This window comes from Channa argus, chromosome 2 (genome assembly GCF_033026475.1).
Source record: "Channa argus isolate prfri chromosome 2, Channa argus male v1.0, whole genome shotgun sequence".
Taxonomy (NCBI): Eukaryota; Metazoa; Chordata; class Actinopteri; order Anabantiformes; family Channidae; genus Channa; species Channa argus.
The window spans coordinates 30541354-30788731 of NC_090198.1; the positions used below are offsets into that span (position 1 = coordinate 30541354).

The 247378-nt window shown below is 42.4% G+C and overlaps 8 protein-coding genes across 22 annotated transcripts; 6 read left to right on the plus strand and 2 right to left on the minus strand.

The window, feature by feature from the left end:
- The first annotated feature begins 44108 nt into the window (after positions 1-44108).
- Positions 44109-58077, plus strand: si:ch211-71n6.4 (para-nitrobenzyl esterase). 3 transcript variants are annotated; one of them, XM_067491628.1, is made up of 10 exons: positions 44109-44270; positions 45370-45640; positions 47694-48114; positions 50157-50264; positions 50909-51105; positions 52442-52644; positions 52724-52782; positions 53350-53517; positions 54566-54793; positions 56291-58077. In XM_067491628.1, the coding sequence occupies exons 2-10, from the start codon at positions 45377-45379 to the stop codon at positions 56431-56433; spliced, it is 1791 nt and encodes a 596-aa protein (XP_067347729.1). In that variant the 5' UTR covers positions 44109-44270; positions 45370-45376; the 3' UTR covers positions 56434-58077. The 3 variants fall into 3 exon arrangements, with proteins under 3 accessions (XP_067347729.1, XP_067347748.1, XP_067347738.1); XM_067491647.1 differs by lacking the exon at positions 44109-44270 and adding an exon at positions 44418-44439; XM_067491637.1 differs by lacking the exon at positions 44109-44270 and adding an exon at positions 44858-45012.
- Positions 58078-58931: 854 nt separating this feature from the next.
- Positions 58932-79498, plus strand: LOC137107734 (USP6 N-terminal-like protein). 2 transcript variants are annotated; one of them, XM_067491660.1, is made up of 14 exons: positions 58932-59122; positions 63633-63706; positions 67142-67227; positions 67328-67367; positions 67596-67676; positions 68700-68807; positions 69619-69728; positions 72798-72846; positions 73720-73840; positions 73932-74026; positions 74161-74226; positions 75185-75284; positions 75979-76131; positions 76636-79498. In XM_067491660.1, exons 2-14 carry the CDS (start codon positions 63641-63643, stop codon positions 77301-77303), a joined length of 1743 nt encoding a protein of 580 aa, XP_067347761.1. In that variant the 5' UTR covers positions 58932-59122; positions 63633-63640; the 3' UTR covers positions 77304-79498. The 2 variants fall into 2 exon arrangements, with proteins under 2 accessions (XP_067347761.1, XP_067347771.1); XM_067491670.1 differs by lacking the exon at positions 58932-59122 and adding an exon at positions 59920-60103.
- Positions 79499-80295: 797 nt separating this feature from the next.
- Positions 80296-95029, plus strand: LOC137107679 (ankyrin repeat and BTB/POZ domain-containing protein 2-like). Its single transcript, XM_067491506.1, has 17 exons — positions 80296-81776; positions 85877-86026; positions 86632-86839; positions 87067-87219; positions 87496-87661; positions 88323-88412; positions 88503-88604; positions 88846-88942; positions 89276-89411; positions 89502-89737; positions 89969-90147; positions 90786-90891; positions 91075-91177; positions 91288-91360; positions 91450-91518; positions 93344-93457; positions 93566-95029. Exons 1-17 carry the CDS (start codon positions 80903-80905, stop codon positions 93797-93799), a joined length of 3090 nt encoding a protein of 1029 aa, XP_067347607.1. The 5' UTR covers positions 80296-80902; the 3' UTR covers positions 93800-95029.
- Positions 95030-95161: 132 nt separating this feature from the next.
- On the minus strand, positions 95162-204892 carry LOC137107684 (serine/threonine-protein kinase BRSK2-like). 11 transcript variants are annotated; one of them, XM_067491520.1, is made up of 21 exons: positions 196266-196737; positions 144658-144752; positions 128412-128497; positions 126927-127067; positions 124987-125103; positions 122548-122581; positions 121975-122043; positions 120527-120673; positions 119697-119728; positions 118634-118798; positions 118319-118416; positions 117813-117966; positions 115197-115256; positions 111505-111565; positions 107589-108246; positions 107037-107085; positions 106420-106543; positions 105254-105434; positions 104012-104104; positions 101134-101181; positions 95162-98473 (listed from the first exon to the last, which is right to left on the minus strand). In XM_067491520.1, exons 1-21 carry the CDS (start codon positions 196357-196359, stop codon positions 98250-98252), a joined length of 2730 nt encoding a protein of 909 aa, XP_067347621.1. In that variant the 5' UTR covers positions 196360-196737; the 3' UTR covers positions 95162-98249. The 11 variants fall into 11 exon arrangements, with proteins under 11 accessions (XP_067347621.1, XP_067347677.1, XP_067347659.1 ...); XM_067491576.1 differs by having other exon boundaries at positions 101137-101181; positions 107589-107796; positions 196266-196730; XM_067491558.1 differs by having other exon boundaries at positions 107589-107796; positions 196266-196730.
- Positions 204893-210280: 5388 nt separating this feature from the next.
- On the plus strand, positions 210281-214541 carry LOC137107743 (C-type isolectin Sp-CL4-like). The gene is made up of 6 exons (XM_067491685.1): positions 210281-210357; positions 210519-210598; positions 210683-210816; positions 212674-212805; positions 213143-213251; positions 214370-214541. The coding sequence occupies exons 2-6, from the start codon at positions 210553-210555 to the stop codon at positions 214435-214437; spliced, it is 489 nt and encodes a 162-aa protein (XP_067347786.1). The 5' UTR covers positions 210281-210357; positions 210519-210552; the 3' UTR covers positions 214438-214541.
- Positions 214542-216236: 1695 nt separating this feature from the next.
- Positions 216237-222107, plus strand: gpn1 (GPN-loop GTPase 1). Its single transcript, XM_067491698.1, has 13 exons — positions 216237-216447; positions 217825-217918; positions 218038-218144; positions 218409-218446; positions 218703-218781; positions 218861-218955; positions 219262-219307; positions 219408-219554; positions 220176-220258; positions 220345-220384; positions 220467-220557; positions 221293-221394; positions 221699-222107. Exons 1-13 carry the CDS (start codon positions 216280-216282, stop codon positions 221803-221805), a joined length of 1197 nt encoding a protein of 398 aa, XP_067347799.1. The 5' UTR covers positions 216237-216279; the 3' UTR covers positions 221806-222107.
- Positions 222108-230280: 8173 nt separating this feature from the next.
- Positions 230281-235595, plus strand: LOC137107750 (stathmin-4-like). Of its 2 annotated transcripts, none has more exons than XM_067491721.1 (7): positions 230281-230399; positions 231701-231768; positions 231890-231985; positions 232766-232971; positions 233413-233577; positions 233669-233686; positions 233848-235595. In XM_067491721.1, exons 2-7 carry the CDS (start codon positions 231756-231758, stop codon positions 233854-233856), a joined length of 507 nt encoding a protein of 168 aa, XP_067347822.1. In that variant the 5' UTR covers positions 230281-230399; positions 231701-231755; the 3' UTR covers positions 233857-235595. The 2 variants fall into 2 exon arrangements, with proteins under 2 accessions (XP_067347822.1, XP_067347814.1); XM_067491713.1 differs by having other exon boundaries at positions 230283-230399; positions 232763-232971.
- il17a/f1 (interleukin 17a/f1) lies at positions 235336-238000 on the minus strand. Its single transcript, XM_067491734.1, has 3 exons — positions 237828-238000; positions 236678-236865; positions 235336-236563 (listed from the first exon to the last, which is right to left on the minus strand). The coding sequence occupies exons 1-3, from the start codon at positions 237846-237848 to the stop codon at positions 236311-236313; spliced, it is 462 nt and encodes a 153-aa protein (XP_067347835.1). The 5' UTR covers positions 237849-238000; the 3' UTR covers positions 235336-236310.
- Positions 238001-247378: the final 9378 nt, after the last annotated feature.

Below are 247378 nucleotides of genomic sequence, written 5' to 3' on the forward strand. Positions count from 1 at the left end.
AGCCCACCACTGTCCTAATTCCTTGTTTTTTCTCCTGTCATTTACGTCCCATTCAGAGACTCTTTTGAAGACACAACGAGTGCTTATTTTCTTTATTGCTTCAGAAAGAACCTTTATTGGCAAAGGACATTGAATGAAATACTCAGAACAACCCAGTGTTTTATGTCTGCGTGTTCATATTTGGACTGAGAAGGAGCTAATTCCACTTCCAGATATTCTCTGTCCCAGCGTCCCAGCGTCCCACTGTCCCAGCGTCCCAGCACACCCCTGGGACGACTTTTGGCTTCGACCTGTTGCATGTCCTGTTATTCCACTATGGTTAAAATTACTGTTCAGAACAATGAGTTAAACTACATCCCCTCAAGAATAAAATGCACATGTGCACTGGCTTCTGCAGTACATCATGCACAATACACACACACACACACACACACACACACACACACACACACACACACACACACACACAGCATTTCCTGTTAATTCCTTGTGCATGGTTGAGGAAACTGTGGTACATTTCCTGTGCCACAACAAACAGTGAAAAGAGCTTTAAAGATGCAGTATTAATACAGATTACGTTAAATGGCTGTTAATTTAAGCTTATAAAAGACTGTCAATTTCACGTGTGTGTGTGTGTGTGTGTGTGTGTGTAAAGTCTGATGCTTTCTGTTCACACATTCCTCTACTGCCACTACTGTCCCTAACAGTGTCCTTCTCACGTTATTAATAAACCTGATCGTATAATTTGAGGAAGCCTGAGCCGCTGATGGGGTGCAGGATGAAAAGTGTGAAAATGAATTCATTCACTGGTGCAGAATTAACAGCAAGTGCAGCCTCATCACCTTTTCCAACAGCAGAATATGTGAGTGCTCAGCAGTCACAGGCGCCCGTCAGTATGCGCGAAGCTGCGAAAGTGGCAGCAGGTGAGAAACGCTGAAGTCTGAGCTGCCGTGTGTTTCCGTCTCCATCTCAGGCTCATGTATGTGAACATGTGAGCGGGCTGTTAGTTACATCATCAACTTTAACTGTGGCCTTTAGGTTGGAAATCATTAAAGAATAGCTGCAATGAACAAAAACTATTTTTTTCTGCATCAGCTGTTGAGCTCAAAATCAATCTGAGCAGCGGCTCAGTGTGAATAACTTTATTAAATTATTCAATTTATCGGTGGATGTCGTGATCCAGGGCAACACGGTGGTGGAGTGGTTAGCACTGCCACTTCACAGCTACAAGGTTGTGGGTTTGCCCCCCGGCCGCCTTGTGTGGGTTTCCTTCAGCTACTCCAGGTTCCTCCCACAGTCCAAAAATATGCATGTTAAACTAACTGGTGAATCTAAATTTGCCCGTAGGTGTGAATGTGAGTGTGAATGGTTGTCTGTCTGTGTATGTCTCTCTGTGGTCCTGCCCTGGCAACCTGCCTGTCTGTGCTGTACCTCACCTCTCAGCTGGGACAGGCTCCAGCCCCCCGCGAACCAAATAAGATAAGCGGTGACAGATAATGGATGGATGTGTTGAATCCACTTCTAATTTGTGCTAATTAGTTGTGTCCTCACTGACCCCATTGTAAAAATTTTAAGAAACGGGAAATTGCATTAAAAATGCAGATATCAGGGCAAACAGTTAGTGCCAGTCAAGTGTTTTTTGTTTTTTTTTTAAAGCTTATCTCTGAGTCAGGACCAGTGAAGCTGACGGCACAGGAAAATACGACTGTATGTGAATGGATCCCATCTCATCTCAAGCACATGTTTTTTCACTTTAGGAGCATAATTTCATAATTTCACGTTCGGATTTTGTGATGCTTTCGCTCACACTCTGCTCCTGCTCCAATCTGTCCAATCTGTGTGCTTTCACATTTACTCTGCTCCACCTCAAAGCCTCCTCCTCGCTCTCAGCTGCTGCTGCTTCACTAAACTCTGCTCTTGGATCTCTGCACTGGCACTTGGGCTTTTTTCACCAACCAATAGGATTCACGCTGCATTGACCAATCACGTTACAGGGCGGCCAGAACGCAGACAGTGTAGCATCATCCTGTGCATCTACAATATGTGAACATGGAGGAGAAGCTAATGGCTGCTGTTTTACAACCTTATCTCAGGCCACTAACTTTATGTTTATCTTTTTTGTGCAGCAACAACCCACAGCACAGTCCGGGTGATTCTAAAGTAATACTTTCTGTACAGATGCTGTGTGTAGGGAGCTCTGTGCCAGCAGGCAAGACAGGAACCTGCTTGGGGCCCCAGATGAGTAGGGGGCCCCGAGGGCTGACAAACGTGTGCACAGTGGGCAAAGACACTACCGGTGGCAGACCTCCCTAAGACGACCCCGACTGATCCAGGTCTAATGAAACAACGAAAACCAGGTGATCAAAATGAAGAGGATTTATCATTCTGAGAAAGAAACAGGACAAAAACAGGAGAAAAAAGCAAGAAAGTGGTGAGTGGAGCAGATAATAAAGACTTTATATAATAAACTAACAGCGTTAGCTAAATGCTGCTAGTGTAGCTGTAATTGTGGTGAAGAGACATTTGAGTAACAGAACATTCACTGGTGTCACATTGTTTCTTTTGTTGACTTTGACATTTAACATGAGCTAACTCGGCTAACTAAGTTAGCAGAGGAGCCTAATGTGTCCAACTAAGTTAACTGTGAAGCTATGAAATTTAGAAGCAAAGAATTTTGAAGTTTACTATAAGTTACTGTGCTATGTGCAGTGTGGTGTGTATTTAATTGTATTTTCCATGTCTAAATCATAGCGGATTTATCTGACCAACAGACTGTAATGTCAGGGAGGTTGTTCGAGTCACAAAGCCCAAGATGTTCATTAACCAGCTGTTGATGACTGGTGCCATGGTCACAAAGGTTTGAACATTGTGCTTTGTTTAGTTTGGTTCTTTGCTACGTTAAACTAATTGAAACGGATTGAATCGTAAGAAGATGTAGAGGTGACATTCAAGCCCGTCTAGTACTTGAGTTGGCAGCGAGTAGGTGCTTAAAAGCTTTTTTCTGTCGTGTACTATTAATGGAGTACATCACCAAGTACTTTACACACTTTCAAAACACAGAATAAAGAATGTGCAAGTAGAGCCTGTAATAAACTGCCAAAACTGACTATTGGATTTAACAAAGCTGTTTACAAGTTGCTCATATTAGAGTGTGAGGCATTATGGGAATATTAATGTGTTTGTGTGTGTGTGTGTGTGTGTGTCAGTATTCATTTTAGCCAAGTGTGTGTTACTGATCTATAATTGTTGGGCAAGTAGCTTATTAGGAGATCAGACACAAACTGAATATGAAATAAGTATGATATTGTGTCATTCTCACACACACACACACACACACACACACACACACACACAGGGAGATCAGGAGGACTACTATAAGCTGTAGTGGATCTGTGCCATCTCCTCTGCAGAGGACTTAACTAGCTGAGAGACAGGTTGATGTCCATGAGGACAGATACAGGATGGACACAGCAGAAACACAAAGTACAGCAGAAAGGCAGAAAAACACAAAACATTCAAGAGCAGCTCATCATTATCAAAACAGAGAGAAGGCATCAAATGTGTTTGAAGGCTTCCTGTCAGGACGAATGTTTAAATAAGGTTTGTCAATGAATGTTTAATCGCAAAAAACGTAAGTTGCAACACAAAGAGTGGAGAACATGCTAACTTCACACGTAAAGAGCACAGCTGCCAGAGATTCCACCATGCACCAGTTTGTTCCTTGAGACAGAAATGCAGTTTCAAATGCTGGACCTGGAATCTTATTTCCAATGTTAATCCAATTTATGGATGATTTTTTTTACCCTTCTGAGTTTTACCTCTTTGTACCAGCAACTAAATGATGAGAGAGAAGCTCTCATCTGAACCCCAACCAGTGACCTTAAACCTTCTGTCACTTAGTCCTCCTCCTCCTCCTCCTCCTCCTCCTCCTCCTCCTCCTCCTCCTCCTCCTCTGATTCCAACCCTCCAGCATCTGCGTGTCTGACTGGCGGTGAACAAAACCAGTGCCGTGTAATAACATCACAAATGGAATTAATGTTGCAGTAACACAAGACCGTGCAGTGAAGTGTGAACATGTAGTTGTGAATAAGTGAAGGAATCTCGTGGCTCAGATCCACTAAAAAATGTCAAGCTTTTTCTTCCTGATTCATTGCTTTTAATTAATTATGTTTTGGCCTTTCCTGCTCTCTTTACTACTTGATTTAACCCTCTCCACAGCGATGGCCGTGGTCACTTAGTGCCACAGCGTTAACTTAGTTAAACTTACACAGGAAAACAAAAATTGTTGGCTTCTGTTCCACACAGCAGCAACAGATACAATAAATTACCCAACATTTAGTCTGATTTAAAAGAAGCATTTAAAATTATCCATAAAATAAATGGTTACCTATTAGTGAAAGAGCAGTCCAATGCCAAACCTACCATCCTAAAAGCACTTTGTTTCTTAGCTGTGTGTTTCAGTGACATGTTTGTAGGTGGGAAGCTGGTCGTCCTGTTCCCAGTGAAACGGTCTGTTTCACTGCAATAGCAAGTCTTGCTGGCTGGTCAGTGGACCTGAAACTACCTGCTACCTACTATTTTCTTCATAAAATAAGTTGTTTATGTTGCCATGATTTAGCCAGTTTTTGACTGCAAATGGAAGTTTTCATTTTACTTTAGAGTCTGTTTGGCGCCACTTGCAGTACAGCACACTGCCATGTCCTGTGATTAATGTAACTCTGTCTTAGCTGCATTTCTCCAGGCCAGAAGACATTTTATACGGTTGTTTTAATGTCTTCTGGAGATATTTTTCTTTCTATTTTGTTGTCATTCCTGTTGTTTTAAATCCCGTCACCCAACCACTAAACCGCACCATTGGTTGACTTGTTCCAAATACGTTTTCATGGTTTAGTCCAACAGTGTTAATATTTGTTATTATGATTTGGAATGGAAAGACATTCGTTTTGTGTCCAACCAACAGGGTTAGATAACATAAAAAAGCAACTACCAAAAAAAAAATGGCTTATTAAATGTAGGTTCCAACTTTAAACCTCCTAGTTGTGAGGTGGCAGAACTGATGTTGTTGAGCCATCATGATGATATTTTTTTACTGTAGTATAGCTGCTTCATATTGGACAAAATTCTAGGTAATGGGGAAGAAAAGAGGGATGTTCTGCCCAGCAACAGAAGGTTATAAAATGATGTGTGAATGTAGGAATTTAGAACTTCATAGGATGGAGAATTGAAACTCTGTCGATGTTCTGTCACTGTCATTTGGTTCTGTTGTGAAAGCAGGACATTGAGTCTCATGCTCAAGTATTACTTCCTGTCCTACATACACAGTCATTCTTGAGTCCCATGTGCATTACAAGAGCTTAAAAAAACTTTGTGTGACACTCTGAAGCTCTGTGATGTGAAATTCTTTCTTTTTGTCAGGGACAAAATGGGCACAACACACAGGCTCAGAGGAGTTTAGAGCTGTCAGTTATGTTAGTAATAATGATTAGTGATCTTAGAAATGTTCACCTTTGTGAGCTGTTAATCAAACTGAACATTTCCGACAGGTTTGTGCAGCTAAAACAGTTTGGTGAATATGACCCGTAGCGCTCGTACTTCAGGGGGGCAATAACAAAGGTTCAGCTGAGCTGCAAAGTTGGTGCTGAGTCGAGATAACAGAAATACGTCTAATGTGATTTAGCTTTCACCGTCACAAGATCTCAGCTTGTTTGTAAAGGTTAGGATGAGGATGAGTTGGGCTCTGTCCAACAGATGTTATGTTAAATTTACTGTGGGCACTGATGCTGAGAAGAGAATGAATACTAATGTTAACATTCTCAAGGACACAAAGACTGAACTTTGACCTTTAACTCTTGCAGTTCAGTTAATTCCTGGTTCAGCCGACTCGTAGTGTTAGAATGTTGCATTTGTGGATGTGTGTTTACTTCTGCTGAGGCCATTTTCACTATGATTAGCGGCACCAAAGTGTCTTGATCTTTTATCACACTCACTTTCTCTGCACGCTGGGAAACACAGATCTCTGACTGTAAAGTCTGCAGAGATGATTCATTTTATTTATAAACTTCAAATCAATTCAACTTTATTTGTAAAGTGCAAATTCATAAAAAAGTCATCTCAGGGCACTTTACAGAATAAAGTCAAGACTATAAAGATGTGTTGAGAGAACCCAATGAATCCCCCTTAAACAAGCCCTAGGTAACAGTACAGAAGAAAAACTCCCTTATACAGAAGAAACCTCCAGCAGAACCAGGCTCAGGGTGGACGACCATCTGCCTTGACCAGTTGGGGTGAGTGGAAAGTGAACCTGCAGAAAGGGACAGAGACGGAGAAGGACAAAGACAACTACGGGGGAAAACATACAGAGTCTAGCTCAGAGAGATCTATGGGTAAAAAGCAGTCTAACAGGGTTTGGGGCCTTATCGATGACTCTAGCACTGCTGTACATGAAGATCTGTAATATTTGGGGGGAGGATCTGGTGAATTATTTCTCTAATAGCTACAATTTTATACATAAAGAAAGTCATGAAGTCATTGCTGCTCAGAGTTAAGGGAAAACTAGGCTCAACAGAACTATGGCTCTTAGTCAGCCTGGCTACAGTGCGGAACAGAAACCGGGGCTTGTTCTTGTTTTCTTCTATTAATGATGATTAATATGCTGTTCTAGTGTTACAGAGGGTTTTTTTAAAAAACATTTTTAAACTGTAGCCTTGTGAGTGCAGGTGAGACACAAGACAAAGTCAAGGGTTACTTTGTTTTATAGCAGTGTTCATGGGAAAGAAATCCAAATATAATAATTACCCAAATATTTAATAATAAATCTACAAATTTTCAGTGTGTATATAAAGTCTGTAAAGACATATCTCATTCATGCTTCATCACAATGACCAAACTTTAACCGGTAGTGCTCAAAAAACACCTGAATCATCAGGGTGTTTGTGCAGAGCTGCCTTTAAGCATTAAGTTCTCTGCTGCAGCTTCCAGGGCTTTAAAGATTACAAGCTGAACTAACCCAGGTTGTAATTCCACCTGATGGTCAGGTTTCCTCTGCTGCCCTCAGTAACTGCGTGTATTAATACATCCAGCTGAATGACTCAACATATCGCCGTGACACTCGGGTGCTGACAGGAACGAGGGAAACACTCCCCACCAGAGTTTGACCGCAACCTGACTCCAGCCGCCCGACTTTCTAGTCCTGGAGAAAAGAGCCACTCTGCAGTGGAGGAGAGAGGCGGGTTGTCAGGAGAGATGCTGAGAGAGCAAAACTGAATGATCTCTAATTAGCAGATGATTAAGGCCAACTCTCACAGCTGTAAAAACCCATTAACCTTTAATCGTACAGTTCATCACACACGAGGTTAGAGCGAGAGTGTGTGAGAGAGTCGGATCTGTGCATATTAGAGGAACGAAGCCATGTGCTGGGAAGGAAAAGAATGAATGTGGGATCCTGTTGGTGCTTTTGTTAGGATTCAGAAATACCACAGACACACACAAGGTTTTCCACAGGTGGCTAATCACTTGTACTTCTGACAGAAGTATGTTGAAATGGTATAAAGGCTAAAACAAAGACAAACCGTAATATTTAAGGTATATTTAGCTGGTACAATTGTTCTGTTCCTTCATCGCAGAAGAAGCAAAAAATGTCAAGGTGTTCATTAAAAAAGCCTGCATCCCAGATCCATTCATTTAAATGTGGAAAACCAGGTGTCTGGTCTTTAAAAAGACTTGATAAGTGGCTCCGGATGTGTTAAATGTGGCTCACAGTCTCAGGAAGTTTGCCGAGAGCATCAAAAACAATGGGATCTGGGAAACAGCTTTGACAAGACTTCAGAATGAAACAGATTAGCCTCCATAAAGCTTTGGAGGGATACAAAGACATTTCAAAGTGTTTAGGGAAACTAGCTGCTATCCAGTGGAAACCAGGAAACTTAAGTGTAATACACGCTGGGAAACTTGTTCAAGAGAAATGTACGAATCCCAAACAACAGCTGAGGACACATGAGTCTGGATAGTTTGGGACACAACTTAGAGCATGTGAACAAACCCAATTCATTTTGGAATTGAAATTCTGTGTTCTGATGAGGCCAGCGTTTAATTATTTAGTCATAATCCACTCGGGTGTGTGTGAAACACCAATTCCACAGACCAACATGGTGGAAGCTCGCTGAGGTCTCTGGTCGTTTGTCTGCATCAGCCAACAGAGCTCTGGATAAAGTGGAAGAAAGAATGAAGTATGTTTTTGGCTGTATCGCTAAAAATAAATGCGATATGATGTGTATTATGTTGGTGAACTGACCCGTTAATATGTAAAGGGCTCGGTTAGCAAAAAAGTTCCTCTACGTTTATATATTTGTCTCTTTTCAGCCAGTTTAGTCGGTGAAGAGCTGCTGAGGGGGAGGTGATGTGTCTGACACCAACCCCTCCACATCTTCAGCAGTTTCACTCGTTGTCTTCCTCCAGCTCCTCCAGCTCGAGTGCAGCCACACTTTCTGCTTGCAGAGCACATCTGGTGAAAGTACAGGAAGTTTATTTTTCTAATTTAGTATGAAGCCCAATCTTCCACAGCAGAAAGAGGTGGTAATTACAACGCCGGTGCACAGTGTACCTGTGTGGTCTGAGGCCACTGAGGCTAAACGACAAACAGATGCCAGTTAATGAGCCTTGGATGAAGGAGCTGCAGAGTGTGACACTGCAGCCGAATGGATGGGTAGACAGGTAGACAGCAAACAGATACACATCAAATATTATGGGGATAATATTGGGGGAACTACTATTTGTAGCAGGCTCCGTGTTCAAGTGAACTGCAGTGAAGGTTTTAGCAAAGGTCTTCAGCCAATAAAGTGTTTTTGCAGCGTGAATATCTCAACCAAACTTCATAGTATTTCGTCCTGTAATTGCAATAAGTTGTTAAACAGAAGCAGGCATCTCCTGCAAATGAACAATTTAAGTTTTCGTGTTGCTTTGCAAAGCTGCTAACTCTGAAAGAGGAACGAGAAACTCACTTGCTCTGCTGCTTAACTTGGTGCCATTTGTCAAAGTCCCAACAGTTTATCACATTATGTTGTTTTCCTGATGCACAGCAGCTACATTTTATTCCCCTCATGTTCCACTTTCCTCCCAACACCAGGAGGCACAGAGTCAGACCAAACTGACCCTTTAATAACAGGCTTCAGCTCCTAAAGCTCTGCATTACAGACAGACGAGAGGCTGAATGATGCTGCTGGCAGCCAGGCTTCATGTCTCTGAAACGATGGGCTGGAAACACAAACACAGACACTCAAGCAGTTTATGGCTGGATGTGTGTTTTTTTAACATGTGAGTTAGTTCTGCGTCTCCGCTCTCTGAGAAACACATTAAACTCCACCTGTTGGAGCAACGGAGGCTCCATATGTGGCTAAACGAGATCAAATGAGTAATGCTGGATGTATTTACGTGGTTGATGCAGTTCTTCGAAGAGCTGGATTTAACCATCTGAGAACCAAAAGCTCTGCGATCATTCAGATAGTGAGAAATCATTTACAGCTGACAAGTTAATCCACATACAAAGAACAGGAACCAGAAGGCAGAAACTGTCCCAAAGCCTTTACTGTTAATCCAAAACGACCCTGAGACACTTTGGATTTCATGGTCTTTCTGAATAAAATGATCAAATTATTAAAATGATCAAACTACAATCATATAATACGAGCGTTTTGTAATTGTAAACAGACTTAGCTTTCTGTTAACATAAGATGGATATTTTGACAGTGAATATCAATAAATAACTATAAATCATCCACTGAAATAATCCTAGAAACTTTACATGGCTGTGTTTCGACTCTTGCAGCACTTGGTTAAAGTTAGAGAAACGTTGTTTCCTGGATTAAAAGATAAAAACCTGAAACTCTGTTGCCTGAACTTAGCGACAGATGGGACTCAGGTCTGTGTCTTTGGACGTCCACCATCAACACAACTATGCAACTCAGTTTTTGGTAAAAGGAAAAGGAACAAAGGGAAAGGGGGGGGGGGGGGGGGGGCAACAACACACACACACAGAGGACAGAGCAGCAGGTTGGCATAAGAAACTAAACACACACACACACACACACAGTATGAGCCAAGGGGGGATATTTGATGACTGTGTCGTTGGGGTCAGAATACAGATCACCTGAAGGCTTTGACAGAGGATTCCAGCTGACTCAATGACCTTTATACTGGGCCCCAGACAGACAGACACACACACACACACACACACACACACACACACACACACACAGGGCTTCACACCGGCGACACCAATGTGGTTTTGGAAAATTAGCATTTTGACAAGTGTTGACTTTAATTATACATGATAATGCTGAACCACAAACACGACTGAACCAATTACAGGAGATGCTGGCATATTAGCACAAATGACAGCTTATTAAAAGCACCATCATGCACCCACTGAGCTCAGAGTGTGTGTGTGTGTGTGTGTGTGTGTGTGTGTGTGTGTGTGTGTGTGTGTTTGTGTGTGTAGTAAACAACATTAAGTTTTTAAAAAGGCTCTAATCAGTGGATTGAAACACAATCTTCACTGTGTTTATCCAGATAAACAAATCCCAAATTAATCAGTTCAGACCGAAACTAGAATTACAAGCATTGTTGTCGTTTGCCACCTGAAACAGACAAGTTGCTGTTTATGTGCATGTCTCCAATTCTAATCAGTTCATCCATGATTTTAAGTCAACGCAGTAAAATTCTCCACAGGCATTTCTGTCAGGATGGACACAACTACAGAGAAACTTTGACCTTCAAGTTTTAACTCCTAAAATCTAATCAGCTAATCTCGCTCTTGATTCCTGGTGGAGGCTTGTGTCCAATTCTATTATTCCATTATGTTCAAAAGAATGGGACAGATGGACAGGACGGATGTGAGATCATAGTGATCTTGAAGTTCGTGCCTAGTTCTGCCGCAAGGCCGCAAGATTGAATTCCACCCCCACCAGGTGTAGCTCCGCCCAATCATTAAGGGCCACCTTGGTGCTGGTCCCGAGCCCAGAAAAATGGGAGGGTTGCAGCAGGAAGGACATCTGGCGTAAAAAACTCCTGCCAAATCAACCTGCGGAACACTTCTGCTGCGTCCTCTAGAGGGACAAGACGAAGGCCGCTGATCTTTTGACATTAAGTAGTTTGTCACTATACACCAACTTCCAGCATTTTTTTCTTCCTTTAAGATTTGAAAACCTTTTTTTAAGAGCACCTGCGATGTTCAGGATGCAGAAGAAGTGTGTATGTAGGACCGTCACACTCAAGGACTGACAGTGGTGGGTGAACTGTAAACTGTAACAAAACCAGTGTAAAAGTAATGTTTTACTCCATTTGTGATGATAAAATGTCGGATTTCACTGTAGCAGTAGAAAAGTGAATTTCTTCCTCATCACGTTATGAGCTCCACACACACACATCCTACAAACTGGACCGGATGAGGTTGTAATGTGGTTTCAGGTGAAGTGAAACCTCATCATGTTTTATTGTGGTTATTTATAGACATGAGGGCCTGCAGGTTTTGTGTGTGGTCTTCCACGTTTCCTCCGCATCCATCACTGTGGCAGCATCGGACAAACCAATCTCCCTCCTGCCTCTTCTCATTCCGTCACACTCGTCCAAGCAGCAGCAGCTTCATCAGGTTTCATACAGACACAGACGACAGATCATCTCACTTTGAGATGGACTAACTGAGGTTTACACCAGTCTCATATGAGCTGAAGATACTTTCTGCTGCTTAAGGTGAGGAAACAATCAAATATAACCTCAGATTGATCTCATTCATAAAATATTTCATGTAGAATTACTTTACATTGCAAAAGGTGTCCAATTTTTTTTGCAGCCTTCATTCAGAGACAATTACACATAATCTGTGCTGAACAGAATTATGAAACATTTGGATGAAAAGTGATGGAAAGACAAGATGATGAGCTGAGACTGGATCATAATCATAATAAGGCATCAGTAATCACCTGTAGGCATTAATAATAGAGTCTGAAATTTTTATTTGTTCGTCTTGTCCGTTATCTAATGTTTATATTTGAAAATTTTTCTTGTCCATTACAATGAACGTTATGACTAAACAAGCTTAAAACGCCACCAGGTCTTCATTAGTAATTATTATATTTTTATGTCGGTATTGATGTGTGTAAATTAATCCTGAGGACACGGTGATGAACAGTAACTGTAGGTTTTAAAATACAAAAAGAAAATTGTTATTTGATGAGTTTTTCTTCACGTGTGTCCACACGTATGTCTCTGTATGAGTTAGTTTATCTCATATGTCACTGCACATTTGTAAGTATATAGTCATTTTCCTCTTTACTAAAGACATTTTAATGATTTGACATAAAGTGAATTACAGCTTGTATTTGATAGTATTTAGATATGTTAAACCACATACAGCACATCACATTTTGTATCAGATGACCCAAATAGTTTTAAAGTAAATTAAACTTGTAAAATGATGTATATTATTCATTATTTGGTGGCAATAAATGAGACCATCTTTTTTACAAAACTTCTCTAACCTTACAGTAAGAAAAATTCACTTTGATAAATGTAGCACTTTTAACAAAATATTGGAACATAAACCATTGAAAACATATTCACAATTGCAGGCAGACAGTGGCTCATATGACAAACGTTGTCCTGCAGACACAAAACAGAATTCAGCCGTATTTAATGTTGTCAGCTCATTAAATGGTCCCTATCAGTTCTGGTCTCTACCAAAGTTCTGCTTTAATAGAAGCAAACTCCAAACGCTAAACACGAACGCGTGGAAGTCTTCTGGCTTTGTTTATCAAACAATATGCAGCAACACAAAGGCTAAAATATTATTTTATAGAGGTTTAGCAGAAGGTTCTGTCTGGGGTCAGAGAGGTCAGCCATGATCTTTTTAGCACATATCAGGATCCTAGAGTGTTCAAACCTAAACCATGAGCTGAATGTGTTTAATAATTCTCTGTAGGTTCATCATTTTTTACGGTTTCAGGATCCTTGTTTTTTTTTTTGTCTTTTCATCTTATCCCGTGAGTTCAGAGTCGCCACAGCGGATCATTGTCCACATGTTGATTTGGCACAGGTTTTACGCCGGATGTCCTTCCTGACTCAACCCTCCCCAATTTCTACCAGGCTTGGACCGGCGCTGCACAGCTGGGGAGGACAATGGGCTGTAAGGGGTTCAGTGTCTTGCCCAGAGACACTTAGACATATAGCCGGGACCGGGATCGAACCACTGACCCTGTGGTCCGTGGACAACTGCCTTACCAACGGAGGTACAGCCGCCCCACTTGTGGGATCCTTTGCTAGTGTAAAAATATTGACTGTGAGACTATTATCAGAGGTCAACTTAATGAATGCATTCATCTAAAGCTGCACTGATCTGAAAAGAAGGAAAAACTTTGCTTGGAGAGAGAAGAAAAGCAAACTGTATCTGTGCGACTGTTTTACTCACTATCTGAGAGATTGTACATAATACTTCTGCAAACAACTAGCACAACATGTGTAGATTACATCTTTCAATTCAAGTCACGTTACCTTGAATCATGGCATTGAGCTGGTTTTCTGAACTGTCACAAAAAGGAGATTTACACGAGGCTCTTTAAAACTATATTTACATATTCCAGCTGCTCTCCAAAACTCACATGTTGATTTAGTGGTTCAGGAGCAGCTTTCAGACACAAACCCGCCTGAGGAAGAATCTTTTGCATTATCCATGTGGCTGTCTGACACAAACCGATCCGTCAGTAGCTGCTGTGTTCGCCAAGGACACACATGGAGCTGCTGCAGCTAAATATGTAGCTTTGAAGTAGTGAAGCTGTGATTTTTATCAAGTATTCAGCGCATGGCCACATCACCGCAGTGAGATTTTGGGGCCCAGGTATCGTGTTCTTCCACACAAACAACCTGACATCCTGCAATTAATGTGGCTTTATTAAATTAGCCCTGACGGGGGTCCAGCTGCGTGTTATCCATTTCCTGTCCCTAGTGACAGACAATCAATGTGTGACAGCTTTGATTGGTGATGGGTTGGTAAAGTAAAGGATACGATACGTCCAGTACGTCTAAAAACAGTTATTGATGCAGTTCAGCCAGCAAGCAGCATAAAAGTTACTTTAATGGATATGAATCTATAACACTGCTCAAAGTCTAATTCAGCTGAAAACCCACTGTAGGTTTGTCTATAAGATGTGGAGAAAAGTTATAGTAGTTATTAATTTGTCACTATTTGAGACGACAGTGGCGTCATGGTTAGAGTAACCTGATTTAATCCATTTAGACAATTTAAAGACTTTCTGCTTACGATCGTAAATCATCAATCTGTGTGTTTCATTTTAGGAAATGTCACATTAAACGTTAAAGACTTCACTCATGTGACCAACCTCTACAGGAAACCGGAAGTGTAGTGTTGCCATGGTTACGGATAGTCACACTTTCAGCTGCAAGTTGGACCTCGCTTTATAGCCTAAAGGGAAATTTCCAGCGTGTTATATATCGACAGTTCTGTCCCCTAAAAACGTGATTATTCTAAGGCTGGTTTTGAAACATTCCCCAAGTCATAATTACGAGATTCGTATCTACGGGTAACATAACTCATAAATATGAGATCCAAAGTTCTGTAACTCATACTTATGAGATCCGTTTCCCGTATTTATGAGACCTGTTTCTCGAAATTACAAGAAATGTTCTCTAACCTTTTTTTTTTTTTTTTTTTTGGTAAATGCAGTGGATGAAGTTCCTCAAAAACTGTACTTAAGTGTAAGTACAAATAACCAAACAATCATGTACTCTAGTAAAGGTTTAAGTACCCACTGAAATTTCTACTTAAGCAAAAGTAAGTAAATGCTTGATTTTTATTTTACTTAAAATATTAAAAGTAAAAGTACAGACATAAGTACTTTAAAAAAAGTACTTGTACTTCATTACTTTCCAGCACTGTCTGCCGTACATTTCAACTTGGAGAAGTTATATCTTATCTTAATGGATGGAATGACTACTTGCAAAAAGTGTGACACAACATGAGATCAGCCTTTGAACCTCAGTGTTTCACACGTCATGGTCAGCAATGGATATTTCAACATTTACTGGACACGTGCAAATGTGATCCACAAAGAAAAGTGATGGGATGGGACAAAACAACAGCTACTAAATGGACCTTGTGAGTTGGCTTCTCCCTTCAAAGCAGCGTCATTCCCATTAATGCACTGTAGGTGGATGCTCCAGAGTGAAGATGTATCACTCTGTTGGATTTTCTGGAACTAAAGAAACACTTTTAAGCAGTAACCACATTTGTCATGAAGCAGTAAAAGCAGCATTAGTGCTGCTGCTGAATGTTTCCTTCTCCAACATTTGCTACTGATAAGTTTAATGGATCCATTTTACCAAATGTCTTCAATCAGTGTCAATCACCGATGAGTCCAAATGACCTTTCACACACAGAGATTTTCACTCTTGCAGACAGGTCTGATAAACACTGGCTTCTTAGCTTTAACACATGACACATTAATATTTTCCTCAAGGCTGGGTTGGTGATATTTGGATATTTTTCTGTACAGAGCATGATAAACTACAGCATCTCTGCATTTATCTCTGTGTGCCACAAATAGACACACAAACACACAAACTGTAAACGTGAAACTAACCAAAGTACGTGAACCTACAGCTACAGCTGGCAGCACATCTACATACAGAAAAAAACCTCCTCTGTATGAAAACCAAATCTATTTCCAGGAGCTAATGGGAGGCTGAACCACACGCCCACCAGATATAAGCAGAGAACAACTTCTACCGAGATTATTATGCAAATGATCACATTAGAAACCATGGCAGAGTCGTGTAATTTGCATGAATGAACCAGTGTAATACATCACTCCATTAAACGAACACACAAAGAGAGAGAGAGCACCGGGGGTTTGTGGACACAGAGCACGAATCAAAAACAGGAATGAACAGGAAAGAGTCGCCTGACAGTGTCACGGCGTTTCCAATGACCTGATGTGAATTATCCTGCAGATCCTGAAGACGGCAGAGAGCTGACTGTTTCAACCTGCAGGCAGACAGATTTATGTCCCTGAATGGAGCAGTTAGAGCTCGAGCATTACAGCAAACTGTCTGCACTGCTGTTTTTATGCCCGAGTAAAAAACTATGGAGGCAGTAATGGAACACATAAGACAAAGCAAAGAGATAAAAGTCAGGAGATGAATAACTGCCTCTATTTCCAAAACGACTTGAGTTATCCAAAACTTGAAAAACATAATTGTAGTGGCTGTGCTTAAGGTCCTGAAATCCATGTTTGGGGCGATTCCACAATAAGTCTCTTTCCACTGCAGGCTCCTGCATTACTACCTAAGAACCAGGGTCTGAGTTTAGTTCCAGGGCCATAGTTCTTCTTCTCCCTCTGTCTTCTGCATCCTCTTCTCTCACACCAACTAACTTCATGTCCTCTCTCACTACATCTATAAATCTCCTCTTTGCTCTTCCTCTAGACCTCCTGCCTGGCAGCTCCAACCTCAGCATCCTTCTACCGATATATTCACAGTCCAAACCACCTCAATCTGGCCTCTCTGACTCTCAGTCTGACTCTCTGTGAACAGCTGTACAACAGCTGCATGCAGCTGGAGCCACTCATTTGTTTACAGGATCGTGAATTTGAATTTTGCTCAGACTTTAAAACATCCTGGACGAAATAGGAAGGAAATCAGCAAGAGGTCACTGAGCTGGTAAAAAGCGGAGGTGGGGAAAAGAAAACAGGTGAACGAGTGTGAGAAGATTCAAGCCACATCTCCCATCTCTGATAATGAGCAACAGGTCTCTTTAATCACTGTCTATATTTCTCCCTGCGCCTCCTCAGACGCTGCATGTGATGTCATACACTCGGTCACAGCCAGACTCCAGACCCAACATCCTGACATCCTCTTTATGATCTCTGGTGACTTTAATCATGCAGCCCTCTCCAAGATCCTCCCCCCCTTCACACAGTATGTGGACTCTCACACTAGGGTGAATAAGACACTGGAGCTGATGTACTCAAATGTTAAATAGGTCTACAGTTCATCTGCCCTTCTACCACTGGGCAGGTCTGACCACAACCTGAACCACCTCCTACCTGTGTCCAAGCCCCTAGTTCAAAGGCAGCCCCTTAGGAGGTCTGGTTCTGTTCTGGGAGAGAAGCTGGACCCTCTGCATGTTGTGGCTGAGAGGAGAATGTTGTCCAAACTCCTTTCAGTCCTGGACTGTCCCACCCACCCACTGTGTGGTGGCTGCACAGAGGATCACTTTCAGCCAGAGACTGAACAGCACAGGAGATCCTTTCTCCTAGTGGCCATTCAACTGTTCCACCATCTTGAACTTCTTGAACATCAGGATGTTGGTCAATCGTCTAGTCTGTGTTTGTAATTTGTTTAGTCATAAAAAGTTTTACCCCTTGTGTCTCTGATTGGTTTGGCCTGTCGCTCCTTTTGAGTCAGTTGTGTCTTTGTTAATGGTTAAAACTTTGTGTAGTTCAGTTTGTAGCATTTTAGCTTTACTTATCATTTGTTGACCTGTTTTGGGCTCGTTTTTGTTAGTAATTAAAGCTTTTGTATTTGTTGCATTTGGCATTTGCATAAAAACAATCCACCTTTTTTCATAAGTCCTGTGTCTAACTTCCCAGTCTCTGAGACAGCTGCGCTGCTTGTTTGCTGAAAGAATCAGAAAATAAAAATCAATCACCAAAGCTGCACAGCAGAGAGAAAGCCGAGAGCAGCTTTATTAAGCCTCCATTTTATTGGGTTTGAGGCCACGCGGACTGGTGTCATCTCCTGCTAGGGCATGTGTGACTTTGGTGCCAAGGTACATCACCAGGCCCAGATGGCTCATTATGCTGGAGCCACTGTAAAAAAAGAAAAAAAAAAAAGAAGTCCTACCTGAAACACAGCTCTGACAGTTCAGAGATGGCAAACCTGACATGAGGCAGGAGAGATGAAAGGACGTCAAACTAAATCAAAACTCTGCCCCTCTCACCTTGATGGAAAGGGCTTATTGCTCGTCTTTCTGTCCTGAAGATGCAGAGCGGTAACAAAATCTCGCTTTTTACTGTGTAACCTCAGGTGGCCTCAGCCGCTCACATATCCAACACACCGACGATGCTGTGACTGCAGGAGAGAGAGAGATAAAAACAGAAAGTGACAGAGAGGAAGTCCTCCGAGTGTCATTAAATAATTCTTTGCTTTCACACCAGCTCCTGACACTGTCACTCAAACCCACTGTGGGCGCCGCGTCTGAAAAACCACCGAGACAATAATTAACCCAGCGCCCGGGCAGAGCCGGGAGCGAGTGACGCCGTGCACCTCGCTGTACGTTTACTCTCAGCGGAAGGAAGTGATGTCAGAGGGAATCAGAGGATGGAGCGTTTAAAAACACAGTGCAAAGGTTTCAGATTAACGTCTCTGCCTTAAAGCATGTTTGCCAAGCTTCCACTGGAACCTCTGTCACACAGCACATATCCTGTGGCAGATTTGTCAAAATAAAAACTCTCCAAACATCATCTGCTAGCACCTTTTCTGGAAACCTCATTACAGAGAACATATAAAATAAATCGTGTTTCTACTGCCTGGGTTTTCATTCAGCTACAGCAGCTACGCATGCAAACAGACAATTCTGTATAAATGAAGGATAAAGTTTCCAAGAACAAACGAATGAGTAAAATTAAATCACCTGGAAAAATGTATTTTATTTTTCAGAGTAATAAACTCAATGCAAGCTCTAAGTAAACTGCATTTGCCATTTGGCTCAGTGGTAGAGCACTGGATTGAGACGCAGAAAGACACAGGATTGAATCCCACTTCACCAGGTGTGGCCCCCAGTCCCCCCCCAAAAAAATGGCAGTGTCGGGACGGGAATCCGGCATAAAAAGCAAAACAAAAAAACTCCAAATCAACGTGTGTAAAACCCCTGAAGGGACAAAAAGTTCTCGATTTTGTTCTGAGAAGTTCAAGCTTTACTTTCTGACACTTTCTCATACAATCGTCTTAGGAACCAAGTCAGACTGGTTCACCAAAACACATCACCGATTAAATTAACTGATTTGTAGAAGACATTTAACAGTGTTCTATGATTCTATGATTCCAACAGATTCTATGATTTTTATTTGTGTAGATTGTGAAGAAACATGATCAGAACCAGTTACCTCATAACTGAATGGACACTACAGCTCTGTGATATTACATTTCTCCTCCAACATTTATGTAAGTAAAATATGCAGCAGGTTCAGTTCAGCCACAGATTCTACACACATCAGCAAAACCAGTTGGTGTCTGTGAGACAGGATCCAGTCAGTCGAGTCACACAATGTTACGATAAACACTAGATCCCAACACGCAGAAGTAGTCAGTGGTAACGGATTAGATGGAGGTTGGTTCAGATTCTGGGGGATTTTACTTCCCTCAGAATCTTTTTTTCATTTGAATTTAATTATGTTAAAAATATTTAGGAAGTAGCTGATTATCAAGCTGTAGTCAGTTGGTAAAGGCAGTCGTCCAGGGACCAGTGGTTCAATCCCTGGTCCCGGCTATATGTCTCTGGGCAAGACACTGAACCCCTAACAGCCCATTCCCCTCTACAGCTGTGCAGTCAGGTCCAAACCCGGTAGAAATAGGGGAGGGTTGTGTCAGGAAGGACATCCGGCGTAAAAACTGTGCCAAATCAACATGCGGACAATGATCCGCTGTGACGACACTGAACTCACAGGATAAATCGAAAGGACAAAAAAAAAAAGTTTAAAAAAGTTTTAAAAATTAGGCTTTTATTATTCAATTGTTGTTATCAGCCCTCGGACAGATGTGAAGAAAAAAACAACATAAATTGTGATGAAATCTGCCTCTCGGATTGTTAAACTGAAATTAGATTTTAATTTTTTTTACTTTTCACTTTGAGTGGGAGATTAGAATTCAAACTGAAGAGTAACGGCAGCAGAAACAAACACAGGCACGTTTTCATTTTTGCATTTTCTTCCTTGGATTGATTGTGTAATGAGATTCTGCAGGTCTGAGCTCGTCACACAGACATCGAGCGCTTTAATAAGCTGAATCCATCAATATAATTAGAATTTCTGGTGAAAGAAAAGCAGAAAATGTAGCTGTACAGCATCACTCACAATAACATCAACTCAAACATGCTTGTGGTCCTCAGTCATATGTTGTCTGCAGAGCTCCTGGTGCTGGACAAACTACCTGCAGCATTTGGACTTTTCTTCTCCCTCAGCGCTTTTCTAACTTCTAGTTTGCAGATCAGCAACAGGATTGTGAACTGTCCTCGTGCTCTTGTACCACATAGATACTCATGGAGGTTCCTGCACTAGTTATGTTAAGATCACGGCACAGAAGATGTTGTGGTGATTCAAAGGCTCAAAATGTTTCCACTTCCTTCTTCACGGGATACAAATTTGCTGCCAGGGTCATGTGATAGGGTCCCTGGTGGGGGCGTGGACTGTGTCTCTGAACCAGCACAAGCTCACCATAACGCAAACACGTAACCAAAAGTATCCCAGCATTCATCTGACTGTTGAACACGTCCCTCTTTACCTTGATGGTCACACAAACATTACTGATGGAAATTAGTTGAAACCATCCATTATAGCCCACTGACACCACTTCACCTCCTCTTTCCGTGATGCCCTGAGATGCTTCTTGACTCATCTCATGATTGATGATGTCCTGCAGATGCTCTGTACAGCGTTTCACTGCCTTTGCCATTTCATCAACTCATGGACTGAATCCCCGGAGAGAAGAGTAAATCACCTAATTACATCCAAGCTCCTCACTGGCCTGTCTGTGCACTTCTCATCGATGCCGAGTGCCAGGAAATGAAAAACAAGCTTTGCACTATTGATGCACTGCAGTGGAGGGTTAAATATTAAGCAATCACAATAATATTCATGTTTTTAGTTCTGATGAGAGCGACTTCCACAGCTCCCTCTGCCTCAGAGACGTGATAGGAGCTGTCCAAAGGGACCTGCAGTCTGAGGCCATATGCACAGCTGTAGTTTAATGTTTGCTGGTTTTCTGCCTCCAAGACGCAAAAGCTGCTTAGTTTAGCCTGAAGTCAGCCACCAAACCACAAACGTTTGTCACGTATCTTTGGCTACTTTTTTGGATATGGCTGAATTCATGGTCAAATGTGTCTTCAAACGGGGATCACTGAACATGGTGTCAAATTCACTCTGTCATCTCAAAGTCTATCAGTGAGCAGCCTCCAAAAATTTTTTTAACTTGAAGTTCTCTTTGCTCACCTCTGTAATAGTAATAAAAAGCAGAGGAGTCATCAACACGTAATGATTACGACCCCTAAACCCCTAAGATGGGGGTCATTAGGTGTGGCCCTCTTCTCTTGGTGGATGTGTGAAGTGGTCTTAATCTTGGATGAAACTCTGGAAGAAAAGGAAACAGGTTGTGCCTGACGCCTCCTCCTCTGTTGAGAGGTTTCTCCATGTGAACATAAATGGCTTCACATAATTCTCTTTCATGTCATCTGTGACATGGTCATCCTCAAACAAGTGTCATTTGTCCTTCAGGTGTAGGTACACTGCTGAGGTCTTGCTTCTCCTGTGCTGGGTCGTCCTCTGTGTAGAGCTGTTTGGTTTCTCCTGTGTAGAGCTCTGAACAGAGTACGAGTAACTGCAGGCCTTGAGAGCAGTTTTCTGCCCTGTGGTGCAGGGCTACATTTATGTGGTCTGTGACAAGTTGTGAAATGTTTCTAACAGAGAAGAAAGAAGTCAAGTTGACATCATTCAATCCTCTGACAAATAATTAGGTTAATTAACGGGTCGGTAACATGGGTGGGTAGAGAGGCACAGCCTGTTGAATGTAAAGATGGGCAGATGTTCACCAATCTGTGACAAACTGTACAAAAAAATAAATGATGGAACAATTTCAGAAAAACGTTCAATGTAAAAATTGCAAAGACTTTAAAGATCCCACCATCTACAGTATATAATGTCAAAAGATTCAGAGACTCAGGAGGAATCTCTGTGTTCAAGGGACAAGGCTGAAGGTCAAAACTGGATGCATGTGATCTTCAGGCCCTCAGGCAGCACTGCATTAAAAACAGGCCTGATTCTCTAATGGACATCACTGCATGGGCTCAGGAACACTTCCAGAAATCACTGTCTGTGAATAGGTTCAGTGTACAATCCACAAATGTAGGTTTAAGCTGTATCATGCAAAGAAGAAGCTACATGTGAACATGATCCAGAAACACCTCCGTGTTCTCTGGGCCAAAGCTCATTTAAAATGGTCTGAGGCAAAGTGGAAAACTGTTCTGTGGTCTTCTTTTTGGAAACCATGAATGTCGTGTCCTGCAGACTAGAGAGTAGAGGGATCATCCAGCTTGTTACCGGTTGACAGTTCAAAAGCCTGTTTTTAAAAGAAGAGAAGATGCTACACAATGGTCAACATCAACCTGTTCCAAGTTTTTTGAGATGTGTTGCGGCCATCAAATTCGAAATGAGCTCATATTTTCCATGAAATGGTAAAAATGTCTTAGTTTCAACATCTGATATGTTGTTTGGTGCAGAAGTGATCTTACTGATGAACACACCAGCAAATACTTTGCTCCGGAGATCATTGTATGACAAACATTGAACATTTATTGTACTTGCTTCTCAAATTAGCCGATGATGGATCAATTATACGTACAAGTTGAAGTACAGTAATCTAACTAGCACGTTCGCAAACAGCTTCATCAAACAAGTTTCTCAAAGTATGTCTGAACTTGCAGAACAGTAAGAAACCGTGTGCCTCCACAGCTACACACTGAACCTTTTCTTCTACCTTGCTGTGGACCACACCACCTTGTAGTCAGTTCCTTTGCTCCAGCTACCGTGTCACATCTGCAGCCTTCAGCAGCTGAGCTGAACTGACCTCTCTTGTAACAAAATCACAAGCTATCCGTTGTTTCCTTGACAACTGGACAACAAACTTAAAAGCTAAACTACAAAGGCAACTATCAAAGCTAAGATGTCACTAATGACATCATCAGTACACAGAATCATACCACAACGCACAATACAGTACAGTTCACAATACACAAAACATAAAACAGAAACTAAAACTGGCTCGTACACTTGGGTTGTGCTGAGATATGCAAATCATTGCATTGTGTTTCTATTTACGTTTTACACATTGTCCCAACTTTTTTGGAATGAAGGTTGCAGTACAAACGTTGCAGCTACAGCAAAAAGAGTCAGGGAGAGAACAAAAAGAAAGTTATAGTGAAATAAGTAGTTTAGCTCTGTAACACCTTTAAGAACTCGAGGGATGTTGGTGCTGGTTTCAACCACTGGAAAACAGTGAGATTCCTTCTTTACTAAAACCCATTAAATCATTTTAAAACAAACTGATCTTATCACCTCAGTGATATGGGACATGGGTTGTATATATTTTAAATGAGTTTAGTCTATTACCTATTTGGGCCAAACATTTCTTTGAGGATGAGTTAAATTTGATTCTGGTCTTATTATTTTAAGCCACCAGTCGAAACTGTCTTCTCAGTCCCAATGTACATATGTGAGTTTTATTCATAGTATTAGTAAATCCCACAATTTCATCAGTGAATATAACGAGGTCTATGCTATGACAGTGTCATATAGTGATAGTAGTGACACGTTAAAGTACTTCACTCTCCCTCCTTTAAACTTTTAACTATTTGTTCTGTTCATTACATCTGCACATCATCCACCTGTAATTAAGTAAAGATAGACATTAGAATGTTGCTCAGGTTGAGATGTAACTCTAATGGTAACAACAAGAGTCTCCAACATTTACTGACTTTTAATTTACTACTAATGGACTGTCGGCGTGAAGCCTTCGTCAGAGCACGACTCAGACTCAGCAGTTTTGCTGGTTCATTAGCTGAAAACAACATGAACCAGACTCAGTTCACACACTTTAACATTGTAGTTCTGCACACGTAAGGAAAGGTTGCAGTAGACACTTTATGATGTCCCAGGCTGTCAGAGCTCAGTGATTAAGGTTCTACATAAATAAAACAGGCCCAATCAAACCATCTCTGTCCTGTAATTACACCAAACGAGACGATGTCGTGTTGATGCTCCGCATTATCAGGGTGATTTAATTATTCCATTCAGAGACATGCTGGGACGTGCACGGGGAGGTAATGCTGTGATCTTTTTAAAATAATCGACTGGGAGCAGAAATTTTACTCTCAGAGTAGACTCTGCTTTTCCATGTTTGCGTCCACTGTGGACTGTTCAGAATGTGGTGGTCCTGTGATCACGCAGCATAATTACTGAATCAGAGCAAAGACACGAGCGAGCGCTGTTTCAGAAGTACAACTGAAAGCTTTCAAAGGAGGCTGAGGACAGATCTGTGGCTTTCACTGACCATCAGTGAGATCATTTGTTTGCTTTCTTTACCTGCGATTCAACCTGAAGCTTCCAGGTGCTGCTCACATCTGTCAGTCACGCAACAGCTGACAGTGACACCTTCCTTCTTTGCACATTTTTTGAATAAAGTGGTGTTTTGATGTGTTCACATGCAGATTGTTGTCTTAACGGTGCAGACAAATGACCAAATAACCAGTTTGTCTGTTGGACAAAACCCACAAACACACTCATGTCCATATTCTTTGGTTGCAAACAGACGCCGTCTTTCAGCACGTTCGTGCACAACACTGGTTTTAACCAGTGAGCACTGGGACTAAATTAGGGAATTAGGTAGTTTCCCCTTTTTTGTCTGTTTTTGGTCAAGATCACACTTTTTGTGACACTTTTTGTGTAATTACGCACTTTTGCTAAAGTGGTTGGTTGTTTTCTGTGCATGCAGTTTGCACATGTTCCCACAAACCCTTAATCAAAGCAGTTTTCTAAGTTTTACCAAAGTTGTGACATGAGGTGTTTGAAGTAGTTTGTCTTCATTGACATCACACATCCTGCGATGTTACTACTGCACATACAGAACAACAACAAAGTATTGTTCACCTGAAGTTTGTATGAAATGTTCACTTTAAGATTTTATGGTGCAGAGGAAGAAAAGACCTGTATGAATCACAAAATGAGGAGGGTAGAGACCAACCACAATAATAAAAGTCAATATACAAAGTCACGATAGTAACGATGTCCCCACGCTGATACAAGACAAACAAAGGTTGTGTACTTGTACTCTTTTAAAACTTCTCCAATACTGCACCTGATTGTTTCTCACAAAAATAGTTTTTCATTCTAGATTTGTTTAACTGCAGTGGATTGATGAGGATTTTACTGTCCAGTAGGGTTACGGCAACACAATGTGACAGACCACAGGGTAATTTAGGTAAAGTGTCAATCCACCGCAAACAGATTACAAATTAATGATGTCCTGTTGTTTGGGGACGATAAAAACTGCACCTTTGGAAAGAAAGAAAATCTTTGCGTTTTGACGTCATTGGATGTGAATTCTTTACACCACCATTGAGCTTAGCCAGTAAGAAAAAACAACAGCTTCTTCTCTGAGTCTGAGTCCGAGGACGGAGCTCAGCCAAGTGTCTCTGTCTGCATCAGAGACGGAGCAGACAGTTCAGGTGAAGTCAAAGTTATGCTCCTTAACTCGACGGGACACCATCCGTGCTCGTTTGGGTAAAAGCGTAAAAACGTTCTGTAAATTAAAGAGCTAAGAGACGAAATGATGCATTCATTGCAATTACATTAATTGAAAGATTATAAAAAAGCTTAATGGTAAAATAATCAATAGATTAATGTATTAATCAAAATTGTTAGGTGCAGCTCTACTGTCCATTAACTCATACTAGAAGCAAAGTAGTTTGGTGCGTGTATCTGTACTTTGTATTGTGAGTAATGTCAGTACTTGTCCTCAGCCTGGGAAAAAGTGGTATTGGGACGTCCCTAAACTGTAAAATGTTTTTCAAAGATCCTGTCTTCTGATCACACTTTTAAGTTCTAAAATTGGAATTTTCAATAGTTGCTTAGTTTCTCCTCACGTACACTACAGAACATACTTTAACATACTGTATAAACGTCCCCACTGGAGACACAGCCCATCTGTTCCTTTACTTTAAAAGTCTGTCCTGGATGAGGCATCTCTGAATTCTTCAGCCCAGGTTGTTTTTTATTGCACTGAGCACCAGAATGAAAAAAAAGTAAAAATTTAAAGAAAGAAAAATTGGCACTGCCAATATTTACAAGTGTCAATAATTTGTTCCCAGGTCTGTAGGAACAGAACAAATGATTTCATTTCATATCGATAATCAAATCATAATTTTTTGCTTTTCACATTTGCAGCTGCAAGCTTGACAAATCAGAGGGTTTGAACCAGAACAGAGATTCTTCAGAAATGATAGTTATTGTGTCCAAGCCACTAGTTTCTGAAACCCAGCACTTTTGAGGGAGCTGGTGTCAACTCTGTTTGACTTACACCTTCCACGGTGTTAAAATTCTTCCATGGCTAACAGTCAGAGCTCTCCCACACCAAAATAAACCCTGTCAGAAATTGCCCAGAAATGTGAACACATAAAATATCTGCTTTATGATTTATCAGCTCATTATTCCCCTGGCTGCAACGATCAGAGAGACGTAATTATTCAAAACCCTGTCAAACACATTGAGCATGGAAAGCACAAGCCTTACAGCTGCTGATGATTAAAATCTGCTGTGGTGATGGAGAGAACATGGCCCTGGGGGTGGGGGTGGGGGGGGGCTGTTGACAGGCCTTCTGTTCACACTCTGCACTGTTCATTTGTCGGAGTTTACCACAGCTCACAGCCCTCCCAGTGTGAGCCACAGAGGTAGCTGCAATTTAATGCTAGAGCTGATGTTGAAGGGCTTTAATAGAAGTTCTGAAAGACTTGACTTAAACTCAGGTTATAAGTCTATGTTTGTGGTGCATGTTATTACGACACAAATCAAACTTGAGGTAAGACCTCAAGAGCAGTGGTTGGACAGCTCCTGAGCTGCAGGATACAAAACTGCACCGATGCCCAATTGTATAGTAGCTTAATGCTGCAGGACAGTGAGGGAAAAGGTGTGTGATACAGAACATGACTCTTATTCTGGGTAAAACCTCTAATTCAGCTTCAGAGCCACAAAAACACAGAGCACAGAGAGGTTCTGTTCAGTTATCAAGTGATATTACAGCATCTGCACCAGCACTGCACTGACTGGACTCAAGTCATTTAGTTTAATTCGATTCACAACAGTCGTCTCGAGGCACTTTGCAGAGTAAAGTCAAGGCAACAGTGGAGAAGAAAAACTCCCTTTAACGGAAGAAACCTCCAGCAGAACCAGGATCAGGGTGGACGGACATCTGCTTTGAGCGGTTGGGGTGAGTGGAAAGTGGAGAGAGAAAAGAAAAAAGCAACAACAGAACATCGGGCAGGTTGGTAGGACCAGTAGCTGCACGCTGGAAGACACACAGCTCTAAAGCCGGGGACACCTGCAGAAAGGGACAGAGAGAGAGACAGAGGAGGACAAAGACAACTACAACTACTGTAGAAAACACAGAGTTAATGTCACACAGTGGTGACAGTTGTGGGGTGAGAGGAAAGATGGTCAAGAGGAGGAAAGGAGCTCAGTGCATTAAGGGGTGTTGGGGGGTGTGTCCCCCAAAAGTCTAAGCCTATAGCAGCATGACTATAAGCTTTGTCAAAGTGTCCGCAGTGTCTGTCTTTCCTCTGTGCTGCAGGTTCCCTCTAATGGGACATCTCTCTGAATACCACAAAAGGTCTCCAACATCATCTGTAGCATACTAATGCTTCACTTTGACTTCTGGCACCACCTTATTTTGTAAAAACCCGTCTCCCACAAGGAATAAAGAATGTTCCTTTCTGCCTTTTGGTGGAGAATGGAAATGAGTTAACATTATTCTTCCCAAATATCAGTGGGGTTTTTTTGGAACAGGAACTCATTACAGATGCAAAACACAGTCAGACTTAAAATCTTTGTTTTCCCACTCTTTCCAGTTGTTAAGGGGAACAGCAGAGTCCCTGCAGCTTTTCTACAGGTTTCAGTCAGATAAAATATCATTTAGAAAACCTGGCACAACTCGAAGCCGTAACGTACGTATGAAAGCAGCAGAGAAAATGTACATACACCCATGAGAGGAAGCGTGTAATTACAAACTCCATCAAGTCTCCGATAAGTCAGACTGAAGACACCACATCCGCTGAATGAGGCGAAGCTACAGTGGCCTACATACACCGGCAGGCTACCGCACACACACACACACACACACACACACGCTAGTTTGAATACAGCTGTCACATGCACTCAGTGTAGTTGTCGCCACACCATCTATTTCGGTCCTGTACCAGGTGTGAGAGCTGAGAACAATCTCCTCGCCTTCATTACACTGAAATGGTTCTGTCCCTCACACACACACACACACACACACTTTTACAGCTATTGAAGGGAGGCCAGTTATTGGCATAATACATTTCCTAGCAGGCAGCATGGTGGTGGAGTGGTTAGTGCTGCTGCCTCACAGCTAGGTGGTCCCAAGTTCAATCCCTGGTTTGCATGTTCTCCCTGTGCCTGTGTGGGTCTCCGCCCACCGTCCAAACACATGTGACTGTTACCAGTCACGCAGACTGTCTGTGTGTCGGCCCTGAGACAGACTGAGACCTGTCCAGGGTGGACCCCACCTCTCTCCCGATGACAGCTGGGATCGTCCATTTTTGGAGGCGTTCAGTACTTTTCTAATCCTGCGGTGAATTGTTCGGACCCCTCCTCCACATGTGGTCTCATTGACCAATCACATTTAAGTCTGACTATGTTTTCATGTACATTGTGGTTTTTCTGATCCAGGTCACTTGATAATACAGTGATAAACTTGGTCTTAAGTACAGAATAACACATTAGAACAATAATCAGAATAAACTTCAACATGTTAAGATCTGGTTTGGTGCGAGCGAAAACACGCAAACACAAAAAGTACCAACACTAAGAAATGAGGGGTTAGAGCAGTTTGATTCCACTGTTGTGATCGTTCTTTTCTGTAAAGCTTTTACTTCTTGACAGCAGCAGCTTTGTCAGTGAGAGATGAGGAAATACGTGGGGAGGGCGTCATCACATTTCACCAAAACAAAGACAGAAGAGTTTTCCAGCGGGGACTTCTTACACAAAACAAGCGTTGTGATCTGACAGCCCTGAGCTGAGCACAAACACGGGCCTCCTGCTGAACCGAGGAGATTCTTTGATTTTCTTTCCTCCTTCACTTCGTTTCCTGCTCTTCTTCTCTTTATAAATAGACTTGCGTGGCATGTTCTTACCCGCTTAATATTTCATCACTCCACTTAGCTAGACGAGCATCTATTATTCAGAGAGAGGTGGTCGTAATTAAGGACCCCGCCAATCAGCGGAACCCCGAGGGACCTGGGCGTCAACGGGAATCTGTTCGCCGACTGCAGAGAAGGGATTTGAGGAGCGGATCCGTCGGGATGGGAGGCATTAACGCGTATGCTGAGTGAAGAAGAGACTGGTTAAGAGATACGGTGACTGTCTGCACAAAGCATGAGGAAGAAGAATAAAGGAGCTGACGGAAGATTGAGGATCAAGGTCAAGTGTCCCCAAGCAGGAACAGTACAGTAGCACAAGAGGAGAACTTTGCCACTAGGGGCAGTAATTTAAATGTCCATGTTAAATGAAAAGATGAGCTGAATCCTGCAGAGACTGGACAACTCACACATGAAACCAAATGTTTTAGCCTTTAACAGTCAGGATGGAACACAAAACTCCGGGCAGCACGATACATTGTTCCAGCATCGTCACGGCAACATGTGCACACAATAGTTATAACAAAAAAAATAAAGTAACCTTATCACATCATGCTGCAACGTTTTTGCTGCTTGATACAAAAAGCAATGTTCTAATTTTTCACTACTAATTTCATCATTTCACGAGCTTTGTCTCCTGGAAACCGTGCGACTCTTAATCTGCCTCCAACTCCAGCAGTAGCCGCTGTCGTTGCCTTAGAACAGTCCGTTTCTTCAGCTTGGAATTAACTGCACAGCACTTGTTGCTGTTTGATGCTCGAGTTTTCAATCAGACGTGTTTTATATTTCAGAGAGTGAATAAAAGACTGAAGAGAAAAGCTGCAGAAACAGAAACATGATAACTCAAAAAGTCACCCGAAAAGAATTTGGCATCATTTTTCCCCCCCAAACAGAGTAAAACGCATAAAATGAAATATTAAACCAGACACTAAATAACTCTGCTCAACAACCACTGGAGGTTGTAGCCCCACAAGCTCACACCAGCCTAAATCGATATTTGGAGTATAACTCCAACCCGTGGGACAATATTTGGTGGTTCAAACACAATGAGAAATGGAAAATACATCACAATGTCAAATCAATTCAACTGACTCCCACAAGTTGTGAGCGAGGAGAGTATGTTGGACTTTAAACCTGCAAATCCCGGACGTTTGATTTACATTGGCTCATTCCTCAGACTGAGCTCCACCATCTGCATTACTTTGTATTTCAAAGTGAACATCATAAAGGTCTGGACAACAAACTGTGCACATGAAACCGGTTTCCAGAGGCAGCATGAAGGAAACAGGATGGAATGGAGGACAAGACACAATCTTGTTTAGTCAATTTCCCCATTTATTCCATTGCATATTTACACATGTAAGTTTAAATAACTCTTTCTGAATGAACTTGATGTTTCCCCATCATTGTATTAATGTTATTATAAACTGAAGTATTGCAGATGCTCCAACCTTCACCTACAGCCATGAATTCTGGGCGCTGAGAAAGAATCACATTTAAACTTTTAAACCACCTATTCTATAAATTCATAGAGACGTGGATGACAATGTTAATAACCTTTCACAAATGTCAAACGAAGAAATAATTGACAAAAAATAATATTTTTGTAATAAACAGAATATTTAACAAGAGAAAATGAGCCTAACGGATGTAATACAACGGTTGTGTGTGATGCTATTTAAAAGCAGTCATTTAGCTAATTTTAATGGAGAAAAGTGGTCACGGGCTGCTGCTTAGTTTCAGCTTTGGTGTATTATTTTGTACTTTTGAACTTTTTGCAGTTCTAGTTATTTCCATGAAAATTCTCGGTTCTTCTTTTTTCATGCAGGTGCACCAAGAATTTTGTCCGTGTCTGAGTGAGAGGAAATAGGAGGCCAGCTGAACCAGTGGTAGAGCACTGGGTTGGGATGCAGTAGACTGTGGGTTCGAATCCCACCCCACCCTGGTGCCTGTCCCGAGCCCAGATAAAAATGGGAGGGACGCAGCACGAAGGGCGTCTGGCGTCAAAACTCCTGTTAAATCAACATGCTGAGCACGTTCCGCTGTGTCGAACCCTGAAGGGACAAACTGAAAGCAGTTGATCTGACGGAGATTAAATGTTTTCTTTCATGACTTTTTCATTAGTTTCTTAGGAGTTTGGAGATTTTCCAACAGCTGCTTAAAAAAAAACTGTTGGATAATAATATGCACATCAATGAACACAAAAATGCCCAACAAACACTTCCTGTTCAAAGAACATCACAATGATGAAAGTCATTTCCAGATAACAGTCCTTGATTTTCTTAAGCTCTAATCCTTTTATCTCCATTGTTCCTGCCTCTGAAAAATGTGCTAAAATGATAAAAGAGCCTATGGAGTCTGGGCACTGATCCACACAACAATACAGTAGAACAGATATGTGGCAGCAGGGAACCAGACAGGCATCACATTCACAGCCAAACACTCAGATCCAACAATCAGACTGCTGAGAGCTGCTGGAAAAACTCCACGGATCTGTTTAGTGATACATCTATCAGTCAGTTTCAAACATCGCATTCTTACAGTTGACTTAGCATTTACATCAGAAAGTTGTCTGAATTAGTAAGAGACATATTTAATCATCGTGTAGGTGAAAGTGGAAATGAATTTACAGCTTTAGACCGCAGTCACATTTTTAGCAGCAGATCCCACCATTGAGCAAATGCACAATTCTTGTTGGGGTCACTCAGTCTAAACCAGCTCAGTTCACTTGTTGTGGCAGATACTGTGAATACTGTTTTAATGAAGAGGGAACTGAGCTGGTAGGCAAAGCTTTTGACAGGTGAACCAGTCAACTGTGGTCATGAGTTCTGGGTAATGACCGGGAAAACAAGGCCGAGTATAGTTAGGTGAAATTAATTTCCTTTCTAAGGATAAAAACAATGCTGCCAATTCCTATGCTCTACAACCGAGTCACCAGGAAGTGTGGAGCAGCGTAACTGACAGATTCATCAAATCATCATAATCATTTCATTTTGATTTGTTCATTGATAGTTTCTAGATATTATTTGTCAACTCATGACTAAAACAAAACAGTGATTCTGTGAAATCAAATGTAAATTCACAAAACCACTGGTGAAACTGAAACTAACTGAAAATAGGAACGAACACACACACTCAGCTTTAAATCTATCAACACTGATAATCACAGTTTCACACCCAGACAACCTGCACACACACACACACACACTGTCCTCTAGGGACTGGAACACAGCATCAGTGTCATAGTATCACTGTAAGCCACAGTGAGTCTTTGCAATCAGCTTTTTTCTATGAGCAGGATACAAAGGGATAGAAAAAGTTTTGATCAACAAGTTCTTCACATCCTAAGTTTACAAAGCAACACCTCAGCTTGTGCATATGACCTTCTACACCGTCTGTAAACAACCTTATCACCTGTTAAATCATTAGTTACATAATGGACGAGATATTTAATCTCATGACTCCCTAAGGACAAAGCCAGCGAGGAAGAAACGAGGACATACAGATTTAGTTCCTGGCTGCTTTAGTGCTTAAATCATAATATTACTCTTAGTAGCATTATAGTTGATGTCAAATTCCATAGCACATGTTGAGCAACTTCTCAGCAGCTGCTGAAGACCAGCACTGTGTGGACAGAAAATCTCCAAATCTATATGACTTTTAGTTGTATTTCAGTAGTTTGTCCACGTGGTTTCTCTTTGGATTGTGGTTTGGTCGATGTGCTTTTCCTTCTTCTCTACTTTTCTTGCAGAGAGAAGCTGTAACAAGGCAAAACTATTTCCCCACGGGATCAAGAAAGTTCTTTGAGTCTTGAAATATACTGTTGTATGTTTTCAGCTGGGCTGAACTTACAAAAGCGGATCAAGCTGACAAAAGTATTTCTTACTCACAATATGAACTTATGGATATGAACATTTCTTTGTAACTGTAACGAATGTGAGAAATATGATACACTTAAGAAAAGACTTTAAAAATTCTAAACGTACCACTACACTTCAAACAGCAGCCAGCCACAGGTCACAAACAGAATATCATGGAGATCATATGCTGAAAGTGAAACCATAATTAGTATTTAAAGATTATTTGAAAACTCAGATCGCTGAAAAAAAAGAGACAAATTACAGCCTGCCAATACAAAAAGAGTGGAAATGTGGACAAAGTCAGTCCTGTGCCAGCTGAGAGAAATTAAGAGTCATAGAATTCAGCAACTCACCTTAAGCCTACTTACTAATCCAAGATCATGTGTTTTGTTGCCTGGTTGGATTTTTAAATTATGTTCATTTTTCTTACTAACTTTATCGCTGCATGAGACACGGAGCCTTACCTGCGTCACTTAAGTGAAAAATTGTTCAGTTGTGAATGAAAACTTCAATAAAGTCGTAGTTTGCTGTGGTGTTGAACTGCACTGCATCACGTCCAGATGTGTTTATAACGCTCTGTCCTCCAAATGTGAAAAGGAGAAACACATTTAAAAAAGTTTAACTAGCATCTGTTATTATGTCATATCATGTTATTTTACTACAATCAGCCCATCACCGAGTAGAATCACTCACCATCCCCATCGCCGCCTCCTCCTCCTCCTCCTCCCACCATTCGAAGAATGATCCAGCCGAGGATCTCAGACTGTGGAGAGCGAGCGAGGAAAGTGTGAGATAATAAAAGTCCAGGGAAGAATATCAGGCAGCTATCAAACCAAACAGACCACAGGGAGCAGACAGTCTATAATCCAAACATGAGGCGAGGAACAAACTTCAAATCCAAAAAACTTGAAAACCACAATGAAAAGACTGTTAAGTGAAAATTAGCAGCTGATAAGGAGAAAATGGCAGATATTTATACTGAGAGGTGTTGAAGGAGATGCATGTTGATTGGTGGAGCAGTCAGGTGGCAGGAGTGGAGGGAAAACTGGGCAGAGAAACAGGAAGGGGCGGGCAGGTGAGCAGGTGACACGGGTGGAGGGAAGGAGAGCGAGGGCGCCTGGTGGTGGAACTGGGGAACATGACAGAATCCAGAAAACAGTTTCACACACACAAGTCGTTAAAAACTTTGGGGAGAGGTCACAGTTACTGCTACCAGGATCTGCCCTGCTTGTATGTTCACAATGAGCATGTGAACATTTTTATTTTAATACGTTAGGATGAAAATATTACACAACTACTGAGTTTAATTTATATTCCAGAAGTTAACTGATTTCATGTATAAGAAGAAAAACAACACGACACAAACAACTTGTTTGTCTCATAATAATTTATACCTCCTGCCTCTTTTTTTATCTTTTGTTCCTCTTTTGATACTTGCTGTATCAGAAAAGATCATTGATGCCATTCAGGACTCCAGAAACCTCTCACCTGTCCTCACATGTCCGGTTCCAACTTTACCCTCTGCTGTAGACCACTGTGCAGCCAAACCACCACACACACCATCACAGAGACCAACAGTCATTTTATATCAGAAATCTAAGAAGGATAAAATTGTTTCAAACGTACACTGTGTGACAACATGTAGATCTTATCGCACATTAGTTTTCCCACAGGATTGAAATTATTTCACAATATTTACCATCACAGAACCTCAGCAGAAGGTGTCAGTGGGGACGGGGGGCTTTTCTCTACCTTCCCATCTACCTTCCTGTGCTACAGTCGGCCCTAGTGTTATGTTGGATTGTTGTTGTGTTTATTGTAGCTTTGTCAGACACCAGGTTAAACCAGGAGGAGCTTACACATTTTTATGTTGAGGGTTACAAGAGGGGTGGGGGTGTGGCCCTGTATGTGTACAGTGATCTGAAATGAAACAGGTGAGATTATTATTACTGTGGAATTTAAAATGAGAAGAGATGGATGAGAAGAACTGATCAGTGGTGTAGATGAGAGGGATTTTACCACACAATTATTTTATGGATATAGCTGAGAAATTAAACCCACAACAATATCTGAACTGATAGTGTTGGGACTGACATGATCATCACGACGAAGACCGTTTATAGTACATTTACAATCTTTATAACGGGGCATTTGAGTGACGTCAGAAAAACACAGTTTGGTTAAATACGGACCACTGCTTGAAAAACATCAGCACTAGAAAAAAAAACACAATAAACACAATAGTATGAAAGTAGAAGAGCTGGTAGAATTATGTCACAAGAAAAATCCTGAATTCAAAATGTTACTATCATTCAAATGTTACAAAATTACTGTAGTGTCCAAAATAAATGTTCTCTGGATGCAAAATGTCTCATTTCACAACGGTGAACACGATCCTATTAGATTAGAATTATTGATTCATGAATGTGTTCATCACTTCAGTGTTGCGTGTTTAAAGTTATTAAATAAATGAAGAGAAATCCAAGTGTGAAGTAGCAGAAAATAGAAATACTCAAAGTACAGCTTTGCATCCTTTTAGTGTGAAACAGCAAAAGTCAAACAAACGAAAAATATTTCGTGCACATTGAGCTTTGTACAAATGTTCCTTCATCTGAAATGAATGAACTCATTTTTCTTTTCATTTATCACTGTTTCATGTGAATGTCCTTATTTCCATTGTCTTTGCATTGAAGGTGACACTTGATCAGCAGATCAGCAGCTACAACGTAGATAACTGCAGTTTTTTAAGCTTCTGTCTGCAGAAACCAGAGACAGACACAGGCTTGTCAATGACCTCTTGAATCCTTCAGTAGTTTAATCCCAACTAAAAGATTTAAAGAGATTGCAGGTGGACCTGTGTTCCACAGATGGCTTCTATTTACAGTGATCACGGGGATTACAGCCATCCTCACTCCATATTAAATCCTCTTATGACACCTGCCTGTGAAAATAATTCCTCCCTACTGGATAAGGACATTTTATGCTAGTTCTAACGGAAAGATGGCAGTGAAGTGTGGCGCCATCGTCCACGTCCGTCTCCACTTCGGCATTTGAAGGAAAATCTGTGAAATTGGACACGGCCACAGTCTGTTTATCACACCTGAAACGACGGAGTGTGAAGCTGTCCCACGTCTTTCCACTTGAGAGGAGCCTGGAAACCCAGAGGGACAGACAGGGGAGACTCAGGGGACTTCATGGTGCACTGTGTGTGGCGTGCTCAGCCGTGCAGACAAATATATGTTGGTGCTGCTTTGTCTCTCTCTCTCTCTCTTCACTTCTCCCGTAATTGACCAAATCCGCGAGACGCTGTCCACTGCTGCTGAGAGATAAAGACGCCTTTATTGTTTTCTTTTGAGGTATAAATTCTCCCCCTACTCTTCGCTTAAACCACTTTGGAAGCTCTAATGTCTTCTTTATCTTCAGTAATAAAGTCGGAGAGGCCTGAGTGAGGGAGTCCACATCAGCCACACAGAGGAGTCATATAGAAATAATCAGTAGGAAGCAAACACTTTGGAAAATGCACAAAAACAGGCTTTTACACAGACATATGAATCTTTTCTTGCACAGTCCATAGCTGTCAAAGAGCCTGAGGTGACGTCTTCACATTGTACAAAACACTTTCCTTCATCACTAACATGAAAGAAGATCAGACCATCACAGCTACATTTTTTTGCCTAGAAATTGAGCATATTAATCTGTTTACCAGTTAAACTCTTCAGTGCAAGAGACCCAGGCTGAAGACAAAGATGCTGGAGCACCAGAAAGAGTTGAAATTGGCTGGAAGTTGTTAATCTCAGCAGAAGATGGAGCTTAAGCATGGACACTTAAGAAAATGAGCCCCTGTATGCACACAGATGAAGAAAGGGCCCTGAACCCGAGTCTACATGTGATAATGTAACACTTGCTTTTGGAAGTTTTAAGTGTCTTTGTTTGTTTTTTGGTGTATTTGATCTTCTGTTTGGTCATTTTGCTCCTCTAGCTTTAGGTTGTTCTTCTTTGTGTGGTTACTTCACACCTCTTAGGGATCTTTTGGTTTTTTAACATCTGAGGCCTCCAATTCTTTGATCAAACAAATGATCAAAGAATTAAAAACCCAGAAACCGTCAGCAAAGATTAACTTCCAGCCGCTTGCAATCTTGTTGGATGTCTGTGATTGTTGTCTGCAGGCAGCTCCCTCTTCTTCACAGCAGGTTTGAAATAGTGCAACTTGGCTTCATGTTCTGTTTAATACACACGTCCTACAAACCATTGCATTAAGAAACAGTTTTCACCAACATAATCAAGAGATTTTAATGTCAATACCATCCGGTGACATATTTCTCTATTACAGTTGTAGCTGGGGGGGGAGGGGGGGACCCACGTAATAGGACGGCGAGTGAAGGTGTGGTGGGAACAAGGCTTTATTAGCAGAAAATAAAAGGAGCAGCAGAAAAGCGAGATACAGGGAGGTAAAAAGCCAAACCAAAAACTGAACATGAGCACTACAACTTGAGCCAAGACCAGCAAAACACAATACAGGACACAAAAGATAATTGAGGAAACTGCATAACCAGATACCAAAGAAACTAAATGTGACAGTGTCCGTGAGAACAGGATGTGCACATACAGGAACTACTGGGGGCAGAAATTAGTTAGTGAAACTAAGTGCAACAGAGTCCAGAGTGTGATTCCTGACAACGGCTCAAAACCACCTCTGTGTTGTTAATGATGAAGGTCATGTTCTTCCATGTGGGAGACGGTTTTCAAAAAGCAAGGACACGAGTAAAGAGATAAGAACAAAGCAAACTCTGTGAAGAAATGACAATGATGCGTCACCTTTAAAGTGGGCTCATGCTGTTGTAATCCCCCCCACTGTCGTACCCTTCTTCTGCATGGCACAAACACTGCTGTGCACCCCCTGGGCGACCAAGGATGAAGTTTCTTATCTTTTAGCAATCAGCTGGCTGCAGACCAACAGGGCACAGCTGTGTTCCCCTGTAATCCTCCTCCTCCTCCCCGACAGAAACAGAACCCTCACACCGAGGGGACGACTCCCTGTTAGCCTCTCTACTCTGGATAAAGACCATAAAGAGAAAGGAGAGTTTCTAATCCTGCAGCACAAACAACCTGTAATATTTTACTGAGTGTTGTAGTGATGACCTTGCCAGGTGCCCAGATTTCTGGCTTTAAAATAAAACGTACGCTGTGTCCTGTTCGCTGCCCCGTGGTGCTCAGCTTAGCTTCCAGCAAACACATCTCAGCTACAAATGATAAAAGGCTTCATTTTTTATAAAGCCCTAAAACAGAACAGCACGGTGCCTCGGAGTCCAGCCAGGTGACTCAGGTTTCTAATTTGGGGAATTTTATGCTGCAGAATCACTCAGTTTAAAAAGAAACTCTTAGAATAACCGACCTGATGTAATAAAGAATACGTTTGACATAAGCAGACGCCCACACAGCGAAGCACTTTGGATGATTAGTTTTTACCTGCAGTTATAGGTAAGAAGTAGAGCTAAGGTTGAAGTATGATTAGGGCCTGAGCCAGGATTACTCACCCGGTGGAGGTCGCAGACCCACAGTCGACGCTGAAGATCCTGTTTTTACAGTTTTAGTTGGGATTATGCTCACACGGTGCATTTCCCTACTTAAAGTTATGTTTTATCAAATGACCACAAACCAACAGACAAACTAACAGACAGGATGTGCTGAGGAGCCATCACATCATTCAGGAAGGACTGAAGTTGTTATCAGAGCACAATTATGGTCCAGTAGGTGACCCTTTAGCATCCGGTGGTCTAAAAGTAAGGTGACATCTAGTGACCACAGTAAATATCACTCACATTTTTATTTTGTTTGTTTCTGGCTGAATTTCCCCTGTAAATTCTGCTGTCGATTGTGTATGAGATTTCAGTTAATTTCAAAGAACTAATTGAGGTAAATCAAATTGATGTGTAAAACAAAAGCATAAACTGGAGAAATGACCATTAAACTAAATTGTCTTATTCAGATGCAAGCAAAAGATGGAAAAGAACTGTGGCTGCAATGCGGTGAACTAAGTGAATTTGCTGTGTTCATGGCTCCACTGAGGCCTTATTAACCCATTTACTCATTTACTGTAAGAACCTGCTATCAACAAAAGCTAATTTCCTTTGTCTCACAATAACCACACACTGAGTGCAGACACATCACATACTGTAAACGCATGTGCAACACAAGAACTCCTCTTAAACTGAACTTTGAACCTCTGATGCAAACTGCTGAAATCTCACACAAATCCAACAGACAAACCAGCCAAAGCATCACAGCACTGACACTGACTTGTTTATGCTCTATTTTTGTCTGGTGGTCTGTGCAGGGCTGAAGCTACTAAAGCAGCATCATATTCATTAAGTTGCTTTGGGAACCAGAAGTCAACAGCAGCATGTGCCAGCTGGGAGAAAAACAAAGAAGAACTTGGTGAGGAGAGACGACAGCAACATGATTTGAAGGCTGATCTGACACCAGACGAACTATTGTTTAAAATAAAAAGTGTTTGCACAGTCAGTTTTAACAAAGAAGATTTGACAACACAGAGAATAGAGATCTTAATACAGACGTCCACTGAAGAAACGCCGTTAATCACAGAAAGGTACGAGTGCAGGAACCAGGAACAAGATGCCGCCAAGATGAAAAACTGTCCAGTTGTGTTTGTCCTCCACCCTCCTCCACTCCTCCAACGCCTCCTCCAATTTGACAGCAAGAAGTTCTCGATTGCCTAAATCATAATTACGTTCTGCTTCAGAGAAATGGCAGGAAAACAAAGCACTGAGGTAAACCTTAGAATCCTCCCTGAACCTTTGAACAGCCCCCACCCCCACATCTGAGGCATCCAGCTCCATGATAAATTGTCTGCCGTGATCAGGGAGAGTGAGGATGGGAGCTGAAGAGAACACATTTTTGAGAGAAAGCACGATCAGCTTCAAGGTACCAAGAGAAGGGTCTCTTACCGGAGGGGAGTTAATGGAGAGGTGGGGCGATGGTGCTGTAGCCTCTAATAAAGCACCTGTAGAAATTGGAGCTGCAACTCAGGGATGGGCCAGTCCCTCCCTCCACTCACCTTCCCAGGGTCCATCTCCATGCTGCTGATGAAATTATGAACCCCAGCAAGGAGAAGGAGGGCGAGTGAAATCTTTACACTGGCTTCCTGTAGCTGCCCGCATCAGGTTCAAAGCTCTGGTTCTTGCCTACAGGCTGATCATCCCAGCAGCTCCTACTCACCTCAACTCCCTCATTCAGGTCTACAATCCTTCCCGTAAACTGTGGTCTGCCAACAAACTTCATCTGGTGGTCCCAGCACCGCACAGAAGACACCAAGCAAAACTCTTCAACTCAGTGATCCGACAATTCTGGAACAAGCTACCAAACTCTACACGCTCAGCGAACTCTCTCCCAATATTCAAAAAACTGGTGAAAAAAGAACTCCTCCGCATCTTCCTATGCACTTAAATTAAAAAAAAAAAAAATAGAAATAGCACATTGCTATCATGTTTTCTCCTTGAGTTAGATTTTTGCTGAGTTGTACCTATCTTGTAAGTCGCTTTTGATAAAATCTTCTACAAGATGACAACATGTAAATGTATAAAGGGAAGTGCACAGTTGTTAAGTTATCAAGTAAATTACAAAAGAACAGAGAGAGAGAGAGAGAGAGGAAGCTGACCATGGATGGCATGAAACCAGGAGTTCAGGCCAGACACTGTGATGCCTTTAGTTAAAGACAAAGTCTAAAGACATATTTCAGAATTTATCTTTTGGTGTTTTTGCTTCAAGTTTTCTAATTATAGTCCAGTTCTATAAAATCCTCCTTCGAATCTCTCCTCAAATTACATGAGCTTTACTTGCAAGCATGAGAGAAACTACTTGGAAAAGGCAAAAGGTTGCACTTTTTGAACAGATCATAAATCCAAACCGAAGCGAAAAAACCTAATTTAACTGCGCTGCCTTTATGTGGAGCTCCAACGGTCCTGGCAGAACATCCAACCTTGCAAACATGCAGCACGAGACATAATGCAGTTGTTAGCCTTGTATCTTACGAACGGGTAAACCTGAACCTTATACCAAGTCCTAATCCCCACACAGCCTTTCAAAGATGTCACAAAATGTGGACAAACTGTGCCCCACGATCTAAAAGTCAACCTGGTCCCCACAAAGATAGTCACGTGGGCACAAACACACACACACGGGGAAATGGTCTGCTGCCATTCATAAGTCACAGTGTAATTCAGGCCTCCTGGGCGGCTGCTTTAGATGAATGTGCCTCCCCACAGAGTAAACAAGATTGTGAAAGCATGTTAATATCATCCAGCTGGCTAAAACTGAAACCAATCATTTGTTTTTTCCCCCTCTCACACCAATCTTCTTTTATCACACTGTGAAGGGAAATGTTACTGCTGCTAAAGAGTTTGTGAGGAATGGGAGCAATTTTAAAACAAGGCGAAATGTTTGTGCAGCCATGACAGACGACGCGTGAGGCCGAGATGTTCATTACAGATGAGAAAAATTGTTTGATTTCCTGTACAGACGAATCTACCAATTATTTGAGAAAATGATATAAAATCCCATTAACTCAGAAGCGAATATGTTCAGTTTGCCATCATGTAAAAACTGAGAAAAAATCTCAAGCACAGATATATTTGTTGTGTTTGGAAAATGACTGAAATAGTCAACCAATTATCCGAATAACTTCAGATTTTCTTATTGTTTACAACTGAATTACATAATGAAAAAATGAAGTATCCAGCTTATTTATAAATCGATAAATATTGATCAGTTGGTTTTGTGGGGACAATCCATGAAAATACTAACTTGATACTGATGTGGGGCGACTAGGACGTCTAACTTGCAGATTTCCTTTCCTCCTCCAAGCAGGGACGTCAGAGAGACAGGCAGAAATGTGTGATGAGACACTGGAGTCATCGGGTGAAAAAGGACACAAAGACCTGTGTGTCCTCAGCATAGCAGTGAAGTGGGGAAGTGGAGCAGATGGAGAAAAGAAGACCAAGACCTGAGCCGTGTGGGACCCTGGTGATGAGGAAGTTCAGTTACCACCCACACACCACTGCAGGGTTTCTATTGCTTTTCAGTTCTTCACACAGTCAGGACTTGTATCAATAAATCTCAAAGCTAAACTTGCTTTAACACTAAATTAGCAGCAACCTGGTTAAGAACGATGGTTATGTATTGTAACCCCAGATTCTATGACTATGTTGCGCAGCTCTCTGGCTGTAGCATAATGAACCAGTTGGCGCGAGCGCGGAGGGATTGGTTCATTATGCTACAGCCAAGCAACCTAGGAAATAAAACTCACCTTTTAATGCTTCGACTGAATCCGCTTGGTCTGAACCTGCGTGCATGACATTTCTGAACACGCTGTGGACACTGTCCACACGTACGAGCCGTCTTAGCGCCTTCAAAGACACAGTTTTCACTGGTGACAGGGATTCAACCTTCCTTCTGGAGGCGTTAGCGTTTCTGCCGAGTCTGGCTGTGTGTGAGTGTCGTTCTGCCAAAATGGGATTTTTGTCATTGGTGCTGCCCAGAAAACCATTTATCTAGAAAACATTTAGTTTTAAAAACAACTCATCATAATATGATGAGTGACAATTTTAAATGTGGCCAAAACATTAGAACCACCCGTTAATGTAATGCACTCCAATATGACTCCACCTCCACTTTTACCTCAGTAATAAACAGAGAGTAGAATTATCACCTTTCTGAGCCTTTTCAGTCATTGTGAATCTTCTGAATCATCACCTTGAAGCGTTGTTTTCATCATTTTTTTTGCCTTATGTTGGCTGTTCAGTCTTGTCAGACAGTTGACAGCTGATTTCAAATACTCACACCATGAGCTTGAGGACCATTAGGACGAAATTCTGTTTAATTAAAATGTTGCACCAGTTCAGGCCTCTGAAGTCAAAAGAGCCCTAAACACACATTGGCACAGAGATCACTTCCTGTCTTTTCTGCCCTGATCCAACAAATAACCTGATTACTGCCTCAGTGTCACTGGTTAAACTCGCGCTGAAGTGTTCACCTGCTGCCTGTGCTTCCCGTATTTACAGACGTCTCTGCGTCTCTCAGGTTCGATGCAGGTCGATGAGGAAAATGGCTGACGGGGCAGAAACTGGGCCCCGCAGGCCCCTCGGTCGATGGCTCCAATCAAACAATTAGTGAAAACGTTGCGCTGCGACCACGCGGGGCCGCCCTCTAGATCGACCTGTATGGATTTTACTAATGTGGTTTCTGTAACGTGGTGGTGGCAGAAGCGCTCTGCAGGTCTCTTTGCTCATTACTGATGCTGTTCATCGACTGTGGTAAACAACAGACTGAAGGTGGATAATTGAGCAATGAGCCAGGTGAGGCTTTTTCTGCTCTCTGGATAAATGAGGTGTGAAACCACCTCAAGCTGTTGGGAAAGAAGCTGATCCACGACAAGCAGCACAGCTTCAGCCAAAGGTCGCGTGATGGTCACGTTAGGTCAGCGTTAGTTTGGGATCAAGTGTTTTTATTGTGTATGTGTGCGTTTAAGCCTGTTTGCATGTCTTAAAAGTGCGTTTATTCTATTTAATATCTTAGTAATCTGCCATCTCATCACTGTGGTTTTGTGCTGCTTTTTAGTTCACAGGTTTTGTCTCTTTACAGTAACTTTTTTCTTCCTTTTAGCATTTTTAATCGTGGTTTTGTGACTCTTTTGGGTCATTTTATCTCTTTATAGTGGGTTTGTCCTTTTTTTAAAATTAATTTTAAGTTTCAATTAATTTTATTTTCAGTCATTTTCAATCTCCTTTACGTTGTTGTTGTTGTTGTTGTTGTTGTTGTTGCTGTTGTTGCCTTTAGTCGTTTTCCGGGTCTTTTATTGTGGTGCTATGTTGCTTTTAGTCATTTTGCATCTCTTAACAGCGCTGTTGGCTCTTTTTCGGGCTCATATTAGTTGTTTAGTCTTTCTGACAGTTCCGGTGTCTCCATGCCCCCCGAAGCCTAAACAGACCCCGCGTCCCGCTCCGCACTGTGTCTTTAAATGTTAAAAAAGAGAAGAGGGGACATGCGCGCTCCGTCAGGTGGGGAACTAAATGCGTCAACTTTTGTTTTGTGGACTTGCCCGTGCTGTGCTCTCTGTGGACTCGGTTCTGGTCATGGTAAGTCATGGAACCGTGTGGTTTTTGCGTTAGTCCTGCACATTTCTGAAGGCGCCGCGTTGCGGAGCTGCCAGAGAAGAGTCTGCGGATCCAGAGGAAGTTTTTGTGGAAAGGAAAAGGACGCGACAGGAAATCAGTGATTGAGGCCAGAAAACATGAACTGACACAGGCTGGTTTCGTCTCCTTCACTTATTCACTTCCAGGTTTAGATTTAATGTTCGACTAAAGAAAGACGTAGATTCACCTGCTGAAAGTGGTTAATTTCCACGGTGCGATGCTGGGAGGAGTTTCAGCTCCAACAAGCTGGTTTCACAGGTTTTTAACGGTCTGCGTTAATGGGCGTGTTCAGAGGTTCTTACAAACCTAAAGAACATTCTCCCCCCACATCTGAGGCCCCACGACTGGTTTTCTACTGTGCTCAGGCTGAATGAAGCACAAACAGAATAAAGACTTAAAAATGCTGACATGTCAATGAGGTCTGAGGTCACAGTCAGACACCATTGTACTGCTGGGGAAAGTAAGTGAACCCTTGGTGGAAGCTCCTTGAAGCAGCTTCCTGTAGCTGTGGATAAGACCTGCTCAAGGCCTCCTCACAGAACTTATTCTCTGAGCTCCGTCCACACCTCCCCTGGGTCCAGGTCTGGGCAAATTTACTTTTCCAGCCAGCCTGACGTGATCCTGTAGGAGACCTGGATCACGATGCTTTGTCCAGTTTCACTGGAGGTTTTCGTGCTGGTTAGAGGTCGTTCACTTGCATAATCCAAACTTTTACTGTATGTGTTGATTAGTTCTGTAACTGTGTGTATGATTGTGAAATGAGCCAGGCAGCGCTGAAATGTGTGTACGTTCGTCCGTCTTTAATAATTGGTGACCCTGAACTGTCTAGGAAAAAAAAAGAGCGATGTTGTGAGTGATAACTGACAAAAGCATGTGACTTTGATGCTGAGCAGATCTGAGGGCTTTGACGTGCACCGGGCACATCGGGGAGTTAAACTTTAGTCTGCTTCTGCTTTCTGCCCCTACACAACCCGCATGGAGCTTTTATTTTGTATTTCTGATCTGAAGTGAACTGTGTGGGTTCTGTTGTTTTCTGTCCCAGAGCGAAGATGAATGAGGACGCCTTCGAGGTCCCGGACAGGAACGAGTACCGCTACCTGGTGCAGGAGGAGGAAGAGGAGGAGGTGCAGTACGTCCGTCACAGGAACTACATCAGCCCCTTCCTGGTGCTCTCCAGGCGCTGCATCTTCTTCATCTGCCTCGGCGTGCTCTCCCTGCTCGCCCTCGCCTCTTACCTGGCCTATGTAGCCCAGACGCTGCCTCCGGGCCTCGCCCAGGTGTCCATCGGCTGCGGGGAATACAGGGGAAGACACGTGAGTCCAGACCCTTATCGGATGGGATTGTGGTTTTGTTTTGGTTTCTTTCTGCGTGTTCCACATCTTGCATGTGCATCAGATCAGAGGTTTTATGTTGAAACATTACCTGAAGCCTGTGGTCTTCCTAACACGGTGCCGTGTGTATTACTCCCATTACCACAACATTACGCAGCAGCAGCAAATGCCAGTAAATACATTTTTTAAAATATATTTTCCTTTTGGTGATGAACAGCAGCCGCATGTCAACAGGAACCGTTGATGCTGGTGGCGGCAGAACTGCTGAGAATCAGCACAAGCCGCCAAGAGTGAGACATCGTCAGCATCTTTATCCATTCGAGACCAACTAGAAATATCTGTTTTGGGGCATAAAGTGTCTTTACGTTCATGTTGTTGCAGTTTTCTTACAGTACAAGCAGCTTTGGTGACTTTTACACCCTTTTGTCTTTAAAACTAAAATACTTTTTTTTTCTCTCTGTACATAAACCACGAATGTCAATCAAAACCAAAAGTCTTCACATTTACTTCCGTATTTTTTATGTTGTCTTTCTCGGGGTTTCTCTTCCCCTAACGTGACCTCATAAATCTGGCTAATGCAGAAACACTAACACAAAGTGCAAGCGTGTACAAAAAATAATGTGCCAAATATTTAGTTCTGCTAAACTGTGAGTGTTGGTCCCATCGGTTTTTTGTTTCCTTTTAAGGACAGATGTCAAACTTCACTGCAGACATTTTTAGCCACAGCTGGAACAAAGTGATATGCAGTTTTGCACCTTAACATTTGAATGTTTTTATGTGTGAGGAGACTTTTATGATATTTGGCACTGACTGAACCTTCAATACTCTCGAGTGTCCACATGCAGCATTATACAGCAACTTGCAGCTGTTTGTTTTGCCCTCAATAAAATGAATAAAGGCTAAATTCCATTTAGCTGCTTCAGTTTGTTTAGTATCTTCGCAGTCTGTTTCCCTCTTTACAGTTAACAGAGCTGAACCTTTTCCTCTGTCAGCAGGAAAACCTGCAGCCTACTGAGGCCTGGAAACAATAACCATGGCTCAGGTTAAAAGACAGGAAGTGACAAAAAGTCACTGCTGCAACCTGTAAACCAAACATTACATAAAACATACATTCAAAAAAAAATTAAATCAAATAAAAGTGACAATGACAAGCAGTACAAAATATAAAATATAAATCTGTCTATAAAAACAAAACTCTAGTTTCAGCTGTGTTTAAAGCTCAAACTGCTTGATATTAAAAACAAAGTAAAATCTCTCCAGCTCTGACTGGTTTGCTTCCCCAACAGAGATGTTGTCTGCATGGAAGCAGATGTTGTTCCACAACCTTCACAGATGTGCAGGTCACCCATGCTGTGTGTTAACAACCCCCCCAAATAAAGTCACCGTTGCTTTTAAAGTCCAATGGTCCCTCTCCTCATGATCATGGAGGACACAGTGTCCATGACAGAATTACAGATTTTGACTCCTCAGACCACAGCTAAGTTTTGAATGAGCTCAGAGGAGGTGGTGATGTTTCTGCGTCTTGTTTATATGTAGGTGGCTCTTTGGATGGATCTTAACATTTATGGATGCTGAGTGTTCTCTGATAAAGGTTTTCAGAGATGTTGCTGAGACCACGCTGTTATTTCCACTGCAGAATCGTGTCTGTTTTTAATACAGTATCTCCAGATTCTTATTATGAACCCCAGATAATTTAATCCCCATCATTTTTGCAGTTTAATGCGGAGAAATGTTTTTCTATAGGTGCTGAGGTATTTGCTCACGTAGGTCTTAAGACTCGGGAACCTGGTCCCATCCTTCACTCTTTTTGTACCCAGTGATGATACTGACCTGTTGCCAATTAACCTCCAGGTATTTTCTTTAGCTTTAGAGCACGAATCCAGTCCATTGTGACCCCGACCCAACGTCTTAGAAACATGCTGCTGGCATCAAATAAAAAATAATCTACTTGTTTTTATGTGATTTACATTTAACACAGCGTCCCACCTTTTTTGGAAACACATATTTAATGTCATTGTTGAATCCTTCGTTACAGCTAAATGGAGCCTACTCCTTTAAAGGCATACCCTACGCTGCTCCGCCTGTTGGTCACCTGCGTTGGGCTCCTCCGGCCGAACCACTGTGCAGGAGCGGCGTGACCGATGCGGGACGCTTCCGCAGCATGTGCCCCCAGGTGCGTCCCTTGTCGAGCAAAGGGAAGGTGATGGGCCAGGAGGACTGCCTGTTCATCAACGTGTGGACGCCCACGCTGCAGCCGGCCGCCAAGCTGCCCGTCATGGTCTGGATCCACGGAGGGTTCCTGCACATGCTCAGTGGAGGAGAGCCAGGCTACTCCCCTACGGAGAAGCTAGCGGCCAACACAGGAGTGGTTTATGTCAGCTTCAACTACAGACTCAACGCGTTTGGCTTCCTGGCACTGGAGGTGCTGAGAGAGGGTTCTCCAAAAAACACGTCAGGTCAGTCTGATCCCACGGAAATACACACAGCACGTCAGGATGTTCTCAAGTGAGTCTGGTTTTAATGCTTGTTGAAATACTTAAGGTTACACTGCAGCCAGTGCAGCAGAGTTTCGATATTCTTGTCATTGGGCAATTTTCAACTTCAAACTTTTTCCATTCTTTGAAACTCTCCAGTGAATAGTGTCTATCAGCACATACAATCGAGTGTATCGACTGTGCAAACTTTCAGGTTTGCATTCACACATAAAATATTCGAGACATTATCTCATAATTATGAACTACATCATCATTATCATCATACCAAGGTCAGATCTTTTATATACCAGATCATGTACAGTAGATAAAAGGTGCAGGAGTTTAAATGTTTCAGACCTCGACTGAGATATATCTGCTTTCCTCAGTATCACAGAGATACAGTAGCAGTCGTTAGTGCGTCCGATAGTACAGAAAAAGGATTCTGAGCTTTTTCCTGTGCTTTCGTATCGACTAACATCGAGTTCATCAAGGTTAGTGGCAGCAATTTTACTGCACAACCTCACGCAGTTCTCCAACCTTTTTTTTTGTTTTTCAGAAAATGTTAAAACTGACTGAAAAAACATTTTCAGAACAGTAGTATCAACTTTAAACATACATATGTTGGTGAACCACAACTACGGGACCATAGATGTAAACAAGAGAAGCAGGTGAAGGTTTCTTCTGAAAGTCAGTGGTCATTTCTAAAGTGTTTGATACATTCATGTTTAAAAATGAACGCATCATTCACTAAAATCCTCCACCACTGGGCGAAGATCACTGAATCATCTGCAAACGTAATTGTATGTCTACGCTCAGTGAGACAAACAAAAGAGGTGAGGGGACACACACCTCTGCCGAGTCAACGGAAGAGTAGAGGTCTTCATCTACCATTGATCTAGTGTACGTGGTCATGTGATTAGGAGCTCATGGCTGTTTTTTTTGTTTTTTCTTTGTTAAATGAATGAGTAAACTTGATTGGATTTTAAAGAGCTTTTATAGAGGTCACCATGGAAACGTGACTTTAATGTGTGAGAAGTGCAAGATGATGTGCAGGTTGTTAGTCTTGCAGGTGTTACGTCATAAACCAAGCATGGGATTGGTATTAAAATGAAGGGGTCATTCTGAGGTTTGCACGACTGTGGGGACACACTTTGTAAATTGTAATGAATTTCAGTGCCTAAGTGAAAAGTTTGACCTACTACATGAAAAATCCCAGATTCATCCTGTAGCTTCAGATATTTCACTCTGTACCAAAGTGATGTACAGACTGCAAACATTTTTATTAGCACATGAGGGATCATTGGAGCGAGGGATCAGGCCAAGTGATCGCTCGGTGTCACCACATCTGAATCTGCATCTGCAGCTGTAGAAATGAACTGAAATAGCAAACAATAGAATGCAGCTTTTTTAAGGCTCATTTAAAACCACAAATTAGATGCAGCTGCAGAGAGTTTTGACCCACTGTTAAAGGAGTTAGAAAAGGCCAGTTTAGCGCTGAAGCAGGCCCTTGAAATATTGATGGTGTTGACATTGTTGTCCCCGTCCGACTGAACCCTGAACCTTGATGAGCGTTAATGTGATCTGGAAACATGAAGCTAATTTCTGTGTCTGTTTATTCACACATTATCCTGTTGTGAGTCAGGCTGGTGATTTCACTTACATAATCCAGAAAATAGCCTTTATGTGAAATGACCCGATGAATGAGATGGGGCCTCGCGTGACATGATGATGATGATGATGATGATGATGATGATGATGATGATGGCGTGATGGCACAATCCTCCTAGTCTTCCCGGAGACACGCTCACGTTTCTAATTTTGAATCCTCCTGATTCCACGCCCCAGTTCCTCGCTCCCTCAGCTTCTAAAGAGTCAAATTTAGTGCGAGAACACTGCGGCTGCCGTGTGTGTGTGTTTGTGTGTGACGGAGAAAATGGGACACTGGAAACAAGGCCACATGAAAGCAGGTTCCAGTTTCTAATTGATCCCCCCCCCCCCCCACCCCCCTTCCCACTCCTCTGTAGGCAACTATGGCTTCATGGACCAGATTGCAGCTCTGAAGTGGGTTCAAATGAACATCCACGTGTTTGGAGGAGACCCTGGGAAAGTCACCATATTTGGACAGAGCTCAGGTATGAAAACCGGGAAATCAAGTATCTGTGAAATGTGCCTCTGCGTGGAGCTGAGACACACGTGGAGTCGAACCACAAAACGAGACAAGTGGTGACACATCGTGTGCTGCAGACTCAGAGCAAAGCCAAAGTAAAACCGTCACTGTTCTAATTAAAAATACATTAGTAGGAAGTAAGTGATTAAAAAAAGAGAAATGCAAAGTCTGACTTTTTACTTTTATTTAAAAAATGTTGACATTCTCACATTTTGTTTTGTAATTTAGATTTTTTTTATTAATATTTATGACTTCATCGCATAATTTGCACTAATTTTTAAATTCTGACTTAAACTCACAATATTGACTTTAATTCATAATTTTGATGTTAGATTTGACGTCATTAACAGTTTAATTTTTTAATAATTGTAAATATCATTAATTAATATTATACTTTTTTTTTTTTTTTTTTAAATACCTTTTAAAATTTTGACTTGTAACTTATACGTATTTCACAGGTTTCACCCCCAGAAGCTTTTTGCTGTGGTGATGCTGTTAATTAGAGAATTCATTTGAGTTTTTGATAAAGGCTCATTAATGCGAGTGTCCTTAGCTGCACCTCTGACCCCCACTCCAGTATTGATGTTTCTGCTGTGTGGTCCTGTGAAGGTGGCACCTCAGTCTGGACCCTGATGGTGTCCCCGCTGGCGAAGGGTCTTTTCCACGCGGCAGTGGACATGAGCGGCTCGTACGTCTACAATGCGACGCTGAAACAAGCCGAGTCGGACAACCTGGTGTTCCTGAATAAGACGGGCTGCAGAGATCTGACCTGCCTGAGGAATCTGTCTTTCAAAAAGATCCTGCAGGTAGGAGACGGACCATGTCTCAGCTTTGTCTCAACTTACCTGGAGTTTGGTCTTAGCACGTGTAGCCGTAACTTTAATAAGTGAAGACATAAAGTATCCGACTGCTCATCTTTCTGATATTAGCACACGTCCTGATACACTTTAATATTGCTCTTTAGTTACGGTGGACTATAATGTCACATCCAGGTATCAGAACACCTGAACATTTTAATGTGAAAGTTAATGAAGAAATCCAACACTGCACATAATGGAAAGATTTTTAAGACTTAGCAGCTTTTACTGTGAAACCTGCAGCCAGGATTAAAGCCCAGTTCTCCACACATTCACCCTGAAGCCATTAAGATTTATTAAATAAAAGATCCTCTGCTGAGAAGGAAAAGCAGTCACTTTAAAAGAGGAGCTTCCACTCAGGATGAAATATGAATAATGTATATTAGAAACGGAAATGCCAGTAAAAAGATGACTTTTTTATAAGTGCTCATCACACTATTACTGTTTCTACCTTTTTAAAATGTCACAGTAAATTGTTTCAGCTGCACATTTTACTTTTTCCTTTTGTTTGTATTCAAATGGTATTTGCAAGATGTCAGTCAGACAATTTCGACTCCATTTGTTCCTAGAATTCTGTCCATGAATTTGAGTGAAATTTATTTTATCGTTTACTTTCTTAACTGGTAATTCCTAATTTTAAAGGTTGGAAATTGTCCTGCAAATGCACAAATATTGGCCATTATGTATGTTTTGGGAAATTAATGTGAGACACTTAAATCTTTCTAAAAAGATGCTGTGCTTCTTTTTTCACAACATTATCTTCATCCTGATTAATCCTGATGTGCACTTACTGATGCAGTTATTACATTTTTTAACATTAGCTGCAGCTATGTAGCAACCTGGAACTAAAAGGAGAGAAATACTGGAGAATACACATTATAATACACAGTATAAAGTCTACGTTTCTTTTCAGCAGATTAGAGGTGTAGTAACAAATAGAACTATTTTAGTTTTTTTAACATCTGACGGTAAGTTAAAGAATATACAGCAGCGTATTTCAAACTGTACTACAAGTAATGTAAGTACATTTACTTTACTACTTTACATAAATACACATTTTTTTCTACTCAACTATGAGTCGAGCCTGTGACTCATTGACATCAACAAACATTTCCATTCTTCTTTTGTGATGCTTTCACCGCAGCCTCTGTCCGTTGTTGATGTCAAACCCAAATTTCTTCAGTCGACAGCAAAAATAAAGAAGCTGGCCTCACTGTTCCAATACTTTTGGAGGGGAGTGTAAGTGGTAGATTACATCACTAGTTTGTACATTTGAATCCCCCAGGCTGTCCCATGGCAGGAGTACCCCTCCTGGGCAGCAGATGAACTTACAGACCTCCCTACCAGGGGGCATTTCCTCGGTCCGGTGGCCGTGGTGGACGGATTCGTCCTGAAAGCTCCTCCTTTTGAGGTGTGGGAGAAGAAGGGAGGAGACTACAGTGATGTCCCGTTCCTCGTTGGGACCACAGAGCAGGAGGCTGACTTCAGGTGAGAACTCAGCTGGTTCAGGTGCATCTGTGTCAGCTGTTGCTGTCATAAAACTCTGTCATCTGTCTTTCCTCTGTAGTCCTCCGGCTAGAAACATCTCCATGTGGAGCTATGACGACTACCGGTGGTTTGTAACAGGTAACAGGTCCTGTGTTCCACATTAAAAGATGCCTTCACTGATACTAAACTTGCTTCTTTTGCTTCTAGTTTGAGTAGTAAGTGTAGTACAAGCCATTCAACTTTCATCTGACTTCAATATATTAGTATATCTCGCTGAAAAATGCCTCCAGTTGACATCGCTTGGAGGAACCTTTGGTTCAGATGATGCCATCTTGACGCTAATGCTATGGACTTTGTAATCATGGTGACCCTGCTTTTCCAGAGCTCTTACTGAAGACCTCATCTGAACTCCTAATAATCATAAACACCTTTTGCGTGACGTCATCTAGACGAGATTTTCAACTAGAAACAGAAAAACTGAAGAAGAGAAGGGGACATAAGCGACGTCTTTGTTGGCAGCCTAAAACGGATCAAAGCCACAGCAAAGTAGAAATGAACCCACCACTGTAGCACCAAATGTTAAAATGCCCAACGTTCATACTGTGGATGATAGTATCTGCCTGTGTTTTTAAACGTACTGTGTAATAAAATATACTGTATGTATGTGCCTGCAGGCATATCTGTGACTTTTCACTTCTTCCTCAGAAAAACTGAAGTCCTTCAACGAGAGTCTCCCAAAAAAGGCACTCGAACTGTATAAAAGCTCGGATCCCTGTCCCACCAGCGATCGCTGTCCGGAGAGGCTCTTTACCACCATGGTGTCCGACATCAGGGTCACCTGTCCCAACAACGACCTGGCGCAGAGGGCTGCAGGTAAACCCACGCTGCAGCCGCACTGTTCACTAAACAAGGATGGCAGATCAATTGCATATTGATTGGCTTTAGTTTTGCACATTTACAACACGATTTAGAGTTAAACTGAAAATTTGATTATTTGCACAAGGTGCGTACTACAGCAGTATCCAGGGCAAAGCACTTTGTGTACTAGTAAGGTGCAAAAGTGCTGCATAAGTGCAAATCATTTACTATTTGGCACAAAGTGAGAATGTGTCATTGTGTCATTCCTTTATTTTTTCATGTTGAAGCTGCCAGTGTGGTGCTGTGTTAGCATATAGGTGCAATAATCCATGTAAGAAATGGTGTTTTTCAGCTGCAGGGCATTCTGGGTACATTTTTTACATTTTTTGCTGTTGCTGAATAACAGTCAATCTGCAGCAATTTTGAAGGCCTACGTTAAGGCCACGCTGTTGCACTACCTCATGTTTTTTTATTTCATTAGTTTGTTGTGTCCCACATTTGCTCTTCCGTTACTCAGCACAGCTCCAAACGTGCATCAGTCTGTTAATGAAAAAAGTCTCCAGCCACTGCAACTTCTGTTTGACTGAAAATAAAACCTGAATAACACAGTGAGCGGTGGTTTTAGAACAAGACAAAGGAAATGATAGATCTCCGTCTTCAGGGCCACAGGTAGAAAAAGGAAGTGAGAAAGTGCTGAGAGACACACTCGGGTTTTGGTTTTTTGGAGGAGGAAACAGGAAAAATATTAAGTCTAATTCTGCCACTTTTCAAAACGCACAGTGTCAATTTGGGGTCGACTGTGGGGCGGCTGTCGCTCACTTGGTGAGGCAGCCATCCACGAATCCACAGGATCAGGGGTTCAATCCCTGATACCGTGTATTGAAGTAAGAGTTGCTCCCGGTGGGTCAGATGAGCATCTTGTATGGCCATCGGCATGTGAATGACAAGCAACGTTGTTAAGTGCTTTCTCTCTCTATATATATATCAATCTGTTGATTCATTTATGTGGATGACCTCACACTGACTGTCCAGCTAAGTCTGAATATTCTCTCCCTGCGTGCAGCCGCCCTGGAAAGTCCTGTGTATCGTTATGTGGTGACGCACACACCGTCTGGACCGGTCAACACCACGGTTGACCTGCTGCCGTTCCCCAGCCGCTTCTCCTTCCACTGTCTGGATGCTGTGGCTTTCTTTGGAGGACTGGAGCTCGTCCTGGGGAAACCTCTTTCTAAAAAGGACATGAGCTTCCAGGATCTCATCACGCACCACTTTGTCAACTTTGCAAAAACAGGTGAAGATGATTCCTTCTGATATTTCATGTTGACGACTGTTTGTGTCTGGAATTTGGTAGGATTCGGGTGGACTTGAAGTACTTGGTGATTTGCGGGACATGTTCCGCGGTGTTGTGCATTAAAGATTAAAGGAAGTCCGTGATTTGCTTTGGATGAAAGTGTCTGCTAAATGTAAAACAGCACTTTTAAAGCCACCAGTCATAAAATGACCACAAATATTTTCAAACTGTTCATAACTCTGTCTCTTTTAGTCAGAAGGGTCCTTTGTCTCACAAGCTGCCCATGATGCTATGAATGACAGTTTTAATTTTTTTTTTTCAGCCTCTGAAGTAAGATAGAGTCTCTGTCTCTTCAGTCTTACAGAGGGTTAAAAAAATAAAAATCAAACCAGGGTGGTCTCTAAAGCTGCTTTAAAAAAAGGGGGGGGGGGGGGGGGAAGCCGCCCAGTGTAGTGTTGTTTCACCCATGTGCTTTAGATGGGACAATGATGGACGTCTGCAGCACAGAGCCATCGAGAAATAACGAGCTGAGTCATTTCTCGATAAGTGAACGTTTCTTTGCCTCAAGTCTGCAGAAGAAGTCGAGTAAAACTCAAATGGAATTTGATAGTAGTACTGTAGTTTGTTGTGCTGATGAATCAGCTCAGTTTAAATCTACGTACATTTATTTGGTATTTGACAAATGTTGCAGATGAACCAAAGTCCCATCAGATGTTACCAGAGCCCCAGATCATCTATCAAGGTTTCACATTTGGATTTATCAGCAGCCAGAAAACATTGATATTAAATGTAGCAGTTTGTTTAAAAATCAGTTATTATGCTGCATTTTTCTGTTGTGATACATGCAGTGCTCTATTAACGAGGAGGAGAAACAAAGATTTTCAAGCTCATTGCAGCTGTAGGCTGCACACATTTAATGCTTCAACATCATAACTGATCAAAGCAGTTTAACTGATTGACTTGATCTGGATTAATAAACTAAAGTCAGGGGAAATGTTTGAAATGGACCGAGATGATGGAGTCAAAGTGTGTTAGACCAGTTCTGTCAAATGAAACGCGTACGAGCATCAGGTGCTGTTTAAGCCTTTAGCTCTTTAAGTCTTTTAGTAAATGATTGTGGTTGCAGTTGTTAGTAGTTTGTTTTCTCCCTTGTGGTTCAGGAGGCCCAGTCTTATTTTCTGTTGAACACTGGATGTTTGCATGTTAGGAAAAAGGGGAGACAGGTCAGAGATTCCTATCAGTCTCTATAAATAACCAGAGCAGTGTTGCTACTTTGTGAGGACTTGCTCAAGGCGGAATCGTTGGGTTATAAATAAAGTTGAATTGAATTGGATGCATCAAACCATCCAAACTTTCTACTGGCCACATGTAAATAAACTGACCCGAACTCTCTGGATGCACCTTCACACGAGCACCTAGGGCACGTTTTTTCCAAATTGATGCCAGTAGATCGGAGCATGGACTAAAGCCCACCTGTATTCTGTGTGTGTGTTGCAGGCAAGATGCTGAGCAACTGGTCCGAGTACCCAGCAGCCATTGCTCTCCTGTCCGACAGCCTGAATGTGGAGAACAACCATTCGGCCGCTCGCTGTGAGCTGTGGAAGCAGAACGGCCTGTTCGCCTACGCCTGGATGAACTGACCGCAGACACGTTTTAGTCCGTAGACCTCATTTAAAGTGTGTTCCACTGAGGGGGTCTCACGTCTCACCCACATCCTAACCTGCAGCAGCTGTTTGAGTCACTGTATGTTTGGCAAGCACATTGGAAATAGACCATTTTAAACTTTTGCAGGCAGCACTAGCCCCCCCCCCCCCCCACTACTACTGCATTTTCCTGCTTCCATTGATTCAGGTCATAAGAGATGAGTCAGGTTTCTGCCCCCAACTGAGCTAAACTCATTTGATGATTAGACTGGTGCCACTGAAGGTGGTGAGAAAGTGCTTTTGTACTTTGGGTGAATTTATTCTTAAAATGTCTGAACTAAGGGCATCAAACTGGTGGTTTGTTAAAAGACCGAAGGCGTGAGGATGATTTGGATTCAGGATTTGAAAAGAAGAAAGTTATTCCTATGTCAGTGTGTGGAGAAAGGTCGTTGTAAGCTATCATCTGCACTCCTGGGGGCTTCTGGAGCCCTGACTCCTCTACCACCACCACACTTTGGCCTTTGCTTTCCTCATCCTCTCCAGTTTCTCTGACACTTCTCGAAACTCTGCTTCTTCCTGATGTTGCTGTTGTCACCACTGCCTCCTCCTGTCCCTCGGCTGCTTGGACAGGACCTTCCTGTCCCTCTCACTGTGTCTGCTGTTTCCGCAGATCCAGGTTCCCTGACACACGTGGGATTCAGGCTCAACGGTCGTGTCCTCTGAATACCACTACGTCATGTCTCTGTCAGACTATTTCACAAGCAGTGTCTCCCAGCTGTCTGTCCTTCAGCAGACGTGTCTAATTTTCTTTTTAAAATATTTCACTGACATTTTGTGTTTGTTCTGAACCAAATCTGCTTGGCTTTTTCTGGAGCTTTCAGCCAATGTTGTTGCTCAACTGTGTGTCTTTCAAACGTGAGACGCAGCTGAACAGTCTCCAGGAAAGCTCCAGAGAAAACCAGCACAACTTTGTGATCAGATTTCTAACAAATTTAGTGACTGTTACCGGTTTGTGGACGTTCTGCATCACGGTCTTTGATTTTATGTATAAATTGTAAATGAAAGACGTTTATATTACTAAACAAAAACACTTCAGAGAAACATTTCCTGGTATTTCTCTGCACACTTTAGGTCAAACATGAATAAAGGACATCATTAAATATTCCAATGTAGCCATTAGTGTATATACAGTATTTCTAAAAGTAAAACTGTGAGTTAATTGACAGCTGGTGCATAAAGACAGTGGAGCTGTGATGCAGACGCGTCCTGTAAAGAGAGAAGCACCGGATTTCTAAATTCAGGGAAACATTTGAATGTGTGATGTAAGCTTGTTTAGTTGTACTATCATGCAGTTTGAACCTGTGAATATGTGTGAACGGACACTTTGCGTATGTTATTACACATTTATTTGATTGATTTTATAACATTTATAACTGGCGTGTTTGTGCGATTTATTTTTTTTTTTGTTCCTGTTTCACGTTGATCCCAGTGATTATTCCCATGTGGTTGTTTGAGCTTTGCATCATGTTTTGAACGTGCCCGACTCCTCATGCTCTCGTGTTGAGTTGTGTGTTAATGCAGTGAACCTTCATCACTCTTTATACGCTCAATAAATTGACAGCAATAATCTGTACTTATACACACAGTTTTTAAGAAAAGTCACTCTCCAGTTCTAATTTCAGGTTCAATCAAATGTGGTTATGAATGTGTTCTGCTATATTTTTGGTCCTATTTTGTGTTGGTTATGTTTCTATTTAAATATGAATTATGCAGGGAAGATGACAAACCACAACTGCTACTGAGCTGATGCTGAGAGATGGTTTCAAGCTTAAATGACATTTCAGTCTAAACAAAGTATAATTTATAGACAGAAACTAGAGTTTTAATCCCCCAAGTGGTTTTAAAGTAGTGTTACAGCAGCTGTGAGCTGTTTGTGGCTTTTCTTACTGTCTTCACAAAGTTTTAATAGTGACACTTAAACGGATCCTAAAGCAGTTATTTCAGCCTCTGGTCCTTCCCCACTATCAAACCCAGTCACTACAGACTCACATGAGACCAGGTTAAACACGACAACCGAGAGGCTCAAACACACAGACCTCGTTCAGAACAAGGACCTGAATGTGTACAATGACTTAAAATGAGCAAAAATAGATTCAAATTGATGACAAGGAGTCGGCAGAGGAATAAAACACAAGCAAACAGAATGAATCTAATTGAACCAAAAAAACGGATGTAAAACGACTCAAAACTACTACGTACAGACTCGCAATGAAACTTGACCCCAGCCGAGCAAAAACAGCTGGATGCCCACAGAGAGACACAAGGTCTCTTCGTCCTCCTGTCTCCATCCCTGCGTTAGTGACTGTGTCCAGCAGATGGCGGCAGCAGCAAACCTCAGCGAGCCTCCGAGCGTCGGTGTCGGACTGTGGCAGCAGCTGCTCCCGGAGTTTCTGTTCCTTTAAGGCCGGAGCTGCGAGCCCTGTCACGGCTGACGGCTGCCACGCTGCGGCGCCTGCTCAGTGCGCCTCCGATCCTGGATCAGGACCTCCTCTGTGGTGGTGAGCTATGGACTGACGGGGGGAGGCTATTGTCGTCAGGCCGGCGGTTTGTTCTGCAGGAGCGGCACTTTGACCGAAGAATGCCCAGAGGAACCGGAGCCGTGTCAGGAACAAAGCCAAGAAACACGGTAATTACGCGGTGATTTAGCGCCTGCTTTTGTTCATTTTTCTCATCGGAATAAAGGTCTCGCGTGATCTGTCAGGGGCTGTGGGTTTGTTTACCATCAGATAGCGGTTCTTAGTACCGGTAAAGGTCCAGCTCTGCACCGTCAGGGGTTTGTCTCGGCATCCTCCAGCTTCCATGTCCCGCTGATTGAGACGGTGGCAGCAGCTCCGGCCTGCAGGAGCTGCTGCTGCTGCATCACACGGAAGTTCACCACAACACACTTCTGTGTGTGTGTGTGTGTGTGTGTGTGTGTGTGTGTGTGTGTGTGTTTAGTGCAGCTCAGGTAAACTAATATTTGAAAAATATCATTTTCCAAAATGGCAGGAAGCTCAATATCTGCACGAATCGCAGCTCGATGATCAAAGTGACCTCTGACAGAAGAGACCCTGTCGCAGGGGACAGGGTCTTTGTTTTCTCACACACTGACACAATTGGCCTGATAATTAGTACAGTAGTTTGAACAAGAACGAACTGAGCTGAAAACATGAAACACAAATCTGCTCATTATGAAGACAACTGCTGGACAAACACTTGTGTTTAGACAAAAAAATCAGTTAAGAAAACGGGACTTTAAACCACATTAAAGCAGATGGAGGTGAGTGAAACTATTTTTATTCTGTTACACATCATCCACATTTGGAATCAACAAGAGCTCCATGTTGTGTAAGACGCACCAGTAAAGAGTTGGAGGTGAAAGTTACAGTAGCAGAAGATGTTTTTACAGCCTGGTTTCGTATGTTTAACACAGACACATGACAGTTTGTGCACAGATCACCCAGTGAGAAAACCATCAGTCTCTGCCACCCGGCCTCTGCACTCTCTTCAGTTTGGGCCTCCACCCTTCAGCCTGGGCCCACAGCCAGAGCTCCTCTGTGATTTACTGCGCTGACCACATGAGGCCGCAGCCATATGCTTCAGACGGCAGCTCGTATTTAAAGCTTCTGTAAGCTATCAGCCTTCCTCCACGAAGCTCTGCAGCTCATTAGCTGCAAAGTTACGATGCATTAAATCACAGGAAATCCAGCTGAAGTGTCTGAGCGTCGGAAATGTCAGTGATGTTGATGGGCAGAATCGGGCCAAAAACCTCAAAAGTAAAGGTCTCAGAAATTCAGGAGCTTTTCGATCATCACTGGAAAAAAAACCTCACATTATTCAATTCAAGTCCTTCCAAATGTTCACTGCTGCCAAGTGAAAATGTCTCAGAAAGAGCAGGAACTTGCATCACATCAGAGATGGACGGATTTAAATTGATTTGTTTTTCAGTGATCATCGCATCAACAATCCGGCTGTTTTTTTTTCAGTGAGAAGATGATTTGTTGCTGCTTTCAGCTGCACAGAAAACTGTTGTAATTTGGAGACTCACAGCTAAACAAAACAATCTAATTTGCTGCATAAAGTTCACCAGACTGACCTGAAGTCCTGAAGCTTATAGGTTCACTTTAGTCAAAGCCATGAGTCAACAACAACAATGCTGAGCTTTACGTCACGTATCGAGGAGCAAACGTGTCTCTTCTCCTGAAATCTGTGACTAGTTCTGACACCTAACGAGCAGGCACCTGAAGGCATCATCTTAAGCTCCAAGCACCTGTAGCGGAATCTTTTCACACTTTTCTGATGTTCATTGGTTAAATCTTGAGTTTAGTAAAGAGTCATTCATTCATTTTTGGTCTTTAGAATTATATGAATATTCATCATTCACATTATTGCATCAATAGAGGATCTGACATGATCTCGCATCTGGTGCAGGCTGAAGCCAAAGCCTATTTATAACCCCACTGTTTAGTGATCCCCTACAAATATGTCGTTATTATTCCTTCATATCCCACATAAGACGTAGCTACGAAGTCGTGTTATAGTAAATTCTTATTTTACTCATTATTTTTCAATCTTGTCTTAAAGTTTTATAAGTTTTTTTTTTTTTTTTTCGTAAGGATAAAAACTAATTTTAGTAGCAGTTTTGTTCCTCATTTTGTCTAATATCTGAGCAATTTTACCTTTACACAACAAGGCTCGCATCTGGCTGATGTGCTGGTGATGAAGCTGCACCATCCTCCTCGCTCTGCTGTAACTGTGACTCTGACCAAATATGTCCCTGAATAATTTAATCTAGTTGACCCACATTGGACCCACTGTTAAACCGTGACACAGTAACTGTTACTGGAAGGCTACTGCTACAAACATATGTAGCTCTTTGCATTTTGCAAATGTTGGGCTTGTAAAATGAGATTGTATCAGCTCAGTGGGGTTTTCAGCAGGTTGCTTCTTTAGTACTACGATTAACCAGGTAGATACCTCTTCAGCTGGCTTCCCTCATGTTACTGATGTTGTAGGGTTTGACAGATTCTCACTGAGATATAACTTATGCTATCACACAATCAGATGGTGCTTTAATTTCATCTGGCACCAGATCCACTGATCATCAGGGTTTCTGTAACTTTATAATCAGTGAGTTCTGGATTTGTGCTCAGATGCAAGTCATAGCCACAGCTCCAACGTCTGACATTGTTTCTGGACCCATCTGTGTCCTTATGGCTTCAAACTGCTGCTGAATGATGGACCATGCAAAATGTATTGATGGACAAACACCTGGTCATGCTTTAAAAGAGCAGTGATGAGGAAGAACATCTAACAAATACTACGTGTGTTATCCACATACCAGGTATCTCAGCTTTAGTTTTTGACTTTTATCGTTACTCTGGTGTCCTGCTGTCTGCTGGTCCCACTGCAGTTCCTGTAAGCTCACAGCTCTTTGTTCATGCATTGGGAGTTACATACTTTTTCATTGCATAATCCTGCTTTGGAGAAAATCCTAATCCAGATGGTTTGTGTATCATGTTGTGTGTCCAGATTAAAACGTGGGATCTTGGTTCTGGTGTAGATCTGTACAGTGAATGTAGATTAAGCAGGATTAATACCCCCGCCTCTGTGTTTGGGGATGATTTTAGCAGCAGCCCTGCAGCTCCAGCAGGGGTTGTGTGCGTTCATTCTTTAAACACACACACAAAAGTGGCTCAAATACTGTAGATGCTATCACACCGCTGATTGTACTCGTCAACCTTTAGCCTGGGAGACGCCGCTGAACAGAAGCGAACACAGAAGTTAAGCGGCGCACTATAAATATTTGTAGCAGTAGATTTTTCCATGTTACTCTCAGCAGCACTGAGTGTAGGTGTGAGGCAGCTGTCATGTAGGAGGCTGGTGGGTGGGGGTGTAGGTACAGTCATATGAGCACTAACACTTTTACTGATTACTGCAGCCTGTAACAGTCCAGCTCTCTTGTGTTAAACCTGTTTCTCTGCGTCTGTGTAATGGACACATCTGCAGTACACTGTCCAATCATGTCCAAATGTCTCTAATATTAGTGGTTTGCTGATGAGCAGGGCTGTTCCTGGAGCTGTGAGTGGCACTAATGCTTTTTAACAGTCTGGGACCTGTTAAATATAGAACTAGTTAGAGAATATGTTAATTATGGGGCCAAATCTCATTGATCTGTCACCTGGGAACCATATTCCACTCACAGTTATTTGTATGGTAGCTTGAGTTCAAACCATTCAGACTAAATAAAGATGCTCCCTCACTGAGCTTATTTCCTTACTTTAATGCAACAATCACAAGCATAACTTCATCTGCACGGGCAGAATATATTACATGTTGCTCTCAGCATGATTATGGTAAAAATACTCATATTTTTTACATCATTTAAAAGCTGTTAATTAGATTAAATTAACAACCGTCTCAATCTATGTTCCGTCTAAATGCTTCTCTTTATTAGTCTGTCACTTTCCAAAGTACAATCAAATTCACGTAAGTATGGAATCATTATAAATAAAAGAAATCAGCATTAGCAAGCGCTAACGAAGATATGATCCAATGATCCAGTCTTTTCCTTCCCAGTTACAGTTGTGAATAGGTTCTGCACAGACATCACGATTTACAGCAAGAAACTACCTTCTGCGTAAGATTATCTTGAGCACAGTGTTGACATCATCAGAATATCGAAACCCAAAACTTTGATTGGTTTCCTTTTGTCTGTGACATAGTCCCTTTGTGCAGCTAATTTTTACTTTCTATCACTATCACTCATTTTCATCGATGATTAACCAGACAGTTATTTCCATGATCACTAGTTTTTCAGGGCCCTCAGAGATGCCTTCACTGTGTTTTGTCTGGTATGGGTCAAAGAAACTCTGAGCTGAGAGTATTTGCTATTAATGAAAAGAGTTGATTAGTTTTTCAATTATATTATCACCTAATTCCTTGACTTTAATTTTAAAAAAATGAAGAAGATGTATCGTGCAACTAACTGTAGTTAAGTGAGCGTCTGTTTCTGTCAGCAGTAGCAGCTCAGCCTGCTGGTTTGGAGACCAACAGTCACCCACAACTATCAGCTGTGTTGTTCTTTTTCTGCGTCATCTTTTCTTGTTGTTGTTGTTTTTGTGCAGCTCTAATGTCTTTTTCTCCTCACTGTGCAGGTATTGACATGAAGAAAGACATCGAGACTCTAATAGCAGAAGAACGTGCTGATATCATCGTGAAATATGCCACGGTGAGTTTGTGCTTCCAGCACAAAGAACAATCAAAAAATGTTTTTGATTTGGAAATTTTCTACAGTTGTTGTTGTTGTTGTTGTTGTTCATATCAGAGCACAGATGAACTGAAATCTGTTGGACACGTACTATATTTATCAAATTGAATTTATTTAAATTTGATTTGGAAATATTGATTTGAAACAGATGTCTGATCTTCTCTCATGTACTTAGCGTATGAAGCTCATGATGTTATTAATAGTTGGAGAAATGAGTCTACATCACGTCCTGTGCTGCGTGTTGTTTTTCTGTAGCAGGAATAGTTCACACTCAGCTGGGTTTGTGGTTAAAAGAACCAACAGATACACTACAAATGGCGAAAGCGTGAATTCAAACGTTTGTGGGCAGCGTATTTGTACATGGGAGGTGGACAATACGCAGTGAGTTTGAATACAGTATGTGTGGGTGGATGTGAGTATTCTGCCAAAGTGCATTAATAACAGGTTGTGTAATAACATGTTTGTGGCTGTGGTTTGTTGTGATTGGACAACGATGGCCAGAGATATTAAATCTGACTGAAACTAACATTAAAGCTGAACATGAAAAGTGAAGGCAGAAAATGAAAAGCAGACATACGTCCAGAGTGTCCAATCCCCTCACCGGGGTCCCAGTACCTGTGTAGGTTCTTTAACTAATTCATCAAAGCTCATCACAGTTTAAGCTGCAAACTGCGCTTTGTTCCACTTCGTCACTTCGATGGTTTGATATAACGCCCACATTCCTGCTGAAGCTACACCAGCCCCCACGTTTACCTCGGGCTTTCCAGACAACTTGCAGCTTACAGCATTCGGTTTGTGTTAATAGGTTTTGTTATGGTTGTGTTTAGTCTGGCACAGCATTGGTTATTGTTAGGGTCCGATTGCGGTTTGGACGAAGAGAAAATGATAAGTCGCATGATCCTTCTCTAACCTTAACCCAAGTGCTTCTGTTGCCTAAACTACACAGTCAAACTTGGGTCTGTAATGGGACGATCCTGCACTTCCTGTGTCCACCACCCTCCCTGTAATATGCTTTAGATGTTGCAGTTCATTCCTTCAAAAAACATGTCTCATTGGGACACAATGTCCCCTACAACAATGTAATTGTATTAGCAGTTTAGTTACATGTAGATGTCATTTTAAGAGGTGGCTTCTAAACATCTTTAGCCTAAGTTCTGACCAAGACTCTGAAAACCTTGAACTTCATAAAGGGAATAATTCTCAGTTTTCTGGTGCCATAACATCAAATTCAAATCTTTTCTAGTTTGGGCTAAAACTACCCCAGTTGGAACCAGAAGTGATGTGAAGCCAACAGGCCTGAACTGACTCCACGTTATATCCTAAAGAAAAATGAAATCGTGACGATCCTCCACATTTTTCTTTGAATTCTTGGTGGAAAAATTACTGTTTAGACATTGGTGCCACTCAGTGATCTTTAGCACATCTCCAATTATTACAGAATTCTGTTGCAATAACAAAACGGCCCAGAAAAAGAACCACATTACCTTCATCCTCACCTCCCTGTTGAAGCTGATCCTGCTGTTTGTCTACAAGCTGCTAAAGGTTTTTGCCTTCGGTTGTGCTGCAGAACTCCAGAACCCATATCATCCTGTCAGAGACCTGAGGACTTCTTATCAGACACAGTCTGTCCTGAGATAAGAATGATCTTGACACTGACCTCCGGGGCCTGTGTGAACTTCTTTCTGTTTGTAGATGCTTGGAAAAAAAATCAGCAACACAACATAAAGGTTCATAAACGTGTTTACATTGTTACAGCCGTAGTCGTACTAGTGATGTGATGTTTTTTTTTGTACAGTGTTTGCATGTGTGTGTTACACTGTCACAAAACGAGCCACAGGTGAACGTGTTGATTGGCTGGCAGGTATGTTTGACCGTGTCGTTTCAGGAGCTTGCAGCCGTTTCTTCAGGGTCAGAAACACTGTGTCTCCCAGTCCGACCGAGACTGTCTTCTTCCTCGCTGCCAGTCCATCAGACATTGTTGGTGCGGTTCGATTTAACATGTTAACATAATACTGTTGTACACAGTATTACCACAGCAGATAACACAGAACAGCTGCTTTAATAGTTTCCGGTTGTTGCAGTTTTCTTTTCGTTTTGGGCTCCGGGGAACTGTGATGACGTTTCTCAGTATTTTCTGAATATTTTACAAACAATGAGCAAATACATAAGTAATTAAAACCCGGCCGTTAGCTGCCACAGTAACATGCTGTCTGCACAGTAATGAGTAATAATGTAAAATGGAACAGCATCGATCACCTTGATAAATCGTTTAGGGGCATGTTTTCAGGTGAAATAACAGAAATAAAATCACTGCTGATCATCTGACGTCGTTAAACTTATCAGACGATCAGTGGCAGTTAATGCTGTTTTGCATTTTGTATTATTGAGCTTTTACAACTGGAAACTGTTAGAGGTTTAACACTCCGCTCTGGCTCAGACGGCCGTTGACTCCCACACAGGGATATGTGTGTAATTCAGGAACAAATGACATTCAGTTTCTCCTTTTTGTGTGTGGAACTGTAGGTTGAATTCCATTTCTGAATCCAGTCATAGTAAATCAGCAGATTTCTCAGCAACAGATTTACATTCAGTCTTGTCTGGCTCTGATGTGCCGACCCTCGCGGCCTCAGCGAGAAATTATTTTTAGTCCTCTCACTTTCATGACGCTGACATCACTCACGGAGCCTCTGGGGCTGAGAGTGCCGACTCAACCACATGGAAGCCGTACTCTCTTCGTGCCCCCCCCTCCCCCCCACTGAGATCAGGAGGCTGTTGGATGTTTTCCAGACAAGCAGCCAACCAACCACACAGCAGAGCTGTTATTCAGTCCCTCCTACAGTTCCCTCTCTGTTATGTCAACACCACATCAGATTTTGGCTAAAATGAGTTTTTCCATGATACAAACATTAAACTTGTAACGTTTGTGCTGGTTCTGAACTCATGCTTGGCCTGGACTGAGTCTGACATTACACACTTTGGCACAGTTTGACTTGTCAAAGAGCTACTTCTGGTGGCTTCCCCCCTCAGAGGCCAGAGGAGTTTTTCTGAGAATAATTACGATACAATTACTATGAAAATTAGCATTATTAGAACAATCTTTCTGAAAGACTCCTTGTCACTTCTCAGAAGAATATGTTGCATTAGAAATCAAATAATTCTGAAGTTTGTGTTTACTAGGATCTAATGCGACGCCATTCTAAAGAATAACCAGTTTAACCAGTGTAACCTGTTACCCACAAAATAATGCACTTACTTTCCTGTAGGCTCGTCAGTATCACACTTTCTAGTATCTGAAAAGACGCTGCTAGTTTTGGTACAAAGGTTCAGGTACATGCAATGTTTGTGTGCATGTTTTTCACATCCACATAAGAAAGTTGTGCATGTCTGTGTCTCCAGGGACGACACGGTGGGGTGGAGGTCAACCCTTGGGAAGATGGTGACTACAGCATGTACAGAGTCGTCGACCGCTTCGGCTTCATGCAGTAAGTTGGTCCGCTGTTACAGTAGCTTCATGCAGGTTGTTGGTGCTGTGCAGAAATCGCTGCCGGTTTGTAGCTGATGAGGTTCCATTTTCTTTTTCAGTGAGGATGAGCTACCAGCCCCGACTGCACATGAGGAGAAGGTAAAGACGACAGAGCTGTGGTGGAGCAGTGTCTCTTCATCAGCACCATTCATCACGTTCTGTGTTTATTTTAGTACATTTGTAATCAGATGTTATCACTACAAAAATGGATGTTGTTAGAAGATTTATTTTAAAACCGATGAATTATTAATGTTTAGTCAGGTCAAGTTTGCAGTTTTATGACTTGTCCCGATATGTTTTTGTTGAGCAGCTTCTTTCTCTTCACAGCTGAAGCAGCAGGAAATTGAGAGAGTAGAGAAATGGCTGAAGATGGTGAAGAAATGGGATAAATACAAGAACAGTGACAGGGTGAGTATCAGGCTGAATGCACACGAGCCTTAGAGCTGGAAACCAACCTAAGTTATTACTTTGTCCAGAAACACTTTGCTGCTAAAGTGGATGCAGGTGTCGTTTTTGTCAATGAGCCTGTGAGGTCACAGTGAATCACAGCGAGTGTCCCTGTCATTCGGAATAACGGGGCCTTGCTGAGGCTCTGAAACCCCTTATATCCCATCTGTTAACTGTGGCACGGATTTGTGCGTACTCACAGGTCAGGGTGTTTTGAACTTTGACCTCTGTGTGCTGTGACAGTGGAGACGAAACCTCCAGCCACAGAAGTAAAAACTGAGCAACAGATATAATAACGGATCCATTCAAGTAGGCACATGTGTGTTTGGACAGTTACATCTTTGCAGGTTGGCAACATATGTAAACGGCATAGATTTGTTTTCTCTCCTCAGTAGCTGTACACAGATTTTCAGCCTCTTTGATTCCTGAAATGTAGTAACTGTGTGTCTTCACCTCCAGTCTCGATCTGATCAGTCAGTTAGTTTCTTAAGTGCAAATTCTGCAAAAAAAAACATTCATGTTATGGTGTTTTTATGGCAAATCCTCTCTGCTGAGACTGTGATATCTGCCAATTTGAAAATGATTATATAGCATCTTTTCTACTAACTAATTATCTCAAGTCCTATTGCCGGACAAAGCTGCCAGCATGTGGAGTTGGGATGTTTTTAACCCTTCGAATCCACCCAGGTGAACAAAAACACTACCATTCTTAATCATTAGGAGACAAAAATACACACAGTCTTTTGGTAAAGTATCCTGAGGATGACTGAAATGTGAAAACCTGTTGCTTTGTTCCTGCGAATGTTGTGGTTGGTGGTTAAACTTTCCATTTACATTACATTTACATTTAGTCATTTAGCAGACGCTTTTATCCAAAGCGACTTACAAGTGAGGTACAAGGCAGCAAGGCACTTTCCATAGATTCACTCTTGCTCTATAAAACTGTATGAAAGATGTTTGTGTCCCTGTGCTCGGTGCTGTCAGATGGTGAAGCGGGCGTACAAGGGGATTCCCCTGCAGCTCAGAGGCCGGGCCTGGGCACTGATGCTGGACGTGGAGACGACCAAGAAGGAGAACGAGGGCAAGTACGAGGTAAGTATTCAGAATATGAGCCAGCCTGCAGACATTTTGTGAAAGAATTGCAGCCTCTGTGCATAAAGTGTGTGACAGAGGCATTTTCCCACCTGGAAAAGTTTAAATGGACTAGATCAGGGGTCACCAACATGGTGCCCGTGGGCACCAGGTCGCCCGCAAGGACCACATGAGTAGCCAGCGGGCCTGTTCTAAGATGCATCCAATTTTTTTGTTGCTATTCTTTTTTAAATCACATTTGATAGTTATTGTGATAAATCATTACCATGATCTGTGTCTTCACTTAGATGAATATCATTCATTTAATAAATATTAATAATAACATATAATTAAAGGTAAATTGAGCAAATTTGATATTTTAAAAGTGTTTATCAAACTCGTAGCCCTTCACATTAATCTGTACTCAAGAAGTCGCTCTCAGTTTCAAAAAGGTTGGTGACCCCTGGACTAGATGTATCTTGTGACTAGAGTTGGACGGATACATTAACTGGGCTAATTTTAGCTTGTAATAAATCTCTATTAGTGAGCGTTTCAGCAAATAATAAACATTTGTAGATGTATTTTTTTTTTGTTGCTCCCGACTCATTTCTGTTGTGTTGAAGCTGTTTGCAGTGATTTCTTAATGCTTCACCTGTGTTGTCAATTTAGTCGTTTCAAGTCGTTTTTGTATATTTGTTTCTGATGTTCTGATGACATTTACTCTGTCTGGCTTTTATTTGAAAACTGCTAAAAGTCGTTTTGAGTCCGGTCCATTTTTGTTTTGCTCTTACCTTGCTGACCCCATCCCCACTGGCTCTGTTTCCCCTCCCAGAAAATGAAGGAGCAGGCCAGACTGAACTCGTCTGAGATCAAGCAGATCGACCTGGACATCAACAGGACCTTTCGAAACCACATCATGTTCATGGACCGTTTTGGAGTCAAGTAAGTTTCACGAGTTGTGGCAGATCCTCCACCTCAAACTGATTTTCAGCAGGTCACACTCACTTTACAGAGCTGAAATTCATAATCGTAACACGCGTATTCACAGCATTTACTGCATAATCAGTGGATGTTCACATGCTGTAATTGTGAATGCATAACAGTAAATGGTAAATGTTCTGCACTTATGTAGCGCTTTTCTACCTATTGGCCCTCAAAGGGTTTTACGCTGCTTCTTATTCACCCATTCACACTCACACTCACACTCACACACCGATGGGGGAGCTGCTCTGCAGCTGGCCAACACTCACCAGGAGCAACTAAGTTGTGGTTCAGTGTCCTGCTCAAGAACAATGACATATGACCGGAGGAGCCGGGGAACCAACAACTGGGAGATTAGTGGACGACCGCTCAACCACATTATTGTTCCTTTAAGACTTTTTACAGTGTTGGAGAGAAAACACACCACAGTGGGGATTTTCTGCCAGTTTTAAAACTTAAAGAGGTAAAAATGTTTGATGCCAGGTTTCAACATTTATAATTTATCAAGCGTTTTTTTGATGTTTTGAGGCTATTTCCTTTACTTTACTTTCATTTTCTGATTCTTTCTAACTTACATTTACCTACATTTTAGAGGCAAATAATTTTACTCCACTACACTTATCTGATAGCTATAGTTACTTTTCAGATTCTGATTAATAAGACACAATACAGTATAATCATCAGACTGAAATTCACTATCTACCCAGTAATTCACAATATAATAATTAGATTCAAAACATATGATCATGAAAACAAAGTACAGCAACATTAAAGTAATGAACACGTTTTAATTCATCAATAATTATAACCCAATAATGTGTTCATTGATTTAAAAAAATGACATTCTACAAGAGTATTTTTACTTTTTTTGTTAATAGTTTTGTACTTTTACTTAAGGTCCTGTTACTTTACTTTACAACAGTATTTCTAGCCTGTAGTAATGATGCAAATAGTAATTACAAAATAGTGAATATGAAGTTGACTTCACACCTTATTAGCCGCTGGGGGGTGCAGGCCCCATCTTGTGAGCATCCTCCTGTCATTCTGTTAGTGAGCTGTAGTCTGTGTCTCCACAGTAGGTCAGTGCTGCCTGAACTCTTAGATCTTACTTTTCCAAATACTGTTGTTGCTATTGTGGTTTAATTTCTCCTGGTATGGTGCTTTTTCTTCCTCTTCATCTCTTCACAGCTCCTTAAAATTCGAACATACAGACATGACCTAATGGCCAAAAGTATGTGACTACATAAATACAAGTCAATACGCTTGTAAGTCTGAAACTGAAATGACCTGATGTCCATATACATTTGGCAGGATTTGTTCCATTGTTCATTTTGTTCCTGGAGCTGATCATTTCAGGCCAATTCAGATTCAGGAGGAAGAAAAGCACAAGCAGCCTTGATTTTGCGACCTCGGTGTGACCCTGGGCCGAGTGCGATAGACGTGGTCAGGTTGTGTTCAGGATGGAGCTGGGTCTGTGTGGAACCCGATCCCGTAACACAGTGATGTCACTCACAGTCAACAGACCGCAAGCCTGTCCGGCAGCAGCAGTGGAAAGTCCGGGCGAGGGAAACGCTTGAATATTTACCAGGAGTTCAGTGGCCCTGCACAAATGATCCTTTTTATAGAGACTGAGAGGAGGTTCTCTGGGTTCTGTGTTTCTCACAGAGAATTGTGTTTTTGGTTCACTTTTCTTTTTGCATTGTGTTATTTGTGTTTCTGTTTTCTTCTGTCCTCTCTCTGTTTTGTGTTCTGCATTTGTTCTTTGTGTTCTCTACGATTCGCTCTCGTTCTGTTATCTGTGTTGTGGTTGTCTGCATTTCCCAAGTTCCCTTGTTGTTACTTTCTTTCAGTTTGGTCCATTTAAAAAAGAGCAGAGTGAGACCTCTTGTGGAAGGAAATGCATCTGAAATCTTTCATTTCCATTTCTGACCATCTACTATAGATGGACTCCTACTACATTGTATAATAAGTGCAGATTGTTTAGTGATTTTTTTTAATGAGGTGTTGAATTGTTGTGGATTTGTGCTGGTAACACATTGTAATAAGGAGAATGTTTAACTGATGCACAGCTTGGAATAATTTAATACGTCAAATATTGCAAAACGTCTCATGACTTAAGGAAGGTATAAGTTTCATTTATACAAAACCAGGCACTGAATCTATTCACACAGAAGTAAAGAGCTTTTTTAGATGCAAACATCATGTTGCTACACAGTGGAGTTTATGTCAAATTTAGAAACTATAGGTGGTCTGTAAGGTTTTGGTGTTTTTGTTGAAAGTAAGAAAAGATACATTGGTGTGTGTGTGATATGAAAGCTGCACAAAACAAAAAGCTTGAGCACAATGAGCAGAGATGATGATGTCTGAATGCACTAGTCTGTGGACATTTGCAGAATGGGTTGCAGATCATCTGTGAACTAACCACATAAAATTATTTGTTTTTAAGAGCAGCAGCGATTTATGATCAATTTCAATTCAATTCCACTTTATTTATGTAGCCCCAATACACAACAAAGTCATCTCAGGGAACTTTACAGAATAAAGTCAATACTATGAAGATGTATAGCGAGAACCCAACAGACAAGCCCTAGACAACAGTGGAGAGGAAAAAGTCCATAGTCTAGACTTAAAAGTAGAGAGGGTGTCTGCTTCCTGAATCTGAACTGGGAGCTGGTTCCACAGGAGAGGAGCTTGATAGCTAAAGGCTCTGCCTCCCATTTTACCTTTGGAAATTCTGGGAACCAAAAGTAGGCCTGCATTCTGAGAGCGAAGTGGTCTACTGGGATGATATGGTGCTATGAGATCTTCTATATATGATGGAGCCTAAACGTTCAGAGCTTTATATGTAAGAAGCAGGGTTTTAAATTCTATTCTAGATTTAATGGGAAGCCAATGGAGAGAAGCTAGTGAAGGAGAAATATGGTAGCAGAGCTCATGGTGAACAATGTGATTCATAAGGTTTTTGAGGCCATTACTGAAATAATAATTTTGTGCTGTTTCTCTCTTTAATTTTGCTCCTCTGTTCTCCAGGCAGCAGGCTCTCTTCCATGTCCTTTCTGCATATTCAGTCTACAACACAGTAAGTAGCTGTTTTCCCTCCATCACGTAAAACATTAAATCAGCAATTGGATCTAACTGACAAAATCTGGAATTCTGCAGCAGAGTGGAGCCATAGTTTGCTTTTTCCACTAGTGCAGCATAGTTTCTTACGCTGGTTCAGTCAGTGCCTGCTGACACAGCACTGTCATATCTGACACCACTCTACTTTCACAAGCTGTACAATTTCCTGATTATTAAAACAATATTATGAAAATGGAGAGATTCTCAGTAACATGGTTTCTGCTGGATGTAGCATTAAACATATGAAGGTGATTATTATCTGTTGCTGAACTGAGAAGATCGTACTGTCAGATAATATCAATAATACTGTGTGGAAATGGCTCATGTTCTTTAAGCCTGGTGGCTCAGTGGAAGAGCATTGGGTTGCGATGCAGAAGGCCCTGTGTTCGAATCCCACCCCACCAGGTGTGGTCAGCTACCTTGGTGTCGGTCCCAAACCCAGATAAAAATGTGAGGGTTGTGGTAAGAAGAGGATCCGGCAGAAAAAACTTGAAAAGGGACAAGACAAAAACCCAAAAGGGACAAGCCGAAAGCCGTTGATCTTCAAGCCCGTCTGCTTACTGGGGGTGAAGAGGCTCAGAAATAACATGTCCATCGTCATAGTTGTCTCTGTTGCACATACAGTAGAGATGTTTCAGTGTCAGACCAACCAAATGACATTTGTTACCGTTTTGTGGACACTAAAGCACAGAGTTATGTCCACTCTTTTGTCCCTAAGGTTTGTGGTCCAGGTCTCACTGTGCTGACTTACAACCAGGCCAATCAGGAAAAACCCAAATACCCTGAACCCGTGAATGTGATTGAGTTTTTCTTTCTGTCCTGACACCTGCAGGAGGTGAGCTACTGCCAGGGGATGAGTCAGATTGCTGCTCTGCTGCTCATGTTCATGAATGAAGAAGACGCCTTCTGGGCCCTCGCGCAGCTGCTGACCAACCAGAAGCACGCGATGCACGGTGAGAAGTCACATTGAACGCGTGTTTTCCACGTGATTTGGACTCTTATTTAGTGGGATTAAAACGTGTCCCTCTGCTCTCTCTCTCTAAGGGTTTTTTGTTCCCGGGTTTCCCAAACTGCAGCGATTTCAGACACATCATGATCAAATTGTTTCTAAACTAATCCCCAAGCTGAAGAAACATCTGGTGAGGCCATAATTCTACAAGGGTTTCAGAACACAAAATGAGGGCGAGGAAAGACTTGTGATAAAATTTGATGTGATTCCCTGGCACTTTAAAATCTTGTTACTGATCCTCCTCCTCTGTCTCTTTCTCTCTAGGACAGAGAGCAGATGTCTGCAGGGATTTACAGCACTAAATGGTTCCTCCAGTGTTTTGTTGACAGGGTGAGGAACCTGATGGGGTTATATCTTTGCTTTCTGTCCGCTTTCCATCTATCGGTCTTTAACTCGGCCTCTGTGAAAACCAAAATTACATCACAGTTAATGCAACAATTGGACCGAAGCCCAGAGCTCACGTAATCGTCTTTGCATTACAAGATAAGTATTTATTATAAAAGCACAACACCTGAATGTTACAAGGCCATTTGTACTTGATGGTTGGTTCATCTCTAAAGTATAAAATCTGTAGAAATATTTTCATAAAAAGGGATTGTCAGGAAGACAAATCTTTTTCAGTGTGTAAACAGCTAAGCCCATATTTAAAATCTCTACTTCAGTTCACTTTTTGGCCCCTTGTAGTTTTTAGATCCAGATGTAAAAGTTGCTGCAAAGTGTCGTCCAAAACACAGGCAAAGGTCAGTTCGATCCAAAGCAGTGGCTTTGGATCAAAGCAATATCCGAGAAAAGTCCAGGAAGAGCAGTGCAGGAAGAGGAAACGGTGCCACCTGCTGAAATGTAAACTTGTGTCAACACAAAGCATTATCGGCCAAAGTTTAAAATTATGAGTGACAGGTCATTTCCACGAGTTACCAAAATAAGAGCTTTCTCAAACACCATTTTACATGATTTCAGCAAGAAAAAAATATCCGGAGATATGTGAGCTCTGAGACGTCGCACCAGGCGAGAGCATTAGGAGCTGTTAAGCTAAACTGCTGTTAGTCTCCTCCACGCATGCCCACAATCCTGCGGCTGTGGTCTGGCAAGGGTTCGGCCACTGTCAGCACTTCTCCGTCTCTCCGAATCACTCGGCTCAGAGGGGCCTGTGAGCTTCTGAGGTCTGAATGCAAACCAAACAAACCTTCTGACTCCGGCCTGAAGCGGAGCTGAAGATTCAGTCTGTGAAACTGCTGTCATAAACAAATTGGACTAAACCACAGTGATTTGGTGACTCGTTTTCCTGCAGACTCCCTTCACTCTGACCCTTCGCCTGTGGGACATTTTCATCCTGGAAGGAGAGAGAGTGCTCACCGCCATGTCCTACACCATCCTGAAGATACACAAAAGTAAGGACGACTAATTCCACACATAAACATGAATCATTTTCTAGTATTACTATAAGTACAACTACTCAGATCCCAGTGATGCTTGTAGGTTTAGAAATGCAACAATCAGACACAGTCTAACAAGCTTCTAAAGTTGACAGGTTTATGATACTTTTGGGCCTTTGAAAATCTTTTTAATGTAAAATTCATAAAATGCACATCAACCTGTGTCTTACATTGAGTTGCAGGATGAGCAGCTGGTTGTAGATCTGTAGATCAGAGCTCATGTTACCATTGTTACTACGTTCATCCAAAACTAACGCTAACTAACTTGCTGCTAGATGTTTAATCAGGTTTCTACAACATTTAAATTAAGCTGCAAACAACAGAACATGAAGCTCTATGATTGGTTGGTTCTTATCCATCACTTTTATGAATCAACCTGAAATTGGGAAACACATCTTTTTGTACTGATGATCCAACCAGGAAGGTTCAAAAGTGGTCACTTGCCAAAACTACAGATGGAGAAAATGAACTGGACACCTGGAATAGACTTTGTGTGAAACTGTGGATAGTAAAACCATGATTTGATATGTTTTGAACACATCTGCTTCCAACTAACTGAGATGTGTGATGCATGAAACAGCTTCAGTACACGTCCTTGGTGGAATTTATGAGTTTCACAGGGCAGATCCCTGCATGTGTTTGTGTGCAGAGCAGCTACTGAAGATGTCCCTTGAGGAGCTCAGAGAGTTTCTTCAGGAGCGAATCGGTCAGAACTTCCTTTACAGTGACGACGTGGTCATCGAGCAACTTCAAGCCTCCATGTCTGAACTGCGAAAGATGAAGCTTGACCTTCCTCCTCCAGGTACACAGCAGCACAGAACACTGAGAGTCGTCCTTTCAGCATTGATACAACCTACAGCCATTCTTGTTATTGTGTCTTGAGCAATATTAGGCACTTTATTTAATATTTCCTAAGCATTCTTCATGTAAAATATGAAACACTAGAGGCCTGTTGTCACTGCAGGAACTTTACCTGAGGGCCAAGAACCTTTTGAGGAACTTAGTTCTGCTACCTGCCTTGCCACTGAAAGGAACCAGGATCTAAATCTATTTCTAGGGCTGTAGTTCTAAGCTCCGGTAACTGTTAAGGTAGAGTGTGCAAGGCTGCGCATTGGCTGATCGGTCACATACCATTCAGCATATCATGAACACATGGAAAGGTTGTGCTTTGATATGTCAACTGATTCATTTTACTTAACTTTCTGATGCTTTAAGTCAGGAACTGCTTTTGTTGGAATGCACCTTTAGTGACACCAAACCTGTTTACACAGTTCTAAAGATTCTTCGTGTCCTGGGTTATTTTCAGGGAAGTCCGATGAGTTGCCATATAAGCCTCTGGGCCAGGAGTTGCCGGTGATGTTGACAGTCCACCCATCAGGAGGGAAGTCGTCCTCAGCCAGTGGTTACCCCAGAGCAGGCCTGAGCCTCCACATCATAACCCACCAGCCTGACTCCATATCTCCAGACCAGAGCCCTTCCAAAGACCCCAGGGATATGGATGCTGTGGAGGAAGAGGCCCCACTTCCTTCCCCAGACCCGATCATCATCCATAGCCAGGCCCCACTAACCCCTGATGGCTCCCCACTGATGGGGCCTCCCCCTTACCAGCCCCGAGGAAGCCAAACGTTGGTCACAACTGATCAGCCAGATCCGGAGAGGCAAGAAATACCTGAAGCAGTCATCATCGCAGGACTTCACTTAGCTCCACAGATCTCAATAGGAAACACCTCTGTGGCTCTTAGCACTGACGAACCCTCCTGCGGGTCCCCAGGGACTCGTCCAGCACCCGTAGCTCATTTGGGCCCGCTGGCTTTGGACCTGGCTCAGTCTGAGAATCTGTCAGAAGCAGAAAGAGCTGAGGACAGTTTCCTGGTCCAGCTGCTGGAACAGGCCTCCACTCTGTGTACAAACAAGGACTCAAGTGCAGCATCAGAGGAGACGCGGGATGCAGCCATTTCATTAAATGAGCATTAAAATCCAGATGATGATATTCCTTCTCCATTTATTATAGGATGCGTCAGTGGCACAAATTCAATCTGCTCTCATTCTGTAAAGGTTTTCAGAAGTTACAGTAATGTTTCAGTGAAGACCTACAGACGTAGAACTCACCAGTGTCAAGCAATAATGGCTTAGAAATGTGCTGTCAGTTTCAGGAGTAATATTAATATTGGCAATATGTCAGGTTATTATTTAAAACTCTTTCACCTAAAATGTTTTGTAATGACTGTAGCGATTGAAATATGTTTTCATGCTTTCTGTAGGTGTTACTCCAGGTATTATCTCCACCCACAGTAGTTAAAAGTACTCATTCATCCACATCATTAGATTTGAAGAAGAAGAACCTAATTGGACAATACTAAAAATAATAAATAAACGATAATGAAAAAGACCATTATTATTGTAAAATTTTACTAGTCATAACAATTTCATTATTTTCCTAAACTTGAAATTAACACAATTTTTACTTATAGGCATTGATCTTTTCTTCCCTGCTTGCAATCAAATTCTCCAAAATATGGACACATCTGATTATTTCCTCATTTCCATTAGGTCCTGTCACTGGATGTGATGGAGAACAGCACCCACAGACCTGGTTCTGTGCAAAAATGTACTGAACAGAACAGAACTTAATATGTTTAATTTGGAACGACATCCTTCATTGACTTCAGATACACCTTAATGCAAAGAGGGAGACTGTGGAGACAGACCTGATGTGTCTGTGGAGGACGCTGTCCTGCTGGACTTAACTCTTTCCAGTTGGACAGTGAGTTTGACTTAAAAGATAAGGAAACAAAGTTTAAAGATCTGGGTGTGAATCAGACAGGAAGTTGAGTGAAGAGAAGCTGAAGCCAGGTGCATTATGGGAAATGTAGTGTTTTTGGAGCTCGGCTAAAACCTCCACAAATCCTCTATGGGAAGAGAAAGATTTGAGAAATGTGGTTTGAATTGTAGAAAAAAAAATAGGAAGTTAAAATAGTGAGGATCAGTAAAAACCCCGTCACCTTCCACCACACTACTATGACCACCGGTATCACCATCACTAGAACGCTCTGACAGACACTTCTCTCACTTTTCATGGCCTCAGCGTGTCCTTTAACACGTTAGAATCTCGCTGGGTAAAACAGCCCCTGGTGTTTCCATGAAGACATCTGACAGCACTGTGGATTCAACATGACATCAATGCTGTTTCCTGCTTGGCTGGAAAAGTCTGGATTACCTGGAAAGTCTTACTACACACACAAACAACGGAGACGTGTACAAAAAGGCATCACCCTTTACATTACAAGAAAGTCTTGTAGTTTTTTTATAACGTCAGAGAACAAAATGTTTGCTAGCAGAGTTACAGTTTTATCTTTTGTACTAATGTCTTGATGCCTTATGTGGATCAGCCTCAGTTCTTCTGTGAACATCACTCACATTGACTACACGACCTCCAGGTGTTGGACTTGAACATGAAACCCCTGACATGGTGAGCTGGCTCACTGCTTATGATTGTACACTTTGAGCTCCTTTAAAAACAAGTGGTTTTCTAGCTCAGTAATTTATTGTTTTATCCTCATAGAAAAGCATCCAGCTGTTTAACAACTGCTCTTGTGCACATCTGTTTGAAGAACTCGAGTATTTGCTGCATATTTCTATAAATAGGTGCAAATAGGCTTTGGTTTTCATCTTAGAGAAAATAATCTGGATGTTTCAGCTTCTGTTAACGTTGTGATTAGAAATATAAAGTCTTGTAGATGGTAGGTCAGATGAGTTAGAGCCAGTTTTCCTGCTTTGTGCTTAGAAATAGTGAAGGTCTGACATCTTGTGGTCAGTTTAGATTCAGCATGTCTCTTTCTAGAATTAGCAAAGAAGAGTACAAATGTTGTGAAAGGAGAACTTTTAGATTTTATTCTAATTAGAAACATTCCGAGGCCAATATGTGGAATTCTGTGGATTTTGCTGTGGCTTTTTAAGACCTTTGCATTTTAATGCTAAAACTTTTCATTTATTATGTATCAAAGTGACGACGTTTCCTCCAGTGTTTTTTAATTACCAAACTTGTTACACTGTTCAGCACTTCAGGTCAGTGTGTGTGTGTGTGTGTGTGTGTGTGTTTAGGGGATGGGGACGACATTGTGTTTAATTACTGGCTACACATTTGTTGGACAATAAATTATGCAGCACTTTTTTGTGGACGTTACTTTCTTCAAACAGTAACTTGTCAAAGGATAAAGCTGACGATTTTCTATATTTCCACAGCATCTTTGTTATTCATTGTTAGTTTTAATCTCTGGATGGGACGTTTTAAAAAGAAAATATTACTATCCAGTCTTTAAAGTGTGTCAAACACAGGCCAAGGCCTTTAAATATATTGAAAATGCATATTGTCGAGACACAATGGAGCTATAACTCTTGGACTGTGTGAGGAAATCATCAAGTACTTCTTCTAACTCTTCCCCCAAAACTTTGGGCAATATTGTATAATTCCATCGCAGAAGTACTTCTACTCTAGGCCTCTATATTTCTCGTGAATACACTATCGTCATAATAACGTCATTGTTTCATGTAGAACCTGTGAGGAAAAAACATTGTTGTACAATAAAATACTAAACATTTTACTCCAGAACATGTAAAAACAAAGTAAAATTACCTAATAAATAACAATGTATTATTAGGAATGAAGCAGAAATTACTACATAAAGTTTACAGCACACATTAAAGCGGTTGACAATATTTTCTTGAGTGTCTGTGGTGTGGAGCTCCCAGAAGGAGCAAAAGTACTATGCACACATTTTTTTACTGAAGTATAAATACTTGTACAAAGAAATAAAAAATAAATAAAAATGCAGGTTGTGTAATGTCAGTATAAAGGTAAATATCTATCAGCGGTTTCTTTGCAAAGCTAACTGGACCCCACACTGTGTTAATGTAACTTAAAGATTAGTAATAATAGTTTTAGGATTATTGTAAAGAAATTGTTGCATGATATGAAATATGTATTAGTTTATGTAAATGTTGCCAGGAGCTGCTGCAGCAAACTAACCAACACAAAACATTGAGGTGTATGTTGGAGCCAGACGCTAACAAGCCCCCTGCTCACCCACCAGAACAGGCACCACAGGCTGCACCCAGTCATAAGGAAACAAGGTGAGTACAGGAAATTACAGTGTCTCTCTTGTGGTCAGTTAACTGGATCACCTTCATTTTTTATTAATTATGCAGAAAAACTAAAGAATAATAAGAAATTGTGCGGCTTTTACTGAATCTAGTTTACTGCAGTGAAAGTCCTGTGATTGTACCTTTTACTCCTACAATCAGAAAAGCCGCAGCTGCAGCTCGGAGGATGATCAGTCTTGTGCCCACACGGTGGCGCTGTAGGGCACAGTAAAGTCAAATATGCGTTTTAAATGAATGCATCTGATTGGTGTGTTTGCCCAAAACACTTTCCCACCATTCACATTTTGGTCAGTTTGTGCACAGCAGGACAGTTTGTGCAGCTGCTCCTGGTTGTTTGACCTCTGAGGTTTAGAGCAAACTGGGACTGAAACGTTGGTTCTGTTCTCTGCTGTGCGTAAAGTGAAAAAACTGTCATGTCCTGCGGTGTGTTGGTGAAGACCCTGGAGGACCTGAGCTTGGACCCGGTTTATGTGGCTGGTGATACCTGTCCGTCCCTCAGCCCGTCCTCCTGCGGCGGGTCGAGGCCGTCTCGGCCCAACACCAGCGTTTCTTCCCATCGGGGTCCCAGGTGGCAGCACGCCGGCTCTCTGTACAGCAGGAACGGCAGCTGGGACACGGTGAGCACGCTGCCAGGGGACACGGTGGACATCCTGGCCAAGTGTCCCTGCCTGCCAGAGCTGGAGGATTACCCCTGGAACGAGCAGGAGCTGCTGGAGGTCGTGCGTAAAGCCGCCGTTAGGGACGCGCCGTTCACCGGGGAGGCTGTTCACCGCCTGTCTGTTCTGCTCCGGGCAGCTTTGGTGCGGATCGCTAGGGAAGCGCAGCGGCTCAGTGAGCTCCACAGGCGGTGCACGCGCCTGGAGGTCCAGAGCGCGATGGAGCTAGTGCTGAGCTGGCGTCTGGCCGAGCAGTGCGTGTCCTCCGCGGTGAAGGCCGTGTCCCTGCACTGCATGACCTCCGGGGACACCGCGCATCAGCGCGGCAAGTCCGCACGCTGCGGCCTGACTCTTTCCGTGGGTCGCTTCTTCAGGTGGATGGTGGAGACACGTGTATCGGTGCGCGTGCATGAGTACGCCGCGGTCTGCCTGACCGCCTGCATGGAGAGACTGACTGAGGAAGTGGTCGGGCGGGCGATGCACTCGGCGATGGAGGAGACGGAGCAGGGCGGAGAGGTCACCTGCAAACAGGTGAGCGCAGAGGCGCTGGAGGCAGCGGTCAACGACGACGCCGAGCTGTGGGGGCTACTGCAGGTGTACGAGCATCTCATCTGTGGCAAAAATGCCAAAGGTGAGTTCAAGTTTTCGTTTTACTGCATAAACGACATTTAAAGTGAGCCAAAGGTCAAAGGTCAGGGTGTTCATGTAGGAAACGTGGGGATCAGCTTTGGTGAATGAACCTGCTGGACAATTTAAAACCAAACTCCTGAAGTCATCTATAAACAACAAGCTGCTTTCTTTTCCTTCCCCTCATCACTTACAGCAGTCTGAACATCATCAGCTTCACAGAGACACAAATGGACGTTTTGTGACATCTTGTCACAATGTATTAATTCCTGAGAGGCTGAAAACAGGACAAACGTTTGCTGAGAACATGTTTTCCTATTTTTTTTTCTGAAATCAGAGATAACACACAGGTCATTTTTTTTTGCTGTCCGTATTGTGATCCAGTAGTTTTTGCAGCTTTCTCTGTCCTCAGCATTTATCCCAAACTGAAACATGACTCCGTATTATCAGTTTATCATGCAGCAGCTACACTTCACAGCATGAGCCCATTAGTCCAGACAGGAGAAATGTCTTGAGTCGACCACAGTCTGGAAGAAAAACTGTGCTTGTGGCATGAAATTGCTCTGTCTAGATAATATTGATAACAGATTAAAAAAAGAGGCACTTGAGGAATTCTAACATGGAGACGGCTGTGGGAAAAACCCCACAGACAGGAAGCCGGTGATTTAAGTAATAACAAGGACGGAAATGGAAGATCCACTGAGATAAATGTCTGTGGTCCGATTCTCACTCACTGCTTCAAAGGGCTCTTTACATGTGACTCTGGACCAGCAGAAAGGTGGAACGAGCTCAGAGACGGAGACGCACATTATTTAAGCTTAACTTAAAAAGCACATAGCAGAGCAGATAAAAATGTCATGAAACGCAAAGTTAATAGTTTGTTTCCTTAGTTTGAACTGCACCAGTGAATAAATTATCAGGAGGTTGTGCGTCTGAACATGATGAGCAGAAGTGCATGTAGGGATACAGGCCTCGGCCCAAACCCCCCCGAGAACGAACCAGTGTTGTTGGCCTCTGGGCCACACAGACACAAAGCAGCTCTCTCTCTGACTCGGGCTGCAGACCACGTGCTTCACAGCTCCCACAGTCTGTTCAGTTGTTCTCGATGTAAAGATGAGCAGTGTGGCCACTCGCACAGATCCTGCTGAGAGTCTGTGAAAACCGTCACCCCCGACACGGATTTACACTGAGCCCCGGTTGCTCTGCAGACGTCAGAGAGGAACGTTCACTTTCCCTTCATTGGCCTTTACTGTCTCACTGGGTTCACGTTTGAAAATTAAACCTCGTATTAAACCATTATCCTGACTTTTATTAATATTTGTGGCTGTGATGTAAAGCTGCATTCAGCAGCCCACAGACAGAGGAGCAGCACATTCTCAATTATGACAAACTGGATCCTGACGGTAGCTTTTGATTAATGAATCAGATTTAATTTATTTGAAAAATTACTAGAACAATTACTCAAAGTGTCCAATGATATATTGATATATATGAAATTAGTTTTTAAAAGCAAAGATTTTCTGCTTTATCTTGTCATAGAATAGACAGGTAACTGATGGTTGGACAAAACAAGACATTTGAAGGTTTTTATGTTATTGTTAACATAAACTGTTTCATCAGGAAATTAATCAAATTCATGGAAATGTATAAAGAAACGTTCCTGACTTTGAAAAGGGTTTGTTTTCTTTTGTTTTTTTGGTTAGTTTGTCAGCTGTAAGTTGCTGCTCAGGCTGAAGAGGAAGTGGAGACAGACGGATGGAGAAAGTGTCTGATACTGAGTCCAGGGAGCAAACGTCCCACAATGGAAACTCAGCGAATCAGTTTTAGAGTTTTCTGCTCATCAGATAATCAGGACGAAACGATTAAATCAGGGGTTGATGGCGATTAGTGTTTGTGATGCGGTTTGTAGGTGTGCGGTCTTTGTCCCGACGCCTGTGTGGACGTCACCAGGCTGTGTGTTCACGTCTCTAAATCCTTGTGTCAACTGTGTGGGAGCCCGAGCCAACAGTGTCCACCCCCACCAGCCTGCAGGTTTTAACCAGATTACACTGCCAAAACAAAGTCCTCCTGCCAAATCTGCCTGCGTGTTTAACATGACTCTGATTTGTATGAAGACTCTGTGCAAAGCCAGAGCAGTGAGTGTAGAGGACGAGTTACTTATTTCTGCAGGAGAGAAGTTGTGCAGTAAAAGCTGTTTTGTTCTTGCTTGAGTCACATTTTCACAGAATATTTGTGGTGTGAGGGCTGTGAGTTAAACCCAGTTTAACTTTTCTACGTGATTTGCTGGTAAATGGAAACTGGCCACTTTCATCCAAAGCATTCACCCATTCACACACACACACACACTCTGACGGCTGCCATGCAGGGTGCAGCAACTTGGCATTTAGTGTCTTGCCCAAGGACACTGCGACACCTAGCAAGGAGGGACGAGGAATCGAACCACTGAACCTGGTTCTGGTTTCTCTGTGGTAGGGAGTTGGGTTTGTTTTTGGGTGTGATGGTCCACACGGACTTTGGATTTTGGTTCACATCTAATCTATGTGTGCTGCTCATTCATTTCATCTTTGACTTTCTTTCATTTCTTTTGTTGTGTTTTTTTTATTTTCCACTGATTAATAAAAATAAACGTATTATTTTTTGATAGTTTATTTCTCTGTGTTAGTGTCATCAGTGCCTCATTGTCAACTTCTCTCCAGTTTTGACAGTTTTTTCTCTTTTATTAACTTTGCATCTTTCTTGAGCGTTGAATTGCAGGAATCTGTACAATAAATGCTGCATAAATAAAGTTTAAATCGGTTGGTTATTGTGTTACAGTCCAGCAGGTAGATTAGAAAGCGGTTTCTGTTTGTGGCGCGTAGGTTGTGTTTTCTACTTGAGGTCAAGTTGACATCACCGTTTAATCCGATGTAGTGGACCAAACATTGCTGAAACCATGTGTGTGTACAGACTGTGGCTGAAAGTCCACTGAGCTGGTCCTGACCTCCTCCTAAACTCACACACACACTCACAGGTTTTCTGTGTGGTTCTGGTGTCGTAGCACAATCCCACGCAGCAGAAAAGAGCTGTTGTGTTCAGGAACTATGACTGTGCCGCTGTTTTCGATTGGGACACACAGTCTCTCTCTCTCTCACACACACACACACACACTCACAAACATTCATCAGTACACACACTGTTTTTCAGGATGTGGTTGCAGACTTGGGGGTTGTTCACATTAGGAGAAAGTCAAAGGAAATGACTTAATGATGTGAGCAGGCCAGTGTTGGGCACAGGAGCTGTATGTGTTTGGGGGGTTGGGGGGGTTAGAAAACATTAATTTGTGCTTTGTCCACTGCAGACCACTCTCCTGCCGTGTGGCCATGAATCAATGCCTGTTCTCCCCTGTGCAGGGCAATCAGCACCAATTATCTGCCCCACTCGCGTCTTGTTGAACTAAAGACTTCTTTCTTACAGTCCAGACAAGAACTGACCTTTTGAAAGCAGAGGTGTGTTCTCCAGCTTTTCATGGATGAATTAAGACCTTATCAAATGGCAGCCAGGCATCTGTGTTGTGCTGTTTGTGTAAAATAAGACTCCACACAGAGATGCACAAAAACTTTTACTAAAACAAATGAGCTCAACGTCTTCAGCCTCTAATGTGACACATCGTCAGGATCACGAGTTGTGTCACTTTGGTCTTGCAGAGATCGAAGTTTACAAAGGAGATTTAAAATTAAGCAATAACTGGGTTATGAGAATATGTTTTGTGCCTCAGGGGATAAGCTGAAGAATACATTTAATAATCACAGAAAAATGAATGACAAGTAGAATCAGACATCGAAGCTCAGCCTCACTGTATTCGGAATAATTTTATATCTAAAGAGGGAAGAGCGTCGTCCATAAATAAAAGCACTGTTGGAGTGTAAAACATTCAACACGCTGAGGTTTAACAAAACAGTTTTCAGAGGAGGTGAGTGACAGTGGATGGAGTAAGTTGTCAAGTGTCTGTCTGATGATGAAGATGATGGTGGTTGTGTGATATCAGTGTCTCTTGAGCCAAATCACAGAGATGCCAACACGTAGAAGAACTGTAAAACTTGTGTGTGTGTGTGTGTGTTTGTGTAGGGGAGCTGTCACTGCCGGCCCATGTGAGCCCGTACACAAAGGTTCCAGAGGGTTCCGTGGAGAGCAGAGAAGACGCCTACATCCATCTGGAGCTGCGAACACTGGAGCAGGCGCTGTTGGCCACCTGTGTGTGCAGCATCGCAGAGCTCAGTAAGTGTGTCAGCCCGGTTCAGTGGGTTCAGTGGGTTCAGTGGGTTGCTGTAAAGTGGGACTGGCGTCGGGCTCTTGGGGCTCTTCATTAGCTCCACAACAACCTGTGGCTTGTGTCCAGAAAACAAGGCACCTTCACACCCTGCAGGCTGCTGCTGCTCATCTGAATGCTGGTTACTGTGCAGGGCACGTTCACGTGCACACTTCACAGTGACAGGCTTGTGTGAAGGCTGTAACATAAAACCACATCCACTTTCATTCTCGTGAACTTTTTCTCCCTGACAACTTGGAGTTTTTAATCCACGGTGGAATTTAAAAAGATGAATTTGTGTTTCTAAGGCCTAAGGGGAGGCTTGGTTTTCAGAGGGTCTAGGTGCTGTCACTCCTGTCTGAGATCATACAGATCATCTCCGCTGCAAAAACACTTTACAGAGACGGCAAATGCTGGAGAAAAATCTGGTCTGAGACTAGTTTTTTGCACATGATCCACAACACAGCTGTGGAATATTAATGTTGGTGGAGACCCCCTGAACTTTACCAACAGACAAAATTCAACTGTTTGTGAACAAAGGCCGTGATGGTTTTTGTCTGTCATGTTCCTGCAGGTGATCTAGTGTCTCGCGCAATGCACCACATGCAGCGTCTGCGCGGCTCCGCTCTCTCCGTCAGCCCCGCCCGCTCAGCCAATCAGCCGTCAGTATCCTGGGCCTCAGACGCCCTCCGAACACTCTATTACTTTCTGTCCAACCCGCAGATGGAATCCCTGGAGAATCCCAACCTGGAGCCTCCGAGCGTGACGCTGAGCAGAGAGAGGTGTGTGTCTCTTTCTGATACCTTTTTTATACCTTTTAGAAAAGCTGAAGTACTGTGAAGAGCAGTAAAGAGCAGGAGGGAGATGTGTCAGCAGCAAACGTTGGCGTTGTTTTATTCAGCTGGACAACAAAATGAAGAGCCCGTTAAGCAGGAGGAAGATTTACCACCTTAAATGCCTCAATCATTTGACCTAAAAAAGCCCATCTCCAATCCTGCTCCTCCTCCAGGCCTTTCCTGCTCCTCCCTCCTCTCATGGAGTGGATCAGAGTGGCCGTGGTGCACGCCGAACATCGCCGCAGCCTGTTGGTGGACAGTGATGATGTCAGACAGACGGCCCGGCTGCTCCTCCCTGGACTGGACTGTGAGCCCAGACAGCTGAAGTAAGATGCCACTGATAGCTCCCTGACTTTTTTTTTTTTTTTTTTAGCATCTGTAGCAACTACTTCATATGTTTTAGGTGACAACAGATTGGCTGTGAACACACCGTGTGTCACGTGATCTGGCTTTAACGAGTGGATGAAGCCGCACGTTGTGGGCAAAAAAGTTGTCTGTGGTCGAGCTCCGACCGCCTGCTTAGATCTGATCTGTCAGATTCAAGGCGGAAGCAGCAGAAGTCGAAGAACCAAATGTGTATTTCCACCTGTTCTCCTCTGCAGGGCCGAGTGCTGTTTCCAGTCATTTAAGTGTCTGGATGCAGAAACTGCTTCAGCCAAGTTTAAGATGGATTTGGGCTTCAGAATGCTCCTGTGTGGCCGAGCGGATCTCGTCCATCAGGCGATGCAGCTTCTAGGAGCCGAGGGTGTCAACACCATGGACGACCAGGTGAAGCAGAGCGTGTTGACTCATTCATTTCGGAATTATTTTGGAGTTTTTAGGCCTAATGTGTTTTTGAGTAGATAAAGAACTTTGTATCTTCTCTCTCTAATTTTCAACGTGTCCTCATCTACAATCGCAAATATAAATAGATTCCCATGGGAAGAACTGAGTGCGAAACATTTAGGATCTTCTTAGGATTTTTATCTGAGGTTTCCACACTGCAGCTCCAAGCATTGCAAATAGTCAAGATTAAGCTCCTCATTAGTTTTGCATTATGTTACAAAAATTATTTAAAGGCTTCTTCCAGTCATCAAGACGTGAAAATGACTCATGTTAACAGTAAACCACAGCTCATTTCTTTTTTTCCTCCATTTGAATCTGTGAATATTGTTCCTTTTCCAAGTTTATTTGAACCAGATGTCTCCTCCCGCTTTACTGTGACGTCTGTGAGCTGGAAGTTATGATCCTGCACATCACACTTCTTTAAGCTGAGTGTCAGACTGGGATCAGCTTCCACACATCACACTCTTACGTTCACGTCTTCACGTTTTTAGATGATCTCAGCAAAACTCTTCCCGTGGAGTCAAACTCTGCACAAACATGATTCTGAGCGGAACACAATGCGTTTGGACGAGGACAAACCTGGCTGTGTGTTATGTTTCTGCAGGGAATGACCCCTCTGATGTACGCTTCTGCAGCAGGAGATGAAGCACTGGTGCAGATGCTTATAGAGGCCAGAGCTCACCTGGACCTGCAGGTAACAAAACAGCTGCTGAGTCTGCTGTGACAGTCTCTGCATCACAGCTGGCTACTGGCATTATGACTGTGTGTGTGTGTGTGAGAGCAGGTCCCAGGATACTCTGTCAGACACCCATCAGTTCCCCCTGGCAGCCGGCGCTGGGTCGCCCTGACGTTTGCTGTGCTGCACGCTCGCCTTTCTGTGGCTCAGGTAAGAGCTAAAAATAGTAACAGCAGCACATGTTTCCGTCGGGTTGAAACAGGAAGTTTAAGCTATTTAAACACATTCACAACCATTACACCATGTCTGCACTTTGTAAAGACTTTAAAGAGATGTTCAGTTTCTTTCTGCGATGTTAACACTTCCTGAACTGGACACAAAGAGAAAAAAAAAGCTCCACCTTGTAATGATGTGTCAGCATAAACACAGTGTTCTGTGCCTTTGTTGGCAGCTGCTGCTGGAGGCCGGAGCGGACGTGGAGGGCGGAGCCCTGGTGCACGGTCAGGAGAGCTCAGCTGAGACGCCACTACAGTTAGCTGCTGCTGCGGGTAAATGGTTCTGAGCCGGCTGCAAATCTGCATCGAGCCCAATAATGTGTTTATTAAAATCCTACTCAGCCATTTCCTCCATGTGCTGAATTGTGACAAGTTAAATTCCATGAAAAGGAACCTGTCACTGATAAGTCACGTTTAAGGTCAAAGGGTGGAGTGTGAGGTTTGGAAAAGCAGTACAATCTGTGTGCTTATGTTTCCCTACTTTTGAAATAATGTATCATGTTTTGTGTTTGTCCAAATGAAAACGTAACACTGCGTTCGCAGCGACACGGTTCAGGCACAGCTGAGTTTGTGTAAAGACACCCACAGCATGTTTCATGTTCCAAGGTCACTATGAGATGGTGAGTCTCCTGCTCACACATGGAGCGGACCCTCTGCTCAGACTGCATCATGGGAATTCTCTGACGTCACCACTAGACGAAGACATGAACTGTTTCAGCTACGCAGCAGCACATGGACACAGGTGAGTCTTGTCTGACTCTGTGTTTCTTCTCATATGCAGCAAACTGCACAAGAGTAGAGTGAGTGAGTTTCACCTGTGCGTTTACTTCAGGAACGTCCTGAGGAGGCTGCTGCTGCAGCCGCAGCACAGGAAGGAAGACATCCTCTCTCTGGAGGAGATCCTGGCTGAAGGGGTGAAAGGGGAGGAGGAGGAGGAGGAGACCCAAGCTCCGGCACATCCTGCAGAGCCCACGCTGTGTAAGGCCACGATGAAAGCCCTGCAGCAGGCGGCGTACTACAGCGCCGAGCACGGCTTCCTAGACATCACGATGGAGCTCAGACACATGGGTGAGAACGATGAGACGTTAAAGTTCACCTCGTTATCTGAAAAGCCTTTTTGTAACACTGAAAATCTGGAATAAGACAGTTGTACAATCACGTTTCCTGCTTGGTGTCCAATGGATAAAGCTGCAAGTTCGGCTGCTGCCATTTGAATATAAGCAGCTGTGGAGCAGCACAGTTTGCATTCGTTGCTGATCACACACCTAAGGTTTTGTTCCATCTACCTGCTGCGTCCAGGTGTTCCCTGGAGGCTCCACATCTGGCTGGAGTCTCTCCTCAGAGCGCAACAGCTGTGCAGGGACGAAGTCACCGTCTCTCTCCTCACAGAGTTCCCCTCCATCAGGACGGAGGACTACAGCCCCGAGCTCCTCTCCACTGGCCTACTGCTCATGTTCAGCATGTTAGAAACCAGCAAGGTACACGTGCACCTGCCGATGCTGCTCACGTCCATTCTTCCTGTTTTTGCAGTATCATCACGCATTGTGTGAAGCCAAGTCTTAGATGCATGACAGTTGGATTTGAACACGTTTCAAGCAACATGATGCAATCACCTGCAGGTTAACTTTTCTTTAACAAAAGATTCTGGAATTTCAAAGACAACAAGCGGAAGTTTGTGATCTAGATCAGCACAGAAAGAAGTGAACCTTGCGGAGGCAAGACGTAGTGAGACCAGCCACGTTTGTACGGCTTGGAGACAGTGGCGCTGACAAAAAGACGGGGGGGTGGAGTGACAAGGATGTAGAGGTGCAGGTGAACTAAGTGAGTGTTTGCACATGTGAAGTGGACAAAAGAACTATTTTCCACACAGATTCGTGTTGTATTGCGTCTTGTCCTTCGATCGGTCTCTGTGAAATGAGGACGACTTTCCAGAATCTCAAATTCCTTTAATTATCACTGCAGTGAAAAATGCCACCGACCTAATGAAACGTGACGAGATGTTTGATGGACGTTAACCGTTGTTGGTTTCTGTCTGCTGTGCTGTTAAACAGGGAAACAGAATAACTGGCCTCACACGTGGAGCATCAGTCCTAACAAATGTGTGTTTCTGCCGCAGGACTACGCGATCACAAAGCAGTTGGCTTCTGTGTTTTCTCACTGCTACGGCTCCTGTCCTGTTCCTCCCGTCCCTCCCATGGACGCCGCTCTGTCTACACAGCTAGGTAACACACCCATGCTGTCCTGTGACAGTCCTGAGTGGAATTTAACTAAAAAAGATGTTGTTGTTTAAGGGTTGGGGGGAAAAAATGCCCAGCAGTTATTTAGGAGCCAGATAGTTAATCGCTGGACGTCAGTTGCTGACAGCTGTCTGTGTCATAATAGTGCGACTTTGTCTCCGTCCTCAGACGTTCACTTCCACAACAATCAGGACATGTCCGACGTGACGTTCGTAGTGGAGGGACGTCCCTTCTTTGCTCATCGGGTGCTGCTGATGTCGGCCTCTGAACGGTCGGTTCCTTTTTTTAAAGCACATTCTCACCAGGACTATAGAAATGTCCATGTAGACAAAAGGACGGCGTGTTACAAAGCTCTCAGTGACTCCACTTTTCTCTCTCCAGGTTTCGACAGATCCTAAACGATTCCCCCAGCTACATCATCCACATCAGTCACGTGACCTACAGCACCTTCCAGGTGAGACGAGCAGTTTCACCTTCTGTCCTGTGGCGTTGGAGCTGCAGGTTTATCAGGTGTCTGATGGAACAATGTTCCTTCCTCCACAGATGATGATGAAGTCTCTGTACTGTGGGGGAACAGACGGACTGACTCTCTCATACTCAGAAGCCCTGAAGGTAAAAATCACCTGTTACCTGCTGCGATGACCAGGTCTCCCAGCAGACGATGGATCACATAGACATTTTTGAATTTATTTTTAACCGATTGTAGTCGTCACACCCGGAATCTCACTTCATATTTATTCAGGCCCATGTTTACATTTATCTCATGTTTACTACTGCTTCCTCCAGAGGACATAGTTCACATATCATCTCAGCAGGTCTAATATGAACTCGCTGCATAAGTGAGTGTTTCTTAAAAAAGTCAAAGGTCACAGCCCTGTCGTTTATTTCATGACTTACTTCACGACAACCATAACTTAATTTCTCTGGCATATTTATTTACATGGGTTTTAAAATTGTGTGCATTGTGTAGTTTGAAGCACTTGGGGAACTCCCATCGTTTGAAGCCTGAGCAGACGTGAATCACTTTGTCACAGTCAGCAATAAACGTGACCATAGCTACACACTCACAGACGGGGAACAAGCACATTTCATCAAATGTCAATGTAGCAAATAATACATTTGTCACTGCTGTGTGAAAGTCGAAAAGTCGCTGTGAACAAGAGCTGCTCAACTTTTTTTTTAACCACAGTTTGAGTTTTACTGTGTGTGTGTGTGTGTGTGTGTGTGTGTGTGTAAGTTAAACAGAATAACTTAAAACTACTTCTGGGAATCAGACTTATTACCATTTATTAAATCAGTGGAAATACAGATTCTGCTAATAATTTACATGCACACACACAAATATATATATAGAAAACTAAAAACAAAAAAAGGTAAATAGTCTTCACTCATGTAGCATCTTACCACCTTATCGGTACCCAAAGTTCTTTCCGGTTGCTTCTTATTCGCCCATTCAAACATTTGGGGACGTGTGGTTGGGGGTCAGGGTATAGGACGGTAAGAGGAAAAGCGGTTACGAGTTAGGGGAAATGGGGTCGGGGGTTTAAGGTTCCATGTCTTCAGCCTGCTTTTGGTCGCAGAGTTCTTCTCGTTGGCCTCTTTCAGGCGTCTTTCTAGAACCTCGTTCTGTTCACTCACACACTGGTTTTCCTGCTGCATGATGGTGAACTTGGCCCTAACACTTTGCAGTTCTTGCTGAAGGTTGGTGATTTCCAGCTGTTTTTCCTGGAGAATCTCACTGTTGTGGCCTGCGGCCTGCTGTCCATACAACTTTGTGTTGAGTTCTTCAACTTGATTTTTAAGGGTCAGGTTTAGTTTCATGAGGTACCTGTTCTGATCACTCATGTAATTATAACAGTCTCTTAATTCTTGTTTAAAAGCAACATATCTCAGACCCTGGCCCTGGCGATTAGAATGATTTTACGCTGGACACTTTCACAGGCTGAAACTGCACCAGAATGGACTGTTTGGTTGCAATGTATTTTCCTTTAAAGTATCCCAGAAACTCCAAAATGTCCAATCCAGGTTGTGTCCCTCCAGTAACCAGCACAGATGAGCAGAACAATAGGTCTTGGCTGCCACCAGCTGCCCTCCCCATTCCTACCTGCAGGGGCTGTCGGCACTATGTTGGGGGGGACCAAATAATGTTCAAGCCCCTTCACAGGAGCAGTTCTCCTGTTTTTTTTTGGTTTTTTTTTAATAATTTATTTTTTTTAAAAAAAGAAATGTTCAGTTTTCACATTTTCAGCATGAACTTTCCATCAATTATTTCAGGTAGATTTCAAAGTTTTTCTTAGTGTGGACGTCATTGTAGGTGGAGGCCACTGCACAAGGCAGCAGTGCTTAATCACTGTGCTGCTAATTCACTTCCTTTCAGTTTTTGCCGAAAGGCAGTCGACGTCATCCTAATCATAAAAATGTCATCATTGTTTTGTAGCTGCTGCCGGTGGCCACTTTCTTCCAGCTGAGGGGTCTGCAGAGGTGCTGCCAAGTGAAGCTTTCTCAGAGTTTGACTCTGGACAATGTGGTCAACGTCTACCAGACTGCCAAGGTACGAAAGCACCGAGAAGGAAGATGCAGCTCGTCTGCTTTAGCTTATTTTCTAGGTTAAGTTTCTAGGTCATTTTCATAATTCACTGTTATCTATCTGTATTTTCAGCACCACGGAGCAGCTGAACTACACAGCTTTTGTGAAGGTTTCTTCCTGCAGAACATGGATCGGCTCCTGGACCGGGAGGACTTTCACCGCCTGCTGCTGGGCCAGGTCGGTCAGGAGCTGCTCTGCCCAGGGACGGACGGCCAGGACCAGGACCTGCAGCCGGTTCTCCTGAGAGATCTGGAGGCTGCGCTAATCCACAGACTTTACACCGTGCACTCAGCGTGTCGGGAGTAGAAACAATGCAGCGGCCTGGACACTGGTACGTGTGATCCACCGGAACATGTTAGTGGGCTGAATAAGAGACTGCAGATATCTTGACAAGTTATTTATCGTATTTATTCATCTTGACACGTGAAGATTTGTATGATTTTATGATTTTTATGCTGTGATTAGTCAATATTTGGAGGTTGTGTCAGGGGAGCAAGCTCTGATAAAAGTGTTTAATACACAGACGCTACCTCAGTTCTCGTGTTTAAAGAACATTTAAACATGACATTTACCAAAGTTGGAGTTGACTGTACTGGAGAATCTGGAAAAATCTGGGGAAGGGATCAGTCTTCACATATTCAACTCACTGTCCGACTCCCCAAAATATTTAAACTCCTATTTTTAGCATTGAACACGGATTCTGAAAGCTCTAAAGCTCCGTTTTTATAGAACAGCACTGTGAAATGGTTAAAGGTTCCTGGGTGAACTTTCAGCCACACTGAAGAAATGGAAGTAAAGCGTGGGGAGTTTTTTTTTTTTTTTTTTAAAGAGTAGAGCTACTGTCGTTTGCACTGGTACTGTGATATTTACAGACAGTCGATTTTTCTTTTTCCTCACACTTTTGCTGGATTTTGATGTGAGAAACTCTGCATGCAGAGTTTTTCCTTGACTGCGGCTCCATGTGCACTTCTGCACCGCGTTTTTTTACATTTTTGTTGGCACTTCTACATGTATTTGATTTACACCAGGAGAGAGGAAGTATTTTAATGAATGTGACACTAGGACTCTGGGAAACACATGACTGATGTCACCTGTGCAGCATTACAGTCAGTGACTCAATGTGAAGGAAACCTTCATTACCTCCACTGTTTCCACTGGGTAACATACACTCACTGGCCACTTTAATCTAATGCAATACAGCAGCTCTGCCATGAATTCTACGTTTACAATGTTATAATTAGCCAGTTAAGTTAAAACTGTCAGAAAGGTGTTTAATTCAAACTTTAATTCGCCAAAATTCACCCACAGACGATGTGCAAAGCACAAAATTTGTTAAGCGTCTCAGGCAATGTTTTGGACAACAGCACATCATCGATCAGAGCGATGTGTCCGACTGACGTTCAATAATTCTACAGCACAGATGAATGATCCAGGCTGCATCTGAAAAACATTGGTTTTAGTTTTTGTATTCTAACTGTTGCAGATACTATTCATAGAAAAACAAAATCACAGAAATGAGCCTTTGAGGGATTTATTTCATATTTCTAAGTAAATCTGTAGCCACGTGGGAATAATGAATATAATGTACATGTTTTTGTAAATAAACACCTTCATAAACCAGACTGCTGGGAAATAACTGTGCAACAAACAAGCGCCACACGCAGCAGCTCCAAAGTCAACAGATTTATTTCCTTTAGCATTGAAGTTGTTCACAGTAACATCACAAGGGAAAACATTGCCAGTGGTTATCCTGCTCAGGAGTAACGCTCCGTGCTCCGAGTCCATTCGGTGTGCTCTGGATTCCCACAGTAGAAAAAGAGGAAAGCGAACAATGAAAAGGTATTGCTTTAATTTTTCTCTCTGATAACCCAACACCCACCCAGCTGGTGTGAATGAGTGACCCGATCGCCAGCGAGGTCCCTCTTCGAGAGAATGGGTAAGGAGGATGCATTGGACGAGGGGAAAAGGAAATAAAATATTATAAAAAAAATAAAAAAAACTTCAATAAATAACCAAAAGGCAAATTAGAACACGTAAAGAACATAAATACGTGAGAGTGGAGAGAAAACGAGAACAGGAGAACAATTCCAACAACGACATGCAAAGAAAAGACGAATGCTGAACATGCAAACAACCGTACAAGGTCAAAGCTAAGAGTAGGAATCCCCTTGATTTTTATTTTTTTGTTTTTTTTTTTTTAAATAAGCTTGTCAGTTAACTCGGCTTATTTACAGAATGACTGTTTGGTGAGATCGGAGTCATCACACACACAAGGGGGAAGAATGGGCCCACGATATCAACAAATGCTCGGCTCCTCTCAAAGAGGCTAAGTCTACATTCTTAAATTAGGGTAAATCATTTTCCAAACAGATATCACACAAGGTTTCTCTCATCAAAAAGCCAAAAAAATGAAAAAATGAGGGAACGTTCACACACGCGCATCAAGGTTTTCTTAAGGAGCAAATAACTTAAACATGACAAAGACGTCCTTAAATAATTTGACGTTAAACATTCTCTACATCTTTCATATAAATAATGGAGAATAAGTTAACAAAAACATGGTACAGTACAAAAATATACACAGCAGTTCAATGGTGTCTGAAACCTGCAGATAATTCAAAAGAACCTGAACCGGAATAAAAAGGTAAAAATGCGCTGACGCAGTGTAACTGAGCCTAAACGTGCTTCACTTGTCACAAGCACAGAAGGAAAAAGAGCCATTTTGTCCCTGAGGCCTGGTCACACCAGAAGCTCGTCTGAGGCTCTGCAGCAGGGACAGATAAAGGAAAAACAGGACAGTGTCCAAACAGGAACAGGTTCGTGTCTCTGGGGTTTTAGGGTCAGGGCTGTGCGGCATTTCAGTCTTTTAACAAGACAGAAGTAGGAGTGAAGAAAAACAAGAAAGTGGACACAGACGTCCACAAGGAGTCCACCTCGACCCCTCACTATCGTACCGTACAGAGGATGGTGAGGGAAATTTAACTTCTTTAAAAAGGAGTGAGGAACATAAAGAGGCGAAGAGACAGAACAATTCAGCAAAGAAGAAAAAACCTGAACACGCATAAAGGCATAAGGCCATTTATTTATTAATCAACTGTTAAGTGTTTTAACACTTTAAAATTTTATTTATTTATTTTTTTGTCCTTTTATCCCATGAGTTCAGTGTCACAGCGGATCATTGTCCACATGTTGATTTGGCACAGTTTTTACGCCGGAGGTTCTTCCTGACGCCCCCCTCCCCCATTTCTACCTGGCTACCTGGCCAGTACTGCACAGCTGGGGAGGGGAATGGGCTGTTAGGGGTTCAGTGTCTTGCCCAGAGACACTTCCGACATATAGCCGGGACCAGGGATCAAACCACGGACCATGTGGTCCGTGGACGACTGCCTTTACCAACTGAGCTACAGCTGCCCCTTGATACATTTAAAATTTTAAAATATAAATACGCATTCACAAAGTGATGAAGTCTTCAAGCTTTCCTTATGTAAATAAATGAATAAATTACTCAGTTTGGGGGGGGGGGGGGGGGGGGTGTCTGACACCATCAGCTGTCTGTCCCGGGGAGCAGAGGACAACAAATAAAACGAACGCACTACGACGGCTTTGTAGTAAAAACGCCGTGTGATTGGTCAGAGGCACAAACCACTGAAGAGGAGGAAAAAACAGCCAAATCGATTCTGTACAAATGAAGAGTTTCTGCTGCAGAACGTCTGCGCTGTGAAAAGCTGGTGTGACCCGACCTGAACAGGGACACGGAACAGAAAGTGGCAACACAAGTGAGAAACATGATGTCACAACAACACTGCTTTTTACATACGGAACATTATTCAGTCTGTACAACAGAATAGATCATTCATTTATGTAGTATCACCCCCCCACCCCCTCCCACTTATCATACTGTTATGGCCGACCTTGGAACTGTGAGGACCCCCCCCCCTTTACAGAAACGCCACCAACGGAGCTCGAAGATCCTCACAAACAAAATCACCGTTAAAACGAAGTGCAATCGTCCTTGTCTGTCCATCTTTTTGCTCCTGATCCAGTTCGTCAGCGTGTGCAAGTCATTACATCCTGCCAAGAAGCCATGTTGAGGAGCACGTGTGTGTTTATGTACATGTGGGACAAGTAAGAGACGGAGAAACCAGGACAGGGGGGACGTGTGTGTGTGTGTTTTTGTGTGTGTGTGTGTGTGTGTGTGTGTGTAGATTGACAAACATCACTGTCTTAAGGCTTTTTTTTCTTCTTACAACGTGTCTGAGATGTCTCTGTGTTGGGGTTGGTGGTAGGGGAGAAGTGGACCGTTCTAATGCAGAGAAAAGGACTCGAAGGGGGGGAGGACGAGGGGTCCTCTGTCTTTCCTTCAGTTTTAGACTCTCCTGGTGGTGGTGGGCCGCTGTCGGCCGGTCTCCGAGACCCGCCGAGGTTAATAGCTATTATGGATGATCCCTGGTGGCAGAGACAAGTCAAGCCATCACACACGTGAGGAGGACACACACCCACCGACAGACCCCCGAGGACACAGAGAGGGGAACAAGGTAGGGACGACAAAGCTACATTTGCTACTTGTTGTAAAATACTGAGCAACCTTCTAAAGTGAAATAGCCATTCTCATTGTACAGTACAAAACGTTTTGGCAAAAAGTCGACTGGATTGTGTTTCCACTCCTAACTAAAGGGCAACGTTAGCAGCTCTCCTCTGTCCTCATGTCTTACGACCTGAAACTGCTTCTCGTCTACTCTTGCACAGCTAGCGCTCCTTAAGGTTGTTCCTGCGTCCTGTTGCTGGCAGCCATCTTTGTTTTGTCTTTGCTGGAGGGACATTTAGAGTCATTGGGCAGGGGCTGGTTGGGCTTGCTGGTGGGGGCATGCTTGGCGGGGGAGCTAGGCGTGACGGGGGCGCCGGGGGAGTGGGACGCTTGGACGTTCTTCTCGTCTGAAAAAAGCTGTTTAATTACGTCAAAGAAGTTACTCAACGGGCTGCCTACACAGATGGGAAGAAAAGAAAAAAACAGAGAGAGAGAACAAATAACAGATGAGCAATGAGGTTAACGTGAGGAGACGAGGAGGAGGTGATGGAGGGGTGAGAGGGGGAGTGGAGCCGGAGGAAAGGAGACTCTTCGGACAGATTTAGGTGAGGTGGCAGCACGAGGAGCCGAAACAGCCGAGATGCCATCAGACAGCAGAGAATTTAGCGTTTGGCTTCAGAGTCTCGGTTTCTCCCGCCGGGTGGAGGCTGACAGAGCCCTGGAAGACGTCACAGACTCGTCGCATATGTGCTGACAGCACGGCCACAAACCAGACAAATTAAGAGATTAACATTCTGAAAATAATTTGTATTTGTTTACACCTGGAACTGGCTCCAGAAAGCGCTCGACCTGTATTTGCTGGCTCCTCACAGTAAAACTGGGTTCTATGTTAAGGTAAAAATACATAAGTAATAACCAGGCAATACCTTCATATTAATAATTGATACTATTTCATTACGTGTTACCCAGAAACACAGCTGTAATTTCGCTGCAATAACCATGAAACTTCTCCTTCACAGCCGTGAGTCTGTGATTGTGACAAAGGGAAACGTGGACGCAAACACTAATCACCTGATGTCAAGCTTTTCCATGGCCAGTCACAGAGATGAAGTCCAACAAAATGAAACACTTTTCGTATCAGCTGAGGTGAGTGTGTCTGCGTGTTTCAGCTTGGTTTTATCACACAGGAATTATCACGTGTTTCCAGGTACATTTACATATTGTATATCCAAGGTATTGCCTCATTACTGCATTTCTATTAGTAGAACCTTCTCTCCCTATCACCTCAAGCTGATGGCCTAGTGAATTTGTAAAGTTTGCTTTCAGTCCTGCAGATGTTGTTTTTTTACTCTCTTCTTACTGAGGTTTTTTTGGAGTTTGACTCATCTGTTTGCTCCTGAACGTCTTCCAGAGCTGCTGTAACTCTGCACCACATCAACATCCGTCCGTTAGGACAAAGGCTTTTTGGTGAGCGTATAAAAACATGCAAGGATACAGCACAGTCCACACATTAACACACTTATTGCCAAGGTTAGTCTTCAAACCGTGCTCTGTGCCCGTCAGCGTGAAGGCTGCTCTAACTTACCATTACTCTTCTTCACCAACACAGGCAGATGTGCATTTGTGATCTTTTTGTTCCAGTTATTTAAGTTATTCTGGAGAGTTTCTGAGGAACAGGGAGCAGCCCAGTATCAAGCATCACCATGCAAAAAGCCACACACACTCACTCACACGGTGAAAAATATATTATTCTTATCAAGTCATTTGGGATTATTGAGCTTCAAGAAAAACAAAAGCATGTTGGTTGTTACAGAAAAGACTGATTACTGATTAATAACGTTGTCATTAGTCTGCATCTTTACAAAGTAACTACATGCTCAGTGCAGAGTCTCAATCATGAGGCTGCTGTTCATTGTGCTTATAGAACATTAAATTGGAAAACAAGTAGTTTGGAAAAAAAATCCAATTTTTACGATGGAAACTAGTTAAAAGACCTGGAGTTAGGATTTGTATTAAATTCTCCGTTTTACAGGTCCCACATTTTCCAGAGAATTTTCTGGAAACTTTTCTCTCACTTTTTAGTATTTTAACAACTAAAACAATTTTCATGCTGGAAACGTTCACAGGCTCTGATTTACAAATGCATTTCCACAAACCGGAACTGGGAACTAGTCTCTGCCGTAATAATAAAATACTGTAAGTATCAGATCAAGAATGTCTGAATACTGATGTGTGTTTATGAATTACTGCCAGTCCTGCATGATAATAAACAATAAGCCGATAATTAATTAGTGCAGTAATTCAGACTTGAACTGTCAGCAGCTATTCTGGGAAGTTTCAACGAAAATATCTGGATAATACAGGACACATAGAATAAAGTGGTACCAGATCTTTATGTGTGTGTATGAAAGTGAACCTTCATACTGATGTGTTTTATTTTCAGTGTTATATTTCTCTTACTGTTGAACAAACTAAATGCAAACTATTCGTCACAAAAAAATTCTTTCATGGAGAGTAAAATTGTATTTCATCAAAACTGAATTGATGAAATTGACAGATCAATTAAGGGTTTAGTCTAAAAAACAAAAACAAAGAGCCACAGTTGACATGTTCCTGCTTGGTCCAACCAACACCAAGATATTCAGAAAATACAAAATGAAACAAATTTTAGAAGCTGAAATGTGTCATGTGTGCATTGAAAAGTACTTTAATCTACTAATTGGTGCTGCAGTCAGAATCTCTCCACTACTGTCCTAGTTGTTACGAAATCTGCATAAAATATTCAGTCTCTCCAGAGGGTGAACCAAAGTTTTACTAAGGAGTTTATTTCAAGTGAAAACGTCCAAAAATTAAAACTTGGTTTTGTTGTAATTTGAAAAACAAATGACGATTCTATTTTCTAAATGACTTGTAATGATATATATATTTTTTTGCAGCTCAAACTGACTCACTCACTTGCGCGCGCACACACACACACACACACACACACACACACACACACACACACACAGTTAGTGTTAGTGCAAACAGGTTGTGTTGGTTACAGCCTCCAGAACGTTGCCAGTGTGTGTTAAAGGTGTTTTTGCCGGGAGCTCCCGGCCGCTCTAGATCTTACCACGTTTGGAGGATTTACTGGGCAAAGAGGCAGAGCGCTGAGAGCCATCTGAGAGCAGAGGACAGTATCAGAAACACCAAGCCGCTCACTGAGGCCCAACGCTTCATACAACAAACATGGCTGCATCACACTGGCTAATAAACTTAAAGCAGAAATACAGACACGTGAATGTTCAGCTCTTTTTTCCAGAGTTCAGTTACATGCAGTAGTTATGTGTTGTGCTGTAGTTTTTCACGGAGGATGAAGAGTTTGTGAAAGTGGCTGAGCTGGTCGTGCTGCCATTACCGACATGTAGCTTTAATTTTACGCAGTATGTTGTGAATCTGGATCTTCTAAAGTGTCACTGACCTCCAACGATGTGTACACCACCACCAACCAGTCCAGCTGCAGTTTGCATGTCTGTCCAGACTCATTCTAATCAGTTCATCCGTGAGTGGACAAATGTATGAGTGGATGTGTGCGCTGGATGTTATGCCACCTGCTATTGCATTAATGAGAAAGAGACAGATCAAGGTCACAGCAACTTTGACCTTTAACCACCGAAATCTAATCAGTTCATCCTTTAGTGCAAGTGCATATGTGGGCAGGAAATTTGTTGCTTTGTTTAATACATTGAGGCTGGTTTCAGCACAAAACCAAATGAATGATGAAATCCCAAACCTGAGAATCACGATAACATCACTTGATCTCGCTTGATGCCAGTATCAGTGTATGGTCTTGATCAGCGGTGCTGGTATGGGGCAGCAATTGTAGCTACTTGATAAATGCTTTTGCAAAAATTTACTGAATTAATAATTATATTTTACAGAAGAACCTCTGCACTACAAAGTTGTGCTTATTCTAGTCCTAGGAACTACGGTGCACCGAACAAGGCCTGTGCTGATACCTGCTACAGAGATTTGAAGTAAAAGGAAATGTCCTGTTCCTGGACCCAGCTTTTTATTTAGTCTCTAGCTAATGTTCTTTACCCCTGGAGACTCTGGGCAACAGGCTGAACATTCACTGTGGCAGAGGTTTTTCTTTAAAAAACCTCTGCCACCATGTACAACATGTCCAACTGTTAAAAACATACACAAGTCATCAGGTTCATATCTGCAGGGCTGTTTTGGGGTTTGGTAAGTCTTCAAACATGCAGATTGAATCCACAGATCAGCAAACACTCGTGTTTGTTTGCTCACTCCTGACTTTCTCACAGTGACATACATTACAGAGCATGCTTTCATTTCATTAGTGGCAAAAACAAGTGTGTGCGAATGGCAGCTCACCCAGAACCATCAGCGCACACAGTTTGAATCTGAACCGAGCCCAGAGGCCGGTTTGTCAAACAGGACATATGCACACTTTTGACTTTTTGTTCAGCATGCGGTTACTCCGTCCAACCATGTGGGGGTAGAGGAAAGCTGTGGATGACGAGAAGCAGGGTGGCATGGAGAGGCAGGCCAGAGGAAGACAGAGATATGCGATAGAGGGTAGAGATGTGGGTTTTTGGCACATGTACACAGTCAAGGTTTTACTGAGGTTGTGCATACAGTGCCTGATAACAGTTCCCATCTGTGGCAGTGACTGGCCAGACTGAGGCTACTGGTGCATTGTGTTAAAGTGAAAGCTGCATTTAGCTGAACGTGGGAGATTCTTCCAACAGGACAGTGGTTTACAAAACAGATGTGGTGAAGTCTGCTTTGAGTAGTGCCCTCCTGCCTCGTTATTAAGTTTCCATGTGTTGCTGTTTATGGCAGAGGTTTGGGTTTGAATTCGTCCACCTGCCAGAAAACACTGAAAAGCTGGAACTGAGAGCATCATTAAAAACAACAGTCCTGCTACTGATAAGACTGAATTCATTTTGCCAGATTGTAAAGTAAAGTAAAGTTTGGCCGTATCTTACTAATAACCAACAAGCTAGTTAGAGGAGCATCACTGCCAGATGTTTTCTATCTTAAAGAGAATGGGACAAAATCAGGATTTGCTGCTGTGCACACTGTTTTCCAACCACTGTCTCTCTGAGAGATCAGAGATAAGGAGTCGACTGAACGTCGGTTTGGGATTTTTTAACAAACTCAGTTTTTTATAAAGTGTCCAAATGTACGTCACAACATCTATAGCTGCACTTGTGTTTCACCTGAAACAATAGTTACTGTAAGAAACAGGGAACACAATGTACAGTTCCTGTTCCACTGTGTAGGTACTGGTCTTCACCACCAGAGGGGACCATTATCAAGCTAAGAACCACAGAAACAACAAGAGGAACATTTTGTTGCCACACTAACAAACAAAACTAACAAGGACAGCTGGAGAACAGTCACTTTCTTTTCTTCCATATTTTTAAATGGATCTATAGGCAGTTTCAAATATCCCATCACAATAGAGATCTCAACGCGTTGGTGGGATTCTTTCTGAGCGGGATTTGAATGTTTTAGCTCATTTAACAGAAACGAAAAATTCCAGTGTTATTCTGAATCCTTTCTCGCTCTCTTAGACAAAAGCATTGTGTGCACTAATGAATCAGCTGATCCACATGTGTCCAGCTGTGAAAACACTAGCTGAGCCTGAGCCGTCGTCTTTAGTTTGATGTGCAGCTCCTAAGCAGCGCTAAGTTGCCCTGAGAGCCCATTAAATGTTATCATGTACTGTGTGTGTGTGTGTGTGTGTGTGTGTGTGCGCGCGCACGCCATGGTGCAGTATGTGGCAGGAACATGCACGTGGAGATGCCGTGTGCTAAAAGCAGTGGGCCGAGCTGAGCCGAGGTGGGCTGCGGGTGTGGCTGTGCCGTGAGAAGTGCCAGGACGCCGGGGGGGGGGAAGAGAAGGAGGAGAAAGTGGTAGAAGGTTGGGGTGGGGGAGGTGGGGGAGGGAGGGGACAGGTGGCCAGCAGCTACACTTACCAGATATCTGGGGCTGGATGCCGGGCTGGTCATTGGAGCTGAGCAGCTGAGCCTGGATGGTCTCCACCACGCGCTTGAAACGTCGGCTGGGACCTGATGAGACGACAGCAGACGAGCAACAACATGTAAAATTATCTCTACAAGTTCACATTCAAAAACCTAATTAGGTAAAAAAAAATGTGTAAATGTACTTGTGCCTGGTAACGGAAGAATTTATTTATTTGTCCTTTCAGTTTAACCCATGAGTTCAGTGTCGCCACAGCGGATCATTGTTCCCATGTTGATTTGGCACAGTTTTTACGCCGGATGCCCTTCCTGACGCACCCCTCCCCAATTTCTGCTGGGCACTGCACAGCTGGGGAGGGGATGGGCTGTTAGGGGTCTAACAGCTTATTCTTTCTTGCCCAGAGAAGTATTCACTTAGTACAAATACCGCACTGTAAAACACTAATGGGACTGCACTAAAAAAGTTACTGAAGTAAAAGTATTTAATTTCAATCAGCAAAATCTACTAAAAGTAAAGGTTGTTTACGCAGAATTTGAGCTCATTTCCTTAATGTTTATTTTTTGTTAACCTCCTGGATTTTCTGGATTCATCGATCCGACTCTGCCTCTCACACTTGTCTCTTAAATTCTAAAATAGCCCCAGGAGAGTTTTAGCTTAGCTCAGCACAAAGACTGGAAACACTTAAATCTCCTTCTGTCTTATTGTCTCAGACTGGCTGCAGGAATTTACTCCCACTTTTGGAGTTTTGCAGCATCACAAAGGTGCCTCCCTGATCAGAAGTTCATTTGGTGATTTGAGGAACGTTTTACTACTGATCTAACAAACCATCCACCCGACATTTGGTTTTGGTACAGTCAGTGAGGCCACTGGGCTCAGCACATCGCCATATGGAACAACCCAATTACTTCTGAGCATCTGCAAGTAGCGAATGTGAATAAAGACTTTTCCTGTCAAACCGCTGTCTCCACTTAGGGCAAGCTGGGCTAAAACTAAGTCAAATCCAACAGTTCTGCAGCCTCCAAAATGATCAGAGAGTTAATCCCATTTTCCCTGAAACTGTTGGAACTGAACATTATGACCTTCATGAAGGAGGATTTACTGCAGGACTGTTTGGTTAGACTGACACAAGTGTATATTATAATGCATTTTAAATCTGTAAGATGAAAATTGTCACACTTTCTGTTAGTCAGTAGAAGATGTAATATGTAAGCTAAACATGTATGAACAGTGTTTACCTGAGAGCAGCGTGAATGTGACGGAGTAGATGCCGTTTTCCTTGGTGGCGCCGGTGCTCTCGGTGTAGGTGATGTCCACCTGGAACTTCACCGGCTTCTGGAAAACTGTCGGGCCGGCCGTGGACTTGTACTCGGCTCGGAAGCTGGTCTGAGAGATGACGCTGTGGCTCAGACTGGGGATCTGAGGTAGACAGACAAATGGTGGTTAGATGGTTTTATAAGTGAAAAGAAAAAAGAGTCTTTTGAGGATTATTGGAAATTCTCTATTGCTCAAGCAGCAAGTGTTTGAATGACAGTTGCGTCTAGAGAGGCGGTGATTTGTTCTGGTTACAGCAGAGTAACCACATCACGATCACTCATTTCCTGCTGTCTTCACATTATATTTGTTGTTTCCACTTCATATAATAGGCAGTGGTGGATGAAGTACTCAAAAACTGTACTTAAGTTAAGTTAGGGGGGCGGTGGTTGGGAGGGGGACATTACCTTCTTTCTGTTGAGAAGCGTCTCATGTTGGACCATCACACAGTGACAGTCTCACTAACGGCTCTGTCATTTCAAGAATAAAATACTTATACAACAACGGAGAAAATGTCCAGAGAGCTGGACGTGAGGGGAGGACGCCCAGAATTAAGGGGCCACAGTCCATCAATCATTAATGTCTCAATCAGCAGGTACCGCTCTGTCATTTTAGCACCAATTCATCAGCTTAATGTCTAAAAACACAGCATTAGTCCGGGGGGTTTCACTCCTGCACAGTGAATACAGGCTAAACTCAGCACAACATGCCAAAGAATACATTTACTGCACACCGGCCCACACTGAGTACTAACCCCTAACCCAATATGTGAAAGAACTGACACTATGTCTGACACTGGTTAAGTGAAGAGATTCTTGTCTCGGTGGTGATGTTTATATAAAGACAAGTGATTTATTATGAAATGTGTAAATTAATGTAACAACTTTGATTAGAAATGTAGTGGAGTAAAGAGAACAGTGTAGATATTTGCTCTTAGATGTAGTAAAGTAAAAGTCTGCTTACGTAAAGTTCAGATACGCAAAAAATGTACAAAATACTTATACTCTGTTACTGTCCATCACTGATCTTATATGTAGTTTTTCTTTCTCCAGGACAAAACAACACAGAGAACACAGACGAAGAAACTTACGGAGAGGAAGGCGTGAACGATGTCGGCCTTTATGGAGCTCAGAGGTTTGTCTCTGATCACGATGAAGATCTGCTCCTCCTTCTCCAGGTTGATGAAGTTGCCGAACCACGACTTTTTAGCCAGTCTGACAGAAGGAGACGGACTGAGATTAGACCTGAAGCTGGCTCAGAGCAGACAACATCAGCAACTTATTTTATTTACCTCAGAAAAAAAAGGATGAATCTTTGTCAACAACTCAGAAAAAGGTCTTTTTTTCAGAGCAGGAGTAAATAGTATGTGATCTAATGATGAAGATTAGATATCATCTTGGGGTAAAAAATTGTGTGATGTTAATCATTTTTACTGATCTACGTGAGAATCTGTAAAGCTTTGAGAGTAAAGGCTCTTCCTGCTGAGAATCACCTGCCCTGCTCCAATAATGCAAGTTATAATTTCATGTTATTTTGCTTTGCAAATAAACACTTATGGATTATTTCTTAAATGACAAAAAGATGCAAAAATGACATTAAACAGCAAAATCAAAAAGAACCACAAACAGACTGAAGGTGACCAAACAAAGAGTGGGGGGGTCGACCCCTGTCTTTTCTCGTAATATGTCCACGGGCTGTGTTACTCACTCTGGAGAAGAGTCCGGAGTGAGACTGGACATGTCTTCCTGGGTGGGAACTGTGGATACAAACAGAGGTCAAAGGTCACAGCTTCTTCTATAGGACTTCAGTTTGTCTTGTGTTTCCACTCAGTGTGGTAAAAACAATCAGTGCAAATGAGTCTATTTGGACAGTGACAAATAACTGCTCTGCTCAGTTTGTCTGGAGGCATTTTCATGCACTGTCAATGTACAGTTGCTGTGTGAAAACTGCCTGAACCAAAGTGAAAAAGGTCAGTTTTCCACTTCCTGTAGTGAGATAGTTATCCTGTAAATGACATGGCCAGAGGCTGCTGTTTCCCATGATAAAGCTGGCAGCAGGTGAACCAGAGTTAAATGCAGCCATTAGGAAGAGATGATTTGTATCTATTCCCTCGAGCTAAAGCAACGCGGTGTGATGCATAAACACTCTCCACTGAGTCGATTATCATACAGATAAGACTGAGATCACACAGACCTGATCTGAATAAATCATAAACACAGGTCTCATTTTATCTGAAAAGCCCCTCCCTTCCCCACCAACCTTGCATTTTCCTGCGGTGGAAGCGCGGTGAGCCCAGGAAACTGTTCTTGATGGAGTTGAGGCGCGTCCTCCAAGGCATCCCGCCAATGGAGGGGCTTGGCGGTGGCGTCGGGCTGGGCGTGCCGGCCGGGCTGTCCTTGGGCGTGTGCACCGGGGTGCCTTTGGGGGTGGGGAGAGGGCTCCCTCTGGGGGAGGGGTGGGGAGTCACCTGTGTGATGGGGACAGATTTGCCGTTGTGGTCAGGGTGGAGGTGGTGGCGGCGGAGGGGCGACATTGGAGGCACAGGGGACAGGGGAATGGAAAGTTTTGGGGGGACGGTGAGGGGAGGGTGGCGCCTCACCCTCGGGCTGTTGGGGACAGAGGGAGCCAGAGCCTGGCTGGGTGTGTTCGGCTCAGATTTTGGGGTGGTGGGGCTCTGGGCTGTGTTAGGGAGAGGGTTGGACCTGGTGGTCTGCAGAGGCTTCTCAGATACTTTAGGCTTGGCGGGGAGGGTCTGTGTGCGGGGGTGCATGAGGGGAGACCCCATCTTTGGCTGGAAGGAGTTGGGCGTGCGGGGCCCCACCCCATTCAGACGGACCTCAGGGGAGTGGATGGGGCTGCGGTTTGGGGACTGACACAGGTCTGGGGACTGGGGCGGGATGAAAAACCGCCGAGTGGGCTGCGATTGGTCATGCACCATTCGACATGACGGCAGAGTCAGCCAATGAGAAAGCGAGGTCACAGCAGGAGGGACAGGTTCATTCCCATAAAAACACACCAGGAAATAAAAAAGCAGCAGATGGGTTGAGAGGTGAAGCAGGCAGGAGGAGGTGAGAGTGCAAGAAAGACAGAAAAATAACATGCGATTAGCGAAGTGATCAGCCAATCAGGAGGCAGCAGTGAAGCTTCGTGAAGCATTAACAGTAGGGATGCACCGAGCTCACAGCTAAAACCTTTGTACTGTTTTAATATCTTCAATAATACCTTGTTTTATGCAGGTGACATCAACTCTTCCTCTCAGTGAAATGTGCCAGTCTTTTTAATTTTATTTGTTGCTTTATATGTTCTATTATTTAAGTGGAGGTTGGTTCTCCAGTGTCCAACGCTTCGCATTGTTTGATGCCTTTTGTCTTGTGAAGAACTTTGAAAGGTGCAAAAGAAATAAATTTTACTTATTTACAGTATCCTGTTCCTGAGCAAATGACTAAAGATGCAGATTATAAGAATATTTACATTATTGGCTTTAATATTTAGCCACTGCTGCCACAGTTGACTCCTGGTGCATTTACAGTATGTTGATCACAAACAGGATGAAAAATGTGTTTACATCAGGCTTGACTTTTATGATAAATTGCTAACTGTAATAACATTGAAGAACAAGTAAAGAACCTTTGTCTCAATACTATTGTCATTATTTTGGTTTAACGTTCACCTGTTGCATGAGGATTTGATGCTTTCTCATCTCTCCCACAACAGTAAACTAATTAACTGTGGGTTTGGAGCTTTGGTTAGAGAAAGTAAAACATTTAGAGACGTCACCTGCAACTGTAAATGTTGAAAAATGTTGTTACATTTTCTGACATTGTACTGACTAAATGATCAATTGATTGTTAAAATAATATTCAGCAGCCTAGAACAGTCATTGTTTTTCTTGTGAATTCGACTCTCTTATACTAATTTCCTGACATTTTGTATCATATAGACAAACCAGAAGCAACTGATCCACATTAATCAACAGACTCACAGAGTAACGTCAGCATTTCAGTCGGCCGAATGTACGTCGGTGCATCCCTAATTAACAATGAGTAAACCAGCTTTAAAGATTTAGCTTCACCCTCCACCAGAGTGCATGCACAGTGCAGATGCACAATGCTGTGAAATGAATTAACACCGATAAAACACCTCAGTGACTGTTCTCATTATCTATGTGCAGAGTGATTCCTCCACGTTATGTCGATGAGAAGGAAACGTGTGTGTCAGTGCAGGAGAAACATCGGAATCACAAAAACACACGGTCACCATCTTTACCAAATCACAGTTCAGGCCTCATGTAAGAACCACTGATGAGATGCACATTATTCAGAGTCAGAAGCAGGACAGTGATTGTCCAATAAGACAGAAAACAATGGCTGGAGGATTTTTGCCTGAGTGAATATGGAGTTGCAGACATCTACTAAAATAAGAAGGTGCAAACTGGATTAGAAAATTCTCTTGATTGTCATGTTGTCATTTTGACATGTGGGCCTCTGTGGCAGAAACGTAGCTGCAGCATTCATGACATCACAACTAGTTATTAGCCAACCACTGTGCACGTGAGCCGCAGCTTGTGCCTTTCACAGCTCGCTGTACATGCAAGTCAGAGAATAATTCACAGAAAATCAACTTATGGTGACGTTGGCCGACGCTCCGAACATTCTGAAGGGATCTTCTAAATCCCCACAGAGTCTCCTAACTGTCCAGGTTCAGAAAGATTTTCTCAGCAGTTTCTCGGGTAGTGCACCAGCTCAGGCTTGGTGCCGCGTGTGACGTGGAAACTTTTCATATTCTGTGCTTTGGATTTATCAATGAGAGAAAAGCTGTTGGCGTAATTTTGGTGACTTTTAACGAGATAATTAAACTTCTTCTAGTACTAAAAACAAATAAGAGCCAAACCATTACCCACAGCTGGGACTTCCACCTGTTAACACATCATTTAAATTGCCTAATTACAACACATCAATGAGTCGCACCTTCTGGGCTTCCGGCAGATTGCTCCTACTGAAGCATGATCAACATGATCATTTCATGGAGGGAAAAAACATTAGAGGTGAACAGAATAATAAAGATCCCCTGTAGACAGGTTTTAACATTCTCCTCCCCTTCTGTCACAGGCCTCTTTGTATTAGCATTGTGATTTTTGGAATTTAACTGGATGCCAAACTGCTTGGTCTTAATTCCTGTCAGATTCGGGATCCGTGGAGTCACAGCTATGGGAATCATAATACTGTCTCTATTTTCTTTCCTAATATGACTGGATAATTAGTTTGCTTCCAGCAGAACTTAAAGTGACAACCTCGCCACAAACGAAGCGAACTTGTATAGCATGATAAAGGACTTGCTTATGCTAATGTACTCCTGCTCGAATGCATACGATTTTCATCAGGCAGAAACACGTGATTTACAGCACAGGTTTGGTGAATATGAACAAGGAACCCTTCAGAAAATGACTTAAAGAAGTGTAGGAAAATGTTTTTGCATGAGGCCTGATGATTGTCATTCATCACTTTTTAAACAGTAGCTACAGACTCAAATCTGCCCGTCGTCCAGTTTGTGTTCGGATGTCAGAATATAATGGGCCTTGAACAATAAAGCAAAGCGATTCCTCGTGAAGAAAGCTCCTGTTTGCCTGTGCAAGAAGGCAAATGTTTGATGATACACAGTCTGTGTCTTTGCTGAGGGTTGGATTAAAAATGCAAGACTTTACACTACATATTGAGCTGCAGCTTGATTTGCACAGTTAACCTTCCTGCTTCGCGTGTGCAGCAGCACTTTTCAGGCTCTTTCTCACACAGTGATGGATCGATTCTTTAGCTAATCCTGCAGCTGCATGAGAATATGTTCTGAATGGACATTAATCACCGAATCCCATCTGGAGTTTGGCCTCCGATGGATCCGGTTCCACTTCATCCAAAGCTGTGTGACGTGCAATACGGCCTGACTGAAAGCTCAGGGTGCAGCTGGTTCTCTCAGCTCAGACTCGACTTCAGGCTCGTCCTGTACGTCAGACAGGCTCACGATGAAGTGCACAGAGGTGTGTATGAGCTGCTGATGACAGGCTGAAGTAAATGGATATTTCTGTGTGTCAGTGCAACAACAAAACCGGCAGCGGCAGCCGGTTTTATGGGATTTATGGGCATTATGGGATGTTGCTCAGTGCGTGGTGAGGTCGGACACTTACCCGGGGACTGCTGAGGGGACTGGTGGACAGACCGGAGGAGGCTCCGCTGATCGACCGTGATCTGCACAAAACACACAAAGTAAGATCAGTGTGTGGAAACTCAGCACGGTGGATGACACACAGCACAACAAACTGCTTTACAAACACACACACACACACAAAATATGTAGCTACAAAATGTCCTAAACTCCTCAGTAGATCAGTTTTAATGAGCAGAGATTTGATCTCAGCTCAAATGAGGACAGATCACCAGCGGAAAACAGTTTTATATTTCTGCACGTCAACAGAACTTCACTCTCTGCTGTTTGTCCCTTTTATTCCTGAATCATACGTCGTCTGTTCTTGCTTAGCTGCTAAAACATGTTGCCTTAGTGCCATATGAACATTTATCACCGTTTTTATTTCGGATTATTACAGTATTATGGCCTCAGGTTGCCCAGCTCCTTCTCACAAGCTTTGTTTGTGAGAATGTCCTGGTTTATCATTTTTGGTGGATCATGGAAGAAAAAAAACGTTTCAACGCACCAAACTTTGACTAATTAATTCTGCTTCCTGAAGTTGCCAAGTTCCCATTTTCTTCCATCAAACAGAAAAATTACTGTCAGCTCACGACTCCATGCTCCCACACCAGCTCGTACAGCAAATTATTAAAAAAATAATGCCTCGATTGTAATTAGTGCTACAGCTGACGTTACATAAGAGTCTAATTGTGCTGTCCCTGTGTCCTACGGTGAAGCAGTTATAGTGACCAAGACATACTGTCCTCAATAATTTATTAAGACCAACTTGAAAAAACCTGAACATCACGATGCCTGGCAGCACAGTGCTGCATGTTATAATTTTAGCATTTCGTGTGTTTGCAGTTTGTCCTATGCATAATTTAACCATCTGCACTTATTCCACAGCTCCACCCTCCATCACTCTCATGTGCATTTAGCATTAAGCTCTGAACACAATTTTTTATTATAATTGTGTTTTTGCTTAAATTGTACACAGTGTCTCAGCGTCCTGGAAGCTTCTGGTTACAGTTTGATGTCTTTCATCAGGTCACATCATTTAAACAGATGTGAATCTTTAGTAGAAATTGCTCCATGGGTTCACAAAACACCTTAAGTGAACACGTGGTAAAGCTCCACCATGCAAAGTAAAACACACATGTAAACAAGACTCTTCACAACCTGAGTAACTTAATATCTGTGAAGGCTCCATTAATGCTGAGAGACATCAACATCCGCTGCCGTCCAAACAACATCTTTGTGTATTTCAGCAACACAATGTCAAACCACAATGTGCAAGTTTTACAGGTGCTAAACTGACCTGCCTGCATTTCGGACCTCAAAATATCTGGAGCACGTTGAAGTGAAGAATATGAATATATGAAACGGCCCCGAACTTTAGGCAACTTGTTTAGATTCTAGCGAGCCAGCTTAGTTAAAAATAATAATTAATAAACAGATTCACTACATCATTAAACTATGGTTTGACAGTGACAGATGTTACATTGTGTTATGTAGAAACCAGATGTTCCATTGAGGAGTTTCCATTTTATAAAGACTCACTGATGCCAAAAAAAAAAAAAAAAAAAGAACAACAACAACATCGATAAAACGAAGAAAACGAAACTTTAACAAAACATTAGCACTTGGCTGACAATGTCACGCCATCACAAAATCTAATTTAGTCTCAGTGGTGTCATCTCTTCTTTGTGTGTGTGTGTGTGTGTGTGTGTGTTCAGTCATATTTAAATATGATTTACTGCTTTAATTTTTCACCTCCCACAAAGCCAAATTGTCTATGGGCAATTAAATCCTAAAGATGTCAACAAGCCTGTGTGGTTTTTGGTAAAAGGTGTGTGTGTGTGTGTGTGTGTGTGTGTGTGTCAACGCCATTTGGACAAAAGAGAAAGGAGAAGAAGAGAGCTATGAAAAGTTAATGATACGTAGATGAAAAATGGAGAAGCTCACGAAGAGAAAAAATTTGAACCAATGATAATGAATTTTGCATCTTGCGTGTGTGTGTGTGTGTGAAGCCAAATGGGCAAATGTGATTTGATTTTCCTTCTGACCTTTCAGCCACGTAGAGGCCAACATCCTGCATAGACCAGAGGTGTCCAACCTTTGTCCCCTGAACATCACTAGTTACACATTTATTCGTGTTGTATCCAAAGATTCAAACTGATCAGCAGTTATTCATTTTCCATATCCTAACTTCTCATCCTAAAATCCCTTTAGAGTAAATGTCCCTGCCTTCACAAATTAAACCTCTTTGGACTCATTTGAGACATAAACTGCAAAATGCTGGACTGCATTTGAAAAGGAGCAGGTTTAATGTCTGTCCCATGTGTCCTCTGAATCTTAAGGCGAGCTGCTGCGGTGGAGACCTGTGTGTTAACTAACTGAAGACACGCTGAGTGTCTGCCGCCACACATCAGGCTGAATTAATGACGGCGAGGAGCCGCTTCAGAGGCGAGCGCTCGATTAACATGCAGCTCATTAACTGTGACACCCATCCAGTCCCCCATCAGGAAGCTGGTGCTGGCTACACTTTGAAATCTGAAAATTAATTCAGGGTTTATGGCTGCTGATGTGTGTTAGAGCAGGAGCATCAGAGGGGAAGACAACAAGCTTAGTTTTTATGGATCTCCCCAATTAGATGATGAGGGAGATAAAGGGCTGTTCAGCGGGAGTCGAGCTTTATTTCCATCTCCTGTTTGTGCTCCATCTGCACCGTCCTGGCAATTAATTTATGCTAATCTCTATCCAGGCCGTGAATCCATAGACAAACTGTACAAGGTCAGCAAAACTGGGGAGGGGGGTGGTTGGTTTGGAGACAGTGAAATTCCCCCTCACCCTCGCACAAACAAACACTAACACACACAAACATACACTGTACACACACTGACAATGGAGAGAAATGGGTGGAAGGAAGGAGGCAGAAAAGTTGACCTAAAAAAATCCCTCCCCTCCCGCCCGGGGCTGATGGAGTAACATCTCTCGCGTGCTGGTCCCATCAGGGCTGTAGCCTCAGTCTTTTACCATGTCTGTAGATCATCGGAGGTCCTCAGTGTCAGTTCAAGACTTTCAATCTCACAACTGTGTAAGAACTGTTTCAGGTCATGTTCAGGAAAATGAATCATTTTGGATCCATTTTTTGTTTTTTGGTTTCCAGCAACACATTCAGAAGAAGTTGGGACAGTGATGAACCTGGTCCCATCCTGGTTTCTGACATGCTCAGCATCTCAGAGATGCTCTGCTTATACAGAATCATGAAACTGATTTGTTGCCAATTAAGCTCGTTAGCTGATGAAGACGCTACAACAGGGGTAACATTTTACACAGTGTCCTAAATATTGTGACCCTTTCCTGAAGGGTGGCAATAATCTTTTCTGAATGGGCAACGAAGGAGCAAGTTTCACATAGACTCAGTTTCCGGTGTCCAGTATAAGGCACCTACTTCAGAGTTGGGTATGGAAAGACAAACGGGTCTTTATTCATCTGCCTCAGTATTTTATAGCTGGTTAAATGTAGCTTCAGATGGAGCTCTGACCGTTAAACAACCCGTTACACTTAAAAATGAAAGACAGGAAGAGAATGTTTGGCAGCACAGAAACTAAGAAACTGATGGATGGAAACTAAATGGACACGACTTCACACACAAACAGAGACAATAAGACAAAAGGAGCAGACCAATACCTTTCCTCCTTGCTGCAGTTAGCGTTTGTGATATCCAAGCTTTTACTGAACACAGATTTGCTAAAAAAAAAAAAAAAAAGGGGCAGACAGAAAATCAGGAGACAGACAGAAAGGCAGTCACGTCAGGGGGAATCCTAATGTTCAGCATGCAGCGCTCACAAAGTGAACAAAGGCACAAAACCCTGACACATGCAGCAGTTTAGAAATCAGACAAAAAGCAGGAAGAGAGCACAGTCATGGGTCATGCTGGAGTCAGCGGGACTTTCGAGGCGCTGTGATGTTCAGCTGCGTGGAGAGAGAAGGGACGTATTAATGCAGCAGCAGCTGAAGAGGCTTCCACCAGCTGCTGCACCTGCTGCATCTAATCAGGCAACTCCTGCTGGAACCTGAGCCACCAGAACCCAAAAAACAAAAACAGTCAACGCTCAGACTGTGTCTGATGATCAGGAGGCTTTACTGTTTGCTCACTTTGAGTTCTGAAGCTCCCAAAGGACACGATGTTAAAGAGCAAATCTCAACCTTTGGACCAGAAAACCACAGACAGTGAAACTGGAGAAAGATGGGGCAGCTCAACAGACATCTGAACGCTGTACGTTTTATTCGAATCCCAAGGGGGAATCCGGGAAGCGGAACCATCCGCTCACCTGCGAGAAAGCCGTGTTTAACGTTTGGAGTTAAATCTGTAAAATTAAATATAAAAATATCAGGGGTTGTATTGTGATTAATGTTGATTCTGTTGTTGCTGATTTTTTGGAAGGTACCAAAGTACTTTGAAGTACTTTTGACCCCCCCCCCCCAATTGTTCTGCTTGTCAAGTTTACAGAAACAATAAAGGGAGAGTTTTACACCATGAACAAGCTCCTTTGGAGAAAAGCATCAATGTGTCAATGTGTGTTCACATCATGTTTAACTCTCAACTGCCAATCGAACTACTTCGTGTTGCTAAGCTACCAGAGTCTGTCATCCCTGGCTGTGACCATGTTGTTGGACAGGAAAGTCCTTCTGTGTTCACTTAAAACTGTTACTTGTTAGATTATTGACAGGGTAACTAGTAATCTGTAACTAATCACTGCTCTTTACAGACAGTCCATATTTGGTCCAAACTCAACCAATCAGAACGAAGCACAGTCACTGGATAAAGATGCTCGTTATAAACATCACATCAGCAGTTTGTGTCTCGGCTGTTACAAATCTGCAGCGTTGAGTCTGTTTGTGATGACAATCTTCTCTCTAGCAATCACACAGTGGAAGCTGCTCTCTGGGCCTCAGGTCCACCATGAACAAAGACGTTAGTGTGGATTTCAGCTGCACTTTCCCAGTGGGATGATGGTTTAAAGCTCCAGATAATCATAGTTAAACTCAACTTTTTCTCTCAATGTTCAAAATCATTTTAAAGGGTGTCTTGGGATTTAACCTACAGCACGATATCTGATTAAACCTTCATCATTTAATATTCCATATTGTTGTTTTGTTCTACTTAATCCTAACAAGTCTGTATGTAAATAGACTTGTATATATATTTAATCTTAATCTCAAGTGCACACAAGTCACAAAGTGAAGTATCTGCAGCTTGTTAAAAGAAGCAGATTTAGTTAGATACAGCTGTTATTCCACTGTGTCTCAGACTCATTTAATCAACAAAACCTCCTGCTTCCTGATGAACACAAATTAAGAGGATACTTTACATCCTCTGAACTACACATAACCTTTTTTTTTTTCCAGATCCCAGTTTGGGAGGTATAATTATTTGCGACACACACAGATTCGTGAGAAACGAATCACTGCTGTCCCACAGAAAATACATTCGGGTGGATGCGATTCAGTGTAGTTTTCATTTTATTTCACTTTATGTTTTAGTATTATTCCTTTTAGTTGAAGATAAAGAAGCCATGCGGTGTGAAAAATAATCTGAGTATTAACGTTTCACTAGCATGTACATGTTTGTAGCAGCTCATTTCCGACGGGCAAAACCGTATGAGACACGCAGGCATAAAAGACCACGTCTAAATGTAAAACCGTTAACTTGAGGCCATGTTGTGCAACATTTTAATAAGAGACTGATGATCTGAACCGCACTTTGCATTCTCTGCACAATCCCACAATCAGCCATTTACAGTAATAACCCTGCTGTGTGCTTTGATAAAACTAAGCTAGTCTTATTTTTGGACTCTTTGTGCACGAACGTGCCAAACACATTTCCGACTTTTCGTCCTTTTGTCTGACTGCATGCTCCATGCACACGTTACACACACAGTGCACACACCCCAGAGTCCAGCTCATGCATTTTCCACCAGGTCTAAGAGTCCACATTTAAACTGCAGAGCTTCTATCACATCTTATGTCGTATGCACTGGACATCCTCAGCCAACAGAGAAGGAACGATGCGTCCTGTATTTAACCACAGTTCAGTAATGGAGGAATGGATGAACATCTGTGGACAGAGCTCACGGCGAAGGTCGTGTTGATGACCAGTCAGAACACTGCGTCTGTCTGTCCCTCACATCCCTGAACTGCGATTAAATACATTACTTATCTTAGTTGATAACAACAATCGTTTAACTGCGACTGAGCTTTGTCTCATGCTCATCAACACACGAGCACATCTCCGTCTCTTACCTCTGACCGTGGGTTGCCATGTCGATGGCTCGTCGCACCGGCACGGGAGACCCCCCCTCCGTGACGCTCAGCACCTCCATGGACTTCCGCTCAGGTCTGCGCTTCCCGTGACGGCTCAGCATGGGCGAGTCCACGCGCTTCCTAGGAGGATCTGCTGAGCGGAGTCAGGACGAAGAACCCGAAGAAAAAAAAAAGTAACTTGTTTTTTATGTTAATGGCTTCAAATTTTATAGTGAAGAAATGTCACAAAGATGCTGACGTACTGTAATACAACAGTTTGTGGGTGGAAAACATAATCTCATTTAGATTTTAGATTTCTGTGTATGTTTTCGTGGTTGTGTCGGTTGCGTTTCCTCCCACAGTTCAAACACAGGTGTAGGTGTAAATGTAAGTGTGAATGGTTTGTCTCTCTGTGTTGGACCTGAGACAGAGTCACATCCTACTGATCAAATCTAATACTCTGTTGCTGTAAGTCATAAGGTCCAGCAGGACTGGGACCGGCCTACCGATCTCGTTTCTTGGCGGGAGGTTCTGGTCTTCTTGGCTCGGGTATCTCTCCTTACGGTCCAGCAGAAGGAAGTAGATCATCTTTTCCTGGTTGTCACTGGTGGGAGGAAGAGAGAGGGGGCTGGTTCAGAACAGGACAGTGCTGCAGAAGCTCCCTCATCACTCAAAATGTTAAATACAATTCAGCAAAGTGCCGTCTTCATAAATTCCTCCGCCCGCCGCCGTGTCGTCGCCTCCTTCAGCTTCCCTCTGCCCACCTTAAACTGCTCCCTCTGTGGTTTTATTGCCCCCTCCTCCTCCTGTCCCTAACTTACTCCTCAGACAGCAGGTCTTTGCTCAGTTTGTCCTTGTCTCTGAAGCAGCCCAGAGAGTGCATGCTCTCCAGCACATCAGGGTCGATCTCCTCTGCTGAAGCCAGCATCCTGATGGCCACCTTCCTTGGGACGGGCTGCTCGGGCTCAGGCTCGTTTTTCCCAGCTCTGCAACACAACACATACAACTGCTTCTGAGCTTTGGGTAAAACCATCGTCAGTCAGTCTGAATACAGCTGCAAAAACATCTGGATGCAAGCTACTTGGAGATTTTAGCTTTAAAGTTCTTGCAGGAATAAACTGAAATCACGATCGGGGGCACAGAGACTTCCTGATTAGCCAACACACAAGTAAAACAGCTTGAGCATATAAACATGAAGCTGATGGACAATAAACTTTATGCCACAGGCTGATATTTTGGCAGTAATCTGTCATCAGAGCAAGTATGTAATTTCAGGCCAACTGGAGTAAACACAACGTAAACATCAATGACGGCGATCAGCTGAGAAATGATAAAACATGAACAATACTTTCACAGGCAGACAACATTTCTTGTAGCATTTTTAGTTTATTTTCTAGGAGCACAGAAATCAAACTGGCAAAAACCCCATAAAATGACGTAGGAGGGCTAAACAGAATTAGCACAGAAAAGGCACAAAATGACGACGGCCTGTTCGGTGAAATTATTGTCAACAGAAATGGACAAAATGGCAAAACTGTGAGCGAAACCTCAGAGTGACCTGCTACATTTAATATTAAAAGGCCAAATATCAGTTTGCCTGAGTGTAATTTCAAACCAATAAAAGAATTCAGCTTTTTGAAACCCAGAAATAGTGAACCCATTAGAGACGAGTCCATTAGGAGCGTGGAGTGGAGCTGACTAATGGACCTGCTTCTTCCCTGTTTCCATCAGAGATTCACGAGTTTTGATGAGTGTGTCACTATTATTCTGCATTTCCTGCCACTGCATTTTCATCTCACTTAAGGTGGATGAGCACACACACACACACACACACACAGCCAGCTCACACAGAAGGAGGAGACATGACCAGGTGGACATACTTACAGGTACCATGTATGTTTCTGGATCTGCTCCAACTGTGTGGAAAACACAAGAGGAGACAAACATTAGATAGAAACCAAGATAGAAAACGTCTCACGTGATTCTGCATAAAACAGCTTGTGTATGAATACACGAATGAATCTGGTGCACTGATGTTGGTATGTTGTTAAAGGAGCCTTCACTCATGTTAAACTTGCTTCGTTTGGATCTATTTGGGGTAAATAAATGCTATTAAAAATTTCTCTGACTTCCATGCATTAAAATATGTCTAGCTGAAAAATGCCTCCAGATGACATCACTTGGAGGAACCTTTGGCTCAAATTATGTCATTTCGTTGCTCAACCTGTGGACTTTGCAATCATGGTCAGCTCCTCCAGATAACACCATCTCAGCTCTTAACAATAGTTAAGAGTTATAGGATAACAATTTTAGCTAAAAGCAGAGAAATATTTGAATATAGAAGTCATATGGAAGTTTAAAGGCATTTATTAATGTACGTTTACACGCTAAACTAAAGCCATCGAAAGCAACTGAAAATTCACCCTTTAAGATGAAAGTACAGAACCAGCTGCTTAGAGTTTAGCAGACAAAACACATGTGAAGGCACATTATCTAACAGAGCCTTTGTTATTTTTGTAATGCTTCTATTCTGAGCCAAGACAAGTCCTCAGCCTGAGATGAAGAGATTTCGTGCAGAGCTCAGTAGCTGCAGGGCCCATCGTGGAGCAGCTCGGCTAAATTTAGCCCGAGCTGTCCCCCCTGAGGCAACAGCCTGGGCTGCAAAAACAAGTCCGCTGAGCTCTGAGTTCAGGACAAGGTGCACAGTGGCTTACTGTGAGCCGTTTGCCAGGGTCCACTTCAATCATTCCGCGCAGCAGGTTCTGACAGTCCGGAGGGATGAAGTGGGGCATGTGGAAAACTCCCAGCTTCACCTTCTCCAGAAGATTCCTCAGGTTGTCGTCATCAAAAGGCAGAGCGCCCTGCAGACAGGGGACATGAGGACACATCATCATCATCATCATAACAAAGGATTCTGTGGGGAACAGGGGTTTATGTTAGAACATGTCATGACTACAGAGTTTCTGACTATTTAGTTCTAATTCAAATATTTCCATGACTGGTTTTCCAGAACATATGAGCCACAACCCTTCCCCCCCCTGTGGTCAGGGTCTGTCAGGTGTTGGCTGAGAGCAGAACTGGGGGCAGCGCGTGTGAGCTGTCAGTCTTTGGTGACGTGATGACTGATACCGTTTCCCACTCGCTGAAGACCAGCAGCGTGGATCCCGAAGCCACAACACAAGTGGAAAAATTCCTCTTCACCGACTTAATCAAGACACAGCCACTCATGCGTGCGCACGGCACACGTGCGTGGCTCACTCACTACTCACTCGTCAATGTCACATTATTGAGATGCAGCTATGATAAGCTTTGTGGAGTAATGTGACGTCTCTGGAACATGCACACAATAAGCTGTGCCAACAACAAGTGTGTGTGATCATCTGTTAACTTATGTGCTGCCATGTGTTGGTTAAGGTTTGAAGACGCTTTGACTTGTTTGTCTCTCACAGGCCGGAGGTGAAACGTGAACATCCCCGCATGGTTGTCTTTCCACCAGAACCTGAGAAATTGGGGTTAGGGTTAACCCTTTTTATTTCTGTTCTCATTTGTTTACTAATGTGCTTTTTCCCCCCAGGGTCCCACCTTTAGCTTAAGAACCACACCTGCTGTAAACCTCAGGCGGGGGAATGGGGAAGGGGGGTTTTGCAAGACCTGAGCGGGACTTTTCATCACCTTGTGAAACACACACAATTTCTAGATTCTCGAACCAAGGAAAGTAGCACATTAAAATGCAAATATAGAGATTTCCCTTGACCTTCACTAGGAACAAAAGCAAAAAGCTCCGGTGTAAAAGTGGATGTTGGGTGTTAACCTTTAAGTCCCAGGACAAGTGCTGTTGTCAGGTGCTTCACTTTGCATATTCTGCCGAGAATCGCTGCTTCACATGTAAAAGAGCTCATTCAGCATAAAGGTACAAATTAATTCAACTTCCCAACTTCCCAGCGTCGAACCCAGAAACCGAGCAGCTTTTTCCTGTGACGCCACATTTTGCACAAACAGACGCTTGACAGACAAATCAGTGCAGTTGTGTCCAGAAATAAATGACTCTACACAGCCCACGGCTTTAATCTAATCTCTCATATCCTGTTTTAGCGGCGGCTTCCACTTTAAGGAACTAGGTGGGTTTATTTTGTGCTGTTTAGTGCAGCGGCCCCTCACTCACCACTAAAAGTGCAAACAGGATGACTCCACAGCTCCATGCATCTGCTCTCCTCCCGTCATACTTCTCCCCCTGGTGCACACACACACACACACACACACACACACACACACACACACACACAGAGGCAGAGATGAGACTCACATCATCATAAACTCCAGCAGAAACTTTCACGAGTGCTCTGAGCCTCAGAACCCTAATAACTGGAAGAAGCCAGACATGTATATGGAGGCTCCTGCAGTGTAACATCAGCAATTTGTGCTGCTGACGGCACTGCAGCAGTTATTTTGGGCAGAGGTGTCTGAATCTGCTTGTTCCGGAGAACCCAGCCTGCCTCTTTTCAAAATACTTTGTTTTTTTTTTATCAGTTGGACTGAAGCCCAGAGAAATCGCTTACTTACTGCAGTACTGCTACTTACGGAGTGCAGCACATTTTAGAGCGTGTACATAGTACTTCAACTTGAGTAAAGGGTAGAAACATAAGCACGGTGAATGATGAGAGGATGGCGGTGATGTAAGAGCTGCTTTTACTGTATGAAAGAAAACCAGAACGAAAAAGCAGCAGAGAGCACTTACCCTGATGACCTCTGGGCAGGCGTAGTGTGGAGACCTGCAACAGAAGCAAAGAGATGGTCGGGGTGGAACAAACACAAACCACTTCACCCAAGACCCTTTAAAACCGAATCGACCTTTATGTCTTTTTGGCTAAGTGAGTCGTTACATAACATAAAATGGCCTCAGTCCAAATTGCAGTTGATGGCTCATCCTGCTGGATAACGTATGACAGCGTCCAACAACGGCACCACAACGTGATGCACATTCACTGCAAACCACAATGGATTTTCTTCTGTTCTGCGGGTTTTTTCATGTAGTTTCTCACTGTGCAGGTCACACAAGGATTTCTTCTTGATTCTGTTGAGTATTATGTAATTTAGCAGAATGACTGGAAGTACTTTTACTCAGGCACTATACTTAAAATAAAGTGTGCATTAGGATTCCTGCTTCACACAGCTGTTCACTCATATACTGTAGGTACAAAGTGTAAGTGCCCAGTAGGTTTTACCTTTCCACCATGTATCTGTCAGCTTAGCTAATCGCTACCTGATAACTAACGAAGAGGAATCCAGCCAGCTCAAACATATATCACGGACGCTGACTCACATTCTACTTTTTGCTGCAATTTCTTTGACATTGGTGTTGATTTATTTTGGCCATTGACAAAAATATTTTTCAATCAGCTTCAGTTTTCTTCGCTGAAGAATTTCTGTTGTTTAGACATGCGTGCATCAATTATTATAATCCAATAACCTGAACTCACAGAACAAGCCGAAAAGAAAAAGACTATATCCGCGTAACTTTTACTCTTGACGGACTCTTTCCAAAACAGGATGTTCACTCTGAAGAGAGTATTTCTACAGTGTGACAATGATACTTTCACTTAGGTAGAAGATGGGATTCTTACAACCACTGGTACTTTTTACTCCACGACATTCCTTTATATTTACAAGTTTTTTGATGCAGTTTTTTAACGTATAAAATATGTTTTCAAGTATTTAAGCTAGTTGCATTAGCCCACACATGGACAGATTCGAGGCAATAGGTCCCTGGGTACAGACAGAGCCCTATGTCATCTAATGTCCCAAAAGAAAGTCACATGATGTCTATGTTTGGACTTTTTGTGCATCTTTTGAATGTTTTCAGCGTGTCGATCATCATCTTGCAGTAGTTTTGTGGGGTTTTTTTTGTGGCTTTTATGCATTTGAAGTGAACATTTTAGCTGGATTGTGTATCTTCAGGGCTCCTCAGCGACTTTGGCCGCAGGGCCTGTGCCCAGCAGGTCCATTCAGTATCTATCCATCTATGTTTAATTAGCTGTAACAGCTAAAAGCAACAATTACCATATAGTTATGTTGTTTTCTACCATCAGATGATTTGAGAAAGCAGCAAACAGGGACAAACTATATTTATACTAAAAGACAAACTATAAACAGTAACTTAACAAATGTGTCTGATTTCTCTAACACGTTACAGATGAGCCAGATTTCCCTGATCTGTGTTCACAACATGTCAGGCGACTGAATAATCAAATAAGCCCACACACATGCAGCAGTGATGACAGTCGTCTGGTTTTCCTCTGAGTGAATTAATCAGAATAAATGAAGCTGAGAGCACAACTTCTCCTAACAGCTCCCAGAGTAAACACACACTCCATCACTGCCAGCATCAAACTTCATTATGCTAATGTATGGATTTGAATCACTCAAACAGTCTTGTTAAAATAAACTAACTGCAATCCAATTACACCAGATCCTTCCTGTTCAAGGCGACTTGTCAGTGGCCGTCCCTGAGTGACATTTAATTAATTCCATTAACGTCACATGAAGTGAAAGATTCATTTGACTTGTTATTCACGCGAGATATTTACAGGATCCATCAGTGCTTTTTATGAAAACTGCAGCAATTTACAGCCAAAAGTGGACTAAATTTCAACCTCGACAAATGTTATACAGGAAGTGACCCGCAATTGTTTCTACACTCAAGCATTGAAAACTACCTTTTTTTTGTATCTGTCTCATCATGCAGCCACTAAATGTAATATCCAAACATTTTGGGTTACGTTTAGTTTTTTTTTAGTTTTCAAAAAGTCTGCAAACTCCTGATCTGCTGATGACAATTGGATTATTCAGTTACTGTACCTGTACCTGTACTGTACACCTACAGTACATGCAGTCATAAAAATTCACCTTCACCAGAGGTTAGTTCTTCTAAAATGTGGCAGATTCGTGATTGGTCATGTTTCTACCAAGGTGCAAAAAATATTTAGTCCTAAAAATTAACAGTGACTGTGGCCTGTGTCCTGCAGAGCTTTGTAAAACCTGCAGATCAAACAAGAGAAACACCTTCTACACAACACACAGCTTCCTGAATCAACAACATCATCAGCTCCTCAGCTGCCCCAATCAAGTAACCTTACTCTGCTCCAGGAGTTTTCTTGTTGTGGAGTGACGAACTCACCCGCAGCTGGTCTCCAGCAGACTGTCCCCGACCTGCAGAGACGCCATGCCAAAGTCTGCTATCCTGATGTTGTTCTTCTCGTCCAACAACAAGTTCTCAGGTTTCAAATCTCTGTGGCTGGAGGACGACAGGACAGAAGAAAAGGCTGAAAGGTGTCTCAGTTTGATTAGAGGAGTGTGAACTAGAGGAAATGAGGTTATGGTCTGCATCAGATCCTACTACTCAGAAATAAACCAGCAGATAAGACGCTGCAGCATCTAGCTCTGCATCTCTTTGGATCCACCAGAAAAAAAGAAAAGCACAGTAGAATAAATCTAGGCCTTCAAAAACAAACACTATGTCGGATGCTGAGAGTCAGAGGCTGAACCTCTTTGATGTACAGTTGCTGCAGCCGTGCGTCGAGGAACTGAAGATGCAGAGATGAAACGAAATCAAGAGGAGCTGGAGCCTCAAAAGTCGCCCCCAGCTGCGACCAATGAGGAAGGAGCCTGAAGAAGATGAAGCCTGTTGTTCATCCGTCAAGACATTTTAGGGAAATTATCCCAAATAGAATTAACAAAAACTAACTTGAAAGGTCTTTTCACCTTTACTCAATTAATCCTTAATTGAATCCAATCAAATCAAATCTTTCATGTTTTTGTTGTAAAACGTTAAATGTCGTTACAAAAAACTTTTTGGACAAAGCTTTGATTCATCATACTTCCTGTTAAACGGTTTCTTTGTCCTATAGTTTTCTAAGAACATAGACTTTGAACAGGACTTCTTCCAAATACACATGCATAGCTAAAAATTACCCTTATGCCTATTGGTGGACTGAAGACAAGTCTTATCTAAAAGAGGGACATTATTTATCCTCACTTCTCATTTTAAACCCCAAACTTTGTTTGAGGGAAACAGACAAACTGAGGGAAACATTTTGGAACTAAGTTCTGATGCCCAGGCAACAGTCTGGACCCTGACTGGGGAGGAGGTCGAGTGATGGAAAAACCTCTGTCCTATGGTTTGTAAGGGCACTTGGAAAGTCTTGACTTGTAGCTCTATAGAAGATGTCTTCATGGGTCCATTTAGGGGCACAATACTATAATAAAACAAAACCTAAGGCACATTCCAAAAAAAGTAATACATTTGTGTATAAAGATTTTACCCAGTAACAATGACTTAATAGCAAAGTTCAGGTTTTTATCCGTGGTGATGGTATAATATTCACTTTCATCTCCATCTAAATCTCTAAATCTTTAATATGTGTTGGGTTTATCTCCTTTTAAGGAGAAATGAGACGTACTCCTTCCTTATTTTCTTAATTTTAGAAATTTAAATCTCCTTCAGTACATATTTCCTTTTGATAGGATTTGGGTAGCAGAGGCTTGACAAAATATGTTTAACCGTATACTATGTCTCCCTTCATCTCTCCCTTACAGAGGTTGGTAATTTTAGAATTGTTTCCTTTTCTGTACATTGAATTTGAAACCCATCATGTAGTAACACATTCTCATCCGTACCTGTCTGAATCTGACTGAAGCTCTGATCTGATGGTTGATCTCAGCTCCTAACAACAACAACAGCTTCATCACCCTAGAGCTGCACAGCGTAAAAGCCTCGTGTCATTATTTGGTGATGATCAGTCGTGAGGCGGATGTACTCAGGTGATATTGTGGAGAACTTTGAATTTTAGCTTTCATGGTGCCAGGGGCAGTTCTAAGGGGGACCACCAGAGAAGTATGTGTTAAATACGTTGTAGCTTTCAAACACACTGACTGCATTTAGCTCAGTTTCTAATTAAGCTTCATGTGAACAGACACCACGACCCCCGTTTCTCACGGCGAACGATTTTTGTTCTGCCTCAAAACATTAACAAGCTTGAAAATGACAAAAAAAACTCTTCCTTTAATGTGTGTTTAGGAAGTGATACCATATACCAAACCAGCGTGAGAGCAACTAACCATATGGAGTGGCTGTGGCAGAAGTCCAGGGCTGAGATGATCTGTCTGAAGAACTTTCTGGCCTCTTTGGGTGTTAACCGGCCTTTCTTCACCAGGTAGTCAAACAGCTCCCCGCCGGACACGTGCTCTAGCACCAGATACCTGTACAGGAAGTGTTTGGGTAAATCACCAGTGAAGGGCAGAAACAGATCAGACAGCAGAAAGTGTGAAAATGATGTGTGTGCAGGCTGTAAAACCACTGATGAGGAGGTACGACTGAAAGTTCACGTGTTGCTGTAGAGTGTGAGCGGATTATCCACATGGTGGGATAAGGATTAAAATTAAATAAAAAAAAAAAAAGATGGGTGCATTTTTTTAAGCACGTTTAAACCAGTTAGTTTACAACTAACTGTCAGATAAGTGCTGTACAGTAGGACATTCTCCCCTGATAGTAGTTTGGTAGAAATGCTCAAAAACATGCAGTACTTAGATAAAAATACTTGTAGATACGTGTCCCCAGAGATTAAACCGATTCATCATAGGAAATCCTGTTTTCTTCTGAACGAGAGAGGCATTAATGCAATAATTGGGATATAAACTACAGAGTATTAGGCTGCGACATACTGAAGTTACCACAGTACATTGATGCATTGGAAGAAATCCCCAGGAAAATCCTCAGCTCGTACTGGTTTGTGTGTTAGTGGTTTAAAGCCTCTTTGTTCATTTATCTCGGAGACATCGCTGATCCTCGCTCAGCGTGGAGAGCGGCTCCTCCTGCAGCTCGGCCTGATTTACGAGCAGATTAAGGGATCTACCCAAGCGCTAACCTGTCACAGCTGTTTAAATTACAAACGTGTTCACGTGCGAGTTGCGAGTGTGAACATTTCTGCATCTGATGACCGACCGTCCCCATCTTCACAACATAAAGGAAACAAATTCCTGCTCGCCGTGACAGCGCCGCCTTTATCAATTATTGAACAGCACATTAAGCCGTGCCAGTGGAGCAGAGCTGCCACATGCGGCAGATTAATGTGTGCAATAAAACATGAATATACATTAAGGCTCCACGTTGTAGGAGGCAGGTTCAAGTGAGAGGAACCAAACAAACATTTCACGCTTTAAGAAAAGTTCACAAACTGCTACATTACTACATTAACTACGAGGTACTAAGGATAAGGTCACAGTCACTGAAATCTTCAGCCAGGTGCCCATAGCAACAATGGAACCATTATTATAATATACTGTATTTTCTTGTGGACGGACAGTTACAAACAGAGGAGACTTTTTAACTGATAGAACATCAAGTTTAAAACCACATAAGCCTTTGATAAGTCTCAGAGAAATGATGGAGAACATACGGAGCACAAGCAAAGAAGAACTGAAGACTTTCCTGTTCTACATTACAAAGGGATGTTTGAGTGACCAGGAGAAACAGGAGGAAACTAAACTCAAACGGTGTCAGGTTCAAGCTCATTAAGTGTAAGCAGCAAAGCTTCATGTACTCACAGGTATTTCTTGTTTTCGTAGACGTCGTGCAGCTTTAAAACGTGGGGGTGTTCGATGAGTTTCAGAATGGCTATCTCCCGCTCCACCTGCACAGGAACACACACACACACACACACACACACACACACACACACACACACACACACACACGGGTGAGAGTGAAAAGAAAACATTAGTTACACAAACAGGAGGAACAGATGATCCTCTGTTACTGCAAACATGGAAAAAGTCTAATGTTCATCATGTGGTCAGACTCACGCCACAAGCTGCAGCCTGGATGAAAAACGGAAACACACACACACACACACACACCTGTTGCATTGGTTACATTAGTCACAGCAAGTGGCTCGAGGCTGTTTTGACATCACATTGTCCGACACTCGCTGAAAGAAAAACCTTTAACCTTTGGATCGTGGTCATGTGTGAAACCTGACAGTCTGTTGCTGACAGTTTGTCGTGTCTGACACTTTAACACAAATGTCAACACTTCACAGCTGGATAATCAAAAAGAGAAAAAAAAATCTGCCACTCGCTGTGACAGCAAATAGAAACTGTCCTTACATCAGTGTCAGCATCACAAAACACCAAATTACAGAATCCAGGAAGAGCCATGGAGGAGAAATCTAAAATGTGTTACGTTGATTTATTGCTAGTTGTTTCCAGTGCGAGTCATGTTCAGGGTGTTTCTCCCCCATCAGTTCAAACTATTAAAACTAAAGAAAATAAGAGCTTCTGCTGCTTCAGCACACAGGGCGGCATCTGAACATCTCACTCTAAAAAGGTTCAAAAAAGTCACTAAATGTGTGACTTCAGTTGGGGGATGTGTACACACACTGAGATCTCATCCAAATTTAATGGGAACGTGCAGATGGGACCGAAGTAGAAGTTTCACATTTAAATGAGAAGCCGTATGTTTAGTGATGACCAAACTCTACATTCCAGCATAAGAACCTGTTGGCATCATCAGGATCTGGACCTGCTTTGCTGCTTCTGGACCAGGACGACTTCCCATCATTGATGGAAGTCATAATGCCAGTAATAATTTGAACACCTTCTCAAACAAATGTAAAGCAACTATGATTTGTCCAACACCAATGCTCCACGGAGGCACTGTCACAGCCTCATGGGAGCTGGAGCTGTTACTAATAAAACAAAAAGCTCTGTTTAAATGATGAAGTGCTCAAGTATGAGCGTGGACATAAAGACATGTATCATGTTTTTAGAATCTATTTGTTCTTTTACTCGTCCATCTTCCTGTCCCTGATCCGACCTTTGATGAGAGACTCATTGTGGACTCTTTCCACCATCTGTGTGCAGCACTCAACCACCTGCCTGACACACAGTTATGACCGGGCTGTGTGTCAATATGTGAAGCTGCACAGCAGGCTCCTTGTAATCTCATCATCATCGTCATCGTCGTCGTCGTCACTCAGACATGTGCCGGCTGCTCCCTGACGCAATATGACACGAATATGGCTGCGTCTCTTTGTGCTCAATTGCATTTGCATAAACTGAGCTTCCATCACCAGGCCTGTGCCCAGTAGGTCTATTCATCAATCCAACCATGGGCCTTGAGTTCTGGCTTGTGGTTTGGCTTTAGAGGGCTTGGAGCCACAGTCAGACCGTTTTGAGAGATGGACTAAGAAAAACAACAAATCATGATTTTCTGTCATATACCAGCATCACATTTTTGCCAGCAGCTCGCTTCAGCAGCAGCTGCGGGCGAGTGTCCTGAAACGGTGCAGAGGTGTATGAAATATTTGGACATACAAATGCAGCCTGGAGCTGTTTCAGTGCTAACCTGCCTGCTGTGCTCTGGATTTACAGCCAGTTGACACCTACACAGGCTGCGGGGTGAACTCAGTTTAGTAGCAGTTTGTCTGCAGACGTGTTCGCTGAACTCATTTTGTTCAGTGTGGTTTTGTTAATAAATGGTCAAAGAGACACAGAGAAGCTGCCGAATCAGGCTTTTTAAAGCACAAAGAATAAAATGTTTCAGCCAGTGATTCACTCAAGGCTTCTTTCTTAAAACTATTACTGTATGAACCAAGGGACCACAGGGAGAACACGTCCACACAGTGATATTACCCAAAACAAAAAATTGGATTTAAATAATTTCCCCCAAAAATAATAATCTAAACAGGACTCAGGGCTAAACAGGACTCAGGGTGGGTGCCACAAAGTGAACTTAGAATCTGCAGTACTGCTACTTTACCTGATTGGCCGTATAAGGTAATTAGTTTTGCAGTTTTTTCTTGTTTAATACTGTTTGTTGCGTCTTATGTACAGTTACCTTGAGTGAAAATCTCTTCATATTTTTAATTTTACTGCAGTAAGAAAGTGATAAGATCATTAGTTCCATATGTATCCCATTAATAAAGTTTCTGCATAAATGTAAAATGTCCAGTTTTTAACTTAGTTTAATTCATGTACAGATTAATGCAGAGAACCACTTCAAAAACCTGATTTCTCACTAACACATGTTGGTGTGAAAGAATCAATGAGGGGAAACCGTGGTGGAGTCAGTGGGGATCTAAAGCACAGGTAATCAAACTAATCCTGTGCCGATAGAACCTATTGATTTCAGATCCTCATCACTGACAAGCTGTAAGCTGTGAAAAACACAAACCCTACCAATCCCCTGTCAGTCGTCGCCCACTAAGTGCTCATTTGATTCTCTGGGCTCTTTTTTCTCGTCCTTTTGTGGACTAACTAGCTCAAAGTCTAAATCACACTCTCCGTCCTTGCTTGGGAGCGATGTGACAGGTCCATGAGGCCATACGCAGGCCAGAAAACACCAGAGGATAAAATCTAATTTCCATCAAAGCCAACGGTCTTCAAAGGTGTGGCTGAGGAAGCAAATAAATAATACAAGAAGTCACTTTAATCTTCAGCCCAGTAGTCTCCCAGATCACACTGTCACACCAACCAGTCACTCACTAAAAAGCCTGCAATTACTCCAAAATGCTCCAGAGTGCTGACTTGAATTAGCTGGAAGAGGGATCATCTTTCACCTTAACTAGCTTCTTTCCAAAATCTAGAATAGAATTTAAAACCCTGCTTCTTACATATAAAGCTCTGAATGGTCAGGCTCCATCATATATAGAAGACCTCATAGCACCATATCATCCCAGTAGACCGGCACATGTGGCAGGGCATCCAGGCGATCACGAACTACAAGACAACTTCACCTGATTGTGACTGCGACGCCTCCCTCCCAGATGCGCTGAACCACTTCTACACCCGGTTTGAGGCACAGAACAACGGGAAGGCGAGGAAGTCCACTCCTCCTCCCAGTGACCAGGTGCTCTGTCTAACCACAGCTGAAGTGAGGAAAACTCTATGCAGAGTTAACCCACGGAAGTCTGCTGGACCAGACAACATTCCTGGCAGAGTGCTCAGGGAGTGCGCAGAACAGCTAGCGGATGTCTTCACAGACATCTTCAACATCTCCCTGAGCAGCAACGTTGTTCCTACGTGCCCCAAGGCAACGACCATCGTGCCTGTGCCTAAGAAGTCTACTGTCTCCTGCCTCAATGACTACCGTCCCGTCGCGCTCACACCCATCGTGATGAAGTGCTTTGAGAGGCTCGTCATGAGGCACATTAAGACCCAACTCACAACCTCCCTGGACCCCATGCAGTTTGCGTATCGTCCAAATCGTTCCACGGACGATGCCATCTCCACGACCCTCCATCTGGCCCTCACCCACCTGGACAGTAAGGACTCATACGTACGAATGCTGTTCATTGACTTCAGCTCAGCATTCAACACAATCATCCCTCAGCACCTGACCGAGAAATTGAGCATACTGGGCCTGAACACCTCCCTCTGCAACTGGATTCTGGACTTCCTGACTGGGAGACCCCAGTCAGTCCGGATCGGGAACAACATCTCCAGCACCACCACACTGAGCACTGGAGCCCCTCAGGGGTGTGTGCTCAGCCCTCTGCTGTTCACTCTGCTGACGCACGACTGTGTAGCAATGCACAGCTCAAACCACATAGTCAAGTTTGCTGATGACACGACCGTGGTGGGTCTAATCAGCAAGAACGACGAGTCAGTTTACAGAGAGGAGGTGCAACGGTTAACAGCCTGGTGTGGAGCAAACAACCTGTCTCTGAACGTTGACAAAACTAAAGAGATGGTTGTGGACTTCAGGAGAGCACAGAGCGACCATTCTCCATTGATCATCGATGGATCCTCAGTGGAGATAGTCAAGAGCACCAAATTCCTTGGTGTTCATCTGGCGGACAACCTCACCTGGTCAGTCAACACCAGCTCCATCACCAAGAAGGCCCAGCAGCGTCTCTACTTCCTGAGAAGGCTGAGGAAAGCCCATCTCCCTCCCCCCATCCTGGCCATGTTCTACAGAGGGACCATTGAGAGCATCCTGAGCAGCTGCATCACTGCCTGGTTTGGGAACTGCACCGTCTCGGATCGCAAGACCCTACAGAGGATAGTGAGGACAGCTGAGAAGATCATCGGAGTCTCTCTGCCCTCTATTATGCACATTTACACCACACGCTGCATCCGCAAAGCCAACAGCATTGTGGACAACCCCACACACCCATCACACACACTCTTCACACTCCTGCCATCAGGAAAGAGGTTCCAAAGCATTCGGGCCACCACATCCAGACTATGCAACAGTTTTTTCCCACAAGCCATCAGGCTCCTCAACACACAGAACTGAAATAGAACTTAAACACACTGCAAACCGAACTCAGCACATTCTCATCACTCACTACTCATCTCATTCCACCACCACTTATTTATTATTTATTTACTTTTATCATTCTACATTTACTGCACTACACTGGTTACTTGCTGTTTTTTTTGCACATTCCAATGCAATTGCACTTTTTTTACATGCTGGACATTTAAATGCACTATACCGTTTACATGCTGCTCTTTTTTTTTTTTTTTTTTACACCCCTAGCACACTTAACTGTACTGTACTGTACTGTAAAATAGTATACAGTAGGTTTACTGGTCGGCACTGTCTTGGGTCTTGTGTCCTGTCCTGTGTTACTTGTGTTGTCTGTCTACACTGTCTGTCTGTACTGTTTTTTCGTCTGCACTGTTTGCACTTGGTTGCACTCGATGCACTTTATTATAGCTTGTGTTGTTTGTAGCACCTTGGTTCTTGGAGGAACGTTATCTCGTTTCTACTGTGTACTGTGAACCACTGTGTATAGTAGAAATGACAATAAAAGCCACTTGACTTGACTTGACTTGACCACTTCGCTCTCAGAATGCAGGCCTACTTGTGGTTCCCAGAATTTCCAAAGGTAGAATGGGAGGTAAAGCCTTTAGCTATCAAGCTCCTCTACTGTGGAACAAGCTCCCAGTTCAGATTCAGGAAGCAGACACCCTGTCTACTTTTAAGTACAGGCTTAAAACCTTCCTCTTTAATAAAGCTTATAGTTATTATAGTCATGCTGCTATAGGCTTAGACTGCTGAGGGACCCACCCCCCGATGCAACCAGTCAAGGCAGATGGCCACCCACCCTGAGCCTGGTTCTGCTGGAGGTTTTTTCCGTTAAAGGGAGTTTGAAACGACTTTGTTGTGAATTGGTGCCATATAAATAAAGATGAATTTAAATTGAATTGATTTATGGATTTAATGTTGCTACTGATACTACAGTAGTTTAAAATCCTTTTTTTTTCTCATCCAGCCAAACTGAGCAATCAGGGGAGAAAGGCCTTGGTAAGACAGGTGACCAAGAACCCAGGGTTCACTCTGACTGAGCTCCAGAGATCTTGTGTGGAAATGGGACAAAGTTCCAGAAGGACAAACCATCACGGCAGCCTTTCACCAAACTGGGCTTTATGGCAGAGCAGCCAGACAGAAGCCGCTCCTCAGTCCAAACACATGAAACCCTGCTTAGAGTTTTCAGAGGAACATCTGAAGGACTCTGACTGTGAGGAACAAGATTCTCTGTACTAAGTACTAAGTTAAGGGTCTGAATACAAACATTTCTAAAGTTCAGTTTTCACTTAAAAACACCATTTCCCATGGACATCACACCATTTAATGAGGAACTGAATAAAGCTGATGCTAATGAAACAAAGTCCAGCCCAGGCATGAAGTAATGATTACAGCTCTCCGCAGGAACATTTGGGAATTTTTAAAGTGTTTGTGATTTTAACCTATAAAGTGAACCATAAAGTTTGCAGCACCTGAAGAGGCCCAAGTTGGTAAAAATTCATTTGAAAAACAACAGAGATTTCTGAGGCAAAGCAGTGGATCACATTTATACATTACATGTATTTTATTCTGTGTTTTTAAGAACAAGTTTATTTTAATGCCATTTTATTGTTGATGAGTAAAGAGTGGTTGTAGTTTTTATGAGCTACCGGATATCGGAGTTTCCCCTAAGGGATGAATTAAGATCAATCCATCTACTGACATGTTGGCTGTACTCATATCATACTCAAAGTGCCAAATCCCTATTTGTCCAACAAGGATCCAGGATTTTATGTTACTTGACCTCGTGCACATTGATGAGCTGTTCCAAAATGTTTGACTATGGTTAGTTCTGTCAGACTAGATGAAGAACAGCCGTTTGTCCTTAACTATGAATTGATGCAATGTTGAAATCATGTATTTATAATATTTTTTTTTTCTTTCACTGGTGTTTTCATATAATTCATTTTCATTCAGGGCTGTGAAGTCAAATCGTCACATCGTCAGGAAGAAGCAGTCAAATACTCGCTCTTCAGCTCGGATGTTGTCTGCTTTAGGTAATTATTTGTCCTCAGGCTTGAACTCTGTGACATAACTGCATACAACTACACCATTCCCAGACGTCACGCTTTCCCCTCTTCAGGTGAACACATGCTGCCTCGTGTCTGGGTCGGATGCAGGTGCAGCACATCAGCCCCTCCTCCTGCTATCAGGTCTAATTAGCCTCATTTCCATCTCCTCACACCATCGTGCACACACAGCGTAGCATGGCAGAGGCTAATTAAACACATGTACAAGGTAAACACACATGCAGCCCCCTGCCCTCTCTGTGCGAGCAGGGACACTGGCATTTATTAAGCTCAATTATGATCCATATGTTTTTTTTAATACATAGTAATAATGTGTGTGGGTGTGCAGAAGAAGCTGCTGGGGTGGGAGAAACTAATATAGGCCCCTTTCACACTGCTTTATTTATAATTTAGTAATGTGACAGGCATAATCGACATCCACAGGGACATCTGACGAGTGTTATCAGCACAGCACCAGAAGTTAATTTCACAACTGCGTTTGATTTGTTTAATACAAATATAAGGGGAGGACAGAAGAGGGCCGAGAGCAAAACCCTGAGGTCCTCCATGCTGATAGGTAGGGTTTTAGCTTAGGAAGGGCGTGTGCAGAGATGCCAAGTTTGTTGTTTGTATGTTAGTCTAAGAACATTCAATCATCTCTGGCGTCAAAAGCCAAACTGAGATGCAGTAAGATAAGCACAGAGGTGGAATCCAAGTCCATATTAAGCAGAATACTACCACTTTACCTATTTTACTTAAGAAAAAGCCTCATAAAATCATGAACTGTGAAGCTCATGAGTGGATTGACAAAGGCAGCCTATGGTGGACCAGTCATGGGTAACTAGTTAGGGTCAGTTCTGCCTATTAGGGCAAATCGCATTTTTCCTTCCACATACATAAGACTGAATGTGTGACTCTAATCATTCACATGATGCACAACAACTCTCCTCGAGGCGGAATCTTCCTGAAGGCGTGCAAGATGACCAAAGCCACACCCTGACTTGACTCTGGTCTTTACCTTGAAACCAACACTGCTATATTTTGTATAGCAGTTATATACTGTACGTCTCTACCGTTGGGATGTGGCCAGTTGTGTGAAAGCTGTGTAGAAAGAAGGATTCTGCAGACATCACTCAGCGTAATGTCAATAAGTAAAGCTATCATAAAGAAGAGTCAACACAATGGAATAATGCAGGGATCTCTGTCTAAAAGGTGGTGGTTCCACAGCTGGACAATGGTGAAATGGTTTTAAAACTTCTACAGTGAATAAAAATGAAGGACTGGTTCAGCTTTGGTTTCAGTGACCGTCACCTCCAGTCACACTTTAAATCTAGGCAGCAGCCGCCAGATGTGGTCTGGGTTACTGCGATCACGGTTCTGTACCCAACCCACCCCACCCCCACCCCATTGAGCCAAATTTGCAGAAATCTCTTAGACACTGTCATTAAAAAGGCATTAACATCTCAGCTTTTATCAAGTCATGCATAAAGAGAGACTACAAGGGTTAAAGAAGTGCGTGCTTTAGATTATGCATGCTTAGTATGTTCATATAAGGTCATTATTGCCTATGAATATGTAAATATGTTGGGCCAATATTGGAATGGGTTCTGCACACAGCCAGAGAGAGTCAGGGTTTTTCGACTGTAACCGAGCACAGATAGTGAACAAAGCCATTCTGCTTATTTTGTGCAAATCCTCAAAATAATAGTTATTAAATCTTACTTTACCATATTGACAGAGTTATCTATTAAATATGTGTGTGTTTAATGTTAATTTAACATCAACAGCTGTTTCTGTTAACATTTTTGCCTGAAGTAGAAAATCATGACATCTATTCAGTAATTGTAGTGTCTGCTTTAAAAATAAGTGAAAACACAAAAGCCTGAGAACATAAAGCCTCCGCACCTCACAGGTTTAACACTCAGCTCTTGTATAGACAGGAGTTAGAGTTCCAGCTCCTTGAGTTAATCTGGGTCTCAGAGGTGTAAATGTGTTGATTAAACCTCTTTTCTGAGCTGGAACAGGAAATCTGTATCCATCACGTTGCTCTTTATATGCCGGGTCGGCTGATAGCTCTGCTCCCCAAGGTGCTGAGGTGAGCAGGAGGCAGCGAGGTGGAATGGAAGAGGAAGATCTCAGAGAGCTGGAGGAGATCAGACAGGTATGAGGGGGCGACTGTGTGAATGGCCTTGAAGGTGCACAGGAGGATTTGGAATTCTATTCAGTATTTAACCGGGAGCCAGTGGAGTTGCTGCAGGAAAGGGATGATGTGATAAGATGAGGACGTCTTGGCGTCACTGTGTGGCTTAGGGGGGTGGTAAATTGTAGCAACAATGGTGGGAGTGGGTCCCGTTTCAACACCATACATTCCTATGAAGTGTAGGCTGCCACAGACACTGGCAGGACTTTCTATTTCTGACGATTAATTACCGTGAGACCTCTTGTGTGTGAGCCACAGGGTTGACAGTAAACAAAACCTGGAAGAGTAGAGTCATTAAGTTGGTGAAAGTCACTGGGCTGTTGCCATGTTTCTCTGAGCAGCAATGACTTCATGACTTTCTTTATGAATAAAATTGTAGCTATTAGAGAACGAATTCACCAGATCCTCCCCCCAAATATTACAGATCTTCATGTACAGCAGTGCTAGAGTCATCGATAAGGCCCCACTCCCTGTTAGACTGCTTTTTACCCATAGATCTCTCTGAGCTAACTTCAATTATTACCTCATCTAAACCAACAACCTGTCTGCTAGACCCTATTCCAACTAAGCTGCTCAAGGAAGCTTTACCCTTAATAGATACGTTCATATTAGATATCATCAATCTATCTTTAGAAACAGGCTATGTACCACAGGCCTATAAGGTAGCTGTAATTAAACCATTACTTAAAAAACCCTGTCTTGACCCAGGTGTTTTAGCCAATTACAGACCAATATCTAATCTCCCCTTTATTTCTAAAATAATTAAAAAAGTAGTCGCAAAACAATTATGTGATCACCTTCATAGGAATAATTTGTATGAAGACTTTCAGTCAGGATTTAGAGTTCATCATAGTACAGAAACAGCACTGGTAAAAGTCACCAACGATCTTTTCATGGCCTCAGATACTGGACTCATCTCTATACTTGTTCTGTTAGATCTTAGTGCTGCATTTGATACCATTGATCATAACATTTTATTACAGAGACTGGAACATGAAATTGGGATTAAAGGAACTGAACTAGGTTGGTTTAAATCTTATCTGTCTGATAGATTTTGATTTGTTCATGTTAATGATGAATCCTCCATGCACACAAAGGTTAGCTATGGAGTTCCACAAGGCTCTGTGTTAAGACCAATACTTTATATGTCTCTTTTAGGCAACATTATTAGAAAACACTACATACATTTCCACTGCTATGCTGATGATACCCACCTATATTTATCTATGGAACCAGGTGATGGCCTGGATAAAGGCCCGGATGTCCCACAATTTTTTACTTCTAAAAGCTGAAGTCATACATAGTATTTGGACCTACAAATCTCAGAAATATGCTGTCTTACCATATCATTAGTCTAGATGGCATAAGTCTGGCCTCCAGTACTACTGCAAGGAACCTTGGAGTTATTTTTGACCAGGATTTGTCCTTTACCTCACGTATAAAACAAATTCACACATTTAATTCGGGCTAAATCCTGCCATCTTGTTTAGTTACTTTGTGAACTGTCCCCATGATGCTGCTCTCCTTATCTGTCAGAAGTCCCTCAAATAATGCTGCAACTGCGGCACAGATGGTGGAGAAAGCCAGTTTGTTTTTTATGAATTGAGAAATGTGACACCAGTGGACTTATGCTTCACTGCATGCAAACAAAACACAACTTAGAACCGAAAAGTCTTGGTGATAAAACCATGGGCAGACGATGTGAAATCAATTCATCACGACAGCAGCGGTCAGATGGCGTGGAGAGCCGGGTCAGGTGGGATGTGCACAGACTTGTACCCTTCACTGGAGAAATTTCTGGCACATGAGCGGCAATGACTCAAAGCTAAGCGTGAAATCAGACAGCTGGGAAAGATTGATGTGACCTATCTGTGAAGATCTTCCATATGGTCAGTGAATCAGGACTTGCAGCACCAAATGTCTTAATTCAGAATGAGTCAAGTCTGCGACACAGCTCAGAAACACACTGAGACACTTTCAGAGGAGAGCAATGCACAACGAATGGAAACCACATAGACAATCGCCCGATTCTGTGACCACTGGGTCACAGAAACCCAGATTCTGTTGGGACAGACAACATTTAGTCACTGATGTCCCCACATGCTCTTAAGGACGATGTCTTAAATTGAAAGTTCCATTGCGAGTCTGAAAACAGCTTGGAAATAATCTGTTGTGTCTGCCTGTCTTTCCCTCACACACACTCACACACACACTAACTTTAAAGTTAGGGAGCTGCATCCTTGATCTCTATCACTATGCACATATTGTACAGGACGGTGTTGGAGCGTTTAGCGCTGATGCCGCACAGCTAGACAGTTCACGTCCCCAACCGGCTGTTTCCTTTGTGTTTGTGTGGAGTTTGCATGTTCTCACTGTGCCTGCTTGCGTTTCTTCCCACAGTCCAAGCACATGTATGTTAGGTTAACTGCTGACTCTAAATTGCCTGTAGGTGTGAATGTGAGTGTGAATGATCTTCTGTGCGTGTATGTTTCTCTGGGTTGGCTCTGAGACGGACTGGAGACCTGTCCTGGGTGGGACCCTAAGGTGTAACTGAAACAAGGCTTTATTTGCGAAGCCTTGGAAAAACGTACCTTCAAAGAAACAAACATTTCCTCAGACTTTTGTACTTAGGAGATTTCTGCTGCTCCAACTATGAGTCACTAAGCTTTGAGGAAAACGCCCAACACAAAAGTATCCTCTCAAACTTCTTGAATGCATTGGCTTGGAGTGTGTCATGGTCCCTGGAAGCCAAAGATCACAGATTGACAGCTGAACAGCAACAGTGTTGGTAGGATGCTTATTGAGTTTTCCAGTAAAGCCAGTGTTCAGTCCCTGGCGAGTCTCACTTCACGTCCTAGTGATACCAATTTCCCTCCAGCCACTGAGGGGCTCACAGCCCCTGACTCACACCAACACTCTCCTCCAGTAGATGCGTCCATGCGTGCTGGTTCCCCTAATGAATTGCGACGATTGACTCTGGGAACAGCGCGCTGCTTCCAAATCTCTATTTAATTGAAACACGGTACAGAGCTGAGGGGCACGAGGGGTGATAAATTGGAACAGCCGCTCGGTAATCAAACCGCCATCTGCTGCAATGACATCTGGGTAATCCTGGAAGAGCGGAGGATAAGGGCCCAGCTCCGGCCTCGAATCACAATCAGACAGCGGCGATGCAATTCCACCAACGCTGCGTTGCGTTTATGTTTACTGCGTTCATGTGATTTGGCAAAAGAGACAGAAGGTCCAGGGATTTCAGGAAACAACACCAGAAAAAAAAAGGAAAAGGAAAAGAGAAGAAAAGAGGATTCAAGCCAAAACAAGACAGGAAAAAGAGAAAGAAAGGAGACAAAGGTAAAAGAGAGAGAGAGGAGCAGGGAATCACAGGACAAGAAAGTGAGGGGTAGAAAGGAAAGAGCAGAATAGAGGCGATGAGAAATGGAAAGTGTTGGGAGGAAGAAAAAGATAAAGGAAGAGGAAGTGAATGTAGCTTCTCAGCTCATCCTGTTGTGGTCGCCGCCACAGACAATCACATGTTGGGACGCAGAGACAGCTCTAGACATTTTGGTGCCCAAGACCAGATTATGTGAAGATTGAAATCTTTCAACCTTCGGATAATCAAACCTGGATGACATAGGCGAGATCATGGTTTGGATGGATCACAGTAGAAATATGCTGGAACTCTTAACACTCTTGCTGCTGTACCGAAGCCCGATGGTGTTTCTGTGGCTGTTTACATGAACTGCTGACATTAAGAAGTTCAGCAGGTCAACAAACATGAGCCGTCATCATCACACAGCCAGAACTGTTCAAAGACAGATTATTACACCAAGTTTACACACTTCCTTCTTCAGTCACTTGCAGTTTTCCGATAATTGAAACTGTACGATTGTTGTTTTCTACTGTTACACTGAGTATTTATGATCGAATTGCTAAAGCTATTGATTAAATTCAGATTTAAGTTCACAGTCAGTTCCGTTACTTGTTATTTTAATTGTAATTGCTGTGATAATTACTAATATAAAACAAGCACGGATGTGGTAACTCATCCTCCCTACAGCAGCACCAGGTGTGAGACCAAACACACACACACACACACACACACACTTCATGCTGCAGAAGCACTAGACAGAATCAACACAGTGAAGTCGGTATTGACACCATTAACACAAGCAGTCAGTCGTTGTGAAGATGAAATGAGTCCGGTCAGGCATGAGAGGGCCGCGTTCGACCTCCGAAGAGCTCAGACACACAATCTGCTGCACTTCAAGTGGAAAAAGAGATTTAATCTTACACACACACACACACACACACACTTTCCTACATGCTGGACCTACACTTTCATGCTCACCACACAAGTGTTCCCTCAGGGCCACAGACACACACAAACAAACACACACACACAAACACACACACACACACACACACCATTGTTTAAACCGTTTAAAACGCTTTGATTGTAATTATTTGCAAAGTACAAGTGACGTTCAGAGGACAATACACAAATAAGCAATAATTCAATATATATGTGTGATTACAGTCAAACTGATCAATGCTGAATGACATATCTCTGTGTAATGTTTTGGTGATGGTCGCAAATCTATTTTGAACAGTACCGATTATATTAATTATGGCAAAATGTAGAGTAACTAATAAAAACGAAGGGTCAAAGGTCACTGTTGTATAGGTGGAGCCGATTCTAACCACTTTATGTGGCAACACAGAACACATTAGCTTTGGTTAGTATATGTATTATTTATTATATTTATTATATATTATGTTTTCGCAACTCAATTCTCGTTTTTCATTGTGCATTCTGTATTTGTTCATTTTTATAGTGTGATGCTGTGTGAGACTCCGCTCCTGCTAAGCTGTAGCTGTCCTGTCTGTTAGCTGCTCAAACTGCAGTAGCTGCTCAGCCTCCTCCACCTGTGCTTCCTCTAACGACACCTCACATCAGCGGCCGTGAGGCTCTGCTGGAAATGCCAGGTTTGACAACTGTGTGCCAGGCGGGGTGACGCCACCGCCCATGTAAGGTGCTGGTATCTGAAGCAACACTGGAAATGTCAGGCTGCTCATCTCAGCAGGAATCTCTCTGACACACACACACACACACACACACACACACACACACACAGAGCTTGAAAGAACATGCACAGTATTTTGACTGTGTGCATCATTCTGTGTCCAAAATGACAAATAGTAAATGTAAAAAGAAGGAAACTTCTTTTAGAACCTTTTCATGCTTAAGGCTAAAAGACTATAATAAACAAACAAAATACATTTCTTACACTGCATTTCACCTTCCCCCACCAATATTTCAGTCAATCCAAAAGCATTTTACCTGTCAGGACCTGAAAACATCCAGCTTTAATAGGAAAAGCACACAAATGCTGCTCCAGATCTTAAGTGGACATCCACACGAAGGCATTTGATTTCAACGTCTTAACCTTTACACTTTCATCATCTTTGTAACCATAAATAAAATGCTTCTGTGCCCTAAACCACACACAACTGTAAAGATGAACTCACGTCTGCAGTGTCACAGTCTTGTTGTCTGTATCCTCCTCAACCACCTGCTTGTTTTTTCATTCATTTCAGTGAAAGACAATTCACGCTGTGAGCGTTCTCCCTTAAAAGCAATTTGCAATTGCAGTTTAGTTGCACTGGAATGTAAATTTAAGGAGTAAGAGGTAATTAGCAGCATGTCAATCTGAAGTTCGGTTGCTCCACCGCTTCAATCCAGACTGAAGTGTGTAAATTTATATTTCCCAATAGATGTTTTTAATGAATGCTTAACACTAACAATTAACACTTTGAGAAATATTTGATGCTATTTTTATAGCACAGGATTCAAAATCTGACAACACAGAGGACATGAAATTTGATATTATTTTGGGACAAACAGTGTTGGTCAGTTTACAGCTCATTCACGTTTCCGTCAGGCTGCTGATTGGTTGGCTGGTAGTGCTCACGTGCGCTCACACATACACACACACACACACACTCTGAGCACAGTCAGTGTTGGATTATTGTAATGCTTACAACACTCACTGTTGTGCAACAAACAGTGTCTCCTCTGTCACAGCCTTGCAACATGTCAGCCTTTGTCCATCTTTGTCAGTTCAATATAAACTCCAATGTTCATCAGAAACATAAAACACAACACGCCGCAGAGGAAACACTGTCAGTCTTTTGTGTAGCCAATAGAAGAGCTTCAAGAAATGGATATAAACTGTACCAGCTGTGAATAAAGATCTGAAAAGAAAAACATGTATTTATATGATAATAATTCAAGTTCCTGTGTTAAGCGAACAGGGGAAATGTAAATGTGTGAACAGAGGATTCATTCATATGCAAAAACCTCAACAGAAACATCCGACGCTATGCAAAGTTTGTGATAAATGCAGCACAAAAATAAAACAATGAAGTAAAACCCTGGAGCTGCATGAAAATGTCAAAAAAAATGGGGGTCTTCAAAATGCCAGGGGCGGGGGATACATCATGTTTTAAACATGCTGCTCTACCAAATCCCGACAGGTGTTTTTTTAATATGTGGTTTTATGTGACTTGTTCCTCTGGATAGTGTGAAAACACAATGGGCATCACTTGAGCCAATGGCTGCCTGTTGCCATGACAACAGAGCCCTAGCATCTTCTAAAATAGGACTGAGGCAGAAAGGATTAGAGGGAGCTGCTGCTTGGGCAACCCCCCTAAACTCAGACAGACCTACAGGTCGAGGAAGGACTCAGCTCCACTGAAAAGACGACACAAACGGACGAGAAAAGGGGAAGAAACATTTTGCTGCGCATGAATCCTGATAATGACAAACTGATTTTGCTCAAATATTAGTATCTTGAATTAATTATAGTTACTAATATCAGAGCAAATATAAGAACCTACCTTTAACTGTTTAACTTTAATACCTTTAACTATTGCATCACTTAGTAGAGTTTGACAAATGTTTGCAAAAATGACAAAATGAGGTTTGTGAGGTGATATTCACCCCTTCATTAGGAAGCAATGAACAAAAAAAAGAAAAACATGCTTTGCTCCACCCTCGTATCTGATGGGTTGTGTCTTTCATTTTTGAAAAACAAAAATAATGAGCCAACAGAAAAGAGTAAAATTAGATCATAAGAAATTCAATGTAGCAGTAACACTGCTCCCTTTTAAAGAGCTGAAGCTTCTATAGCAACAATTTACAGGTTTTGCAAAGTTTAGCGCGCACACACACACACACACACACACACACACACACACACAGAAAACACAGGACCGTCTTACCTTCATAAGAACAGACTCGCTGAGCTTTTCTCTGTTGACAATCTTTATGGCAACTTTCTGACATGTGACACAGTGGATGCCCAGCTTCACCAGACCTGAAACACAAATTCACATCCAGTCAGAGTCCGTCAGCTTGACAGAGGTGCTGGTAACATTTTTCTTCTTTCGTTCTTTATTTTATTCAACTATATCTCTCTAACTCAGCAAGAAGAGCTTTTCAAGGTCTCATTCATTAATTTAATATTCAATTTTTACTTTATTGATAACTTTTCATTGTGTGTGTATGTTGTATCATTATGTGTAACAGTTACTCCAACACAAACATTTCCTTTCAGGGATTGATAAAATATCTACCGAGCTTATGTGATGGAGCTGAAACCACGGTACTGGACAGATGGTTGCATTAGAGCTCAGTGTAGAATCAAACTGTAAGGACTTTAAATATGACGTGGACAAATGTTTTGAATTATTCCAGCAAGCAAATACCATCACTACCATTTTTACTCTGTGGGCTGAATTAGTGAACAGGCCTTCAGAGGTCAGGGGGCCACAGCCTGTGTATGAGGTGCAGAATGTTTCTGGTTGGAAAGATTGATGAAATACACACGGTTTAACACAAACAACCAGAAAAGCAGAATTTCCTTCTGGGGCTCTGATAAAGGTCAGGACAGTCTATACTTCAAGGGAAATTTCTGCAGAGTCTGTTATCGCTCTCGGTTTGTCAGATTGCAGAACATAGAGCAGGTGGATTAATATGCAATCACTCGCACCGTGTAAATTCTGTACCAGCAGGTAAAACTGTGCCAGCACAGGGACATTTCTGAAAAGCAGGGAGAATTCTGAGAGCCGGATTCATTTGGGATCAGTTTCCAAGTGGGACAAATACCCAGATTTGCTAAGATTAATCTTTTATTTTATGAATTCATTCACATCATCTGTTTAGTGCCTGCTGCCTCTCTGACACAACAGACATGGGCAGAGAAAAAACTCCCCCTACATCCTGTCACTGTTCACTGGAGCACAGCATCAGAATCCATGTTAAAGAAGCTGAATGACTTGTGTGTAGCTGTCACTGCAAACTCCCCGCTGTACGTTGTTTGTCACTTTACAGGAGGATAAAAATGCAGACGACTTTCATTCTGCAACTCCCGAGTCTCCTTTCCGTTGTGCACTTTTGAGAGCTTACCTGACGTGAGCGGTCCGCCACAATGGCTCCATCCATCTCTGTCTAAGCTCTGACACCAGGGAGCATATTTTACTTTGTACTGACTCCACTGGAAATGCCACCTTGCATACGCACCTCTTCATTACTTCATACTGCACATATATTTCACAGACGATGAGCGCCTCGCTATTTGAAAGGCAATTTCCCGCGGGCCCTCGCAGGGAACTCGTAGCGCTGTGAGCAGCAGGGGTGTTTGGACCAATATGGCAGCCCGGGGGCTCTTTTAAGTCTCCAGTTAGAAGTGAAATGGCATTCTCGGCGACATTCACCGGGTTTCACTGATCTTGTTGTTAGAGCAGCTCAAGGACAGCTACAGCTGCTTACCATAACACAGGGCCGGGAAAGCCATGAAAGGCTGCTCTCTCTGTGTGTGTGTGTGTGTGTGTGTGTGCGTTACAAGTTCTGAGTGGTACTGAAAGGTAACACGGCCCTCTGAGGAAAAGTGGCACAAAAGAGAAGGAGCAAGAAGGTGGCTGAGCAGGAAATCCTGAAGAACCAGAGCTGAAGATCATCATGAATCGAATGGCTGAACATGATATTTAGAGGACAGACACAGTTAGAGAGCAGCTGGGGAGACGACCAACATGCGTCTCAGCAGAAACCAGTCAGAGCTAAGGTTTGACGGATCCGGTGGAACAAATGTCAGCTGTAAGAAATACATTTCAAGGTCAGTCATTCAGCTTTTCCAACTTTTTGGAGGAGCTTTTTGTGGATCCAGTTCATTACAGAATTGATTGGTGCAGCTTCAATTTCATTTTTTTAATGTCCAGTAACGAAACCAGTGTTGGGGAAGCAGCTTTTTCAGAATGGAAGAAGTTGAAGCACAACAAAGCTGCCAAAGTTAGAAATGTGGTTTAATTTAACCAAAGTTACTTGGAAAAATTTATCAATCAGAATTTATCAACTAACAATGTCGATGGGAATAGAAATGATAACAAAAACTAACGTTGGTCTAGTTCACTTGTCATACAAGCAGGAAAATCCCAATACACCAATAATCATTAGAATGTGGTTTTGTGACCATGTCCATCAAACAAGCCTGGTAACTCCTCTGATTCAACATCATCATAATGCAGATTCAGGTCCATAACATGGTAAACTATTATTCATTATTGATTTATTGTGCGAATGTTATGATTCATTTTGTTTCTGTGATTATCTGCAGGTCTGCTGCATCTTGCAGGTGAGGTGCGTTCAGGACACTGCATTGTGTGGGTCATCTATGTTTTCCTGGAAAAGATGTGATCGCGATAAAATATTGTGAACAAATGCTGATATTTTTACCAAATAACTGAACTGTTTACTGAATATGTACAGCTGCATGTAAATATGGTCAAATACACAGATGCTGTAAATACACAGTTGACACCAGTTTCGCCATCTAATCATGTTTAGCTTTCATGCAACAGGTTTTACACATAAAACCATTTGACCATATGTTCATACCAGGGTCTGTCTGTCCTACATCATCTGTTATCAGTTTGGTTTGTCAGACAGTTCTCAAGCAATCGTGGCGCAGACATTGACCCCTCCGATTGCCCAGCTCCTCAATTAAAAGAAATATAATAATAATAATAATAATAAAGTTAGATATGCACTGCTTTGGGAAAGACAAAAGAGTCCGCTCTAATGTCCAAATATAATATTTATCAAACAAGAAACCTGAGATCTGACGCACAGTGAAATAGATCTGTAGTTTTGTTGGTTGCTTCGTCACTGCAGATGTGCTGAATGTCACTCTGAGGCCGAGGAACGTTGAGATGGAGACGGACTGTGCTCGAGGTTCAGGTGTCACCAAAGTGAAGCAACATGTGACACTACGTACACATCAATTCGCACTCGACATACAGCAAACACAAAGGCAATATTAGTGATTGATGGCTTCACTGAGTCCCAGATGAAATAGAAAAGTCAGATTATGTACTCTAATGTTTCCACACACTGTTTCTGTGAGGAGGCCCAGCGAGGACTGGGAGGGTGATTTATCTCCACTAAAAACACATTTGTGCTCCAATAATCTCCTGCTCTCATAATTACTCCTGTGATACCAAAACGTGAGTGCGCTTTCTGAGCAGACAGCTACAATATGTTTCTGATCCAATCATAAAAACACTTGGACATTTTTCATTGTGTTTCCCAGTTATTACAACCATTACCTTGCTCAAAATTAGGTCCTAACGTAATAATCGCTGAAATTTTCACATCTAGAATCGTCTATTTTATTAGAAATAACTCAGTGAGTTCATGAAAGTCGGCAGATTGTGGCAGTGGCAGAGTTTCATGTGTCTGACAGTCAAACAATGAAATAATCAACACTACATTAATATTAACCCCTGAAAATTCACTCACCTCCTGAAATTTGTAGACAACATTCTCTTAATTATGTTTCTAATAAGTTGATGCAGTGTCAGGTACATTTGCAAAACGTTTGCAAAGATAATCACCGCTTTGCACCTACTGTGCAATGACATCTGTTTGTTGAAACCGAGCTGCTGATACTTTTGCTCTTTTTATTCTCCTTTAGGTTTATTTGTGGCCTCTCGCTTTAAGTGGTTTTGGAGGAGTTCAGTAGCAGGACTTTACCATGACATTAAGGTGTTTAAAGTAAATCCGTTTCTCTTGAAGTTTTTCTTTTACAGATGTTAAAGAACCAGCTCAGAGGATCAACAGTTCCCCAGCAGAGGCAGACGGCACTGATAAGAACGAACAGCTCTGACGACTGAAAGCTAATTTCACTTTGCACCAAACCAGCAGACATGTTCTTTTTTCAGCTCATCCAGCTGAATGTGATGACAAGACAAGCAACACATAGGGCAGGTTCACCGTGGACTGATTATAGACGTGTTGTCCTATAGACATGTGCTTGTTTTTTGCGTCCACTCACTTTGAGAACCCTCAGTATGAGGACTGTAAGGACCAGTTCCAGGTACTGCGGGTGGAAGCAGCTCACTGTATGTGCTGTCACACACTCAATGACTGAAAAACACAGCATCCATGCACACAGCCAATCCAACAAATGCTGGACCACTGAGTGTCGGCCCCAACAGGAACTGTACTAGAGAGACGTCCTAACGTGCAGATTTTAACTGTTTGGTAACCATAGAATCAAAAATTACGAGCTGGTTTAGGAAAAAGTTAAGTCGATGTCTCTTTACTAGAAGTGAATTACACAAACTTTCCAAAATCCTAAATAAACTCTGCTCATTTCAGAAACGCTGTTCTAACCGTAGATCTTTTAACTGTTACAACAACAATTTAACAAGCATTTAACAGTCACTTCGAGGCTTTTGACACACCCTCACCTTAAAGCACTCACTACATACAGGCTGCAGTTAGCTGAGCAGCCACAACCAGCTTTGGAGACGCCGACTTGTTTTGGAGCAACTGAAAAATGAGCTTTGTTATTCTGAGTTGGATGGTGGATAAAACAGAGTCTGTGTCTGTGCTTTTTTTGACTAGTATTTCGCAAAAAGGACGTCTTTCTCAAATCAACTCTATTAATACTTCTCATCCGTCTGGAACTTATAACTGTTGTCATTTTTTGTCTCATTCCTGTATGTTTCAATGATATAATAATAATAATATCGTATAGGTCGAATACTGTAGCTTGGCATTATGAGAAGGGTATCCTCGGTTGCTAGGTAACCGGCATTAATGTTGATCGCAGGTGGTAAATTGAGTATTTATTTCACAACCTGAGATAAGACATTATTCCTGCAATTATATACATAATAGATCATGATACTGAAGCCTCACATGGTTCCTTAACGTTCAGGTCATGGGAAGCACCAATAATCTCAAAAGGTCACTGTGTGGACAGTAGATCAACACATTTATTCCGTTTCTCTTTGGAATGCGGATCTTGGAAAGCAAAGACCAATTTCTCTTTTTAAAAAGGAATCAACCTGACTCGACTAAGGAGCTTGCTGGGTTCACAGACCAGATGAGTCCCCATGGCTGCCCAGCTCTGCAGGATGTGACATCCAGGTCCTGAATTCCGTCTTTCTAAATATGTTTAGTATGTTTCTGGTCTAGCAGGGATAAAAAGTTTACCTCGATAGTTGAACTTCTTACAAAGAAGACCAGCAGGCTGGAGGTGTCAGGAATCTCCCTGAAAGGTTTCTCCTGTGATGTGACAAACATGAGTCCTGAAACTGGAGAGCAGGCTGCTATAGAGCTGGTGCAGTGTGTGAACGAACAGACAAAAGACAGAAAACCCTGAACAGATCCTGCAGAGCTCTGTGCTGCAGCCTAATCAGTGGTGACAGCTCTGGGTTGTGTGCTTTGACTGACCTTCACCACTCACGCACTTGCACCCCGAAATGTGACAAACAGTGCTCTCAGAGTGGACGGGCTGTCGTGTGCATCATCGGTTTTGGACATCAGCAGTGAAATGTGAAGGGAACCTCAAAATGTCAGCCATGAATGTGAGACGATCCAGTTGTGACACAGACTGAAAAACCCACCAGTGCTAGTTTAACACAGATCTATATAATGAATCCGTGTATGTGAAGGTGGAAGGCAACACACGAGCAGAGAAACATTTTGCATGCGTTTTATCCAAAGCGCTTTACAATGATGCTTCTCGCTCACCCATTCACACACACACACACACACACACACACACTGATGGTAGTGGCTGCCATGCGAGCTGCTCACCTGCCCCTTGGGGATCAGTGTTGTGCCCAAAGACAGTTGAGGTGGATCAGGAGTTTGTCATGGTCCCACCTGCCTCTTAAAAAACACATTTCTATTCAACCAAACTGCAACAGTAAACACAACTGCTAAGTGAGTTGTTACCATAGCAGCAATGTGTTGAAAACTAAGCTCAATGGCAACAAATACGTTGATACCGAACGCATCGATAACGTGCTGCCAGACAACATTTGCCTGATGAAGCTTGGTTAATGTCACCTCAGCCACAGAGTTTAATAATCCACCACCTTCCTCTAACCTTAACCAAAGTGTTGAAGTACCTTCAAGTAGCATAAAAATCTTAGTACATTTACTATAAAATCGTTTCTCTTAATGATCAACTTTACTTTCACATGGTCTTAATCAATATTTTAAAATCCACTTTCTATCTATCTATCTAGGTATTATCAGATTTTTATCTCTTATGTTCTTTTCCTCTCTCCTGACTTTTTTATTTAGCGAGTTTGTTTCCTTCACATTCCACTTACTGTCCTTTTACAGAGCGTTTCAACACATCTCCCAAGTTTCCTCAGAGGATGGAGAAGATTCAGTCATCATCCATGATCTACACATGTTGTTAGGTTACGTGATGACAGAGCGGCTATAAAACCACGTAGGTGGAGTTTGTTGATCTTCTAAGTAGTGTTTTTATTATTTTACTAGAATAAGTGCAGGACTGGTCACGTGCACAAAGAACGGCTGCTGAGCAGAGCCGAAGAAGCTCAGAGGGACGTGCTGGGAGATATCTTCTTTTCTGTGTTGGTTCTGTGAGGAATCTCTTCAATCATGCTGCGCTTAGGTCTCCTAGACCTGCAGGCCCCAGTCAGCCACCCACACACTCAGCCACTGGAGTGGAAGCGACCAGGGGAAGCCTGTGGTGCAGAGACTGGTCCTCTGAAGCACTTCAGGCAGAGACTTCTGACAGCCGAGGAACAGAGTCACTGGGTGAGTGTTGCATGTGAGAAAGAGTCTTTACAGCGGGCAGATAATAACCGTGCTGCAGCCGACTACGCATCAGTGACTTCAGGCCAAAAGAAAGAAGAGCAGGAGCCAGACAGGAGAGTTCCAGCTAATTAAACTATGAATAGGAACATGTTGGTTTCTGCTCGCTTCACATCAATGGAACTGCATGAGGTTTGTTACCACAAACAACAACTGTAACTGCAGGAAGTGTCAACTGAAGGAGTCGTCTGATCCACCACGACAGCTCAGGAATCCTCTGACATGCTCGGCGGGCTGCAAAGTCCTACACTAAAGAGCCCACCACCAGATGTTAGTAGAGAGACAGACGACAGGAATGAGGCGGAAAGGAAAACTGTAGCAACTAAACAGCAGATATGAAAATCCATTCTGTGTAACTGTCCTGGTTTAATAACTGCTTCCAACGATGAGCAACTGTGTTAGAAAGTGCAGCGTCTGAGTCTCTATCACAGTTTTACCACTAATAATTATTTTTTCAACTTGCTCGGTTCATATCTTAACTAGAATTCTGCATAACCTAATGTAATGATGTGTGTTTTCTTTGATAACAAGTCAAAGTTTGTGTGTATAACACTGCAAAAGGAGACTTTAGTTCCCAGCTTTCAAATCCTGCCGAATACAGAACGTTTAAAACACTGAGCAGTTTTAATAGTTTATGTTTAGATTCTGATTCAGTTTTCACTCCACCACCAACTACTTCGTACAACCAAAGTGGCGAACTTGCTTCTACTGAACCCGTGGTCATGTCAGCACAGACCAACTTTCTACAACTAAGTATCAGTTTTAGCTCATAATGACCTTTTAATCAGACAAGATCACAATTCATTTCTTTTCAGCTTAGTTGTACATTTAGGGCACAGGGGTTTTCTAACTGAAGACCACAACACAGACCAACAGTGTCAACAAATTACTTGAGAGGAAACTTTTGAAAGGGAATTCCTCCCACTTCAGAACAACAAAGAATGATGGAGTTTCCCGGCTGTCAGTGAGCCGTCTGTATCTGTCCGACAAGACTGATGAGCTGCTGCGTCTCACACTGGAATCAGACATGTCAGTCACCGTAGCTGAGCTCTGGCCTATTTACATCTTATTACAGACATGAGGAACATCCTTTTCATTCACTCTGCACACCCAGAGACAAGCTCTCACAACTAATGATGATGCGCACACACACACACACACACACCAGTCGATACATTTTTATTTCCCTGCCTACATATCAACCAAAAAGATATTGATTAATCCTCCATCAGCTCTGTAATTGCCCACTCTGCTGTCAGTCATTTGATGCCATGCCCCCCTGCTGCTCTGCAACATTGATTAACTGCTGCTGCTGGTTTCCCACTGAGGCTGAGCCGTCCCAGCACCGAGGCCTGGGAGACGTCGTGGCTGTCACGAGCTGCCCACCGAGGCTAATGGAATCACACGCAGGCAGAGATCGGCCAGAACATTGATTTCATACCATGAATTAAGCATCGCACAGTGTTCAGCCGCCCCGTTGTGGTTCCAGACCAGTGAAGAAATATTGAGTTTGAAATGGTCGAGGTTTGCTTGGACAGCTGTGTCGTTTTTTTAATACAGTTTCAAGACATGTCTTTTGATTGATGTTTGCAGTGAAGAAGCAGGACGTGTGAAGGTTTGTGGCCAGAGGCGCTTCACTCCCGTCAAGGCCTTTTTTCACTCTCTCTACTACAGTTCAGAGGGAAAAATGCTTCCATCTCCTCCCCTCAGCGTCTCTGACAGCTTCACTCTGCAGATGCAGATTGTTAAAACAACTCTGATGAACTAATAACCACTGATGTCTGCACATTAATGCATCAGTAGTTATATAAGTACAACAATTCCATACACAGGATATAAAGTTCTGAAATGCTTCTGTCACATAAGGCCTGAAAATTTCTTAATTTCCCTAATCATGAAACACATGGCAGCTTTCGTCAATTCGTCATTTTTTCTTCTATGGAAAAAATTATTGGAAAAACTATTTGGAGCAACTTAATATTTCTGAGTAGTCAACTTTAAAACCTTTGTTATTTAATGCCAGTAATTGAAGTGGATGGTAAATAAAAATACATGTATTTCTAGCAGAAACGTTATCGTAACTCAAAACACATGTTCTTGTTTTTAGAGAGTAGATCTGACTTGGTCATTGTTGCTAGTGTCCTCAAGACCAGAGACTTAAAAGGACATTTTTTACAGCACATACTTAGTACTTCAACTTGACTAGAGTCTCACTTCTACTTGCAGTGGAGTCATTTTAGACAATTACTGCATTTTTACTTCAGTATAGGTTGTGTGTACAAAAACAGGCCTTTGTTGATTAATTCACTAGAATCGAATTTTTCGATCGGGTTTTACAGTCTTACCTCGGTCATTTAGAGACATAAAAAAAGCAATGGAGCCAGCATGAGGCTAGTTTAACCCCACACTTCACCCTAAAAGCTGTGAATCTACGTTATTTATATGAACATAATGCTTCCTGCCTTCCTGCCAAATAGCTCCAACACCTCCAACTCCACAGCTTTTTAACTCTTTTAATTTGAATGTCAGTGTTAAAGTGTTTTGTAAATCCAGAAATATACCAGCTGTGTAGTCCCTTCTTTCTATAGCTTTGGATGAGTTTAGAACAATACAATCAGGGATGTGTGTCACCAAGCAGCAGCAGGAAGTATAATATTAATGTTCCTGTCGTAAAAACAGAAAATAACGTGATGAAAAACCCTCTTCTGTGACATGAGAGCCGCTGACCTGTTTTCAAAGCGCGGGAGCAGGAAGCAGTTCAATCGGCAGAGAGCAAGAGGAAAGAGCAGAGAAGAAGAAGAGACCAATAGTTTAGCACTGAGCACAGAAATCTACCTGGCAACAGATGATGGTGACACTCAGCTCCAACATCCAATCCGCTCTATGCGATTTGTGCTCAACTCCTGTAAATTCAGTCTATTTTTGCTCTGTGTGAATTCATTTCTCCCTGCTGCTTATAAACACACTGTGCATCCAGATATGTGTGTCAAGGTTAACCTCCCCTCCTCCAACATTTCCCTCCTCACTCCTTTCTGTCTCTCCCCTGATAATATGAATCCCATTGAATTTCCCTCCTTCCTTTCTTCTCCACAATCTAAATAAACCAGCAGCTTGTCTTTTCTCCATTAATGAAGTAATTAATAAAACCAGCTCCTGCTTTATTTCCCTCTTCTCCCTCCATCGGCCCATGTAGAGAACGAGGTGGGGGGAGGACAAGGAAGGGCCAAGAAAGCAGGTCAAGCCTCAAGAGGGAGAGGCGGAGTGATAGGCTTCCTGCAGTGTTCAGGTCATATGAGAGGAGGCAGTGATGCTGGATGCCATCACTACTGAGCACAACACACACTGCAGCAGATGGAGATGAATGTGTTTCTTTAAATACATGTTCATACACGGGTTTGTTTTGCTGTTATTCCCTCACTAAGTTCATCAATTTGCACCATCGGCACTGACAGAAACGTCTCGTGTGTCCTACTTTCAGTAAAATGCGGCAAGATCAAGCAGCTGAGAAGGTCGACTGACAACATGTGAGTCAAACTGAGCCACACATGGATATTGAGGATATTTCTGCCTCTGATTCATTGATTTTGGTTTGAATTATGTGAATTATTATTATTATTATTTATATTTTTAGGGCTGCACCAACCTTTTTGTGGTCGTCAATAACAATAATCTGTTTCAAAAATTAATTAATCTATAGATTGTTTTCCCATTAAGCATTTTTGTTTTTCAAATAATATAACAATAATTTTATTTAAATAAATATTTAAATGCATCGGTCCTTTATATTTCAATATTTTATTCAATCAACAAACAAATATGAAAAAGTCTGCACTGTAGGACTTTGTTCCCCAAACACAAACGAGTCCAGTCTTAACTGCTGATCTGTGTTTTGCAGACCAGCTCCATTCAAGCTAAAGCTATTCAACAGCAAAATAACTCAAACAATGCGAAATCCAACTGACCTTTAGAGCAACAAACCTGTAACCTGTGAGCCACAGGTGTTTAAATGCTCCCTAAAATATATACTATACTTTAAATTGTGGTGGATGAGTTTTTTTGCTCTCACCACACACAGTCATGTCACTTCCTACTTGCGACGCATTGACGTTATAGAAAGCCATGTATTTATTGTATTAGAAAGTGGTTCTAATGCTTTTTCTAAATAGGTTGGCCAAAACATTAGAACCAGCTCTTCTTACATTCACTCCAGAGTCCACGTCGTCTATGAGCACAATAATTAACACTTTGTAGAATTATCACCTTTCTCACAGTTTCTACTTAAAAACTAAGAAACAGTTTAAAAAGCTGTTTTCACTCCTATCACCATGATATTTGCAATATTCATGAGCGTTACGTGATTTGTTATAAAACTGAATGGATAATAATTACTGTCAAAATGTTGTTTGTCATTCCAATATTTCTAATTGCCTGCCTGTCAAAGCATAATTCATCACATAAACTGTTGGCGTTGACGGAAAATTGAACTACAGCAGCTTTTTTTGAAGAGTTACTCTGCCAATGGGTTTTTAATTCATCTTGCCAAAAGGAATCACAGAACTACTGTGCAGAGGATCAAAGGGTTTCTTCAGGTTCCTGGTCGTCATGAAAACATGTCCGACATTACAACATTACAAACAAAAACTGTGCCTGTAACCATGAAGATAATTAATAAAGTGATAAAATCTATGTCAAAGGTTTGATGGATAAAAATCACTTCCTAACACATCTACTCTAACAACAGGTGACAATTCTGACATCTGTTCGCTCATGAAGCAGAAATGTCATTTAAATAACATTTTAAATAACTGCAGAAATAGATTTTAATTTGTGTTGCTTTCCTATGAACAAACATCAAGGAACCTTAAGGGAAGTGGGATTTGCATTTCCACAGCAGGAAGAAACTCTGACAATCCACTGCACAACAACTGTTAATTGTTGGGTTATGCATTTAATCATCAGTCCATCGCTCCAACCATTTCTTGGGCTGCTCCATCTGGATTTTCAATAGCCACTTTACATAATGAGCTGGAACTGAAATTATCTATAATCACTGTGTGTAGACTTGTATGTTTTTGTATTTGCTGGGGACGAAACAAAAATGGAAGTAAGGAAAACTTTCATTCTTAAACAGGTGGAATTGGCTAAAATATAAATATGAAGTAAAGACAAATTGCAGGCAGTTGATAATTACAGTATCTACAGGAGCTGAATGCGGCGTGCAGCTTTCAGGACCACAGCACCAGGACCACACTACAAACCATGGTCTCTGAGTAGTTTCTGCTGGGGGGGGGCTATGATGACACTGCAGAGAGGAGTGTGTGAGCAGCTACAACAACCTGCTGTGGATGACTTAGTTACTTAGCTTCCCACTGAGAGGGCTATTAGCAAGAGGAGGTCAGGGCTCTCACACACACACACACACACACACACACACACACCCACAGTAATTTAACCTCCACCATCTCTGGCATATAAAAAGCTCAGAGTTAAAACATCCATTCACTCTTTTTCACACATTAACTACAGTTTAGGAGAAATGCTGTTTCTCTCCACAGCTAACTGAGAGCTTCCTGCATGAGAAACAAGGACGCTGCAGTGACACGGAGCTCTGCAAACTCCCCTCGACAAGCTCTCCGGTCAGTCTAATGACCACGAGTCTGCCTCACTGCCATCAAAAGGAAATCCTGTCATGACCAGAGGACTGAGGCAAATCTTTCAGCTCTTCACTTTAATGACTTTAGTTTCATCTAACTCACAGGACTGAGGAGGAAGCAGCAACACGCAGTAATTAATCCACTGGGGAGAGAGAGAGAGAGAGAGAGAGAGAGAGAGAGAGAGAGAGAGAGAGAGAGAGAGAGCAGGGGAAAGATCTAGATGTGAGTAAGAGGAGGAGAAGAAGAAACAAAGGATTGGGGGAAAAATCACGTCCTCATTCAGCCACATGATGAAGGGAGACGAAGGGAAAGAAGGAAAGAACGCTGAAGAATCGGGCTGCAAAAGTCCACATGACAGTGTTAGACTCTTTTTTTAAGGTGGTGTGGGAATCTGAAGCAGCATCACTTCATTTAAAAAGTATCAGGACTTCAAATCCGCCAGTTTCCACAGAAGCACCAGATGCCACTGCAGCAGTGAGTGATTTCAGGTTCAGACAAATGGAACAACTGTTGTGTAGGGGAAAGTAATAGCAGACAGGTAAAGTACTTTCCAGATCTGGTTTATAGTCTGTGGCCTTAGAAATAGAGACGTACGTCTGCCGTGCAAGTACGTGCAGAACACAGAGGTAAAATTCCACCTCAACACTGCTGCAAAACAATGTGATTCTATTTAGCAGCTGATTAGCAGGTTTCAGCATCCGATCTTTAAGACTGTGAACTGACTCTGTGTTTTCCCATGAGGCAGGAGCACCGCTGCACCCCCCCCCCCCCCCCCCAAGCTGCAGCCCACAGTGTGGAGGAGTGTGCAGTATGAACCTGCTGCTACTACAAGACTTCTTCATTACACAGCAGAGAAACAGGAGCCTGTTAAAATCCCAAATGGACAACAAACAAGTATGAAAGCGTGTTTCTCTCTTCTGCTCAGCATGATGCTGCCGTGAACTCAAAGAATAATGAGTCTGTGATTTTCACTTTAAGTCTTTCACTCGTCCCTTGGTGCCATTCATTTGCTGTTTCTCCATACGTCTGATTTCTAATTTTCATGGGAATCTCTTGACTATTTTTCATCCTGATGGGGCCCAATGGTAATTATTTCCAGCAGAGCCTCCTCCACCACCACCACCACAGCATATTACATTTCAAACATACTCAGTGTTAATCCAGCCCTGCAATAACATCTACAATGAAACTGATTTGTGTGCATATGCTTTGACAGCACTTCTCTTACAGGTGACACCTGAACGACCACAAATTGGAGAAGAAAAAAAAGAAGAAAGGTAAAGTAGGACTGAGGTTTTCCACCTGAAAAAAATACTTCCTGTATGACGCAGTATTAGTTGGATTAAACCCGTAATGCAACCATCTCCAGTATCTTTATATCTAAATATCTGATGTCACATCGAACATCCACTCCATGTGACTACAGTTAATATGGATGTGTTTAGACTCTCCCATCAGTTGTTGAAGGTTAGAGAAAGATTGTGGATTAATAGAGAAATATGTCACTTCAGACACAATGTCTAAACTTCTAAACAAAACCGCCTCTCTCTCTAACCAAACCAAATGTAACGTGACATCTGCACGTGGGCGTTGTTTCGGCTGGTTGTACATCTTCCGATTGTGGTAACTTGCCGTGCAGGCTGCAGGGCTGCAAGGGTGGAAATAAATGACCTGAGCAGGTTCATCGCTACAAGCATCACGACCCGAACATGCATCGGCCAATGTGGAGAGCGTAACAGCTTTACCTGCAGCAGTGAACTATACACCTGCAGCCCCCTCTGCCTAAAAAACTGTACACTCCTATTAAAACAATAACAACTACGATTCGGCTGCAACAAAGGATTTTAGCCAACTGCGCGCAATTATTGTGTTTTGCGAATCCTGATGTATCTTGTGACACAGTTCGTGCAACCAGGACCCCCCCTCCCCCATGGAGAATTTACTTTTTCGTTGACTGGTTCTCATTTCAGCTAGAAAATGCCATGAAAATGTAGAAAAACATGATCCATGACTCACCTGCACAGCAGATTATCATGTCCTGCAGATGCATTTTAGCAGGTGAAGAAATTACAGCGGGAGCAATGGTGGAAGTCAGATGAGGCTGCTACTGAATAAGCTTCCTTTTTATAACCAAGTACTTTTTGCATCTAAAGCAGTAATGTTCATCGGTCAGAGGATCAGGACAATCTGTCTTTTCTTCTCTTGACTTGTCCACATTATCTGTGGCTCCATGAAAAAGACACTGGATTCCTCACTGCATAAAGTGTCTGTTGTCTCAGTGGAGACCACGTGTCTCACATTTGCATCTCACAAATGTTAATGACAAACATGTTTCGGCCGTATCTGTGTTTCTAAATGATTTGTCCTCCGTCTGTTCACCATCTCAATAGCAGAACTTTCCTTAGTAACTCAATTCAATCAAATGCTTTTACTCCTGGAAGCACTGTGCTTTAACTCAGCACATATTTGTCAGTACAGTGCCAGAAATGTCTTTCCAAGCAGTGTGGGACCAATACATGAAGTGGGTATCGATCCAGAACAAAAATACGACACCGATGAAAAGAACAGAATGTCAAACAGTACAATCACTCACAGTATGGAGAGAAACTGAACAACAACTGGGATAAACAGAGTAAATGACCCGATAAACATCAGCCCAGGACTTTGGATCAAATCTGTTTCATCAGTATCACAGTTCTGACAGAAACAAACTAATCAGAGCCGATCTCCACCCCGATAGTGCCACAATAACGCTGCTAACACAGTTCAAAGGGTTTGACGTGTTCGTTTCAATGCTAAACAGGAAACTTAATGACAGGATGTTTGAACACGCCGTCAGTTCACATGTTCCTCCAGTGTTTTGGTGAAACAAAACTTTCAGCGCCTCAATTCACAGCTTCCCAATTAGTCTCTGACCAGTTTGTCACTTTCTCTGGAGAACCCAGTTCATTCCTCCCTCTACCACACACACACACACACACACACACACACACACACACCCACACACACCCCGATAACCAACATTTCCTGTGCAAATTAATTTCCAACGTGACTCCAACCTGACTCGACTCGCCTGTCAGACCACAGCTGTTAATGAGCCCTGATGTCTGTGTCACAAAAGCACAGCGATTACTAATGTAGCTACGACACACAAGAGACCTCCACCTCCCTGAACACACACACACACACACACACACACACACACACACACTAAAACACCACGGCTGGAGTTAACAGGAGCTTTGCTTCGGGCCCTGCTGGAGGCTGCTGGAGACATTCTGCATCTCATCAGTTGTTCCATCCTTGTACATCATGTACCATGCAGGTAATCACTTACATCATCACAGAAACAAAAATGATCAAATTGTAAAACAAAAGCCCAGGTGTGCAGTGAAAACTTCTGATCTCTGTGCTGCACTGGGCACAAAGTTTTATCTGTGAAATGCTCGATTTGTTCTTAAAAGCCCTGATTTGATTTTCATGTAGATGCAACCTTTTAGTTACACATTTCTATGTATGAAACATCACTGCACTGATCACTGTAGTGGCGACTGAGCACGGCCGAGGTTAGAAAACCTTTCCAGAGATTCAACATGAAGATAAAAATGAAGAATAGCAGCCAAAGTTACAGATGCCTCTTATCAAATGACTGAACTCTCTTGTCTTACAAGCAACCTTTGCTCTGCTCCAGACAAACACCAGCTACTGTAGAGAAGTTTAACCAAAGTTCAGCGGTGGAGCTGAACAGAGGTGCTGCTGCTGAATGTGAACACACATCTGCTAACGTGAAACTACAGAGTCAGAGATTAGTGAATCGCTTTTTACATTTACATTTAGTCATTTAGCAGACGCTTTTATCCAAAGTGACTTACAAGTGAGGTACAAGACAAGCAAATTTTGCAATTTTGCCAACATCAATGTTAGAACTCAGAGTCGCTGTTATTGTCCTCTGCCGCACAAAGCAGCACTGTGAAGCTGCCGAAGGAAAACCAGCAGCTTGAGACAAAACACATCAGGACCAGATTTCTTTTTACAGACACAGATTCTTTAAAATGTTGACATCAGGAGGCATTTAGATTTAGATGCATGACAGAACGGAGCTGCTCGACTGTCCTGCACAATAGCTAAGATTGTTTCTGCAACAGTTCAGTTTGACTTTTCTCCTGTTGACATGTCTTTGTGCTGCTGACGTCCCTCAATCTGTCCACTAAATGTACTTCATTCAGGTCCATTTCCTCTGATTGTCTGTTTGAAATTATTGGAAAGATTCATTTTGCTCTATATAACACTGTTTTCTGCACAAGGTCAAAATGGGAGGGTTGCGGCAGGAAGGACTTCCGCACGTTGCCAAAATGAACGTGATGAACCCATTGTGGTGTGTTCCCCTGAAGGGAGAAACCCAAAGCAGTTTTCTACAAGCATCTTAATGTTTAGGTCTAAGGAAGTGACAATCAAACCTCACACTGTGGAGAACTGTGCACAGAAGCATGTGAAGACACATACACATCAACGTGCATCTGGTCACTTTACAGACTAAAATCTATCCAACAGCTCCTGTAAATGGCTCCACGAATCTGTCTGGATCCAAATGAGCTACAGTGAGTTTTATCAGCACACACTTCCTCCCAGTTTCCTCCTCGTATCTGGATGTGCTCGTGCCAGCAGCTCCACGGCAGCTCTGTGGCTCAGGTAGCTGAGTTGGCATCCTGCTGCGGTGACCCACATACAGGGCCTGTCTGCCAGACGCTCAGCTCTGATTGGCTGCGAGACCACATGACAGAGGAAGAGGCAGAAGAGAGGATGGAGAGAGAGGTGTGTGTGTGAATGAAAACTCCTACATACTTACAGATGTGTACAGATGCTGGAGTGCATCATCATGTGTTTAACAGTTGATATGAACATCTGATATTTACTGTGTGATATTTATGTCAGTCATTGTCACATAAGCTCATCTCCTTATTTCAGACAACCTGCACAAAAAATACTTCACCAACTGTTCTCAATATTCATACAAGGTGCGATTTGACAGTTTGTGAGCCCTTATAGAATTTTCTCAAACCACGTGATTAGATTTTCATGTAAAGTTATTTATTGTGGAAAATGATCCAGTGAGTGGCGTAAGTAAGTGAACCTTGAGGGTGATCAGTTCATTTGAAGAGAAATTAGAGTCCGGTCGTTGAATTAATGTACTGATGATCAGCAGTGAGTCTGGGAGGTACCACCTCATTTAAAGAAGAGAAGTCTTCATTTTCACCATCAATGTCTGATCTTGAAAAGAGAGGTTTGTAGAACAGTCGACTGTCAGACAGATGTTGAACACTGCACAACAATGGCGAACATGTTCGAACTGCTCCTCTCTAAAAACCACACTGCTCCCTGTGTGCAGTCTGATCAGGACCAGGTGCATAAACCAGTTCTGTGGAAACTGATACCAGGAACAGTTAGAGAAGTAGCTGAAGGTCCAGGTTCACATGCTTCATGCAGGTATTTGAGATTGGATCATCGTTCCATAACAAGTAAATGAAGAAGTGTAACTGTTCTCCCTTCATCTAGTTTTGGGGTTTGCATAAAAAGCTGATCATGTTTGCAGTCATATAAGTCATATAAGTGGTTCTGTGGCAGCTAATCACCTCTAAACACCATAAGAATCGTACGTTTTATGTAAAACTAATGCATTCTGACCCAGTAGCCGTGGGACAAAGTGGGACATATTAGTCTCCATTTACAGTTTTACAAATCTCATAACCATCTTATTCCGTTGCACTGCCACTGTTTTCCATCCTGATTGAACATTATGTTCTGTTACAGACATTTCCAGGTGCAGTAAATCCTGAATCCACACAGTTTCTGAGCATTAAGATCATTGACGATCATTGTGATGCTGCTGAACTCTGTGCTACACTGAGATTTTGTCCATCACATTCATATCAGTGAGGGTGAAGAGAATGTGAACAGCTGTTTTTTTGTTTAGCTGCTGAGGTTCATGTCACCACAGGGAGGACGGACTGCTCAGCACGGAAACACAAACACACACCACAGAGTGTGTTGACACGGTGCAGATCCACAAGGCCGCAGACGTGCTGAGTCCAGGATTCAGCCAGTGTGTGTTTGTGTGTGTGTGTGTGTGTGTGTGTGTGTCACTGCACCCAACATGGTGTCAATGACAAAAAGCTGACTATCAACTGTCACACACACTGACAGCACGTTTAGCAAAAAACCCAAACATACCAGCCGCAGCTCTTATAAAGGAGCGTCAAGCGATATGATACAGAACTCACTTAGCATGCACACGCACACACACACACACACACACACACACACACACACACACAGGAGCCAGCTCACTAATGGAGCTCCCAGACACTCTGGCCCAGCGCCGGCATAGACAATCAGTTGTGCTCTGGGGGAGGATGAACGTGGAGATGAGAAGAGAATATTCGGACCTTAACTGAGCCTGATATCTTCATTATTAATGCAGATTCTCTGAGGCAAAGGAAATTTGTTAAGACATTTCCGGCAGAGCTCAGCTACTAAAGACTCTGTCACGTGAGTTTGACCAAACGAAACCTGCAGACAGCACAAACAAAGGGAATCAGATATTCCATGGTGGAAGTGGTAAAATGCACCATTTGTTTGGATTGACAGTATAACAAACATCACCACGAATGTGCAGAGCTTCACTAACAACTCATTTTACCTGTAGTACTTGCGACTGTGGCGCAGGAAGGTAGAGCGGTTGTCCACCAATCTCACAGTTGTTGGTTCAATCCCCGGCTCCTCCGGTCACATGTCGAAGTGTCCTTGAGCAAGACACTGAACCCCAACTTAGTTGCTCCCGGTGAGTGTTGGCCAGCTGCATAGCAGCTCCCCCATCGGTGTGTGAGTGTGTGTGTGATTGTGAGTGTGAGTAGGTGAATAAGAAGCAGTGTGAAGCACTTTGAGTGCCAATAGGTAGAAAAGCGCTATATAAGTGCAGACCATTTACCATTTACTTATTATAGTGAACTGAAACGTAATGAGGTTTTTTTGGTTTACTTTCTAAACTGTTTCCAATGGAGGCAAAGTTGAGAATCAAACTAGATTTTGTGAATTTCCTCAGGAATTCAGAACCACGTTTTTATCATTTGTTCTTATAAAGGCCTCCCCGACCTTCTCCCTCAATATAAAGCTGTCAAATATGCGAAGGAGATTTGTAATAGTACTGTTTTGTGAAATAACAGATTTTCGGCCTCCGGAGGGAAGAAAAGCTCAATTTCCACTACAGAAATGTGTGGCTGTCGATTATTAACATCTTGCAATAGTTTCAACATTTAACAAAACAATGCTGAAATGTGGAGCTCAACAGCTGCCAATGGAGCGTTTGATAGTTTAGATTGTTCTTCAGGATCCATCGTGGCACTTTTGGGCCATTCACTCCTGATGTTTCTGCACTGAAAAGAGCATCACGACAGCAGGAGTGTGGACTTTTAAAAGTCAATGAAAAATGAGCTGGATTTGCTTCCTCAGCCTTCCTTTCCTTTCCAACATATTCCAGACTGTGAGTGCATTAGGGCTTAAAACAAAAAGCAGCACGCAGTGTTCAGCGGACAATACGCAGCAGTGGAGGCACAGCACTTCCCACTGAGCGGTGCAGACACATGCTCAGTGGCCTCCTGTTCCTCCGTTGCTCTTTCTGCTGGAGGGTGCAGCAGAGATTCCTCTGCTCCCTCCATATCTTCAGGAGCACTTGACTGTTTTTAGCTCCTCTTTTTTTTACGCGCCCACACTCCTCATGACAGAACTGCCCAGGAAGTGCTCCTCTCCACATTCCCTTTGTGAGGCACAAATCTCAACCTGCCTCAATGACTCACTCACTTCTTCCTCAACAAGACTTTGACTTTCTGTGGACAGCAACTTTGTCTGGAAAAAGATCTGAAACTAGTGCGACTGATGGTGCGAGTGCACCATCCTCATCTGACTGGTCTACACTGGGCTTCTGACGTCACTTAGATGTCAGTTAGTAGTTTGAGTGGAAGGACCGTCTGGTGCTGTGACAAAGTTTTAGCCTCATGAGACCAGAGACCGGCCTTTCAGAATCTGAAATCCGCCGCCAAGGTCAGCAGATTTCAGATTCTTAAGGCAGAGAAACTGAGAGACGAGTGTTGTCGGTGGCTCGCTGTTGTCTCCATGGTTTCTGTCTGGTGTTGTGAGGAATGTGCTGCTCGAGTCTGTGTAGGCGTCGCCCCCACCACCACCACCCCCCTCCCGACACACTGCAGCTCACAATGACACCACTGTGAGCAGGACACAAACAACTCAGCAAAGCAGAAACACCATCAGTTCTGTGACAGTAAATGACTGAAGAAGCGCAAACTTTGTCTAATTCTGACGTTACATTTGTCTAAACTTGCATGCATCTGTCCACGGACAGGGTTTTGTCTCCGAATTGGTTACTCCTGTCCATACTGGCCGTGAAGAAATCATGTTGCTGTGTCAGCAACAAAGCAACAAAAGACCGTGTCCATTCTCCTCATTTTGTGTAAAACTGTACAGTACTGTTCATGGAAAAAATCCTCACTATGTTCTAGTCTGTGGAAGCCCAGAGGGGATCTGATACCAACAAGGAGATGTGTGGGAGGACAATGCCTGTCCGTAAAGGCAATCGTGCTTAATCACTATTTCATAAAATCCTAAATCATTCACACATTCATCCTTTTTTTAAAAAAAATCTGCATCATCATCATTAACTATGGATTTGGCTTCTATTTCCTCTAAAACAGGTTTTTAATAACGTTGTGAAACTTGAATTTACTAACTCGCTATGACAACACTCTAAGCAGCTCCGTTAATAAGTGGTTTTCCCAGGGTTTCCCAACCTTTCTGCACCAGACCCCAACTCCATCTAACACCTCAGGGACACAGTGGCTGAGGCTGAGCAACAGACCTCATCACTAACATCACCACTGACCTTGCTGATGCTGTTGTGTCCTTGCTACAGCAAGGATGAAAATCTGTAAGAATACTGAAAACAGAAGAGTAGAGGACTCTGCATGCAGCTCTGATACTCAACTGTCTGCATGTAGTGTGAGGAGAGAGAGGAGGAAAAGGCACTGGATGGGAAAAACAATCACTGAGCACCAGATTCATCCCCGACGTCACCGAATGTGAGGCTGATCTGCTAATTATGAGTCTGAAACCAGGGGCCAGCAGGACTTTATGTAACGGAGCAAGAATGAGTCAGGCAGACCAGGCAAAGCACAGGTGTGATATAACTTCATTTTTTTGAGCTTCAGAAGATTTGGGGGGAGAGGAAGAGGAAGAAATGGACTAATGTGTAGGACAGAGGAAGAGGTCAGACAGAAAGAGGACCTTTCCTCACTTGTGTGAGTCTGAGAATGTCAGATCGATGGTAATCTGATTGGTGGAGCCCATTCGAGGGAGGAGAACGAGGAGATGAGAGAGGCGCCGTCACTGTAAGTGAATAACCCGACGTAACGGAGACAGATAGACACGGGGGAGGAGGAGGGTGAGGAGAGGGCTCACAGCGAGAGAGGAGATCCAGAGCTACAGTGTGACTCAGGCTGCGCTGCTTTTCCACTGCTAGACTGAAGGAATGGGACCAGAGGAGGAGATGAAAGGAGAGGACAGAGGACAGAGGACAGAGGAGGGGGAGACCACTGAACAACTGAACATACTTTCATTCATTTCGTTACTGGGTTTGCAGGATCAGAAGAAAATACAGATAAATCCAAGATTTGTTCGTTAATAGTTTGCATGTATGTGCACTGTGAAAAAAGTCCACGGTGCTGAATTTCTTACACCTGCGATTCTGACAGAAGAGCAGCTGAGAAACATAAAACGGATGCAGGATAAAATGTCCATATGAAATCATTTGTCATGATTAGATTAAAAAAAGTAACAAATCATTTGGCCCATCACTCATTACTCTGATCGGATGTCAGCTCCATTATTGAAGCTCTGCAGAAAAGCTGTTTCAACTGAAGACAAAACACACAAGTTCCAATAATTGTCACGATGGGATAAAATCTTTCCTACTTAAATTCATTTTCAAACCTCCTTTACTTTGCTCTCGAGCTTCAATATTCCTACTGTAAATTAATCCAGCACAGAAAGTCATGAAACACACCTTCCTTAAGTTCTCTGTGAGGCCTGTGCACAGCAGGGACCCAAACAGCTCAGCACTGAATCAGATCCGGGACAAAACGTTAAAACTAACACTTAACTGTCTTCTGTGAATGTCGATCAGAAGCAACAACAAGCAGAGGAAGCTGAAAATAGAACAGAATCAGTGAGACAGAAATAGCTCAGTCACATGCTGACTCAGAAATTAGAAGCAGTTTCACCCTTTTGACTTTTACTATTTTCAGATGTTTGGCATATTCATGTCTTAAAAGCACGGACAAAGACACAGGGACCTGAGAGGTACGAGGCTCATGGACCGGAGCCTCTAAACTCATTGTTCACGTTCAAGTTTCTGCTTTGAAGAAATTTAATGGATATCAAATACCACAGAGAGACACATGACCACAAACTGACATAAAATGTCCAAACCCAAGTATAAAATTACGACCTAACAGATGCACATTCCTAAATGAATGGACTCGGTTACTTTGACAGTTACACTGACAGTATACAGCATATACATATACTTTTAAAGGCTGTGATTATGAGGCAGAAACTCTGAAATTATTTCCGAAGTCATTCATCAACATCTCTGCACAGGAAAACCATCATCAGTGCTGCCATGACACAAAGAGTCCTTCTGCCTCCTGCAGCGTGTGCAGGTTTTGTTCTAAAGACAGGAAGTTAGCCATCACTGGAGAAAGAACAAAACTCTATGTAGTGGATTCAGAAAAAATCAGCTTAGACGAGTTTCAGAACATTTGTGATGTGAGCGAAAGAGACAGGAAGAAGAAAAGACACACAGATATAAAAGCATGGAGAGAGAGGACAGACAGTGACACACACCTCTCTGACTACTATTTAATTAACTCACCCCCCTTTCTCATTTCCTTTGTGCTCCCAGAGGAGGACAAGGGAGGAGGATGAGAGCAACAAATGGAAAGAAACACAGGAGCTGATGATACAATAGTCCTGGTTTATTTAATCCTGTGTTCACAAAATAAAAGCCTGATAAGTCACAGGGATCATCCTGAAGACAAGAGAGAGGACATGAAGTGGAGGGATTCCTTCCCCTTTTTCAGAGAGAGAAAGTGAGAACAACGAGGAGGAGCCCCATCACTTTATCTCTCACACACACACACACACACACACACACACACACACACTCCTGGCTGTCCTCATTATGACACCAGCTCATTTCTCTGCATCTATATTTATCCTCCTCTGAAGTCTCAGCTTCCACTGCCATCGCTTTTATGAATGACTCATTGTGTCAAACATATCGAGAAGTTTTTACACTCAGCAGAAACACAACTGGTAACCAGATTTCTGTGCACATCGTACTTCTGATGCATTTTAAGTCTTGCAAATAGTCCTAGTAGGTAAAACATCGTCCGAGCATCAGCGAGGGAATTTACTCATCACTAGCAAACACACATCTCTTCCAAATCCCACAAACTAAACACACTCAGCTGCATCTAGTAAATCCACCTTCACTAAGGCTGAAATATTCAGTTTGTGCTCAGATAGTTTCAGAGAGGAGTTGATTCTGTCTGATCACTGTGGAGGCTGCAGGTTGTGCGGGTGCTGAACTGTTATTGAGCCTCAAGTTTCCGTATTTATCTATTTTTCCATAAGAACTGAAACATGAGTTTATCTGTTCTTTGCCGTGTGTGAGTGGAAGCATTTACAGTGTTTTGTATGTTTTGCTCGGCATCGATTGATTCGGTGGGTTTGCAGGATCAGGTTTTGCAGACGTTCATTGAATGAAAACAGTGTGAAACCTTAGAGTTGAGACTGAATCTCGGCGTAATGGAAAGCGAGCAGAGAGACGTGTTGACGTCTATAACTCTGCCACCCGCAGAGAAACAAAGCCTCCCAAATGACGTCTGCAGCAGCTATGAGCTCATCCCTCCTCTCCTCCTCCTCCCTCCACTTTCATTATCTAGACCTAAAAAAAGCCCCCCCTCCCCTCCGTGTTCATACAAATGTGTCCATTAACAGTGCTCAGGAGCCAGAGCGCTGCCATTCAGCCCGACGGGAGCTTCACCGTTTTGAGGAGGAACAAATGATCACATGTTGGTCAAACTGCTGCTGCTGCTGCCTCAGAGCTGCTTCGTGACAAAGGTCTAGAGACGACAACTCTACGCCAAGATGGTAAAACTACATGAAGCCCAGCTGGTGCGTTAGTTTGTAATCTATAAAACCACTGCTGTGTCTACATTATTTTTTATGTGGTTATTAGATTATGTTGGAAGATATGTTAGAAGATGCAGAGAAAACAGTGGTGACCAATGCCACACAAGGGGACAGAGAAATGGGCCGACACACTTTCAGTTTACCGATGAAATGACATTTAGAGGAACAGTCTTAAGAGATACACATCACTAAATATGCGGTTGTGTGTGTGTTAGTCTGGTAAAACCACTTCGATTCTGTCGAGAGAGAAAAGAGCTTTCAAAAGGTCAGAGATCTATTTTCCTCTCTGCTAAATGTCTCAATCAAATTTTATCTTAAGTTGGTGCAGAAAGCCTGACATTTACGTCCCCTGTCGAAGCAGAAACACCTTACATGGAGAAGCTGTCTTCTGTGTGTTAGGGCTCCTTTTATTGGCTACTGATGAAGCTAATGAACAAAGACTCTGAGGTGCAGCAGTAACACGAGAAAAGACTTTTGGTCGTTGTGAATATTGGCCCACAACGACTCTGGGAGGTGGAATTCTGGTTAGTTTTGGCTGCTCCATTAGAAACAGCAGCTCTTTCCACATCTTGGACCAATTACAGCTTCGACGGGACAGTACTGCATGAAGGCCACCAGGCCACCACACACACACACTCACATGCACACGCACAAAGCTCCACGAGCACTGACTGGCTCTCAACCAGTCCTCAGTCACCTCAGATGCAGTTAATGGTGCTTGTATTGAGTACAGCTCCACAACATTCATCTTAACCTACTTTCCAGCTATAATCTACATAAATACTCCCCATTGTCCAAGGGGAGGGACGGCAGAAGACAAATTACAGCCCCAAGGCTAACGGGAAGTGTGTGTGTGCGTGTTTGTAGTATTGAGACGGCTGATTCGGGGTTCGAAGCTCCTGAGACTCGCAGTAGATCAAAGAATCCCTGGCAGCGTTGCTTCATAGTGGTTGTTATATGTAGACGATTCTCCAGCTCGTCATTTAGACTCAGCGCGTCGGCACAAATCACTCTGGTCATTTCAAATTAGCAGCTACTCCCTGAGGTTCCTTTGTCTCCTAAAAGCTGAAGGTTAGATAAGGAGCAAATGTTCTCTCTGAGCAGCATAGAGTCACTGCAGCCTGTGCTGGATCAGCACCACAGCCTGCTCTTCCTGCACTGCAGACCTGCAGGGATACTACTGCAGAATACTGTACACATTGTTATGATATTGCTACCACATCACACCCTGATACTACTACTGCATACAGTACTGATGTTCAGTACCATGGACAAGTCCTTGTGCCTCCGCCAGCAGTGCAGGGACAGCATGCACACAGTACTACTACATATTATAATTGTTACAGTATACTGTTAATACTGCCTGTGCTGCGTCAGCACTACAGACAGTTTGTCCTGCACTGCAGCCAGGACCTATAGTACATTTACATGATTTGGCATTTGGCAGTTGCTGACATACAAAGCAGCAAAAAAGAAAACCACAGTGAAGGACTGTGCTATGAGAAAAAAAGATTCTGTTTCAAGAAATACAACTGGAAGAAAGGACACAAACATTTGTGCACAAGGACTTGTCCATGGTACTGAACATTGAGGAAAAGTTTTGTCTTCAACCAATTCTTGCCTGTTGGCAGCGAGGCTGCTGTGTGCAGAGTTTGGCATCCTGCTCCACCATTGCCTGGGATCTTTTGCTGTGCTGTGTATAACTACTGGATTTCTGCATAGTACACACAGCACTACTATGTCCAGTACTAGTGATGCTCATAGTACTGATGCTACTGTTACCACTACTTCTGTCTACTACTGTCTCTACTGTGTCAGCACCATGGACAGTTCCACATGCACTGCAGCCATCAGGAACAGTACATATACTGCACTGTAGTACACACAGTACAGTGTTGGATACTATTACTACACACACAGTACTACTGTTACTCATACTACTACTGCACACAATATTATTGATGTACACAATACTACTACTAACAAAAGCAATGGTATAATAACACTAACATAGTGCAGCTATGTTAATATTACTAAAACAGATTACCACATACTACTGCTTCTACAACTGCTACAGGTACTACTTTATTTATTACTGAATTCACTACAACCCCTTTTACTCTTAACAGTTTGAATAGTACTGCGACTACTTTTAGAAGAGACACAGCTGCTTTATTCGTACAAATACATAGTATAGCTTGTTGATGTGCTTGTTGCAGCCTCAGTCTGGGTTTTTGTGCCTGATGACAATTTAAATCAGGATTTCTCTGTATTTCTTTACAAATCAAACCTTTATTAATATGGTTGAATTTTTCAATGTTTTTAAATTGATAATTTTTTTACATTCAAGACCAATGACTCATGACTTTGATGCGCTATAATAAACCTAATGCCTATTTGAATATTTTTGAATTTCAGATGCCAACTGCTGTTTGCTAACCAATTAAAATTCTTGGAAATAGTAGTGACAGCACTAAAATCAGCCTGCATCCACCACAATTAGCTGTAGAAAGATAAGTACAAAGGGTAAAACAGCCAGGTCTCCTAGCAGGACATGGTCCCTGATGATTAATGACATGCTATAGAACATCAGCCAGTCCCAGGTTCTTATCAGTCTAAATGCTGCATAATGTGATGTTTATCGTGAAAACCCATCTTCATGTCTCGGTGTGTAAGACGTGATGCTGTCGAGTGAGTGAAGAGTGGAGCTGTGAGTCTGTGGGCAGAGGCCAGACCTCCACACGACTCCAACTTGCAATCAAAGGCCTCCGCATGCCGCCGCTCACAGAACGTCTGGCTGACGGAGAGGAGCCCACTGACTCTCTCTGCCAGACAGACCACTGCCATGCTGAAGGTATTTCATCACTCAGTAGCACCGATCATCAGTCATTCCTCTGGTGCAGCCAGGAGAAAATGACTGGCCCACATGCTAATCCCCATCCTCAGACCGGTCCCTTTCATTACCACCCCGAAACTGCAGCCTCTCTTTTGTCTTTCCTAAATCAAAATGTCCATAAAACTAATTTTTATATTTTCAAATTTGGAATGTGGCGCAAAAAAAAAAATGTCTCCTCCTTTCTCTCTATGCTTAAGGCCTGTTGACCATCACAGACAAAGATGTGAGAGTCCCCACAGTGCACACATGAAATGATGGAAAACTGGATCACGAGTTCATCCACAGAGTGATGAGGGGTTTATGAGAAACGGGGTTTACGGGGGTTTGGAAAATGCAGCATCTGTGTGCGGTGGTGGGGGGGGTTGGGGGTTAAGCTGTTATTGCTCCATTTCCTACAGCCACAGGAATGGCAGGTGGGGGTGGGAGGTGAAGTGAAAGCGGGGCTCATTGCAGTCCCTTCTGTACATATGTGGAGGCCGAAGCAAATCCCCAAACACACAAAGGATCCTCCACTCTGGCCTCCATATTTGCTCCTTCACATACTGTACACAGAAACAGCAATTCCAGAATATGTCCCCCCCTCCCCCCCCAGGGGTGGGATTTCACACTTGGTAATCCCAGAAAAGCTGGCTCCATCTGTCAGACACTGTCGGCTTGTAGTATCATCAGGTATCACAGCGAGAAACAACTTTCATTTCATGCAAAGTGGTGTTAAGAGACCAAACTCCAAAGCTACAGAAACCATGTCGATGCAAACCCCCTGTGCCTTTCAGGACTAAGTCTGGGCCCTAATCTTTGACTGCTCACTTCATATCCTCAACATGCTGGCAGCTGGTATTTTCTGCACCAAACCACAAAAAATTACACTGATATCCCAGTGTGCAATGGTTTTGAGTCTTTGACTGAGTTGAAAGTGCTGCCTCCTAATTCTAAGGATACTTGGAGGTGTCCAAAGCAAATGATGATGTGTTTCACCTTCTAAGGACGGTGCTGAGAGCAAAAGTAATAAAATAAGCAGGAAGTGAGACTGGCTGCAGTACAGGCCTGGCAAAGACCCAGCAATAAGGACACATAGGACACATAGTGTCCCTTTGGACACTGCAAACACTGCACAGACAGACAGTCACACAGGCCACAGACTTCACAAACTTCACGGACAAGTTTTAATGATTGTGCGTTGGTCTCAAGCAAACTTCTACTCCCTCATTTTATCTCACAACGCAGCAAACACATCGCTGATGTTACAGCATTACGTCAGCATCCTGTCTCTGCCTGAATGAGTCAAACTGGAGCAACACTGAAGATTTAAGTGCAGTTGGAAGAAAAAAAATACAGCAGTGCTCGTGTTCCTGTTTTGCTCTCTTTTAACTCTCCGGGGGGGATGATCAAGGAGCTTAGCGCTACAGTAGCTGCGAGCTACATAGAGCCTCCTCCACACACCCCACAGCAGACTGCTGCAGTCCCCCTCCTGCTGCGAGAGCCAACAGCCTGCAACCACACTCCAACCACAGCTACAAACACAGGGAGGGAGGTGCACAGCTGATGGTGCACAAGTCAAACTGTTTGACAAAATCCCTGCCGTGTTTCCAAACTGCAGTGTGTCAGCTTGCATTCGGAACAAACTGTCCAGGAAGTGAAGTTGGAGTTTAAAGGTCATTCACAGCACAGGGGAAGGATTCTGTGTTTTTTGGTTCCATCTCTGCTGTTATTCCACCTGTTTCCAGTAAAAGCAGGACTGATGAAATTTAACAACATTCACTATCTATCAAGCTTTGATAGATAGTGATGAACCTAAATAAAAAAGAAGAATAACTGTAGGTTCGGAAAAAGGCAGGTGCTTTTCTTTTCAAGGTCAAATCCTCTGTCATTGTATACAGCAACGAAAACCTACAGAGACACTGAGCCGCTGCACACAAATACATGTGAAAACCAAAGTAAACCCATGACTCTAACTCAGTACAGATCGAGTCAAAAGTGTACAAAGATTGGGGAATAATTTGCGAGTTTGTTTAGATGCTGATTGAAATATCAACTGTTTATTCTTAAATTCCAGAATTTTACACTTCTTCTGCCGACAGATAAAAGTCACTGAATAAAGCATTTAAAATTACATGATTAACTTCAACATATGAAACCTGGAGAGGAAGTGACAGTAGACAAAGAAAGATAAGTACAGTACAGTAGATTCTGGAGTGCCTCAGGGCTCCGTTGTAGATCCTCTCCTATTTTCACTTCATATTTCATAATCCGTTTTCATTGCCCCATTGATGAAACTTGGCTCTACGTTCCATCAAACTGGCTGCTTAAAACGTTAGTTTGGTGACTTTTTAATGTTAGTGACACAAACTGGAATTTAGCATTTTAATCACAGCCTGTCTAATACAAACAACGCTAAGACATTCTATCCAACTTTTAATCAAAGTACTAGTGGCTCACACATACGAAGGACAACAGTACTTTCTGCAATGCCGCATTGTAATGGTAAATGATAAATGCTCTGCACTTATATAGCACTTTTCTACCTATTGGCACTCAAAGCGCTTTACACTGCTTCTCATTCACCCATTTACAGTCACACTCACACGCACACACACACACACACACACAACGGGAGAAACCAAGTTGGGGTTCAGTGTCTTGCTCAAGGACATTTTGACATGTGACCGAAGGAGCCGGGGATCGAACCAATACCTGGGGTGATTGTTGGACGACCTTCTACCTTCCTGCCCCAAAGTCGCCCCTTATCTTGAGACAAGACAATTAGAAATACTACCTCCTGTGTATTACACCCCAACCCAGCTACACAAAATGAGCAAAATGGAAGACAGTTATTGTGCTAAACGTGATGCAGCAAAAGGAACTGCACTGGTGGACAAAATCACATTGTTCAGCCTTACTGAGGTCAAATGTTCTGCTACGTTTGTATCTTGGTTGCAATTAAAAACAGATCAAATTGTCTTTGATTCTAGTCCCAGAGTTTTCCACTGACAATTCAAACTACTATACGGAGCATGAAGTAATGTGTGTACATTAGTTAAGTACAGCCATTAATTACATTTAATGGTTGTGGGAAAATAAATGCACAGCATCACAGTTCAGCCCCTGCTAACAGTTAGCTAATGCAACCAGACTTTCCAATGGTCAATTGGGTCATAGTTAATGAGATGCATTTATTAGGCTGCAATTACGTTTTTCATTATAAAACTTTCGGGGGGGGGGGGGGGGGGGGGGGGTGATTGTGAAGAGTAAGGGGTCTTTCTGCCTGTTTTGCAAGTCATCCTCTGCAAAGCTGCCTGTGTAATTTCAAATCATTAAAACAACATTCAAATCCCTCTTTGAAACCCACATAGTCCATTCCAGCCATAATCAAAGGGTCATTTATTGTTCTCATTTAAAACAGAGCTATGATACCATTTTATTGAACAGCTCAGGCAGAAAATCTCCTTTATTGCAGCCTAGAGCACTCGATTCTCACTGAGGCTTAATATCAGGAAGGCAAACCACAGAACGAGACCGCTGTCCCTCCGCTAATATTTGGGTTTAAATTCTACACCTGCACGGTCTGGAGATTAAAACAACAATAAAATAGGAGAGCGATACAAATTGGCTTTACGTCAGAGTCTGGGCTTAAAAGCGGGAGCTGGAGCTGGAGCTGGATGCAGCAGCAGCAGCAGCAGCACCTGGAGGGAAACTGCTCTCACAGAGAATACGTTTTCATTTATTCATTACAGATGTGCGACCGCAGCATAGGGGCTTAGCCCAGAAGGCAGCTATGATAATGATGAGGGTCTGAGACGAGACAATGGAGGCACAATAAAAACCTAAAACAGTACAGCTGCACTTTACATTTTAGCCTCTAGCTGAGGATCATTTCAGACACAGAGACACAGATCATTAGAAGAATATAGCTGCTCATATTCTAGACTTGTTTTTATTATCAGTCATTCCAATGAAAGGACCCAGGTCGACTCTGAACACCTCCCACAAGCAGGTGTTGTTCAGTCAGAGAGCTCCATTATCGTCCAAACACTAACTCGTACTTCCAACACACGTATGAACACAAGCATTATGGTTTATTCAGACTCGGTCCCACATTCATGGACCTGCTGCCACAAATACTCAGTCTGTCACTGCTGAAAATTCAAATATAACAGTATAAAAATATTCAAACTCACAGGCTTCTCTGCAGGTTTAACCATGAATCTTTTCTCAGAAGTGTTATTGTTTCTACTGATTGTAGCAGATGTTTCAGCTCCAATATTCTGCAGCAAACATTCTGAAGATTCAATACAAAACATTTATTTAAATCAGTATTTACCTGTATTGTGCATTTTGTCTTTAATAAGAACCTCATTTTGCTCTGCTCCAACTCTGCTCTATTATCTCTGAATGAGCATGTGAAGCATGTGTGAAACCACTGTGTACTGACATCTTTGTTGAAGAGAATCCAGCTGTGAGGAGATGAAGAAACTCAGCAGGGAGTGGATTCATCAGACGCCTGCAGGCCAACACTCAGACTAATAGGTTTGTTCCTACTTCTTCTCACCAGGTCAAGAGTTTTCTGTTGGCTCCAACTCAGATGAGCAGGACTGACCTTCAGTCCACAACGTTTACTCTCATGAATCCACCAACTGTGCAGTTCTGCATCACTCATCACATAATCCATGATGAAAATACTGAACAAGCAGTTAAACCGTGCTGCACAGACTGTGGTGAATAATAAAGAAAAACACTACCCCACATTCTTAAAGACCTTAAAAATTAAATCTGCAAACCCTGTAGTGGCATCAGCACCCTTGGTTCACCACGCCAGATCACTGTAAGAGGGCAGAGTCTGCAGCAGGACAGCGGGTGAGGATGCATTTCTGAGATTAGCCACCAGAGCTGTTTGTGCTGAGAGACTCTCCCACAGACACTGGAGGAGAAAAAAACATTTATGACACAATTCTGACCAAAGCTAAGCTGTTCTGTACACAACACACCAACCACCGCGGTCAGATTCATGTGAGCAATGTGTTAGTGAGATAAGATGTAACTCATGCTAGAGGAGAAACTGGTAGTGGTTCAGAGACTCTCCCTAAGTGAAAGTCATGCATTACGATTCTTAACCAGAGCCCAAATTCCAGATACCACGTACTGTCGGGAGCCCCAGGAGCATCACCACAGGAAAAACAGTGTTAGTGGTTAGAGAAAACAAGGTGTGGGTAAAGTTACGTTAAAAGGTAAATGACATAAAAACTAAACAATGCAAACAGGAAAAGTCCTGTATCTTGTTGAACCACCCACCACCACCCACAGCTCCACACCTTTTCACTTTATACACTACATCACTGCTTCAGGCATCAAGTATTGAAGCGTTGGGTTCCCATTGTACTACACAGAGCTCAGAGCGTCAGTCACCAGCGTAAACAGGCACCTTAAGAGTCAACGTGTAACACAGAAGTTACTGGACAAAGCTGTGATTTTTGATGCCTCAGGAATGAGAACGTTCTGGTTCCTCCACCGGTCTGTAAAGCCACAGTGAGCTCTGTATTTCTGACACGTGTTAGATACAGCATCATGCTGGAAGTCAGTTCTCTCCTGACAGGATGCAGTAGTGATCTAAGATGAAGAGTGTGGCCTGAAGAAGGGGAACAGCAATATACTGGGATTTCTGCCTCCCTACAATCTGCCTTATGGTAAAATGTCTTTGTTTAATCTTTTAGTTTGGGAAGATTTGACCGGTGCAGGACAAAGACTGAAATATTAACAGATAGTGGAACAGAAATGAATTCTTGTTTACTCGACTGTCTCTGCGAAGCTCTTATGCAGGAAACAGCTTCACAGGCGTCGTCTCGTCCTCTTCTACAACTACTGCCTCTTCACACAGGTTGTCAGCCGGATGCTGAGGCTTCCAGGTGTTTCCAGAGTGACCGCACGCTGAACCGATCTCTCCACCCGGCGACGGCAGAAGCTGATCGATGGTTTAATGAAACTTTTATCACTCCAGTCTGTCGGATGGATTAACGTTGCTTTGCATCTAATGGCTGCTACTGAATCACTGCCATAAGGGAGGACGGAGCCTCAGGGGACAAACAAGTGTCTGCACAAACACACACACACACACACACACACACACAGTTGCACAGGACAAGAGGTTATTAAAGTCTCAAGACTGATGTTCAAGTTATGCGCTTAACACTAAAACACATCGAGGCCGATCGCTGATCGAAACAGCTGAAAGCAGCTGGTAGTTAATGCACAAAGGTCTTTGAGTGACTATAATCCTGGCTGCTGTTCTGTGGGTCACACAGCCTCTGTTTATCTCAAATAAGGGAAATTAAAGCGTTTATTTCAGTATGTAAAGACACAATTAAAGGGTGTAAATTACAACATAATATTAAGCTCACAAATTTGTACTTCACAGGAACAGGATTCTCCATAAAATAGAATTATTTCTATAACTGGCAAAAAAATGTAAATATAGAGTGAAGGTATCTGTGATAAAGGTTTTTAAGTTCTGCTCATTATTCATATCCTATAGGTAGCAATTGGAAGGCTAACACCTCGACACATTGTGTGTGTGTGTCTGTCTGTGTGAGAGAATCTCTGCATCTGGTTCAACATCTGGTGCGACAACAGCAGCAGATCAATCAGTCCAACCAACACAGGTAAGCACATTCCACCATGTCAGGTATAAATAAAACACGTCCTCCCTGCATTTGTATCTTTATTACAACCAACAGCTGCATCTGCTCCTCGGCAAAAAGTCCGATTTTTAAGGTGTTTATACTGAACTGGAGACTCCGACAGACATCTGGCATGAACGTTCTCTGTCGCGTTGCCCGTGAGCTTCCCGTTTTCTGAAATACCACAGCACAGTCATTTATTACTGTGGTAATAAATGATCAGAGCAGAGAGAAGCGCTAGGACAAGCAGCCATCCCAGTCTAATCCTATTTCAACCGGCTTCAGGCCACTCTGAGCAGAGGACGTGCAGGTTAGTTACTTGCCAAATGGCCTCTGTAACATTTCCAACACGGGGACAAATCTGCAGAATGAGACCATCTCTCTATTTGCGACAGCACCGTCCTCAGCCTGCTGGAGGCTGAAGCGGAGTGAATATTTCATCAGGCCTGGCCGTGAGGTCTGGGGCAGAGCGATGACGCAGCCTGCAGCTCTCATCCCTCAGACGCATTCGCTGTTTCATCCTCACATCCATCGCCCTCCCGTCTCAGCCGTGCTTTGAAAGATATGAGACGTTCGTCCATCTTTAACCCACGGTCTCTCTATCATTCCTCACTGTGTGCGGCTCCTCGATCTCAATCGCGTCCCTTCTTCTCTTCCATTGCATCTTGTGTGAGTCTGGGCAGAGACGTCATTTTACACATTTGTTGCTGTATTAGATTCTGCACATTTTGAGCCCCTTAAAAGTGCAGACCTACGAAAAAAAAGGCACCAAGTCCTACATTTCAGATCCGCGACAGTGGTGATATTGAGATCAACGGAAACAACATATTTCATTTATTTATATACAACTGAAAGTCAAAAATCATCTGACATCTGTATCTTTCGGCTTCATAAGGAACCTCCACATTTGGAGCTCTGGTGAGTGTTTCAGCAGGTTCTTTACCGCAGCTACTGGATTTTATATCAGAGTGTGATTTCTCCTCTATTTCACTGTTAACACTGGTTGTTAATATTAAGTTATTCCCTAATAACACTAATTAATGATTATGGGTGTGTTTTCTCAGCCGATGAGAGAAAACCATCAGCGTGCTCGCCCTCTCCTCCACCCATCAGGGACCATCAGAGTAAACAAAAGAACTGTGCATCGAGGACCCTTGAGGCCAGTGAGGACTTTGGAGAGTCTCCCTTTGTGTAAAACAGCAGCAACTTAATCACAGCTCAGCCTCTGCATTCAAAGGCTCGTATTGTGCGACAGATAGGACTCTGTCCAATTAGGCCTGACCTCCCATCAAGGAGCCGTCTCTTCTGGCTGATCGCAGACAGCAGCTGGCAGAGAGAGTGTGAAGACAGATGGGCAGCACCCACAAGGATAAACAGTCGTTCGAGTGGGGTTTTATTAAATATTGGGACCTGTTAGTGAGTGTGATAAGTCAGTGATTTCTCAGTCTGAGATCCAGTAGTGCAGCACGTTTTCAATCAGGATTAAAATTACAGACACATGAAATAAGTGCATGCAAATGAAAGACCAATCTTTTCTAAAGCCTGGACAGGCCCCACCCTTACTGTGCGATACGGACACAAATGGATATTTTCTGGGATTTTATTGGCAAATTGTGAAACCTTCAGCAGTTTTTGAGATTGAGTTTGGCGACATGATGCAGAGCTGACTGGCAGAAAGAACAGCCAGGAAGTGTGTGTCTTCTGTGGTAGGTGTCAGTGTTTGTGGTTTTGTTTTCCGTTGCTTTTCTGGTTATAAGTTGTTAGCTTCCTGTCACTGTTTGTTTAAGGCAGCAAACTTTGGTTTTGTGACAACATTGTGGTTTTAAATGCAAGAAATACTTCCTTCCTTCCAATCTACGCATCATACCGACGTCAGTGTCTAAATATCCAAATTGTAGTAAATGAACCCTCACACACACACACACACACACACACACACACACACACACACCAATCCAAAAAGAACCCTGGAGAATTGTTGTTGGAAAATCCAAGTTTAAAAAAGCAAAATTAACAACATCGTTTAAAGTGCTGGACGTGACATTAAGCTGCACTTGTATTTAAAGGCTTTTACTACTTCACCCAAATGTAAAGAGCTAAACCAAGACAGCAGTCCTGCAGCAGACAGTATAATGGAGGTAAAATAGAGAGAACACAAAGGAAGAACATTTTCTTCACAATGGTCAACAGGTTAGTAGAAGCCCAAGGTGATATTTTCTCTTCTTGTAGTTAAAAAGGGGATTTAAGTGAATCAACTGTTGAAGGAAACACGGGATAAACCAGGGTTCAAGTCTCCATCCTGCTGCTTGAAGCAAGTCACTTCAGGATCACTTTTCCAAAACAGGGAAAATTTCTGCTGCTGGATGCTGCGAGAGAGTGGTGTGTGTGCGCGCGTGCGTGTGCGTGCGTGCGTGTGTCGGCATCTGTAAAACAGCTGGTCCCATTAATGCCCAACCTCGTATCATAGCTACTTCCTGGTGTCTCACTGGTTTTGCCACGTTGCCAATCAAGCCTTAATGAGGAACTGGACCAATTACAAATGATTACATCATAGGATGGATCTTCTCTCCGGCTTGGACGGCAGCCAGGGCATCATCACCGCAGCTCATCACCCAGCTTTTGTCTTTTTCACTTTATCGCCTCTTCCTTTTTGCCCTCACGTTGATTTGTTACCTCCTTATCAGCTCGTGCCTTTTCTTTTCTCTAGCAGTCCGTAACTATTATTTCTCTGCAGAGAGTCTCTTTTCATACCCCCTCCTCCATCCTCTCCCCTCCCCTCCACTTTTGGCTTGTATTCATCCTCGAGCATGTGTGCCCCTCCCCCTCTCACTCCGTCTTTCACTCAAATCCTTCTTTCTGCCCTCCCCACCTGCCCCTCTGTTTTGCTTGCAGGCATGTCTTTGTCTGGCCGGCCTGTGTGTGTGTGTGTGTGTGTGTGTGTGTGTGTGTGTGTGAGTGTGTGTGAGTGTGTGTGAGTGTGTGTGTGTGTGTGATGAGCAGTGATGAAGACCGTGAGATGTATTTTTAGCTCGGGCTCAGGCTCTCCACTCTTCTCCTCTCCAGCTTCCTCCTCCGAGAGTCCAGAGAGTCCTGACCTGCTCCTGCTCACCCCCCTCCCCTCCCCTCCTCTTTCCACTACACTACACACACAGTATTATTTGTAGGCAATGCCGGCTTGTACTTGTTAACTTGATGCACAGTGACCAGTCTAACTGCTAAATACTAAAAGAGAACAAAAGAAAAATTCTGACGCCAACATGGAGACGAGCGTGGACATGCTGCTGTTGCTGGGTGTTTACTGACACTGACATATTCATTCATCTGTTTGGTTGTTGTTTAATTGAACTGTTCGTTTCATTAATAGGCTTTGTAGGAAAATCTCTATATGTAAATTGTTAAAACATGGGGATTGTACAGTATGTACATGATAAGTAGATGTAGATGTTGCATCTTCTACTGGACACAAACAGATTATCACTAGGTAGTAACTGCAAGTTCATATCTGCTCACTATCTGTTCATAAAAATACTGCATCTCTTTGCATTTCTGCTTAAGTTCTAGCTTCATTTTATTGGCTCTGTACTTGGATTTTGCAGAATCTGATTTTTTTTAAAATAGCACTGCTGTGGTATCAGCACTCGATCATTTTGGTATCATGTTAGCGTGAAACACTGTCTGCAAAAATGAAGTTTCTGTCAAACTAAGCTGCTATCAGGAAATTTAATTTGCCACAGAAAATGAGAAACTACAATGAAACAAAACTTTTAATGTCTAGAAAATGAAAAAGAATTATATTTATCTTTTTGACAGTAGAATCTGAGAGTAGTGCATCTGTCTCACCACCATCTAAATGTACTGTAGTATTTCATTCATTAAAAAAAAAAAGACAGTGCATCACATCACCCACTGATTATTTTGTGTCGTTTAAAGTTTAGTTGAACAGGATGTAATTCTAGGACAGAGGGTTATTCACTGTGGTACATGGAACACATGTGCATTACATGCACATTAATGGGCTAAAGCAGGACTTGGACTTGGCAAACTGTGGAATATATGATCAAAAATTATTTCTGCTAACATTATTTTTATTTAAATTCAGATTTTTAGGTCTGAAACAACAAGATTTTAAAGTTTGTCTCTCATGTCAAATTACAGTATGTGTCAAAAACCTGGTCCTGCTCACATTAGTTCAGTTAAATGTGGGATTTGAGGTCCGCAGTCTTCATCAGCCTCTTAATGCACCAACTCAAATAATCTCCACCTTTATCCTCCACCTGCATCTTCTCTGTCACTAAAAACTAAATTTCACTGTGACTTTAAAAACGTAACCAAACCTGAGCACAGCTGAGTGACGTTTTTTTTACATAGCACATTGCTTTGTCCAGCCTGCAGGACAAAGGTTGCAGGGTCAAGCAAGGAAACTTGACTTTGTTAGTCCCCTCTCCCACCCTGCAGCCTTTGATACTGTGCCCGAGGAACCGGAGGAATAAGAGAGAGACGTGATGAAGCTGAGGGTGATAGGGAGGAACTGTTAGACTGGTAACTGCTCAGAGTTTGAGAACAGAGTCAAGATGGACAACGTGAAGCTGATGAGACACTGACCTGAGACATGTGTTAGAGTAGGACAGTTAAAAGTTCACTGATCGCATTTGCAAAAAGGATGTTTGTGTCTTTGTTCCTAAAACCTCAAACATTCTAATTCATACAAACAATGTCAGAACACAGCAAAACAAAGGCCAAAGATGTTGTCAGAGCAGCAGCAATCGTCTCCAACTGTCTTCAGCTGAGACACTGTCCGAAAGGTGTCAAAGGTGAAAAGAAACTGTTCATTCACTTAAACCTGTTGTCAACATCTGCTCACAGACTATTGAGCAAAAGTGAATAAATAAAAAGTCTGTCTGTTGTCACCTAGTGTGGACCGATGTGAACGCATGTGTTTCTGATGACACACTGAAACACACACAGTGTGGTGTTGGGCCATCTGGCAGGTGGTGTAATGAGGGTCACGACCTCCTGTCAGCCCCCTCCTCCCCCAGTTACCAAGCAAACATTATTACGATAACGGAGATCTGGGCTTGTTCTTACAGATCAACCACAAACTACTAGAGCTGAACCGGCCTTCTGTCCGTGAAGGACGAGTGTTAAAGCAGACTGTGTTCCTTCATTTTCACTATGTAACACAGACACACAGACATGTCCACTGCTATAGGTTCTGAGGTCCACGTCACTCACAGTAAACAGCTTCAGAGTCACACTGGATGGTTGGATTAGAGGCAGATTAAGGACAGTCCAACAACGGGTGGTGGTTCTGGGGCCAGCCCCTCACCCACCACCCACACTCCCTTTGTCTCCTCACACAGGACACATAAAGACAACCCACAGCAGCAGCATTTAAAATGTGTAATGTTGTTACTATGGACAGAGTGACATCACATCTGCGAACATATTCACAATCCAGTGGTTCCTGCGCATTTTCATCAGGAGGATATTAAAACCATGTCCAACTAATTCAAAGATGCGAGACTGTATGGACGCACAGTTAAATGTCCCAAAAGTACACTGTCCAATTCATGTCTTCATTCACTTTCAAATCCTCAGCCACAAAATATTCTAAACACAACACAACATAATGCAATGCAGTACAAAGGGATACAATAGAAAACTATATGATGCAATACGACACGAGAAGATATGACAATACAAAAACCATACACTCTGAAAGAGAAAGAAAAACACCACAGTCTTGGACTCGTACACACGTACACAACACTTGGGTTAAATCCACCAAGTACAAGCGAGTAGCTGTGACCCAGTGTTGTAATTTTCTACCCAGGATTCTGACTGAATTACACTCATTACTGTGGATGTGATATATTGACCTAAAATGAGATCAAATTCTATCCCGGGAATATTTAGTGACCCATACAATAAAACACAATGCAGTAAATCACAAGAAGATGCCACATGATACAACACAACACTATGCTACTATACGATAGGATAACACAAGGTTTAGCACTAGCACAATTTGAATCACCAGCAACTTTCTAGACACGTGACTTCTGATGGAAAAGTAGCAGATTATAACACACATCACAGCAGAGTGAAATACATTACTACCTGGTAAACACACACACACGTGCTGTGTTCAGTTCACTTTACATGTTGGTCCTGACAGTAATGAATCATCACCAAAAACAACAAGATTCATCAGAAACATCCTCAACATGAGGACCGGAGCCTGACGACCGGGTTCTCCAGCTGCTTTGGGCTTTAAGACATTCAAACATATCTGTGACATCTGATGCAGAAAGGTTGAACAAACATTGTTTTACAGTAGGAAAAGCTGCTTTTCTGCCTGTGTGTTTACTGCAGAGAGGCTGCAGCCAGTCTTTGCTGTAATGCAGCACTGCAGCCAAACAGTGCTCACACCACACTGCAGCTACGGAGACAGAGCCCTCCCTGAAAACTACTGCAACACACACACACTCATGTCCTAACACTAACCCTGACTCTAAACGTGAACCAAAACTTCCTCTGAAAATTTAATGGTTTAGATAAAGGACATTTTGTCCCACGCTGTCACAGTGTCCACCTGCTCTTCAGGAAGTGTCATGTAAGCAGAACCCTAGTTACTGTCATCAGGGTGGAGGATCACATCACTGATTTCGTTCATGTAGGCACGTGAGCAGGTTTCTAATCAGCTTTTTAAAATATGAGTGTTACGCCCGTCTAGGGGGCAGGGGTGCAACATACAAGGATAAATAAGGCTGTTCCCTCCCCGGTCCCCAAACCTAAATCCAGAATCCAAATGTTTGCAATTAAGTATGAAATGTATTTTCCACAACTCAGAAAATGTCATTCAAACATGAAGCACTGTAACTCAGGGTGAACTGAGGCCTATTTCCCAAAGAAAGTGCCAGCTAGACTCTAGGAGACAAAGACAGTCACTGAGCCCACCTCCCTAACAGAAAATGGCAGTTCACCCCGACAGCTTCAGTACTATTTACAGTTATGTACAAGGTGGTGATGGTGAGGATCAACACTATTTACAGAATATACAATAACTATACAAAAACTGTGGCACAAAGCCTAACAATCCAAAAAACACACAAAAAGGTTTGGAGGCCACGAACAGGTGCTGCTGCCAGAGAAGCCAGTCTGGCTGGTGGGAACTGTACTTTTTAAACTTCAGGAAGTGTAGGATGGACCAATCAGCTTGCAGTGCTGCCCCCCAATCCAGCCAATCAGGCAGGGCACCTATACCTCCAACACACAGATCCACACAACAAGAAAAACACTCACTCTCATTCAAAAACATTCACACAAAATACAACTCAAAAGGAACAAAAAATACAACAACGTACGGCCGCAACAATGTGCAGGACAAAAGTCTGCAGTCAGGGGAAGTGCTGGGATGTTTTTGTGAAGATATAGTGCATCTTTACACACTCACACACCTGGGAGCAGCAATACCTGCAGACACCACCAAACTAACTTTCCTGCCTTGTCTTCTGAGTAGGCCACATGATTGGAGGATTCACGTAGGATGCGGCCTCAAGGCGCCGCAGCTCGTTTGCACGTGCTGGTACTGACGGGCCATCTGTGCGGCCAGGAAGGCATTCATCTAGAGCCCAGACCATCTGTGTGGTCCACCATGTGAGCATCCGCATGTCGTAAAAGGGCTCGAAGCAGCAAAAAGGTGCTGGTGCTGATGGGTAATGCTAATGAGGAAACAGCAAAAACTTCATTAATGTTCAACGGGACTTTCCATCCATGGCAGCCTCCTCTTCACGGTGAAAGTCAGAAGTGAAGTCATTACACAAAGCACATCCCATCATGCACTAGTGCACGGTTTTAGTAGTTTATTTATCTAATACGAGATAGAAGAAACTTCATTTTGCTACAAAATGAAGTGAGGGTCGAGTGTGGGCACAGGCCTGGATCAGAGCGAGCAGCTCTTCAGATGGTAATTTCCTGCTTCACTCCTGGACGCTCTATGTGCTGACTCAGGGGAAAGTCCAGATTGCTTTTGGAGAGGGATGAAAGAGAGTTTCAGAGAGAGAGAGAGAGCGAGTGAGTGAGAGAGAGAGAGAGAGTGAGAGAGAACGGGGGATTTATACTCAATTTCATTAAGTTTTTGGCTGTGGGAAAAGGGCTTGCAGACCATAAGGGGCTTATGTGGAGCCATAACCCATTCCTCTTTGATTACCAGCTATTGATTGAGGCATTAAATTGGTCCCTGCTGAATGTGGCAGCAGGTGAAGACTCAGGCTATCTGATGGGACAGGAGGTGGGTCAGCACGGGAGGAGAGACGGCAGATAAGCAGCAGAGCAGATCTTGGAGCCCCCCCCCCCGAGCACAACTACAGTCCCTGCAGGTGCTTTCATACCTGATCTGCTTATTGCTGCACTGCTGTGACATCAGTCACATAACGTTGGTGTGAACCACACATCAAATTTAAGAACTTGTTTTTACAAATACATCTTCTAACCATGGTCTCCGGAAAATGTGTCACTCATCAATCACAACAGTAACACAGTTTTCTTAGCAGAGTACTTTTACTTTTTTACTTTAATTAAAATGTAGATAATGTGCTTAATACTTTTACTTTAGCATGGAGTTTGTTTACTTGTACCACTTGTGTACACAGTGTATCACATGTTGCTGTGTAGCTGCAGACTGCTCAGAGTGGACATGTTGACCCTGGTCCTCCACCGGTGGATCAGTGTGTATCATCCGTCCATTCTTAACAACGCAACGTCTTGACATTGTTTGTTCTGTCCAACCTCCAATCAAAGGAGGTGGAACAATACTTGTTTTTCCACAATAAAAGCCCGTCTATACAGTTTGAGCTTGTGGGTTATTGTATTAATTTATTATTAACGCAAATACCTATATTATCCTGAATTCAGTAGAAATGCGATATGAAAGTCTGTCTGTAATCACAACTTGTTCAAAAAAGCTCTTGGTCTATTTGATGTTAAGGGAACTAAGGGCCTGTTTATTGTTGTAATGAATTACGGAACGATTCTGCTAAGAGTTTTACACAAAGCACAGAAAGGTAACACTTTATTTCACATGTTGTGTTTTCTATTTAATGTCCTGGAAAAATTCCTTTTGAATTCCTAAAAATAAGCTGGTATTTAACGGTCAACTTCTAGTTGTTTTTCTACAAAATGCATGACTGACAAGATACTTGAGTAAAAAAATTAAAAAAGTGTAAGATGCTGTAGATATTATCTACCAGTTTGTTGCATTTGGAATTTGAAACATGAATTATTTATCACTTAGTGATTAGTGAGTGCCCCTGAGCCACTTTAATTCACAGGTCTGGTTTGTGGAAACCGTCATAACTGCTGAGTCAGTGAAGTTTAAAAAAATAAAATCCTGCTCAGCTAAACACCATCTGAGGAAAGTGTCCAGGAGTTAAATGTGTTCCCACAACACAGCTACAACACAAGTACTACATTTATAGAGGAATTTTCAGGAGCTTCTCTACATTTTCTACCAGCAGGATGTTGTTGGCTGGCATCGCTTCCCTTACTGCAGGTTGAGTGATTTCAGCATCTCCAGGTGTTTGCAATCAGCTTGATAAGTGATGATTGCACTGATAAAGCACGGTGCCACTCAGCTGGTTCAGCAAACCTCATTTTTTCAAACATCACCGCACAAGCAGCCAGGAGGGTTAGAGGGTGGTAACATGGTCCCACACGTGTGCGTGAACATCACTGGAGCTGCATGGTGAGGAGAGCTTGGGGCCATGAGCCTGCAGTGCGGTAATGGAGCTGGAAGAGCAGAGTATTGTAGTGGCGAGTGGTTTGTGTTACTGTTCTTTACCAAAATGTGTAGATGTACTCAGGGCAAAAGGTAAAAACTGAAATGAAAGAGTCCATAGCAAATACTCCACAGATGTTTGAGCCTGCAAAGCTTCGGCACGTTCCACAGTAGTTACTTACTTACAGTAGTTATTTACTGTTGGCATGTTTATTCAAAATTTTATTATTACTCCTTGATGACCTCAGATGGACGGACAAGGTCATTTTAGACGGGGACAAAAAAAATTGCACTCAAACATCATGTTCATCATAACATTAGTTGGGCTTGTTGTGTTAGGACCCAAACATGAATGAATGATGTGAAACAGAATTCAGTCTGACCCACGGGCTCAATGTGATCACCTGCAACAACAAAAGGGAACCAGCAAATCACACAAAACACTAGTTTAGGAAAAGATTTAGGGAATTTGTCTGAAAAGAAAACCATGATGATCCCACTCAAAACACATCACAGCTGCTACAGCTTCAAGGCTCCACTGCAGAACCGTTTCCACACTGAAAGCATTTTCCAACTGAATCTAAAAGCCAAGTGCGAACCCTCAAAGACACACACACACACACACACACACACACACACACACACACACACACACACACACACACACACACACGGTGCAGGTTCTGCACCAGGACGTGTCCATGACTGACAGCTACGTGCACGATGACATCGAGTGTGTGTGAGCAACCAAGGACTGCATGTGCACCGGTGTGTGTGTTTGTGAATGTGTCAGTGTGTTGGAGCCACGGACGAGCTCGGCTCCAGCTAACTGAGTCACACTAACATCGTGCAGACACAGTTGTTTTTTTGTAGGATTAATTTGCTTTTAAGTACAGCGTCACTCCGCTCTCTCCCTGCGCTGCCTTGTGGAAACGCACATGAACTTTAAAACTGCAAATAGCTGCGTGAAGCCATATCCATAGGATTCCTCCCAAAAACCAAAGCTTTGTTTAAAATGTCTCCCTCTCCCTGTTCCCGTTCTTGAATTTTCTTCTAAATGTTGGAGCATCTGGTTAAACGAGGGGTGTGTATGAGCCTGAACGCGTCCTGTGTGGAGAAGCTGTGGATGATCTGCCAAACAGAGAAGCGTTATTCGAGCTTGGAAGATAAGAATCGTGCCACCTCCCAATAATGACTCATTCAAGCAGCAGGGACTCAAAGAGCCTGACAAGCTCAGAGAAAGAGCGGAAAAGAGAGTAGAGGGGGATGTAAGGGAGACGTAAGAGCTACAGAGAGAGACAGAGGTGGGGGGTAGATCCTCAGTCATTGTTTAATGGCTCAGGCAAAACTCACACCCCCCACCACCATCCACCCATACGCCTCCAGGGCTGAGCAGAGGGGCTGTAGAAATGTAGAGTGAGCGAACCTCCAACCAGCCACGGAGGAGAGCATTCCTCCGGTTGCCACGGTAACCGAACCCTCAGCTGGGAAGAGGAGCGAGAGAACGAGCCAAGGGGATGTACTGTACAGAAGCAAGAGGGAAAGGAGGGGGGAGGGAGGTGTGGCTCACATTAGCTATAATTTTGATTACACCCCTCCTAAAAGACACCCATCTGGCAGCAGACCCCCCCCCCCCCCCCCGTAGCACTGCGATGCACAGTGGAGAAACACCTCTGAAAGAAAGAAATTATGAGAAACAAACCACAAAGTTGCAAAGAAAAATGCTAAAATCAGCAGTTTCTTGTTCAAACCTCTTCTCATGACTCCCCCCAACTCATGACCCCCCCATTCCTCCAGAAACCGTTCACTGAGCTTTAAAAGAACATAACATATGACCGTTTGTCTACATATTTTTCAAGGAGGCACATACGGTGCAATTTAATCATATTAATAAAACCTTAATATAAGAAACTAAATTGTTTTGCAGTTGGAGGTGAGTCCTGTCCAGGTTTGGAGCAGATTTAGACTGTGCAGGTGTGTGTGTGTGTCCCCGTATGTAAATAAGGGGCCATAAATATTTTCTGGGTTGTTTTGAATTTAATACAGCAGACACACACACACAGAAAACTATTTACTGTAAATTCTTTTAATACATCCAGACATGCTAAATGAACAGTACACACACACACACACACACACACACTCATACGGGTGTGTACGTACGCACAGAAACAGTGAGAGTGATGGGAGTGTTACCACCTGCAACCTGCTGATAATGAAGCCGTATATTTTAGCAACCTAAAGGCAGCCATCTGTGCTGGGTCTCTCCCTGCTGCCTGCACTGCCCCCCCACCCCACACACACACGCACACACACACGCACACACACCACTGCACCCCTCCATTGGGGCAGAGGGACTATACAGTCTTTAGGATGTTCAATGTCAATAACATGACACTTTCTTTATTACACATCAGGGACACACACACTTTCTGGGGGGGGGCTTCACAGTGTGGCATTATGTCGATTATGGCCTGTGACAGTGACCTGGCTGCTGAAAGTTACTTTATATATGACTTAATGTCACTGGTGTAGTCAGGTTCAGTCAAAAACTAATTTCATTTCCCATCAGCCACCATGTTCACTTTGGGAATGTTGTGTGTAAATGTACTGCACCTGCTACTAATTGAACTGATCATACTAACACACTCGCATACACTCACACACGGTACTTTGTGTGAGGACACTGACATGTGGACAGCAGCAGAAGTGGTGCTTTGTCTTTTCTGGTCATTTATTGTCTGGCTTTGGTGATTTTCTGGCTCTTTCACTTAGTTTCTGCTTGTTGTTGTTCAGGTTTCAGATTGTGGTTGTTGTTTTACTTAACTGAGCTGTTTCAAACCAGAAATCTGAGCTGCTCCCCCCCCCCCAGTCCTGAGCCCATTCACTAATCCATCTATGTTAACATATGTTCATGTTCACACTTCCAGCCTCGGGTAAAGTATCTTTAAATGTTAGCAAGCAGCATTATGTCACTTGAAGTCAGGCAGGTTCACCATTTTTAACATCTGTCTAAAACAACAGTGAGATGCTGATATGAACACTGACACAGTTTGTACTGACAATCCATTTGTTCACACTGGACTTTAAACTGAAGCCATGAAAGACGAAATACAGTTAATGAAATTAAGCAGATCTCTATCCAAAGCGAAATTAAGCAGATCTCTATCCAAAGCCGTTTTAGTATTAAAGTCTTTTTGTTTCTCTGCTTGTCTGCTGAGCTGTGGTCAAAGGTTAACAACAAAACTCTGGTGATAAAAAAAATAAAAGACTAAAAGATTTCTTCACGTATCCAACTCTGCCTGCAGAAGCGTCTTACAAGTGTGTCCCCCGTCTCTTACTGTTCATGTGGGAATCGTGTTTTTTTAAGACACCCTTCAAAATTTGTGTTGCCAGAATGTTAGGCCAGAGTTGGTGTCAGTATGTGTTGTGATAATGTTTACCAAACAAAAAGATCTAATCCCATCACGCAACACCCACCTACATATGATCAAGACAAAACCAACAAGAGAATAAAATGTAAAAATTTTAAAAATTCAAGTTAAACCCTATGTCACATACAATAAAGTGACTGAAGAGAAGAAATAAATATGTGTTTTGGAAAGGAAGCTCTAGCCTGCAGAAGACACCTAAGTGATTTCTAATATTATCAAAGGTTCCACCAGATGTCTGCTCATTCTAACACAAACTGGGTAAGTCTTCTTATATTTATGATGAACTACCTGATGTTGAAGTCTATTGCTTTGCACTCACAACCACATTTATTTTTATCCCAAATATAATACTATGTGAATGTTCATGTAATAACTATCTCACTGAATCTGTGTATGACCATGGTTTTCTTTGATGACCGAATTCAAGTGTTTATTATGTGAATGTATGTTCATGTTGTGAACATCCAGGCGAAGACGTTGGTTTCTACACACTCATGGCGTTGGTTTACTCACAGGTTGTAAACAGTGGAGTGAAAAGCCGATCTAAGAGACACAGAACAGACAGAGGAGAGGGAAAAAAAAAATGGAAAAAAATCTGTGTCTTGCAGAAAAACAGTGGCCATTGTGACAGGAGATGAAACCATGACAACCATCCGCGCTGTCGGCCAACACAACAGAAAATGACTGTATGAAGCCTGGGAAAGCAGTGGAAAAAGAGAAGCTCCTCAATCCCCCCCCCCACCCACACACACACACACATTGTAAATACACATAATTGTTCATAGTCAGCACAGCCTCTCGCCATTCAGCTTGGAGCAGCAGACACACACCATGACGGCTTTGTTCCAACTGCAGCCTCAGAGCTGAACTTCTGAGGCTACAGCTAAAGCCAAAGCACCACTGCAAGCTGAGCTCGCTGCCACAGTGTTTGTGTGAACGTCTGAACAGTTAACCAATTATTTCTTTAGAGTTTTTGTCTGTAATTTGTCATTAAAGGTCATGAACCTGGTAAACATCTCCTCAGCTCTAAGACTGAAGCACAGACTATACATTTATCAGAAAGGAGGCAATATACTGTATTGCACAAGTTCTTTATGATAAAAATACATGTGTCTGTGGGAATAAAAAGATAAAATAATGCCAGACAACATGTTTAGAAATCTCCATGCAGCCACTTAGACATAATACAAACAAAATTATATGGTGAGCAAAAAACGGAGAAGTTCAAATCACAATTGTTACTGCAACACTGTGAGTTAATAAACTGTATCAGAATCATCAAATTAGGATCATGTCAAACATCCTGAGAACAAGTTCCATTAGCCAGCTCCCACAGAGATCCCCCCAACACACACACACACACACACACACACACACACAGTAATAAAGAGTGTGGGCCAGGGGTGGAGGAGGGTTAATGATGAGCTTCCCTGTCTGCCAGCTCAGCACAGCAGCCTTCAATTCATAACTGCCTTCAACAAGCAGAGCAGGACTCTGTCTCTCTAACACACACACACACACACACACACACACACACTCTGAAGGTTTCCACATCTCTACATGCGAGTGCACTTACTGGCTCAGCATCCAAACATCACAAAGGACAGAACCCAGCAGTGTTCTGGTATTTTCTAACTGGACAGTATCTTCAGCACTGATGTGGTGAAGAGTCTCAGACTCGGTCCACATTTCATTTAAAGTGGACAGTTGCAGCCCTGCTGGTTGAGCAGTTGTCCATAAACTGCAGTGTCAGCAGTTCGATTCCCAATTCTCCTGGCCACACGTTAGAGTGTTAAACCCTGAGTTGGCCCTGCCTCTTAAATTGCTGGATAAAATTTTCTGCCAAGTGACTAATGATGTAGACGATTTTAAAGATTGTGTCTGAAACCGATGCGGATTCTGATAAAAGCCTCACGAGCTGCAGGACGGTAAAATTGCAGAAGGCTCAGTGATATTGTAATGTTACCGTGGGGACGCTCTAACCAGGCAAACGTTGAGTAGTTTTAATTAAAGACTCGTTTATTAAAATTGCACTGATTGGATTTTGGTGCATTCACCAAAGTCTCAGCATCCAGTTGGTCTGACTTCAGTCATGTTAAATGGATTAATGCACTTAAATTGGTCATTTTACACGTGTGATTATTTGCTTTTAAACAAAAGTACAAGGTTTGTGGTTTTATGGCCTCTGTCTTATAAACCCTCATGACCTCGGAGCAGAGCATCCACCATCCTCCCTGACCACCTCTATTAGCCGGTGCATTGCTGTACACTTCCTACAAACACATCATTGGTTTTGCTGTTTGGTGGCAAACTGATTTGCTTCTCAAATGACTTGCTGGATAGTAAATCCTCATCAGTACATTGCAGTGGAATGGAAAAAAGAATGGAAATTTCTGAATGCTGCCAAAACAAATATTGCGGCAACTACTTAATAAACGCCATCATCAATCATCTTAAAACTGCTCTAAACCACCGACACGTTTCCACGCAGTTATACGAGTACAAGTAGAAGTGCACAAAGACCGGATGGGGCCAGACTCCCCTAGAGATGACACGTAATGGTCACAGTAAAGGTGACAGAGGCAGGAGTGAGTGTTAGTGACAAATGTTGTTTCCAACTTGAAACCGACTGTAAAGGTTTATATCACTCAGATCTGTTTTAAAGCATCTGGCTTTCAGCTTCTTGGAATGATCATCTGATTGGTTGCAGTGCAGAAGTGAAGTGTTTGCACCGCAGCTGTGGAGGAATCGTGGTTTGTCCTTTGTGCCCGTGTCCTACAGGTAAAGCAGAGTGACAGAGTGAAGACCTAGCAACAAGCTTGAGTCCTCCACACATTCACTTACAAAAATCAATTCTGTTTAAGGACAAAGCAAATGATCGGTGTGCCGCTGCAGCCTCAGTCCATTTGCTTACTGTGTGATTAATACAGCAGCAAAATAGGTTTTTACAATGTGCCTCTAACAAGGAGCTAATTGGTCGGTTATGAATTATTCACCCAGCGAGAGCAGAGCAGCAGCTTCTACCTGATGGAGTCAGTTCAGTCGGTGGAGACAAACCGCTGGGGCATTCATTCACAGAGCCTGACATGACAGGTGTTTCCCCACCCGGGTGAAAGGGGGAAGGAGAAACCCCACAGTTCACGCTCAGCCAGTTCTGTAGCCTGATGACAACTTGGTTTTCACACAGATGCAGTGCGGTGAGGGGTGTGTCACACATCTGTCCACAATCCTTAGGTCTGGGTTACGTCTCAGAAACACGTCACTGAATTCAACAACAGCCTCTAAATCATCCTCAAGTCAAATCCACAAAACCCAAACTGACTTCTACCAAAACAAACTGTGAAATACTGAAAATGACTCGTCTGATGTTTCTGTGCAGACACTGGGACATCAGTGTCTAATCTCCCATCCTGTCCCCAGCACGGTCTAAAGTGACCTCAGCTCTCTGCACCACTGAAGCAAAAGAGCAGAAGTGTGTGAGGTTGCAGCTGCAGTGTGTCTCTGTGCGTGCGTGTGCGCGTGCGCGCACGGGGACCGGTCGGAGCCTCTCCTGCAGGAAGCAGCCTCAGCACAGTGGCCCGTGTGACAGATGGAAGCTAGAACGGAATTAGAGACCAGGAAAACCACAAGGGCCCATCATCACGGAGCCCTCTCTGCCTGACAACAAGGATTAAAGGCGCACTGCCTCCACCACCGGCATCATCATCATCATCATCATCTACGTGAGAGCATCTCATCTCCCTGCATTCAGCAGAGCCGCATTCACCACAAACACACGCAATTATCAGGCATTTGTCCGCAGCGGCGCACCGAGAACACGCAGAGCTGATGCTCAAGTATGATGTCAGCGAGGCAGGCGCGGTGATGCTGAGGAGAGCCCCGACAGCATCACCCGCACCAGGAAGCTTCCACAGGGGGCGGGGGTGTTCACTAACCTGTCTGTCCTTTGCCCAGCGTCTTCTCCAGGCGGTACGGTCCCACATAGTTGGCGTAATGCCCGCTGTTGCCCTCCTTGACCGATGATGACATGTTTGGACGCGAAACGACTCGCCGGGACGTTGCTGTCTTGCGGGTCTCTGAGCGGGACGCGGTTTTGGAGCGAAAGGCGCAATTCGGCGGCGCAGTGAAGTTCGCCTGGGTCGGCGTCTATCTGCCTGCTGCTCGCTGCAATCTTCGTCTCCGCCTGCGTGCGTGTGCTCGCGTGTGCCTCCGCGGGCCTCGTCCTCAGTGCGGCTCAGACTGCGGGTTTAAATCTGGGTGTCATGGTGTTCGTGCCGGAAGAGCGGTGCTCTGCAGCCCCGTTGGGTGTGATCTGCTGATGGGACAGCTTCTGCTGCTGCTGCTGCCTCTCCAGCCGTCAGTGCGCTGTGCGTAAGAACCGCCACGTCCGGTGGACCCTTTCAAAATAAGCTTCATCACCTCGTTGACAGCGCTGCAGTGGTGATTTGATAGATAGAAAAAAATTATCTAAAACATCAATAAACCTTTATTTAGCCATCTATTTATTTATAACTGTGTTTGTAGGTGATGAAATCAATTATTCTACAGCTGCACTTGACTTAAGGATGTAGTTTTTGTTACGATTCCAACATTATTTTTTTCCACACAAAGTTATTTTTATCATATTTTGGTCAAAGAATTTTAAACAGTGGTTAGGAATCACAACCTTCAAAAATATAAATGTGTGGGAAAGTTCTAAATTCAAATATATTTTTTTAATATAAATTTATAGATATTTACTAATATATCAAATCAGACAAAACGAATTGTCTTCAACCAAAATAAATAAAAACTGCACTTCTTGGGAAAATTCCACATTTTAACAATTAAAAACGTCTAATCATTTAAATGAGTCAACAGAAGCAGCTCTTTGCCGCTAAAATGCCGCAAAGAGCATTTTTTTAATCATTATTTTCTTTTTGTAAAACATTTATTATTTGTTTGTATTTATATTTATTGTTTTACAAAAGGTGCTTGTTTTTGGTCCTAATTTTACTTTTAACTAGAATATTCATCCACCAACTTTTATTGTCGTTTGAAATGCAATATTTTATTTTGAAGGGCAATCCGTTGGACGTCCTCTGCCATGCCGGCTAGACGCAGCTGCTTTAATTGGGGATCACGCATGTGCACAGAGCATCGTGGAAAGAGTTGGATGCTTTAATTCGGTTAGGGCGGACAGTGGGGTCGAGAGGTCGCCCCTGTACAAACCTTCATTCATTTTAACTTTAAACAGTGCAGTTCAACATAAAAGCTTTAAAAGCCCCCTAAATGTCCCAGAATGCACCGAGGAGACACACTGCGTTTTCATATTAGCTGATCATAAAATAAATGTCCTGTTTACAGGCACATTTCTGATCTATTGATTAATTTCTCTCATTTAAAATTTCAAACTCATTTAATGAAAGGTGATGAATCATTATTTGTCACTCTGTGTGTGTGTGTGTGTGGTGATGTTGGGGAGGCGGGGGGTGCGGACACATTACACGCTGGGACACTTTCACTTGATTAAATCAGCAGTTGGTGACAACGACCATCTATCTGTCTCATCACTTCTTCACAACAAAAGCCTTTTGACCCAGCGTGCTCAGTGGCAGATGGACCCCCCCCCCCTCCCCCAACCCCTCCTCCTCTTTCTCATCCTTCTGTCTCCCCCTTCCTTATCCTCCCCACTCACAACCCTCCTTCCTGTCAATTCCCTAACAAAGACAAAGAGGGGCTTCCCTTTACCACATCGTTCCTGATCGCCATGGGACAGTTGTCCCCCAAATGACTTCCTGGTAATTAATGTATCCACCCCATCCAGCACGATACGAGAGGTCAGTCCTGACTTTTCTCTCGGATTTATGCCACTGTTCGTGGTCTGCAGCCCAGTCTTGGCTGTCTGATCCCCTGGTGGCTCGTTGACAGCGTCCTAATCACCTCGGTGTGGGATCATCTCCCACAGTCAGCCAGGCCTCTGAAGGGAGGAAACTGATCTGTGTCAAAATGTCTCCTTTACTGCACCTGATGAGCACAGTACCTTGTAGTAAAAAGGAGGCAGCTGGATTAAAGTTATACTACGTCTTCTTTTGATAGGGAGTTCTGAATAGTATGTGTTCTACACTTGGACAGAAAAAAAATCCATTTTGGAAATGTTGCCATAAATGTTGTGGATGACATTTTTAACTCTCTTCACTGTGCTGCACTCTGTCCAATTCTTTAAAACTGCTGATAACTATATTTTGTTAATTATGTTATATGAAATCAAGGTCCAGTGTTTAGCCTGCACCTTCATCTGGAACCAAATAAGAACAATGACTATGACATATAGATTTTACAAAAACCACATCCTGTTGGGTAGAAGATCACCACAGTATGACAGACAGAGACATGGAAACAGTGGGTTTACGTTACAGTTGTTGGGTCATTTTGCTGACAAACCATAATGGGGAGGGGGATGCAGTGGTAGAAGTCAAGTAAACTTCCTAGATGGATGAGAAAGGGGTTCCACATGTATCAGTAATAGGTCCAATGCTTTTTAGTTTTTATATGACTAATGTTCATTTTTTAACTGTAATGCACAGTTTATGCTGATGATACCATTCTCTATGCCACTGGTAACACTGCAGACCGGAAACCTCCTTATTGCATTTCACAAGTCCCCAATCCAATTCATGTTCTAAATTGAGATGTAATTTATATACAGTCCAGAATAATTCATACTTGGACAAGAAAGCAGACTATCCTGCAAAACCACTTGCTCAAAAATGATTTCCTCAAATTCAATTCTCCACTGGCAACAGATAAATATTATACAGTCCTCATACTGCACAGCATACCTGGATTTTCATCTATGGTCTGCAGTGTGCAGGAGTTGTCATAACTTCCATAAATTTGTTAACTTCACAGTTTTCAACAATGTGAACTTCATATTAGTTCTTATGAAGTTAGAGTTAACTAACACCCTAACTAGAGTTAAGAGGGTGAACAAATAAACTTATTTCAAAACACCCAGGTGCAATTCAACAGCCCAGTGCTTTTGAAAAGCCAAGACCACTGACCTTTTCTGCCCTTGGAGCCTCCTCTGCTTCCATTTGTAAGGACACAGGGAGGATAAAGGTTTTCAAAAGTGCACTACTGTGTGTGAAAATATATTTCACGGTAATGCAGTACAATGTGAAGTACAATATCTTTTAAAACCATTTCAGCCTGAAATATGCATATCCAATATTAATTTTGGGGTTTTAACCCTTTAAAACCAGTCATGTTTGCATAAAACCCCCTTTTTTTAAAAATCAAAAACAAACTCTGGCCTATTAAGAGAAAACATGCCAAACACACCGTATAAAAATGTAAAGCACAAGGGCAATAGTCCAAAATGAAATCTTGATCTAAAGAAATGTATTAGTTTAAGTTAAGATAAACGTGGGACCAAAAATGGCATTTTCAACGGGACATTCTTTGTCGCTAGGATCAAACGTGTCCGTTTTTGCGTAGCGCAGCCATCTTAGGCTAATTTAAAGGAACTGACTGGACAATTCGAAACTTAAAAAAAAAAAAAAAAAAAAAAAAAAAAAAAAAGAATATCCTCTGGTAAATTTGAGCTCTATTCATTCAACACAGCACAAATGTCTTGAAAATAAAAAAACTGAAGGGCACAAAATGTCACTAGGATGACGGAGTAAACTCATGTTAGGTGTGTGCCACTGCCAGACAGTCAGAGACTAGAAATCGGTGATAGTTGGTGGAAACAGCTCTTCCTGTCACACTGAACACCAGACAGAGGATGTAGTAGAGATTTCAAAGCTCTTTGAGGCAAATTTAGACAGATAGACAGACAGATACATACTTATTGATCCAGAGTGAAATTCAAGACATCCAGCAGCTTTCAGACTGTTTATAGTTTACACACAACCAGAAAGACAGATGCACCCAACATTAAATATGTAGATCAATACCAAACAGAAATCATCCAAGGCAAAAATTAAGATCCAACAGATATTCGTGTCTATGGGCGACTCAGGACCAGTGGTGGAAAGTAAGGGAGTACAAGTACTTTGTCACTGTACTTCAGTACATTGTTCATGTATCTGTACTTTAAGTCTATTTAATTGTGGCTATTTTGACTGTTACCCCACTACATCTAAGAGTCACGTCACAGACAGACATACTGTCAGCTTCTCCTTCCAGGGTCTTCGTTAAAAGACTTATTTGACATATTAACAGTACTCAAAGTGAGCTGGTATGCAGTAATTTTACTCTGTCTTCCTGAACTTGAAATTGGCATTTTGTACCTCCTATTCTCACTAGACATAATTTAGAAAAAAAAAAAAAACGTCTGATTTTTTTTACCCAGGTTTACATCCCCCCCAAACATAAAGCAGCACTGGTCCACAGAAAAGGACAGAAATAAAATTCAAGTACTTTTACTTTTAATACTTTAAGTAAATTTAAATCATGTACTTATGTACTTTTGCTTAAGTAGAAATTTCAGTGGGTACTTTTACAGGGTACATGAATTTTTGTTTATTGTTTTGTTTGGCAAATGGAATAAAGTTGCAATCTAATCAGTATGACACTACACCACTTTAACACACAGGGCGAAGTAGTGCTACAGTAACCCATGAAATTATTATTATAATTAAAAATTTTTGAATGTAATTTGTGATATTGTGCCACATAAATTCGCCCTTGATTTGATTTGGAAGAAATCATCCTGAGAATGACAAAAGCACATTCTATCATTTGACTGTTCAGACGGTGGGAGTCATAATCTCTAACCTGAAGCTCCTCATTTCCTTCATCTCCACCGCTGACCACATTTAAGTTAACGATGAGGAGATGGATCTTAATTTTCGCTTCCATAAATGCACGTCTGACTCTCTTCTGTCATTGCTTCTCGTCCTTTCCCAGTCAGCCACAAAGGAAGTGTTTCCTTAGCTTTTTATCCGACTCTACTGCAGCTCTGCCTCTTAATTTAGCCTCCCTGCAGTGATGTGACTGTTGTAGATGCGTGTTTGTGATGCACATTTCTGCAGCTCTGGATGAACAGGGAAATATAAATATTGTAGGAAAGGGCCACAGAAAGCAGCCGTCACTTAACAAGACATTTCAGGAAAAAGGAGCTTCGCCTGCAGTCTCTTTCTGCATTAGTCAGCTCTATTGTGGCTGCGCTGGCAGCAGAGCAGCATAATACACACACACACACGTTTCAACTTAAAGACGCCAAATGAGAAAACTTCTGACAGCAGACTTATCAAGACAGAAAGGTCCTTTAAATGTTCATCTGTTGGCAGAGCAGCATCCTCCAGTTGAGACCTTCATCGCCGGAGAAATGGAGTTTAATGCTTTCACTCGGGTTTGTGCACAGGCTCAATGTGTGTGGAGGGATTTCTAATTAAGTCTAAAAGGTTCATTTCCAGTCAGTCACAGTTTGGTTGTAACAGTGTGTGTTCACTCGTTTCATTTCACAGCAGGTTCTGAAGTAACAAAGGCATTTAGAGGACGGGTGGAACGTTATCTGTACAGATTAAAATACTGCAGTTACCACATTTCCTGTTGTATTGTTGCATTTTCATATGAATGAACTTTGAATCATTTAAATCTATGATAATAAAAAGTCATAAGCACAAGTAAAAATACCTGCACCTTTTACTTTTACACACAACGTCACTAGTGCCAAAATACTAAATACAGCACAGTGTGATGCTGTGTTGTTTTGAGTGGCAGCAGCAGAACATGTGAAATGAATTAAAAACAAAGACTTTTGTGCTAACAGCTTCTTTATGGACTGCAGCTCAACAATGGCTCTTCCACAGACAAATTGTTAGTAATTAAGAGGGGGCTACAGTGAGATGCAGTAATTATGAAACTGCTAATTTAGAGTGTTGCTCTGTAAGACCATTTAGATTACAGTGCTGCAATTAAATTGGTAAAAGACTATAATTACTAACACCACTCACAATATGCAGCCTCACATTCCATCCAGTTTCCCAGAGTCTGTTTGTTTTATACTCAGACGCCGTCAGGATTATTCACATTTCAATTCACTAGACTCGCACAGCTCCTTGTCTTTCCAGGTTCATGTACGACAGTAATTTATTTTCTGTAGAGAAAGAATTGTGGTGTGGATTGGACACCTTGTCTCGAGTGTGTCTCCCCTGGTTAGACTGACACAGACCATGAATTATGAAGTTGGGATCCTCTACTGAAGGTGTAACACACAGAACCTTGGAGGAGTGTTTTAAAGTCAAGTCTACAGTTTGGGAAAGTTGTAAACTAGAAAATAAGTGGTACAGGAAGAAGATATTATACAGTACAACCTGCTTGTATTTATATTTCTTAGGTAATGGATACTTAATTGGATCTTTAACACCTAAAAGTACCACATCATGCTAATGGACCACTTTGTTGTCAGAATGCAGATCTCCTTTCTCTCCTGCTTCAGATTCAGGAAGCAGACACCATCTCTACTTTTAAGACCAGGCTTAAAACTTTCATTTTTGATAAAGCTTAATGTTAGAGCTGCTCAGTGACTCTGAACCAGCTCTTAGTTGTGCTGCTATAGAGTTAAAGTATTGCTGTATAAATACACGTGAATCTGGTGAATCAGCATCCTGGACAAAAACTACATGAAGAAAAATTGTACACTCTACATTCTTCTCAGCGATGTCTTGGTAAATAAAAGTCACGTTTTAGTTACTTTGTCATTTTGTCCCATTTTTGGGACATGACACTTTCTCCATGTTTTCTCTGCAACATTCCTACTGGTTCTGTGTATAAGTACATTAGCAATCAGACTTTTGCAAACATACAAGTCTAATTAAGCTGATTCTGTGCTCTATATTTAAAAATCTATCAATCACATCTGCTCCTTCCTACTCATTGAAAAATACTGTTCATTTCAAACATTCAGCCACTAGAAACAAGATCTCTGCTACTTCACTGAAAAATTCCATTCTTGGTGCTTGTGCACTGGATGTTGTAGCATATTGCAATTGCATATAGCATTTTTCTGCTTCTGGTGACAGTGGACTTAAAATGTACAGTTATAATTCTAACAATGGAAATTTAAACCATCATTTTACACTTTAATTAACTTTATTGCGCTGTTCTTTTTAATTATTTGTAAGTGCTGTGTTCCTGAGCCCCCTCAGGGACCACTCGCACCTTTCATGCTCCAACAGGGATGTGCAGTGTTACTGTAGCTGCGGTCGGCCTGCAGAGCCGTTGTCTGCACGAGGATGATGCTAGAGCACCATCATGTGGCTACAGACAAAATCACATCGTCACACCAGAGACACCATAAAGACCAAGAAAGACCTCTTTAGGTTTCCTCTAACATCCTGCCATTTATTATCCTCCTCAAGCTGTGTTTATTTCTTACTTCAGACACTGGTGGAATCAGGGTGGCTGCTCCAGGCATGCGAGGAATGTAACTACATTAAATATTAAGAATTATACAGAGGGACAGGTGATGGAGTGAAAAAGGTTAAAAGAAAATGGTTGATGATCGAGTTTGAACACGGTGCTCAGCTTTTAGAGAAACTGGTGTTTTTCTTACTACATCCGTTTTCTCACGAGTGAAACGTTTTCTGACACTGAACTTTTATTGCAGTGAACTAAAGCAGCCTGATCCAGCAGCTGGTTTCATCAGCGGCAGAAGAAATACTAACATATATCCTGTACTCAAGGTAAGGTACTGTAGTAATAAGTCCTGCATTTAGAAGAGTTATTAGCAAAATGTCCTTAAAGTATAAAGTAAATCAAAGCTGCTGTAGTACAATGTCCCCTCTGATTTTTTCTGTAATTTCCTTGAGTCATTATAATCTATAAATTCAAATTTGAATCTGAAAGTAACAACAGCTGCCAGATAAATGTAAAAATGAAGAAGCTGCTTGGATAAATAGCGAAACATTTTACCCAAGAAGAAAGAAATCGTATTTAAACGATCACGTGCTTCATGGTTCCACAGCTCCCACTCTGAGGAAATTCCTGGGACCCTGTACCTACACAGGCTTCTACTGTTGAAGGAATTATTGTGCTGTGAATTGCCTTTAACACCTGTGTTCTTAACGAACAAACACACAGTCAGAAACATTCTGTGCCGACAGCAACAGTCTGATTGCCGACAAAGACAATGAATAGGATATTAGATGATATTGTGATTCACACCCCCAGCAATTACATTAGGAACTTATTCTTCCTCTTTGGCAAATGTTTGTTCAAAGTGCTTCAACACTAAAATACTTAAAACAGCTTCTGGTGCTGTCACGTGAATTGATTAACATTTGCCCTGAGTCAAACCTGAGAAACATAACGTTCCAACATGATTAGTAAATAAATACCGATAATGAGTCTTACAACCTGCCATTGTCATGAGAGGGTTCAGTGAAATAGAACAAAGAGCAATCTGAGGCGACACCATTTAAGACTAACGTCTGCCGATCTGAGACGACAACATGTCACCGCGTACTCTACCTGGGGAGTCCTTAGAGGAAGACAACTGAAATCCATCCATCATCTGCAACCGCTTATCCAGGTCAGGGTCACGAGGGGCTGGAGCCTATCCCAGCTGTCATCGAGCAAGAGGTGGGGTCCACCTTTGACATGTCTCCAGCCTGTCTCAGGACCAACACAGAGACATACACAGACAAAAGATCATTCAAACTAACCTAACCTGCATGTGAAACGCACACAGAAAGGCTGCTGCTGGCCGGTGGACATTGAAATCTTAAAACGAAATAGCATGTAGAACTAGAAAAAGCATTTCCAAAAGAAAGTGCACTGTAAATGCCGATTTGCTAAAAGAGCTGCAATGTTGAGTTACTAAGGTAACTCCATAGTACTGTGGTCAAGTATAAAGAAGCACTGAAAATGATCAAGTGCAGTAAAGTACCATAAATCTATGCTTAAGCACAGTTACAATTCAGCCTAACTTGTGGATTCAGTTATTAGTAAGTTGTTGTGAGCAGGTGAGTAAAACTAAAAAGCAATGACACCAACTGAACTTTACTGGTAAATTCTGCATTGTTAGTAAAATGTCCTGCAGCAAATACAGAAACCGTTTAAAACTATTCTAGTAGGAATAACAGATTCAGGGCAAATAAGAACTGACTAAAACAAGCAAAACTGCAACATTTACATCTCTTCTGTTTGCTTATGAGGCACCACAGGGAGAGGAGGAAACCTGCAATTTTCCAGAAGCAGAAAATCAACAGTCAAGTTGAGAAAAAAAAAGCTTCTTCTGAGCAAAAACAGCAACGTTTTCAGAAGGAGGCTGTGTGCAGTTCTGTAGTTTTACTGTTAACAATGTTCAAACATGCTGTGTCTGCCCACCACTTCTGCAGACATTTATACACAGGGACAGCGATCAGTTTACTTCATCTCCAAAAACTGATAAATAAAATTGCTAGCAGCCTCTTTTTCATAAGGAAAACAATCAAGTTAAGCGAGAACTGTAAAGACACTCTTCAACAAGTGCTCCAATCTAAAATCCAACACTTCTGTATCTCAACAATGCGAGGAGCAGGTTACTTAGGTTCAGGCAACGAATGAAATAAAACAAATTTAAAAAAATCACACTACGTGATGTTACATGGTGTCACATAATGAACGTTACATCCTCATGGAACAACAGAACGTTTATTCACAGAGTCAAAGAGCTTCTGTGGGAATGTCCTCTACTTGTTTGACCCCACAGTCCACCCCAAAATGTGCACAAAGGTTTGTGCATCTAAAAACTACAAGATTATAAGAATATGACAGTCTCACATTTTTCAAATGAAAACTAAATGAATGCATTATGACAAAAAAATGAAATAACAGCTGTTTCAAGTCTTTGAGCACAGATTCATCAAACGCATTATTCTATGCAGAAGTTGATGACCAGCTTTAACAAGACGCTTGCAACTTTACATCTGTTTCAGTTATTGTTATTTGATGTCAACAGGATTTTAGTGAACTGCATCTCAAGGCGACAGTATAATAAAGGTTGCACTATTGTGTAACTATTTGTTGAGGGAGATAAAAGAATTTGAATCCATACTTTTGCGGGCTGTAACACTAACCTGGGCATTAGGTCATCTTCTATTTGATACCAGGACAATTACATGTTTGCACATTCAGGCAACTCGGGTGAGTGTTGCATCATTGTTTCTTCATTTTGCATGTATGGTAGAATAAGGAAGTTAAAATTGATGTAAAGTACCAGAGAAACTGAGTTGACAGATGGCTCGGGGAAAAAAGAGAAATACCTGAATCAAAATAATATGACAGCTCAGCAATTGCAAAATGATGAGCTTCTTCCTTTGGAAGAGCTTTCGGGCCTCGGAGGAGGAGATGGCATGAGAAGCCCTTCTGAGCAGAAGATCCAAAACGAGGCCAGTCCAGAAGAAAACAGAATGAGCTGATGATGCCATCCCAGTCCAGAAAGTCTGCCTGGCAACTGACTGTCCATATAACTGCTGTTATGAGATCACGGTCAGGAAATGCTAAGTAACGTCAGATGGAGACCTGTAAACCTCAGGTGTGAAACCTTCAGTTGCATAGAGACACTGTCACTCTGCATCAAGAATCTCAACAGCACAAGAAGTGCATTTAAGACCAGTAGAAGACATCCCAAAACTGGGGCCTACTGTAGGTCAATAAGGTTTAAAGGCCCATAGATGACATTCCAGTGTGAAGAAGGCGACGAGGGACTTTAAGAAGTGATCATCATTTTTCTCTATTATCATGCAGCAACTAGAGACTATTTTAACTGCCAATTTTTACACTACAATTTTTTACAGTGGACTGATAGAAAAGTGAAAACTGGTTGATCATAAAATACTTTAACTGTTAACTTTTGCATTTGCACAATAGGGTGAATCATCTGACTGTGACTGTGGTGCAAGAAGGTACAGCAGTTGTCCACCAATCTCGCAGTTGTTGGTTCAATTCCTGGATCATATGTTGAAGTGTCCTTAAGCAAGACACTGAACTCCAAGCTAGTTGCTCCCAGTGAGCGTTGGTCAGCTGCATAGCACCTCCCCCATTGGTGTGTGAGTGTGTGTGTGTGTGATTGTGAGTGTGAATGTGTGAATAAGAAGCAGCGTAAAGTGCTTTGAGTGCCAATAGGTAGAAAAGCGCTTTATAAGTGCAGAGCATTTACAATTTCTGCAGTTAAGGGTTTCGTTGCTTTAATGTTAAACCCTTCAGAGATGTCTTTAAAGTGCTCATAACATCTCCCTGTTGATGTAAAAGAAAGTAGATTTACTAGATGAAGGCTCTTCTTTTCCTTTGGGCTGCTCCCTTTCAGGTGTCTCCACAATGAATCATGTGTCTCCATCTAACTCTGTCCTCTGCATCCTCTTCACTCACACCAACTAACTTCATGTCCTCTCTCTCTACATCCATAAAGCTCCTCTTTGCTCTTCCTCTAGACCTCCTGCCTGGCAGCTCCAACCTCAGCATCCTTCTACTGATATATTCACAGTATCTCCTCTGAACATGTCCAAACCACCTCAATCTGGACTCTCTGAATTTATCTCCAACACATCTAACATGATCTGTCCCTCCAATGTATTAATTCCTGATCTTGTCCATCCTCGTCACTCCCAAAGAGAACCTCAACATCTTAAGCTCTGCTACCTCCAGCTCTGCCTCCTGTCTTTTCTTCAGTGCCACTGTCTCTAAGCCGAACAACATCTCTGGTCTCACAACCGTCTTGAACATCTTTCCTTTCATTCTCACTGATGCTCTTTTATCACACAACACAACTGACACTTTTCTCCACCCGTTCCAACCTGCCTGCACTCGCCTCTTCACCTCTTCTCCACACTCTGTTGCTCTGAACCATTGACCCTAAGTACTTAAAGTCCTGCACCTTCTTCACCTCTGCTCCCTGTAACCTCACTGTTACACCTGGGTCCCTCTCATTCACACACATGTATTCTGTCTTACTGCGACTAAGCTTCATTCCTCTGTTTTCTAGCGCAGAGGTCCACCTGCTTCCTGCTCTCACTACAGATCACAATGTCCTCCGCAAACATCATAGTCCATGGAAACACTAGACGCTAAAATCCATGTATCCTAAGCAGTAAAAGTATATATACACAGCATAAATAATTTCCAGCAACCACAACAACTGTTACAGTACATTTGGTCTATTCAGGCCTATTCAGGTGTTAGAGGTAACATGTGCAACACCTCTCTCCCAATGAAAGCTGGGATAGTTGATAATGGACAGATAAATATTCAGTATGGAAAACAGTGGGTTGAGGGCAGCGAATAGTTCTGATGACCTCAGGCCGAATAATATATTCCACTTTAATGTGAGGGCCGACCTGGTCTCTTGGACTGGAGTGTCAGGGTAACAGCTAGCAAATCATTCTCTTTATACAGTATTAGTCACAATCAGCACTAATTCTGTACATGTACTGAACCATATTAGATGTTTCTCTCTCCACTTTCCACTCACCCCAACCGCTCAAGGCAGATGGCCGCCCACCCAGAGCCTGGTTCTGCTGGAGGTTTCTTCCGTTAAAACAGGGGTCTCAAACTCAAATTACCTGGGGGCCGCAGAAGGCAGACTCTGGGTGAGGCTAAGCCGCATCAGGTATTCCACAAAGAGGCATTGTTAAAAAAAAACATCACTACTAACAGTTGTTTAACTTAAATGGGTTCTTCTGAACATGGCTTCTCTTACCTGCTTCTTGCTGCCAGAGACCAGGCAGCTTCCTCTCACATGGCTGAGCCACATTTGGCTTGAGGGAGGAAGCAGTTGAGACCCTCAGTATGGCTTGAAGATGATCGTCAGTAAGTCTTGGACCTGTACTTGGACTTATTGAAGTTCATGTTAGAGAAAAACTTTTCGCACAAATATGTGCTCCCAAAAAGGCACGTGGTCCTCTTGAACATTCCGGAAAGCTCACGGGAGCCCGGGGTCAATTTTTTCAAAAATTGCTCGAGCTTATCTGCTTTTCCTCTCACTTCCCTGAACGTGACATTAACATTTGTTGATTGGTAGAAAGTACAAGGACAGCGGTAGCAGTAATTATCCAAGATAGCAAAAAAAGGCGATGCTAACGGCTCGAACAGTGGGACACTATTATTGATTTGTTAAATGAAACTCAGGGATACAGCCACGGAGGCGTTATTTACTGGCTTTTATTCATATAATAACCCCATGGATTCAGCGGTAAGTCCTAGCTAACACCTTTGTTCCGTTGACAGCGGGCGGGAGCTGGCTGAGTGGCCCAATCGGAGGTCCACTCCCCTCGGCAACATCGTCAAGGAACATCGGTGTTGGTCGTTAACGCCGGTAACATTGACTTCGCCCTCCTGAAGTCAAACATGCTCATTTCAAACACAATAAGACGTAGTAATTATATAACGGATATGTGATGTTACACGGGCGCCTCCATAGTTGTGAAATGTTTCTCTGCTTGCATCAAGCCCGGCCGATGCCCCGCCCCCGGGAGCCATATACTCCAATGTGATTGGTCGGTTCGTCCAGGTCCAGCTTGCACAAAAAAGTAACCTTCCGCAGACAGCGCGGTAAAGTGTCATATAAAACCCGCGGGCCGCACAAACATTGAACTTTCATATCGTCTCGCGGGCCGTAATAAAATTAAAACTTACAATAAAAAAAGTCTTCAGTCTTAAGGTGATTTGATACATACAGCACTAGTACTATGTACACACACACACAAGACTGCAATATAAATATGTGAGTACTGAATGTTTGATGACTTAATACACCGAGTTCCTGACACAGGAACAGAGGCACCTACCAACCTGCAGGTATTTGAACAGTGAAAAATGGCTCATGTCTGCAGGGCAAGCAGCTCAGGCCTCTACACTGCAGTAAACTATCAATCATCAGCAAAGGTACATGTCATTTTTTTAAAAAGGTAATCACATTACATTTTTTGACTTCAGGCATGATGATAATAATGTTTGAACATTATTATCATCATGTCTGCAGGGGATCAGAGATGAGTATTAAAGTCTAAGATCGACATCCAGACTACAAACTGAGGAGGACCTACGCCAACACCTGTGGTGAGTTCTCTTTGTCTCTGACAATAAATGGTTCATGCACACAACGATAAGCAATTTTTCAGGACCTCCATATTTGGCTTTAAAGCACATAAATCATCTTTAAATGTTTTTTTAAAAGGCTTAACTGAGAGCATATATTAACATGCATCGTTGTTTTTAAGTTACCGACTGATAATCGAGCTGTGGAGTGCTGCCATGCTTCTTCTGCTGGTTCTTATGATGATCGCGGCTTCTGCAGCTGGTAAGAACAGAATCTCCTGAACAGACAACATTAACAAAAAAGAACTAATACTGACAACATTTAATTTTCCCTCCTGGGTTACAGACGAGAGGGACGAGCTCCTTAAAATGTGCAGAGATAAATATCCACCCCAAGCATGTCCAGGATACTGGTACCGGCTGGACGGGCAGCGCTGTATGTCAGTCTTCAGGAGCTTCGCACCATTTGACATTGCAGAGGTGATTCAAACACTCAAAGCACACACAACAAATATAACTAACTAATCAATGACTGATATTATAAGATTTTTAACAAAAACAACAGTTTGTGATGAAAATGTAGGAAATGATAAATCCTCAACCCTAAAGTATTTGTATGGAATAAATGTTATTTAACTCTTTTCCCAACTAGTTAAACACTACCCCCTGCACCCACAGTGCAGGGGATGTGTCTGCGGCCCAGGTTAAATTTTCATGTAGCACAAAGATTTAGGTTTAAGTTTTAAGAGAGAGAAATAGTATTGGCAGTTCAATTCCCAGCTCCTTCTGTTCATCTTGAATTGTCCTTGAGCAAGACACCAAACCTTGAGTTTCCAGAGCACCTGAAAACTGAAAGTGACACATGCATAAAAGTAGTTTGTTAACACGCTGATCTGATTCACTTGGGGGCAAAAAGATCTGACCTGGACTACTTCAGCTCAAATGTCAGTGTGTTTTACATCTGGCTTTAAAGAAACACAATTCACAGATGCAGAAATGAATAGTTTTACTTTCTTGTCTAGGCTGCACTCTTCTTCGGCTAACTGGCTAATTAGCTAACCAAGATCCATTGCCCCTGCACAAGATGATGCAAAAGGTTACATATGGTGCAATTACGTTATGGTAGCCTGTGCAAAGGCCGCTTTAGTTTTTTGAAACTCAACTCGCTTTATTCTCTCCCATAAAGTAGGTTGATAAGCCATGAAAAGTAAAAATTCTCAGTCATCCAGGTTTGATTATCCAAAGGTTGAATCATGTCAACTGGACTTAGCAACTTACCCAAGATGCTTCTTGTTTTCCTTTCGGCTGTTCCCTTTTAGGGTACGTCACAGCAAAACATGTGCCTCCATCGAACACTATCCTCTGCATTCATCCTCTGTCATCTTCTCTTGCACTGACTAACTTCATGTCATAAAGTTAACGGCTTGAGGGGTCACCACAGCAGAATGTGTTCCGCATGTGGATTTGGCATGTCTTTTTACGCCAGATGCCCTTTCTGCCGTAACCCTCCCATTTCTATCCAGGACTGGGACAGGCCCAAAGGTTGTTCTTGGTGCGGCCGCACCCTGTGGGGTGGGATTAAAACCAGCTGCCTTCTGCTTCTCAACCCAATGCTCTACCATGGAGCCTCCAGGCCCCCTCATGTCCTCTATCATTACATCCATAAATCCCCTCTTTGGTCTTCCCCAGGATGCTTCTTCAATCCGAGGAAAAGGTGGCTCCCCCAGAGTAGCCCTTGTTTCTAACCTGGCCTGAATAGGCTTGTTAGGTGGATAATAGGGGAGGTGAGAACAGGGTGGACTCATCAAGATGCAATGATTACGACCCCTACACCTTTAACCCGTCGTATGTAGACAGCAGCTAATATCCAATAATCCAAAGCCATGTGCTGAGTGTGGTTTTGGATTCCCTTGAGGCTAGTGAACACAAGTGCAGTTGTCACAAGCTGTGAAGTATCAGTAAGTGTTTTCAGCCCTATGGCTTCAGGGGTAATGGGTCCATTCCATTTCTTCTGCAGAGTAAAGTAGAAAACAAAAACAAAAAAAAAAAACAGCTGTACCAGGAAACCTTAACAGTGCAAACAACACAAAAGTTGACATTTATTGGTGCAATTGTTTCCAGAAAACTTTTAGGAAATTACTAGGAAATTGTTACGGCATTATCCAGTTGTCAGAAGAAAATCTTCATTGGAGTTTTGTGTAACAGTTTAACATGGTATTTTTCTAACACCAGTTTATTCACATTGTGTATTTCATGTCTTCTTATTGTAACATCAAATACTCAGGGGTCTTTATTGGCGTGATTAAGATTAACTCTTCTTATTTCTGTTCGCTTCAGACGTACTGCAAGAGGGAAGGTGGTCACCTGATATCCATCAATAATCTGTCGGACTACAACCAGGTGCTGTGTATGTTGCTCAGAGACAGGTACACAAGGAATGAACACTGGATTGGAGCCAAAAGATCACAGGTTGGTCCAATCAGACCCAGGACCAGGTGTCCGCTCCATATTATTTGGGTTGATCACAGATTTGTTGCAGATTTTCACCACTGAAATAAAAGTGGATGAGTCCACTCAAACGATCAGTGTAGATTCTGTTTCAACAATCTGACTCTGCAAGTTACTAAAGCTTCAGATACATAAAGTGAAGAAAAAGCAAAAAAAAAAATCAAATAGTCATGTAAAGTACAAGTACATAAATTATTATAAGTACTACAGTTTTTTTCTTTTTTTTTTGTTTTCTCCTTTCAGCTTATCCCGTGAGTTGCTTTCTTTATTCACCAGACATGCTGCTCTCTGTTTTCAGGGCAAGTTTAGTTGGGTCGATGGAAGTGGACCACTGACCTTTACCAAATGGGCTCCAGGTCAGCCAGACAACCAGCAGCAGCAGGACTGTGTGGTGATGAACTATGGCTGTAAGAAACACAAACACACAACACAGAAAAGATGGTGCCAGAATGACCACTGCTTGTTATGCATGATTTGTTTTTTGTGTAATGTTGACTGTATCAGCTGTGAGTCTGGGAGGTCCAGCTTTATGTAAAGACAGGAAATCTAGGCCTGAGCTACAAAAGAGGTTTGTAGAAGTGTGTCATGGCTCCAACAATGGGGGTTTCTGAAGACCTTAGAAAAAGAGTTGATGCTCATAAGGTTAAATTTCTGAAGAGTTTGGACTCCACCAGTCGACTGTCAGGCAGATCGCGTACAATTGGAGAATATTCAACGCCACTATTACCCTCACCAGGGGTGCTCGACTCAAAGATCATACCAAGAGTCCAGTAAGTGACAGTGAACGCCAGGGTAATGTCTGAAAGCGAAAGTCCACCATCAGGAGAACAGCGAACAATGGTGAACATGGCAGAGCTGGAGGAGGAAGCCAGTGAAGGAAGCCTGTGTGTCATTAGAAACAGCTACATGTTTTACATTAAATTAGATGTTCACTGCATAAACACTGAGCACCACATAAATCCACAACTTGTCAATTTTACAATTTGATTCTTGACAAGATGTTATTCAGTGAGGTCCTGATTGGACTGTATTCCTTTAAGGTCACGATCAGTTACATTCCCAGCTTCTTATTTGCCTGCTATGATAAACTATGACTATGACTTTAAATAGTTCCTGTGATCATCTTAGCCAATACTGGATATTCAAAGTTCAACGGCTTTCGGATTGTCCCTTCAGGGGTCTTAGAATGTGTTCCACATGTTGATTTGACATGAGTTTTTAAATGCCGGATGCCACCCATTTTTTTCCTGGGCTTGGGACTGGCTCCAAGGTGGCCCTTGGTGGGTGGGCGGGGCCACACTTGTTGGTGTGCAATTCGAACCCACAGTCTTCTGCTTCCCAACGAGGCCCCCAACAAGGAATACTGCATATTAATCAACCTGAATCTGATATTTGCTCGTTTAGGTGAAGGGAAATCTCTTTGATTTAATGTTTGGTGCAATATCTTGTGATTCTCTTTTTACTGCTGGAACACTGGAATTTCCCCATTGTGAGATCAATAAAGTCTTATCTCTCAATCTTTCAGCCTGGGGAGCCTGGAAAACTCTGCCGTGTTCAGAAAACCGGCTCATAATGTGTGAAAGGAGAGGCTGATCACCTCCAACTGCCTTTTGCACGGAAGAGACAACAGCTGTAACCCGGCAAACTTAACGCATGACATTTATTTTAATTACTAATAAATCCTGAGCATTAGCAAATGTGGTTTGTCGTTTGTGTTCTGCAGTGTGAATATGACAGTTCACCATCCACCACTTTTAATACATTTACTCACGCTCTGCTTTAGAAGGTACTTTCCTGTGTTACTTCTGTCACCAAACACTGTTTGTAAGATAGTTTCATAAGATAGTTAGTTTAAGAAAGTTGTTTTCAAACCAAACACGTTTTTATTTTTTAAATGCAAAAAAAAAAAAAAAAATGAAAGAACAGATGAAAACTGACTCCCACTGCTTTTATCTAAAAGGTCAAGGTAAAACTTCACTATACAGGCTGAATTTTCCACACCCACTGCTTCTCCACCCTCTGTTGATTATGCAGACAAGCTCTGTCTAACCACATGCTGTCTGCTGCATCGGCCTGAAGAAAACGTGGAATTTAATAGTTTGTGTTTATCAGTAGCATCCCAGCACAGCAGGAAACAGGTATGCAAAGAATATTTGTCTCTGTGCTGCTACATTTGATTAAATAAAGCAGCGTAAGGGAAAATAAATCTGTTTAGTAGAAGGTAAAATGTAAACTTTTTTTTTTTTTTTTACTAGAATTAACATGTCACTATAAATTAAGATATTGAAATTTGATGCCTGTGATGTCATGTGCAAATAGTATCTCTAGTAGACTCTTCCTCTCAAAATGTGAGAACAGGAACCATTTTCTTTTAGCACTCAATTTAGACCAATTTGAATTTATTGTTAATCTGTTCTCTTGCTTAACCAAAGTCCATTACGATTCCCAATTTTCTCTTCCTGATGTTGATTTCTTTTTCTGTATTATTGCCAGCAAACCCTATAAAGAGGCTGAAGGTAATAATGAATTGTGCCACACACTGGGCCACACCTCTTTATTTATGCAAATAAAAATACTTTTGTTGTTAAGGTTTGGTCCAGTTTTTGTACGGTCATCTCCACCATGTTGCCTGCTCGAAAGTCCAGCATCAGTGGCAGCCAACATCCTCCATGATGTTAGGTTACTAATATATCAAACATCAGTGTCACAATGCAGTCAAATCTGAACACATGACACAAATATTGTTAAACTCACTGTGGATCACATTTTTTGAGGATAAAGTTGTACCAGGTTCTAATGTTATTTTCATCATTGAAGTAATTCATTTCACAAATTTAGCTTCTTCATTTTCCAAACTATAAACAAATGTAAGCCTAAAAAATTGGGGCCAGTGTTACAGAGCAAAGTGTAACTCAACAGAAACATTTTAACCCTCTTACAGCTTTCATACATGTCCTGCAACACTAACAAACTCCAGACCTTTAGAGTTTTTCATTTTCAGTCCACGTTTGACTATAAATATCTCATTTATTAAAACCTCTATTCTGTACTTTTCTGTGCTTATCCACAGCAATGTATGTAATATTTTCAACAAAACTGATACTTTCATGTTTCAGTTTGTAAGTTTTTAAATGAGCTGTTTGAGAAACCAGATGATGATTATCACTTTGCAAAATTTAATTTCATTGATGTAAAGTTACTGCAGCCAAGTAATTATACTTAACGGACAGGAATGTCCAGCAACATGGAAATTATCATACAACTAACATAATTAACTTAATTAACATAATATTTAATTTGTGGGTCTAGGACGCAAGACCACAGCAAAGGAAATGTAGCTGCACTTAAGGGAATTTGGATGTAACTATGGAAGCGCCGCCTTTTACGACAGTACCAGTGTGTTTGCGGCAGCCGCTTACCATAATAATTAACAGCATGGCAGATGCGGCGCGGTATCCCGGTGCTGAGGACGTTTTAATGGAAAGCCAAGGGGGTCCGGCCGCGGGGACAGACAGTGGGACATCGGGAGCATCTGCTCCAGACAAGCCCGTGTGTCTGATCGTGCTGGGAATGGCAGGGTCCGGAAAAACCACCTTCGTTCAGGTGCGTTAGCGAGTGTGGCTAGCGGTAGCTAGCGTCATGATTTAGCATCTTCAGCGCATTGACAAGCGGACAAAGTTTAATGTTCGTATGGTTGATTTAAACAGTCCAGCCTCTTCATAGTTAGGGTTATGTTTGAAAATGTCGGGTTTCATTAAAGTTAATCTGTTATTTTTCTAGTATCTGCCAGCCTCCTGCTGCCCCATGTTAGCATACTATCACTTGTTAATAACGTTAAAGTTTAACATACCGGCGATGGTCGAAAACATTTCAAACTAAAGTGTTAACGCTGTTGTGACGCCATCGGTAGCTTCCCAGTAGACATTTCAATACATATGAACGATTAAAACAAGTTATATTAATGTTTCCCCAGATAAGCGTCTGGTGCCGAATCAAAACAAAGATGGCGGCAAAGAGCAACTACCTGCAAACAAACGAGTCCAAGCTCAGAAACAGGTGTCACATCACCTGTATCGTGGTCATTTCAACCAGACCGTTAAAACAGTTTTTGGCGATTCTAGAAGTATTTCTGCTCGATCTTTCGTGATTTCTTTTCTTCCAAATTAATTAACGAACTTGACATTTAGGGAAAAAGTAAACACCTGAGTTTATTTGGCAACACTTACCGCAGCTTTAATTCGACGAGGCTCGTGCTGCACCTGCTTCAGGACTATACTAACAGCTCGTTGCCGCGCACCGCGTTCACGTGGCAACAGGTACTGAGGAAACAGGTGTTTCACTTCTGGAGAATTAAACCCAGTTTACTGAAAGGCTCAGATTCACAATATATTTTACCTGTATTTTGTCCTCCAGCAGTTTGTCTGCTTGGTATCAGTATTACTGAACGATATAGTGTTTTAATGCACGATTTAGGTACATTTTGGAATATAGTTTGGATAGAAAAGAAAAATTATTAGCTTTGTCCCTTGTCATTTTTTATCAAAGCTGCATTAATACGAATCTTGTAAATGTCAGAAAGTACAGGGGGATCATGAAAAGCCTGTTTGAATGTTCATATGAGCCCCTGAAACAATCAGTAATTCTGATGATTTATAATGAACGGAATAAAAGAAACAAACTATCAAGTCTTTTTGTTCAAAGAAAGATGGTGGAAACATGTAAAACATAATCTTTTTCCAACCTCTGAAAACTGCTGATATTCTGCCTTTTATATCAACACATATTGTACATTGAACGGGTTTAAGTTTTTGACAGTTGAACAGACATATGAAGCTGTTGCTTGGGATCTGACTAGTTGTTGTGTATTGTTGATGATTTAGTTGCTAATTACTTGCATTCATGGGATATATTTCACATATCTGTTGTCATGTCTCATATTTTATGTAGATTTTAGTGTTGATCAGGGTTTTGTTTTCACAGAGGCTGAATGCTCATCTTCATTACCTGAAATCTCCCCCATATGTCATCAACCTGGACCCTGCTGTCCACACAGTCCCCTTCCCTGCAAACATTGGTGAGGACCAGACTATTTCCTGGAAACCTTCCTAACAGTGCTGCTCAGTTACAGCACATTTACAAGTACAGTCCAGTCAGTCTTCCCACCCCTCTAACCTTCTGTCCCCTGTCCCGCAGACATCAGGGACACTGTGAACTACAAGGAAGTAATGAAGCAATACGGCCTCGGACCCAACGGAGGCATCGTGACATCACTCAATCTGTTCGCCACACGCTTTGATCAGGTGACTGCATTAACTCTGATGTACCGACACCAAAGCTTTCTGTTCATTGAAATATTTTCAGCAAAGCTCTGAGGTGTTGAAGCAAACAAACTAAATGGTCCGTGCAGATGTGTTTATGTACTTTAGCAACACACATGCTTAAGATTGCTCAATGTTTAATAGTAAATAAATAAGTTTTGATTATTTTGTCTAATTTCTTCTACTTTGATTCTGACAAATCATGACTAACATCTTCACTGAACAAAGTGTGTTGATGTTCTTCAGGTGATGCAGTTCATCGAGAAGAAGCAGCACAATCATCGGTCAGTATCAGCAACATCACTCGGAGTCTGCATGTGTAGATGTATGAAAATGATAAACACCTGGCGTGATGGCCACAGCATGTACACGCCACAGGAGACAAACTGTAGATGTGGTAACTTTGCTGTTTGCAGGAACCACCTGTCCCTCGCTGACTCCTCACATAAATCCGTTGCTGTGTTTTGTCTCAGCGTAACACATCATCTTCCTCCAGCGTCACTTCTCTCACACTGAGCTCACTTCTTCTGTCTCTTGCAGGTATGTGCTGATCGACACCCCAGGTCAGATTGAAGTGTTCACCTGGTCAGCATCTGGAACTATCATCACAGAGGCTCTGGTAGGTCTGCAGGCTGTTTGGTTTGCTTAATTGATAGATCACAGAGGGCCTGAGTTAATAGCCTGTTTGTGTGATACAGGCCTCATCCTTCCCCTGTGTGGTGATCTACGTCATGGACACGTCCCGCAGCGTCAACCCTGTGACGTTTATGTCCAACATGCTGTACGCCTGCAGGTACCAGCCTGAACCAAAGACTAAAATCACCTTCAATGTGAAACAAGTCTCCTTCTTTTCCTTTGGGCTGTTCCCTTTCAGGGGTCTCCACAGTGAATCCTGTGCCTCCATCTAACCATGTCCTCAGCATCCTCTTCTCTCACACCAACTAACTTCACGAATTTGTTGTTGAATTATAGTTAAAACTAATTGAAATAGTAAGAATACGAGTAATGTGCTCTACTGACGGATACCAGGTGTTAATGTGTGTAAAGTTAATCCAGTCTGTGTGCTGCAGTAGTGTCAGCTGATGTTTGTCTCCTTCAGTATTCTCTATAAGACCAAGCTGCCCTTCATCGTCGCCATGAACAAGGTGAGTTGATGTTGTCTCGTGTAACGTGCTGATGCTGATTTTATTTGTTTTTTTTTTTATTATTCTCACTTGCTGACTCCAACTCATTGTGCGTGTGCAGACAGACATTATCGACCACAGCTTTGCAGTGGAGTGGATGCAGGACTTTGAGGTTTTCCAGGATGCTCTGAACCAGGAAACCTCGTATGTCAGCAACTTGACACGGTCCATGAGTCTGGTGCTGGACGAGTTCTACACCAACCTCAGGGTAAGAGGATGGAGAAGTATCGCTTGGCCCACGGGCCTGTTTTGCTTTTGCAGGTTGTCTTCTCTCTGTGTTCATTTTCTGTTTCTTTTTGGTTTGGTTTTGGATCTTTAGGTTTATTTTGTTTTCCTTTTGTGTGTGGTTTAATGTTTTTTTATTTCTTTCTGGTGTGTGTGTGTGTTTTTATTTGCCCATTTTTGTCTTTTTGAGCTGATTTTGCATCTTTAAACTGAGCTCTGACTTTCACACAAAAATCATTAACACGTCTTTCATGCAAAGATATAGTTCTACTCTAAGTAACTTTATTTTTATATTTGTCTTCTACTTCTGAAAGATGCAAGACAGAAAAGGAAATGCAGATGTCAGTATCTGTTTCCTATATGATAGTAATTATTTGGATTCTTCATGACTTTGAGCTGTTGACTTAGTTGAATATTTACTGATCATTATCATTTATGCTTTGTAGTGGTTGTAGTGTAGCTGCATTGTTTTATCTCCTTTCTCCAGTAAATTCTTTCTTTTCCAACCTGATTCCTGAGGAAAAATCTGTTTTTTCAGAATTCATTCTGAACCTTATGAGCTATTACACGTGCTCTGCTGACGCTGTGGTCTCTGTGTGTGCAGGTGGTGGGTGTGTCCGCCGTGACAGGAAGCGGACTAGATGAGCTTTTCGTTCAGGTGGAGGACGCTGCCAGAGAATATGAAAGGTGGGGGGGGTCAGTGCTCCAGCTTTTGTTGTTGTTGTTTGTGAGGTAAACTAAGCTTTCTACTTCATCTTCTTCACATTCTTCAGGGACTATCGGCCTGAATATGAAAGGCTCCACAAACAGCTGGTAAGTGTGTGTGTGATCGTGAGCGTGAGCAGGCGTCTTTGTGTCTGTACGTCCATGTTTTAACTGGCGTCATGTTCACCAGGCGGAGGCTCAGAACAAGAAGCAGCAGCAGCAGCTGGAGCGGCTCAGGAAGGACCTGGGAGCTGTGGATATTACAAAGACACCTTCTACAGGTACGGCTGACTGTTGTTTCAAACATGTTCCAAATGTTCCAGACTATTTATTGGTGCAGTAGCATTTGATTTTTAAATGAGCTGCAAAGAACTGAGCCAATTGTTTTATTGATTACATTTATTCTGCAGTCATGTTGAATTGTTTGCTTCAAGTCAAGTCAAGTAGCTTTTATTGTCATTTCTACTATACACAGTGGTACACAGTACACAGTAGAAACGAGATAACGTTCCTTCAAGAACCAAGGTGCTACAAACAACACAAGCTATAGTAAAGTGCATCAAGTGCAACCAAGTGCAGTGCTTGCTTGTAGATGAGCATTTCACATGTTCAGCCAACCTGCTGCATTGTCTTAACTTAATAGTTGATTCTATTTGTACTAATTCAATGCTGCATTTTTCAGTTATGAAAATGAGACAAAAATGAAGGCAAAGCTTTATCTGTAATCAATCAGGGAAATTATAAACAGAAAAATTAATATCTTATCTGCAGGCAGATTAAGTGTGTTTGATTTTGCATTTAAAGAGAAATTCTCTCTGCTCTAAGATCCTTTTCAGACTATTCCAACAATTAAATGCTGCCTAACGTAATTTCTTTCTAGATTTTTTTTTCTAACAACACTGGCAAAGAAATGGAACTAAATGCAGTCAAATCAATTCCATAAGATCAGTGGAATAAAATATGCTGTTAAAACTTTATTTTATTGTTTTGATCAGCTCATTGAATTTTGCCCACAGAGGACACTGACATCGCTGGGCCCAGTGACCTCATCATGACACGTGGTAACCTTGACGAGGAGGAGGACGTGGACAGTGACACGGACGATATAGATCACACAGGTGAGCAGAAGTCTGTTCATACATTACTTATAAAATGTTATATCACAGATAGATGTTATTTCTATAGTTTATGGTAAGTACGAATATAAACTTCGGTCCCAAGTTTCTTTTCATAGTTTCACTTCTCCTGTAGTTCCTTCAGTCTGCCTGCAGAGGGCAGTACAGAGTGTTAAAAACACAAGGACACCTCTGTGATAACCTGGAGAGGAATAAAAAGAAACGAATGTCAAGGACATAATCCAGTGTTATTGTTGTATTTACAGCTAGAATAGGCTGACGGTCAAATGTCCTTTTGGTTTTTCAGTTACTGAGGAGAGCAAAGAGTGTGATGCCTTTGGAAATTTTCTGAAGCAAAGGAAGGAAGTGGTTCAGGTCCGAAACAGAAAGTGTGCAATGCCTGAAGGACCCTGACCTCTGACATCTAACTCTGCCAGGAGACAAAGACAGTGACAGAATGTAGACGAAAGCAGCAAACTATTACTGGAACAGACACTGTGGATTCTTCCATCACTGATATTTTTCCACCGATGTTCATATACGAGAAGAAATGAAATCCTGTCTGATCATGTGACCTCTGATCCTGTGATCTTGCTCCGTCTGTGTCACACTTTCCCTTAAACACAAAGTTATATTTTTATATCAGAAAGTACTCTTCTGTTGTTGTGTCTGTGAAAGCACTGAGATGCTGAATAAAATGGACGTTTTAATTTGAAGCAGTTTGTGTCATTTTCCATCATGAGGCTCCACAACAGCTTCAGACCTGATGATGACAGAACAGACCACCACACTCAAAGAGACACAGCTGCCATCTCACTCCCATAGTCTTTAATCATTAGTGTCTCTCAGATGACACACTTTACTTCTTTGGAAATTTTTAACTCTCCCTTTTTTACTTTTCCATTCAAATTAGTTCAAGGGAGTGTTTGAGCAATGTTTGCGTTTCCACTCTGAACCTGCAGTTGCACCAGCTCAGATCTACAGCTGAGTTTGCATCGGTGGAAAAGAAGAGTTTCAGAGGACTTTTTGAGCGTCTTTGTAGTTGTTGTTATTTTACGGTTCAACATCATTGGTGTCTCTTTGAGGACACTTCGTCTCTTTATAGTTAGGTTGCATCTACCTGAGAGCGTTTTGTTTGTGGTTGTTTCTAACCTTTTATTTGAGACTGTTTGTGTCTTGTCAATGTTTTACATGTGAAGCGTCACTCTGGAATCCTTCCCGGTGTGAGTGACCCTGTTCTGATCCCCATGCTTGGACAAAGGTTAAGCCCTGAAGGAGGTGTTATCTGTTTTGTTACTGGGGCTTTGCCATATCTTATTAATTACTGTATATCATCAATAGTTCTTCTCTGGGATAATTTGTCATACTGTGGTATTGATTATGTAGCTGTGTGACCCTATGTTGGCAAACATGTCAATGTGGACATCTCACATTAGTCTGCAAACAGAACAAGCATAGATGAAGTCAGAGCTAAAACCAAGAATTAATTCTGAAAAATTAATGACTTTTAGAAGTGGTTCAGAAACAAATCAGCTGTGAATCAAACATCTGTGATTTACGAGTTGTCAAAAACTTGAACCAACAGTTATTGCAGATGCTACACAACAAAAGTAATGGACCTCTTTTCTAGTCAGAAAGGTTTGTTAGCAATCTATGAAGAATAGTGATTGGAACTATATTGATACTGACCGATATGATCATAAGAAAACATAATGTCTTCACAGCACCCAGCTGTATTACAGGGCATGTGTCTGTTTAAAGGCCTAAAAGAACAGATTTCACTTTTCTAGAAAATACTGTAAATGCATTAAAAATACTTCAGTTTAAGTTGCAGGCATTTTATATTTATTATATATTTCTTCTCATATGTGTCACTGTCAGCAATACTGTATACATTATATTAATAATTAAAAACTGCTATTGTGTTGCTGTTGCTGGAGCTTTTGGTAGTTTAACATCTTCCTCAGCAGATGAAACGTTTCATGCTGGACGTTTTTATTTTGAGCACTGAGGGTCGGAGAGGTGGGGAAAGGAGGATGGAGGCAGAAGTTTAATTCATTTAATCACATCTTTCCACAGCAGAATGAGGAATATTTGATGACACCTGTTTTAAGAAAGTGCATTAGAGCAAATAAAAGCATCAATGGTAGAAGATAAACTCCACTGTTCACTTTAATAATTGCACAATGTTTTTGATGAAAATATCATTTGCGGTAACGAACTGTACTGATGTGTGACAGACAAAGAGGCAGCAGCTCCTGATAGAAGCAGTGGTTGTGTTTGAGCAGCTCTTTTCATCTTCATTCATGTCTGTCTTGTGTGAATGGATTCTCCGCCTGCCGACCATCTGCCAGCTCTCTGCCAGCCTGCTCTGTTCTGTCTCCTACGCGCTCGCTGAAATCCGGCAGCGTGGTCGGACTGAAGAGCAGCTGACTCACTTTCCACTCATTTCTTTTTGTCTGTGTGAAAAGGCTTCAGAGAAAGTGAACATGTGTCTTCGTGAAGGCCAAAAGTATGTGAAAAGGGAGTATCAGGGATTTGGACACCTCCGTAAAGAAAGTTTGCAGAGCAAACAACATGACAACTGTTCAGTTAGGTGATGCATCAGGTTTGCCGGAGTCCATTATTTGAATCCCTGCAGAGGAGCTGGATCTTGTCCCAACTGACACCAGATCTGCATGTTTGTAGACTGAAGGCAGCTAGTGGAACATGTTGAAATGACAGAGTAGGGATGACTGACAGCTGCTTTTAAAGTCCAGCAGAAACAACTTCACTTTGCATTAGGTGACTTATCTCTGCTGTGTAGGCTCTGGTGGGCCTTCTCACCTGATCATCTCACCTGATCTTCTCATCTGATCTTCTCATCTGATCTTCTCACCTGATCTTCTCACCTGATCTTCTCACCTGATCAACATAACTACTAAGAGCCTTTAACACGCAGACCAAACCACTGTCTGGTCAATGCCAAACAAATGAGTTACGGGTGATTCTGAAACCTGCAGGCTGCTGAACACACAAGGAATCCGTTTCTATTTTTTTCTTCATGTTTGAACAAAAGCCCAGTGGAGGCCACTTCTTGTGCCTCCACTTCCCACGTAGGCTGAGGAAGAAAAACACCCCCTCCAGACATAACCACATGCTACAGGGGGCCACTGAAGGTTTCCAAACACCATCGCTTTCTGCTCCACTGTTTATCTATTTCTGTCCATATTTTGCATAATTAATGCAACATTTGTGATAATATGCAAAACAAAGTGCATTTTCATCAACGGAGCGATATTTGACAGTTGCATTGAAACCACTGCAGAGGAAAAAAAAATCACGCTTCGGTAACAGGAGCGGAGTGGAAAAATATCTAAATGTCACATTTCCTGTGTTCATGTGAGGAAGGTCACAGCCTCTTCATCGCTGCAGGTACTGCTGAGCTTCACCACAAGAAAAGTTGCTTCACATGCTTCTTGATTAATTCAGTTTCTGTTGCACATTTTGCAATGTGCTGCTTTTCCACTGCAGCAAAAAATGTGCAGAAAAACTCAGCTAAATTCTACTGCACTAAACCGGCTCAGTGGGACAACGGTCTGTTGGTCTGTCTCTCAGGTGAGTTTCTGGAAGCCTCCGCCTGCAGCAGTGACTCACTCGCTGACATTCAGCCCACATTGCTGTCTGTTCTCTCTCTCCTTCTCTGCCTGCAGCTCGCTCACCCCTCCCTCCCTTCACTCCCCCTCCCTTTTCCATCCTCCTCATTTTCAGTGGGCTGCAGACATGAGCAGAAACAGAAAAGCTGAGAGTCACGACAGCTCGCCGACACAAATAAAACACACGACTGCTGGCGGGAGTCAGGCAGCTCATTCATACTGGAGCCGAGCAGAACACACACTCACTGGTTTCAGCTGGTTTCAGCTGGTAGCTCCAATAATGCTCCAGCTCAGATTTAACTCTGCACCTCATCAAAGACTGTCCTCAATAACTAAACTTTTCTTCTCTGCTCCACTGGAAAAACTGGCACCTTGCTCAAGAGCACTTCAGCAATATCAGACAGTGATACTGATGGGTGAAGTATCAGATAGTAATAGGACAGTGTAGAAATATGATTCAAAGCTCCACTTGAGTGGAAGTGGACAAGCATTGACAACAGCGTTACCATATGTTATTGGATCATTATTATTGATGCATTCATGTGTTCATCACCTTAATGCTGCAGGGAGTAAAGGTTAAATCAATCTGAACTATAATATATCTCTCTGTAAACTTCTGGGGTAAAATTGAAAAGAAAATATTCAATGTGCTGGTGTTTGAATATTGGAGCACAGCACTTGAGTAAATATACTTGCACGACCAGAACCAGAACAAAGAACAAAGCCAGGATGCTGAAATCTATAAGAGGCAACAGACAAATGTCCCCCAGCCAGGAATCAAACCGTAGACCAGTAGTGGATTTTACTAACCATTTCTCCGCTGAACGCCCTGTGTTGCATTTCTCAGACACAAGCAGCTCATAATCAAAGATTGTTCATAATGAGCTTCCTGGTAATTCCCTCATATGTGTTGCTGGCTGCCTGAGAGTCGACACTCAGGGCACAGAAGTGCCTGAATCATACAGCGAACAGAATAAGGCAGAAAAATCAGGCCGTTGAAGAGATTTTATCACAGATTTCCTCCTTGATATAATGCATCGCCTCACCTCCACCCTGACCCAACCATCACAACTGGTCTAATCCCAACCCCTAACCCTGATTCTAACCTGAGCTTTTAAACCAGGTCTGGACGCTCAAATGTGTAAGGACCAGACAAAATGTCCTCACATCGATGCTTTAGCATGTCCACACACGCACAGTAAATATTCTTTAAGCCATTATCTCAGCCTCTAGTTTCAGCTACATGAATCGTCCTTTCTCCCGGTCAGTGTGATGACATCACTCCATGTCGAGCTCAGAGCAGCGACCTCATTGTCAGTGACATCATTGCTCTGTTTCTGAGCTGATGTCATCCCTTCCAGTTACTCTGCAGCTGTTTGTCCTCAAAAGCAGGCTGCAGAAGCAGAGCCCCACCCCCGTCTGTTTATGCCCCATTGCTGCTTTACTCTATGTCACTCTACTCCAGTCTATTCTGACCTGTGCTGCAGAAACAGCAGTTTAATAAAACAGAAGGCTGCTGATGTGTTGTTGTTTCTGCTGAATCCACAACCCTCATCACACACACTCACCAACACACTATCCCAACCCTCTTCCCATTGTCATTATTCCATTATAGCGTTATGGAGCAATATCAACACCTGCATATACACGTATGTACAGATACAGCGCACACACACACACACACACACACACACACACACACACACACACACACACACACACCCATGCATGTAACAATAGATATTGTAGATAGAATAAATAATCTGCATGTACAGTAAGTTGACGTCACCTATCACCATCATAAACCATGACATACACCAGATTCTAACAGCAGGTCTGAGCCCTTAACATCAATCTGTGTGTATAAAAAGCATAAGAGGAGATGTTCACACACACACACACACACACACACAGACAAATGTGGCTCAGAGCTCTCAGATGATTGGCTGGAGGTGACATCATCATTTGGGATGTGGGGGTTTCTCTGGCAGAGTTGTTGCTGCTGCACACACACACACACACACACACTGCAGCTGCATTACATCATCTGGTTCAGTGTGAGGAACGGTGTGTGTGGAACAGAGTGTTCTACACTGCTGCATGATGGGAGCTGTAGTCTTCACACTGATAAACAACGTTTCTACAAAAATCTAAATGTTCAGATTGAGGAATTGAAAGATCTGATTTTGACTATTTCTTTTCAAGTCTTCTAGTAAATAATTTCAGTACTTAACAATAACTTTAAATTTTTTCATAGTTATTTATTTAGATTCTGTTTGAACAATCTGCATCTGCAACTGAAGCTCTTAGATAAAACCCCAATTCCACACAATGAATAAAAACCGAATGCAATGATTTACAAATCTCATCAACACATATTTTATTCACGACAGAACATAAACAACATATCAGTTGTTGAAACTGAGACATTTTACCATGTCATGGAAAATATAAGTTCATTTAGAATTTGATGGCAGATTAAATTTGATGGTGCTTAATGTGACCTCTGTGCAGTAGCTCTCTATCGTTCTACCTGCCTCTGTTCTTGTATTATTTATTATTATTATTATTATGTCTGTGACAAGGAAGAGAATCATAGACCAAATGTAAATGTAGTGTACTGCAGGATAAGCAAACCTTTACTAGACATATTGTGTGTTATGATGAAGTCCTAAGAGGAAGACAGAAGAAAGAAGTTCGAGATGAAGCCATTTTATTGGGCTGAGCACCACTTTCAGGTTTACACCTTTTCTTGATGCTGTACTCTGCCTTTCTGCTCCTGAGCCAGAAAGCTAGAACCACCCATACAAGCAGCAGGTGGACTCTGAGGAACATCATCTTTGGGCCTAAAGAGAAAGAAACCTTGGCAGCACATTGGTGGGAAGGTTAGAGCTGGTTTGAATCGTGGAGGATTTGTGGAAGAGCAGGAAATGTGTGTGAAGTAACGTATGTCAGGTTACTTGGTTAAGTAAAACTTATGTGTGATTCTGTGTTCAACGCTCTCTAACCATCAGCAGTGGAAGTGGTTAAGACAGTGAAAACTGATGGTTCACACAAAAACCACTGAAGACATTCAGTTCTTGAGAATTGTGTTTTAAGGAAAAATCCACATCATAGGCTCCACGAAGCACCACACTCCATCACCTCCAGCTAAGAATAACACTGCACATTTACTCCTCTGACGAATCTTCCACATCTTTTCCACAACATTTTCTGAGCAGTTTTATTCTGACACATGGAGGATTGTGGAGCCTGTGTGCAGCTCGCAGCAGTTTCTCATGTTCTGTGTTTGAATGAAACGCGACAGACAGGAGAGTTTGGCTTCAACTACAGAAACAGACGGAGGCGACAACACACACACTCACACACACACACTCAGATCTGTGTGTGAGGATGAGTAACAGCCTCATTGTCAGCCTTTAAATTTAGAGCTGACATTTCCTCAGATGTACATCAACCCAACAAACTAGATCAAACCAGATCAAACTAGATCAAAGCAGATCCAGTCTGAAATTGCTTCTGTCTGATGGATTTTATTTTACTCATACAACTTCTCTCTGATCAACTGTGCTGGGACAAATGGAAGAGAAACTGATTTAGGAACTGGAGGCCAGGTGAGCAGGCAGGTGTGGTCAGTCCACTGATCTCTATGGTCGTGCCTTGATTTAGCTCAGTTACAGGTAAAGGTAAGTAGTAGGTGGAGCTGTGCTGCCTGGAAGCAGCTTCCAGCGGAGCCTCTTTCCACATCTCTAGCTGTGTAATGCACGAGTTACCTTTAACTGCAGGTTTTGGTTTCTCTCCCATTATTTGACCATTTGAGACCATTTGAGCACGTTTGACATCCTGTTTTTTTTTTTTTCCTCAGACAGGTCAAAGGTCGTGTAACTTCCTTTCTGAACATACAGTAAAACCAAACAGTGCAGGAGAAGCTGCAAAAGTGAATCATCATTCATTTGTCATGAACTGTGGGAGACCATTGAACATCAGTGATGTCCGATCATCTGTGGAGTCCGTCCCAGCTGTCACTAGGTGAGATGCAGACTCCACTCTGGACAGGTCTTGTCTGTCTCAGGGCCAACACAGATGGACAACCATTCACACCTACGGGAAATGTAGAGCCAGCAGTTAACATATGACATGTCTTTGGACTGTGGGAGGAAACAACAGTTCCTGGAAGAATCCCACACAAGCACAGGGAGAACAAGCAAACTCCACACTGAAAGGCTGCAGACAGCAGGTGGATTCAAACTGCGGACATTCAAGTTGTGGTAACCACTCAACCACGGTGCTGCTCATGTCAAATCATCGTATTTCAAAAGCTATTTTGTAGAAAAATCTGTCTTATAGGATCTTAAGAATAAATGTAATAATATGTTGCAGCACTGTGAGATGAAAACAATAAACCAGTTTTCTACAGCTTTTGAATAAAAGAAACACAAAGTGGCCAACTTGAAATAAAAATGAACGACACGAACACAATCAAACTTGTGCCTCTACACACGACATGCAGACAAAGTGTGTTTGCTCCCACACGTTTCTGATTCTGTCAGTTTAAAACCCCACAGTTGAGCAGCTGAATCAGCTCTGAAACAGAACACAAACTAAACATCATCACTGCCATGAAGGACAATTTACTGCAGCGCTGTCAGATCAAACCTTCTTTCTCAGCTCAATGTACCTAATAAACTGGACACCAAGTGTAGGTCTCACGTGTGTAATAAGTTTCATCAGTTTATCCTCAATCAGCTTTGCACAAAGTGACTGTTACACTCCACTCATTCAGGCTCCAGCATAATGTCTGTCATTAAACTGACTGCACACGTTTTGTTCACATGTTGTTTTACACATTTTGAACTTTAAATATAACCCACTCTCTTCATCAGTAAACTAAACACATTCTAACTCATAATTCAGTTCTAGAAATGTTTTTGAATTGTTATTATCATCATTATTATTCTCATTCTTCTGTGTGGACCTGCACACTTATAATAAACCATTTCTGATCACATCCTGATAGTGACATGACGCCTCAGTGATCACGTCAGCTCAGCAGTAGCTGATGAACTTCTCGGTGATGTTTGTGAACATTCTGAGCTCCAGCGAAAGCTGGAGTCAGATTCTCCACTAAAAGGGATTCTGGTGAAGATCAGGAGGATTCCTCTGAAATACACCCGCACTGCTCTGAAGCCACACCTCCTCCCAGTCCTCCTCCTCCATCTGCCCTGCTGGACCAATCACCGCCCAGCATCCCTGCTGGCCAATCAGATGGCAGCTGGGTGATGTCATGCAGCAGGCTCCCGTTTGGTGCTGATGCTGCTGAGCTGCAGATCTCCAGTGTGAACCGAGAGAACAGAGACGGAGCATCACTGCAGGGTGAGTGCACACTGAACACACATATCCTCACATTTATATTCACATACGCACATCATTGCTGCTGTTTTACGTTAGTCGCTAGGTTTCTGCATGTCTGCAGCTCAAAAAAGCACAGGCTTGTATTGGAACACAAAGCAGAAGATTGAACAGTAGAAAGCAGTTTCCAATTTCTTTATATGTTTATGACTTTAATTTTTTCTCTTTTTCTCAGCTGCATCATTTTCTGCATCATGTATTCATTAATTTGTCTTCATAACTAGTTTAGTGTTGGAGCTGCCTGCTCAACTCTCTGCAGAAAGGGATGCGCTCACTGGCAACAATGACATCATCGTTTAGTCCCTGCACACACACACACACACACACACACACACACACACGCACACACATAGTTTAACATTGTGTTTGCATTAGCTCTTAATGATTTTTTATTTTTAACAGGAAACAGTTCTGAGAGCTGATTTATGGTTTTCAGTGTAAATGTTCACATGAACATTTGGTGCTTTTATCTGTTCGTGAATGTCTGTGTTTTGATGCTGCTGTTCCTCTTGCATGATGCAGACATGGATTTTCCATGTTGCACAGATGAAACAATGTGTTTGACAGATGAACTGACATTAGGAAACAGTCTTAGGCTGCAGCACTGGTGTTGGTGCAAACCAACGGGAAATTTTATTTTATGTTTATGTGAATGTTTGTGAGAGTTGTCATCACGTTATGCAGTTTGTGAGCTTGTAATGATTAAGCTGTGAGGTTGAGAGGCAGCTTCTGCTCTTTAAAAGGGGATTTCATCCTATTCTGTGCTGTTCAGTCTTCACACACTGAGTGTATTATTTTAATCTCCTGTCCCAGCAGATGAGTGGACGACAGCTCAGATTTCCACACATGAGTCATTGCTCTAAAAAAGCACAAACAAGCAGGTTAAATCTGTCTCATGAGCAAAATCTGACCTTTGGATCCAAATGTGGGTCAGTTTTGTACTGAAACAAACAAGTCTAAGATATTTTAGAGCAGGAGATTTTTTGATGATCATCCAATGTGTATAAAGTGGAAACTTGTGATTGTGAGAAGCTGATCTTTACTCTTTGGGGCCTTTTTGTGATCCCCGACTTTAGCTTGTCAGGCAGAATTTCCTCAGAGCATTTAAACCTCCCTGCACAAGCTGCTCAGGTTTCTGCGGGAGATGCTGAAGTTGCCTGAGAGACTTTCCCCAGGTCATCTAGAAAACTGCTGTTTCAGCTCAGTGTCTCCTCTGCAGGTGAAACAATAAACAGACTCATTTTTGTCTCTGTCTCTGTCCTCAGGAATCGACTCTACCTCACCACAGTGTCTTTGGAAGAAAACAGCAGCAGCAGCACGATGCCTCTAGCAGGTAAAACTTGTGCGATTCATTCCTTTCTAATAGATCTTTACTGATTTATTGATGTTGAGATGTGGATCTGTGCTGGATTTTGTCTCAACTGCAGTTTTTTCTGTTGTCTTTCTCTGTGCAGCCTACAGAGAGAAGATGAGAGAGCTCCCCCTGCTGTCTCTCTTCTGCTCCTGCATCCGCCCTCAACCCAGAGACGACGCTGTCGACAACAAGGAAGGTCAGTAATGCTCCATCTATTTTATTCTATTCTGAATATCAAACTAAGAGCAGCCATTGACCTGGAAAACAGAGTTTGTCTTCATCAGTAGAAGCCATTTGTCTGTCTGAGGGCTGACGGGGTTTATAAAGGAACACGAGTCACACGCTTAACTAATGTCTGACTCATGCTAATTTACTGTTGCTCACACAAACTCACACCACTGTAGGATTTTAGTCAAACATTACTCTATAATTTATAGCCTGTTTAAACTTTCACCAATGATCTTATTAAACACATTTGTTCTTTGTATTTGCTTCTAAAACCGTTTCACACGTCTTCATGTGGAACTTCACTGTAAAACAGCCCTTCAACTCAAGTGGAACAAACTTTATACATTCCATTTTATTTTAATGGATTTTTATTTATTTTGGAATGTTTTTCTAGCTAATTAACTTAATTTATAACAAAAATAAATAATGATAATACATTGTGTTTTCATAATACAGTGGATTATATGAAGAAGTGGTTCCAATGTTTTGGCCCCCTCATTCATTTACAAACATACAATTATATAAATATTTTATTTGTATTAGTAGTTTTAAAGCCTGATAATCGTCCTGCAAATTTTAAAGCGATTGCTTTTAGTTTTTGAAAGTGTTCATTCATATTTTCAGCAAATCCCGAGGAAACTAACACGACATTAAAAACATTAAAATCAGTCACTCGTCACAGATCACTGCAGAGAAAATCTCTGTGGGTTTACGGTTATTTAATGGTCCTCTGTTCTTCTTTCAGCAGGCATGGTAGACTTAAACCTGTGCAACATCCGGGAAATGGAGGTGATCGAGTTGAGCAAGCGGGCGAGCGGCCAGGCCTTCGAGGTTATCTTGAAGCCTCCCACCTTCGATGGCGCCCCAGAGCTGAGGGCCACAACACCACCTCGACCAAAACCATCACTGGAAGAGATCCAGAAGAAGCTAAATGCTGCTCAGGAGAGGAGGAAGGTGTGTGATGGCAGATTCTGGAATGTCATTGTAATGATAAAAACATTTAAATAAGTACTTATGTAGCACTAGAGAAAACCTCAGAGGGTCGACAAATTCAGAGGGATTCTTCTTCCACGAAACATAACCTAATAATATCACAAAAATCCATGTAGTAGTTGTTGGGATCTTTCAACATGGACCAAAAAAGCAATGGTCCAAAAATTGATCCTTGATGAACCAACAGTGTTTTTAGACTGTTCCCTCTTTCAGCCAGATGTTTGGATGTCAGTATTGAGTCTACTGTCTGATTTGATTGAAAAAGATTTTTTAAGCCAACACTTTTAAATAGAATAAACACAATGTTGCTTTGGTGCAGGGGTCAGTTCACAAACTAAGACCAGCAAGTGAACAAAAAACATGCCAACACAGGATGAAACTCACCACAAACTTTCCCCCTAGTGGCAGGAAGCGGAGCTGCTGAAGCACCTGGCCGAGAGGAGGGAGCACGAGCGTGAAGTCGCTCAGAAAGCTCTGACCAAAGAGCGTCAGGAGCACCGTGCCGACGCCGACAAAGAGCAGCGACAGATGCACCTGAACGCCTCACAGGAGCAGCTGCAGGAGGAGGTGAGGACACTGTTTGTTGTTCGTGTCTTATTTCAGACTGTTCCACGGAAACAAGTCACTGACGGAAGTTTCTATCTTTTGTGTCTTTCAGGACAAGCACAGTGTGGAGGTGAGGACAAACTGGAGAATGAGGAGCGGATTCTGTGTAGACTCATTGAGCCAAAAAACAGAGCACTGACAAATATACATAATGGTTAAATTATTTTTTTTTAATACTACTTTTACTCATTTGTTGACCCCCCCCTCTCCCCCCCCTCTCTCTGCTTCTAGGTGTCTTGATGGCCTGATCACAACACAAGCTGAACTTTCTTTGAAAGCCATTTTGGAGGGCTGATGAGCTAAGGATTGATGTGTCGGGGAAGCCGCCGCTGCTCCCACTGGGAGACTTACAGGAAGAGACTCTGAAAAAAGAGACAGAAGAAGAAGAAAAAAAGGAGGAAGTGGAGCACTGAGGGCGAGTCCGACCGCCCAACCTCCTCTGATCAACCAGGACTCTTTTTCATAAACTCTTTATAACAAGCAGAACTGAAAGACGCTGCCGTCATCATTAGCTGGTCCGCAGGTCTTACTGTGCTTTGTTTCCATACCAACAGTGCCAATGCGTTTGTGTGTGTGTGACTGTGCTTCAAGTCGTCTTCACAAGTCTGAAAAGTTGTACCTAAACAAACCAAACCAAACCTGATGCAGACCCAGCAGAAACCTTGGACCTGAACAACAAGAAGGAAATGTCATCTGAATGGATTAGCTAAAGACTGTACAGTCATCACCAGCCAGGGGAATTAAATGTGGAGGGGTCTCTGGGACCTGGATGTGTACAGTCCATCAGTTCCATCTGCTGGACAGTTGTTAAAGTGTAAAAAAGCAAAGTCTGGCTCTGTAGTGATTTCTGGTGTCAGAAACAGAAAACCAATCAGTGAACGTGCCTCCATCTCACAGGGCTGTAGCCAAGACCACTACATTCAAATAGGAATCAGTTTGAGATCAAGTCAAGACCCTTAAAGGCAAAAGAAGGGAACTGGACTTTTGGTCAAGACCGAAGATTGTAAGAGGTGAGGTTGAAACCAGTTAGAGTCAAAATACTAAGTCAATACAAGATCCAGGTCAAAACACCAACAAGACCAGAATAGCTTTCAAGACAATTGAACAAATGTAATAAAATTTAGCCGAGTTGTTGAGTCAAAGCACAGATGAAAATGGTGTCAGTTAATATTTATACTGAAAAGTTGAAGTAACCCTCTCACAGGACAAATGCAGGCAAAAAGGTCCATGAGAATGAGACCAGTCAGAGACAGAATGTTCACAAGATCTACACAAGTCTGGGTCAAGCATTCAGTGAGACAAGCCAAAGCCACAAAACAAAGACAAGACTAAGTCCAACCATAACTGATAGTGGGACAAGTTCAAATTAAAACATGTTGACACGAGTCCCAAGTCAAACCTTTCAAAAGACAAGTTCCACCCAAGTAACAAGAACCCTGTGATACTAGACTTGCTGCCAGATTTTTTCTGTTTGGACTCTATATTTGGACGTGTTTCATAACATGAGGACAATGCACTAATATTAGCATGTTAGCATTCATGCTGCATTTCTGTCTTTTGCTCCAGTGTAAACTGAGTGAGAAAACAAGGCACAAAGCTCGTTACTGTTAATCAATAAGACATTTGTTCCCAAGCATCAACAGCAAACAGCTAGTTAGCTCATGTGGCTAACATTAGCCCCCCGACAGGTAACTTAACTGTCCAGTAATCATTATTACCCCCCCCCCCCCCCCCCCCATCACACAAACACACACTCTAACTGCTAATATGAATGAATAAATGTTTTTGATGAATTAACTGATAATCGACTGTGTAGAGTGTTTACAGCTGCAGTGGTGTCAGATTGTGTCAGAAGTCAGAGCGTGATGATGATGATGCTGCTACTGCTGCTGCTGATGCTGATGATGATGATGATGTTGTACAGAAATCACACTATAAATTCAACAATAAAATTTGAATAAAATCACAGTTTATTACCATTTTTATTGATTTATTACCACATTCAGCCACTGATGCATAAATACATTAAAGTTACCAATAAATACCTAAGTCGAGATCATAACACTTAAATTAAAGGTCATTTAAATAAATCCATAAATAAAACTAAACATATAAAATATCCAGTAACAATGTTGTTTGCTTTCAGCTAAAAGCTCCATTTTAACAATAATTGTGTAAATATAAATGTCAAATGATACAAAACCCACAAACATGACAAAATGATTAAACATCCAGAATATCACAGAGCAGCATATATGCAACATTTACCTTAAAAGTCACTGAACATAGAAACATTTTTAGCCTCAATACATGAAAAATAACATTTTATAAAACTACAACACCTAAGATCCAAAAAGTACTTTTACTTCAGGCTGAAGTTATTCTCACTAAACAACATGATTCAGGGCTTTGGGCTCATGACTTACAATATTCTTACTTTAGTCCATTTTTTAAAAACGCTATATTTTATTTATAGTTTTTTGCAATCTTCTGTTTCCCTGCCAAAATATTAAATGCTATTAATAAAGTCAAACTTTAGAGTTACTAATCCTGTATATATAATATTTAGATGACAATTAGTCCTGATTTTGATTTGTTTGGTAATATTTTATAGCTTTTATGTTTTTTCGGGCACTGTTGATCTTCCACACTGATGCCAATCTAAGATACTACTGCTCTGGTCTCTGCTGGACTTTATTTTTGGTGTAGGATGTTGGGTCGGACACAGGTGCAGCCCACTGCAATGACGCGAGACTCAAGCCTGTAGTGGTAATTGTGTCCTGCCCCTGCGCCCGCTGGCCTGACCCGGCGCAGCACCAGGACCTGGTGCATGATGGGTCTGGACTCCAGGCTCAGGTCCTCCTGGCCGTCCGAATTCAGACAGCCCTGCAGCAAACAACGAGCCTCCGACAGTACTGGAGGGAACAGAGAGTCATCGTGGGACACGCTGAGTATGGAGAAAGAGAAAGGACAAAAATTAAAACACTTTGTTTAGTTCTGTTGTTAAAGGCACAGAACACTTTTTTATTTTTGCTCATAAGAAGAAAACTTTATTTCTTACTTGTACGTCCATGGGGAGATGGAGGCGTTCTCCAGTGGTCTGATGGTTCTGGGAGCAAGCAAAGCCCTGGGGTTGAGCTGCAGGGGGACAGTGTCTCCCTCCGTACCATCAGAGGTCTTCTTGTGTTTTGCCACGGCTGCTGCATCTGCTAGCATCATCATCATCACCACTGCCAAAACACAGGCAACCTGAGGAAGAGAGAGACGGAAAAGAAAAGAAATCAATTTCAATCCACCACACAATTTCTTACGTTTTCCAAAATATCAACGGCTCCTGGCTTTTCCCTCAGGGTCACCACAGCAAAACATGTTTTGCATGTTGATTCGGTGGGGTGGGATTTGAACCCATGGACTTCTGCCTCCCAACCCAATGCTCTACCACTGAGAACAAATGAAACCACTGTACCATTTTAAATGCATGATATGAGTGAACACTTTAAAACACCCACATCAACAGTAGCACAGTTTAGTTTTATAGTGTGATTAATCACATAACAATCAGTTTTTCACATTCTGTGAATCACCAAACACACAGAATGAATGCAATGTGACAGAATATAGAATGGAATAAAACATACAAGTTAAATTATTATAGTAAATTTGGAATTAAGTCCATATGTTCAAGTCTATGTCTATGTTTCAAGTCTTTTAAAAAGTTTCATATTTTTGCTTTTCATGACTTATCATTGTGTTACCTGTAGCTACCACCTCAATTTTGGTAAATCGCAGGCCCCCATGCAGCTGCCCTGCACTAAAATTTCCATTTTAAAATAACAATTTAAATTAGAAGCAACTGACATTAATTCTTTCACAGATCATGTGTCTTACATCATATGTTATAATTGTGTATAGCTGGAAGTGTTAATATATTTTCAAAAATGAGTTTTATGAATTCATTTCAGTTATATAGCTACAGATACTTCACTCTCCACATTAGTTTCAGAATTTGTTGTTCATAGTTTCAATATTGATCACTTTGGGCCTCCATGCTATTAAGCTTAAATGGTAAACTTAAGAAAGTGGGTTTATGCTAAGATTCTCGGCTTTTAAGACCTCAAATCTCTGATATGAACGTTCACAGGTTGCACTACTGCTGTTTTGGGATAAATAAGAAATCAAAGCTCATAAAAGGAGAATGCAGCTGTTCTTACCATCATTTTGGATGAAAACATGCTGCTGATCTCCTCTGCTTTGCGTTTTAGATCAGATGTTGTCCTTGTTGTTCTTTTTGGTTCTTCTTCAGCTCTGGTCTTATTGCCGATCTTCCCGACTTGATTGAGCACCTTTCACAGTCTGAAGGCTACTCTGGCTCTGCTGGAGGGTCAGGTCATAAGTTGTAGATGCTGGTCAGACAGTGTTTGTCTCTGCTGGGTCTCTAAAGCTTTAGAATGCTGGTGTGCAGATATGGACTTTGTCTTCTGCTGGTGTGTTGACAGTCGCAGGTGGTCTTCTTCTTCTTCGCTGATGTTCTGGTTGACATTGGTTAAAGCTCTGATTTTTATCCTGATCATCATCAGAGTCAGCATTGCTGTCAGCCTTCCTTTGATGATGTCACCGCCTTGCATTATTTTTTTCAAAGTCTAAGTCTCCAAACCACAAACAGCAGACTAGTTTATGACCCACTTTTACACTCAATACAGAGGTTAAAACATTCTGCACTGAAAAGTTGCAGTAGATTTTCTAGGTCATCTTCACCTTAAAGTATCGCGGTAAATAGCTTAATCTGGTTGTTGTGGGGTTTACTAACATCATCAAGCACTTCTGCTTAACAGAGCAGTCAAACGCCTGCTGTTCATGCTTCAGTCGCCCCCGAGCTGAAGGTCGACCCCCGGCCAACACCAGGCGTAGTTTTTGCTCTTGTCCCACATCGGCTGCTTGATGTCAGTCCTGTTCAGTTTAGAGAATCATTGCATGAGAAGCTGGTGCTGCTTTGCTCGCACATACACTGTCCCAGGTTTTTCTCCTCTTCCTCTCATGGCAGTGCAGAACATGCAGCGCTAAAAACCTGTCAACTCTCGTCTTCGCACTGTGTTAAAGTGCCACTTGTCTGTTCAGACAAAAGGGACACGAGCAGTTTTTACAGTTTAAAAAATGATTTTCAGTGTTGTTAGCATTAAAATTTCATGTTAAAACTATTTAGTAATCTGATTTTTGACCACTTAATAAAATGCTGTATTAAGCCAACGTTGTTATGACAACTGGTTACACACAACTGTGTGTATTAACTGGCTCCTGGCTCAGTGTCCTCAGGAAAGTCACAGCACTTTGCGTCACTGCCATCATGTGTGTGAATGAGAAACCTTTTAGTAAACTGAATTCTTTAGCAGTTGATGGTGTGTTTCTTTACAACATCAAATCCACTCATGTTTAATAACTTGCACATAACTGTAGTAAATTCGTGTAACATATACAAATACGTCAAAAAAGTTGGACCAGGGCAACAGTCGGCTGGAAAAGTAATTACTCAAAATCCAAAATATATGGAGGAGCATTTTAGAACTAATGAGGTTAACTGGCAACAGGTCAGTAACATGAAGGAGCATTTCAGAGAGACAGGACCTCTGGAATGTAAAGATGGGCAGAGGTTCACCAATCTGTGACAAACTGCATCTACAGCTCTACAAATTGTGGAACACTTTCAGAAACATAACATTGCTTATACTTTGAAGATGTCACCATCCACAATATATAATATCATCAAAAGATTCAGAGAATCGGGAGGAATCTCTGTGTTCAAGGGAAAAGGCCAAAGGTCAAAACTGGATGCACGTGATCTTCAGGCCCTCAGGCAGCACTGCAGCACAGTTCACTGTTCAATCCACAAATGTAAGTAAAAGCTGTATCATGTAAAGAAAAAGCCACATGTCAACACGATCCACAAACTTCAAACCTCTTTATTCTGTCTGTAAATATTAATTTACAGAGTTTTCCAGCATTTTTGAAATGTGTTATTTATTTATTTTCCTGTGTCCATTTAAAAAGATGGTTTATACCCTTCTATATATTTTATTTGCCAATTTTTATATCTGTTTTATCCCATTTTCATTTTAGTTTAATCAATTTTATTGGACTTTATGACATTATGTATATTAGAATTCAGTTTTATTTCTTATTTGTTCTGTGCGTCTTTTAACTGATAACTCCTGTCGGTTATCAGTTGCTTTAAATCGCATCAGCCTGCACATACATGTCCAATTTGTCACAAGGAACTTTTATATATACTCCATTGTTTGGCTGTTCACACACTTTGGACCAGTCAGTGTTTACATTAAGTGAAACATGTGACGTAAAAGTAAAAAGTAACATGAAATCAGAACTGTAAACTGAAAGTCATGCCACATCCTTTGATAGTGATATGATATATTGATATCATACTATAAAACATACTATAAATCTTCCAAACACTGGAAGAATGATTAGAATGGTTTCTAGGAGACTGCAAAGGGGGCAGGTTATGCTGTCAATGAAATGGTCTGGGTCCATTGTTGTTGGGGTTCAGAGATTTGTATTGTGAGCAGAAACCTGCTCCCGTTCTCAGTCGGCTCAGTAGGTCATGAGCTGCACCAGCATTGACATAGTTTCAATAATAAACATGGTGAATGCCAGGCCAGCACAAAAGCAGCCTGTGGTTTGGGTTAAAAGAGCTGCCTCATGTTTCGTAGTGCAGACATGTGGCTCATCTGTCATATTCATGCCGGTAAGATATGGAGGATTTTCTACTTCTGGAGTCACAACACCTCTGCTTCTAATCCAGCCGGCGACAGTTGTTGCATCTTTCTGTCTTTGTTCAGTGAAGATGTACTGTCCCAGTGATAGATCCTGAGTTCACTGTCCTCACTTTAAAAAGCTGTGGTGTTGTGCTCCGTCCAACTGAAATCACACGTCACCCGTTATTTTACCACTTATCTAAGAAAGATAGTCGATTTATGAAATGAATGAAAAAGAAGTGGTCGGTGCATCATAATGTGGAGCTAACGGGTGAGTTGGCATAAAGTGTCCCCGGGGACCTGAATCATTTCAGCTCATCCCTTCTTTCCTCGCCTCAGTTGGGAGTTTTTCAATGTGCTGAGTTGTCATATGATGCAGGATGTGAGCATGCTGCAGAGTCTGACCTGGTTTACTGTCATGTCCTGACTCTGGTACAGATTGCAGCATCATCACCATGAAGTTTTTTAGCGTGTTTGTTTTCAGCCCACGCTGCCAGCTCACATGACCCAGTTTCTCCGACGGGCCAATTCTTATCAGGGATCTGAGAGACTTCCTGGCCCGAGACATCTCACAACTGCTTTTCTTTCTTATGTCTTTAAGTTGCTTCCAGGCCTTTTATGGACAATGTTACCACTTTATTCTTATTCATATATTGTGTGTCAAACGTCTAAGCATCGCTTTCACGTTTCCTTTATTTTATGAAAGCAGGTGTCTGTGAGACAGACAACTAAATAAATGTTGCATTGTGCATCAACTTACTGTAATCACTTTGCAACTTTTAACATGAGCCAAATCCCACAAAGCCAAGTTTGAAGCCCATAAATCATAAGAAGACTGGAATTATGCACCAACTGTGCAACTGTCTCCAGACCAAGACAGTTGTTACCACACAGTGTTACCAACATTTACCACAGAGATAACTGACACCAAAACACACATATATGGAGTATTTGTAGCTGCTGCTGCTGCTGCTGATTCTCAAAACAAGACGGACATTTTTAAAAGTTATTCTACCTGAAAACTCAATTCAACATTGTGGAGCAATGTTACTGTAATGTGGACAGAAAACTTCATCAACTGATTCTTCCAGAGACGTGAGGCACACAAGCTGATTTATGATGTGATTGAGATTAAGCTCCTAAATTTATGTGTGTTGATAATGTATAATATGAACCAAAGTGGCCACAGGTTAATCTTTTTGAACAACATCAATTTTTGTGTTTTTAGTTGAAATATAAATTATAGTTGATTTTCCACCAAAGCTTCTGGTGGGAATGGAATCAGCTAAAGTTGTAGTAATAATGAAATTATCTCCAACTCACCAGAGAACTGGGGCATATTCATACACATATGCATAAATAAGGTGAGAACCTTGTCTCAACAGGAGGCAAAGAAAAACACTTCGTAGTATAAATACTTCGACACCACATTTACTCCTTCCTAAGATTTTAAGCTTCATCAAAACGCTCTTAAAGTCTCAAAGCTAAAGAAATCATTATGCAGCCAAACAGCTACTGTCACTTATTCTGAAACCTATAGTATTTATTCGATTTTTACTAAAGGACCAAGATGTAAACTTTGTAGCTGGAGCAGTTGGTGATTGTGTTAACTGTGAAAACACCATCAGTGTGGTGGCTGCTTGCAGTGCTTATCCCCGGTGACTGCAGGCTTTCTCTGCTCAGTTCATTTGGGCATCATCCACAAGCAACTGAGCTTTACGGTCCACCTGTCCTCAGTCTCTAGGGCATGCAGATGTACCTTCTACAACATTGGAAAGATCAGACCCTACCTCACAGAATATAGAGCCCAACTCATTGTACAGGCGCTGGTCATATCTCGTCTTGTTGATGGTGTTATCAGCATCCACAATCAAACCCTTGCAGATGATCCAAAGTGCAGCAGCTCGCCTCATTTTTTATCAGTCAAAAAAGGAAACATGTCACACCACTCTCAGATCTCTGCACTGGCTTCCTGTAGCTGCTCGCATAAGGTTCAAAGCTCTGTCCCTTGCCTACAGGGTGGTCACCTCAACAGCTCCTGCTGACCTCAACTCACTCATTCAGGTCTACAATCCTTCCCGTCCGCTGTGTTCTGCCAACGAACGACGTCTGGTGGTCCCAGCACCGCACAGAAGACACCAAGCAAATCTTTTTAGCGCAGTGATCCCACGACGGTGGAACGAGCTACCAAAGCTGCACATTCAGCTGACTCAGTCCCAATATTCAAAAAACTGCTGAAAACAGACCTCTTCCGCATCGTCCTATGCACTTAAATCTATATATATATATAAAAAAAAAAACGCCCTTTCTGCTCTTTTCTTCACTTGCATCTCATGAAACGGAAACACTTTTCTGATAACGCTTTGCTTTGATGTTTTCTCGTTGACTTAGATTTTTTCTTGCCTTGTACCTCACTTGTAAGTCGCTTTGGATAAAAGCTTCTGCTAAATGACTAAATGTAAATGTAAATGTCATTTTATTAGATTTTCAGAAGTGACCAGGGCCCAATACGAAAGTCTCTCAGATAAGGAAATTAGTCCTAACTGGCCCAAAATGACTTCACTTTCCTTCTTCACTGTGTTTAGGAATAAAAAATTGAGCTATTTATCATCATCCTAACTTTGAAAAAGTCTCATGTTCTACAGAATGTCAGTGTCAGGGGACAGTATTCAGCTTAGTGACAGAGGCTGTTTGGACAAAAACTCGATTAATCGAGCTTTAAATTCCTATGTAAAGTGGCTTTTGCCTGCACAGTTAAATCCATCAATATTTCTACCTTCTGGAAAGACAGAACATCAAACAAAAAACTACAACATGTCTCATGAAACTGTAATTTGCAGCTTTTATGGTAAAACAGACAAGTCCCTGTTTCCTCAGAGTCAACTTCTCTACGCTGAGAGTAATATATAAGTTCCTATTAAGTTCTAGCCAGGGTGTGTTCCAGGAGTCTGGTAAATACTGAGCCCCCTCCCCCCATGTGCTGCCCTTTGTAAACCACCCACTGAGCACAGTTTCCTGCATCCAAAGAAATGATGAAAGAATGATGTCACCTTTCACAGATGTGACAGCCACCACATCTGAGCCCAATTTAAAAAGCAGGTCACCCCACTCCACAAGGGTTCCATATAAAGAGGCTTGGGGGGGGGGGGGGGGGGGGGGGGGGTTAGCTCATTGTGGTGCAAACATATGTGATCCCCCTCTGCTTTTCAAATGTGTGTCACACCGAAGTGTTTTCAGTTTGACAAGGGAGTTTCTCTGTGATGACTGGAAACTTCATGCTCGATGCAGTGGGTGAATCCCGGGGGGGAGGGTGGGGGGGGGGGGGTCTGTCCTTAATACCTTCATACCATCGTTATTTCTTGTTTCCCTTCATCCTCCATCAGCCAAAGTCTGATACACTTTAGAAGTAGAGCAACATTATATACTTCACAATATAAAATGTGTTCATGCCTTTATGTAGATGCTGGTGTTAGTGGACCACATTAGGAACCTGAAGCTGTTGACCCTCTTTATCTCAGACCGTGTAGCAACAACCTTTTCCCTGAAGTCTTTAGTTTTTCTGTGTTCAGTACCAGAGGGATAATTTGCTGAATGTTGCCTCGTTGCTGTTGTTGATGGCTCGAGGTGCTGATGGTTTATCATCTGCAAATGTGCAGCTACACAACTAAAGTTCACTTTGTCTTTTACATGTTACTTCTTTTATTTAATATAAAAGTCATGATGAATGATCTGACTGGTTTCACTTTAAGCTTGTCACGGGTCTGATCTGAATGAGTCACATAAAATAAAAAAGACAGAACAGAAGGTGTCACACACTAATTTCCTCCTTCAGTGTGATAAAATTATCACTTCATTATCATCTGGTGTAAAAAGAAATTTTGGTCTGTGGAAGAGACTAGACTAATAAAAAGATAAAACAGCACATTATGTCTTTGAAAACGCAGCTGTTCTTTGCTGGCAATGATCAAATTAATAAGGTGATATTTTGGATTTGTTACCTGGTAGTTTCTCTGTAAACACAGTTGCAAAATGCAAACCTTTGCATTTCATATTAAACAAAACATTACCACATATTACCTGGGTATTACCAAGTGCCATTTCCTTTACAAACATAAAGTGTAATAATATAAGGAGACGAGGGATGTGAAGCAATGAAATGGGGGGAAAGTGATGCTAAAATAGAAATGATATAATTAAGACATTTGTAGGCTCCCTTGTGTCTGATGACCAAAAAATGATCCACTCTACAGATTGTTGTTCGTTATTAGACACTAACTGAAACATAAAGGAGCAAGAACACGGACTAGAACCTCAAACAATACACCTTATTACTCATTTAATAAAGAACATTTAACACTTTGCGATGGTTTGTCCCCATTAACTGTCCAGACTCAAATTCTAATCAACTCATCCTTGAGTTCAAGTCGATGTTTATGTCAGATGTGATGATATTTCGTGCAGTCTTTTCTGAAATAATGACGTCCGAGGTCCACAGTTGACCTTTGACCACCAAAACCATCATTCATCCATGAGTCTTTCAGCCAAAAATAGAGCACTGCTAAACAGGAATAACATTTCCCAGCATTGTGTCATTGTCAGAATACTTTACAAATGATGAGAGTAATAAGCAGATTGATGAGGTTTAATAAATGTTTGAGCAACAAATCATCTTACTGATCAAACCTGTGAGAGAACAGCGAAGTCTCCTTCTCATCAATGTTGTCCAGCAGTGACAGTCCAACTGAGAAAGTCCAGCTGAGGCCCAGCTTATTTTACAGTTTAGGATGAAGTTTCCTCTGGCGCCACCCTCTGGGCAAACTTCTGTGCTACATATTGATCCTTGCGGCTTCCAGCTATTGTGTTGAGGCTGCAGACGTTGAGTGAAGACTCGTTGACGTTTCCCGCTCTGTGTGAAAACTGCTGACAGTTCTGATGGTAACCAGCTGCAGATCAATATCCGGTGGTTTATCAGACTCATCCATGTTGTCTCTGGGTTCTGCTCTCTCAGTTAAATGAGGCCAGACATGAAAGACGCTGATAGCACAAAAAGAAACCCTCAGACTCCACCACATCAGAGTGAAAACCACGGTGGTATCACATCATCTCTAGAACTCAACGGTTCATTACATTAAGTCATCTTAAATTACTATTTCTATCCAATTTCTTTTTTAGATAAAGTGACAGATCCAGCTTTCATCTTTTTAAAACAAGAAATTGATTCCATTCACCTCAGTATCTTCATTTCACAACTGGCCTAAAAAAAAATGTTCACACTCTGCACAAAGGCTTCAAATTTGTTTATTTGCTTCCTTGCAAACATGCATATTTTGCATCAGGTCCAGTTTTTATTTGGTGTTTTTTTCTAGTAGGTTTTTTGAGAACTGTGTACATCATGAAGAGAATTGTGTGTTTAGTCTTAATCTGATGCCAATTTTTCCCCAAAACAAGCTAAAACATGGACAAGTCTGCAATGTTTCTTCACAGAGCAGATGTAGTGGAACACAGTTTTGAGATACATATCTGAATCCAGCAGTGGACTATGTGAAGTGTCAGTGGTTTTCCAAAGTACTCCAGAGCCCATTAGCTGGATTTTATCACAGAATTATGACCGTTTTTCCTTAAACCCCACCTGACAGCTCAAAGGTGTCACACATTCAAAAGTGGCTTCTGCCCTTTACACACTGAGATTTCCCCAGAGTCCTTATCACAGTATTATGGACGTCAGAATATTCTTTATGAAATGTTCTCAGGTGAAACAAAGATGGGGCTCATTAGCGTCAGAGTCTCATTTTGTCCCTGTCCCAACTTTTAGTGTGTTCCAGGTATCAAACTCTAAACTGTTGTTGTTGCACTGTAGAAGAAGTCCCAAGTGTTTTGGAAATGGGGTTTGTAAAGTGATTTGAATTATTCAAAATTAAAGGTGGATGGAGGGAGAGCTTTTAGGTAGATAGATACAAAGAAACAGGACAGAGAAAGGAGCCCTGACACCAGTCCTCCACCTGGGAGCTGACTTTTTATGGAAACTTTTTTCATTTACTTCATAAATTTCATTTCAAGTCAACAACGTGGAAACACATTGTCTAAGGTTACTTCTTAAATTCCTTCAGAACAGCAAAGATCTCCACTGCTGTTTGTGGTTTCTGAGAGGGCAGGACTGTCTTTGAAGGCGTCACCAACAGTTTGTGAGAAATTCAGACATTAGACCTGCTTCACACTAGACTTGGTTACCTAGTACTGTGCCTAAGCACGGTTGTCACCACCCTCTAAGGAATTGAAATTATGAGATAAAAAGTAAAGTTTTGATTTACCTCTTAACCAATACCACAGCCAACAACTTACATCACTGACAAAATCCCCAACACTGATACCAGATTACAGAAGATGGGACAAGAAAAATCACAGTGAAAGAGGAAAGACTGCACTAAATTGTGCATCATTTTTCCCTTTATGCTTTAATTCATTTTTTGTTACCTCATGCTGTTCCCTGCTTAGGGAAATACTTCAACCTAAACCTATGAGTCTGAAAACATTTTTGAAAAACATTAAAAGATGTTTACCACTGAACTCCTTGGGGGCATCATTGGTAACTGAATGTTTGTGTATTAGGACCCAGGAGGCAGTGATGTCGAAACCCCCTTTCGACGTCACTGTTCAGAAAGAAAAGGGTTTTATGAAGAATGAGAAACAACAGGAAGCAAACAGGAACAGGTGAAAACTCTCAAGACTAACAAAGCAACCAAAAAGAAACACAGGAAATTGAACTAAGGTACTGCAAAAATAAAAGTACAAAATAGGAAGCAAGAAAATGAAAACAACAAAAGTCCAGGCCGAAAACAGTAACACTGTGCAGAAGATCCAGGACTCTCACTGTTTAAGGTGCATCAATAAAATAAGCTTTGGTCACACGGAAAACCACAAGAGAGTGTAGGTTTTTCCTGTAGGCTGGTTTTCAGTTTGACCTGTATATCGGATTTCACCCGTCTATTGACATGTCG

What these genes read in the sequence shown, in the direction of transcription:
- si:ch211-71n6.4 (XM_067491628.1), top strand. Translation starts at nt 45,377, where the DNA reads ATGAATGAGGACGCCTTCGAGGTCCCGGACAGGAACGAGTACCGCTAC. An exon ending in CTTTCAAAAAGATCCTGCAG is followed by an intron (nt 51,106 to 52,441) that starts GTAGGAGACGGA and finishes TGAATCCCCCAG; the next exon opens with GCTGTCCCATGGCAGGAGTA. An exon ending in CTACCGGTGGTTTGTAACAG is followed by an intron (nt 52,783 to 53,349) that starts GTAACAGGTCCT and finishes CTTCTTCCTCAG; the next exon opens with AAAAACTGAAGTCCTTCAAC.
- LOC137107734 (XM_067491660.1), top strand. Translation starts at nt 63,641, where the DNA reads ATGAAGAAAGACATCGAGACTCTAATAGCAGAAGAACGTGCTGATATC. An exon ending in CCAAGCTGAAGAAACATCTG is followed by an intron (nt 74,027 to 74,160) that starts GTGAGGCCATAA and finishes CTTTCTCTCTAG; the next exon opens with GACAGAGAGCAGATGTCTGC. An exon ending in TCCAGTGTTTTGTTGACAGG is followed by an intron (nt 74,227 to 75,184) that starts GTGAGGAACCTG and finishes GTTTTCCTGCAG; the next exon opens with ACTCCCTTCACTCTGACCCT.
- LOC137107679 (XM_067491506.1), top strand. Translation starts at nt 80,903, where the DNA reads ATGTCCTGCGGTGTGTTGGTGAAGACCCTGGAGGACCTGAGCTTGGAC. An exon ending in CTCGCCTTTCTGTGGCTCAG is followed by an intron (nt 88,605 to 88,845) that starts GTAAGAGCTAAA and finishes CTTTGTTGGCAG; the next exon opens with CTGCTGCTGGAGGCCGGAGC. An exon ending in CTGATGTCGGCCTCTGAACG is followed by an intron (nt 91,178 to 91,287) that starts GTCGGTTCCTTT and finishes TTCTCTCTCCAG; the next exon opens with GTTTCGACAGATCCTAAACG.
- LOC137107684 (XM_067491520.1), bottom strand. Translation starts at nt 196,359, where the DNA reads ATGTCATCATCGGTCAAGGAGGGCAACAGCGGGCATTACGCCAACTAT. An exon ending in GCTGGGCAAAGGACAGACAG is followed by an intron (nt 144,753 to 196,265) that starts GTTAGTGAACAC and finishes TTTGTGTTTCAG; the next exon opens with GTCTGGTGAAGCTGGGCATC. An exon ending in CCCGCCAAGAAACGAGATCG is followed by an intron (nt 117,967 to 118,318) that starts GTAGGCCGGTCC and finishes GACTCCGCTCAG; the next exon opens with CAGATCCTCCTAGGAAGCGC.
- LOC137107743 (XM_067491685.1), top strand. Translation starts at nt 210,553, where the DNA reads ATGCTTCTTCTGCTGGTTCTTATGATGATCGCGGCTTCTGCAGCTG. An exon ending in GATCGCGGCTTCTGCAGCTG is followed by an intron (nt 210,599 to 210,682) that starts GTAAGAACAGAA and finishes CCTGGGTTACAG; the next exon opens with ACGAGAGGGACGAGCTCCTT. An exon ending in TTGGAGCCAAAAGATCACAG is followed by an intron (nt 212,806 to 213,142) that starts GTTGGTCCAATC and finishes CTCTGTTTTCAG; the next exon opens with GGCAAGTTTAGTTGGGTCGA.
- gpn1 (XM_067491698.1), top strand. Translation starts at nt 216,280, where the DNA reads ATGGCAGATGCGGCGCGGTATCCCGGTGCTGAGGACGTTTTAATGGAA. An exon ending in AAGAAGCAGCACAATCATCG is followed by an intron (nt 218,447 to 218,702) that starts GTCAGTATCAGC and finishes TGTCTCTTGCAG; the next exon opens with GTATGTGCTGATCGACACCC. An exon ending in TCATCGTCGCCATGAACAAG is followed by an intron (nt 219,308 to 219,407) that starts GTGAGTTGATGT and finishes GTGCGTGTGCAG; the next exon opens with ACAGACATTATCGACCACAG.
- LOC137107750 (XM_067491713.1), top strand. An exon ending in CGCTGTCGACAACAAGGAAG is followed by an intron (nt 231,986 to 232,762) that starts GTCAGTAATGCT and finishes TTCTTCTTTCAG; the next exon opens with CAGGCATGGTAGACTTAAAC. An exon ending in CTGCTCAGGAGAGGAGGAAG is followed by an intron (nt 232,972 to 233,412) that starts GTGTGTGATGGC and finishes CTTTCCCCCTAG; the next exon opens with TGGCAGGAAGCGGAGCTGCT.
- il17a/f1 (XM_067491734.1), bottom strand. Translation starts at nt 237,848, where the DNA reads ATGTTTTCATCCAAAATGATG. An exon ending in TGTTTTCATCCAAAATGATG is followed by an intron (nt 236,866 to 237,827) that starts GTAAGAACAGCT and finishes TCTCTTCCTCAG; the next exon opens with GTTGCCTGTGTTTTGGCAGT. An exon ending in ATCTCCCCATGGACGTACAA is followed by an intron (nt 236,564 to 236,677) that starts GTAAGAAATAAA and finishes CTCCATACTCAG; the next exon opens with CGTGTCCCACGATGACTCTC.